Here is a 240,047-nt window from a genome sequence, read left to right as displayed (position 1 = left end):
TCTTCCCACTCTATCTGGAGGCATTCACAGCAGGGTTCCCCAGTTCCCCTGGGAAGCCAGCACTATCAGATATAAATTAAGCACTCCTGTTGAGCTTTGTGAATCTAATAAAGTGCTTTTAGCAGCCATGCTCTGGCTAAGATCACAGATTTTGCATGCACATTCATTAGCAGAACATTTATCTTTAAAGCTCTTTTTATATCTTTCCATTAGCCAGCTATGATTTTTTCCTTAGGGCTCTGCTGCATTTGTGGATGCTAATCCTGGTTAATGATCTGGTTTTTTCATGTTTCTTCTTTCCACTTCATTTTGTGACTGTGATTTGTATATTATAATATCTTTTATTGGATGGACTTTATACTGCATTCTTCCCTGCTTGGATTCCTGCACACAGAAGGTTGATATGTTCTTATATTAAGCAATCACATCAAAGTCCTGTTCTGTGCAACCTTCCATGATGGCTTTTTGCACTCATTTGCTTTGCTGTTTTCAGATTTTATCAACCTCTGTTTCCTTTAGAGTCTGGGAGCACTGGAAGCCCAGCTGTGACTCCTTTCAGTTCAGCTGGAGAGATTTTATGTGCCACATGTGCAATCCTAGAGCAGAACCCAAACCCAAACCATACACCCAGGCAATCTCACACAAGCACAGCTCCACCAAGTACAAGGTTCTCCTTCTTAAGGATTTAATACTCTGCACTGAACAGACATTCAGAAAATGTGCAGCATAGGACAACTGAAAATCTGAGTATCACAGAGGAACAGAGAACTCCCTATTTCTTCCATTTACATTCAGTGATCACATTTATTGAGAGAGCAGTCACTGCAACAACCTGAATACTTTCTTTCTTGTCATCAAATAAATCAACCACAAACTAGAAAAGAAATTGACAATAAAATGAGTGTCAAAGACAAACAGCAGTATCTATTTAATTTTAATATAAATGCAAGTTACACAATTTCATGATCCATTAGTTTGTAAGAGAAGGAAACATAGAAATTGATGCTAATATTTCCCCTCAGAAAATCTAAAGGTGACATCCAAGCAATTCCCATTGTAGCTGAACTTCATGACATCAGAGGTACAATACTGAAGCCAGGCTCCCAAAATCTCCCACTGCCAATGAAGCTGAGAACAATGTGGGTTTTCAGAACCAGGTCTTTGGACTGGCTCCATTTATTTTTTAAAGTGCATAGTCTGTAGGGGAGTACATGTGAAAGTAAACTGGACTTATCTTCTTCCCAAACACTGCATCTCACTTCAAATTACAAATCTGGTATAACACTGGCCCAGAACTGGGATAATATTGTTATAATTATTAATTGCAAGTTTCTGTGGAGTCATTGAATAATGGAGCATCATCTATTTTCATGTTTACCTCAGGTTAGTGTAGCTCTGCATGAAGGAACCAAGAAACTAAGTCAACACAAGCTTCTGAACACTTCAGAAATGACAGAGAAGAAACAAGACATGTAAAAACAGAAGGGTAATTTTGCTACAGTTAAAACACATAAGCTCACAGAGAAATTTCTGTTGTTTTTTCTGATGGAATAAACAGGATCAGTGGAGTTCAGTTTGGATCCACACCAAACATCCCTCAGGCCTATCAGTGGTCTGGTACCTTTCTATGCTACCTCTGCCACTTAGTACATTTTCCAACCAGCTTACACCAGGCTTACAACTGGGAATATTATTTACATCACACCTGCACTGTACTCATTAACCTCTTCTACACCTACCTATGCATCCTCCAGGGCTTTAATGCCAGCTGCTCCTGACCCTGCTTCCTGTTGCTCTGCTCTATTCTACTGGCATGTTATAAAATGTCATCCTACTCTTCCACAGCAGGAAGAAACACTTAATAGCCTGCATGAAATAATGTGAAAATGGAAATAAAATTTCACAAGGCACAACTTGTGAGCCTGAGACAGGAATTTGTTTCCAGGGCAATAGCTGTTTTTCAGCAGATGCTCACTCTTTTGCAAAGCAGTTGCATAACAGCACAAAACTGGAACTTTTCCTTATGTGACTGGGCTCCTCTGCCAGGAAAGGATAATGAAAATTCCTGCCCCAGCTAATATCTGTGATAATACAATTAACAATTGAAGCATGGTACAGCCAAACTGAAAAGATTTGCCTGCATACTTGAAAGGAGTTTGTGTGGTTCCAGCCTTCAAGAAGCTTAGCAAAGCAACTCAGAGGCACCATAGATTAACAGCAAAATCTTCCTACAGAATTGAGATAAAAGTTAAATCAGAACACATATTAGTCCTCACATTCTGTGTGACTCCTTGCAATGTGAAAATGGCAATATCCAGTGAGGCAGGTACTAAGGGAGGTACTAAGGAGAAACCCAGCAGTAGGGAGGTATTATTTTACTACATAAACCCCCACTCAGAACTGTGCCCTCAGTGAAAAACCACTGAGGGCAAAGGAAGGTGGATTGCAAGGGGTGAGAAAATGATGACTTCCAGTGAGCTGAAAGGGAAGGTGTGTCCAGGAGCCAGAGGAGGGCTGTGTGCCTTGGAGCCTGAAGACAAAGTCACTGTCCCGGGAGCACTGTAACCCACAGCTGCATTTAAAGTACCCTCACAGGTAAATATGATGCCAGAGCCCAATCTACAAACTGATCTATTTTACACCAGAATGAATTATCCCTCTAAAAAACCACAAAATCTACACACAGGCTTCTGCTACATAAATAATTAGAGAGGAAAGGCATTGATTCCAGAAAGATACCCTTGTTAGTATCACTGCAAACATCTAATACTTGCTGTTACAAAAGAGAGACATTCATTAACAATACTGCAAGTATCCAATATTTGAAATTAGAAGACTTTAGAAATTAGTCTATTGCTGAAATTTTACTTTTCCTTCTTGAGTGTTCTAGAAGGGCCACATGTAGATAGGATTGGTGCCTTTCTTGTTAGCAGAGGATTCATGGAAACTAAGTGCAAACGATTTTCTTGGCCTCACTGGCATTGTAGTCTTCTCTCTTTAGTTACCAGCTGACCAGGCATCATAAACAAATTTTGCTGCTACTGTGTCTTCAACTGCCATCCCTGAAAAAGAATTGAAGTTACCTTCAAACAGCTATTCAGCTGTACAAATTTTGCTTCAGAAGGGAACAGGAAGACTCAGGAGATGATCTAACTGGAGAGGAACAGGAATTATTTCCCATCCCAAACACCTAGAGTGTGACATTCAAAGTCCATAGCCATCATGCGGTGTTGGGTGTGTTGTATGAAGTTAATGTAACAGCAGGAATCTAATTTTCAGTGTTCATATCACAACTGGGCCCTTTTGGAGATGTCATGTATCTCAGAGCACGGCAATTCATGCCCAGTGGCACCCTTTCCCCAAGGCCAGCCCCACAGGACAGTGTCACATTGTCCCAGGTCAGACAGACCCCACGGTGGAACAGCGGGGCAGTCGGGCTGTGCTCTGTTAATAAATGCTGCACTCATGTCTTCAACAACTGTGAAATGGAAAATGGACTGCTATTGTTTGCCTGCTTTCCTATCACTTTTCATTACATCAATCCTGCTAGATAAACAAGAAGGGAAATAAAAAGGGAAAATGCAAATCAGAGTCTACTTTCTTGTGGACTGTGCAGTGCCACAGCGGTTCTGAAGATGATCAGCAGCTTTCCCACGCATGGGGGACCTAATAAAGAACAAGGCATTGTTTTCTGTCAGACTTGGACACAGGAAGGGCTGTTCTTACCCAATGATTTAAACACTGTTGTTTTCTCAGGCAGGGCTGGTTTTGTACCCTTCAAAACCTCCCCCAGCTCAGCAAAAATCTCTGCCTGTGAAAAAAAATACATATTTATACAAAAACATAATACCCACACATACATTAAGAGGGAAAAAAACCCTTTTCTTCTGAATGACTTCAAAAGAAAGAACTCCTCCAGTGCTGCATCCCAAAACTGATTACTTTCCATGGTGAAGCAGATCAACATTCAGACAAATTATATAGAAACTGGACAGAAATCAGAGGAGCGGAATGGTTTTCAAAGAAAAACAGCTGGCAGACTTTCCTCAGTAAGTTTTTTTACAGAGGACAGCTTGTTACTTGTCCAACAAAACACATGGGATTCCACACACATTACCATATCTGGAGCTCTTATGTTAAACCTCAAAAGTGTAAATCATATTTATTCTGCAGACACATTAAAAGAGAAAAAGAAAACTCCACTGAAGCTCAAAGAGTCCCTGCTGGCAAATCTGTGCAGATCATTGTCTGCTTGGCTTGTGTGGTCCATTCTTTGGGCTGGTCCATTCAGTGTCAATCACACCAAAGCCTCAGGGGAAGAAAGTTACAGGTTTTAATAAATAGATTTGAAGAATATTTATGATGACCAAACACTCCAGGAAATGTAAGTCTTTCAAAAACAATACATGGTTATCATCAAAAGCCAGTGCTGAAAACATGCTACTGTAATATGGTGTCAAAATGGCAGATACAGAGGTTGCATGGTTTGGTCACAGACAGAGCAATTGCAGTTTTTAACCAGTTTATCCTTCAACCCCTGCCTGGAAAGCATCAACAATTACATTTGATGCCCTAAAGGTTTCAGTGCAGGTCATCATCAATACCAACTAATTTCAAATGCAAGCCAATTGCCACAAAAACAAAGCTCATAGTTTCAGAAAGCCTTACCCCTGATAAAATAACATCTCCTGATTCTGTAAGAGCAGCATCTCTGGAATCCACAAACAGAACAGAATTCTTCATCAGCTCATCATCCAGTTCTCTCCAGTCTGGTCTGCTTGCTCCAACAGCTAAAGCAACAAAACTGATGAACTTGGGAGCAATGTTTAAAACAAATTCCAACCACATTTTGTTCAAAAGACACGTGTGAAGTAACAATCAACATTATTATGGAAATGTAATGTACAAAATTTCCAGTGTTAGCCTTGGAGAAATACTGATTGATAGGACAACAAAAAAACTCCATTCAAGATTTGATATGTCAGTAAAACAGCTTTGTCAGAAGAGTCTGAGTAGCTGAGGCAAAAGAAAATCCTCTCCCTTTGTCTGTTACCTTTTATACCATTGTTTTCATCAGATCATTACCAAAGGAATTTTTCACACCTTAATTAGATTACCACTTACCCAGAGAAACTGAAAACAAATCATGGAGCTTAATTTTTTTTACACAGCACCAAGATCATCATCAACTTGTTTTGGGCTTAAAAAACAAGCAAACAAGAAACCAAACAAAAGCTAAAAGGACTACCCAATTATACTGTATTCAGATATTTTTTACACACCCAGCTGCTAAAGAACAATAAATTTGCATTTGCCACATTTGCATTTGTTGCTCAAATGCCTCTCCAAACAGTACAAATGCTTCAATGAAGGGTAAAAAAAGGCAAGGAAAGGAGAGAGGTCTTTGTGTCTGTGTTGCCCCAGTGACTGTGGACCTTAATTGATTTTGTTCTACTTCTGACTTCCCTGCCATGACACAACAACTTTCAATGACAAAGGACTAAATCGAGTTTGAAAAATTGGTAGGAAGCTGCTGGGATGTGGGACCTTTCTTTAAATTGCTCCCTTTGAGAACTTGCTTTTGTCTTATTACCAGGCTATCTGGAAAGTGCACAAGGTCATCTGAAAAAGACCCACAATTAATGAAAATAAACAAACAGAGGCACATCCAGAGACTCCAAACAATAGTGTGGCAACATCATTACAAGGCAGGCAACAAAAAAAGCACCACTCCAAACCTCACTATAATTAGAGGTTAAATTATGATGTTCTTAACTCAGTTACTGCATCTTCATAACTCAAGTAAAAAAGTAAATTGGTGTGATCAACTCCAAAAGAAACAAATAGAGGAGATTACAAAATTGGTGGAAGAAAAGATGACACCACCAGGGCAATGTAACAATGAGCAGTAACTACTTAGAAATAAGAACATTTGTTATGGGTTACTTAAATAGAGAGGAAGGTGAGAATAATGACAACATGAGAACAAAGATGATGTGCCACTGTCGTATTTTCTGGAAAAATCCCCTTGCCCAGGATTCTTCTCCTGGGAAGCTGAGAAGCCTCAGAGAAAAAGGAAAACAATATTATCTCATTTGCTTCTCCTGTGTTTTGCTGCTTTGGAATGTGGTTTGGACATTGTTGACCAACAGATGATTGTTTCATTGGTTTCATGTGAATTGTTTTAACTTAATGACCAATCACTGTCCAGCTGTGTCAGACTATGAGGAGAGAGTCACAACTTTTTCATTAGTACCTTTTAGCCCTCTGTAAGTATCCTTTCTCTATTCTTTAGTACAGTTTAGTATTCTTTAGTATAGCATTCTTTTATATAACATAGATCATAAAATAAGAGATTAGCCTTCTAAGAACATGGAGTCACATTCATCATTTCCTCCTCCATTTGGGGAACCCCGAAAATGCCACAATGATGCACCACTAAGAGAAAAGAGCACATGGGAAAAGAGCAAATCCCATGCTCTAGCAAAACTGGATTATGCAGGCATTCTGACTCCAGGAGGACAGGCCTGGGAAAAGGGGTCCTCGGTAAGGTGGAAAAGTCAAAATGTAAAGAACATTCATTCCACGGAGCACAGAGAACTGCTTCTCAGCAGATGGTGATGCTAAGCAAAGCGATAATAAACACCTGCTGTACACAAGAACCTACCATTGATGTGGGCACCTGGCTTCACCCAGTCCCCGAAGAGGATGGGAGCCGTTGCCATGGTGACTGTCACGATGACATCGGCCCCTGTCACCGCCTCCTGGGCGGAGGCGCAGACCCGCACGGGGCCGCGGGCAGCGCTGGCGAACTGCACTGCCCTCTCCTTGGTGCGATTCCAGATCCTCACCTGGGGGAAACACAACAAAACACACACAGGTCAACCTGGAGAACTTCTCCTTGCTGAAACAGAACACTTGAATTAAGTTTTCACTAGATAGTTAAACATCTCCTAAAGGCTGGAGATTTTTTCCCCTTTAATGCTCTTATCATACAAGTGATTAAATACCAAGAGTGTTCAGCAACATTTGAATGCCTGTCTTGTGATGCTAGAATAACATCTCCTTGTAGAGGAGATTATTCTTATAAAATGCAAATATTTCTGAAAATTACATTTAAGCGAAAGTCACAAAAAACTTATCCAAGTATGGCATATACAGTAGGATCCTCTCAGACAAAAAGCTATCTGAAACAACTTTGATTCCTATCTTTTTTTCTTTTTAAATATCAACATTTGAGCAAGAAATTCCTGCTGCTCTGACTATTCTTGGGTTCTGCAGAAACAGAACCAAAATGTGGTTAATCTTAACTTTTATGGTGGATTGACCATGGCAGGATACCAGGTGCCCACAAAACTGTTCCATCACTCCCCTCCCCAGCAGCACAGGGAGAGGGAAGAGAAAACAAGATGGAAATATTAGTGGGTCAAGATAAAGGCAGTTCAGTAGAACAGAAACAAATGTTGCAGAGACAGCCTTGATGCTGTGTGAGCACTGCTCAGAAGCAGCCAAAACACTGGGGTGTTATCAGAGCCCTGAGCTGCCAGTGCACAGAATTGTGAAGGCTGCTCTGGGAACAGGAGCTCCATCCCACCCTAAGCTGATACAACTTCACTGGCTGTACTTTCTTTACAATGAATCCTGCTAGAGAAAAATAAATGTATCTTCTTAAGAAGGGTCTGTTACCTCTTTAAATGTGAACAGTTCTGTGAAGATATCATAATGGCTGTATGCTTGAACACCAGCTCCCAAAATGCACAGCACTTCTGCAAAAGGTGGCATCAACAACTGAACAGGATCACAAATACAAAAAAAAAAAACAAAAGAGAATATGTAAGGATAATATATTAACAGGCATTACAAATATATATCAAAATACTACAAAAGAAAGCAGTATTGTTAGCCCTTTTAAACAATAAAAAAGAGTATGTAAACAAGTATTCAACAATCACCATATATATTGTGCCTTTCTTTTAATGCACAAGCAAGCATCAGTAGCACCAAAGCACATCTTGGCTTAATTCCAGCGTTGAATTGTCTGACTTGAAATTCAGATTTAAGATGCAACGGCATGAACAGCAAGTTCTGGGGCCTCTGCACACTCCAATATTAACACACCCATGTGGCTGATTAAGTGTAAAAGCACAGTGCTGGTGTTCTGCACTGGCTGAAAGCAGGGCTCAGAACCCCAAAAACCATCAGGACTGAGAGTGGCAGCTGCACAGGTAAACTGGCCCTGGCAGCCTCACACCAATCCACCCCTTGGCATTCACTGGAGCCATAAATCACACCACAAGCATATCCTGGCACTGCAAGAGCCATAATACAGAGACATGGTAAAAGTAGGGATGGTTCTGAGGAACAAATAATAAAATTCAGTTCCACAATTGTTTTTGGCTCTCTGTTTTAGTTCTTGTCTGTGATTCACCAGTACTTGGCAAAGAGGAAGACAGGGCTGCTGGAGCCCAGCCCTAACTATCCTTGTGTCTTCTTTATGCATTTGCTGTGGCCACTCACTCCTGCCTAAAAAGCTTTAGAATTGTCTAGGCTCTCAAGGTTTATTCTGCTGCTAACAAATGGAGAAAAATCTCATTGATGCCATTTCCCAGTAGTAAGAATTTGTTTTAATGTGCCTTTTAGAGGCTGTGAAGCCCAGATTTCAAAGGTCCTTTGCGTAAAAGGGGTCTGTGAAAAGCAAATGCCATAAAAACAAGATGACAAATATGAGCTAAACTCAAACACTCCTGAAAATTTCCAAAAGAACACATGACAATGAAAGACCTGATCTTGAAGTACCTTCAGCAGCCAAGCTCCTTTGAAGCCAGCATGGACTGCATAAAAACCATAGAACTGACCAAATACAGAATGGCCAAAATGAATGAGGTCCTGTAACCTCCTGTCCAAGGAGTTCATTGTAAATCATTCTGTCCTTTGGTTCAGGAGAAGCTCCTGGGGACAGGTCCTTCACTCAGTTTTATGCCAGTGTAGCTCCATTGCCATGGATAGAGTCACCCTGGCATGAACTGCCCCTCACAAAACAGTGAGATCAGCCTTCATTCTGATGCAAAGCTGAGGAGTGACAAACAACACTATTTTTCAGCTCTGGCTCTCTTCTTACTGCCTCAGGCTTTGAGGTGAAGGCTCAAACCCTGCTGTGCAATGCATGGCCATTTGCTCTCTTCCTGATGTTAGCAGCCCAACCAAAGACAGTTTTTCTAAAAGAAACCCAACACAAAAATTTCCAGCTGAAATGGCAGTGACATAAAGCAATGCACAGTCAGATACAGCTCACCTGGCTTTAGACACTGAAATTTATGGCCATGGTCAGGGACAGTCATCTGGACACCTTCCAGTGACAACAGAGACACTGACAGACACCTTTTAGACAAGTTATCCATCTATACTGGGCATCATCTATCTTAAAAGAAATGGAAATGTTCTTTTCCCCTCTTTTTACAGGTCCAGTGCCACCCACCTGTCCTGTCCTGACAGCAGAAGGCATCTATCTAAATAAAATTCAATATATCACCTCAGCTACATCACTCAAAGCCATAAAGGGGCATGTTAAAACACAAACAAAAGAAAGAAAAAACAGTGAAAGACAGCTCAGTGAATTCCTAGAAGAGGAAGCCACAAAAATATAGCTCAGGTTCCTTCTCCAATCACACACAAAGTGTAAAAGCCAGACACGACTGACTCAAAACAGTGAATTTAAGTTTTCCCTGAAAGTGCATATGTTATGATAAATCTAATTTCAAGCTGTATTGGATGAAAAGACATTTGCATAATTTGTTCTAGCTATTTTATAACTCAAATCCCCACTTAGAGAACAGAAGACACACCTTGGTAGCAATGGCAGAAACTGCAGCTGTTCGTTTTGCTGTGATGACACTGCCATCCATGACCTTTAAAAAATTCAAACAGACTGAAGTGAACACTGAAAAATGAATAAATACCAAACTCATCCAACTTGGGAATGATGTGATGTTACAGATATAAAAGATATACACATGTAGAAGTCAGCAATTATTATCATAGGCAACCACAAACCATACAAAGTCACATTTAAACTGGGCAGCTCCTCTGTTTATCCCAGTTCTTCCACATCATTTCATCAGCACAAAAGGAGTGAAAATGATCAGAGAAGAGCCACCTCTAACTCACCCAGCTCCTGAGGCACTGCACTTCCCTGGCTCTCCAGCACAGGGAACACATGGATGTGACTAAAATACTCTGTGCTCCAGGAAGGGAGCAGTGCAAGCTGGCAGTGATTCCCCATTCTGTCCTGGTCTGTACAGAGGGGCGACAGGGAACCATGGAATTCCTCAAATGTGCATCACACATGGGACACTCCCGCCTCAATGTGCATTAGCTACTGCATACATATTAATTATGAGGCAAAAAACTCAAGGGGTTTGGTAGAAGAACCCAAGATAGTTTTCTTGACCGGTTTTGTCCCTGATTAATAAATGATTAATGAATCATTTATTAATGATTAATAAATCATTATTACTAAATTGCAATGCAAATAATCACTATTCTTTAAAAAAATCTGAAATTATTTAAAGAAAAAGTAATCAGACTCTGAATACTAGTCCCTGCAATGCAAATTGTAGATCTCTTTCAACTTGAGACATAAGATGGTTCAAGATCTGTTCTTTGCCCAGCAAGGTGGGGGGGCGGGGGGTAGTGGGGGGGTATTTTTGCTTTCAAATGCAAGATAAACTTCTCCTAGTAATTTCTCCCTCCCAGTTACACTCTGAGCAATCAGATTCAAATCACAGGCTTCAGTAAATAGCACAGAGAGTACAATTTAACAGAAACGAAATATAGACAGCTTTAAGCCAAATCCTGTTGGTAAATTCAGGCCAATTTACACCAGCTCCAGCTTCCAAGAAGCAGAAGTGAGAGCGGACAGCATGAGCAGAGGAGAACGCAGGACACACGAGACTTACAGCTTTCAAAGTGCCATTGCTGGGGTCGAACAGGAGCACAGTCGCCTGGTGGGAAGGCACGGAGGAATCCTTCAGGTGCTCATAGAAAGTCACCAGCTTGGTTGTCAGCGCGTCGTCCGCAGCGCTGTACGCGGGCATGACTCCGAGGTACCTCGGGGGAGAATTTCCTGCGTTACTCGCGCACCGCTACCACGGGAGCTCACAGCCAGCGACCGTCACACCGCTACCGGCCGCTCAATCGGCAACTCGGTACCGAGGGCCTTTTCTGATGCCCCGAACCCGCCCGCCCGGCCCCTGCCCCCCGTTGCCGCCGTCCCTCGGGCAGCCCCGCCGAGCCCTCACCCGCCGTGGCGGGGCACGGGCAGCACGGTGCGCACCGGCTGCACCACGCCGCCCGCCGCGCCCTCGGAGAAGTTGGCCAGGGCGGCCTCCAGCGCCGGCAGCAGGAGGCTGGCGCGGTGCAGGTGCTTCTCCACCTCCTCGGCGCCGATGAACACGGGAGGAGTGGAGCCCATGGCGTGAGCCGGGCGGACGGGACAGGACAGGATGGGATAGAATAGAATAGGGTAGGATAGGACGGGACGGGATGTCGGGACTCCGAGAGTGCGACACAGCGCACCGCCCGCACGGCCGCTAAGAACTCGCCGGGGCGGCCCCACTGCCGCCGGCCCCGCCGCGGAACCGCCCCGCGGAACGGAACCGCCCGTCCCGGCTCCGCCTCCGCGCCCCACGACCCTCACGGGCGCGGCGGACACCGCGATGTCCGCGCTGAAATCCTGCTCGAGTGTGGCTCCGGTGCCCTGGGCATTGTTGTACCCGCGGGCACCGTCGCTGTCCCGCCTCACCAAGGCGGCGCTTGGGGGGAAGGCGCCTGCGAACGCCACGGAATGGCCCTGACATAGGTTGGGCACAGCCAGCCTGGGGTCCCGCGTCCTGATGGACAGCCCGTACGACAGCCGCCAGCGGCACCCCGCGCCCCGAGGCATGGCCCCGAGGGTCATTCTGGGGCACATTCCCGAGGGACCGTCGCACCGAGACCCCGCGCGCCGCGGGGTGTCACGGCCCGCAGTGCCCGGGAGGGGGCGACACCCCCGCAGGTTCGCAGCCCCCGGTGCCCGCGCGGTGGCGCTGTTGCCGCCCGGCGCGCCGCCCGCCGGAGCAGTCGAGTTCGGGGTGCGCTCGCTGGAAGGTCAGCGCGGCGCAGGGCGTGCCGGGAAGGCGGGGTCTTCCTCCGGGACAGCCATCTTGTCCTGGCCGGGGCCGAGGCGAGGGTAGCGGGACGATGAAGGGGTTTCCGGTGGCCGCGCGCTCTCTCTCGGTGAGCAGGATCCGGGCGCGTCGTGCGCGGCGCGGGAGAGGCGCAGCTGGCGGTGACAGCCGTTGTCTGGGCTCGGGGGCTGCGGGCGAGCCTGACCCCGGCCAGCCCGGGGCGGTGAGCCGGGCGGGGGGCGGCGGGTGGCGGTCGTGGCTGCCCGGCTGCCCGCGGGGTCGGTGTGGGCTCCGGGGCTGGGGCCGGGACGGCGGGCGGGCGGCGCGGCGGGACGGCGGCTGAAGGTCAGACAGGCCGCGGGCCGGGCCTGGAGCTGCGAGCGGCGCCCCGGGCTTTGGCAGAGCCGCCCCGGCAGCGGCCCACGAGGCACGGGGAGAAGGGAGGTGAGGGGGATCCCGGTGCGCTGCTGAAGCTTCAGCTGCCTGGGATGAGGTGGTGCCCTTGGCATTGGCGCGTCCTGGAGGAGGGCAGGGGCAGAGGGCTTGTCCTGCCCAAAGCTCTGGCAGAGCTGGCGGACAGCTGGGTGGAACTGTGCTGGATGTGCGCTGGAAATGCGCTCCAGCGGGACGGAGAATGACCTCTGAGTGACAGCGTGTCAGTCCGTTTTAGATATGCGGTAGTGGTTCATAAATAAGCAGACTTAGAGTTTTAAACTAGGTGTCTTACCAAACCCTTGGAGGAAAGGTTGTTTCCTAGATTCATACAGTGAGCAGTAAAGCAATGGGAATTACATCACTGGCATCCGTACAGCCCAGTGCAGTGGTGTTCCTGTCACTCGGTTTTCACCCTGAGATGCATGGGAATTAAGTTATCTTCTAATGTTAAAACGAGAGTAATATGTAAATATACTGGTATAAGCAACTTCTAAAGTTCATGGAAAGTAATAGCATTTCTGATTTGAAATCAGTAATCTTGTCATTTCTGTTGCCAGCTGCTGAATGCAAGGCTCTTGTGGTGTTCACCTCTTTCCTGTGAAGCGCTGCTTCTGGTTATTAAAATCCTGGAATATTAGAATCATGGAATGGTCTGAGTTGGAAGGGACATTAGAGATCATGTCATTCCAGCCCCCCTGCCATGGGCAGGGACTTCTTACACTAGACCAGGTTGTTTCAGGTCCTACCTAACCTGGCTTTGAAGACTTCAAGGGATGAGGCATGCAGAAGTTCTCTGGACAACATGTCCTAGTGCCTCACTACCTCACAGGGAAGAATTTCTTCCTGAAATCTAATGCAACTCTATGACAGTTTAAAATTATTTCCCCTTGTCCTGTCACCATGTGCCTGTGTAGAAAGCCCCTCTTTATCTCTTTTAAGAGCCCTTTAGGGTACTGCAAGGCTGGAGTGAGGTCTCCCTGGAACCTTCTCCTGGCTGGACACCCCAGCTCTCTCAGCCTGTCTGTGTAGCAGAGCTGCTTCAGTCCTTTGATCATCTTCATGGTCTCCTCTGGACCTATTTTAAGAGGCCCATAGTCTGGGGACTTGCCTACATGCCACTGTTTTTACTCCAGGGTTTGAAGTCCTTAATTGTATTTCTACTTTAAAGTCAGATTCTTTTTCAGTATTTAAGGAAATGTGATGAACTAATTAAGGGAATCCATTCTCTTATGCTTTCTCCTTTAGAAGAGATTTTACTCACTGAAAGTAGCTCCTAAAGTTTCGTCTTCACCAGCTGCAGCAAAGGTGAAATTATGTCCAGACTCCCAGGGTCTTGAGGTCAGTATAAAAATACAGGTTGGTTTAATCCTCCCTCTGTTTTAAATTTATTTTTTAAAACTCAGTCAAAGCAGAGCTGTGATAGTACTTCCACTGAATGAAAACAAAAGTTTTTTTCTTTTTAATACAGATCACAAAATTACCAAATGGCTTAGTTATTGCATCTCTGGAAAACTTTTCTCCAGTTTCAAAAATTGGTGTGTTTATTAAAGCAGGCAGCAGATATGAAATCAACAGTAACCTGGGAACTACTCACCTGCTTCGTCTTGCATCTAATTTGGTAGGTGTTTATTGCCTTTGTTATTATGTTGACAGTAGGTGAAATGGTTTATTATTGCAAAAATAAATGGTGTGATAAAATGTAATGTAAGAGATCTTAGGAAGTGGAGAACAATGTAGCGTGGTACTTGGTTATGTGGTTCAGAGCGGGAGAAATGATAGTGTGTCCTGGAAGATGGGAAGTAATACTCATTTATAATTGTGCTTTCTTCTGGGGTCTTAAACTATATATATACTATATCTGTATCCAAATATACACATAACTAATTCTATTCAAGCTGCAGTAATAATTAGTTCAGATGGTTGACACAAACTCAGTTTTGTGCGTGTGTGGAATATTTCTGAGTAGTTTCTCTTACTGCTGCCATCAACTCAATATCTGTGTTTTAAACAGCTAGAATTGTAAGTTGACCTTTTTTTGTTTGTTTAATAGACTACTAAAGGAGCTTCCTCCTTCAGGATCACTCGTGGCATTGAAGCTGTTGGGGGCAGCCTGAGGTTTGTACCCACATAGAAGGATAATCTGTGTTGCTGAGATGCACAGGAGCTCTAGGACTGAAGGAAACATAAGACAATAAACACAAAATGTGTAGGTGGATAAGCTCAGCAGGGTACTTGAATAGTGAATGTTGCCAAGGAAGATCTTTAACTTTTTGTTCTGTTAAGCTTCAAGGATGAGCTCATGATTTGTATCTTAGAAACACCTTTCAGTAAACAGAATATAAATATTGTGCCCATGGAAGAAATATAATTTGTCTAGGAGCTTAATTTTCTTTCTGCCTTTGCAGACTTTGAGAATAACTTTCCTAAAGTCAGTAGATTCCTTTTTTTCCCCTCCATCTTTTGTGAATAGATTGCAGCCTTGGGAGCAGTACAGACAGTAGTTAGCTTTTGTGAATTGGGGGTTTTAAGCCTAGAAAACAAGACTTAAGAGGAATAAAAGAGGGATCTCACTGTACCTGCTTTATTTCAGTGTATCTTGAAATAATCTAGAAAGATCTTTTTATCTGTTTGGTCAAAAATAGTGTTTTATGACTCTACCCTTTTTCTGGTCCTGTCAGTAACAAATATGTTGAAGGAAAAGGACAGGATCAGCTATGTTTTCTGCCCAAAGAAAGTAATTTCTAAATCGCTTTGTTTAATACATAGGCACTTTTTCCCCCATGTTTTGCTGTTCAACCTTATTTGCTATTTTACCTTGAATTATTGTGATACCTTAAATTCTGATGGTCACAAGACACTTGTTATTACTTGAATATTATTACTTGAATACTGAAGATGTGAATTTTAATTGAGTCTGTTTCTGCTCTGTGTGTGTTTAAACAGCATCCCAGACAGATTTAAGGTTAAGTAGCTACTCCAGTCTGTACCTTGATTAATTTGATCAATGGAGAGTATGTGTGAAAATTCACTTCTGTGTTCTTTGCTGCAATGGATTTTGGTTTTTTTCTCATGCAGTGTGCACGCAACAAGGGAGAAAATGGCTTACTCTGTTGAGTGTCTGCGAGACCATGTGTAGGTATCTGGGTGGGCTGGAAAGGGAATTACTGCCTTCTTTCACACTGTTTGGTGGTGAAGACCTGTCATTTTACAGGGTGGGAGGAATATCTGTTCTCATGCTTTTGTAAAAAATCAGTAAATTACTATATTAATATTCAGCTTCATAGTCATGTTACTGAGCATACAAATGCTACAGAATTGAATTATTCTACAGAATTGAATTATCCTACTTTGTACAGCAGTGCTGATAATTGCTCTGGCCTGAGTGATGTGTTTTGTTGTTGATGTGTTGCTTGCAGATTAATTTGAATTGCTTTGAACTGCAGAAGAAGCACATGTTAGTTTAGTTTAATGCCTTTGTGCCCTTTTTTATCTAGTGACACAGTGATGGAATATCTCCTGAATGTTACCACAGCACCAGAGTTCAGACCATGGGAAGTAGCTGCTCTTCAGCCACAATTAAAAGTTGATAAAACAATTGCACGTCAGAATGTTCAAGTTCGTAAGTGTGTTTTTGATCCACTGTATTGGCTCTGCAGGAGTTCCTTCAAAATGAAAAAACAGTTTGCATTTTGCTCTGTCACATGAACATTGAATTTTTCTGCTTATTGATAGGTATGGTCTTTGTGGTGTTATGGAACTTTTCTTAATACACAGATCTTTCCAACCTGTGGTAACATTTAGCAAGTAATATGCTGAAGACATCTTATCCCATTCTCCTTGACATCTTCCATTTTACATTTTTAATTCTTTTCAAGTACAACCAAAGAATGTGCATGTCATAAGTGTTGTTGACAATATATTTGCAGAAGCTTGTGTTCTGAAAACCATATTTAGGTATTACTCATAGGTGTGAAAATAGTATCCTACAGACTTCTTGAATTTGTATGGTTATTTTGGTATAAAAACAATATGTATTTTCATCACACTGAAAATGTGTTCCAGCTTCAAGGTTGTAAATTTAGATTTCTGAGTTTAAGGGAAAACAAAGAGGAAACACAACACAAAGCCTCAGTCAGGTCAAACCTATTCCTGTATATCTTGTGTTATTAACTCATCCTCCAAGATCACCCAGGTAGTTCTACTCAATAAACAATAATTTGTACCACTCTGAAGCGTGTTTACCTTTGTACCCATTGAAGGTGACAGTGTAATGTTGGAAAAATCTCTGCCTCATACTGAAGTGCTTCTGTTTTTAAAATGAGTCTTTTTTTTTTAACTTATATCAACTGCAGGTTGGTTTTCATAGTAATGTAATATTTTCAGTTAGTTATGTTCAGAAACAACTATAAAGAAAGGAATCTTTCTCTTGAGGAAAAAGTGTGAGCAAATACAAGGAGAATATCAAAACAGGAATTACTAGAATGCTATTGGAATGCAAAAAAACTGATGAGAAGATACTGGCATCCTTCATCTGAGCAGGGAGATAGATGAGACACCTCACAAAGCTACAAACATATTCTAGAGAGCCTGTTCTTTCTCAAGAATAAGGAATGCCTACAGTGAAGATGATAATTCATAGGATGCTGCTCCCCTTCTTCTAAACACTGATTGCATTTATAGCTTGCTGTTGAAGCCAAAGTGTTGAGCATATATGTTACTATATATAAGTTTATTTTGGTTACTGCTTAGAAAGTTAAAGAACAGAAGGCCTCAGGCCAGATTGCTCTAGCCCAAGGATTTGGAAACTTCCCTATGAATTGGATTATTCCAGACCTGCTTTTGTAAATTGTATGGTCCTTAAAGTGGACCACAACTCCTTCATTTAGTTTCATTCATAACCTTCATTACATGTGGATCTTGTGTTAATTATCTGAAACTTTGTTCCTCTCAGGAGTGCTGGAAAAGTTGCATGCTGCAGCTTATAAAAATACTCTGGCAAACCCCTTGTATTGCCCAGACTACAGAATTGGAAAAATTACTTCTGAGCAGGTAGGGTTCTTTGTATTGTGCTAAATGTCTGTTTCAGTTTTTTGTCAGGAATAGGTGGTGAGAGAAAATTAATTTAATATATATACAGTCAGTATTTACTACCTTATTTTTTAATTAATCTGGTGTTGAAATAATTTATTTCCATGCAACTTTTAATACTGGGTACAGAACTGATATTTGCATTTAAAAAGATGGTTAATGTCAGTGGCTTACTGTTGACAGTAAGGCTGTCAATGAAATGCAGGTGTTCTTGTATATAAAAGGGTTTTGTAGTTGTCACTGGGAAATGCAATAAAATTACATTCTATAGACAGTTCCTTTTGGAAGCTTTGGAATTTGCTCTAAGAAGTATAAGGGGCTATGTCAAAAACACACATGATTTTTGTTCTTTAAACAAAATCCCCTAAAATTTGAATTTACTGTTGCAGCTCCACCATTTTGTCCAGAACAATTTCACAAGTTCAAGAATTGCTCTCGTAGGAATAGGTATGTATGTTCCTGAGTGAGCACTGCAGGTCCTATGGGAAAACTGCAGGAGAAATTGGAGTTCTCTGTAGAAGTGAACTGTTACCATAGGCTTCACTTTTATTTAACTGCTGTAGCTTTTCAGTGTCATTGCAAATATTTGTTGTGTTGCAGGTATCTATCACTCTACCTTAAAGCAAGTTGCAGAGCAATTCCTAAATATCCGAAGTGGAGCTGGTACTCCTGGTGCAAAGGCTGTTTATAAAGGGGGTAAGGATGTTTCTTTATGTATTCTGAGTGACTGATTTTTTGTTTATAAATAGTAGTATTCAAAGTTACAAGTGAAAACTGTACAGTTGCACTAAATCTGGGCATTGGAAGTGACAGTTCAGATGCATGTCCCATTTAAATAAGCAGAAGATTCCACCATGGAAAGTTCTGGGATAAAACTGAACCCAGCTCTTAACAAAGTTTTACCTGGGACATCATTTTTATCTATAAAGTGAAAAATAAGCTGCCAAATGGTTTCTCTTGGCAGTTTTGCTAAAATTCCTGTAAGAGTAGGTTAATGGCTGTCAGGAAATGGAGGCAGGATTTCTCTTTAGGAAGATGTGTTAAATGTTGTAAGTCAAAGCAATGCTTAGCCATTTCAGAGCAGTGTCTTGTACCATTACCAACAGCTATTATTTAGTTGGAGTATTAGATGTGTCTGTAAAGACATGAAGGGGAAAAAGAAAGTTTCCAGCATTTAATATTAATGTTTGACTGGAATAGCTTCAGTTTCTATAACCCAGCATAAATATTATTATGAACAGAAGGTACACTATTTTCTGGGTATTTGTTATGTTGAATTTTATCATCTCACACTGTGTGTGGTTCAGGGTCAGATTCAAATAAAGCACAGTAAGGTACTGGGTCTTGTGCTAGCAAGAAAAATTTTGAATGTTAGACTTTTTAAAAATTACCTTCAGCCTCATGCTCCCTTCCTGAGGAGGCATGCAGTAACTTCAGGCCTTGCTCTTCTCTTGTTAAAGGGAAATGTTTCTTTCCATGCCTGTGAATGTACAGTAGTTTCTAATTGAACACTCTATTACCTTTTTTCTGTTGTATTTCTAGGAGAAATCAGGAAACAGACTGGTGATAGCCTTGTCCATGCTGCTATTGTAGCAGAAGGAGCTGTTGTTGGGAGCCCAGAAGCAAATGCCTTCAGTGTCCTTCAGTATGTTTTGGGTGCTGGGCCCCTTATCAAGAGGGGAAGCAGTGTTACCAGCAAATTGACCCAGGGTGTTGCTAAAGCAACCAGCCAGCCATTTGATGTAAGTTCAAAGGATTTTGGAACTGTATTCTGATTTTTAAGTAAAATGTGTATTATCTTTTGCAGTTGTGCAAAACAACACGAGAGGTCACTGCCTTCAGCTCGAATCTTAATTGGTTCTTGCACACATTGCAATGTATCAGGGAAGGGCTTCCAGTCTGATCTTTCCTCAGCACAGATGAAGTTTAGCTTCTTGAATTACAGTACTGTAGATCCTAATAGTAATTATTTTCCAGTGCTTGATGCTGAATTACTCTGATGCTTAAAACAATTAATGATAATGTTTGTTTTGCAGGTTTCTGCATTTAATGTTAATTACTCTGATTCTGGGCTCTTTGGGATTTACACCATATCCCAGGCTCCAAATACTAGGGAGGTGAGTTGCTGATTATAATTTAAGCATTAACAACATAACCTTCAAAATAGTGATTTGAGATAGTGACTGATTCATCTTAAAAAAGAAAAGGAAATTAATATGATTTCCTGTGTAAGAATGCTGCATATTCAGTTATGACTTAGCTCTGTTAGCTGGGAATGAGACTTGCTTTGTGGGAAGGACAGATTCATAATATGAACTGAAGTTAATAAAATGCCTTGAATTGCTGACTGTAATTGCTGATATACATTTGTAAGCCAGAGTATATCATGAAGAAGATGCTGTCTCTTGAGGCTGGGAGAACTGAGCACTTACATGAGAAATGGTGAGACCATATAAATGAATGCTGTGGTGCAGTTAAAATCCACACTGGTTTTTGTGCATTTTTGGGAATATTTTACGGTGGTTTTAGTTTTGTTATAAAACTTCTCAGAATTGTGTTCAGGCAGACAATCCTTACATTGTCAGCTGCTCTTCCCTTGAAGTTTCCAAGATACCAGAAAATAGAAGTAACATGTTGAAATTTGATGTGGGAAGAAATCTTAAATTATTTAATTTTCCTCAGGTCATTAAAGCTGCTTTGAACCAGGTGAAGGCAGTTGCTCAGGGCGGTGTCACTGATGCTGATGTCACAATAGCAAAGTAAGTGTGCAAAGAAGTCTCATGTGTGTAAAAAGAATTTTCTTAACAAGTTGTGAAAGATGCAACTATTCTGTACAGCTGAGCTTATCCTGTAATTATTTCCATGGGGAACTACTCACAGTCTTGCATTAAAACTGAGCCCCTGTTCATATTTTTTTGAAATCTGTACTGATTCTCCAGTAGTGTTACTTCCTAATAAACACTTGTTAGAGAAGTGTTAATATTTTCTGAAGACTGTTTCAATGTAAGAAATTAGCAAGTGTCAGCAGGTGCTGTCATTTTAATCATACTCTGTAATGTTAAGATGTGTTTAAATTAGAATCCTAAATTGCATTATTTAGGTAATTCCCTTTACAGTTACACTGAGCAATTCCCAAAACAATTATAATAAGCAATCTGTGCCATCTTCAAAGAAAAAGAGTAATGAGGGTCTGCAAGTGTGAAATACTGAATTAGTGATGGCACACCAAGTGCTGGAAATACCTGCCCCTAGGAATATCTGAGGGAGGGGGTTTCCAATGCTAAACTGCATGGAGCTTTTAAAGCTGCAGTTGTGCAAAACAACATAGTACAGAATTGAGTAACAAAATGAAAATGTTGTGCGTTGCAGGTATAAAACACAAGACTCCATGTAAAGCATAGTTACCCAAAATATGATAGCCTAGACATGATTGGTTCTGCCTTAGTCACTGGTAGCTAAATGGTGGATTCTGGACTTCTTACGCTGGGCATGATTTGTTTTGTGTGTTGTGGGTTTTTTTGTTCTTTTTTAACAAAGCTGCCTAGCATTAAGGAGTTACATGCAGTGCTAGTGTGGCTAGTTTTCTTTTTCTTTTTTTTTGGAGTTCCAGTTCTGGAATGGTTTCATACATTTCCTATATTCCTCTTTTTCCTTTATTGAAAAAAAAAAAACCCAACCAAAAAAACCTACAACAGAAGCTTGAACATTTACATTCACTATTTCTTTGTCACTTAGGACAAAATTGCTCTGCATGCAACTATTCTTAATGAGAAAATTAGATATAAACATGATAGTTTGTCTAACTGCATTGGTTACCTAGACAGAAAAAAATCCTGAGCTAGAGATCTTCTGACTGTGTGGGGAGACAGAGGTGTTCAAGTACCTGTCATTTTCATGCTTGGACTGTTTGTGGTGCCTCTTTCCTAACCACGGAATCCTTCCCTATTAGAAAAGGGAAACCTTTCAAAATAAAATCGTGAGAAGTTCAAAAGGACCAAAACCTCATTGTATTTATGGGGTGGTAGGGAAGGTAATAGCAGGGCTTCCAAGCTTGCTCATTCTTGATGCTTTCTTTGATGGCAGAAATCAGCTGAAAGCCAACTATTTGATGTCAGTGGAGACCTCAGAAGGGTTGCTGAATGAAATTGGCTCTGAGGCCCTGGTTTCTGGCACACACACATCCCCATCTGCTGCTGCTCAAAAAATCGACTCTGTAGCCACTGCTGATGTTGTGAATGTAAGTATGTGTCAGCAGGCACAGGTGCTCCTTAATCACTGTGTCAGGTTTTTTATGGAAAACTGATGCTCATTTCTCTGTGTTTATAAACATACACATATTCTGTCTTTAAAAATAGAAAAGGCAGCTCATTCACAAATCCCAGCTGGGTATCTTTTGATGTCTTTACTTACTTTATTAACAGAAGATTCTTTAATGCACGGTAAAACTAGTGTAGCTGGGAATTGTGTAAAATTCTCATCTTCTTCACTAAAATTTACCAAAACTGCCAACTAATATTAATGGTAAACTTCATATTAGTTCCAGTGCAGGTGATTCTGTGTCAAGGTTTTTAGGATTTCTGAGTCTGGAATAATGGGTGTGTTTAATAAAACAATTAAGCTTTCAGTGACAAATAGGTGTAACTTTGTTGCTACTGCACATTATCTTGTTGCTTGTATGTGAAGCTAATTTCTAAAAATCTATCATAAAAAGAAATTCTGAGATAAAAAATATGTTTTTTCACAGTCATTGTTTATTTGTATTACAGCAACTAGCAATAGCTTTAGTAGGAATGAGATACATTGTATTTTATGGTGTAATAATTATTCAAGAATTAACCATTTTTAGAGTTCAGGCCTTTTATATCCAACTGTATCTGCCATTTCTGTTCACATTATAAAGTAATGAGCAGCTGCATTAGAAGCAATTAGATTTATACAGCAAAAGGAGGCTTGTTTACATGATGGTGTGTTATAGTAGTGCCAGGATTTGTTCTTTGTTTTAGTAACTTGAAGCTGATGAGTTGAGTAGCATCAACTCTGTTGTAGTGAATATTTCCTCATATCCACTTTCCTGACTTATTTTCAGGCTGCAAAGAAGTTCCTCAGTGGGAAGAAATCAATGGCAGCTTCTGGGGAGTTGGGAAATACTCCTTTTCTTGATGAGTTGTAAAAACAAATCTGGGATGGATTTGATTCAAGATGGACCTGAGCTCTAAGTCACTTATGTTCTAAATGAATTACTACTAACTTGTTATTTATGAATTCAGTTCTTTCAGAAGGTTAAGTGGAGTAATTGTGGGCTTGCACTCATCAAATAAAGTGCTGAGTTCATACATTTTGTGTAGAAGTTTTTTTCACTGAAAATGGTGTATAAAAGGCTGGTAAATCTGGCTCTGTACAGTGGAGGTAAAAACCACAGTGCAAAAACAAGATGAGTTTTGGTCAATGTAATAAAAACCAAATATGTAAAAAATGATCACTGCAATGAAGGCAAATGCAGTAATTACCACTGGTTAGCCATGTATTCTTGTATATTCAGGAAAAGCTCTTGATAGTTTGTCTCTACCATCCTTACATGAATTAAGTTGAGACTTGCCTTTAAACAAAGCTTGCAGTTCCTGCTTGTCTGGGACTAGCAGAGATTTTGTTTCTCCATGGCTTCTCCACAAGTGGCACTGGAAGAAGCCTTTGAGGGGATTAGCCATGTGTAACTATACGTAATAGGACATAATCTCATAGGACATATTATTTTTTTTAATTCTAGGCATATATTAAAAGGAAACAGATACAATACATCATAAGAAATTGAGGGTTTGAAGAAGCCAAGTTTTGAGCTGTTCTGAAGCAAAGCCAAGTCTTGCAGACAGGTTGCATGTGATACACAAGGGCAGGAGGAAGAGGTCTCAGCATGAAGGAGGTCAAACATCTCTGGCTTGGAATGCAGGATTACACAGGGCACCAGCATCATTGTGGAGTGCAGCATCACACTGTGCCTGCTCAGTGTCTGACCTGTACCAGATATTTGCAAATTGCTGGTAGCATGAGTGAACTCACCACACTAACTGTGAAGATTTATACTGAAAAACATCCAAGTCTATATCATTATCACTACTGGACCCAGTGTCATCTTCATCCTCAGTGTTTTCACTCATACTGGAAAGACACAGCATGCTATTACTTGAACCTGCAGTAATTCTCATAGGCATTTAGTTAGCTTTTTATGGGAGCTTAATTTTTTTCAAATGCTTGTTCTAAAGACAAGTTCTTCAATTCTGAAGCTCCTCTAGTATCAAATATTATATTGTCCATTGTCCCTTGTGTACTCTTTCCTTTGGACTTTCTCTTTGCTCAGTCAACAAAAAAACAAGCTCTTCTTTTTCTGCTCTTTCAGCATAGTAAATGATTTATTTAAACATAAAGGTTTAATCTCTTGGAAAGCCCCTTGCTGTGTGAGCTTCCTTTCTGCTGTTCTAGCCTAATTATCTCATTTTAATACTTGTGTTCCTTTGCCTACCTCTGAGGTTTATTTCTGTTAAAACTCTGCCTCAGGAAAACTTGGAACTGCCTTGTAACCCATCTAGATTAATTCTGCTGCCTGTGTGGACCACCCTTAGCACTGAGAGCAAGATCTTCTTAAAGGCTGTTTGCCATGGCTCTCATGAAAAGTGCTTTTTTCCTCTTTAATTTTAAAAGTCCTAATCTTTAATCACTGTTGGGAGTTCAATTGATTAAGAAACAAATAAGCTTTGTACAGGATTGTAGCAAGAGCTCCATCTTGGTACCATCACCTGATTGTGTCTTGATGTGTTTTTTACACTAATGTCCATTACAAATGGGCATGACCTCTGACTTCAGTTTTATTGCCAGCCAGAATTCATGCTCACAGAGGAGAGAGGAAAGGACCTTAAGAGACATTGTCAGGAGCAGTCAGAGGTTAAGCAGGACGTGCCTGCAAGAGCTGAGGCATTCCAGCAGAAAGCAGCCACTGAAGATTTTTATGGAGAGGAAAATCTCCCTTGCACCACTAAGTTATTTTGAGGAGCCACACACATCATGCAGCCCTGTTTCTTCTTGCTGGCATGGAGAGTAGGACATGCTTGCCTCTGTGCCAGTTGGGTGAGTGACTGCAGGATTTTAAGACATTAGTACCTCCCACTACCTCTCTTAATTTCTGCCTCCTCCTAAAGTCAGCAGAGTGGCACCAGCTTGTTCACACTACAAGCAGTAATAAAACTGTTCTTTTGGGTTCCAATTTGAAACTTTTCAGATTTTACTCATCTTAGTCAGATGAAGGGAAAAAAGTCCATAAAGATAAAATCTAATTCACTGCAAGAAAAGCTTCTAAGTAGTGCATTTGTGCATCTTTTCTCAAGCCCCATACTCTGTGCATTGATATTAATGCCAAAATCAGTGTGCTGCTTGTGTTGTCATTGAGAGATGGAGCTTCTACAAAATGCTACATTTTTTGCAAAATTTTACAGCTTTGGTCCTAAACAAGTAAGTTCATCCTAAACATGAATTGAACAGATTCAGCTGTTTGTGGGGTTTTTATTTTTTGTGTGGGGCATGTGCAGAGTTAGATCCAGGTTCCCCAGGAAGCATGCTCAACTTGTTTTTTTTGTTTCCAAAAACTAAGAGCAGCTACAAAGGAACAATGTTTGTTACAAGTCCTCAGCCCACTTCACACCCTTCAGTACTTGCTGCAGTAAATCAAACACATCACATGCTGTAAATAATTTGATTCCTTGTAGTCTTTATTGAAAATGCTTTTGCAGCTTGCCTTCTTCAAATTGTTGCAAATAAAACTGTTTATTTTCACTGATGCATATTCTTAATATTCAATTATTAGTATTCTATTCTTAATATTCAATTATTAGTATTCTAATTATAGGTGGAGAAAAAAACCCAAGAAAAACCATCAAACCCAAACAAACCAAAACCCAAATCATTCTCATATTTATACTTCTGTATATCAAAGGGGTTTTTTTCAGGGAATGGATGAGCGCTATTACATCCTAAGAAAATAATAATAAAAAAGTATTTATTTCAAATTTATGCTCCAGATTCTTCCACTGAGTTTTATACTCAGATCAAAAGTGCAAAGCCTTTTTCCTAAGGCTAAGAACTCCACTTGATGCTTTTTATTTCATCAAGCAAGTAGATATTTCTTCCTGGTACCTGCAATTCTGAAGAAAGGACTGCCCAAACTATAAAGGCACTGCTAGGAAAATTGTTCTAATTTAAAGATATGCATTTTCACTGTACAGCCAGTAAATTTCTAAATTACTTCATTACACTCCAGTCTTTGCTTCATAGATTTCAATGTTAAGAGACAATTTCATGCTGGGAATTACCATAGCACACTATCATCCCTGAACTTCAGTTCATGAGTTTAATGTAATTGGGCTGGGGACCCATGTGAAGCATTCACATTTACAGAGCTTTCAATTTCAACTTTAATACAGGTGTCAGATGTTCCACAAGAAACCTTTAATAACTGGTAATAGTCTGCTAGCTCTGATATGGTTCATTTCAGTTTTAAAACATTTAGGAAATGAACACCTGTGTGGATTGTTAAAGCACAGAGATTAGTCTATTGCTACTTTGTAACTACTCTGTGTAATAAAGAGAAATAAAAAGCAAACAATAAGGCAAATTAATTTCAAGCCTTGTGAGGATTTGTGTTACTTGTAGAATGAAATTACTTGAACAATAATACACTGAATAAAGAATTATATTATTCAAGTCTAGTTGCTATATAAAGGTAATAGTCAAAATATTTTTTGGAAAAAATCTGCTGGTGAATAGGAAATCTGTTTTTGCTGGAGAACAATGTATAGGCTTAAATCTTGATCTAATTATGGAACAGTCACCATAGCAGCTATTTTAAGATCACAGGTATGTCATCACAGTGGAATGCTGGCACTGAGCTTTATACAGTTTGTGCTAGTTTCTTTTCTCTGTAATTTTGAACTGAGTTTCTTTTGATCTGTGTAAGTGTAAATAAATCAGAGACAGGCTCAAAGCATAAATGCAGAACAAGGATATCTTCAATGTAATTAAATTTTAATATCACTATTGGTTTTTTTTACCTGGTTTCGGCTTTCCATCATTAAATGCAAAGCTTTTTTCCTCAAGGCTTGTTATCTGGAGATATGGCCCACCCTGTACCATTGTGAGGGCTAATCCTTGTTCATCCATCCCAGTCTCTGCCATCAGAGCTGCAATCTGGGTGTGCTGAGAGAAGTCTTCCAGTGCTGTCAACAGCCCTTTGAAAAGTGAGAGGAAAACTTTACTAGCTGAAAGTGTGATATCATTCTTCAATAAAAGGTTTAAGGAGACATTTGAGAAGGTGCTGTCCCCATTCTTGGGTATTCAAACAGTTAAGCCTCTCATCCTTAGTTACTTCCTTAGACTGGCATTGTGTGCTGAGCTGCTGCCAAAAGATGACATAAACTTGCTTTCTGCAAATAAATACACTGAAAGTAGTTTTTACTTAGAAATTTATTTCTTAAAAGGTCACACATTTTGCCAAGACAAGGAGCAACAGTGCTGTTACTTAAGTATTCATTACCAGCAGCAATGTATTCAGGGAAGGTAGGGAACAGGACACAACAGAACAGAGGAGTTTCCAGCTACGAAGGACTTCAAGAAAATACAGCATGCCTATAGCAAATGGATTTTTTCAAATCACTATTTCTTCCATGCACCAATTTCTTCTGGTTTAGAGGGAATAATTTCAGCTATTTTTCATCAAAAGCCTTACAATTTTCTCCACCCTTAAGAAAATTTGTCAAGTAGAGGTGATTTCTATGGGAGTTAAGTACAGGGCTTGTCCTCCAAATAACAAATCCTACTGATTGCTGTTGAACACTTTAAGATTACTGATATCTCCATTTTGTTTGTACAGTCTGTCATCTACGTGAAATACTTACATAAAAATAAACAGCACAGGCAATCGCCCACTTGGCTTCCCGGTATGTTCCATATAGACCAGTTGTGCTGCTCTGGAAAAAACAGGTGGGTGTTCACTGTTGGAAGGAAAAAAATGGAAACTACTAGATATTTTCCAAGTACCTGTAGATTTAGGGGCTGTTTGGTTCATTTACTTCAACATTCCCATACCAGAATTGACTGTATCGAAGGCACAGAGCTATTGTGGCCAAACCAGGCTGGTTTCCCACATTTGGTGCATTGTTCATTTTCTGGCTACAGACTCTCACAGTTCTGTATGGCTGAATCCATTGAAAAGCATGCCATCAAAAATGGCTGTGTTTGGGTGAGATTTCCAGTCACAATTAATTAGACTTCCTCCCAAACACAGACACAACGCTGTGTCGCGCTTCTGAGGGGCTCCACAGCCGCCAAACCTCAGTCCTTCCAGTCCCCTGTTCCCATCAGTGCTATAGAAGCAAAATTTCAGAATTTTTCTGCAATTTCAGCTCATGCCCAGCCTTGCAAAGGGATAAAGAGCAGGCTCTCGAGAAACAGAAAGCAGTTTTTTGTGGTGAACACAGACCTGTGACCGTTTCCCAGCCCTTGGTACTGACCAAGAGGCCCAATTCTCGGTTCCAAAAAACCTCTGGGGATCGCGATGCAGGAGGACCAGCCGGAAGGGTCAGTGTTGGGGGTCCCCGGGTCCGAGGCAGGCGGGGACCAAGGGCGACGGGGTCCGGGGGCACCGCCCGCCCCTCACGGCAGCCCCACCCCGGGGCACCGCCCGCCCCGCCCCCTGCCCAGGCCACACCCACCGCGGTGCTTGGCCCCGCCCGCTCCGCGCCTTCGGCCAGCCCCGCCCTTAACCCGCCCACCAGCGCAAACTCCACCTACCATGCACAAGCCACGCCCTTCTCCCACCAGTCGGCCCTGCCCATCAGAGCCAGGCCCCGCCCCGCGCTGCTCAGGGAAAGCCGCAGCGGCCCCGGAGCTGCCCCGCCCCGCCCCGCCCGGCATCGGCCCCGCCTCCCCGGGAAGCCCCGCCCCGCCCGGGGCGCGCGCCGGGGACCGCGGGTTCCCCTTCCGGAGCGGCCGCCGCCCCCCCGCCCGCCGGGTTCGCTTCCGGCGCCGTCCGGGGTCCGTTCCTGGCGCCGCCGCCGAGCGCGGCGCGGGGCCCATGGAGCCGCGGCCGTGAGGCGCCCCCGGCCCGGGCCCGCTGCGGGAGCCGGGCGGAGGCCGGAGCCGGGTGCCGCCGGAGCCGGAGGAGATGGACAAACTGACCATCATCTCAGGATGCCTCTTCCTGGCTGCCGACATCTTCGCCATCGCCAGCCTGGCGAACCCGGACTGGATCAACACCGGCGAGTCCGCGGGTGAGGGCGGCCGGCGGCGGGACCCGCCTGCGGCGTGCGGCAGGTGGCCGGGAGAGGGCTCCGGCGGGGCTCGGGGGCGGGCGGGGCGCGGGCCCGAGGGCGCTGGGGCTGCCCTGAGGGGCCGGAGGGAGCCCAGCCCGGGGGCTGCCGGCACCGGGGCCCAGGAGTGGCTGGGCCGAGTCCCGGGGGTTCCCGGGGCTGCTCCCCCGGGGCGGCAGAGAGTGGAGCGGCCGGGGGGAGCTGGTGGGTCCCAGCCCCGGCAGAGCCCCCGGCGGTGCCTCCCGGCCGCCTCGGCAGAGCCCGGTGTCCCGAGGGGTCCTGCAGAGCCCCCAGCCGGGAGCTGAGGGCCAGGACAGCGTCCCTGCCTGTGCTCCCCGGTGCCGTCACCTTGGACAGGGAATTGAGATCTGTCTCCGCTTACTTTGCGGCAGGTTTGGAGTCTCTCGTACTACACTGACGTTCCCTTTGTTGCAGGGAAGTTCTTGCTTCCCTACATCTTTTTTCTTCCCCCAGAATATTTCCTGCGTGCTGATTTTTATCAGCTTTAAGCCGGGATCCCATGTGGTTTTTATTTTAGAGTGTGGCATTGTTTACTTTAAACGAACAAGGATTTGAGCATCTTTCTTTTTACTAGTGATATAATTGTCTATGAACAATTTATTTCAGTCCATTGATAAAGATCTGCATGTTCTGATCAGTGGAGCAGGGAGAGAGAACAGGAGGAGGGCAGCTCTTTGATCTCATGTCCCAGAGGAATCCAAAGCTCTGTCAGGAAAGGAAGCCATCCTTACTGCAAGCAGATTAAACCAATTTAACCACTTTGGCCGGTCACAGGAGCCGAGGGAACAGCATGAAGCTGTGTCAGGGAGGTTTGGGCTGGGTATCAGAGGGTGCTCAGGCACTGCCCAGGCTCCCCAGGGCAGTGGTCACAGTGTTAACCTCTGTGTGTTCAAGAAGTGTTTGGACAATGCTCTCAGGCACATGGTGTGATTTTTGGGGCTGTCCTGTGCAGAAACAGGACTTGGATTTGGTGATCCCTCTAGGTCCCTTTCAGCTCAGGAGATTCTGTGACTTTTCCTACACTTATGATTTCCAAGCAAAAAGAAAATGCTTGGAAAAATGCTACCACAGGTTAGTACAGAGAAAATTGGTCTGGCTGTAAAGACTTTTGTCAAAAATTCTTGCAGAGGACTTGAAAAATTTTCTTCATCTGGCTTGCATCTTCTATGCATGTGAACAGTTGAACTGATCCAAGTTGTGTCATATTTCCTTTATTCTAATAAAGTAGAGTATTAAAAACTATTTGGGATTGGTGACTGTACTCTGACCAGACTGTACTCATGGCTTATTTGATTTGCTTCTAATTACCTAGTCTAGAACCCAGACTTTCCTCCATGGCTCAGAGGAAAGGAACGAGTCCCTTCCCAAAGTGCAGCCTTCAGGAACTCCCTGGGTGACTTCACTGTTCCTCCTGTAGCTAATTGTGATGATTTTCCTGCCTATGGCTAGATAAAATGCTTCTTTCCTCTTATAATTCCACCTTACAGCAATGCTGTGGTAATAAGCCGTTCTTCAGGGGCTTAAAGTCAAATAAAATAGTATTAATTTCAAATATTTAAATATGCCCTTCTGAAGTCCTGCCTCGTGTTAGCAGATTTTGTGCAGTGTGTAAGTTGTTGGATTCTCTCTGCATGTATAGAAAGGAGATAACAAAAACTATTCTGAAAAAAGTGTTTATGGAAGAAGTCCTTTGGGAACTAAGCACAGTCCATTATGTTATTTTGTAAAGAAAAATGTTTTCTATCTCTTTGTGATACAAAAATTGTGTCCTAAAATATTTTAAGCAGCAATCATTATTTCTTTACTTAGTGGATGATTGCTTAAGAATCATCTGCCATTTCTGAGGTGCAGCTAACAGTTCTAATTAGGCTGGCAAACATGAAATCTGGATTTTTCTGAGGGACTTCAGCAGTCAAAGAATGTTTTGACAGACCTAAGCCTTTTTTTTTTCTTTGCTCTATTTTGAAGCCAAACAAATTCTTGTCTTGATAAAACCATAAAGGGAGCTGGCTACCATCCTTAATAACTCTTTTCTAGATTTTTATTGATATAGGATTCAATGCAGAATTACAAGAGTTGTGCTTAAAAGCAATACAAATGTGTATTTCTGGTGCTTAAACCTTCTAAAATAAGCCATGTGCCCAAACTGTAAATAAAGGAAGTGTGGAGATGCCCATTGAAGCAAGGACTTCCTGTAGTATTGAATTATGAGCTGGATGCTTTTATGAGTGCCATTCATTACCCAGAGGCTGCTGGGGAGAGCTGTGGCACAGGAGGGCACAGCCCTGATGGTGAAACCTGTCCCAGCTGCTGGTGACATTCAGGGACTCTCACAGACTGCTGTGCCTGGAGCACATCCAAGGATCCAGCTTCCATATGTGCCACTAAGAAGCAGGGTTTTTTTGGAGCATCCTGCACTCAGCTGGTGAAAGGAACTATTGGGTAAAAGAAAATGTTTCTTTGCTTTATCTCTGTGTTATCAGGTTCATCTCCTGTGGGAATTATTCTAGATGCTGCCACTACAAGTCAGCCTGGTAGTGAGGAGGAAGGGGAGTAAGAGTTTCTCTGCTTGGCTGCTGTCCTGGGGGCTCTGGAAGGCCGTGTGGGACAGCCTGGTCTCCTCAGTACTGCAGCTGCTTGAGGGTGGCAGAGAACAGAGGTCTTGGCAAACCTGGGAAGGCAGCGCTGCATTGGCTCATTCAGAGCTGTTTACAGCCACTAAGGTTGGGAACCTGGGCTTATGTTTCAGGGAAAAAAAATCTGATTTGAATGCTAAACAATATGTACCTCTTACTCCAGAGATAGTGATGAGTTTCAGCTAAATTGGATTGCAAAATAAATCACTGGCTTTAATGCTTCTCTGAAAAATTGAGATAGTTTTCAATTTTTTTAAATCAATATAGAAGGGCTGATTAGTCTCCTAAATCTTACTCTTAAAGATAAGTTTTATAGTCATTTGAAAAATGTTGTCTATAGAAATTTCTCCCCAGCAATTATCAGCAAAGAATTGCAACTGAGATTATTGAAGGTCTCAGATGCTTATCTGTCCTTAGGCCAGAGGAACTACACCTTTGTGAACAGAGGTCCAAGTCTGTGTTGGACGCTTTTTCTTTATGTAGTTTTGTAAGAATTGTTCATTAACTTGGTTTCAGATATTTCATACATCTTTAAGATGGCAAAGGAAAGATGAAAATTGAATGGATTTTTCTTACAAAGAGTTCTCTGTGAGATTTTGTTATTCTTGCTGTGCAAGTACAGAACACTGATAACTCCAATCTGGGAACCAGTGGCTGCTCAGTATTCTTGCACTGCCTGCCTTTTCTTATCAAACTGACACTGTGTGAGAAATAAGGACAGAGTTGGCTTTAATTTCAGCCAATGCCCAAAGTGCCACTGATTTCAGTAGGAAGGAATTTTGCTCCTGTATCTCTACACTTCTGCAAAGAACTTTATAAGCTGATAGTTTTGTCTCCATATGTTCCTTTTTTTTTGTGTGGGAGGGTCTTTAATGATTTTGATATTTTGTCTTCAGTGGGGGAAGAAGGGGGATAGAAGCAGCTCTAGCTTCAGCTCTCAACTCTTTTATAGGAAAAATGGTATGAATAGTATGCACAGTTGAAATTAGAGTTGTTAAAAGCTGTACATGCGGGGGGATTGACAATTTGAAATGCTTTTATGGGGTTTAGGATAGGTCAAGCAATTCAAGGGAATAATTTAATCAAGTAAAATCTCCCTTCAGAAGGCTAAGCTATCAGTTTGTTTATGTGGCTTAGTCATCCCTTCCTATGTAGCATGATTGTTCATTTGATTCCAATTTACAGAACAACTTGTACCCTGTTTGTAGCAGTTCTTAAGTTAACATGGGTGTCAGGATTTGGGGGTGCTGAACTGATGGGTACCTCCTAAAGCAGGGATACATCCCATCCTCCTGTGCTGCTCCACAGGTCACCAGGGAGCACCCAGGACAGTGTTATGGCCAGGGCCCTCAGCACATGCCCAACATATTTGTGTTCAGCAGAGCTTCCAATTCCATCTTCAATCTATGACAAAAGTATCAAGGCCGCTTGTGTTAGGAATTATACTTTTCATTTAAACTGCCTTCTGTATCTTGCTATGCAGCAGTGATAATGAATTGTAAATCTAGAATATAACATGTGTTTAAAATTGTCTGTTTACCAGTGGTGCCTTTCTGTGTATCTTCTAAAGTGTTATGTGTAGTTCTTGGGCTTTGCATACTCAGTTACTTTTTTATTTGTGAAGGATGATTTCAGATGCAGTGGTCTTACAGAAGAGCAGGCTCTGTGCAGGCCATTCCTCCTGAGGCAGTGAACTCCCTGCTCCTGTGGAATAAGTTGTCTAGCACTTGGTGGAAAATTACTGATGTTCAGTGTTATTCCTCTGCATGTCATGGCTCTTCCTGAGGAATTTTGTTTCACAGGTCCAGCAGGAGCTGTAGCTTTGTTGGGATCAGCTTAATGACCTATCACAGGTAGTACAACCAAGCAGTGATTCCTGGCTCCTGCTGAGCTTGAGACCACTGAAATATTTTTCTCTAATTGGAGCACTGACTGTACATGGCATAAACTCAAGACCACATGAAGGTGCTCAAATGAAACTACTTCTAAATAGAATAAAACAGATGAAGTAAATAAAGTATCCACAACTTAAAGAGGGTGTAAACTTGTGTTCCAGCTGGCATTGTTGTTCTAAATGAAGTTGTCTGCTCAAAAATGGTGGTATGTAAAAGTCAATATGACATATTAGCAGTGATTTTTGCCCTTTAGGGCCTGTGCTGAGAGACTGTTCATGTACAATGCTCCCCTGAGGACAAGTCATGGCCTAGAGCAGCATTGTGCTGTCCTCTGAAGGAGATGGGGTTGTTTCTGTGATGTGTGGATAGTTGGCTTTTCAAAAACTGGCTGTAAAAAGGTTCTGGTGATCATTTGTTAAGCACCTTGCAGTATACTCAAAAATCACAGTATGCATCTCCCAGCTCTTCTCAGTAGAAAGTGATGGGACATGATAGGAAGCAATTCTACAAAATTACTTTTTCCTAATGTTTTTTGTGCTATCATGTAGTGACTGTGACAGGAGAAGTTATTTGCCCTTTCATGAACCTGTTTGGATTGCATGCTGAGAATACAAATAAAAGGAGGATGATACAGAGAATGAAGATTTATGTACCATCAGGTCCTAGAGGTGAGTGCTGAAAAGCAATCTCCCAAGCCATCTGAACATCAGAGTGTTAAAATTAGATTGTAGGACATAATTTCCAGGAAAACACATTTCTTTGATGGATGCTCCCAGGTGTGTGAGGAAGGAGGGAAAGGTGGTGGTGGGTTGTGATGTGTTGTTGATCCCCACAGTGAGGGATGAGAACTTCCTGCTCCTAAGATGCAGGCCCTGCCAGCAGCACTTGCATTTCAGAGAATTTGCCACTGCTTTAAAAACAGCAATACCAAACCCAAACAAGAACAAGATTCTGAAGCCCATATAATCTGAATACTTTATTAAGAGTAGCCTGTTAATGGATTTGCCTGGACTGGGAGGGTCAGTGCCATCTTTAAAAGGAACATTTCCATTCCACTTCATGTCTGTAGATGTCTTTCAAGTGGATGTAAAAATGTGACAAAGCAGAGTGTTTGAATTGTGTTGGGTTCTGTAATCGACCAGGCCTTAAGGCACAAGAAAAATCAATAGAAAGGCATTGTTGTAATGGATTAATTTTGTGCTTACTCAACCACTCAGCATTTAAACATATGGAACTATTTTATGTGTAGGAAGAATCTCATGAAAGAGAGCTGTGTCAGCCTGGTTATTTGAGCCTGCCAGAGAAGACATGAGAGAGCCAATTGTTTTTGTCCATAGAGGAGCTGATGTTTTACATCTGCTTTTTAACAAATACAAACTCATGCTGCTCCTGTGAGGTGCATGGTGCATGTTTTGTTCTCTCTTTAGCATACAAAAAGGTACAAAACTGTTAGTTTGCCTTCCACCAAATCCTGTTGAATTCCCCACTCTCTAATTAGAGTTAGGTAAGAAATATCTGATTATAGAGTACAGACCTGGGAGCCAGTAACTTTCAAATCCAGCATCTGGCATGGCTGACTTTGGATTTTGGCAAATTATTGTGGTAGTACCTCAATTTCTTCCTCTGTAAAACAGAGGTAGTATCTTTATCACAGTAACTTCTATTAGGATTAGCAGCAAAGTTTTAATTTCATTTTGTTTTTTACTTTTGTTTCCTATGACAGTTTTACTTTATTAAACTAAGGGGAGCAATCACAGAATAACAGGCATTTCATTTGGCTTTTCTAATAGTAGGTGCTTTGAATAAGGTATTTGTGTTTCAGATATTTGGAGTAACCTTTTTATTTACTTACCAGCAGTGTGCACAGTTCCTACAGAACTAAATTCTATTCTATGTGCAGATACAGATTTATTTTCTGTCCATCCTGTGCTTTACTCAAGTATGTAACTGTAAAGCTGCTTTATACACTGATGGTTTGTCTGTGGGAAAGGAGCCTTGTTGAAACTTCACCTCTGTGCCTTCAGGAAGTTACCTGCCTTTCCTCTGTTTTTTAAATCAATGTAGACCTGATTGGAGGTGTGTGTATTACGTTTGTTGCCACAAACTTACACTGAAATCAACACAAGAGTAACTTAAATGTATGAGTCTTAAAAGTAAGGATTCAATAGTGTATACTGCAAAACAAAGATGTAAAATTGTCTGAAATAATAAAAAAAAAGAATCCTGTTAATGGCTGGGGCTTATTAAAAACATTTGTATTGTTAAGTTTCCAGCCAGCACTTACATGTGAGCAGCATTATGTAAACTGCATTTGTACTTTTGCCAAAGCAAAGAAGATCAGTAGGTCAAACTTTTAAGCTTGACCTACTTTTTTTTTTTCATAGGTAGTTCACAACAGCTCAACTTTTCCCCATTTATTTTCATGCTGTAGGTTTGTAGGATTTTTATCATAGACAGGAGTTCTTCACCTTGTTCTTGAATCCTTTTCCAGCAGTGGTTGAGACCTTTTTATTTCAGAAGAATGTAACTGGAGTGACTCATGGATGAAGAAGTATATTGAACTTCACAGAGAATAAATGCTGCTATCTATTTTAGAAATAGATATAAAATTATGTTTGTTGTATGGTGGAACAAATACAATATGGAGGCTGTTTTATTCTTCTACAAAGTTATTTGGGAAAGCTATAAAATTATTTAAAATTTTTAGTTCATACAATTTTAAATTTAAAAATAATTTTCCTATTACCTAGTTGTAAGTTATTATTGTAATTCATAGTGCCTACAAATTGAGTAGTTGACAGAGTTTTTTATTAGTAAGGGCTATATGCAGGGAAAAAATTCTTTGATAATTTTGCAGCAATCCCCTTATGTATGCTCTAGCTGCTTTGCTCAATTTCACTTTTCTTCCCCAAGCCTCTGACTGATGGAGATATACACAGATCTGAAAAACTGGAGATATGGCCAAGAAGAGGATCTGTGCAGGGTACGTGTCTGTTTTAAAGAGAAGGGAAACAAACCAGACGGGCAAAGCACTGGCCTGATTCTGTAGGGATCTATATGGAATCAGTGGGCACAGGTTACATCCCTTCTCAGTGTGAAAATTCTGGGCTATTCCTCTGATATAATTTTGTTTCCTGTCTGATGTATTGTCTTGTATATATTTTAAATTTTGTAAGTAGAGTTGATGGCAAGAGTTTGGTTTCTCGGGTACCCTAGGAAATGTCTGATTGTGATGGTTTGTGTGTGGGATGGGCTAATCCAGTAGGAAATACTTGCTGCTAAGAGTTTGAGGTTCAAAATTCAGAGTGTGTGTAGAGCCTGGTTCCTGTCTTTGGGTAAAACATACTCAGTGTTCCATCTGGGTCCTTGGGCTGATCTGAAATGCTCCCTTGTGAGGACAGCAAAAGCCTCCCAGTGATTCACTGCAGTGTTCAAAGCCAGCACAGCCCAGTGCAATAGGCAACAGTTGGCTGCTACCCAAAAACCTCATGGGAGCTGCAGTTCTGTGCCATAAATTACAAAGCACTTTAGGATCATTAAGGATGACAGTCTCTCAAGGTGTAGTGATTAATACCCCACTTGGATGTTTAAATACTTGTCCAGTTGAAGACAGTTCACATTTGGCCTTGAACTTACTTGGTGGTGAGCAATTCTCTGTGCCATTGTTTGCACACTGCATTAAAAGGGCTGGGATGTCTCTGAGCTTGGTGCATCCAAGAATTTAATAATCAAATGACACTGTTCATAGACAGTAAAGTCAGGTAGGTTATTTCTGTAGTGCTCATCATGGAGCCAGCTTCCCAGTTCATTTTCTTGCAGTTCTTATTCCTGAGCTTTCCTTTCTTTCACCAAGTGGTTTCCACTTCTCTTGCTGTGACTACTTTCTGCTATTGGCAGCAACATTATTTAGTTGTATTTTAAGGGATCAGAACAGGACGTATGATCATTCAGTGTACCTCAGAACTGCTTTGCTGTGAATACTTCAGAAGGGCTGCTTTGAGCCTAGATTCTTTATACTTTTCTCAAATTGATGGCATATATATGAAGGTCTGCAATAAAATCTTTGTATACATAAATGAGAGGGATCCTGACTTTGTTGATAAGCAGGGTAAATGTACAGGTAAGGGGGAATGGTTTTGTCTGTGACTTCATCAGTGTGAGCTTAATGTATCAAACATTAACAACCTCTAGTTGTAATGTCTTTATTCCAAAGTAAAGTGAAGAAAACTCATAAAGGGTTGTCATGGGCTTCACGCTTCCAGAAGAATGACTTCCCTATAGTGGGTGACTTGTTTGACTTGAAAATTTGCTTTGTCAATTTGGAGTAGCTCTACTTCTGTTCTCTATACAAAAGAGAAATACTCTACATTGAGCATTAAGAGATATTTTTTCTCAGTCATTGACAGTAATCCAGCAGTATTCCCACGGTCAGTGGAAGTGTCACCTCCAGAACTGCAACAGTGGAAAAATCTGATTTCCTTTCTTGTAGAGGAGAAAAGGCACTGCTGCTTCCTCTGGGCCTGTTGATGTGAGGAGCATTGTAGGCGTTTCATGCTGTGGGGGAAGAGAAGTCACAAGGGTGAAGAAAAAGCTTTTTTCTTTTCCTTAGGTTGAATTGCATTCTGAAACGAATTGTGCACCTAAATTCGTGCGTTAATGATGTGCTCTCCATCGTAGAAACTCGTGGGAAGAAGCATGTTTCACTTTGTTTTTTAAACCCACACTTAATTCAATTTAAAAACTATGCAACAAGATTGTACAGGAAACTTGAAGAGATTGAAAGGCTTGGAATTTTTAATGTGGTCCCATAAATTCTTTCAGTGGAATATTGCTGGGTCACTCACCAATTTCAAGAAGCATGCTGAAGTTTAATACATGAAAAATGGTAAAATAAAGAGAGTAAAGGCCAGAAGTAGCAGTTGCTGTTTCACAAACAGAAGTCTGTTGATTTATGCTCAATGTAATCTGAAGTAAATGTTCCCTGTAAGTAGATGTTCAGTAAGATGAAGTTGGTGATAAGAACAGATGATCTCTTGGTTGTTTATATAAAATCTAAAATTAGAGTGAATCTGTTTCAAAGCATCAATACAACAACTGTATAAACATCTGTTAACAGATACATTCTTTGGAGCACTATATAACATTTGGTTGCTTTTCAAGAACAGTCCTACTCCTTGTTTCAATAAGATGGTATTTTACTTCAGTGAAGTGCAAGTTTAACTGTTCACGAATGGTCTGTCTTCTCTTATACTAGTAAAAAAAAAAAAAGTAAGAGAACTCTCCAGACTCTAACAGTCTATTTTTGTAGATGCCAATTTGTGATAAGGGAGAAAGTGTTATCACCACACAGACAGCACCTGTTAATTGCCTAAATAATTCAGGCTTAAATTATGCAGGCTTCTAAAACAAGGACTTGCCCTAGCAAAAGCAATAAGAAAATACGTACTTTGGGATAAATCCTGATTATGCTCCCTGCGTTCCTATTGTTCTTTGTTTTTAATATTTCCTTTGTGATGTGAACAGCAAGTAAATGCCTAAATTTGAGAATTATTACTGCAGAAGAAGGTTGGAGTTTGGTTTGGTTTATTTTCCAGTTTGCCTTTTGTATTTGTGGGGGCTTAAAATGTTAATTAGCCAGGAAGCTGTGTGCCAGCAGTCCTGAAGGACAGCTTGTATGTAGTTAAGCTATATCTCAGTCTGTCTTTCAGCACATGAAGTGTTACTTGTACACAATAAAATCTTGGCCCTGTACCTAATCCCTATTTAAAGTGCAGTTTAACCTGTATTCCCAGTTGTTACAAGCATGTCATACACAGATTTGGCAACAGTTAGAAAGTGCCTTTAGGAATAAAAACTAAGGTTAAGTTTTATTTTACTTGAAGTACTGTTCTAGTTGCAATGAAATACATTCTTTGGGTAAATAGGTGCTGTTCTTCAGTTGATAAAAGTGCCTTATGAAAAAAGCAAGGCTAGTAGACAAAGACAGGATCTTGTATATCCCCAGTGAGTACAATGTTGGTACCCTGTGTGTCCAAGGAAGGACTTGCAAGACCAGAAATGTGCTTAATCTTTCCAATTTTTCTAGTGGTTTTAAAAAAGGATTACTTCTACCTGCAAACCTCCCTTCTCATGTCCTCGTTGCTATAAATACAATCCTCCCATGTGCTGTAAAGAAACTGCCACAATTGTTAGTACATTTGGTTTGGGGTTTGAATGTTCTGTTCTTTATTTAGCATAGTCTGTTGTACTTTCAGGTAATCTGGGCTTAAAATATTCTCTCAGTAGTGGACCAAGAGAAGGCTGTGCTCAGGTGTAGGCAAAGACTGAAGCACATAAGGTGTATTTTGGCTGTTTGCAGAACAGACACCGAAACTTGGCAAATGTGTTTCTAACCATATAAATGCCAACATGCATTTCAACACTTCTCTTTTCACCTTCACCACTGGGTGATTCATGAGGCCATGGAGGAGCCAGATCAGTGGGTGTCCTTGGAGCATGTCTGATGCAAGCTGAGATCAGTGCAAAGCACAACAGTTATGTCTGACAGAGGAAGATGATCCCTACTCGTCATGAATTTAATTTGTTAAAATGCACAAGCAATCTTGAAGTCAGAGCCAGGACCTGAATCCTCCCCCTGCCTTGATTGCTTTTGTTATTATGTTAGAGAAGTTGCTTTAGGCTGTAACCAGGAAGGTTGAGAGTTATTTTCTCTCCATGAATAAAAAAGAGGGACAGCAATAGGGTACTTTATTTGGTGTGGTTTGGGAACTTTGGTGTATCTGTCGTGGTCTGCTTGAACATATATAATAAGTTTATAACTTGGCTAACTTGGGGAAATTATGCTTTTGGATATGCAGGAGTTAAAAATGGAGGGCTCTGAAGTCCAGTTGTTGGCAGCCTGTGAACAGACCATCTTCCAAAACACCTGTGTGGAAGGTGATCCACTGCACTGTGAGATCCAGAATTCCTGTGTTGTTCTGGTTGTGTTTTGTTGTACCACGTGGCAAACCCTGGCGCTGCCATTGCTGTCCCAGCCCGGCCACCTCATGTCACTGGCTGCTGTTGGTGCTGCAGCCCCAGAGAGCTGCACATCACCCCTACAGCTGCAGGTGCTGAGCAGAACACTTCTGAGAAGGTTGGGGCAGGGTTTATGGTATACTGGATAAAGAGGTATCATTTTACAGCTCTGTCTCAAGCCAAACGTAACTGTTAAAAAGAACACAAGCTTATCAGATGTTAAATGGCAGAACAGCTGTGGGTGTCATAGCTTGTGGCTTTCAGCTGAACATATGGCATAAAATGGTATGGCTGACTCAAAAAATCACTTTTAAATATTGACACTGCCTTTGATCTTTCTTTTTTTAGTTAGTGAATTTTGTCAATTTTGAGTAGCTCTACTTTGGTTGGAGGAAAAATGGAAATAACTAGATTCTTTGTTTGTGTTTTATACTAAATAAAACATTGCTTTCTTATTTTAGGAAAGTTCTCTCTTTTTTCCCAGGCCCTTGCAACTTCTGAAACTGTAAAGATTCTAGTCACTGACAAAACTGTTCCATTGTGAAAGTGCTTATAATGTTAGAAAATAAACAACCAGAAGGATGCAGCTTATTAGAGATCCTTTTAAGCAACATTTAATTAATGCTGTCTTCTGAAGTAGGAATGAATACCTTCTTCTGAAGGAAATACCTTCAGCACAGGCAGATTTCTTGGCTCTGATATGTGAGAACACACAGCCTTTGTTGTGTCAGGAGAGTTGTTCTGCATTAGTGCCTGAGGGTAGCTCTTAGAGAGTCTGGTGATCCATCACAAAAAAAAATCTAAAAAAGAGAGGGGTTGCAGAATTAAAAAAACATTAAGTAGACTCAATGCACAAGCAGCAGGGCATTAAAAGTTACTAGAATTCAGAAATAAACTCACTTTTTATTAGTCCAAATGTCTGCAATTTAGGCATCTCTTAGAACTAATGTATCATAATGATTGTCATCTGTAGTAATAAACTTTTCTAATATGTGTAAGTCTTTCTCAATAGATGGCCCCTGATTTTTTTCCTTGGGAAAGGAAGAGGGAGGATGAAGACTGTGGGTTTTGTGGAGGGAGGATTTGGTTTGCATTAGGCATGATACAAACACAGAATTGAAAAATTGTGAGGCAACTTGGCACCAGATGTTCTTCAGCAGCAAGGCAGGCTTTTCTGCTAATATACCACAACTCCTTGGACTGGCTTTAGACTTTAGAATTTGGAATTCTTCTCTTTAGAAGTCAGTGAGATTCTAAGGAGTACCAAAAATGGTATCTAATAAGTTCAGTTCTCTGGAAATTAGATTGTTAAATACAGATAAATTGGTAGGTTCCTCATGGCTAACATAAGCTGTGTTTGAAGCCAGAAATATTACCTCACCTGTATGAATATTTTTAAGAATATTTTGTTCCTGAAGCAAGTAAGCATCCTTTAGAGCAAAAAGGGTGATCCATTTCAAAGTTGCTTTGGAAGGAAGAGAGCATCAGATTTGAGAGAAGGGGATAAATGGAGTAGAAGAGAAATAACAGGTTGTATAACATAATTTTACAGCAAGGACTCTTACAACAAGGACTCTTACAACAAGGTTCTTAAAAGATGCCCTCTAGATGTAACAGGAACTTCACAAGTAAATCTAGGTCTTTATTAAAAACTGACTTTTAATATAGTATAAATATTTTTTTAGCTGTTTGCTTCATACCAATAGAAATTCAGTGGGTGTATGAATTGATCTTGCATCTGGCCTTCTTCAAGGTGAGAAACTCCAAAGCTGTTTTCCCAGGGTTATGATACCTATTAGAGGATTTGAGAGACAAATTGGAATGAAGGCCAAAAGCAAAGATTTGGCATACAAAAGGTGGGAAAGATAATTTATGGTCTGTTTGTTTTGAACTATTCGATGTTATGTGCCCTTGCAGCTGATCCTTCATTTCAGCCTTCCTGCAGATCATCCTTTAACATTCATAAATCTCATTTTAGTGAGTCTTGGTTTCCTGTTAATCTATTACCTGAACAAAGTACTGAACATCCGCAGTGAGAGAATCAATCTGTTCTGCTGCATCCTGAGCACTGTGCTTGCATGGTACCTCAGAGTTATTTTAGCAGCATAAGTGCTAAAGAGCATCTACTCAAACTACCTCCATTCCTCTTGAAAGAAGTAATTATTTTTGTAAGAACTGTACCAAACATTGTATTCTCATACTTGATTAGAGACTGGCAGTTGATCTTATATTTTGATTCTTTTATATACCCCTTATACCTACCCAGGTATTACTCAGTTACTGTGTTGTCTTACAGTGACTGAAACACAAATGTGGAAGATAAGGTGTTCAACTTGCATATAGTTACTTAGTAGCAGTTAATTATGTGTATGTGCTGTTTTTAAAAATGCTCTGATATGATGCTATTTGAGGCTGTAAACTTTTAAAAATTGATTTAATGGATCAAGGTTGAAAATTGAGATGAGGACTATAATTTACAAGGCTGTAACTGAACAGCTGTAGATACGGAGCAATTCTGTGAGCTGTGCCTGTGGCCGTCATTCAGTGGGACCTGACATGCAGAGACCCCATGATTCTGTTTGACTCTTACAACATGGGCCTTGCTGTACAGGGTCTGGTGGTCTTCCCCAGCATTGTTAATTCTTTTTTCCTCCTTAGTTTTGCAAACCAGCAGGATGCTGTTATCTTTTTCCTCTTCACACTAGAGGTGGTGCCTATCCTACAGAGGCATAACTTTTCCCTTAACCCCTGCATTGCTTATTCTGAGCATGGCTAATCTCATAAGATGGTACAGGGCCTGATTTCTAATGCAGTTTTGCACTGGAAAAGTAGAATTAACTGCATGGAGTTACCTCCAAGACTGTGGTAGGGAATGATCAGTACTGTCAGTTCCCTGGATTTTGGGAAAGGCAGAAGGGAGAGCCCTCTGTTTCCAAGAAACTACTACCTAAACTATAGAATTCATAGAAATTTTGCCCAAAACAAAACACATATTAATAAACCCAAAGAAGTCATTCTCTCTTCCCCCTTTGTACAGCAACATCCCTTCAAGCGCCTGTGCAGGAAAATAAATTCCATATGTAAGAATGGGAAACATCCCACTTCAACTGCCAAATTCCTTTGATGACTTTGAAAATTTTCTTCTTGGAAGTCCCTCCTCCTTGTTTCCTATAGGGGTAGGTGCATTGGAATTGTTCTTTCCATGCTGTGTTGTTTGTTCCTCTCAGAAATTCCTCAGCTATGCTTCACTCACATTGAAATCAGTCTTCTGTCAGAGAGCTTGGTTGCAGGCAGGGAGCAGCAAAAATGTTAAAGGCAAACTGGCCAATGCCAACTTGATGGTTATCCTTAACACTGGTGCCTAGAATTAGTCTGCCATGTCCAAATCACTGTGTTTTCTTTAGACCTTTCAGGTTTCCACTTGGATGGGCAACAAGCTACAACTCTGCTTATTGCTGGAGCCTGTTCCTCTTAGGCGGACCTGCACCTTTTCCCATTCAAGTTTATAATCTGAGTAGAACTTAGAAATTTTCCAAAACCAAGCTGTCCTTGTCTGTGGCCCAGTGAGAGTTACTGGGAATGGCTTAACTGAGGTGTCCTTAACTTCACATATGTCATTCCCTGGCATGTGACTGTTACCTAACCAGCAGCAATGAATGTTTTAGTGTGCCCAAATAACACAGCTCCATGGACTGTGCTCATTACTAAAACATAAAACTTAGCAGTGTCTTTGCCACACTGGCAGTGCTCAAGATTTATGTCACCACCACCTCATTAAGAAACCTCTAACCTGTGCTCTTCACTTAGCAAAGATGGTTTAACAAGTCCACAGTACACTAAAGTCTCTCCTTTGGGTAGGAACTGTCTGCCAGTCACAACTGGCATTTCCAGCAGCACCACTCCATCTCATCAGGACAGTGTGGGAGGGAGAGCAGGTGGCTCTCTGGGGGCAGTTCCAGTTTTAACCCCCTCACAAGGCATATTGGCCTTTTACTTATGGATCTTGGTGGAACTTGGTGATTGGCCATAATACTTAGTAAATGTTAGCATAGAGCATTTTGCTAAGGATGTGGTTGATGTAGTAGAAGTAGAAGTAGAAGTAAGGAAGCTGTTGTCAAAGAATATAAGGGGTTGCAGATGCATTTAAACCCAAGGAATAGCATTTTGTATAAAATTATGGTAAAGACTAAATTAATTTTTAAGTTGGGACAGTAGGGGAGTGCAGAGGAGGAGCTCCAGGCTGAGCAAGAGCAGTTCTGAGGGTTTGTGCCTTGGAGGTTCATTTATCAGCATAGCTGCTCAGCTCTGGGACCTCCTAACATTTGAGCCCCACCTCATTCACTGCATCTTGCTTTTACCATATTAGTTATTTCTTGTGCTGTGGTGAGCTCCTCCTGGCAGTGTCACCTCTCCTGTGTCCATCTGGCACACCTGATCCCGTGTGCCCTGGCACTCAGGTGAACACTGAACATCTCAGGGGCCATTATTATGCTGCTGCTTTCCAGCCGTGCTCTCGCTGTGCCACTTTTAATAATTCAGAAGTGATGTAGAGGAGGGGGAGTTAAAGGGCTGCAGCAATCTTTGTTTCTCTCCGTAGAGTGTGATTCCTCCGTGGTGGCTCTGTAGTTACCAGGGAAACAAGAGAGGGATGGCAGAGCACCGCGGGGCTGGAGTGGGACTTGGGGGTCGGCTCCCTGGCAGCTGCACATCTGCACCAGGGGGGAGAATCAGGGCTTGCCTTTCCTTGGTTTGGTGCCCTTCCCCCTCTTTTCCTCAATGGTTTTGTGAAATTTAATTGTTAAATAGGTGATTCTAGTAAAAATATGCAATGTCAAAAAATGAGCATTACTGGTGTTTTGAGGAGTTGGATGATCACAAAATCTTTCTCTGAAATTAACTGGAGGCCTGGTTATACACAGACTGTCATTACTGAGAGGTTTTTTAATGTGTTAGAAATGCTTTGGCACTTCAGGGAATAGATTTACTGGAAAAGAATAAGGACCACTTCAGTAACATTTACTCAGTGCAGCATTCTCTGATTTGATAAAGGTCGAATTTCATTTTTAGTAATTAGCATATCTATCCCAATCACCCCCTGCTCTAGCTGTACTGGCCTGAATAATGCCAGTCCCAGAAGCTCTGGGGAGAGAGGCAGGTGAGAGCAGGGAGCAGCCCCTGCACCTCGGGGTTCTCTGTGGCTCCCCAGGGCTGAGCCAGGCAGGGGGAGGTGGGTGGGCAGCTGTGTTTACTGCACTGCAAATGTTTAGGGCTGGATCCATCTTTCAGCTGCCTAATCCACTGGCATTAGCTGTGCTGTTTGTTCCATACCTGTGTTAGGTGCTCAGATTTTCAGCAATTATGCTGAAGTAGTTCTGAGGGGATGACTTAAAAACCTTTTAGTTATGGATCTCGGTGGAACTTGGTGATTGATTTGAGAAGGGCTGTTGAGCTGTTCTCTGACTACAGGCAGAAGGACTCTGTGCAATTTTATATCTCTGTCCCTCTTTTCAATGATAGACTACATAAGAGGAAACAAGATTTTCTGTAACAACTTTGTTTGCAGCTCCCTGGCAACTGTTTGCTTGATTGCTTCAGAATGGAACCAACAGAATAAAATACCATATAAACATGCTCTTCTTTTGAATTTCATGGCAAATGAATACTGTTTTTCCACACCAGAGACTTCTTTTGAAGTCTGAATTCAACAGATTGTCACTATGGGACGAGCCCTGAGGTTTCATTTCTTGTTCCCAGTTTATGCACACAAGTGAGGTATTCCTATGTAGTCAACTTGAACTTTAACTGAATTTATGAACACATAATGAGGTTGATTTTCCAGTTATCTTTGTGAAACCTTTGGAAATGGTTCACAGACCTCTTGCCCTCCATTTGGCTCCCTAGAGGCTGCAAACTCAAGGTTCAAAACCTTAAATATGGAGTATATTGAATTCAGATTTGTAATCCATAAAGCAGAGTTAAGAAAAAATACTGTGTATGTGCTAGAAAGAGCTTAACCATAAAGCTCAGTGTATTTCCTCCAAAATGTCAGATACTGAAATTTAATTGCTGACATTTTAAAATTCTGATTAAAAAAAAAAAAAAAAAAAAAAAAAAAAAAAAAACAAAAAAAAAAAAAAAAAACTCAACAAAAAAAAATAACTTTACCAGAGTAAAATAATACACTTGAGCACCAGAAGTGATGTTTAGGAAGCCATTCCCTGAATGGTTTCTTGCAATTGTCCTTGTGTATTAAGAAGGAATGCTACTGTGGTGCTCACAATTCAGAGATTTTTTTTCTTGTTTTCTTCATTTTCATTTCTGGGTTTTTTTGTTTGGGTGGTTATTGGTTTTTTTTTTAATCTCCTTTTGGAGCAGTAGATGCTGATAGTAAGAGAAATTGCATTAAAAATAATAGTTCAAGATGGAGTTCTCTTCTGTTTCCTCTAGATATGGCACTTCTGGGCTTACCTTTGGTTCTCTCTGAGTCTGACATGTTAAGTGTGCTCTTGTTACTTGAAAAATATCTTCAATATAAACTGCAAATTGTATGTACAAAATGAAATTGTTGTCTCTTGCTTATACATGCTCATCTACAGCAGCTCTTTTTCAGTTTCAGTTAAGACATAAAATGGAACCGTGTTCAGCTGAGTGACTCTTATCATTGCTGCTTTTTCCAAAGTTAAAAATGCACTAAATTATTGCCACTGAAGTCAGGAGAGGTCTTTGCATTCAGAAATATCTATTGAGTGTATGATGTCATTTTTATGAAGTCATTCTTTGATTAGAATTGCAGTTTAGAAAAAACTGACTTCTGCTGTAAGGATAGCAAAATTGTTGTTAAATCCTGGTCTTGCACAGTGATTGGGATTAATTTCCTGTTCTATGATGCTGCAGTGAATGGCCTCTTTATCCCCAAACTACAGGAAACTGCTCAGTGTTTTGTGTGAGCTTCTGCAGTGTGTGTGTTCCAGGGAGCTTGACATTTAAGGACACATCTCCCCTCTGTCCCAGCAGCTGATGGGCAATGAAAACATTGCAAGCTATGGAGGAGAAGCAGTTCATGTAAAACTGCACTGTGCAGGCGTGGAGCTGGGCAGGATTATTGCTTGTGTAACCCTGGCTCAGGTTTGTGTGATCCTGGTGCACAGCAATGCTGTGATTGCTGTTTATCTGGAGTACAAAATGCCAGCTTTATTGGTTTTGTAGTTGTTCAGTTTTTGGCTGAAAATTCATCCCTGACTTTCATTCAATGGATGTGTAATTAAAAGGATATATTTGAATAAGACTGAAATTTTGTAGTCTGAACAAATGCGGTAAGAATACTTCAACAGAACAGGTTCAGTAATGGTTTCGCTTTTGGTTCTTCTCATCCCTTGGGATATGAAGCAGTACATTTAATAAGACTCTAAACATCTAATAAAACATTTTATGCTGCCTGCTAACCCAGCAGTTCTAAGCTCAGAGGCTGATGCTGCTGGTACTCGTTGCTCAGGTGTGAGCAGAGAGGATCTGTAGAAATTGGCTCCAGGGTGCCAGGAGGTGCATGCTAGGACTGGTTAATCTTTTGACTATTGGCTTTCTCCTTTGTTTCACACGTTTTCCTTCCCTCAAAAAGAGGCTAGAAAGTATGATAGCTGTTTCTTCCTCCAAAGGACATGCTAAACCTAAGCTTCCCAGTCTTACAGTAATTGAGTCTAAGTTGTCCTCTTTTTATTTGAAACAGGTCAACTGAAACAATATTTACTTGAAGTAATTTGTGGAGAAAGAAGTTGACTCTAATGCTGTCCACTTTTGGGTTTTGCTTCTAATGTAGATAAAGGATAATTGTGATTATTTAGGACAACAGTTCAGAGAAAAAAGACAAAATTGAGAAATCTAGAACTTAATGTTTAAGAGACACTGGAAGAAATGGATCTTAATCTTCCATATTAACTTGGGGTTAGAAAGATAACTTCATTATTAAAGCTCACTAAAGGCTTCTTTATGAGTCTCAAAAGCACTGACTTGGATTTAAAAGAAGATTTTTTTAAATTATTGTTTAACAGACAATACATCATTTTGGTTAAATCTTTATGGTTCCTGTACCAATCTTATCCTTTTCCTAGGATCTTTTTGATAGATCTTTTCTGTAGATATCCCAATTTCTGTGTGTAGTAACTCTTGTTAGCAATCAAAAGGATTGACCAGTCTTGCATGGAGGGACTCTTTTTAATGAGTTACTGTCAAGAAGTGGGGGCTTTTTAATGTTTTTAAAATCATACATGAATCAAATGCAGTTTCTGCTGCAAGAGTCAGAAGCTTTAAGTTGTATTTACAAATGAGGGAAAAAGATATTAGACAATTAAATGCATTTTAGGGAGGCTGCAACTCATTTTGTTAGACTATAAAAGTACTTCATCCTGCACATATGAGGGAGTGATCCTCTATGCAAGTCAGCTACCACGTTAGCAGATATTGGCAGGCTTTATTAGCAGTGCTTTATCCCTTTGATTAGACCTTGATTGCCACTCAGGAACCAGCTACAGCTTGCAGCCATCTCACTTCAGCTTGTGCAAGCGTGTGCTGAAGGAATGAAGACAGATGTTTATAGCATGCCCCCCATCCTCCGCGTTTGAAAGGCTCACTAAGGTTCATCAAAGAAAGAATCCCTTATTTGGGGCAATTCTGAGCTGTGGTTTGCAATGGAGCGCCCCTCAGAGAGGATTTTGAAAGTTTACTTGCCTCTCTGCTATGTGTTTTCAGGTGCTCTCACAGTTGGCCTTGTGCGACAGTGTCAAACCATCCATGGACGTGACAGGACCTGTATTCCTCCACGGCTGCCTCCCGAGTGGGTCACTACGTTATTTTTCATCATAATGGGAATCATTTCACTAACTGTCACATGTGGTTTGCTGGTGGCTTCCCACTGGCGAAGAGAAGCTACTAAATATGCCCGCTGGATAGCTTTCACTGGAAGTAAGTGACCTCAACTGCACAGTCCTGTATGCAGGATAAACTGGTGGAGTCTGAAATACACCATAGTGTTGGAAAGGAGCAACTGCTTAGGGCTCCTGCTATGCAAAACATTCCTTCTCTTTGAGTACCACATCTGAGGGAAAAATAAGTCTTCAGAAATAAAGGGGTTGGTGTCTTAAGTGACTGTAATTGAGAGGGAATAATGGTGTGAAAGAAAGAAAGGCCTGACCCCTTTACCTTCCTTGGACAGTACCATTAATTGTCCTAAGAAAATGAGCAAGGATAGAGGAGGTCAGTTCTGACTTGTGGTTGTAGCATTTCCTACTTCCCCGCTCCCATATATCCAGGACAATCCTAGCAGCTTGCAATCACTGAAATCCCCTCTCTGAGGCAGAGGAGGCAGTTGGTACATCTGAGGTGACCTGTCCTTACTCAGGTGTCTCGTGAATACCTCGTGCGGGGTTGAGGCTGGTTCAGTTCTGCTTCCTGCTCACAGCAGCTGCTTTATTCAGTGTCTGCATCCTAATTGGCTATGCAGGAGGATTGCCCACTGCAGAGCATCTGCTGTGCTTCACAGCACCAAGACTTCTGCTTCCAGAAGTGACCTGCAGCCGTGCTTTAGCCAGAGGGAGGAGTACCAGTGCTTTTCTGCCTCCTTCATTGTGCTCTGCATGAGTACCAGTGTAACTCCTCACAGCTGAGCCTGCTCCAGCAGCCCTGTGTTTGCACACAGGGAAGCATATCCTATGGCTACTTCAGTGCAAAAACAGTTATAATGAGCAAGGGGAATAACTTTCAAACTTCCTTTTCTTGGTGTGTGTTACAAGCTTAGCCCAACTCTGAAATGGTGCCTTAATGGTGGGGATGACAGCATGGAAAAACTCAAAACCTGAGGGCTTTTAAATTGGGTTGAATTATGACAAACCACTAAAGGTAGTGTGAACACTAACTAGAAAATGCAAGTTTGTGGTTTACAGGGGCATAAATAAGGTTTAATGGAACTGTGACACCTAATGATATCTAATAGAAGTTAGATTTAACCTTGTTTTGGGGAAGGGAATAGTACTAAAAAGTGCTCGGCTTCAACAGAGGTACTTCACTGAGGTACTTGTACAATCAAAGCCATCTTTCTGACAACGTTGCTACACAGCATATTAAATTAATAGTGCTGCTCCTGCAGACAATGGAGCTATTGAAATGCTGCATCCATTGTGATTGACTTTCATTTATTTTCTGGTGAATGATTAAAATAGCAGACCTGAGTATTACTGAATATTTCATCCCAACTTTTCCAGTGCACCTGTTTATCTCTACATATTTCATGTGTATCTAATGTCTGTGGTGGGGGGTTAAAGTCAAAATGCTGTATAAAGTTAAAATGCTTGCAGGGAGCTGGAGTAAAAGCTCTTGGGTAAAGAGGGAGAGTGTGAGTTCTAGATATCAATGTTTTTCTTTAATATCTGAAATCATCACATCCCTGCAGCTTTAGTTTTCTACAGCTGTGACGATTAGTTCAGCCAAAAGTGGTACCCTAAGGCTTTTTTGTTTTGAGTTTTTTCTCTAGAGATTTCTTCATGCCTGCAACAGGTTCATTATTAGATGTCTCAGTATAGAAGAACATTTTTATTTCACCACTTGTCTTCTTGGTATGAAATGTTTAATAATGAAACACACTAATTTGTTCTTTTGCAAGTCAGAATTATTCATAATTCTATTAAGATATCATCTCTGTGTTGCTGAAATTATAAAATTCAATGTCTTTGGTATTCATCTCCAATACATACAAGTCTGTGACCTTTGCATTCCTGTTAACAAAGATGATGGGGAATTTTATCTCTGAACTCACTTGTTAGGAAAATTAATTTTGAAAAATAGCAGTGACTGGAAGGAAGATTTCTAGATTTTTCAAAAAGTTCTTGAGAGTGACTTCTGTGGTTCATTGGATACAACCCAAATTAGTAACCTTTTTGTAGGTTAGTATTAGGGACTATGCAGCCATGTGGAATCAACTTGGAATACCCTGAGCAGATCCTTCCTGTGAAGTGCCAGTGCTGTTTAGATGAAAATGTGTAACTCATTAGAAGGGGGTAGGGAAGACTTCATATTTGTATTCCATCTCATCTGCAAGTGATTTCAAAACTCAGTGGCCTCGTGCAGGCTGCTAGCAGATCATCTTCTCACAGAACTTTGTGAGCACAATGCAGGCCGTGCTATGCTGGGCAGGCAGGGAAGTCTGCTGGGGCTTCCAGGGGAAGCTCTGGGACTGGCAGCTCTGTTCCTTCAAATGCAGGGGGGTCTGGAGCAAATATCTGAAGCAAAGGAATCCTTTTGCTCAGCCTTTTCCTTACAACTCTGAGAGCAGCAGGGAAAGCCTGGTAAGAGGTCCTTTTGTCCAGTTCGTGCTGGAATTTATATATAGTTGTACAACTTATATTTTTCATTGAATTTTTGCTTGTAATCTTGGGATGACTCAAGGTGTTTTCAAATAAATACCTACAGCTAAATTTTTTCATCTGCATACCTATAAATATGAAGTTGCTGAGTGTGGTCTTGTTTATCTTGTTAAGCTAAGAGACATGAAAACAGAAGTTCAACCTGTCAGTTCTCTTTCTTCTATACCCTTCTGAAGGGATACACCCCAGAGGGTATTTACAAGCACAGCATTTGCCTCATTCCCCAGTTGTTGATGGGTTTAGTTGCACAGAAACTTATCCTTTTTGACAACTCAGCAAACAGCTTTGTGGAGAGGAGAGCTATTGCTGTCCTCCAGGCCATACTGCATGAGTGACAAAAGCCTTGTACAGGTAAATGTGAAGATTTTCCTTCATTTTTTTAGAGAATTGTCTTTCAGGAATCAATATTCCTACTGATATGATCAGTATTGTCACTGTGGGCATAGATACCATCAAAACTATCCCTGGTGTTTCAGTAGTACCACATTCATACAGTGTAATGGAGAGTGGGTTCCTGTTGGTGTTCATCTGTGCCCTGCCCAGGTTTTGTGTGATTCTTCAATGAACAGGGTGTTACAAACCCGTAGCTGTGCCTGGTGTGTAGGTAGCAGGCAAAGCTCTGGTCAGCTATTCCTTTGCTTGTATACCAGAACTGCCTTTTGCCATCCCAGCTTCTATACCAATCTCATCACTAATTATGCTCTGGGACATAGGGACACAAGTTGGTAGCCAAAAAGTGACCTGGTTCTGGTATTTTTCCACATCTCTGACACTGCTTCTATGTTGCTACCTCTGCTTCAGATTTATGTAAACCTCTGTCCTTTTCAGGGTGCTTGTTTTCTATCTTCCAGTTGATAGGATGTGGTGAAAATGTGGAAATCTCAAATGCTGTCATTTTCATAGTCCTTCAGACAAATACTGTCAATTTCCATAAATAGAAAAAATGTCCAGAGCTTATTCCCCATGGAGGCCACATAGCTGATCTCATGTATGTTATTGCAATTTTCGCTATTGCAGGAATTCACAGAGCTCCCTCAAGATCTGTTTACATTGTACAGATTCAGGTCTCTCACCATCTGCTGCAACTAGAAAGGGGATGAATTCTGTGTCTGCTACTACTGAATGAGGAGCTTCTCTGAGGTGTATCAAGAGAGAAGATGCTAGACAGAAAAATCATATTTCTACCATTTTCCAGCAATTACCAGAGAGTCTGGAACTGGTTTGGTTTTTTTCCTGAGGATTTAAAAGTTCATGAGCAATAATGGACTGCTTTTTGGAATGCAAGTGAAAATGGGGCAGGATAATGACATCCTTAACTAACAGTGAATGTCTGTCTCTGGTGTTCCCCAGTGAATAAAGTGCTTCTTGAGTTATTAAAGATTTGTACCAGTTGCTGCTTTCTATGTTAGATGTCTCTATAGAGGCAAGCAGATATTACAGTGAGCCTCTGAAGACTAAACCTTTTTTTAAGAACAGATTTCTTTTGAAGTTGTCATTAGATGCTCAAAACAATTTCAAGCTGAAGAATTAGAGGAACTAATTGGGTTTTTTGACAGCCATGATTCAGATGCAGACTAGAAAGCTCTTCTGTGCTTACGTAGGTCTGCTCAAGAAACACATACCCATGCTTTTCTCAGATGGACTCAGATGTTTGAGATACAATTAAGAAAAGGAAACATTTTTTAAGGATTAGATTGTGTAATGTGGAATTACATGGACCAATAATCATGTCGATTAAAACTTTCTTCATTGTTTGATGCTTAACATTTGGTGTCTGGGTCTTTGGTTCTGTTCTAATAGATGGCCTAACGAGGTGGCACTGAGCAGCAGTGTGGCAGCTGTGCAATTCCAGATGTTTTCTCATTGTCCCCTTCCCCTTTGGAGAACAACCCGGCGGTGCGGGCACGGTGCGAGCGAGACACGAGCCCCCTCCAGTGGCACATCTGGGTTTTCCTGCTCGGCACTGGCAGCCAGGAATGATCCTGCTCTTGCCTCAAGGTGTTGTGAAAGCTGCTTTATGTGGTTTGGAAGGCAAGGAGCAGCTGATGTTCTGAGGTGGATCATGGTTTATGAAAGCATCCTTCTTTGTTTATGCCTAGATCCTACTTGGACACACTGAATTCAGATCCATCATGCCCAGTATCTTCTAGAATATTACTGGTTTTTCCTCAAAGCTGAGACCTGTGCTATGGAAATCATAAGCACTAAGATATGAAATATGTGGTAAACTGTTCATCTTGGATATATACAGAGTCCATTATAAATGGTTTTAGTGTGGGCACTGTAGCTGGATAACTTGGAGCATCTGAGCATCTATATTTAGTGAGGAAGAGCAGTACTGAAGCTACACTAAAAAATATTGATGCTGCTCCAGCCAATCATTTCCTCATTTGTAAAGAAACTAAACTAGAAACTTTGTTCTGGTGAGGCTGAAGGGGACAGGCAAGCTCCTGATTTTATTTTACATACCTTTGGAAACAAAAGCAGCTGCAGCACTTCTTGCAGGGGAGCTGGTGATGAAGGTGATGGTTATTACTGTTGCCAGTGGTTTTTGATGTTGCTTGACTTTTAAGGAGACTCAAATAGGGAACAGCATCCCTCTGTCTTGCAGTGGTGGAGAAGGGAAAGAGGAGACAATGACAGCACCTGTGTTCCTTACTAACAAACTAAAAGCAGCAGCCTGTGTTAACGAGAAAGGTGAAAAACTCAGCATATGGTGCCCTTTGTTCAGGCAGGAGCATTGTAACTTGGCTCGAGTTTTCGTTTTTGTGTGTGGCCAGGTAATAGGCAGAGTTTGAGGACTAGGGAGAGGCTTCAGTGTGAGCTGTGCTTCATGTCAGAAGATGTTGGTATGTGGATTTGGGGGTTGGTGAGAGCAGGTTCAGCTCTTCTCTCCCACCAGATCTAATTGGATTTGGTTGAATAATAGGTATTGTGGTGCTGTGTTCCACTCACAGTAAATAATGTCTGAAAGGAGGCTGAAATACATAGAAGTGAAATAAGACTAAAGGGCTAATACTTGACTGAACAGGTAGAATCAGATAAAATTTTGTTTTATTCTAATACTGATTAAAAAAACCCAATTTTATATTCTTGCACATACAATCAAACCAATTCAAAAGCTAATCCATTTTATTGTGAAGAAAATCTTGCCTCTCAGAGGAGCCATATTTAGAATTCATTGCCTGGGTTGACAGTAGAGTCCTGCACAGCTACATCCAAACTAAACAGGGTTACTTTTCCAAAGGTGTGCTACAGAAACACGGAAGTTGTCATCTGGGAAACAACCCTGGGTGTTCTCTCCTGGATTTGATTAATTGATTGGTATTGAAATGTGCTGTGAGGAATCTTGGTTACTATTCATACTTGAAGGCCTGTGAAATCTGTAATGTAATTCTTTAACAGGAGTTCTGGATTTCTTGTACTTTCACACAGAGTCAGTTGCAAGAACAAAACACTTACATGAGTTTGAAGTGAAATAAAAACCCTCATTGCATGGTCTCTTTGTTCACAGAGTCTGAATTTAGTTTTTCACTAAGAAGCTGAAATTAAAGTGAATCAGAAAACTTTAATTTCATTGTATTACAATAAGAAATTCTAAGGATATTTCATTATCTAAGGAAACATTCATATAATGTTAGGAAACTGGTATCTTTTAATCTTAAAAGAAACTGTAATGACAATCTGAATGTTTTCTATTTTTAGCAAAGCTTTTACAGAAAATGAATGTGTGAAGAATGGGAGAGGGCAACTACAGTTGGAAAAAGACAACTGATAATAGAAAAAGTTTCTTCAGTGTTGAATGTTACTTTATCTTGATGGGGCAAAATTACTTTAACTGGAGAATAAACGACTGAACTTTGAGATGTGAGAAAAGTGTATCTACCAGCTTTTTTCTGTAAAGAGAGTTCATAATCTAGTGAGCTGAACTAAACTGAAATTACAGTCAAAACTGGGGACTTTTAGTCTTTCTTGGAAGTAGATGAGGGATGTTCTGAAAGCATCATAAAGCCTACTCAGTCATTGCAAGCAAGTTATCAGCTCAGATAGCTCTGATCTCAGCTCTTCAGTTCAATCAGGATATTTTGTTTTTCTGGAGCACTCTGTGAACAGGTAAATATTTTCACTTTAACACAGCAGTGACTGTTTTTTTCTTTTCTCTTTTCTTTGCAGTGATTCTATTCTGTATGGCAGCCCTAATATTTCCAATAGGATTTTACATCAATGAAGTCGGAGGTCAACCCTATAAATTACCCAATAACACAGTGGTTGGGTCTTCGTATGTACTGTTTGTCTTATCCATTTTCTTTACAATAGTGGGACTTCTATTTGCTGGCAAAGTTTGTTTACCTGGCTGATGAATGTCTGAACTGCAGGACTTTATTTTAGAAAAGAGCAAGACATCAGAATTGCATTCTCAGGAGGATGCCTAAATCAGACTATCAAACACTGACTGAAAAGAGGAATGCTTTGACTTGTTCTCACTATGCACTTTGGATGAAAAAAAGGAGAGCCTTTCCCATAACCAAATACAGACCACGTTGACTAATCTCCTGAGCATACTGCAATGCAGTCAGGTCTGCACTGTGATAGGAACTGGTGAAGAATGCTTTACACTGACAAGCATAACGCCCCACCTTACTGACTGTTCCTGTTTTTAACGTCTCACAATTCGGAAGTCAAAGTATTTATGAACTTTGTGGTGGACCAGAGGGTTGTGGAGGAACTCAAGTGAGGCTGGCCTCGCTGTTTAGGAGATTAGTGTTTTACATCTTCCTTCTGATGAACAAAGCCTTTGGCACCATTGTGGATCAATCTTGCATTACTGCACCAAGAAGCCAATAGATCAAAACATGTTCTCTCAATGTACGTAACAGCAAAAAGACATACATCCCCTGCTCCCCCATAAGCTCTAGGAAACACTAAGGAACATTGTAGAGGGGGATTTCGTCCTTATATTTATATAAATATATATATATAAATATATATATATTTTGCTGATGCAGTATACAGTGTGTGTGTATGTGTGTGTGTGTGTGTATATACACATATGTATATATATATGTATATACACACAAATGATTCCTGGAAAAGAACTCAGAATGCTTTGCTAGCAAAACACTGTGGTGTGCAAAACTAGAACTCAATAGAAAAAAGCCATTTTTCTGAAGGCCACATAGCTGAGAGTCTTCAGTTTACCTCATTCTTTGTAGCAGCCCTTGATTTTAACAGTTTTTTGTAATAGGTACAAACGATCCCATGCCTTTCTAGGTGCAATTTTAAGTTAAGCTAAAATTCTTTTTATGGTAATTTATTTGTATATGAGGGTAGAAGGTGAGATCATGTCATACCTTAAAATCCTAATTTTGGGAAACTGACACTATTTAAATTATTAGCAACTGTTGTACAGAAAAATCTCTTTTTTTCTACTTCATTGTTACATTAGCATTCATACATGTTCAAGCACAGCATTTTACCATAGGTAAGCATTCCTTTTAGCACATATAAAATGCAATGTTTAAAGTAATGCAAACACTATCCCACTGCAAAGATGGATGAACTTATCTTCAGCTGAATATTAATTCATCTTTGCCAAAAAATGAGCAATATAATTGTTAAAAATGTATGCCTTGTTTACTAAAGTTGTTATTTTAAATGTAGATTTAATGGCCACCAAAATTTGGAGTAAGTATTCCTCACTAACAGTAGTTTTATTTTTCAACACAAGGATAAACCATTGAATCCACAGACATCTTAATTCACTACTAGGTTGGTGTTCCAGGGAAGCTGCCTGTACTACCAGTATTTGTTTTCCTGTTAATACACAGTTTGCCTGAGATTCATTCTGAAAACAAAAAAAATTGTCTGTTTTGAGCACTGTTTCATTGAACTTACTAGAAGAACTGCATTAATGACCAGACAGTCATTTTAGGATGAGATTTATGTTAAAATAAAATCAGCAGTTTCCAAAATAATCACTTACCAGGTAAGCTGGAGTGTTTAAAAACAACACGGTTTGCACAATTATTTTAAACTCTGTGCCATTCAGACCATAGTGGGTCCCTGCCTTTCTCCATTTCTTCCCTCTCCCCCACTCAAGGTATTTTAGTACAAAAATGTAATTTGTTTATGTATATTTTCCTTTGAAATTTTTGACCAAATTTGCCCCTGGAATGGTTTCTAAGTAATTCTTTTTTCCAGTCAGTTCATTCACAGGCAGAATGGAGTGTTTATGGATCACTAAATTTTTCCAAAGTGTATTAATCTGTAAATACAGCCAAGCACTTACTTGGAAGTCATGGTTTAATAATTAGAATTTGGTTCCTAATTTAAGCCTTCATCTGCATGGGCAGTCTGAGGCTCCTAGTGATAGTGGTGGAGGTAAAAGGCAGGGTTCAGCTGCTTGATATCTTCTAAAATTTTGGTGTTATCACTACTGTGTCCTAAAATAAAGTATTCACTAAAACTTGGATTATAAATTACATTTTCAGAAATGTTACACTTGTAAATAGTTCGAGATTTTTGTGACTGGAACACAGCTGGGGGGTGGGAGAGTTTCTAAGCTGCTAAAATTTCTTTCCCTTCCCACCCCTCCAACTTACTTATTTCAGTTATTGTAACATCATTTGGAGTTAGGCTTTGATTAAACAGATCACAATAATAATTTTTTTAAAACCAAACAAAAACACTTATCTTGGAGCACACCCAGACTGTGGCTGGCTGACTGGAAATGGATCTGGTCTGCCAGTGCTATTGCTATGAATTATTAAATGTTAGCAAAGGTTTAGTAAATAGATTTATTAAATATTTGAGCATTTCAAATCCAGAAATAGATGCGGCCAAATGCATTTTAGAAAACCCAAACCAGTAATTGAAGAGACAGCTGTCAACAGTTGCTTTTAATAAGGTCACTAAGTACTATATAGTACAGTATTAATTTATAGCAGAAAATCATATCTTGTAAACTGTATATAAAACACTGTTTTATGGTGCAATCATTTGTCAAACTTATGTCTGTTACTTTTGTTTTAAAGTTGTGTGCATTCTTTTCATACCTAAGAGCATCACTGTAAAATCTGCTGAAGACTATTTATAGGTTTTATTTGCACAAGGTTTTGTTTTGAACTACAGGAAGTTCGTATTGAACATGCCTAAACATCTGTAGAGTTTTTCAGTTCATGAAAAGCATATGTTTCCATATGAATCGTCTCCAAAGGTAATCCCATTTTTGTGTTAAGTGTTTACATAAACTTTTCTGATTCTGCCAGCCATTATTTTTTAACTTTTTGAAGGACAGCTCATTTTATACATCACTAGAGATTTCCATTTATTCTTTTGCTTCTAAATCCTCCCAAAGGTTTGCCAACTCATCATAATGTAATTTGTGCACACTTTGTCATTTATTTGGCTAACAAAACGTGAGATTGGAAACTGAAAATACCTTCAGAAGGAAAAACTAGGAAATTTGTATAAATCTTATCATTGAGCTCAGCTGAAATAATCACCTGGAAGCTGTTTGGCTGAGACCTGGGGAGGGTGTGCTTCGCAGAACACACCAGTCCCACCATTTAACGGGGTTTGTGTGCTGTTGATGCACCGATGGCACGGGCGGTGCCACGCTCCGAGCCCGGCCTCTGCCTCAGCCGGGCCCTCCTGCCGTCCCTGCGTTCCCCAGACCTTGTTTAACCACTCCAGAACACACCTGTAGGTTCCTGTTTGCCCCGACACACACACACACACCGGAAAATGGAAGCTGTCCTTTAAAACCTTTGTGAAGGATGAACATAATGAAGGAAATGGTGTCTGCAGGCGGGCTGTCCTGCCTGGCCTCGAGGCCGGGCCCGCCGCCTGCACCCCCGGCCTTTACTGAGGGTTGTTTTCTATTGGTTAGAGCATTTTTTCAATTAATGATTTCCGAACAAATGTTAATACAAACTGTATAAAATGAACATAATTTTCTTCACTTGTATTTTTGTTATTGAGCAAGTTTATCAAAATAAATTGTCTACTAAAGCGACTGCCTCCGACTGCACTGACTGGAACCAACCCTGCCACGCACAGGTGTCCTCCCTCAGGTGTGTCCTCTCTCAGGTGTCCCTCCTCAGGTGTGTCCTCCCTCAGGTGTCCCCCCTCAGGTGTGTCCCCCCCTCAGGTGTGTGCTCTCTCAGGTGTGTCCCCCTCAGGGGTGTGTCCCCCCCAGGTGTGTCCCCTCAAGTGCGTCCCCTCACGCCCGGCGGGGCCCCTCGCCTCCCGCCCACTGGCGCCCTCAGGCGGCGGGAAGCGGCGCACCGGGGCCGGCTCCGTCTCCACCGGCAACGCCGCAACAGCGGGTGGGGGCCGGGCTGAGCCCCTCCGCTCCCGGTGCCGCACGAGGGAAGGGTCGGGGCAGTGCCGGGAGGTGCTGAGGGGTTCGGGGAGTCGCTGTCACGGGCGCGGTGCCAGGGAGGGGAGGGCGGGCACGGGAGAGCCTTTCCCCCGTCAGGTGAGTCTCATCAGGCGGTGCGGGGTCGGAGGGGCCGAGGGGTCTCTCCCCGGTGGGGTGAGGTGACTCTCGGGCACGGGACACCGCGGGGACCCGGGGCTCCTCCCCCGTGAGGTGAGCGGGGTCTCGGGGAAGGCTGGGGCTGCGCTGACACCCGCTGTGAGCCGCAGGGCCCGGGTGGCCTGGGCCGGGCGGAGGCGTGGAGCCCAGCCAAGGGAAAACCGGGATTTAATGGTTTTTGCTTGACTCGTACCGCGCCCAAAGCCGAGGGCAGCTCGCCCACCCGCTGCCAGCCCGGCTGGCTCAGCTCCCGCCGCCGCGCTGGGCTTTGCTGTGGTTAATCTCTTTTTCTGGTTGAGCTCTGTAGCCGGTGTCCCAGCGGCTGTGCACGCATATAATTACCTGCATAAAATCCATTAACAAGCAGCTCTGCAGAACAGATCCTAAATGTGTTTTCTATAAATGGATAATTGTAACTTCTCTTTATTTTTTAGTTTGCTGTTGTCCCACATACAATATAAATTGTCATTGAAGTTGCTGACAATATTAATACGTTTCTAATAGTGTTTATTCCTGAAGATTTTAACTTTTTTTTGCTCTAATGCTTTCTTTTTATTTTTAACAAGGCTAAATTTATTAATGTAATGGATACACACATCAGGAAAATGGCATGGTTGTTGGACAACAATCAATATTTGGAAAAAATTGGGTGAGGAAACCATTACAAAATCTAGTTGAGACTTCATGTAAAGTATATACTGTATCCCTTCAAAACATCATATATTACCTTAATGCTTAAACAACTGTCAAAGAGCAGTTCCTACAGAAAAAAACTTGAAATTACTTTATGACAATAGAGGAATTTTGTGGGTAATGAATTGCTCTCATAAAATTATTGTCTTGTAGGTTGACAAAATTCCATCAACAGGGTGATCATCCACCAGGACAAGATTTTGCTGTGCCTCCTCTAGGACCAGATAATGCATTGCTGGGAACACATAGCAGCAAGACACAAGATGTGCTGGTAGGCGAGTTTTCCTGCAAAATGGAGCAGCTGGTGCAGTAATGCAGATCCATTATAAATTCCCAGTGGGGAATAAATAAACTGATAGACAACTAATATGCTTCCTTACATACATTTGCATATATACACAGACAGTTTGATGGTGTGATCACTCATGTCAAGAAACTGCATGTAGTTTTTCTGCAGAGATTAATCTGACAACAAATTGGGTAAAACAATAAATGAGATCAGCTGTTGATACTGCATTTTTCCTCCAAAAGGCAGAAGCCAAGTTCAAACTCTGTGTCATATTTGGGAGATGCTTATTTTTATTCCTCTCTGGTAAATCACTAATTCTTTTACTAATCTCTCCTATTTCTTGTCTTCATTCCTGTCTGCTCTAAACTAAGCTCTTTATTCCCTTCCTTTAGCTCACAGTCTGAGGGTGTTGTGAAAGTTTCTTTTCCTTTGTATCCCACATTCAGAAGAGTATTCCACTACGTAAAATTATGTTCTTGGACATGCACTGCCTAACAGCAACTCTTCTTAGGATTAGATTTTTGTCACATTTAAACAGCACATTTAATTTCTCATACTGCATGTAATTTTTTCTCACTTGATCTGTAGCGAGAACAAATGAAGAAAACACAGTCTCAAAAGGTGCAAACAACAGAAGAATGGATAAAAAGCTACAGTTTGGAATCTTTGCAATTAACATTAGAGTATCTGGTAAATGAAGACAGTATTATTTTGTAAGTACACTGCCTTTTCTCTAGTCAGTCTTAACTTGTGTGCATCTCTGATGTTAACCATGCATAGTGCTCCAGGAATTCAGGAAATGGTGGTGAAGTGATGGAGTTTACAGAGGAGTCTGTTGCTGATTTTGAATCCAGGCTTTCTGAGTAAGTATCCATCTTCTTTACTGCTTTGATGTGTAACTAATTCTGTGTCTCCATTACTGTAGACACTACCTTAAATCTTAATTTGTTGTCTCTGGGCGCCTCAGAGTATCTCAACATTAAATCCTTCCTGCTGAGATTAAGGAATAATTGTATGTCACTGCAGCTGAGGGTTGGGGTTTTTTATGGAAGATGTTTATCAGCCAGGTGTTGATGTGAAGCTGTTTGCTCATTTTAGAAAGGCAGCCAGGGCCTGGTCAGGTTTCCATATGTAACACTGTGTCACTGGGGGTTATACTCATGAAACTTGGATTAGCTTCAAGCCATGGATGCAGATGTAACATGGAAATTGAAAGTATTCAAAGTGAATTTTAAATCTATAAAATCAAGAAACTTAAATAATTTAATTTATAGGTTCAATAAGCTGTAAAATAATCTTCACAATTGATAAGAGTGCTGCCATTTCAGCATACCTCACTGTGTCAGGCTTTATAAAACAGAAGCAGCTTTTCTGTTTTGAGAAAGCAAAATGCATTTGCCCCTTTAAAATGTTGGCTTAAACTTTCTGTTTGCCAACTTGTAGACACTATGTGCATGGAATTAAAAATCCATTGGTTAAAGTCAAACAATTTTAGAGGACAGGAAGCATTTTGTTTTACCCCAGGTTATAATATTAAACTGTTGGAAGTTGTTCTGCTTTAGGGAAAGAAGTATTTAAGTGGTGAGCCCTGCAATGACCAGTTGTGTAAGGGCATATTTAACATGTTTTAGAACACCTGTCTCTCACAGAGTTTGCACCTGTGAGAAAGGGCTGTGATGATGACAGGTGTTGATTGTTACATTGACACCCATGTGAGAGAATGCTGTAGTTAATGTGTGCTCTGCCCTTTGTCAGAGTGATTGAACTCTATCAGCACCGAATTCACTGGCTGCTGCAGGACAGCAGAAAGGTAACCTGAGCTTTGCAGTATAATTTTAGAATGAAATTCCATATGGCATTAAAGACTAAATTAACTTTTGAATACTAGTGAAAAGTGCTTCCAGAAAGCCTTTTTTTTTTTTTTTAATTTTCCTTATTTACTACAAGTTCCACATTATATGCAGTGATGTTGACAGTGGATTGTTCTTCCTGAGCTTTCATTGGCATGCAGTTTTCTGCTTTCTGGATTTACTCTTTTCCTCTCTTTGCAGTCTTAGTCATCAGGTCCTCTCAGCACAATTTAAATGGGAGCAGACAATGTTGAGCTTAACCTCTGCCTGGAGTGGGGCTTCTTGTGGTTCATTGTGCCCACCCTTGCCCAGCTGCTCCCTCACACTGTGCCTGGCAGTGCCAGTGCTCAGATGTAACTCCCTCCTGAAGGGAATAGGAAAAGATGCAGCATTCCAAAATCTGGTTTCCACAAAGTTGCTTGATTTAGCCTGAAGGGGACAAAGTTTTTTTTATTCATCCTCTCAAGTAATTAATAAGTTGTCTTGGGAAGAAGGTAACATGATTCCTGGTAAGGATTAACTGGGAGCCAGTAGGACTCTCTTTTTCTCTCTTCTTCTTTTCCTCCTTGACTTTGTCATCTTTATGCTAAAAAGTTTAAAATTAAAATAAATACCTAATGCTTGATCTAAAAATGGTGTTGTAAGAATAAACAGTAAAATTATTAAACTGTAGATAAGATAATATTTACAGTGACTTTTCAAAGGTGTTCGGTGTCATAAAAGGAACTAAAGTTGGACTTTTGGTTGATGTGTCTCATTTGAGTTATGGACCTAGACTGTTGGATTTTCAGAAGAACCTTTTGGTAAGTAATAGTAAAGCAAATGTTGTCTATTTTAACATACCAATCAAGCTTTTGTGGAACTAGAAGCCAGGAACCAAATAGAAAACAATCTGCTTAAAATCCTGATGTAAAACAGAATAGAAATTTTCTGTTGTAGAAAAGTGTGCTCCAAATGTCTTTGAAAGTGTAGTATTTGTTAATGGCCAACACAGATCCAAATCAAAACACATCCAGTATACTTCAAAATATAATTAAGAAAAATGTTATTGTTAGTTTTTCAATTCTATCAGCATTCTCTGTGGAATAAACTTGCTTAACAAAAGCAGCTGTAAAAGGTAGAACCAAATTGTACATAGAAATATTTATATTAAATATAGTTTCCTTTAAGTTAACTTTTGTCACAGTAAGGCCCACTTCACAATTTTTGTCAGAACCTTGGTGAATTAATCATTTTCTGTCTTCTCAGAAGAAACTTGTCCTTTATTGTGCTCTTTGTTTTTAGAAAACTTTTGCAGTAAGGATGGAATATGTAGGATTGTATATGTATGGATATAATGTAGCTGGTTTAGTGTCTATATTTGACGCTTGGTACAATTCAGTTTCCCACAGGAATTTTTTACCATCAATTTATATTATTTTTGTGTTTCAAATAAAACTCCTTCAAGAAAACTCAGTTTCCACAGTCTGGTTTACTTAGCTTGAATATGTGAACTATTGTTTAGCCCTATCCATGATTGTGAGGTAACCATTTTTTAGAAATTGCATGGTGTGTGACTGTGCATTCTAGATCACTGCTGTTTCATGTGGTCATCAGCTGAAGAGAAAAACTGGTACCAGTAACATATATATCCCTGCCTCTTGTCCCATTAACAAATTATTTGGAATGCCATGAGTTTGCAGGTTTTGTCTCTATCCTTACCAAATATTTGAATCTCTATGAGTTTTTCTTGGAAGCTTTTTTAGTGGTAACTGAAAATACTGCTGTAACTATTTTTAGGAAATTACTATTTTTATTCTTTTACATAATAACCCTGCCAGAAGCAGCATGGATAGTAATGCATTCATAATTTTTTATTTATTAGTGCTTAATAGATGAGCAGCTTTGTTATAAGAAGGAATTGTACTGCCTCTCATTCAGTACAGAAATTTCACCACTGTGGGAGACTCCAAAAACCATCAATGTTCATGTGTAAGTAAGTTAATTTCTCTGAAAAATCAAGGTGTTTCAGACAAGATCTCCATTTCATTTGAGCAATCTCATTTAGGTAATAGTGGTTTTCATCCTGTGCCTGCACTGATTTTAAGAGGGGAGAAAAGCAATGAATTGGACATGTGATCAGTGGTTTCAAGATGGTTTTCACATATAAAATATCTTAGCTGCTCCTGTGGTTTGTAGTAATCCTTGTGATCTATCTTATTTAGCACCTAAATATTCTTTTTGTCTTCCCTTTCCCAGGCTACATGAAGCAAGACAGTGGGTGCAAGAGCTGGAGCCTGGTCAAGGCTGCAATTTGCTGAAAGCCTTGAGGCATGTCCTTGTAATGAGAGACCTGAATTCCTTGGTCCTTATTGTAGGAAGCTGGTAAGTTCATTTTCTGTCTTAACAACCACATTTAACCTGGATACAGGATTGGTACAGGAAACTGAACTTGATACAAAAATAAATAGAAAACTCAAGATCCATGTATCATGTATTTTTAGTATATACCTTTGAATTCCTTTATTTCTTCCCTTTTTTTCTATTTATAAATCTCATTTCTGTTATGAAGGTATGTGTTTCTTTTGCAGATCACTTATCACAGTAATCTACTGAGAGCCTGCTAGCTCTAGTTTTACACCAATTAAATGTCATTAAAGCTGTCACTGAAAGAGTCCACATCTTTGGGAAGATTAGAGGATCAGACAGATTTTGCTAGAAAATAGCTATAAGCATTCAAAGGCAGTTCGGTCATAATTTGAAAATTGCAATATTGGAGTTGGGCTTACAAGGAAAAGACTACAATAAGGATTCTAGGAGTGTTACCTTACTCCTAGTTTACTAATTGTATTTTATTTTAAATGTGCAAAAAGGGATGGTGTAAGCTTGGCAAGATTGATACTTAGAGTAATTGAACTTAAATTTCAGATATTATTGAACACACAGTGATGATTACAAGGTTCCAAGTTTTGCTTAGATCTGCTCAGAACAGAAACCAGAAGTTCATACTATGTGAAAAATTCCCTAATTTCTGTCCTTGACAGAAGTGTAGCTGCAAGGAAAGGTTTTTGGTAGCCATCAGAGCTCAGGAAATGACAGCTGTGTGGGACACTAAGTTCTAAACATAAAGCAAAGTTTTACTTTTTTTGGTGCCTTTGGAAACAGGACATCCCTACATACCAGAGCTGAAAGGTTTTCTGTCACAGTGGCAAAGGCACAACTCCTGATCTTCAGCTTTCAGGGCTAGCAGGGAATACTTGAAAACATTTCATTCACAAGCTGTTCTGAATGGAAATAGAATCCCAGTGGGTTTGTTATCATCCAGACTTTCATGACAGAACCAAGCTCCAGTAATGACATCTCAGTAGTGGTTGAAGGAGGGAGAGAAAATCTCCCCAAAAGCATGATAACGCTAAATACCTAAATAATTCCCATGATTTATTATTTCTTTCCCAGTTTTTTTTTCCATATCTTCTTCAGTGTAGCCTTTTTTCCCCCATTTGATTACTGCCATTGTTAACATATTTTTCTTTTCTTTTTTAATCAGCCCTGACCAGTCTCTTGAAATATTATGTGATTATGCACAGCAGTGTACACTGGGGAGAAAAGTGCAGATTCACACTGTTACATATGATTGCAGCAGCCCTGCTTCTCTTGTAAGTAATTGTGTTAATACTGAACTTGCTGAAATAAACTTCTCTCATAAACTTGTGGGGAAGCTAACCTAGAGTTCTTGAATTAGTGTTCTTTTCTCTTCAGAGCATATTTGGACATATGAAAAAAATTGTTTGGAGCATCATCTTGTAACTTGCTTTACTCAGTTTTTCAGCCATATTAAAATAAGACTGGTAAGCAAATGATGGAAACATAATTATTTTGGCTTTCTCACTACACGTATCTCAAATATTCTTTTTCTGTCTCTACTGAGAACTAAATAACAACAAACCACATTATCAAAAGAGACTATCAAATCAAGGTAACTGTTTCTCTTCCTATTTTTATATGTAGGCAGTTCTAAAGAACCTTGCAGAAGCTGTAGGAGGCCGTTATCATTGCTACTCTTCCCAGGGAGAGGTAGGTGACAGGGAGAGAGGCAAAGCATTTTTCTCTCTTGCTGATTCTTCACTTTGAGAAGGTAAAATAATTATCACCTGGGTAGAAGCTGATGGTAAGAATTAGTGCTGAAAGTCTCTGTCATAGAAATGCTGAGGATGTGCTCAATAATCCTGTGGTTAATTCTTTCTGCAACTGAAAACATTCCCTAAAAGTGCAATAAATCCTGCAGTTATTGTTTACTGACTTATGGCTGATAAAAGCAGTGGCTTACTGTAGAGTGATTCAAAGTAATAAAGTAATATCTTGTTTATAAATTATTACTAATTTATATGCAGAGCATTAGATGCATTCACACTCAATTCTGCCATTATAGGCAGTCTTGTATTGATGTTTGCAAAGTAAAGTAAGAAAGCTGCTTTCAGTTGGTGTTTGAACAATAGTTAACTTATTCTTCCCCATTTGTTTTTATAATTGCAGAATTTTGATAGCAGTGATTTTCATCTGCTACTTCAGGAAACCCAGAAGGCTAAGGACCTACTCAAGAGCATCAAACAGAGTTTTCAGAGAAGAGTTGGTGGCTTGCTTGGTAATAAAAGAGCAGATGTATGTATATTTTTATTTTCAGGTGTACTTTGAATAATTAGGTTTAGAAATTAAGTGTCCACAATATGAAAAAAATTGTATGATTGATCAGGTATTTTGATATGTGAACCTTGAGTATTCTCTATTGAAAATCCATTGTTAAGAGCAAATTAATAATAAAATCGGTAAAGGAGACATTTTACTAAATATTCTCCAAAATGCATTAATAGAACATTGTCCTGTGATCCCTGTAATGGGAATCTTAAGAGCACCAGCCTAACTCTGTGCACAATCATATAAATGCAGTTGCAGCTGTCCTTTAAATTGCTGCAAAGATACTTCCTCCCGTGTGATTTAGCTGGACATTTAAATCCATTGCAAACTTACAAGGGCTTGTCTTGTTAGCACTGTTATACAAGTCTGGGAGGAATTTTTTTGTGAATAAAATTTCTAATTATATTTCCCCTCATCCTTCCTATGCTGAACATAATTATTTTTTTTCTCTCTTCCAATCCCATAGTTACTAAGGACTGTGTAGAACTACCTATGGAGCAGAAGTCACTCTGGAATTGCTTAGAAGGTTCTATATCCCCAGTAAAAACCCATTTTTAGGAGGACCACTGATAGCTACTTTCAAAGTGTTTTGCTTGTTGGAATCCCAGCACTTCAGTTTTAATTATGTTCACCAGGATTCCATGCTGGATATTTTGAATTGAGGGTAAAAAAAAATTATGTTAAAACTTTCAAGAGCTTTTCTTGAAATCTGTTTTAGGTTTCCACAGCATTTGCAAATTCAGCACCTTCTAGCTTCTTCCCAAAGCCTCCAAGGCACAAAGCACCATTAGTTATTCAAACACCAGGCATCCTGGCCAAAACCTCAGCAGACTGGTTAAAGACCTATGGATTGAAAGGTAGCACAGAAAGAAAAGCTTGACAGGTATGAAACATGAATTAAAGACACACAATGTGTTTTATTTAATGTATATTTTTCTTCCTATAGCTAAAAAGTTAGACCTTTATCAAGTTCTGGCTCCCAATGCTTTCTCTCCTGTGGAAGATTTTGTACCTATTCTTAAAAAAACAGTGTCATCAACTCTACATGAGGCAAGTGAAGAGGAACTTTTTTTCCCTGGGTTTGTGGGGTTTTTTTCTTTCTATTTTTTTTTTATTTCTATTGCTACATCTTTCTAATTTAAATCAGCTGAAATTCTAAAGACTGACATTTGAGTCATAGATTCAACTCAAATATTTCATGTCATTCTTAAGAATGACCCAGGAAGAAATTCCATGTTAGTCAATCTTATGTTGGATTCTGTAAACAGTTAACTCCACTTCTCCTTCTAGAAAGTGATGATGCAGTTTGAGTGGTATGATGGAACTGTAAAAAATATCCATGTTGACCTGCCAGTACTGTACAACTATCAGGTGAGTTGTCTAACATGATGTGGTTTTGTCAGGGCTAGAGCACCATCTACTTATTCCTCATTAATTGTCTTGTTAGCTAAGTGCTGCAGGGATTCCTGTGCAGACAGCTGTCCATGTGTGTCTGCAGCCACTGGGATTCTTACAGGCAGAGGTGATGGCTGAGGATTTCCTCCTTGGTCAGAATGCAGATCATCAGACAGTGGGGCAGGTTTGATGAAAGAGAAGCTGTCTGGGGGTGTTTGCTATATACTGGTCTTTTTCTTAGTCCTTTTTCTTTCCCACTTCACTGGCAGTCCTGACAAAGGACTATGGCAATGTTTCCAGGCAGGGTAAATAATCCATTAAAGTGGGAGTGATGTGAAGTCTGTGGAACTCTACAGCCATTCCAAAAGGAGGGTGTGAAGTGGCTGAAATGAAAAGCAGCTTCTGTGGCTTCTTGCTCACTGGGAGATTTGTGCATGCTAAATTGTAGTTTTCTTTGTGAGTTCAGTGTCCTTTTCTAGCTTGATATGCCCTCAAATAACACCTACATAGACTTGGAAAGGTCATGGTGTATAAAGTTTGGACAAATTACCTTAATATCAAATTGCTATTGTTAAAGAATTACATGTGTTTGAGGATATTGTGTTTATGTTAAATGATGTGTTTTGTTATGAACGCTGCCTAAAATTGCTATTGAAAAAAAGGTAAGCTTACAAAAACTGTAATTTTAAAGTTCTTTTGTTTCTTTTCTTGATATGCCTGAACACTGTTTTAGAATATGGTGGCAAGAGGAAAAGTGAAGTGGGGATACAGACCTTTAAATTCTTTGTTGCTTTTTTATCACTGTATGTTTTTCTCATGGACTGTGTTTTCTTATCTGCACTAAGAATGAAATGTTGCTATCTAAGTGAATGAATTTTTTTTTATTACTATGCTGTTATGTTATTTCTGTCCTAAGCATTTGGTAGTAAAAGACTTGAACTTTCTATTTTTAACATAAATTTTCTTTATTTATGCATAGAAAGTCCTTGCTAAAATGGTAAGAATCTATGAGAAACGAATTGACTGGCTATCTGTTGCTAGCAGAAGAATATGGGGAAGTGTTTGTGAAAGAAGGTATTGTATTGATTTTGGAGGTTTTTTTGTGAGGTTTGAAGCGTTAATGTGTTTGAGGAAGGTGTTTATTTACATTTTGTCTGAGGCCTTACCCAACCTCAGTTGCACATTTTCTGTTTTTCCTGTTTACAAGCCTTGAATGTGGAGTTTCAGACAAAAGGAAGGTAGCTGAGGCCCCTCTTACTAGAGATTTTCTTGCTCATTGGTTAAGGATTGAATGAGCCCATCTGGCCACTCTGTTGTGCTGGGAACTCACATCCCACAGACTGTCCATCACACCTGTGGGTCTTTCCAAAACTGCTGCTCCCAAATTATCCCTTGTCCATTAACTGTAGACATCCTGCATTGTCTCTGCAAGCAACCCTCAAAACTGGCCATGCTGAGCAGCTCCTCATTAACCCTTTCCTCTAAACAGGAGTTTAGTGTGCTCAATAGCATCAGTCAGTCCATACCTGAGCAACCACTCTGGCACTGATGAGCTGAGAGAAACCTTCACCATTTGTCTTTGGAGTAATATTCCATATTACTGTCCATATTACTGTTCCATTAATGTTCCTGGAGTGCTGCCAGGGACAGGAGAGTGAAATATCCAATAACTCTCCATGTGGCAAACATCCACACATTCCAGGAGGGTTTTAGATACTCGAGTACAGAGAAGGGGAGGAGCTGTTTGGGGTCCCGGAGCATTAATGGCTCCTGAACAAGTAGCCAGTACCCTGATTATTCCATAGTTTAGGAAAGACAGAAGTTTCCATTACTGTTGCTATTTTGATTTTTTAAATATCACCTGATATTTTGCAGAATTTTTTCTTAAATAGATTCAGTCTTTATACAGCATGATCCATAGGTAGAAGATACTTTCCCTGACAAGTTACAGTGCACTAAAGATAAGAATACATAATTAAATAAGACATTTTTCTTTTTTTTAATGAATAGCATTTTTCTTCTACAGGGTGGTTGTACTTGTTGATATATCAGTGACAAACTCTGCCTACATCTCTCATATCCAACACTGTTTGAGACTTTTGCTTGAAGAACAAATGTCAAATAAGGATTGCTTCAATATTATAGCGTAAGTAACTATTTAAGAGTCTTTAAAAATAACTGTAGTGCATTGCAACGAAAGAAGTATGAGAGATTAGTTACTAATAGGCATATTTTAGTATTTAATGTTTTTTAGTGAAGTATTTGCAAAACTAGCACTAATTGGTCCTTATTGGGTGAGTGCATGAATCAGATATATGGAGACCAGATTAGTAATTAAAAATCACTTTTTTGGGTGAGGGTCACTGGAACTGATTGCATCATACCTGTAACAAATACTCACCCTGCTATATTGTTCATAACAGTATAAATTCACCTGTCAGAATCACACCAGAAGAGGATCTTGATGTCTCAGGTGCCATAACTGAGAGCACCCTTTAAATTTTACAGTAACTCCAATGCTGTTTAATATATTATAGTGGTAAAATTCTGTACTCAGCACTGGCAGGCAGAAACATGTGGCACAGCTGCTGGGCAGGTTTCTGGCAGGTAACACTAAGAACCAGCAGCTCATGGAGTTCCTGACATGGTGTGAGAACAGAGCCCTTATCCCACAAGAGAGATACAGGCAGCAGCTGAGGGTTGGAGTTCCTTCTTCACAGCCCTTCCTCTGAGCTCTTCCCAGCTCATTTGTGATCCTAATCAGGAAAGAAAATCAAATAAACCTTGGGTGATGGATAAATGTGGATAATTAAATGGTTTCCAATAGAAAATAGTTGACATCGGGCAGTTTTATATCTGTAATACCCTAAATGAGATTTTTCTTCATCTGTGAATTTATTTTATCTTTTTGCTTGTTCTAAACGATAATATGAAAATTAATTGCTGTTATCTTTCTGTGAAAGATTTGGGAGTGACATTGTGCCTTGGCAGCAGGAACTGTGTCCTTCCCAACCAGAAAACTTAGAAAAAGCTTGGAGGTAGGATCAAATAATTATCTTGTGTATGTGAATTTCACAGGGAAAAATTGCAAACAACTAAAAAATTGTGTGAGTTTATCATGTTACAAAAACAGGCTGCCATGTTCTACAGTGATTGTTCATAGTAGTTTCTTGTGAAAATAGCATTTTAAAAGTTAATAAGCTTGGGGTGACTTTATGTTTCATATGTATATATAATATCTATGTACAAATACACAAGTGTCTGTATAAGGAGTGAAGAGGTTACATGGAGAATTGAAAACTGTTTCAAGTTCAGTTGGGATGTGAGAGCTAAACAATGGGGTTTTTCCCACATGCTTTGGAAAAAATCCCTGCTTTCTGTTTGTGGAGTCACATCTTCTGTGTTCTCATTATACCTCTGGTTTCGTTTCTGTTTCTGTAAGTTCTACTGCATTAATATTTTTCCATGTGAAATGAGGAGAGAATTTTTTACTCTTTATGCTTTGTCTCTTACTTTAAAATCTAGTTTGCTATGCTGGCAATACAGAAACCAGAACAAATAATTTGTTATATAATCAGGGTTTGCTCTCTGTCATTTTCAAACATTTTAGACTCCAGTGCAGTGTTATTTAAGACACTTAGTTCTCCTCATTGCTTTGAACAGAAACAGGAGCTTTTGTTTCTTCATTCTTTGAACTGTAAACATCTTGGTTTAGGTGGGTGTTGAGCTTGGAGTGCAAGGGCAGTAGAAATTTCATGAGTGCCCTCAGAAGAGCTGTGGAAGTTGACTTCAAAGACAAAGATAAACACAAATCACAGGGACTCTACCTGCTGACTACTGGAATACCTGATCAGGAAACAGTGAGTGTCATCATAGGCAACTTTTCTCTAAGTTCCTATCAAATCTAATATCAACTTTATTTTTATCTTTTTTCCCCATGCCTTTTTCCCTTATAGCCAATCACAGTTCATTGACAAAATATTCCCCCTTTACATACCTAAGGCAGCACAACTGTCAGGATCCCAAACTTCCATTTCTATTAGTTAATCAATGTTAGTCATGTTAGTCATATTAGTTAGGCAATTGTTAATCATGTGTTGAAGGAAGCAATTATTAATTATTTATAGAAAATTCAAGACATGCTTTTATGTTTCCTTTCCCATTCCCATTCTGGGCATCATTTTGCTTCAGATTTCTAAGTTGGAGCAAACTGATTTTTTGTAATTTACCATTTCTGTACAATTCATGTACAGAATTATTCAAACATACAATACAATCCAAATAATACAAAATTATTCAAAAATATTTTCCAGTGGAGCTCCATAGCACACTGTGTAGAGAGAGCTGCTGTTTTTATCCCAGTAATCCCTTGCCTGGATCCATGCTTGTAGTCAATGTGCTCCATTGCCACTAAGCTGTGTGCACAGCCCTGTTTTTATGTGTGTGCAGTGAGGTGTCTCCTCCTTTTGTCACCAAACCTCTGGAAGTTCCGGGCAGATAAGAAATTATTAAAGCCCATATGGCTGACAAGAAAATGAGGGACAAATGGACAGTTTCATCCCTATTTTGCTTCAGTGCACAGCTACATTGATGTCCACAATCTGACTTTGGTTCCCAAATGCACCCCAGCTCAGCCCCTGCCTGCAGTGGAGCTGTTGTCCCTGTAGGCAGCAATAGTGACCATTGTTGTGTGTCTGCATGGACTGAGGAGCCATTGCACCACTCAGGGCATGTTCCTGTTCTGAGCTGCTCCAACTGGGAGCACTTGGACATCACTCAGGAGCCAGTGGAGCAGATGGAAGCTTGTCTGAGGTAGAGGCTCACCCCTGATGTTTCTTTCTGTCTGTCTTACAGCACACAATCAGTGCTTATGTGGCTGAGGCTTGTGGAGGTTTGGATTTGCAGCTCCATGTCTGTCTGTTCAGCGGAACAGAGGGCACTGAGATTATCCCAGCCCGCTATGCCACCCCCAGGGAGACTGCCAGTGCTTTGAAAGAAATTGTGCAGGCAGCCAGTGGGAGGTTTCACTGGTTTGGAGAAACAGGTATGAGCAAAGGAAAGTCAGCACATACTTCTTTTTCATTAATGAAATAATATTCATTAATGCTTTTTTACTCCCAAATCAAGTAGTTTACTTTTCTATGATATGCTGAGAGCACTGAGATGTATAACCCAGGTCATAGTGTTATTGAGACCTTCAGCCACTTTGCAGAATATTATAATGCAGCCTTAATTAAGGAATTTTTTTGTTCCTTCATTTGAATTCACCATTTTCTGTTAGCCTTTTTAAAGATGCTTTAAAATATAGTCATTAATATAAGTCCAGATGATCAGGCTTGCAGGAAACAAAGGTTTTTTGATTCTCTGCATTAGTATTTAGCATATGGTGCAAATTGTACATTTTAAAAAATACTTATTTTGTCCACTTTAAGAAACCCATGCTAATTAGCATCTATTTGATTATCAGGTATTTTTGAAAGTGATGATATTACCAGTATTATGTCTGAAATGGAAAAAGCAAAGAACTACTCCCAAAAGGTATGAATTCATAGAACTTTTTAAATTACTTGTTTCTTCTTAAAAAAATTCAACAGTGTTTGTTCAGCTGACAATTCAGGATTTTGGACAAAATTCTTTTATGATGAGCAGGAATGTTCTAGAGTGTGAGATTAATGACCACAGAGTAAATATGGACTAGAAAGCAGTTGCACAATAGCACTGCAGGGACTGGTGTTGGAGCAGCCATGATTCCATACCAAATACAAGTTTACAGTTCAAGTGATTCTCCTTTTTGTTGCCAATCCTGTGATGAATTATTTTCAAATAAATTAATTCTTCATTATAATAAAGTTATAAATGTTATATGCAAAAAAATAACATTACATTCTTGTAAGTCCCAGTATAGGGAGGGCAATCAGCACAGTGGCTTTGATAATTCTAAACCAGTTGTTTTCTCAGGTGTACTGAGGGTGTAGAACTAGACTATCTCACCATATTCCATGTACATAACTTTTTTCCCAAGCTGTCCAACAGAATAACTGCAGCAGTGTAGCCAGCCTGGCAGTGTGGTGCCTGCTTCTTATAAAAGTGTGAGTAGAAAGAGATCTACAGTAAGAGCCTTGTCCAGAGGGCTGAGAACCCTTTTGGATGCAAGTCTGAGTCACAAAAGTTGGATTTTTTTAAAAGAAGAGCTGCTAGCTATTCAGTGACACCTAAAAATACTTAGTTGTCATGTTGCATATACTTGGTTCACCATCTTCCACTTTGTTCCAGCCTTGGTTCATGTACACTGCTGCCTTTTGGTTTAGTCTGTTTGCCCAGAGCAGGAAGGGTTTCCATACAGAGTGTTTGGGCAAGCACAGCACAAAGGGGTTTCTGCTCAGTTAGAGGTGTTAAGCATTGTCAGATAGGAATATTATTTATTATTATAGTAGTAAATACCTGTCTTTGAAATGTTATTTCCTTAAATTCCATGTATGTGAATTACTAAGCAATGTGGATTTCCATTTCAGTGTGCATTCCTGGTGCAGTCCTTAAAGCAGCGCTCAGGAAATCAGTCTGTGAAACCCCTCACAGCAGAAGGAGACTCAGATGTGCTTATGAGGAATGAGAAAAAAAACCCACAGAAGGTGCCATCTCCTAAAGCCACAGCTGTGAGTCTGGATGGAATGGTTTGAAATTGTCCCACTTTTAATATGCTGTGTGTTAATTAAAGATCCTACCCAGCTATTGGATGTTGGTCTTTGTGTGAGAAATGCTCAGCTGAAAATTTGAAGAAATAAGAGCAGCACTGAGATAGTACTTTGAATTTGTTTGCATTCAAAATGCTCCATATACCAAAAAGTGCATCATTCTAAGTAATTAATTATAATGGAATAATGACACTGTAGTGTCAAAAGGTGTCTAAATAATCTTTCCTCTGACCTTAAAAATTAATGTTTAATGGAAACAAAGGTAAAGCAGAAATGTGCTTTACCAAATTACATCTATTTTGCAAGTCCTTCTAGAGGATACTGAATATTATGATGTTCTGCTCATTTACAGATGAGACAGCTGCAGCTCAGTAGCATGGCTTTGACCTCACAGAGAGCCAGCATAAAACAAAAACAGGATTCAGGATTTGTTTCCTGCCTGCTGTGCTCATTTCTGTGGAGCTGCACTACTGAATCCCCTGGGATTTTGCTGGTGTTTGTTAATTTTGACTGTTTTGAGTAGGTGTGCACATCTGGAATATGCATAAAGGGCCAGTGTCTGCTGGAACTTTCAGTTCTCATCTTTGCAATGGGAATGGCTTTGTAGGTGTGGGAATGTAGGAAATGGGAATGTAGGTGTGGGAATGTTGCAAAGGCTTTGTAGGCCTTCCAGGGTGTTTTATCCAAAGTGACATATTCTCAACACCTCTTCACAGCTGCAGGAGAAACTAATTACTCAGAGATGACAAGAGAACACAGTTTTGCAGGGATTAAACTTGTAGAAAAGGGGTATGGGGTTGTCCACAGATGTTTGGTGATATTTATAGTAGAGCTGTATGTTAAATTAGATGTCAGTTGCTTGAAGGCTCAGTGTCACAGCAAGTCTTGTCCTACAGTAGGGTTAAACAAGTGCTTGTGCTGTTTAGCAGGCTGCTCAGCCCCTAGAGGGATAAGCCAAGCCCAAAGGAGAAATTACTGGTGTCAGCACTAGATTTTCAATAGTCACTAAAATGCTGAGGAAGATACTAAATGCTGTATATTCTAGAAAGCAAGGCCATTACCACACTAGGCTGCTCCTTCAGGTGGCAAACATGGTCCAAACTCCTCTCCCTGTAGGTGTTAGTCTTCAGGTTTATGGGAGCAGATGATATTGGCAAGAAAATTAAAACAGAGCCATTAGAGTTATTTAACCCAGCAAGAAACTGAAAATTAATGTGTTGTCATGGCACTCTGTGGATTTGTCAAAGCCAGAGTAAAGCAGGAATTAAATAATAAAGTAGCATAGTTCCAGCTTAGAATAATGCAGTTATGATCCACCTGAAGCACTTTTTACTTTTTTTTTTTTTGTTATTAAAGGTGCTTAAGGATGTTAAAGACAACCATGGTGCAGAGAGAAATACTCCTGTAAGAGCACAGGCATGGCGTCCTCCTAGTGCCAAAGCAGGAATTCCACCAGGTCTGAATGGATTAGGGGCTTCTTGTCTTCAGTTTCTTTTGGGTTTTGCTTAAAAGGCAGTATTTAAGTTAGAGATTTAAATTAAGATTTTAGAAACACCTGGAATTGTAGTCTTTAATCAAATTTATAGGAACCATCGTGCTTGTTTTGGAATTCCTTTGGGATGAGTTTTAGCTGTAATTTACCTCATTTGCTTCTACCCTGTGCAAGGAAGGAACTCTGCACAGCTGTGCAATGATTTCCAGGTCCTGGGATTGAATACCTGACCTCTATCAGGAAATGCCATCAGGCTCAGCTGTTCAGACATTTATTATGCTATTAGTTCAATGTATACATTGCCACTAAATCTTAGATCCCATTTTAATAAATATGCTGTTCCACTTGATTTATTTGTGATCTAGTAATGAAGGAAAAGCACAACAGCAGTGTCAGGTTGTGTGAAGTGCTAACTCTTCCAACTGCTCCTGGTATATGAAAGCTCTTAAACTGATTCCAGTTACTGCTGGGCCCTTAAAGGCAAATTAATTTTTTCTCCATTTCTTCTTTTTTATTTTTCTGAGTTTTTTCTTTGTATCATCACTAACTTTTGCAGTTTATTTTTCTTTATATTAAATTTGAGTCTTCAAATCTCCTGATGTTGATATGTAGCAGTGTTCAGAAATCTCGATTCATATTTGCACCTGAGGTGCTCTGTACAAAGTTAACTGGTTTCTCCAACAAATATTATGTTTGTTCAAACCTCCAGTTTTTTTCAAACTAACTCCTGTGACATTCTTCCTAATGGCAATTTCTTATTTGTAAAAGTTCCATTTCTATGAAAGCTGCTGAAATAGTGCTGTAATATTTTTAATCAGTATCAAAGAAAATGAAGGATATATAATTGTGGTAATAGGAATATATGAAGAGAAGAACAGGGTTGGGTTCTGCTTGTGTGAGTTTTATCCAGCTGAGCTAAATTAATGAGGTTTTTAATCTATTATTTACTTTTAGCACAAACAGTAAAAGAATGGCCTCAGACTGAGAATAAAGGAAAGCACAAACCCAGGAAGCAGCCAGAGCTTTCTGTGTCTGCATTTTACACTGAAGAAGGAAGAAATGTGGGTATGTGTTATCAGGATGGGATGGGTGAAGCCCTTTTCTTATCAGCACTTCTATTATAAAACTGGCAGGATGGTAAGTGCCTGATAACCAGGGTGCCTTGAACTGAACAGTGAGTGGGAGAGAGTTTCACTTACCAAACAGTGGTAAGGATTTTTATTTTAGATGCAGGTGGGTGGAACTTTTTGCCTGGTTTTTGAGGTTTTTTTCTTTTGTAAAGTCCCTTGGGATCTTTTGGTTGAAGGTGTTCCAAGGAAAAACCCTGTGAACATGGTTCAGTTGATTACAGGAGATTTGCTTTAGAATCTTTTGAAGGTGACAATTTTTTTGAATAAGTGATTTTTTAGATACTTTGTTCATTTCTTAAATAGGTACAATATATCAGAGATATCCCAAGGCAGTGTGTGTAAAAAAATCTGTTTGCTCTGTCACATTGCCAGAGGAAGAGGAAATCTGTTCAAGCAAAGAGGTATTTTTCTCCTTACTAATAAATTGCCATTTTGGAACTATCCATCTGAATTAATGTAAATGTTAACTGTGATTCTGTACAATGTGTTATTACTTAAACTGTTCTGATATTTGCCAACAATCAGTTGCTCTATTTGTTTGTCTTACAAGTGGCTGACCAAGTACAGTATTAAAAAGCTTAACCTGGAATTGCCCAGACTGATGTTTGGTCCAAGCTGTACCCACCAGAAGACAACTGTGGAGTCTCTGCACAAGAAAGTATCAGCAAAATACTGTTCTATCTTCCCCAGTGCAGAAATCAATGTAGGTTTTTGCAGATGTCAGGTAAACCTGCATTATTGAAAAGCTTTGTATTTGTTTAGTGAATGTTGATTGATTTTTCTGACTTCTTTCCACTCTTCCCTGTTCTTTCTAAATCATACTTCCACTAGCAAGCTAGAGAGGGTCTTTTATTCACTGCAAAAAAACCATTTAGCATGTTAGAAGTCCAAACTGCATGTTCTTTAGAATGTGTAGCATCTCCTCCATTCATACAGTATGAAAAATAATTTTTAAAATTTAAGTAAAATTTATCAAAATCATGTGTGAGTTGAAACGGGGAAAATTGGGTCTTGATTGTTTCAGTTTGTGTAATGACTGGAGAGAAGCACAGAAAATTAAGTGCAAGCAACAGAGTCACAGAATTTTTACCATGTTTCATAGAGAAAAAGACAAACATCTCCCTGGTGTCCAATGCCAGCATTGCACATATAGCAGCTCAGCTCAGATTTCCTGAAGTGAGCTGCTCTTGTACAAACTGAATTTTTCCAGGGGGTTGTGAAACATCTGCAGTTTCAGCCCAGAGAGCTGGAAACCTACAGAGAGCAGCTGGAGAAGGTGCTGCAGCGCTACATCCAGAGAGTGCAGTGGCTCCTCTCAGGTATTGTGTGCCTCTGGTTTGCTGTCAAATATCTACAAACCCTTCTTGTCTGCTGTTCTGGTAGGATGGATCTGAATGTAGCTCTGAACCTTCAGTGTGAATAAAGATTCTCTGTCTTGCATTTCATTGAAAGGTAAAACTTATTTTTGTCAATACAAGAGAATTCAGCATCTGTGCAACTGATAAACATCTTGCTTGCTGACAAATAATTAGGTTTTGGTCTTTGTGAATAGAGTAGAAACTTTCTATCAACAGAATATATACAGGAACATACACAAACAAAATTAGCTTTTCTGCATGTTCTGCTTAGAATGTGCCCTGCTTAGAAATTCAGCATCACTACTGGTGAAGACTGTTTTGATCTCTCTATTGCTCATCAAGATCTTTCTCAGGAAATTGTTTAATTTTTTACTGGATTGTAAAGCACAAATTATTTAATGCAAGTTGCTACAATTAGCTAGTAATTAATATTTGATAGTGCTAGTTTTGAAATGGCCAAACACTTTTCTATTGTTAACCTTTCAAGTATGTAATTGCCACTTGGATTAGACTTAATTATGTAGAAATGTGCCCAGAATTACCCTAAAGAATGAAAATTTACATTAGCTCTATAAAACAAGCCTATGTAATAACTCTTAATTGGTTTTAATGTTGTGGCCCAGGAAGCAGAAGATGGTTTGGTACCATTGTAGAAACAAATGTCTGTGTTTTGATTGATACATCTGGTTCCATGGGCCCATACCTGCCACCTGTCACAAAAGAACTTACCTCCCTTATCTGGGAACAGCTGAGAAAAAATGAAGTCAGGTATGGTGAATTACTGATAAAGACTGAAATCTGCACTCGTTATTATGTAATCAGATTGCTTAATAATTACAGTGATACAGCACTGAAACACAATTCCAGTAATTATTGTATGTTAGAGTATAATGTGCATGTGACAAGAACTGCTTTTTCTGTTGCTTTTACCAGTTTTAAGTTGTAAACTCTCTAAGATCTGAGCCTCTGCTGTGGGCTGATGCTGTTTACCCTTTTAGGCTCAGCATTCCCACAGATTCTCTGTTCATGGAAAGTAAGATATGCTTTTTGACTTTTCCAATGCTGAAGAGCTTAATCCAACACCAGGATCTTTGATAGGGGGTGTGGTTGGGTTTGGGTTTTTTTACTGTTGGGCTTGTGTTTGGGGTTTTTTTTAATTTAATGTATTTACTTATTTCAAAACTGTCTTACCAAAGTGACTCATTGTATTGGTTAGGGTTAAATGTTGTGGGTCATCTTTCTCCTCAGGTTTAACCTGCTGAGATTTGCAGAAAATACAGAGAGTTGGAAAGAGCATCTTGTAGAGGCAACTGATGAAAGCTGCCATGATGCTGTGCAGTGGGCTGCCACATGCCATGCTCATGGCAGCTCCTGCATCCTTGCAGCTTTGCAGGTTGGTGTGCCACAGCTTGGGGAGCACAGCCTGTCTGTGGGGGTAAAACAATTCCAACCTCACTGGTGACATCCTGGGGAAATGATGCTGTCAAAGTGTACAACATCTTTATATGCAAATCACTGAACACCTCAGAAATCAAGTCACTGTTTCTGGCCCCAGGGCTCATAGATACTCAAATTAATTGCTCATACTAAGTTTTAAAAAGAAGTCAAATACCAGTATCAATAGTATTTTTAATATTTGTGTTCAAAGAATACTGGAGAGGGGAAATAGCCAGTTGCTCAAACTGCTGTTTATGTACAGCTGTGGCTGTGCTATGTTGCTCTGACCCAAACAGGGTTTTAAATAAGCAGGGTTTGTTGGGATCTCATGGGTTTTGAGTACAATTCTTGAACTTCAGTAACAGGTGAAGAAACTTTTCTCCTATAAAAATCCTCAGTGTAGAAATCAACTAGTAATGATAACTTAAAACTGAACTTTCAGTTTTATGAGATTTAAAAATGGAATCCAAAAGAAAATGTTGCCTTTAATGAATGATTCTTCTTCCAGACAACCTTGCACAATCTCTAAATAAATGTTATTGCATTCATCATGAATGAAGTTCAGTAGAGCTGCAAGATGTGTATATTACAGAGATGTCTACTGAGTCAATTAGTGTAGCAAATTTTCCTAATATTCATTCAAGTCTTAGTGAGCCTGCTTTTCAGACATTAAACAACTTTAACTCCCATAAAATATGATGCAAAAATCTTCTGTCTGTAGTTGTCCAAAACCAGTTAACTTTCTTATTTCAATGAGTCAATTTGTGGCAATGCCCTGCTTATAAATATGTTGTCTTATGCTACAAATGATCAACTTAAATTTTCAAATTTATATCCTTGATCCCCTTCTCTAATAAGCAAAAATGAAAAGACAAAACTAAGTTGGTCAATGATCAAATATAAATATATTGGCAAATATAAACTATCTTACATCATTGGAATGGTGGTTTTGTTCTGAAGTATAACATTTCATATAAATGTACCAATTATTTAAGCTTATTTTCTGCTTTTCAGAAGGCTCTCAGTTTCCAAGGTGTAGAAGCACTGTATCTATTGACTGATGGAAAACCAGACACCAGTTGCAGTCTGATTTTGAAAGAAATTGAAAGATTGATAAAGAAACAAGATATTAAAATCCACACCATTTGTTTTAGCTGTGCAGACAGGTATATGATACTTTGCAAGAACAAAACAAAAATCTGTTAAAATGACTACTTTATTCATTGTCAGAAGTCTGTGCTAGCAAGATGGTAATGGGGAAGGTTGTTCTGGCACAGGTTCTGCCCCATGGCCTGCCTTTCATACAGGAATTTATAATCATGTCCTCCAATCTATTTGTTTTAATGTCATATTTTTGAGAAGCTCTTAGAAATTTTTTTGCTCTTGCTTTCAGAAAATAATTTTCCTAAGTAGTTTTCTACTTTGTGCTAACAGAGGAGCTGTTGAATTCCTGAAGAAGCTTGCTTCCCAAACAGGAGGGCGCTTCCACTGCAGCTCTGGAGGTGAAGATGGACAATTAGCAGCACACAGAATATTGACAGAGGGGCTGGATGATGAAGATGTATGTTCAATAAATCAGTTTGTTTTGTTTCTTAGTTCTTCATCAGTAGAGAAACTTAATTTAAAAAAGACAAACAATTACGAAAAAAAATACAAAACTTCCAAGATATTTCATAGGAAAACCAAAAAGAGAAATCTTAATATCTGTTTTTGCCTTTCTGCTGCCTTGGTGAGGTGGCCAAGCCCATGAAAGGAATACAAAGTGCAATATAGGTTTTGAAAGAGAAGTAAAAAATATATTGTGTTGTCTGCATGGGGTTTTTAAGCTAACTTCAGCTTTTACTGTCTTCTTATCCTTCCCATCTTGTGTTTCATTTAACTGTAAAATCCTTATACAGTGCTTTGCACATTAATTCTCCAGCATGAGACCTCAGGCATTGCCACAGAGCCAGGTTCAGTCTAGGCTGGCTCTGCTCTCCCCTTGTAAGACCAAGAGCTTCTCTGCAAGTAGGGAAATTTAGAGCTTAGGATCAGTTTATTCAGGTGGAGAAACAGAAAACAATAAATAGGTGCAAGTTAAAACATTTTAATTGTGTTTTCAGAATCCAGTTTTCCCTTACTTTGAAGGAGATGATCTAAAGAACCTTACTCAAGAAGTAGCAAAAGCTAGAAGTTTCTTAAAGCAGGCAAAGTCTTGGAGGTGAGTATTTATAAATAATCTTCGTATTTATTATTTCATGGAATGAAGACAAGAATATCTGACTCCCAATGTCTGTTTTATAAAAAAATAGACCTGGAGAATTGTTTAGAATAAGAGTGAAGGACAATTAAATTGAAGATTTATATTTCTTCATTGTTACCCTTCCTAACTGCCAACCCAGACCCAGAAAGCACCAGTTCAATGGGAATAGTAGGCAAAAGTTCCTGCAAAGAGCTTTCAAATGCATTATACCTGAAAAGTCACCCAAGGACAGGGCTAAGCACAGACTCCAAGGTGTTCTGTGCCTCTGTGAAAAACTGACGGAATTCTTTGGGATTGTTTTTCTTTCAAACAGATTATTGCTTGAAAAATGGAACACAAACCAAAAAGACAACTCTGGCTTCCAAAAAAAGTGTTCAGGTAAACAGTCACCACATTTACATCATAGTTGATGTATAGTTCATGTATTTCAGTAGGAGGGTAATATTTTATTAAATTTATTCATTTCTAGCAGTAACTTTTTTCAAAATTTGAAATATTTGTAGTGATTTTAGTTCTTAGCTGAGATAGTCCACAGTAAAACCCCAAGTAACCAAAGAAGAGTTCAAAGAGAACCTGTTGGGGGTGAGAAGAGCAAGGCAGATGTGTATTTGAAGTTATTTGTAGTTATTCATGGTCTAGCAAGCAGTTAAGCACATTAGAGAGTTAGAGCCAGGTGTAATGGCTGAAATAACAATTGCTGTATGGGCTGCATGATTTATCTGTTAAATGAACAAGGCTGACTGGAAAATGTCCCCACTAATACAAAGACATCCTCAGCAAACAGGGCACTGTCACTACAGAGTGGTGGGAGAGGCAGCTGGGCAAACTGAACCTCTCCCAGAGCCAACTTGCTGCTTTCAATTGGCAAAGTAAAAACCACAGGAAAAGAGAAATTGCTGGGTGGAAGCACTTTCTCAGGGTTAAACAGACAGAAGCATTTGTCACAGAGCTGTTTGAGGGAAAACAATGGACACAGACAACTGCAGAGTTGCACTAGGGAACGTTGGCCTGCCAAGATATTCATCAAGGGCTTGGGTGAGGCAGATACAGAGCAAGACTGGGTTTTTTAAATCCTGGTTTCTATAGCTGTAGTTTGTATTTTGGTTCAAAAACATTGCCCAGTCATTCAAATAGGAATAAAAAAAATCCAGTCTGCCCTGCTGGCTAAGAATGCCTGGTTCATGGAGAGTGGAAGCTGGTGTGCAAGAGTGGGTGTGTGTGAGTGTGTCAGAGTGTGTCTGAGCCTGCAGAATTCAGCATTTAGGGGCTGATCCCTCCCCAGAGATGCTTGGAGAGGGAGCAGATGTAAAACCATCCTACAGGGGCAAGGAAGTTGTTACAGGCATGCAGAGGTAAGGCTGGTGTTCCACAACTGTCTCTGTATCTCAGCATTCCAAGGAAAACTATTGCTGGTGAAGTGTACAGGAAGGCATTCCTGTTAAAATCCTCCAGAAAGGGCATAGCACTGTAGCCCCATTAAACATGTAAGAAAGGAAACTTTATTACTTTTAGTTTCAGTTGTATTGGTTTTCCATTACTGTTTTGTCAATGGTGACCTGGAGCCCATTCATTTATTATATTTTGACTTGTATTTTTAAAAGTATTCATGTGCTTCACTTGTAGGATTAAATTTTAGATGAAGAAAAGATGCTGAAGAGGTTTGGAATGATAGCATTCACCTGCTTCTTTTCAAAGTGTGCTCACACCTTCCAGCTGCAAGCAGAAAGATGATTTTTTTTCTTTGTTGTCACAACTGCTGGCAAGACAGGAAGCTGCACATAAGTGCTGCACTCACTCCACTTGCAGATTTTGTAGGATTCAAAGTAAATCAAGCCCGACCTCTACAAAGTTTAAATAGAAGTAGAGGATAGTTTTCAATATAGCTAATAGAAATTTTTAAAGTGTATGTATCAGTGGTGATACAGGATCACAACTTTTGTTTCTCTTTTACTGCATTGTATTGATAATTTCTTCAGTTAGTTGCTGGTATGTCTAAATTGCCATTTTTGTCTGTTGTTTGAAAATTCTTTACTGATGCTTATTATCCCTAACAGATGGCTGTGATGTTAGGAAAATAATTCTTTATGCCAGTTTTGCATAGAAAGTCCAAGAAATAACCTTAGTGCAGAAAACAAAGCTTATAATTCATGTTTTTACAGAGAGAAGTTTTGCTAATAATTATTTTGACTCTTTACTTTTTGTGTTGGCAGTAAAGAAGAATTTAGAGCTGGATGAGACATGCAAGAAAATAATACCCTGTTGCTGATGTAGCCTGGTTGTGTTTTTATAACCAGACACTGCCTATCTTTTGAGCAATTCTATTCTTATATATTTCCTATCTAGAAAGATTAGAAATATGTTTGCCAGTATCAGTTGATTTGTGAAATATGTTTGTTTTTTACTGATTTCTGTAATGACAGCTCACTAGTATTTTGTAGATGTTCACTGTTGTCTTTTAGAGGGTTAGAAATTCATCTCAGGTGTTTCATATATGTAATATAATAAAAATAATCATACTTCAGAATTAAGATACTTGATCTTCATTTATTCAGGAGCCATTTGCTTCTCTTGTGGGCCACTGGTTATGCTGTGATATGGGAGATTGTGTCTTTTCTACCCTTTTATCTCTTTTGTCTCTATAAAGATTAAAAATTCTTCTATCATAAATGTATCTATTTAATGTTTTATGCTCTGAACCAGGTGACTCCTGCCTTCCATGTTAGTGCCAGCCTTTCCTAGAATGCTGCAGTTGAACTGGTGCTTTGTGCTGTGCATCACTTTGTGATTTTATTTGTGGATGTGTGTAACTGCTGAGATGATTTTATATGAAAAATGTTAATTGTAAATTAATAGGATTGGTTACATTTCTGTTTGGGGTATAGATGATGATCACTGATAAAATGAGTGTTTCTATTAATAGAAATGTTAAAACAGTAAATCCAGGTAGAAAGGATGAGCTTTCTGCGTTGCCAAAAAGAGTTTATTTGTTTCTTGGAGGATTTAAGAAATGTCACAGTTCTGTAGCATAGAGTCATATATTCCTATAAAAGTACTTTAAAAGAACTTAAAAGGAAACACACTTCTGCAGATGTTAAATGGTATCAGAGGCTCTTTGCAAAGTAAGATTATAATGAACATGTTGGATTTTGCAAATGTGGATAAGCATCAGAATATTTCAGTCTGTTGTGTTGGACTGCAATTCTCAAAGCTCTCATTTAGAGCCTTTCCCCTCCTGTACAATATTTGGTGTTCAGAGGTTTTACTCTATCAGAACAATTGCATTTACAGAGTGTCTCCATTGGCTGATTGTCAGTGGATGTGTAACCCCAGTTTGGGGCAGCCTCCATCAATACTCATCACTGAGCTGTGTGTTTTGGCTTGCACTGGTTGGTTGTTTCTGGCAGAGCACAGCACATTTCCTGCTTCCCCTGAGCGTGAGCTCACACTCCAGCAGGTGTGGGGAACTCAGGAGCCTTCTCCTTGCTGCTGCTGTGAGCCAAGGGCTTCTAATCCTCCTGTTCAAGGAAATGCAATGAAAAGTAAGGAGCAAATGTTGATATTAGAATCTGTGTAAGCACAGAAGCTGTAAAACAGTCAGGGATGACAGGACTGAGCCATCACACCCCATCCAAGTTTCCTTTTGTGTGTTCAGCCTGTGCAGCCAAAGCCTTGTGGGCTCACAGGCTGTTCAAGCCCTGCCACCTCCCAGAGAGCTCCTTCCTTTAAAATACAGATTCCATCTCCTTGCTACCTACCTGGAAACTCCCATCCTGCCTGCTCATCAGGCTGAGGGCTGCTCAGCCAGGAGGGCATTTCCAGGAGATGCCTCAGTGGGGCTGACCTGAGCAACACTCAGTGACTGCAGTGTGGCTCTGTCAGCTCTGTGTCATTTGCTTTCCTGCTCTGTGCTTGCTGGAATGCAGCCCACTGTACTCAAGACATAATAAATGAGGGGTTCTATAATTGACCAAATGCATATTTTTCTGCCAACTAGTTTGTAAGTCATGTCATTGCTGTGACTCACTGAATATGCTGATTTGTGAGCAGTGAATTAAAGACAAATGGCTGAACCAGTTGTGTGTGCAGCCCCCTTCAGGACAGTGCTGCTCTCACAGCAGGAGTTGGGAACTTCTGTGTGGAGCAGCTGATGTGCTGCCACCATTTCCAGTTTCCAGCTGCTGAGCTAGGTTTGACTGGTGCAGGTGTTCATAACCCTTAGCAAGGACTGGCAGTTCAGGAACTCCTTCCTGCATGGGTCAGCCACAGCAGCTTCAGGGGACAACTTCCAGGACAAGGGAGGCTTGGCATAGTGACAAATTCCTCCATCCAAATATGCCTGAATTTGAGTCACTCCAGCAGTTCATGCTGCCTCAAAGGAAGGTGATGGCTCTGTGTGTTGTGTCCTTCAGAATTCTGTTCAGTAAGAATTTCTCTGTGCCTTATAAACATGTTGTTACTGTCAGCATTTATCTAGATTTGTAACTATAAACTTCCAAGAACTTAGGCACCCAAATGTGTTAATACAACTAAGTCACTGGAATTTTCATGGAATCACTTTACTGCATCTAAATCAGATGTATATCAGATGTGTATTTCATTCCATTGAACTTTGGGCCTTTGTGAAGCCATCTCAGATGCTTATAAGATATTTGCTTGCTGATTAGTTTAAATAAATAAATAAGTAGTAGGAAGAGAGAGGAAGAAGGGAAAATGCAATTCCAGAAATCTGCCAGCATCAGAAAATACCCTTTTTCTTCCCTGTCTCTGTTACAATAATAATAATTTAGGTTTGAGATAGTGAATGTGCTGGCAGAAGTAATTTATAAGGAGTCTGATATCTCTGACTTATATCACATGAGAGTTCATCAGTTAGAATCTCAAATTCTCCCCAGAATTTGATAATTAGCTTAGGCAGACCTTGTAAGCCACAAGTTTATCTGCATTCAGTGACATGGGCTGCTCTGTCACTGTGGTCATTCCTAATGTGGTACCAAGGCTTTTCTAAATAAAGTAAAAACCAGCAAATAACAAACCTGTTGGAATTGGTGTTATCATTTCTTTCACACACGCATTTGTACAGTTTGTTTGACACTTTTGTTGTCTCTGTGATTCCAGTGTGTAGCAAGCCAAGCTATGATCCCTGCTAACTGTATAGAAATGTGCCTTTATTCAGTACAATGTAATGCAGTATTTTTATTTATGATGCATTTGTATTCCTTCCCTTCAAATATTCCATAAACTGTCCTCTTCTTTAACAAGACCCAAGGGCTGATGCAGGGATGTTGGTTGCTGCTGTGAGATGTTGCTTTGTTTCTTCCTGTAATTCCATCCTGACCTGGCAATGCAGGCTCAGAGTTATCATTTCATTTGACCTGTAAATCAATCTGTGTAACATGCAAAGTAACCACGAATGCAAAGGAAATGAGAACAAAGTCATTTGAAAAGCATTTTATTGGGCACATTCCAAGGCTGTATTTATGTGTGCTTTATTCCTTCCATGAGGAAACAGTGAAATATGCAGAACTGTAACACAAATACACAAAGAAACAGGAAAAAGGAAGGATAGAGTGAGAATATTTATGTATGTTAATGAAGAATGGAGGGATTTAAGAAGAACCTGATCTCTTAGCTTTGCAGCAAGGAATAAGGATCTGCATCTTCCTTTCCCTTCTGGCCTGGACTTGGAGCATGGCATGGGTGAGTTGCTTTGCCTCTGTGAATTACTGCTCTAACTTAGCAAGGGATGTGAAGAATGTTGTGTTATAACAGTTTGGGTCTTACTTTGCATTTGTTGTTGTTGTATCAATATTGTGTTGGTAAACTTTTTAAAGGACGACTTCATGCCTTAGAAATGTTTGATATGTACCCATATTTAGCAATTGGTTATATGAAAAATATTCTGAATTTTCCTTTCCCAAATTCAGATCCCATGATTAATCTTTATGACTAAAAATTCTAAGCACAGCTAGACATAATTAGAGGAGAGCTCTACTCTTTTTCTCTTCCATTAACATTGCAAGACCTGATTTAAATGCTTTTCAACATTTTCTGTCCTCTCTCACATAAAGAGTGAATGTCTTACTGTTGTCACTTCCCTTCTCTCAGCACTCTGCTGTTTCAGACATCCTTGTTATGAGGGTGGTTGTTTTTGTAGTCACAGAGAGATAAGTTCCCTTAGTCAGAAGTACTCACACCCTGTGACAGCTCTGCCCAGACCTCTGGGGCTGCAGAGGGACTCAGCACTGTCCAAACGAGTCTCAGCACTCTGAGCTCACAGGCTGTGGCAGTGCCTCTGATGGGCATCTGCATGTGAGCAAGTGCACCAGCAGGAGCTCAGACACAGCAAGCTTGGACAGCTCTGCTAATTTAGGGCTTAGATGCAGAAAATTTTAGTAAGTCAGCTGAAGAGAGGATATCTTTTGTATGGCAGGTATTTCAGCAAAACCCTGTCCTTGAGTAGGTTTAAGAGAGAGCTTCGTCTCTTCTGATTTTCTGCCCTTGGGCACTCCAGAACATCCCATCCTGCCTGTGACTCACACCAAATATCCACTGTCCCCTTCACTCACACCTCTGCTGAGCTCCTCATGCTCTGGTTACTCTGTTAAAGGCCCCTTTCTGCACAGGATCCTCCACACCTGAAAACCATTCTCCAGGTTACCCCACAGCTGGGCACAGCTCCTGTCCTGTGGGCTGGGAGTGCAGAGCTGTGAATTCACAGTGCCCAGGACACAGACCTGGTCTCACACTTCTGCCTTCTGTGGTTTGAGCCCCTCTGGGGTCCAGCACCCAGCAGTGCTCAGAGCCAGCACAGGGACCAGCTTTGCCTGCTGGGGACAGACATTGTCTTGTCTGCCTTAGGCCAAATGCTCCTTACTCAATTCAGGCTTGGCTCTGGCAGCATGGGATTTGAAATGAACTTGTGTAAGCACACTGGGCTCCTCTATGAAACACTGCAATTACATTTCAACATCACTTTACAGTCTGGATGTGAGTAACATTTTGATAAGCCAAACAACATTTCAGAAATGTGGATCTCCTCCATGTAAATAAATGGACAAACTCCCTGACACCTTCCTGTTGTATTTTACAGTCATCTGCTATAAGTACTGGATGTTTTGTTTGTTTCTATGTGCCTACATGAACTATGAATGGTCACAGGAGAAAAAGTAGAAAAAGGCAGTATAGAGTTGTGATTCAAGACCAAAAACAAGTTCCAATCTTAATGCAGCAGCTTTTCTCCTTGTAACTTTAGCTTCTGTTTCTTTCAGCAGTACTTAGCAGGATGCATTGAATAAAATATGACCACCCTTCTTTGCTAAAGGTAAGAAAATAAACATAACAGGACAGGTACAAAATACCAGATCTGAAAACTCTGAGGTGTCCCCTTCTTGCCAAGGTGGAAACCAAGGCCAAGTTAAAATGTTCTTTGTTACATTTCACTGAAGAGTGAGGGATTGATATCCTTGGATAAGCTGACAAGCTGCTTTGACTTGTGAAGGAGTTCTGGAATAGCTCGTGGATAGAATGGAAACTTTATTTATTGATTAAATGGTAAAAGCTGTCAGGGCTGTGGACAGCTCAAAACCAACAGTTTGGTGTTCTTGGGGATTTTCCTGTGAGCTGAGCTTGTCACTCACTCAGCAATCCAAGAAGTGCAGATAAATTTGACAGATTCCATATTCTGGTTCTAATGCCAACGACAGGGACTTTAGAACATACACATTATGTGAAAATACATTTGCCTAGGTGCCAGTTTGAGTTCTTGTCAGCACATGAACATTAAATTACATTTAAATTGCAATTGGTTACCTATGAACTTGAGATATTTCTAACATGCAAACACTGAAAATTGTAGTAATTTATATTTAGATGTGGGAGTGTTTCTTTAGCATCTTAACTACTGTTTTGAGACGTAATTTTAGACACACCCATTTAAAAATGTTGGCTTTGATTTCTCATTGTTTAACCCGCAAAGGCAAATGTTTTAAAAGTGCTTTAAAATCTTAGGACAGAGCACATATATAATTATTAATAATTTCATTAATTCATCATTCATTTAAAATGCATTATTTAACACTACATCACGTTTTCCTGTTCTATTATGTACAAGGTTGTTTATTACCTTCACATTCATCCTGGAAGCCAGAGAACAACCCATGTGCCCACAGTTAAGCCTCTCTGCAAATACAAAATTGGGTTGGGGATGGAGATATAAAAGGATGAAAGTGCTGAGTAGCACTGCCAAACAGGATTTTTGTCCCTTCTCCAGTAGTTTATCTACAGAATGATGGTACCAATGGTTTATTTGTGTTGTATAGAGTCTTTTACCAGGTAAGTGAGAGCTACCATCCTGTTAAGAAGGCTCTGATGTGGAGAATTTAAAAATTTTTTTCCTGAAAAGGAACGTAAATGATGTACCAATGAAGCCCTGCCCTTTTCTGGCTCCCAGCCAGGCAGCAGCCACAAAGGAGCAGGAAGAGCAAAAGGCCTGAGCACGCGTGAACTGCTCTGAGAGCACCCGATGCCCTTGAGTCACGAATTGTCCAGCACAGACACCTCACCCTCCTACCTGCACAGCAAGGCCTGGGAGACGCTGGCAGCAGGATTCTACCAAGGGTACTTACTGCTTCTTCAGCTTTTTTAAAAAACCTGATGTGTCTGACTTAACCTTTTTATGGGAAGTAATTGGAACATTTCTGATATTTGAAATGACAGTAGGGGAGCTAAGAGCAACTCACAGTGCATGTGCTGCGTGAGATGTGACTATGCTCATCATGCAGAATACATTAATAAATGAGAATAGCTCCTATAAATTCAGAGAAAAAAGAAAGTTACTGATTCTGAAAAGAAGCATTTTCAAAAAGAAAATTGCTTATGTTCAAAATTTGAAAACAATTTTCTAAATCCATGAAGCAGATTAATATACTAATGCTATTAGTGCTTCTTAAGAAAGAGATTTCTAGAAAGCTTTAAACTTTTTTATGCATTATTAAAACCTTAAGGAGGTATTAATGACAAGTATTCAAATATATACCATTTCTCAAATGTCTTTTTGTAATATATGTGATAAGCTTGACTTTATTTCTCCTTAGTTTATAAAAAGATGCTTTTTCTCAGAAGAGAATTTTACGTGGCTTAAGACTCCTGCAGAGCATACTCTAGAGATACAAATTTATGTTTCCTTGCTTGAACAGGACAGCATGCTTGTTTTAGTTCTATTACATTAGTTGTAATTTAAATTTTGTTTGGAAACATGGATTATTTTTCATTTTGAAATGTTTTTCAACATAAGGAGCTTGTGTTTTACACTGTTATGCCACTCAGTTTACTGAATTGAGTGAGCTGACATTGGTGTTAAAACCATGTAACAGCACAGAGAATATGGTCCTTTCCTGTGTCTGAAATCTAAAACCCAACATATAAAATAAGGAAAATATCACAAACAAAATTATAAAATACTAAGTAAGCAATAGTTAAGTAGTCCATAATTTTGTATGCTGTGGCTGCATTTTGTGTTACTTTTCTGGAATGATTTGTCACCTGGAGGTGACAGAGCTGCCAGCTCCCAGCCCTGCCCCGTTTCTGCCTGGGCTCTGCTGAAGCCTGCTGTGAATGGCTGAGAGCAAATGTACTTACCTGTGAGGCTCCTCTCATGCCAGGAGCTCTCCAGCTGAGAGAAAACCAAAATAACCTGCAGAGATTGGCTCCATATTCCTGTACTAGGCTGCAGGCACCCAGCTGGGCTCCCACTTTATGGTGACATGAATGATTGCAGATTTCTTCTGGATTTTTGTTTGGGGTATAAGAGCCTAGGTGCAAAGGCCAAAAGCATGGAATCAGGACAACAGGGACTTTCTGTGTGGGAAAATTAAATGCTGTGGACAAGTGTTGAATAAACTAATTTGCAATACAGAACAAGGTGTACAGATGGGTAACTACCATGGAGTTGTTATCCTAGAATGAAATTCTAATCAGTTTTCCCAGCTAGATGAACCCACAGGGCAGATGGCTTATCTCTTCTGCCCCTTGTTGGTTTAGCTGTCTATGAATGCCCTACTGAGAACAATATGGTGAAAAGTTAGTGAGAACTGGACAGGAAACTAAATATATTTAATGTATAACCAGAAAAGCTTAAAATGGTAACAAACAAACAGACCCAAATGTGAAATAAAGTTGATTTTAAAACTAGAATGAATCCTTTCTCATATTTCTCATCTAAAGTCTTGGTTTATTTTCCTGACTTGCAGGATAACATCAATTTGGTATTAATATATCAGAAGCTAATGAGCTTTCAAGGATAAAATGTTTGATTAAACCAAGTATTAAAAAATGCCATCACAGCTGTAAAGGTTAGGTAATCATAATGGCTCTAAAATCCTGTAATTTCATTTCTATATAATATGAAATTTAGGGATATGAGGAAAAGACTCAGTTTTGGAATATGAAAATATTCAGATTCATTAAACATTATACATAGAAAACCCATCACCAAAATGATGAATTTATACATTTTAAACATGCTAAGATAATAAAACTAGTATGGGAGCATTGTAATGTGAAAGTCATTGAAATTACCCAGACCTCAAAGCATTTTGCAGGAATTTTCAAGAGATCTCCTCTCCTCTGTTGCAGCCGGGATGCCAGAGGGGTCCAGGGAAGAGCTCCCCAGCAGCCCACCCTGTGAGAGCCAGGGGACAGAGCCTGCAGGGCTGCTGGCTCCCAGGAGCAGCAGGACAATGGTGACAGGAGGTGGAGGCTACCTGGGGTACAATCTGGGATGTGCCCTGGTCAGCTCAGGAATTGCTGTTGTGCTCTTTGATCTTCGCAAACCCAAATGGGAAATTCCACGCGGAGCGGATTTTTTCAAGGTGTGTTGGAGTTCCATGTCTAATGCTCATTACCAAGGCTTCCTCTTAAGGACCTTTGATTAAAACATTGATGGAAAAGCCTTTCAGGACAAGAAGAAGCTGTGTTAAAAGGTCCTTGCATGCATAAGTACCTGATTAAGGGATGGCAAACAGGGTCCCAGTGTCTCCAGTGTCACCAGTGCTGCTCTGCTGGGCGGTGCCATTCAGCACCAGGGAAACTCAACAATGAAGGGACAAAGGTTCCTGCTCAGGGGAATTATTTCAAGGGAAAAGGTGAGAGCCAAGACAGGGCAATAACAGGGATCACAAATGCCAAACACTGCCATGCAGAGAATGATTGAGGAAAGTGGGATTTCTGGGATTTCCAGGCTGGGAAAGAGGTGACTCGGGAGTGGGAGAGCTCTACAGGCTGTGAGTGGCATTGTCCTCTGTCCCAGAACAAGAATGAAGGGCCATCAGGAATGAGGAGTCAGTTCAGCACAAACAAAATGATGTGGCTTTTCCTGCAGTGAGTAAAAGGCATGTGCAAAGCCTCAAGAAAAATTTACCTCCATTGGAAACTGCTGAATAGATAAATTAAATTAGGCTCAAGAAATTTTAAATTAGGCTCAAGAAATTTTCTGAATGAAAATGCTTCAAGACTAGAAGAGCACTCAGGGGAAAGCCCCACATTTGCTTGCCCTGTTCACCCTCTTCCTGCATGCAGCACCCATTTATGAGCACTGATTCTTTTTGATTTTGAACAATTCAAGGAATTACTGTGTCTGAAAAAAGGGGGAACACAAGAGGTCTCCAGCGCTTGACAGCTCACTGCTGTGTGTGGAGGACACATTCCCCAGCACCTCTCACAGCTGCTCCAGGTGCTCAGGTTTGGGCTCTGGGGGCACTTCCTGGGTGCTCCTGTCATGTCACACAAATTCTGGCTAAACCCAGATCTTGTCTGACCCAGGATGTTTTTATGTTCAATTTCATAAACAATTTTTACAGAATATGGAAGAGGGATAAAGTATTATTGAAGAACCATTCAAACACCATAAGCTCAATTTGTTAATGCTAGAAGTCCACATAATTTGATTTAAGTTTGTGGACTGATGGCAATTTACATCTTCTAAAGGGGACTCGGGATCTCACAAATGATCTTCTAGAACAGAGTTTTTTTATAAATCAATTTAGAAAGAATAAATATTACAAAGTACAGGAGAGTTACCTGGAGAATTGAACTATGGAGTCCCAGTAAATGAATTAATAGGCGACTTCAGAGGTTTGAGCCTTGAGCAGTGATTTGGGGATGGCTGATATTGTTTATACTGGTTAGCTCCTGTAGCATTGCATTGAGGGTGGGAGGGGTAAGTCAGCTGCATTTGTGAAATACTTTGGCAACCTTAGGAGAAAAAAGTTGGGAGTTAAAGACTGGTTAGATTAGCTCTTCATATTGTTCTATCAGTTATTCTCTGTTACTCTATCAATTTCATTGCAGGAAATAATATAACACCTAATATTTTGAAATATTTGGTGATTCCAAGGCAAACAGCTGAGCCCTTCCTGCTGTGATTTATTGTCCCTGGGGCTGGATTCTCCAGCCCTCCAGCACTGGCTGCTCCCATTCAAGTCAAACAAGTTTTGCCAGCCTGGAGGCTGCAGGACTAAGTGTGAAAATACGCATTATAATTGAAGCCAACAAGAGTCACCTTTGTTTTGCAACAAAATACTGGCAAAATTCTTAGTCATTGCTTTTTCTGCCTGTTCATAATATTTTATTTAATTGTCTGTGAAAAACAGACCAGAATATCTTTAGATTTTCCATACTATCCATAGTTAATAAAGTTCTATAGAGAATGTAAGGAGCTCTACCTGTCAAAAATCCAATGTTTTCTTGTTTTACAGGGTGATGTGAGGGATTATGAAGCAGTGTTCAAAGCATGTGAAGGGGTTGACTGTGTTTTCCATGTAGCTGCATGTGGAATGTCAGGATTGGAACAAGCAAGTACCATTTTCCTACAGTTTTCTTTGGTTATTTTTGAGAAAGAAAAACACTGTCTGCATGTAACAAAGAATGTCATTTTACAATATTTATGTCAGAAGTTGTTATAAAGGCCAAGTCGTCCATACAAGAAATAAGGAGGTATTCCTTAAATAATAAAGGCAAAGTGTGAAAGTAATGTACTACAAAATATTCTAGAAAAAAGAGATCAGAATTTAAAGATCTCAGATAAGAAGGTGTAGCCTTTTTCTCTGATCTGAAGAGTGACAGCATTGCTCTAAAACTGATGCATTTTCTTCTTGTGAGCTCAGTCATGAGGAAACAGACCACAATCAATATGTTCTGCTGAATTATAGTGATACTCACAGAAGGTGTTATCAAAAAAATCATGAACCTACTAATTTATTTCTAGGAACGGGACAGATTGCCATGGAACAAGAACTTGTGAAAGCTTCCAGGGAGCATCACCCCTGCCCATGATTCTTGTTTCTTTATCGTGGATTGTCTGGGGTGTCACAAAATATTGAAGCGTTATTATTTCCTTTTAGATGCATTTTATCTTACATTTTCCAACTTTCTTTGCTCATACACTGAACAAGACAATAAAAATGAGAGCTGTCAGAAATCACTGTGTGTCAGACAGAACTGTAACATGTATCACAAAATACCTCAGCTATTCTAGATCTGGCAGTTGTAACCATCATATTGTAAATGTCACTTGTTTGATTAATTCAATCTTGTGCAAATTCTATTTCTAGCTTCAAAAGAAAGATCAGATTGAATCCATAAATGTTGGAGGCACAAAAGTAATAATTGATGGTAGGTACCTAGATTTTCTTTTTCTGCATCTGATCCAAATAATAAATTAAAAAACATTACAATGTTTTTTAATGGATGTTTCCTGTAGAGATCAGGCAGTGAAATGAGGCTCTTTCCCTCCTGTCAGAGTATGATGTAAACCTGAGTGTGCAGGTCCCATTAAAGCTGGTAGATTTGCCACTGGTTTGAACTGGGATAGCTTTTCAACCTGGACTTCATTCCTTGGCAGTCCAACTAAAGCTCTCCTCCATGTACTGATTAGTTTTTGCCTTTATGTAATGGAGAAGTGTTATCCTCTTTCCTCATAGAAATAACATGAGAGCTGTTGTACTGTTTGTTGTGTCACAAACATTTGGTAACAGGCACCACAGATGTGTAAGTATATTTAGCTATTATTTTATCACATTAATACAGAAAACCTTCATCCTTTCTGCTTACTGTGATCCCTTTTTATTACACACAGATTCTTAACTACTGTTTCTGGAAGATGCCAGTAGATCTCTTTCAGGATATTCTATTCCAGAAGAACATTTTCCAAGTGTACTGTAAATACCAAAGCTACATTCTCTTTGGTTTTCCCTCAAAAACTAAGGGGGGGGGGGGGGGAGGCAAAATCAGTTTTTATTTAGACTCCTTTTCATGCTGCCTGTGTGTTATTACTGAAAAAATGCAGAAATGGAATAGTAGGCAAGTAAAACTCTGAATGAGTTAGAAGGAAGGGTTGCCACATATTGCCTTCTTCCTTGCCCAAGCTCCAAACCCACAGAAACATGTCATGGCAAATTCCCATGGGCTCCCAGCAAACCAAGACACTGGGAGGAGCATGAACCTGCTCATCTACATGTTCATAATACACCTTATTATTGTATTTTTTCCCAAATATTTACAACAATTAACATTTCTTATTTTCAAAATGAGCCAATGAACCAGCAGGACACACTGCTCTGTAAATTCTAAAAATTCCTGAGTTTGCATTTTAATTCTCTTTAACTTTAAAAATATTGTTAAATGAAAATGAAATTTACATTATACAAATTTGCAATGACAGATATGCAGCAGAATTTAGCTACAATGTCTTGGCTGCACAGGACTGGAATCCATAATTAAGTCTTTGTTGTGCAAATAACATTAATTTCCTTTGTACTTAAAGCAGGACTGATTATACACTGGCAGAGTGTTTTTTCCTGTTAACACCCCATTTGTCACTGATGAACAGAATGGGACAAAGGCAGTTCTGTGGCATGTGGGCAGGGCTGGCTGTGCTCCTGGGTGACTCCATGCTCCATCAAAGTGGGGTGCAAGAGGCAGCTCATGGAACAGGGGTGACCCAGTGGCCTTGGAGTGGCTGCTCCCCACAGCACTGCCCCAAGGGCTGTGCCACAACAAATGCTCTTACTCATCTCCTTTGTATTCAGTTTGGAAAATAAACATATTTTAAGAAAGGTGTCTCAAGGAAAAATCTTCCTCTCACCAAGATAATTCCTCTACCCAGTGACTACAATCCAGTGATGTGATAGTTACAGGTACCTCATAATGAAACATTTGGTGACCACAATGTGTAATATTCACATATTCAATGAAAATACAGCTGAATGGAAGATAATATTATATTAAATGATAAGGTAACATTAAAATTGAAGTATTACCTTTTTTCTATAATTGTAATGTTTGTTTTCAAAAATAAAATCTGCCAGTCCAGCTATTTCTCCCTCTTTGTTTTTGTTTTAAAATAATTTATTTTGTGTATCACTGTAGTCTGCAAACAAAGAAATATCCCCAGACTGATCTATACCAGTACAGTGAATGTGGTGTTTGGAGGGAAGCCTATTGAAGAAGGAGATGAAGAAACTGTTCCATATTTTCCACTGGAAAAGGTACTTTGTCCATGGGATGGTGTGGCATTTACTGTGCTCCAAAGGGTAGATTGTGTAAAGGCTGTTCTGAGAGCAGAAGCTGTTTTACTCTGGATGTTCTCAGTACATTCAGCACAAAAAGTGAGTTAAGTAAATACAAATGGACTTGAATTCACTCTGAAGCTAAACCTGTGCCACTAAAGTGTCTTTTTTTTTTGTCATAAACAAACGATATATTTACTAATTCTCACTATTTCTGACTAATCTTACTATTCCTAGTTTTGTTTTGCCCAGCTGATATCTGTGAGCTGGCTAGATTGAAATGTTGTTTGTCATAAACAATGTTTGCCTTTACAGATTCAATAATTATCTTATTCTGCTTCCTTATAGCAATTTAATCATTATTCCAGAACCAAGGCAATTGCAGACCAAATGGTTCTTGCTGCTAATGGAACTTTACTCAAAGGTACCTACAAAGCATTTGGGGCTTTTCAATCATTAGGAGTGCTAATGGACATTCCTTTCTTTGGTTGCTCATTTATCAATAGTATACTTTAAGTGAAATAGGGATTTATTTGTTTCTATTCCTTTCTTCAGTGGATAATTAGCTGTTCTGATAATACCAATTTGTAAGCACTGTCCAATGGGTTCTCCTTGGAATCCCAAGAAGGTTTTCCAGGTCTGTCACAGCTACTGAATTCAGTTTCACACAGAACTGAAATCAAGTTCCAGGGAAGCCGAACCGCTCAGAATGGCCAAAATGAGCCTTAACTTTGCCAGTGTAAAATTCAGCCAATATGTGTGAGCCCTTTGCTGCTCCCCAGCTGTCTGACAGTCACCTGTTGCTCTCTCTCCAAGGAGGGGACAAGCTCCACACGTGTGTGCTGCGCCCGCCGGGCATCTACGGACCAGAAGAGCAGCGGCACCTGCCTCGAGTAGCCGTACGTGTCTTGTAGTCAGCTCTGGAGGACACCACAAGTGGTTGTAAGGGCATCACACAAGTGGTAGTACCTTGATTGCAGTTCCTAAGCATTCCTGCAGGAATGTGGTGAAAGCCTGGGGAGAGGTGATGTGGTGCAGGGTAACAAATAGCAGGAAAATGTGGGACAGGACCAAGCTGGGCTTCTCAGTGAAAAGGAAAAGTGGAAGGCTGAAATGTTGTGGTAAAAGAACTAGGTTTGCATCCCTGTCATTTAATGGAAATTGTCTTTTAAATATGCACTTTAATTGCTACCAAAAATATAATGTCACTATATTTTGCCACTGCCTATCAGTGCAACCATCTTTGATTTCCAGAACCACCCACTGGTTGGGTTTTTCTTGTGACAGGTTTCTTGTGCTGTAATTGTACACAAATACAGCAAATTCCAAGTATTTGAGTTGAGACAAAATCATATTATACTGAATAATAAAGGAATAATGCAATTATCTCATGTTTTCTGTTTCTACAGATAAACATCCAGCGGAGACTTTTCAACTTCAAGTTTGGGAATCACAAGGTTCAGATGAACTGGGTTCACATAGGAAATCTAGTGCAAGCTCATTTACTGGCTGCTGAGGCTCTCACCTCTGAGAAGGGCTATGTGGCTGTAAGTGAACAATATAATCACTACTAGCTTGAGTTCTCAAACAGGTTTAATTTTTGATGTTTTGAGATCAAAGAGTGTCCAAAAAGTCATATGCTAAATTTTCTGAAATGTTGTGTGGCTCCACAAGCACACAGACAGTGCAAATGCATATACATTTCACTCATATTTTGATGAGGTTTTTGTTTGGTTTGAAAAGATATAATTTCCTGGGTTACTGGAGGAAACTGCATTTTTAACTGGCTTAATATACCATTCATTCACCATTAGATAAATCTATATATCCTGTTATTATCTTGAAAATAGGTTCTGACCTAGATGCATAAAATTTAGAGCAACCATTCTGAGGCATTCCAGTTGAACTTTCAGAGCTGAAAATTCCAAGAACAGATGTACAAAATTAATGGACAATTTTTAAAGGTTTTTCTTTTTGTTCTACTGGTCACAATTGCAACACCAGTCTGAGGACCATGAAGCATTACAGAACTGGCATCATTGCAGCAGCTGCTTCATTCCCAGTTCCTGAAGGTCCCAGGTTCATTTAGAGTGGTAGGAACATACAGACAACAGGCACTGACACAGGTGAACACCTCTCCATGTGCTCTCAGGTAGTTCAGCACTTGGAAGCCCCTCAGCTGTTTTAGATTGATGCCATTCCCAGAGTCCAGGCTTGCCTGGGTGCTCAGGTGTTCCTGGTGCTCAGAGCTGGGCAGACTCCTCATCCATCAGAGCTGGAACTCAACCTCAGAGCTGTGTTTGTTAAATGCCATCAGTGCTGTCCCTTCTGTGGGACTCACAAAGGTCATTCTGTGCCCAGCACACCATGAAGAACATAATGCTCCAGCTACATGGGGAATTGAGCTCTGATGTACACTAGACCATGGTTAATCACCATGAGCCCAGCCACCACTGGGGGTTACCTCAGCTGCCTCTGGGTACATTCACCTTGTGCATGCTGCTGTGTTGCTCACAAAACCATGACAGGTAGGTAGGTATGAGACAGACAGAAAATTCCATCCTGTGCATAGTTTTGTCACTGTTTTCCTCTGCTTCTTTACCAGAGTGGCCAGGCTTACTACATCCATGATGGTGAAAATGTCATCTTCTCTGAGTGGATTGTGCCTTTGGTAGGTACTGCACAGCCCTGCAGCTCCCACGTGGGCACAAGTCCTGTCACTGACTGACACACCAGACCAACTAAATGAATTCAGTGCACAGAAATTACTGAATGACTTAACATTAAACTCAGTCCTGTTTTCTCTGCATATCCCAAAGTTCCACTGGTGTTAAGGGAAGTTTGGGATACCTGTAACTGTGGAGTTTGGCCTTATTGCTTTGAGAGGATTTAGCTGGGAGGTCCAGAAGCTGCTGCAGGACAGAGCATTTCAGGAAGCAAACACAAGCTCTGCCACTGGCATCTGGCAGGACTCTTAGAGCCATTACTTATCCCTTTGTCCTGGCATCAGCTGCAGCACAGAGGGAAAGCCCATTCAGAATCTTATCTTAGAAGCTAAGACATTAGCTTAGAAGCTAAGACTGCATTTTCAGAGCTATTGGGCTGGGATTCTAGGAGCATGCCAAAGTTTTGATCCTGCAATGCCAGCACAGAAAATGACTGCAGCAGAAACTTGGGCCTGTATTTAACTGTAGTTCAGTATTCCAGTCTGGGTGGAATTCACTTCCCCCTTGGAAATTGAAATTTTTCTTCCCTTTACTGTCCAACTGCAGATGAAGGGTGGAAGGTGGGCACCAAAGAATGAGTAGTGGGCTTCAATTACATTTCCTACTATCTGTATTGACAGGAACACTAACTGGGAAAAAAAAAGTTTACATACAAGTTTTGTCAACATTCTTTTTTTTTTTTCATGCCTCATTGCCACCCTCAATTTGGTATAAGTTCTCTGTAATTCTTTGTTTTTATACCCTTTTTAGTTTGAAAAATTAGGCTACAGGAAACCTTGGATACATATTCCTGTTCTCCTGGCTCATATAGCAGGTAAAAAATAAAATATATTCTTAATTATTGTGGGTCATTTGATTTTTTTTTTATTCCTATGAAGCTACATAATGGTTTTATAAAATGCAGGGGCCCAAATTGCAGGAATTATTTAAAATAACATTATTTTTATTGAGAATAATCACTTGTGCCATGTGGTATTATTTATAGCAGAGAAAGTTTAAAGGCTATTCATAAACTCATAATGTACTTTATAAATTAAACAGTGCCTTCTGGCAGTAGGAATTACAGGATGTATAATATCAGCTTTGTCTCAGTTTATTGTTAACCAGATGTCTCATTAAGTAATTTCTGTTTCACAGCCACTGTGATGGAATATTTGCACCTGATACTAAAGCCAGTTTTTAGCTTTACACCTTTCTTGACAAGGAATGAGGTAAATATATAAAAAAAGATAATGTTTATATATTTCTGACTCAAATTCTCATTAAGGACCTGATATACCCTTTGGATTGTCTGCATTGCAGCTCTGTTTTCTGTTCTGTTTTCATTGTAATATCATTGTTGATGTATTTTCATCCAAGTTCTAGAAAACTGGATAGTAAAGTCACTGCCATAAGTGTCCTTCTGGCTTTTAGGTGTGGAATGTCACTGTAACTCACACCTTCCGAATTGACAAGGCACGAAATCAGCTCGGTTACAAACCAAAGAAATTCTCATTCGCTGACTCTGTGGATCATTACCTAAAAACAAGACCTACCTGCCAAGAAGATCACACATTCCTTAAAATGGTGTTTGTTTTTGGCATTTTGTTAAGTTTTGTCATTCTTTCTTTCTTCTAAAATCAAATGACCACTCACCTGTTCCAGAAACCTTCATTTTGTTTCTGAGTATTAATTACCTGGCCATGGTACATTCCTCAGCACTCTGGACTTTGTTATTCATATTGCTATGATGACACCTCTCTGACCTCATTAAGAAAGAAAAAAACCCAAACAAAAAACATCTTAAAAAGTGAAAACATGGGATGTATCAGGAAATGTTCTCCAAGAGCAACAAGTGTTACAGCAAAGGAGGTCACCACAAATGGGTGCAGGAATAGCTTTAATGGACCTTCATTAAGGGATGTTTCATGCTGGGAAGCATTTTCTAAAAATGAGAATTCAGGAGGGTGAGAAGGTGGAAGAAGAGGAACTGTCACAGGACAACAGTGCTGTAACAAATCCAGTACTCCAGTGAAGAAAAGTCTGACTAAACAACTCTTCTGATGAAGCCACAGCTACAGCTACTGTCAGTTAGCCTGAGGAATTACAGAGACCTGGGAAACAGTGGAAAAATATGGAAAGTAAATATTTATAAATAATAGGTGATTAGAGGAGTGAAAAGCATATTTATGTAAAATAGTTGTATTGTTCTAAAGCTTTGTAAAAATGTAATAAATATCACTATGTGTGTTTGTAAATCAAATATATCCTTTCAATGCAATAATAAACAATAACTGAACCAAATAACTGAACCTCCTGTTTTTAAGGAGCTTGTGGGAAGGTGGAATTCAGCCAGCTGGTACTGCTCTCTGGAGTCACATTCTCCACAACCCTGCAGCAGTGCTGGCACACACTGTGTGTTCAGGGAATTGCATTTTGGGGTGAGCAGAGAAGCCAAGCACCAAGACAGGAGTGAGAATCCAACCTCTCTCTTTTCCCCTTTCTTAAGTCTCACATCAGTTGTTTCTTGGGTGGATTGCCCTGTGTGAGCCACCTGTGCTGCATGGACACACCAGATGTAGCCCACACAAACCTTCAAGGTGTCAGGAGTTTTCCCTTGGGAATCAGCTTTGCTCTGACCAGGGAGCAGCTGCTCCCTCTCTGGCTCCCCACGTGAATCAGGAGAGCTGCATTTGCCACAGTGGGTCATGGCAGACAATGATGGAACAGCTCTGCCATCTGATTATCTCCACTCATTATTCATTTTCTTAGCATTTTACAGGATTTTTAAGACCAGCAAGTTTATAAAGATTCTCTCACTCTACATCTATAGGATATGCAAGAGAGTCAAAAGCAATGCTAGAAGAATAAAGGTCACAGGTAAAAGACAATACACAGTGACAGGAAAATGAGTGAGCAACCACAGTTACCACTGCAGCTTGTGCAAGCAAAGATTTGTTTTACTCTGTTTTTTTTATCTCTTCACTAAACAAATAGTTCTGTGTGCAGTGAAAGCAGTAGAGTCTGCTTGATTATGGATTTGTATTTGGAGATTGTCCTTGTCCATACAAAGTGAGCTCCCACTATATATCTTCCTTTAGCAGGGGCACTGCTCAGCTCTGTCTCCTATCCCTGGCAACTGACAGGAAGCTTAAAGAAGCTCTGTATATGTGAGACCCTTATCCAGGTTTGAGTAAAACCAGTTAAATTCACAATTTATCACTACAGAGCTGCAGCTGAGCCAGCAAGTGCTGCAGGCAGGCAGTACCATGTAAGCCTTTACTCCCTAAAAATCCAGAATAGAAAACCACAAGTGTAAAGTTACTTCCCAGTGAGAGCATTTTAGCTGCATGTAAACATTCAATTTGGTTCTAAATTAGTTATTTATAAATCTTTCAGATCACTTTTATTGGACTAATAGCTCAGGATGCATCCTGGATTACACCAACAGTTTTCACAGGAGTGCAGGCTCTGACCTTGCTTGGATGCTCCTCAGGAAGGATTAACCAAGGAACTCCCTGGCTTTGTGCTTGCAAGTCCCCATGGAGTCCCATCATTTCAGTCCTGTAACACCAAACCTGTGGTTTGCTATTTTAAGTAGGATGCTTTTTACATCACTGTTATAACAGGACTGATAATCAATAATTGCCTTCAGTACATTTGTTTATCTTTCTTACAGATGCAGTATTTGAGATTTTAAAACAATGCTCAGTACCAGCTGGGAGTAGTCAGCTCTCTTATTTCTGTGGGTCTTTACTGAGTCTCACTTTAAGCTGGCTCTTGTTTGAGTTACTCCTACTCTAACATAACTGCAATGTGTCTTTAAGTGATTAAAATTTAATATGAACGTTCAGACATAGCACAGCTGTAACAAAAGAGGTAAACGTGTTCAAAGCTTAACTTTTGCCTGGAATGGGTAACTGAAATTCTGCAGCTCCTGACCCTTTTCACACCCTCCCAGGCTCAAATGACCACAGGGAGGCTCAGGTGGAAAGGGACCTTAGTGCCTGTTTGTTTATTTGTGCCTCTTTGGGAACTCCTGCTGTTTTGCAGGTGTCTCACAAGTTCTGCATCTCTATGAGCCATGTCCTGCCACCGACTGTCCAACCAGCGGGCAGGAGGTGGTGTTTTCTTCCTGAACAACCTGTTCAACAGGTACCTCAGTGTGACCGGAGCCCTCACTACTGCCAGGATGCTTTAGTGCAGCAGTCACAGCTGTGCGAAGACACGCGGAGGTAAGATGCACCGTAGGATGCTCTGGGATCCCAGGGATGCTGTGGCAGCCAGGAATACCGTGACATGCTGTAGGACCCCGGCGATGCTGCGGGCTGCATGGACGCCGTGTGAGGAGCAGAGTGCCAGGAAAGCCGTGCGATCCCAGATGAGTGGGACGCAGGGGTTCTGTGGGGCCGGGGGATGCCTGGGATGTCGGGGATGCTGCGGGGGCCGTGCGGGGGCTGTTGCGGGGCCCTGCCCGAGCCCGGCCCCAACGGCCCCAACGGCGCCGCCCGCGGGACCGCCCGAGGCCGGGGGTCGGCCGGGGCCGGGCCGAGCACGGCGCCCTGCGCTGCCGCCCCGCCGCTTTGCAAGTGAGATGCACAGAGCCCCGGCGGGGCTCGGGTGGCTTTGAATGTTTCATTGCGGCCGGGGCAGGGACTGCGTGTCGGAGGGAGTCGGGAGCCACAGCCTCTGAAATGTCCTGACTGCCGGTGAGGGGCCCCTAGAAGGGCAAGAACCTCCTTGTTCAGAAAATGAGGAATTCACGAGTACTTTTATTCTTAATGCAGTTATTAACCTTTTCTATACTATAGCAGCTATTTTATTCGAGTTCCCCTCGAAAGCAAGAGATTTGATAGCCTTGTTCTCTGATACACCTTCTAAAGTTATAAGGATCAGGCATCCCTCTTCCCTCCTGACAGCCTCATCTATCTCAACTCCAGCGCTGCCAATGATAACAACTCACTGTGTTCTTAATTTCTGTTTAGCTGCTGGTACTTAGAAAGAATCTGGAAATACCACTTCTCTCAGATGTCTGTCTTGGCAGTAAACTGGGGACTGTAAATTCTGGGTTGCTTTTGTCTTTATCTCTCTTAGGCAGGCTGCATTAAAGCTACATTTTGCTGCTGTGACTAGATCTTGTCAACATGAAACTCCCTGAAATTGTCTGCATCCAGGAGTGCTATAGAGCCACTTTCACCATGTAGAAGGAATTTTTACATGTATCTGGTAGTGCTGGGCAGTATTTCATTGACACAAAATCAAAAATGAGTGGAGCAGCAACACCCATCCACCGAAACTCTGACTGCAGTAAGAGCAAACGTGCTGGAATACTCAATAAAATCAATATGAAAGCCGTGGTGACAGGAGGTGCTGGCTATTGTGGATACAAGCTGGGATGTGCTCTTGCCAACATAGGAGCTTCTGTTGTGCTGTGTGACATACACAAGCCTTTGTGGGTGATTCCCAGTGGAGTGGCTTGGATCCAGGTATGATAAATAATATCTTGCCAACAGTCAAAGTTAGTTCATTTGTATTTTCCATGTCTTCCTAGTTTTTACTGACTCCAAATACCTATTGCCAGTTATTTCAAATTTCTGTGACCTTTTTAACTTTGTGGACATCCCTCATGAATTTTGGTGAATGGATTTTAGTATATCTGAAATGATGAAACCAGCAAAACCTGTAATGCATGGAGCAGTTTCACTCCTGACTCCTCAGGTTCCTGCCTTCATCTAGGCCTTAGCTAAACCACCTGTAGAATAAACACAGGAGTATTGTGAACCTTAATGAATGTCTTTAAAGTTCTTTGGGTTCTATGGAAGAAAAGTATAGTTATCAGCAAGTAGGGAGGTGTGCCCAGTTTTGAGTCCCAGGATATTTGTACAGCAAGTACAGTTCCTTCTATATGGATTCCCTCTGTGCTAACCCACTGTGTGACAAATGCTCACCTGCAGCTTTGATCTCGTGTCCAAATATCTTCTGTTGTGTATTACAGACAGATATCAGGGATTACAGTGCTGTACTGGCAGTCTGTGAAGGGGCTGACTGTGTGTTTCACGTAGCTTCCTATGGAATGTCAGGAACAGAGCAGGTGAGTCCACATAGTTTTGGTTTTTTCTGTGTGACTGCCCACACAGAGGGTGAGAGCCTTTGATGCTGTAACACTGCAGGACAGATTTCATCTCTTCATATTGCCCTGGACTTCTGGTAAATTGCGCTGTGCAAACTGGAGTGCCACCTCAAGCAGGCTGCTTGCAGTGATTTCCTCTCATTAGAGGTTCCACCAGCACCCTGGGAGGGTGTTGGAGATGGAAATGGCATTGAAAAGTTCTGAAACACTGTGAAGACAAAATGAAAGACAAGGGAGGCTGGTTCCCTCCAAAACCCTGATTCTTCCCTAAACCTTCACATGGATCTCCTAGGTGTTAAGGTCACTGGGAGGAATAAAACTTAACTAAATTATAAATTATTTCATATGTCTGAATTGTAACAATAACAATATTTGAAGTCTTTAATTGTTCACTATTGGTTTAAAAGCTCTACAGATGCTCTTTAGATGTAGGATGTACAGATGTAGGACTCTGAGTCACAATTTTATAATTAGAGTTACAAGCACACACACACATCCACACACAAACACACCTCTTTCTTATTTTATTTAATAAGAGGAACTTCAGTAATTACCCTGTCTGGATAGAACAGCTCACTCGAAGTTCTTTGCACTGAGCAATGCATAATTTGAATTGCTGTGGTTAGAGGCAACTGGTCACTAAAGTGCTACTGAAACACCTGTATTTAACAAACTGCTGCAAGATATGTAATAACTGGACATATATTTTCAGAAGCACTACAATTTTCTTTGCTTCAAGCAGACTAGTCTATAAAAATACAAGAAAAATACACAAATAGTTTAAAAATAATGATTAGACTTCTTTAAGTCTGAAACAGCAGTCTAAATGGCATTTTTAACAATCAAAGCACTAAATTATGTTTATCTGGGGACATTTCTAACATCCCCCTATTGAAATGAATATGTATTATTACTATAAAATGCACCATTTTTTTCTTTTCCTAGTTGCATAAAAAAGAGATTGAAAGTGTCAACATTAGTGGAACAAGACTCATCCTTAATGGTATGTATTTAACTGTGCCATTGGGTGTTAGTACAGCATATCAAACATCACATCCCATTTAGAGAAAGCCACTTGGCCTTTTTGGCACACTCTGTCTGTCACCAAGTGCTTGACTTTGTTGGCAGAAAATGAGGAAACATGTAATTGGGGGGTGGGGTGCTATGCTCAGTTCTGCTGGGAGGTGTGACACGAGAGCCAGCACTGCAGTTCAACTACTTCAGCTTCTCAACACCTTGTTTGACTGATGTGGGAATCTCTACATAATGAGTTAACCAATTCCCTGTGTATTTTGTAGTAGTTAACCTGCTTGCTAACAACTTGTACAGGCAGTGAGCAGCCCTTCAAGCAGAAGGACTTCTGTCCTCTGCCCAGCAGGCTGGAGGAGCTCTCCTGAGGCAACTAAAGCTCTTGTTTCTACTCTGATGTCTTCCCTTTCAATATGCTCTGCATTTCAACTCAGTCACAAAACAGAAGGATTTTCTCTTTGAAGATTTGACACTTTCTTAGAAAAAATGGCACACAAACTTTTTCCTAAATAATTTCCCACTAAAGTAATTAATTATTCATTGCAGCCTGCAGGAAAAAAAATGTGCCTCGTCTGGTGTACACCAGCTCAGTGAATGTGGTGTTTGGAGGGCTTCCCATTGAAGATGGGGATGAGGAATCCTTGGCATATTTCCCAATTGACAAGGTATTTCATTGGATTGATTCTCCAATTTCTCTGTTTATTTCCATGTTTCTGAAAAAGCCTGGAGTTTTTCTGACAGAGTTTTGCCTGATGCAAACATCCAGGCACAAGAAAGGCCAGGTGGGATGATGAAAGGGGATAGAATATAAGAAAATAAAGATAGTGTAGAAAGTAATCTTTCTAAGGAGTTGCAGCTGGGCCAATTATCCAAGATCAGGATCAGGCCTGACTTTAACAGGCCACAGCTGTAAGCAATGAGAAGCAGAGTGCTAGAAAAGAGTGGGGTGGCTGGGTGGGAAGGGAACTGGAGTCAGTGGCTGCTTTGTGAAAAAGAGTCAGTGCTCTGAGGAGCTGCCCATGAGAAACACCAGAAGGTATGGAACTTTTGTGGTAAGGAGACAACAGTATGGAACCCCTGTGATAAGATCACAACAGGATGAGACTTTGAGCAGCCTGGTCTAGTGGGAGGTGCCCCTGCCCATGGAAGAGGGGGTTGTAACAAGATGATCACTGAAGTCCCCTTCAACCCAAACCATTCTGTCATTCTATGAAAGAAAAAAGGAAACTCTTTATACTCTTTGAAGATGCTATTTACAACCTTGGCACATCAGTTTCATGTACATCAATATTTATATTTCTTTGTTTTCCTATTAAGGCCTTGATTTGGGAAATAACTCCCACAATGCTGCATTAGCATCAGGGTATTCCACCTGGACATGAGGATTCTGAGATATGGCTTGGTGCTTCTTTAGCTATTTATTATCCACATGATTTTTCTGGTTTTCCCTTAGAAGATGACATATATTCAAGGTAGAGCTGATCTGGAAAAGCAGCCTATTTTTATATGGTTTTATTGCATTTAATTAAAAAAGAGAAAGTACTTCTGGCTGCTTTGCATACACAGTTGTTTTTGGTGTCCCTCCTCTCTCCATCAAATACATCATGGTCTTTCAAGAAGTAAATATGGAGACAAAATATGAATATTTTTAATAACGTTTTAAGTAACACTTTCTCTGGGAGAATGCCACACAGAAGTGAGCAGGATACTTCAGACCAAGTGTAATGACTTCAAAACTTGGCTTTTGACTTTTCCATTACCTGAAGAAGAAATCCAGATTACAAAGTAGTGATCAATTACATTCCTGGCAGCATCCAAAACATACATATATTTATTGCTTCTCAAATGTGCTGAAATTAATTAACCAGATTTGCATATACAAAAATACTTCCTTACCCTAGAAATATTCATGTGTTGTACTCTGAACCTAATATCCCACAAGTTCTGTATTTTGAGGTATTTGTTGCCTCTGCTGAGTGAAATCTAGTGAAGAAGAGAAGCCTCTCTGTCCCACCATTTCAGGAACAGATACAAATGTATTTGCTTTTTCTCTGTAGCTTGTTGACCACTATTCCAGGACCAAATCCATTGCAGAACAAATGGTACTAGCAGCTGATGGAATTTCACTAGAAGGTATTTTTGTCTGAGCATGAATTCATAGTAAAATTTACTCTTCTTCTTGTTCCTCCCCAGAATCCTGTGTCCTCTATCAATCCTTAGTGGACAAGACTGCCCAGCAGTTATGAAATTAAGTTACCAACTCCCTCTCACAAATTAGAGTATTTTCATTTATAAATTACTTTTAATTGGTTTTAAGTTCCCACAATGTCTGTAAAAGGTTTTAGCATGGTAGCAGTAAGTTCAGTATGTTCATGAAAAATAATAAGAGCGCTATAAATTAAACAAAAACAAGTGTTTAATGTCTCTATCTCATGCAGCATAAGTAAAACACAGATGCTGATTAAATTGTTACATCAACACACTCCCTCAAGTTATAAATTAAAATCTGAAGTGGGTATCTGAGCCTAGGGCTTGGAATTATTTATTAGTGCTTCCCAAAGTTTTCCATGTTGAGGAAGCCAGTTATACACTTGAAAACTTAAGCTCACCTGTGAGATACTATAACTGCCAGTGCAAAACAAATTAATGTAAAGTGCAACATGATTCTGTGTGACCAAGTGATACTGAGCTAAATTTAGCTGTGGACAACTTAGAGAAAAGACTCTTCACTTGATACTTGCAGAGGCTATAACAGATAGAAAGTCCATGATGGGAACTCCATCCCAACAAAATTATTTTGTTCAAAATAAGAAAAGGTATTTTTCCCCCTTTATTTCCTTAGCTGCTCTTCTCATCCAAGTCTCTCCTAATTACAGGACCAATACACAGTTCTATATTAGTCAGTGAAATAGAACCAAACATCCCATTTTGATTCTGTGCCATAGCAGGACTTATATTTTATATGTTTACAAGAACAGTTATTAGCAGATGATGAAACAGCCAGCTGATGTACGTGGGAAGATTTGATTTTTATGATCCCACTGAAATTGTCAAGAGCTTCTCCCTCACTCCAGTGGGAGCTGCACCTGCTGTTGAGTGAATCTTTCAGCTCTGCCTTGTACTGCTAGCAGGTCACTGCTTCCCATCAATGATTTTGTGGGGATTAGTTGGTTTCATTCCACTATCCAATATATTTTTGAACAACCTGCTCACTTCGGTGAACTCATGACCACAGCCAACACATTCATTCACTGCTCTGGCACAGGGACAAGACACTAATTAGAAAGAGATTTTTTGAATATCTGGTGTTTTCTAGGAACACAACTATGATTGCAGGACTTCTCTGAATATTTTCTTGCTATTTTTTATGCTGTAATTCTCCCATCTTATTATCCAACTCCTAATGCAGCATCTTTTGGTATGTATTGTTTTTTAAGGTAGTGAAATGAATTTAGAGTAAGTCCTGCTGCCTCAGCCTTTGGTTCATACAAACAAAGATCCAGTGCAGTGATGTGAAGGTCTGTTAAGAATCTTATCCCATGTTCTAGGAGGGGGAATACTCCACACGTGCGTTCTCCGCCCACCAGGAATCTACGGACCAGAGGAGCAGAGACACTTGCCAAGGCTTGCAGTATGTCATCCAAATCCTTTAACCAGCAGGGTTTTCTATGATATGGGTAAAAAACTGAAAGGAACATCACTTATTTGTATTGCAAATTCACTGATCTTATTGGGTAGCAATTCAACAATTCAGTCATTTGCTGAGGATATTATAACTTTTTTAACAAGCATTATATCTGTAAAGTGTAGATTTTAAAAGTCTTTTTTTTTTTTAATTAAATACAAACACATGAAAATCTAGCTTTATAATTTAATGATTACCGTAAGATTCAGGCCAATCCATGATATTTTAAATGTCTGTTTACACGCAACTTACACCAAATTGTTTTAAATATTAATGAGAAGAGATACAGCAAAATATCTTATTTCCACTCTCAACTATTAACAGCTTTCCCTGTCCAATGAAACAGGTTCCAAAGTTGGAAGCACCCTCTGGTACCACAGGTTACTGAGGGCAGCAGCTGAGGTGTTCACTTTTTACTCTTTTTCACTTGCTTTTAAATTGCAGGGCCAACAGATGATGTTTAGAGCATGGTCCCTGTAGAATTCTGTGAGCAGTTATTTTAAAAGAAATAGCGTAATATTAAGTTATACACAGTTTTCAGGAAATAATAGATTCAAGTTGACCACATAATAGATATTTTTTTATTTGTGGCTGAGGTAGGAAATTATATTGCAGTCAGCCAAATTATATGTTATCTACTTGTATATAATTTTAAGAATGCAAAATATCATTTTAGTTAAATCTGAGATTTTATTTTAGCCCCTTTAAAAATATAATATTTAAAAATTTCTATTTGATTTTGAGCTTTATTGTTTTGAGCAAAATTTAAGGCATCATGCAAATGTCATGTTTTGCAGTTTCTAAAATGTACCTGTTCAATGAAAACTGGGATGCTTTCCTTCCAGCCAAAGTGAATCTTCCAGGTTTTCCTAGCCAAAGCTATTTGATAAATTTGATCCAATTTAGTGAATACTTTTGATCCACTCAGAACTGTAACTTAGCTTTCCATACAATATTTTATTTATCCCTAGAGCAGGCTTGTATTTTTTGTGAATTCAGGACATATTGCAATACATCTTTTGACATTTTCTCATGAGCAGTTCCCTTGAATATTTTTAATTGATTAATGTATTTCCTTTCTTTTTAAAATAGAGCTAAACTTACATTTAGCTGGACAAAAAAAGTACACTTTACCTCATTGTAAAACTCATTTTGTTACGGTTCCATGTTTGTTTTTATCTACAGAAGATTATTGAGAGAAGGCTACTTAGCTTCAAGTTTGGGGACCCAAGTGTTCAAATGAACTGGATACATGTAGAGAATTTTGTACAAGCTCATATTCTAGCTGCTCAAGCTCTCACCCCTCAGAAGAACTACATAGCTGTAAGTACACAGTAAAACCACCACAGATGTCACTTGACAGTGGATCCTGCACTGCATCCTGTGCTACAGTAACCACTGCAGTAATTAGAGTTATTGTCCTTCAGCTCTCATTGTTGTCTGTGTTAGCAGCTGGTCAGTGTGCTATGAGCAATGTGGGATGGGCACAGTGCTGCCTGTTGGTGTTGGTTAAGAGATGGAATATTCAATTCTATAACAATGTCTCCATCTCTGCATTTTTAAAATGCAATGTTTATAATTTCTGGAAAATGAGCAAAGAATGTTTGCTTTCTTGGAAATGAAAGTGGAAGTTCAGGCAGATTGATCCTGTTCCCTGTACAGGTCCAGATTTAATGTTCTGAACTGTGATGGTCAGTTCTTCCCAACAGAGGCACATTTCATTTGGGTTCATTGCTTTCAAAAACAGCCACAGCTGTTTCCTTCCTTGTAAATACAGGTTTTTAATCACCTAGAAGCATTGCTCTGAGAGTATATTAGAAAGGGGTTCAAAGTAGATTTTCTTTTCTTAAAGAAAATTTCTTAATTTTTTTTTTTTCTTAAAGTTCTTAAACTACTTTTTCTAAAACCCTGAAAGCAAAAGGAAAGCAGGAACACAGAGCTTGGCTACACAGGAGTGTTCTGGGTTCCAGTGAGCCTTAACCAGCCCCAGAGCAGAACATTTCCCCCCTTTGGTGGATGTGCCAGCAGCACCACTGAGACCCAGCTCCAGGGGTGTCTCTGCACATCAGCACAGCCACTCTGAACAGGCACATCTGTAATAAACCATTTATTCCAAGGCAGGTTAACCACACAAGCCACCTGCTCACCAATTCTGTTGCACCCAACAGTGCCACTGAATGAAACACAAGCAGAGTTTGTGACTCAGGTGTGCACCACTCATATTTGATATGGCTGGATTATTTTCAAGCTGTTCATAAGGGGTGAGATAAAGAAAAAGAAGTCAATATATATGCAGTACTATTTTTACTGACTTGTCTCTTCTCTACCTCTTTAACAGAGTGGCCAGGTGTATTTCATTCATGATGGAGAAAAATCCAACCTTTTTGAGTGGCTGACTCCCCTGGTACGTGCAATACTGATCTCCAAGTACACTAATTTCTTTAACTGTATGCAACTGCAGCTTTTGTGTGCATGCTACATTTGTATGTTTGCTTTGGGTGTGAGAGTTCCACATGGAACTCTCTGAATGTGGGCTTCATTCCTGCTTGAATTTCAGTGTGATCAGCACTGTAACAAAGCCCACCCAAAATACTACATTAAAGCAAATGTCTTCCCTGAGACCAAAGGACCCTCTACAGCAGCACCCTGTCCTGAGCTGTTACTGTCTTCATTTATGGGGCATGCAGATGGGAATAATGGGCATTTTGGGTGGGCAAAAAATAGAAATCTTAAGTTTTCATCTGTTCATTCTTTTCAAAATACCATGTTGTTGCTAATGATAGGCTCAAAACCATAAACATGTCATGATGTTAAATTAGGTATCAGCACTCTATGACAACTTGATTAATTATTGTAATTTCTCTCATTCTTTTAAGATACAAAAATGACACAGTGTCTGTGGGTAACATTTAATTGGCATCTCCTTAAAAATGAAAAATAGTAAATACTAAGAGCCAGTAAATATTTCCATAAATATCTTCTATATTGAAACTTTAAAATTTGTTTAAAGTTTCTGGGGGTTTTCATTGTTTTTTAAATCTTTTTCAGTTTGAAGGATTAGGTTGCAGTAAGCCATGGATACGTATTCCTACTTGTGTGGTCTATGCATCAGGTAAAATATTTTATCAACATTTCTCTTTCCTGTTCATGCTCCCCTCATTCCTAACTGTAATATAATATTGTTTTACTTGCCCACAATTTTCATTTTCATGTATAAAAATGCTGTCTGCTCACCTAGTGTTCAGCAGTGTAAAACTCACCTCTGTGCAGCTGAAACCAGAATGATCTCTTATTCAAGTCCCACTAAAAGAAGTTCTCTGTTGCCATATTTTTTATGAAGCCTCATGACCTTTTCACTTGATCTGTGCCCAGCTTTTTCCCTTTTCCAAAACCTTATTCCACAAGCACAGTAATTAAGATTAAATTAAATTAGATTAAATTCCAGCCCCTTGAGAGCAAGTAGTGAGATGGTGTTAGTAATGGTGCCCTGAGCTCTCAGGTCTGTGATTATCCTTTTTAGCATTTACAGTGTGAGATGTCCCAATCACAATGGCAAAGCAATTCGCTGTTCTTACTTCAAGTGAAAATCTTTTGTTATGCAGCCACATTCATGGAACACCTTCATGCACTTCTGAGACCAGTTGTTGACCTGCCCCCGCTGCTGACCAGAAATGAGGTAAAATCTGTGTCTGTAAACTTGCCTTAATTCCCACGGGATCCATGCATGTTCATCTGAGGGAGACTCAGTCAGTGGAAAGTGACACCCACCCTGTGCTGCTTCAGCCTCCAGTTTCCAGGGCAAATACATGCCTTGTGTACAATTTAGGCAATATATTGTGCTTGGTTGCCATGATCTTTGGAAAGAGTTTATGCTTGCAATCTGGGAGAGCTCCTCTCTGCCAAGGGTCAGTGTCCTGCATGCCTTGGCTGGGCCTTTAGGAACCTACCTGATGGCTTTGATCTGACTCTTTGAGTACCTAAGCAAGAGAATACTTGCAGAACATTTTTTGTGACATTTACAGATTCTACTTTGTGTCTTTTAATGTCTCTTTGTGCTTTCAAGAATCTCCTTTTGAGGGGACAATTTTAAGAATAATGTGTGCAATACTGATAGGACATTGATATAATGTTGTGGGGGTTTTTTGTATTTTACATTTCCTCTAACTGTGTCTCTGCTGCCACTCACAGTTTGTTCCAGTTGCCTGTGTAGTCATACCTGTGTATGCTGACTCTTTTGTCCTGCAGGTACAGAACATTTCTGTAACTCACACGTTTCGAATAGACAAGGCACGAGCTCAGCTGGGGTACCGCCCACAGAAGTTTGACTTTGCTGATTCTGTGAACCACTACCTTGAATCCAGACCACGCTCATATTATAAGCTCTTCCTCAATATTTTCCTTGCTTTATTTGTTACTCTAATTTTGGCTTTTATTTTTACACAACTTGGTGGCCTCTCAATTTTGCGGTTTTTTAAAGGAAGAAAACACTGACCTGCACAAACTGCATGGTCACAGCATTGCTACCCAGAGCATTCAACTCCCACTATAGTTACTGGCACAGTGCAACAGAGAGACAGCTGCTGTTGAATTTACAAATAATATCACAAACAAGTGGCTGGACCTGAGAAATTAAAATACAGTAAACAATAATTGCCAAATCACTGAAACACAACCACAGTTATGATTGTTGCCTCTATTTCAAATCAAAACAACAACTTTCCAAATTGATTGCTGAAGTAAATGAGAACCTGCAGGAAAAACAAGAGCTGCAGACAGCCTGCAGTGCTTCACCAGTGAAGAAAAATGGCTGAAATAAGAAGAAAGACTGACCACAGCTTCTGTCATGGCTCACTACCTTGTGGAACAGAGGAACAAAGGCACAGACAGAACAGATTACTGCAAATAACACACACCAGGCCGACAGAGACTTCACACTGTGTGATTTCATGAATTAGCTCTAGCACCACATCTGAAGGAAAATAAAAGTGTACTTGAAACATTGCTGAAGTCCGTGCTGTGCCTCTGCACAATTTCCCAGAACTGCCCCCTGCCCTGCCCCTGGCACAGAGCTGTGGGTACTGGCTGGTAGGGGTTTTCACAGGCTATTTTAGTTAAATTGGAAGTTACTAAGTAAGTTACATTAGTTAGGTATATTTATGACACAGCAGAGGAATCTGCTGCTATGGCTTGCACAGATCTTTGTACAGCTTTCTTCACCTCCTGTAGTTAAGGGCAACAACTAACACAGTTCAGTTCCTCAGCTGAACTTAAGGCCCAAGTCTGTTTTGGCACCAAATTTCTGAAGTACAGCAGCTGTACTGAGCAAATTCCTGCAGCAGCTGAAGTGAACAATGTGTTTTTCACATTACTGTTCAGCTAAAATGGACCTAAAGAACAGTCCAGCTCCTTCCCATCCACCATCCCATCACAGTGGGAATTTATCAGAGAAATCTCTTCCTCACGTGCATCTTTCTAACCTGTAACATGGAGAGAGAAAAACCAAGGGCAAGATGCAAACAGCAGAGAGCTTGGGAAAGGACTAGGGATGAGAGCTTGAGAAATCATGGTGTGGAGGGGAGTAATCACGGATGGGTTTGAGAATTGTGGAGAGGGTGTGAACACTGGCACCTCCCCTCCAGGGGAGTCCAGAGCAGGCCTCAAAGCCCAGGGTCGGGCTGCTGTAACGCAAAAGCAGCACGGAAAGGCAGAACCCCTGAAAGTAACAGCGTTTCTTGTTTTATTCTTAAAGCAAGAGACCCGCTCAGTGGATAATCCCTTTTCTGTAGTTCATATCACAACTCTGTATAATATTGATTGTACCGACTGTGACTGACAACCCCAGCACCCTGGGCGCACCGTGCCCGGCCTGGGCAGCACCGCGCGGGCCCCGGGCCGCCCCCGCCGGCAGCTTCCCGTTTCTGCTGTGCGGGAGCGAAAAGGAGCCGCCGCGGCGGGGACAAAAACAACTTGGCAGCGGTGGGATTCGAACCCACGCCATCGAAATGACTGGAGCCTAAATCCAGCGCCTTAGACCACTCGGCCACGCTACCGCCTGAGAGTCCCGTCTCCCGCCAGGCCTCTTTGACGGAGCAAGCCGTCGTTCTTTCCTTCCATCCATGCACATGGCCCACCCGTGTCCGCGGCAATCCCCGCCTGCAGCGCCCGCCGCGCCCCGTGAACGCCGCTGCCGCCGCCGGTCCCGGCCCCGCGCACTCCGTGCCAGCGGCTGCGGCGGCGCCGCCAGGCCGGCCCAGCGCAGTCCCCGCTCCCGCCCGGTAGGTGGCGCCGCCGCCCCGTGCCCGGCGCCGCCTGCGCACGTGGCCCCGCGCTCGGCCGGAGGAGCGGCCGCCGGCCGGAGCTCGCAGCGGGACTCCTGCTCCTTCTCCCGGGTTCGGCCGGGCCTTGAGCCTCGGCCCCTTCCTCCCTAGGGGCTTTGGGGCCGTCAGGCTGCGCCTCGGGGGCATTTTGTCCGTGGCAGGCCCAGGCGGGTACCTCGGCAAGACGCTGCCGTGCGGTCTGTGCCCCACAGCAGCCGCGGCTGTGGTGGATCAGCTCCAGCTGGTCCTCGGGAGGGCTTGGCCCGTGCCCTGGTCCCGCAGAGTAGAGGGCAGCCCTTGGCAGCCGCGGTAGCAGGTGTGCACACACTCCGGCCGGAAAGAGGGTCCGTCCTGCCCCGTATCAGCACCCACTGCCTCCCCTGCCCGCTGCAGGTGCCTCTGGCCCACCAGGGCACACGTGCTGCCCAGGAGCTGCCAGCTCGCTGCGAGGCCGGTGACCTTCCCTGGCAGCTGCTCCCTTGGCACGGCACTGTGTCCTCAGCTGAACCATTCCCACCCCACACGGGACACCCCGCCGCCTTTATCTCGCTGGCAGCTGGGGTCGGGCTGCCCGCACACACTTCGCTGTCCCGCCTGTCGCTGCCCCTTACCTGCGGCTGGGCTCCGGACCGTGTGGTGGTGGTTTCTTTCCCTGTCCGCCTCAATCAGAGAGCTGGCTTTGGCAACCAGAGCCTGATTCGGTCACTGGTGAGTAGATGATGAATTCTTATGTTCTGGGAGGCCTGCAGGAGAAATTTGTATAATTACTTTGTGGACAGAGGTAAAAATAGCAAGACCAAATGCAATGCAATTAAAACAACATGGAGAAATTATGTTCACCATTGCCCTTCTTTCCATAGAAGAAGGTGCTTCCTGCACTGGTGCTGCAGGAAGTTTTAGGTGTGTGTTACATGCACCTCTCATGAGACTGGAGTGAGGTTTATGACCAGCTTGATTCACCTTGTAAGACCAGATTGTCATAGGAGTATGAGGGTAAAAATTGTCAGGAAATTGATTGATTTAAAGGCAATTTAAAATCTGCAGATTTAAACAAATGCAGAATAAAATTGCTCTGCAAGTTAGTATCGTAATGGGTGTCCTTTCCTTTTTCCTTTCAAAAACCACAGTTACCTAGAACAATGATTCTAAAGGAAACCTTATTTTAAACAAGCATACTGAAACTTTACAAGCTATAGTGCTCTTGGAAAAAAATTCATGCAGTGCTGAACATACTCAATGGAAGAATAACATACTAGATTTGCAGGTCACTGATTCCCTAGGTTGCCATTGGAAATTTAATTTTTAGTATTTTCAAACAACAAAAATAGTGACTCAAGCTCTTTAAGTGTAAAGGATAAAACACATATTGTATAAATAGAAAACTAAAACTAGAACATACAGCATGTCTGGGCCAATGCCTGATTTCAACATGTCTTTAGTTTTTCATCATCACTGATTGTTCTTTTAAGAAAATGTTACAGAGAATAGAAGAGAAGCCCCAGGCTTAAACCTGGGAATAAGTACTCCGTTGCACCAGGGTAGCAGAGCTGGCTTATTTAAAAGCCTGAGAAATGTGTAGCTTGACAAGGCATCACCTGTGTTCCTGATAGAGCAGAACATTCACCATGAGGATTTATGGCAGAAAGCAGCTTTTAATTCAAAATAATGCAAAGTATTTTGTGTCCAGAGAAGGGCAATGGAGCTGGTGAAGGGTCTAGAGGGTAAATCCTACAAGAGGGAGCTGAGGGTGTTCAGGCTCTCTGCAACTCCCTGAAAGGAGGTTGTGGCAACATAAGGACCAGTGTCTCCTCCCAAGTAACAAGCCAAAAGGAAATGGCCCCAAGCTACATTGGGGGTGGGGGGTTCAGGTTGGATATCAGGAAAATTTTTTCCATTGAAAGAGTGGGTTAAGCATTGGAACAGGCTGCCTAGGGAAGTGGTGGAGTCACCATCCCTGGAAGTGTTCAAAAAACAAGTAGACGTGGCACTTTGTGATACGGTCATGTGGGTGTGGTGGGATTCAGTAAAAGGTTGGTCTTGACCTTGGAGGTCTTTTGCACCCCTAATGATTCCATGATTTGCCTGAGTTTAAAGCAAGCTGCTCTCATGACTGTTCAGCTGTGCTCATGGATCACACCAGTTACAGTATTCCACCTTTATCAGTAGCCTACCATGGCAGGTGGTGATTTTTTAACTATTATCAACACAATTTCACACCGTGGGAACCACACATCTGGCTTCTTCTAGGCTTTCAGAATTCATTTGATGAGTCTGTGCTCTTCCCAGGCCCTGCCATGAAGCATCCCAACATCAGCCCTGCTGGGTGCTGCTCTCCTCAGGGTGCTCAGCTGGGCTGACAGCAGAGTGCAAAATGAAGAAATAAATGCAGGTTCTGGTGCTCATGGGGCAAAAGTGCTCAGTTATTGATAACTGCTAATGTTTACCACACTGATTTGCAGCTGAGAGATTAATAAGACCTCAAGAGTTTTTCTGCACAATCACTAACATTGCAAATGTGTTTCTCTTTAAACACTGCATGAATTCGAGAAAAAATGTGCCCTTAGGAAGCAGCATTAAACAGGGGCTCAGTCAAGTGTCTGCTTGACATTTTCAAACCAGGGCTTGCAGCCTCAGCGTGGTGCTGGAAATTGGTGACAAAATTACAGGTACTGTCAAATGGCAGGTGGTGCTCCAGCATGTGTGCTGCTCCCTCCAGTCCCCATGCTGAGACACAGTTTAATTTATGTAACTAATGGTGGGTTTTCCTGGCAGAGAGTCAGAGCATCTGCTCTGTGTGTTTTTAATTAAATATTGGTAATCTTCCTCCTGAAGATTATCTCAGCAGCAGTGTTTTTCTGCTCTCTTTGGAGAGCACAGGGATTGTGCATTTTTCTGTCTGTGGTGCTGCAAGAAACCATCCATCTGTCACAAAGGAGGTACTCACATCTTCCAGTCTTGGTTCTGTAACCTCTGCTCGTGGTAAAAAGCACTAATGAGGATTATTTACATGAGTAAGGGATTGAACAGCAGTAAAAAAGGCAGATTCTTTGCAGGCTGCCAAGTAATACAATTAAGCCAAAACCTATTTACATTAATTTCCATGTAACTCGTGAAAGGATAAGGAGTTTTGTTTAAATTTTCCACAAATTCTAGCTTGAGGAAAAGCTTAAACATGGGCATTTTCAACCCAGAAAGCCAGTGTTTTGAGACAAATTCAAATGTGGCTGCTTTGAGGAAACACGGACTTTGGAACGTGAAATCTGGTGCATAATACTGCCATTTCTTATGGGGAAATGTGCAATAGCGCAATTTAATTTAGCTCCAAAGACCAACCTGAAGCGCAGGCAGGCCCCATGGTCGCTGCTCCCTGTGCCTTCCCTCAGGGCTGGCACCTTCGGGAGCTGCCGTGCAGGGGGTACTTCCCATGTCCTGCCCAGGACACCCCTCCTTTCAGCTCCGTGCCCAACACGAACAGAAATGAAAGCAAATTTGGGTGGCTGTCGTGTGAGCAGCGGCCACCCGTGAGACCCATCCTGTGAGACCTGCACACCCGCTCTCCTTCCTGTCCCCGGGATTCCCCATCGCTAATACCTAACGGTGTTAGCTGGGGGTTCTGCTCCGATTTTTGTCGGTTTTCTCACTGGAATAAAGCACATGGCAGGGTCCCAGCGCCGTAGGGCTGTGAGGCGGCGCGCCAGGCGCCCGCTGAGGGAGCGGGGGCGGCGCCTTGGCAGGACCGCGGGCGGTGAGGGGCGGCCCCGCTGCCCGGCTCCCGCCTCCTCCGTCCCCTCAGCGTGTCGGCTTCTCCTCCCACCGCCTGCCTTCCCTTAGCGGGGCGGCAGCTGCAGCGCGGTGCGGGGTCTGTGGGATCGCTCCGTTCCGGGTTGCACGGCGGATCTGGGCTCTCCTAAGCCGGTAGGTGCCGTCGCGGTGCGGGGCCTGGCCCGGCGGCGGTGGGAGCTGCCTGAGCGCCGCCCGCGGCGGGAAGCGCGGGAAGGGCGTTTTTAATTGCGGAAAATGACGATCGCTGGAGTGGTCAGAGCCTGCGAAAGGCCGGCGGGCAAGCTTCTGCACGGGCCCAAAAATAACCTGGTTTGTGGCATTGGGCAGCAGTGCTGTGCTCACACCTGAAGATTGGCTTTTCGTCCATTTATGTTTCCACGACAGTGCGCATAATTTGGTGCTTAGGCAGTTTAAAAGTGCCAAGTGCTGTCTGTGACCGTGGAACAGCTGCTGTGTGAGGGGCTGAGTCCGCCCTGACAGCTTGGGACGGCTCCAGGACGGTTCGCGTTCAGAGAATACTTCAAATACCTCAATGCGCATAAAGCATGGAGTTAATTAACAACGTGGGGAACTGAGCAAATGCCTGCAAAAAGTCAGCGGTAGCTAATTGTGTAGAGTATTTAAAGCCAGTTGAAATGAAAGGTCTATTAATGGCAATGAAGGATATTTTAAAGTTATCTTGGAAGTTCATTTTGTGTCCTTTTCAAGCCACGTGTTTTGGATGCTCTTACCGTAGCGTTTATTTGCTGTTTGGATGGATTTCCCTGGGAAGGGCTGTTCTTGCGCCTCGCTGCCTGCAGCTCTAAAAGCCATTGGTGTGTTTGCAGCCGTGCTGTGTTTCCTTGCACAGGGTTTTGTCTCAAATGCTTCGTATTCCGAGCTGGTGCAGTTGAACTCAGCCTTTGCTTCATGAATTTTGCATTGTTGCTCTCTAACACTCAGGCTAATAAAATAATTATCCCAGCTGTGCTTGCAGGCAAGCTGAATGGGATTTGTGCCATGGTGTTTGCAATAATGATACGCTGGAAGGGACCTGTGTTAAAGGCTTCTCATTAGAAATCTGTCTTTGGTAAGACAAGGTTTTCAAAGATGGACAGCAAGTTGAGATATCTCTGGGGTTTTTTATCTTGTTTTTTTATCACAGCTCTTACCTGGACTCACTAAACCTGTTTTCTTGCAGTGTGTGGTGCAGATGAGAATAGACATTTACTTTGCAGGTGTCCATTATTACATAGCTAGTGGGATTGTTCTGGACAAGTTTATATAGCTTTGGGTCTGTATCTCATAAGGGTGATAATACTTTTTAGGGTGCATAGTCTGTATAGTTGCTTAGGTTAAATTTTGTATCTGGAGTTTAAAAGAATGTTAATCTGAAAGGTTAAGAAAAAACCTATTTGTTACTCTTACAGGTATCCTGTTAAATGGCTTTAACTGATATGGTATTAAACCAAAAGGGATTTAGTATTATACCAGGGAGAGGTGGGTCATGGTTGCTTTAATGCTTCTCCACAAGACAAGCTGGGATTCTGTTACAGGGCAGTTCCTGCCTCCCTGTCCTGTCCTAAGGAGTTGCAGGGGGCTGTATCTGAGCTGAAACAGTGAATTAGAAGGAAATGGAGATGCTCCAGTTGTCCCCTCTTTTGCTGACTGTAGTGTTTCTATCACTCAGCCCTTTGGGATGAATTAAGGCAGGTTTAGATGCTGAGGCCACTGTAGAACCCTGGCCAAGAGTCTCACTAAACCCAGCAGTGCTTTGTAGCAACAGACACCCACAAGAAACAAGTCATGCTTTAACAGCCCTGTGATGTGAATTTTCCCTGCTGTTTATCTGTGTTCACATATTTGCATGTTGTCCTTGCCACTCACCTGCCCCTCCTGACCGTGTGGCTCTTGGAAATAAAGCCAAGAGAAGGAATACCAAAAATAAATACAGAGTAGAGCAGATTAAGAACTGTATTTTAAATTATCTGCATTTTGAATCACGTAGTACAAGGTTGATAAAAAATGGAATAAATTTTCAAAGTGGGTTGGAGTGGGTAGTTAAAATTACAGGTTGTGTGTGATAATGCAGGCTGGCAGGCTTGGTTTAGTGCAGTCTCACTCTCCTTGTTGCTTAGCCTTAGGAATGCTTCTGTAATGGATATTAAAGATTAAATTATCAAAACACAACAGCAGTAGTAACAGAAATTCCTACGTAGTACAACTTCTGTGCTATAATGCAAAAGCACAGAATATAACTCTTGGGATGAAGCTCAGGCTTTAATAAGGGTTTTTGTCAAGCAAACTGTGAGGTTTAGAGCAGTGTTTGTATAATTCAAAATGTGGTTATTGAATTCTGTTTTAAAGAGCATTTTATGTGAGGATGATTATTGGTACATACACTCCCAAAGTAAACATCACAAGTACTTTACAAGAACTATGGTTCCAAGAAAAACCAAGAGACTTTCATAAACACCATTAGCTTTAAATAGAAACTGATTTTAAATAGAAACTGTGTGGTGATATTTCATTTACACAAGTCACAGAAATCAGAATGTTTGCAGTCCCTGCTGCACAAACCCACAGTCCCTGCTGCCTCTCAAGCTGTCCTGAACCCCATGGATCTGCTGATGTGTGACAGCAGAAGGGAGTGCAGGACAGCCCAGGGTGTAATGGGGCTGTCCAGTGCTCTGGCATGTCCTGGATTAGTCACGTCCTTGAGCCACCATGTGCCAGCTGCTGGCTGTGTGTGTGACAGGCTCGGGTCACACACACCAGCACCCGGTGCACACTGGTGAGACCATCACAGTGAAAACGGCAGAGGCAGCTGAGGACGCCTTCCCCCTCCAGGTGTGTGTGCAGTGACACCTTCCAGGTGTGTGTGCAGTGACACCTTCCAGGTGTGTGTGCAGTGACACCTTCCCCCTCCAGGTGTGTGTGCAGTGACACCTTCCAGGTGTGTGTGCAGTGACACCTTCCCCTTCCAGGTGTGTGTGCAGTGACACCTTCCCCTTCCAGGTGTGTGTGCAGTGACACCTTCCCCTTCCAGGTGTGTGTGCAGTGACACCTTCCCCCCTGCCAGGTGTGTGTGAGTACAGTGACACCTTTTCCTCCCAGGTGTGTGCTGCTGCCCCTTGCCAGAACTGGCAGCTCCCCGTGCTCTTTGCTGGAGGAGCAGGTGAGCCCCCCAGAGCTGCTCCAGTGCAGTGAGGTCAGCTGGCTGACACCTGCAGCAGTGGTGTTCCAGAGCAGCTGCTGCCTGATGGAGTGCTGGAGTTGCTGCCTGAAGTGTGGGAATGCTGCCCCCATCAGAAGAGCAGTAACCAGCAAAATAATGCTGCTGGTGAAATCTGCCTCTTGTTAAGGCACTGTTTCTGTGGTGACCACTTTCTCAGTAACTGGGGAGTGAGGTCAGCAGCTATGAATACTTCTGTAGGAGTCTATTCATCTTCCTGTTTCATGCAGAAAGAAAACTGAAAATGCAAAGGGCTGAGGAATAACTGTAAAGCAAAACTGAAAACCTTGGTGTGTGGTTGTTTTATTAAACTAGCTGTATGAAAATCCCTAATTTTGCTGGGTGGGTAAAGAACTAAACAATGTGACACTTAGAAGTATCTGTTTTAAATTAAATCCTGTTGCTCAGCAAGCATCAGGGCCAAATTTTGAGTATTCTGACTAGTCCTCTATTTTGTACATGCCAGTATTTCCAGAGTATCTGTGTAAACTTCCACCTCTTCCAAGGGCTTTATTCATTCCTCCACCTCATTTTTCTGCAGTGTGCTACATTTTCAGCAACCTGTGGGTCATTGGCTGTATGTAAGCTAAAAGCCATCTTAAGTCTTGTGGATGGTGGAAATTTTTTCTGTGTTGTTCTTTACTGTCTAATTCATTTGACTGATAATTTGTGCACAATATCCTTGAGAAGACTTGTCCTGAAAAGATTTGAAAATTTGACTGTGGTGATTGAGGTAAAACTCTCTCAAGTTTCTAAAACTAGTCTTGTGAAACTCAGCATTTCATGTAAGGAAGAATAAAGACATTTGGAGGAGGAGATAACCAAGGATACCAGGTTCCTTCTTAGGATCTTCTCTGTCCTGTAGCAGTTTAAAACCAGAATGTTACTTCTCAGCAGCTCCAGCAGAGGTGTCAAAACTACATGTAGGTACTTGAGGATTACTTTTACATGGCCAGATGCAAATATATTTCTTTTCTGCCAGTGTGCTGGCATCAGTGTCATGCATTATTTGTTCTTTTAATAACAACCTTCTCCTTTTCTCCTCTCACCCAGCTTTTTGCCCCTGTTTGTATGTGCATTGGAGTGGTGTGTGTTCCAGTCCTGGCAGGAGCTGAACCAACCTCCTGCAGACATGGCAGACGAGGACCTGATTTTTCGTATGGAAGGCATTGACAATGCCAGACCAACTGCAGTGGACTCTGGGAATTATCTTGATGGTGATAGTGATGATGAAGACAATTATTTTATCTGCCCAATAACTGATGATCCAGTTTCTAACAAGTCTGCCAATACCAAAGTAGACAATTATTACAGCAGCTTAGCAAAAACTGAGCAGTACAGCTCAAGCTCTTCTCCCAGAAGCTTTAGCTTTAAGGTGAGTATTGGCTCCAGCCTTCATTAAAGTTTTGTTTTACTTAGTTGGCATGAGACATTTTCTAACTGCTTCATCTCTTGTAACTAACACTTTTCAATTAAGATACTCATCTTTTTTTTCCAGACCTGCAGTTAATTCCATTAAGCCAATAGTCTGACACTGCCATGGAATTGCTTACTGTCCCTTTCAGTTTAGTGGGGGATCTTCCTCCACTCAGTCCAGGAGAAAATTCACTGCCATTAGGATCAAACCATTTGCAATGCAGTATGTTGATTGGGAGATTCAAAAGATAATACAAGATGTATTACAAGATGCACACAAGATGGTGTAAGAAAAATTGGGGCCTGTCAGAAGATAACTTATGAATTTTGCTAGTCTGTGATATTTTTAGTTGGACAAATAAAATTGTAAATTATAAAATTGTAATGGTAAGTTTTTATGTTATAGCTCCTTCACAGGGAGCTTTTGACATGTTGACACTTTCATGCTTGGGCCTGAGGCATCACCCTGGCAGTAGCTCCTGACAGTGTGCACAAGCAGTGTCTGACCTTTTTGGGATGAGCAGCAGCTACAGCATTGCAGGGAGGTCAGAGGGGCTGTACTGGTGCTTCCTTGGCAGTGTTCCTTTTTCACTCAGCTCCCTTCACACAGATCAGGCCAGGCAATGGAGCCTCAAGTGACATCCACTCTGTAACTTACATTTCCTAAATAAACACAGTTTGTGTTTTGTTATTTGTGTTTACATGCTAAACTGGCATGTCTCTTAGATTTTCCTATATTTAATGTCTTTTATTAACACATTTCTTATTATAGATATTAACATTTATTTCATAGATACTCTAAAATCTCGGTTATGCCTAATGCATGCTTTAATTGTGAAAAAATACTGGGGATTATTTCAGTCAGATAACAGAGTGAGTAACACATTGGAAGTGAACCTGGCTTGTCTGCAGGAACATTTTTGCCAAAGCTAGTTAATAGAAACATTAAAAGGTACGTTTGCCTAAGATGAGGAGCAAAAGCTTAGTATAGAGATGGAACAGATGTTGGTGTATGCTAAACTGAGCAAGTTAAGACTTGGTAGGGAGCTTAGTCCTCATTTGTGTGTACATTTTAACATGTACTCAACACTTGCCTCTGGGTCTGCAGTACAATTTCTGACTCATGCAGTCTGAGATAAAACTGATAAGGACTTCAGAAATTGCAGTTATTTCCTCCTTCCTCAGCTGTCATTTTGCTTCTGCAGAATGTTTGTACCCATGTTTTGGTCTCTACAATGTCTAGTTTGGAACTGTAGCTCCTATTACAGATAAAATGCTTTGTGTTGAGATGTGGAGCAAGCCAGTGTCCATGTCCTGTTTAAGCTGCAGGGCTGATTTCCAGCACAGTGAAGCAGGCAGGCAGGGCTGATGGCACCCTGAACCACAGCCTGGCCTAGCAGAGTCTGCCTGCCAGACCTCAAAGCTAAAGGGATTGTGGGCCATTGGTAATGAAAGGCAGAGCCAGATAGAGAGTTAACTCTATGTTTTAAACTCTATTTTTTAAATTAACTCTCTGCTTTAACAGGACTCAGCAATGTGTAATTAGCTAGTTAATAAGCAATACTTTCCAATTAAAAAAATTACCAACTTACCTCAATAGGTTTCTTCACAGGTGTTCTAAGAAGGAACTTCAGTTGGGAATATAAATGGAAGAGTGGCTTTTAACTGGAATTTTTTGGTTTTTTTTTACTAACAAAGAGAACCAAGACTCTTTGTCAATCATTTGTCTTATCACATGTATTTTCCTGCTTTCATGTCTCTCACGGATCCTTTAGAATGACACACAACATCGTTCTAAGCATGGCTCTGTGGTTGACCATGGTCGGGTAGGTTCAAAAGAAAATGTCAACAGCATATCTAATAGATGCATTTTGATTTTTTGGTTTGGTTTTGCTGTTTTTTTTTATTTCCTTTGGTTTTTTTTTTGTTCATTATTTTATTGTTTGGGAGGACTGATTGCCTCAGCCCATAAGAGTCATCAAGTCAAAACTAGAAGAGGTACCTGTTAAATGGAATAATACCCATCCTGTGTTCTCTACCCTGAAATTTCACTGTGTGGCAGCCATATGCCTCCAGCAGGAGAAAAATTGCACTGTTAGCACCATTTCCATGAAATCCAACTGGTGTTTGTTTGAAGATTAGGATATTAGATGAGGTGTTTTGTACCAAACACCTCAAGAGATCAAGCACAAGTAATTAACTTATTTAAATTATCATCTAACATGAACACAAATCACCTTTTGGAGGGGGAATCTGCCCAAGAACATTTTGATACAGCTGATCAACCAAGCAGTTCTTGTTGCTGTCTCTCCTTATTTCTCTCATAGGTATTTAAGTATGCAAATTCTCAGGTCCATATGAGCTGTCATTGCATGACCTGAGGCAACTTCATTTTCTTATGAAACATGTAAAAAATCTTTCTCAACAAGTCCTTTAAAGTAATTTTCTTTGATGTAGTATTGTTTTCATTCTGTGTTATTGTCAGAAAGGGGTGCATTTAAATTGTTTGCAAGGTATACATGGTTAAAGCTGAAATTCAGAATAAACATGAACATTTAAAGCTTAGCTGCTTCAAAACCTTCCTTGATGCCATTGCTGATGCAAATTTTAAGTCTATTTTTAATAAAAAGGACTAATTTTAATTCCTGAAGATAAAAAACAAATTAATCACAAAATTTAAAAAGTTACTGTTTCTGCACACTTGGAGTTCAGTCAGACAGGCAGTAATAATATCTCAGAGCTCAATACTTCTTTATTGGCAGGGTGCAGAGTGCTTTTTCTCCTGCTCACTTTGCAGAAGGCATTTAGCACATCACAGGGTCATATCTCCAGTTTTCTTGGAAGTATACAATATAAGAGAGGGAGAACAAAATGTTAAGAATAAAGCATCCAAATTGGCTGGTAGAGAGAGACTGTACTCCAGAAAACTCTTTGATATTTTCCTCTTGACTTGGTGAACATTGAAATAGCTACTTGTCTGGAATTGTTATAATAATCAATTTTTACAACATTCTAATTTCTTCTTTCTCATACTGAGCACAGTCTGGGACCCTGGGGTTCACATAACTTCTTACTTTATCCATACTGATTTTATCTTCAATGCACTTTTTTATACTTACTCTTATGCATGCAAAACCAGCATATGCTGCTACATATGAAAAGCTAAAAATCAAAGCAGAAAAAGTGAATTAATATCATCTGGGTGTGCCTTGCTGCCATTTGCAGAGCATGTTAGAGATATCTGCAAATTACCACAGGTTTTGTAAATTGTATCTGGTATAGACAGTGCCAGCTCTGTTCTCAGTAACTTTACAGTGATGCAAATTGAACTGAAATTTATGCTTGATATATCTGAACTGAGTTTCATTATAATTTAAATTATTAAAATGTCAGAGTTGTCTTTGCTACTACTTGGTCCCTGCTCTGAGCAGTGCTTTGGGGGCTTGTGTGGTTGCACATCTCCATTGCATTGAGATCCTGATGTGCTCTAGTAAGCGCTGGTTTTGTGAGCTGCTGCTGATTATAAATAAAGTGCCAATCTGTACCTTCTTCAGGAAACCTGGAAACATGCTATTGAGAAAGCCAAGCACATGCCTGATCCCTGGGCAGAATTTCATCTGGAGGACGTTGAGACGGAGCACGCCACTCGTTACAGGTCTGTGGGTCTCCTGCTTTGGGTGCTGATGTTCAGTAGGACTGCTGGTTTGTGCAAGGGCTGAGTCTGTAAATATCTGACTGAAGAAATTCAGACAGAATATCTGGCTGAAGAGCTTTCATGATGCCCAAAGTGAGTGGGTCTTAACTCAATCTCCCAGGAAAACATAAATACTGCACATCATCAAAAATAAACCTTTCAGCAAACCATTGTCCCACTTTCTCTTCCATTTAAGGAGTATCTAGGACTTCCACTGTGTAGACAGGAAACAAGGCTGAAAAGTATTTTCTGGTTGATTTTTTAATGCCATAAATGTAATCTAATAAGGAAATTAGTCCCAACTAAGAGGAAGCTTTCTTTCCCAAACTATTTAAAATAAGTATGCAAAATACCCCCCCACAACTTTCCCAAAATAGCAGTTTCAATTTTGCTACTCCATGCAGTAATGTTGCCACAAATGTGGCTGGAATTTAAATCCTTATAAAGCCCAGAATAGCTCAGTGTGGTCTACGTGCTAAAAGGGAGTTTGGCCCTGGAACTGGATTCAGTGCTTTAACATGGGCTTTGCCAAAATATTTACTGTACTGACACAGGTTTCTGGGAGGAAGGGTTAGGGGTTAGAGGCCACTTAATCCCCACTTAGCATCAGTGTTTGGGGAGCCTCCCCTTCCAACCCCATACCAGTCATGCAGTGCTGCTCTTCCCCATAGACTGCATCCGTCCTTGGTCAGCCACACAGTCCTGAAATAGTTTGCATATTTTAAAATACAAATTAGTGATAATTTAGTTTAGGGTTACTCAATATCCTGTTAAAAAGAGATACCTCTGATACTCTTGTTTTTACCTCTTTCTTTGCTGCAAACTGGGGTGTATATACAGATAATGTATAAGTGAGAATCTGGGGAGTCTGCATGCATGAATTCCTCTGTGCAGGTTGGGGGAACCAGGCTGGAAACAATCATGTGTTGATGACTCAGCTGCTGTGGTTCCCAGTTTGGCTTTCACTGTGTTGGGAGTTCAGGGGGTGGGGAGGAGCCACAGTTGTACTCTTTGTATTGTCACAGGGTTGTGCAGGGACTTGCTCCTCCCTCAGTGCAGTGTTGGGCAGTTCCTGGCCCCACTGTGTCTCACAGCTGGTGCTGCTCACATTCTTCACAGCCCCAAGGCAAATATCCAGCCAGAACCAGGCTTATGCAAGCTCAGGGTTGGGAGAGACAACCTGTCCAGTGTGTAGAGCTTGGTGAGGCCCTTTCTGCCCCCAGTGTGCTGCCCAGGCATCACAGAAGGGGTTTAACTTCAAAGCAGATACAGCCTGATCTGTAGTGTTACAGAAGTTCAGGCTCTGCTTTAGAGTCTGTTCATTGACAGCAGTGTTCAGTGTCTCTTCAAAGAGCTAAATGTGTTTCTCCTTGCCTGCCCAAAATGAGGAGGGCCAGAGTGTAGTGGCAAGACTGGAAGCTTTTGTGTGGGAGTGGCAGCAGCACTTTCCAGAGTCAGTTACAGATAAGGAAGTATTGGTGCTGGAAATGAGAGGATTTGGGTTCCCTTTGCATTCTTCTGAAATATCTCCTGATTTTGCAGGTACAATGCTGTTACTGGGGACTGGGTTGAAGATGAAGTCCTTATCAAGATGGCTTCTCAAGTAAGATCACACTGTCCTTCATGTTTACTAACAGCAAGTTTGTCATTTCCTTTCTGTTCCTTAGTAGTGGCAGCAACATGTTTTCCTTATAGAAATTTTGGAGTCTCAGTGTACTTCTTTTCACCAACCTCTTTTTCTTTGTATCCTTCTCTCCAGAATAGAGTAGAAAATGGAGTCAGACCTTCCCTGTCAGCAGCACGAGGCATTTGTTCCATTCCCAGTGATTTCCCTTCCATGTCACCCCTCCCATTTCCTTCTGGCATAATTTCCCTGCCTGGCAGCAGTCCTGCTATTTTGTGCTCCCAAATAATTTCTGTTGTTAGAATGAAAACCAACTGAATTTTCTGTATGTGAGGGTAGCAGGCACTGTCCTTTCCCAGTTAAGTCCTGGGGTAGGTTGTGTGTTGGGGTTGCCTTGCTCTGTGTTGCTGGCTGTCTGGCATCTGGGGAGATGATGCTCTTGTTGGCACATCTTCTACAAAAGTCTAAATGCAGAGAGCTTGAGGTCTGTGAAGCTTCTTTAGGCAGTCACATAGAGCTGAATCCCAGCTGGGGAGAGAATTTAAATAGTTTATTTAAAAGACATAGCATTTCTTCTCTATGGGATATTGGTAGGGAGAGTTTATCCAAATACCTTTTCCCTAGATACCTGCTTACCCTACCAATGGTTTTCACTTTTCCTTGAGGAAATATTTCTGTAGAGCCTGTTTGAAAACTGCTTTCTGCATGGTATAAAGGGAAAGTCATGGTTGTGTCTCTTACTGAGTAGAAATGAACTTTGTGGAAATGGCAATGCTGGGTTTTTGTTCTTTTCTTTTCCCCAGCCTTTTGGCCGTGGAGCAATGCGAGAGTGTTTCAGAACGTGAGTATCTGCCCACTTCATCTTTGTTGGCCTCCTTGCAGTATTTTTTTCTGTGGTGACTGGAATTTCACTTAAATGTAGTGGAAATTGTGTAAAGCTCTAGTCCTTTCTAAAAGGCTTTGCTGTGGGGTTTTTCCCAGTTTGTGTGACTCCACCTGCAGGGAGTGGGGTTCAGAGAGGAGAATGTCCTCTGAATGTTGTACTTCAGCCATCCCTGGGAGGCAAAATATTCATGAAAGTATAGTAACAGCCACTTAATTTCTGCGTTCCTTGTGTGCTAAAATATCTTAAAATTTGATGTGAGGTCATAGGTGTGTGCTGCCTGGAGACGAACTTGAGGCCTATAGTTAGGCACAGAAAAGAGAAAGAATGAATGTCTGGTTGGTGCAGTCTCAACTGGAAAAGCCTCCATTGGTAAAGAAGGTTATCCTCCTAGAGCTTGCTTTGCATCTCATATACCAGTATCATGTTCTGAGTAAGGCAGAACTTGAAGACTAACAGTTGTGCTTCCCAGAAAGATAAAGTGTGGGGGAAGACTGAGGAGGAACTTTTCCTTCCTTGGAGAGTGTTATCAAATGTTATTGTGGGGATCAGCATCCAGCTATAAATTGGTGTGTGCTAAGAGATTACCCCACCCCTTCCAAGCTCTGGAAATAAATGTATCCTGGAAAATGTCAGGGAGTGTGTGTTTAAAAACATTCCCCCTTCTTCCCACATGTGGAATCCAGAGAAACTGCACTTCATGTGTGATTTCAGCTCTAGAAAGATAGAAACTCCTGAAAGAATGAAATACAATGTTTTGAACTTGAGCAAAAAAGAAGAAAAGTAACTCCACACTGCTCCAGTTTGGCTTTGGCATTTCAGTATCAGTTCATGCTGGTGGCTCTGTTCCTGCAAACCCAGCTGGATACAGTGGTGAATGAAGCCTAGGAAATAACAAATCTCAGCCTGCTGACATTGCTTTCAGTTCTTGTTATTAACCAAACTCCCCATTATACAATATTTTGAGTAATGCCATAAACAGAAATTTGTTAGCAGTTTTGCCTTAACCTCTGGTACTAAAAAAGCATAACTTGAATGTCAGCTTCCTACTGCTGGGTTTCCCATGTGTGTCAGTGGTACAGGGATATTTCCCATCTGGAGCTCTCTCCTAGATTTTTGTAATTCTGCAAGTTTTAGTTAAGACAGCTGCCCATGGCCCAATGAACCATTGTGAGGATATTGACTTTAGAAAAGCATGAGCTGGCTTGTTTTATGGAGAGGAGTGAGTTCCTTGAAGAACTGGGAAGATTTGGGATCTGGCTGAAATTCTTACCTCATTTCTTTGTTGATTCTTTCCAAGGCCTCTGTTGCTGTGACTGTGTGCCCATCCCTGTGGGAGGGCAGGCACCATGAATTTGCTTTGCCTGTAGAGTGTCCCCTCTACCAGGACCTCTGCTTCAAGTTCTTGGCAGGGAGAGGAAGAAGAACAAGGGGGAAGGGTTGAGTGTTTGGGTGCTGCTACTAATTAAAGCACCTGCCTAATGCATTTGTTGGCAGCCAGCAGATCCTTTCTTATCAAAGTTTTCCTGTGCTACACGCTGCCACACCCCCTGCCTCAGCCCCCCTGCTTTGGAGGGATCCGTGGATTAAAGATTTGCATATCAACAAAAGGGAAAAGCTGCATCGTGACAACTGTCAGGTGCAGTTTTCCTTCTGGGAGTATGTGGGTTACGGAACAGTCACTGCTGTGTGTTGAGAAGCAGCAGATTGCTTTTGTCCAAGGAGAGGTTTCTCAGTTCATGTTTGAAAGGCCACTCCCTGGTAATTTCTACATAAAATAATTGTTGACATTAGAACAGGTTATTGACGAGGCACCAACCCTTCATACTCCAGGTTGGAGAGGAACAGGAAGGGAAAGGGATTGAAAAAAGGAGAAAGTTCAGAGCACAAGTAGCTGCAGCTAAACCAAACAGTTTGGCACATCCCAGCCATTCCCATGGGATGTTTCCTTTTCCCTTCTCCCTTTCCTGTGCTTCACATTTCAGGTGAAATACCTGGTAAATGAGTGAGGGTAATGCTCATCTTGGAGCCTGGCTCTGTCCATGCAGACAAGGAAATGGGAAAAATTGAATTAAAATCCTTGGGGTTCCTTTCACCAACAATTGATTTGTCTTTCAGAAAAAAGCTGTCCAACTTCTTACACACTCAGAACTGGAAAGGTGCCTATAATTATGTTGCCAAGCAATACATAGAGAGTGTGAGCAGGGATGTTTATTTTGAGGATGTCCGACTGCAGATGGAAGCAAAACTCTGGGGAGAAGAGTACAACCGGCACAAGCCACCGAAACAGGTGCATTCAAAGATCTTGCTAAGCAAAAATGCAGTGTTGTTCTTCTGTTGGGGTAGTTTTCAGACATAATTTAGAGGGAATTGTTTGTTCACACTCCATCACATTTAAATGCTTGGATAGATTCTTTTGCCCTTCTGTGTTTTCTGTTAAACTATAGCTGATTTTGAGTGGAGTAAATACAGAAATTGCTTTATATTTCCAAGACTAGGGGCTGTGTGTTTGTGAATGTCTGACTGTCCTTAGCTGTTGACTGAAATCCAAAATAATTTTATCTTTGTATTGCTCTCTTTGATGTGTGCCCAGCTGCTTTTGTGATAACCAGAGATGTTATAGGTTTTTTTGCCAGCAGCAGTCTCAGCAAGCGCTTAACTGTTAGTGCTCCAGGAGGGTAGATGCTTAAATCTTCTACACCAACCCAAACATGTAACTAGCAATGATTTTTGAAAAGAGCTGGAAGCCTGCTGGAAGCCTTAGCAATTTTAATGGCCAAAATTAGTGATTTTGATATGGGGGATATTTGCATTACCTCCCCTATGAGGAGCTGTTACTACTATGCTGTTACTACCTGGCTCCTAACGGCAAGGTGAGGTCTACAGTGAAGCACACAGAGAGGAATTTACAAATCTAGAAGTTTTAAATGTCATTTTGGAGAAAGTATATAAGTAGAGTGAGAGTCGTGATAGTTTCTGCTTTAGGAATGTGTGTGGTACAGAGGGAGAAGGTGAGGCAGGATACAGAGATAACTGAACAGTAGATACCCTCAGCCCTTCTCTGAAAACGCATTTCTTTGAGTTGTGCAGTAGTGATTGTATGTTTTCCTCTCTGGGTGCAAACTCTTAGCAGAGTACTCTTAAGGTACCCACAAGATAAAATAGAAAGAAAGCCAGCACTTGCTAAGAATTTTTTCAGAGGGGTTTGTTGCAGATGTGAGCTGTTTTGAAGTGACTGCTTTTAATTTATGGAATTCCTCCAATAACTCGAGAAGCACATGACTCTTACCTCACCTCCTTTTTAAACAGAAGGATCTTTGCAATTGTTCAGATTCTTGCATTGGGAAAGTTTTCACAGCTGGAGGATTCACACACACTTTGATCTGAGGACAGAATGCTGTTAGTCACTGTTTATCTTCTTTCCCTCCCCAGGTGGATATAGTGCAGACCTGTATTATAGAAATGAAGAACAGGCCTGGAAAGCCTCTCTTTCATCTGGAACATTACATTGAGGGCAAATACATCAAATACAACTCAAATTCTGGATTTGTGCGAGACGACAACATTCGTCTAACTCCACAAGTGAGGCTTTGTTTAATGCTTTCCATGGAGTCTGCTGCAGAGAATTTCTGGGCTCTCTCCAGAGGTCTTGCATTACTGCCAAGAAAGGAAACTGCAGGCTCTGCAGTACAATGCCAGATTAATTTCTCTATTTGCAGTTTGTCTGCCCCTTACTTGGGGCCTGCTCTTTCAGGCTCTGAGTGTTTCTTTATTGGATTTCATTTGATTACAGTTGAGTTGAACAGGGTTAATATTTGGAAACCTTAAGCCCTTTAACTCTGATTATAACTGCAGCCATCAGAATGTTTCAAACTTTCTTCATATTGAGGCAGTGAAGAGATCTCTCATGTACTATGTACTGTGTAGTCCTTTGGTTCCTCACGTAATACCCAAGAGGTGGCTGGTATCCAACTCATGTAAATAAATCTAGTCCATTTGCAAATATAAATGTCAGTTTTTCTAGCTGCAGCCTCTGAATAGCTGAATGTGAGATTGCATATAGCAATACAAGGACAGATTTCAAGTGATTCTTGATTCTTGTAAAATAAATTTTAAATATTATTGAAAAATGTATAGTGGTCAGCATAAAAAAGAGGTATTTTACTGGGCCTTGGGAGCTTTGTTCTTTACATTTTTTCCCACTCTTTTTAAGGTATTTGTCATGAGGCTTAATGTAAGCAGAGAATTTGTGTTCTGGGCTGTCATTTGTGCACTGAATCAGTGCTGTGCTTTCACAGGTTGGGAACAAAATGTTCCCTGGTATTTGCAGCAGTTAAAATGTTTGTCTATCACCACCAGTCACCTCCTCCAGACCTGGCAACACTTTTTTGGAGGCCTTCCCAGAAGATTCCTAATATCTCAGCTTTATTCTAAAGAGAAGGGCTTTTTGTAACTGATTCTTGAAATGTGTTTTTTCAAGAGCACAAATGTATATTTCATTATCTGATACACAAATGTAGACACAGGGGGATCACTCAAAGGGGAAGAAGAATTTGTCTGGATGCTCAAATTTATTTATGGGCTCTTTCTCCAAACTGTGGCAAAGCTAATGCTTGTTGGCAGAAGGAAGCAGTGTCCCAGAGATGCAGAGCTTGCACATTCACAGGCACAGCCAGGATGTTTATACAGAAGTTATTCTGCACTGGATTCAGAGCCCGCTGTTTTTCTCTCCGCCAGCCAGCTCCCCACTACCTAAGGTGAAGACTATAGTGGAAAACAATCTCTAGTACAAAAATGAGGAATTAAGGAATCTCCTTTCTCCTGCCTGTGCCCACTGCTGCTTTTCACTTTGCCTTTTTATCCTCTGCAAGTTGGAGCAGGTTGGAGAGACAGGATAATACATGCTTTTGGTCTCTTGCTGCTTCCATAATGATATTTATACCAGTTATATTTCACTGATAGGTTTATCAGACATCTTTTCCCATTTATCAGAGTGTTGTAATATGTGTTGCTGTTTCCAGTAGATGAAGGGAGAGTGTTCTCAGATATCTTGTATAATTCTTTCCAGGCCTTCAGTCACTTCACCTTTGAGCGCTCGGGACACCAGCTCATTGTTGTTGATATCCAGGGAGTTGGAGATCTTTACACAGACCCTCAGATCCATACAGAGAGTGGTACAGATTTTGGAGATGGCAACCTAGGTAAAAATCAATGGTTCTGTTTCACTAAGGGGTGCTTCTCTTTTCTTCCCAGCTCTGCTGAGTAACCACTGCACTGGGTGAGCTGACACATTTCTGGGGGTGTCAGCTGGGGAAGTCCTGTTGTAAGGAGTCCTGTACAGGTCAGCTGTCATATAAGGGCAGTTTTAAAATGAGAGCTAATCTTGGCTCTTGTCTCCTGGCCTGCTCCTAAACAAGTAATGTAATTAAGTAGTTTTTACATTGTGAGAACAATAATCACAGCCTTTGATTTCCTTGCCACATTGCAGGAGTGGATACAGCTGAATGCAGAGATAGGCACTGTGTATTTTTGAAGTTCCAAGTGTCTATATGTGAAGTTGTTTGTAGGACACTACGAGATTTTTAAGCAGGATTAAATTTAGGCACATTTCTCAGTGATGGATTAGGTTTTTGTTATATCTTGTTCATACATAGCTTTCCAAGATTTTTCTCACTTCTTTCACTCTCTCGTGCAGAGAGAGTAAAAAGCTCCTACAGGTGTTGAAATGGGAGTGGGTTAGGTGGCTACGAAGCATTCTCTCTCTTGGTTTTTTAGGAAAAGCTTTGGGACTTTCAGCTTTAGTAAGTAAATTGTAATATAAAATTTGACTAAACCCTTCCTTAACTTTTTTTAATGCCTTAGGTGTTCGAGGTATGGCCTTGTTCTTTCATTCTCATTTCTGCAACAACATCTGCAAAAGCATGGGGCTTGCACCATTTGATCTTTCATCCAAAGAGAAAGATGCCTTGGATTATAATAAAAAATTGCTTGTAAGTGTTTGATGAAAAAGTTTAATTAACAGGGAACCTTGAAATCAGTGCATATTTGGGACCAAGTAGATCTGAGAATGCTGAAATAATTTATAAATTTTGGATCTCACAAACCTGATTTGATGCTTGTTGCAAACTGATCTCAGTTTCAGTGGATTTTCATGGCAGTGGGACTTGATGTAACACTTGGAATGAAACTCAGTCCTAAATAAGTAAAAATGTCAGGGTTTGATGTTTTGCTGCAGTGTAGAACTTTGCAAAGCAAATACTCCTGGATACCTGTGCATATTTATAGAGGACTGCTAATAAACATTCACACTGGCTTGTATAGCACGCTTAGAGTTCACAGAAGGATTATTGACAGGACTTTCCCGTTATTTCCCCAGGAATCTGCTCAGACAATTCTCCGTGGCACAGAGGAGCGGTGCGGCAGCCGCCGGGTGCGGACGGTGTCCGGGAGCCGCCCCCCGCTGCTCTTCCGCCTGTCGGAAACCTCCGGGGATGAGAGCTTGAGTGATGTGGCGTTTGACTCCCTGCCCTGCTCGCCCTCCTCGGCAACCCCTCACAGCCACAAGGTGGAAATGCTGAGTGAGTGAGCCTCTCATACATCACCTCTGCGGGTTCCTGAACGCTGGACTTGTCTTACCTTGGTTTTGTCTTTGTTTTTAAGCACAGCAGCATTGATTTAGTCCAGAACAGTTTCTAGTGCTCCTCTTTGAGCAGAAATAAAACCGAACATATTTCCATGTAGATAATTAATGCAAAGATGCTTCTGTGAAAAAAACAGCAATAAAATGAGGATACCTAGGGCTTTTTCTCAAGCATGTTATCCTTGTAAGAACAGCAAGTATTTTTTTTTCTCCTAGATTGGCCTGTGTTCAGTGAAGTAGACAACTTGGATCAGCTTGACAACAAAAGGGTGAGTGTCTTTCCAACAGAAAATGAGGCTGCAGTTGCCTAATAAAATGTCTCTTTATAGAACTTCTCAAAGGTTTTGTTCAGTAAAAGCACATAAAGGTACCTGCCTATTTCTCTTGTTGCAGATCATGTTACCTCTGCATTTGCTGTTTCTAGTAAAGGAAGAGCATTTTATCTTAATATTTTAGTATTCATTATTTTGCCACCAGAAATTCATTTGCATCTGGTGCATTTTAATGGATACTTAAAGCATGTGCCTGTTCCCCTGCCTGCATATTGTGTCTTGGGTGCTTGTCCCAGCTGCTGTGGTATTAAAGCTAAAGAATCCCTATGGATTAGGTCTCTGCAAATATTGGTACCATGGAATGTTAGAGAACCTTGCCTGAGGAGGTGCAGGAAGTTTGCAATGGGCATTTTCCAGTGCTGGGCCTTGGTGCCAGGGGCTGTCACTTACTGGTTTATCACTGAAGCTGAAAACTATATTTAGTGGATTCTTGATTTGATAAAATATGAAAGTCCTTGATTTGTTTTAATGTATGTAAGGGAGAAGACAGTCTTACACTACTTTATGTATCATTAAGTCCTGCTCCTTCTAACAGAGGTAGGAGGAGTATTTTCATCCAGTCTAACCATCCAGTATTTTTCATTTAAAGAGCAAACCATTTGCCCTGTGAGAAATGTCAAGCTGAGGTTCTTAGAAAGTACAATGCTAATGCTGATCTTTTCTTGACTTCTGTAGGATTTTGAAAATGGTGGAGACAGTGGGTATCCCAGTGAAAAGAGAAGTGAGACAGAAGATCTGGATCATAGAGAGAGGGTAAGAACCTGACTGGTATAGCAGAGTTGGTATAGCCCATTCTTACTTAAACTGCTTTTGTAGGAGAATCTTCTTTTTTATCCTTCCTGATCTAGATCTGATCCTGATCTAGACTCTGAAAACAGAGGAAACAAAGAAATTCCCCCACGTTGCAAAATTACTTATTCATATTGGGAATGACATTCTTACAGGAAAAAGATGATTTGTAATAATTAGCTTAATTTCAAATATTGTGTTTGATTAGATGTTGTTGTGTGGGTTTTTTAAGTATTACATATTGCATTTAGGATGTATAACCATCTTCTTGCCATGTGGAATACATAAATATCTGCTTTCAGACTCATTTACTTTCTCTACTTTGTATGGATTGAAATACTACAGAACGTAATGTTGTTGTCAGGAACCTATGGAATTTCAGAATTCCTGGGGGTTAGTTGCTTACTCCTCTAAAATTTTTAAATAAATGGTTTTTGACCTGGAGATCTTTACAAGATATTTAATTAGAAGACAGGAAAGAGAATACTGCTTCTGGAGATACCCCTCCTTATGTCACCTCCTTTGGCAAGGTATTTGTCATGGCATCTCCTGCTTATGGGATTAAAGCCCATGTGTGCCAAGTTCTTTATCATTTTGGTATGTCTTAATATATTGTGATATGACTGATAGAAAAGGATCCAGTGGAAACAGTTTTGGTCTTTATAAATTCACTGTCACTATTCATTGTGGAAGTAGGAGTAGTCTAGAGGCATGACTGGCACACATCAGTTGCTGCAAATTGAATGATGCAAATCTCTACATCAACGTAGGGCCATTCAAACAACAACCGGAGGCAGGAGTCTGATGAAGACAGTTTGGGAAGCTCTGCAAGGGTAAATAAAGCAGAAATGTTCACAGACTGAGTTTGCTGCTCTGCTTGTCCTTTGTTCCACTTACCTGCCACCTAACCACATCACTGAACCAGATGTTGGTTCCCCTTCCTTTTCAGCTACAGAAATTTATTAATATCAACTTACCACTCTATTACTTCCTTTTATGTTTTGTCTTTGTTTTCTTGTGAAAGAGGTACTGTGAAACAAATTGTCACCTCTGTAGCTGACCTCTGTCATAAATTCAGGATTATGCATGGGTTTCTCACTTTAAAAAAACTTACAGCTCTGTGAATTTATTTTCTGCCTAGCTAAATTATATTTCCTTTCTGCACTTTAGTTTTGGAATTCTGTCCTGTATGTAGTTGTTCTGTAGTTGAAATCATATCCTGTATGATTTCTTAAAAACATGCAGTGTTTGAAACAGATACACAGTGAAGAGAGCTGCTGTCACCTGAGTTAGGAAAGACCAGACCTTGTATGCTTTTAGAAAATACAACTTCTGTGATAATTTGTCTTGGTTATAAACTTAAACAAATAACTACTGTGAAAGGAAAGAAAAAGCAGAGCTTTGACAACAATTAATAATTTATTTAGATACAATTTTCAGAATTTCCTTTTAATTATTATATATTCCTATTTCAGAAAATTGAAACAGCTTTAACAGACTGAAGTTCTGTGCCAGCAGCCCTTCCTGTTGTGTTTTCTCTGTGTACCTGCAAAGGCCTTAATTGTGATAGGATTGTTTTCAGCTACTGTTTCCCACCGATCTGTTATGTTCGAAAATTTCTTCATTTGGCTTGCTCTTCATGAGAAATGCCAGTGCATGTATCTGCCTGTAATCTTCTGCATGGTTACATATCATTTTTCTAGAGTTCTAGAATGCAAGCTGCATTTAAAGTGTTGGGAACTGAATTTCTGGGCAGAAAAATATGGGTTTCTTCTTTTTTGTGCATGGATAACTTCAGTGCTTGTAGTGTGACTGTTCAGTTGCTTATTTGTGTAACTAACTTCTGATTCAGAACTTTGAGATGATACTTCAAAGTGATGATGTTCAGATTAGAAATAGAGGGGTTTACTCCATTTCTTTAATGAGGAGTAATAACCAATTATTCAGCTACTAACATGACTTTTGAAAGCTGTGTTTTGAAATACAGTATTTACTACTAAGTAACAGTATTAATAGAGGCTTTGATTCCTGGATGGTAATTCATATGGATGGGAATTTTAATTTTGAATATAAATAATCGTGTATTTTGTATTTCAGGTCAGTGTGGAGAAGTGGAATCTTTACAACTCTTCCAGAGTCCACATCCACAGACCGTCCTGTGTTGCCCAAGAAATTCAGAGGCTCAATGCACTGGAACTTGAAAAGAAAATTGGGAAGTCAGTCCTTGGAAAGGTGGGATGGGTCTGCTGATACTGTTTTATCCAACAAGGAATATCTTGTATTTATTACTTACATAGAGGTGTTGCCCTGCTTGCATGTATTTGTGCAGTTAAAAAAAACACATCTATACCTTTCTGTCACCTACCCATGTTTTATAAGGGGCATCAGAGTTCAGGAACCCATTAATTCCATCTGCTTTTGGCCTTGCAACATCTGGGCTCCTTTGGGAAGAACCCTGCTGTTGTTAATCTGCATTTCCAGAGGCATCACATAGGAAGGACACAGTGGGATGGGTGTGCTGTGCCTGACCCACATACCTTGCACATAGGCAAAGCTGAGCTCCTGAAAACGGGGAGCATGGACTGACTCTTTTTACTCCAGACTGTTCCAGATAATTCAAATGTGAATTAAGTTTGGGGTTATGTATGGCCTTAAACCCACTCCTAAAACAGGATGTAAATCTAAGTGAATATCCTGGAAGCCTTACATTTTCTCAAACCTTTTGATGTTGGAAGAAACCTGTTTTTCACAGAATCTTTTAGGTTGGAAAAGACCTCTAATATCATCAAGTCCAGCCTCTGTCCAATGACCGCCTTGTCAGCCAGACCATAACACTAAGTGCTCTGACTAGTTCTTTCTTGGAAATGGAAAGAAACATTCTGGAGCTGTGATTCCACCACTTCCCTGGGCAGTCCATTCCAATGTTTAACAGCCCTTCCTGTGGAGAAATCTTCTTGATGTCCAACCTGAACCTCCCCTGGTGCAGCTCGAAGCTGTGTCCTCTCATCCTGTCACCAGCTGCTTGGGAGAAGTTGCTGATCCCCATCTTGCTGGAATCTCCTTTCAGATAATTGTAGAGTCCTAAGGTTTCCCCTGAGCCTCCTCTTACTCCAGGACTTAGCTCTAAAACCTGGTAAAGTATGAGCAGAGGGCTTTTGAAGGATCAGATTCCCACCTCATGCTGTGTCAGATTTGAAGGGTCAGATCCCTCATGCTGTGTCAGATTTGAAGGGTCAGATCCCTCATGCTGTGTCAGATTTGAAGGGTCAGATCCCTCATGCTGTGTCAGATTTGAAGGATCAGATCCCTCATGCTGTGTCAGATTTGAAGGGTCCGATCCCTACCTCATGCTGTGTCAGATTTGAAGGGTCCGATCCCTACCTCATGCTGTGTCAGATTTGAAGGGTCAGATCCCTCATGCTGTATCAGATTTGAAGGATCAGATCCCTCATGCTGTGTCAGATTTGAAGGGTCAGATCCCTACCTCATGCTGTGTCAGATTTGAAGGGTCAGATCCCTCATGCTGTGTCAGATTTGAAGGGTCAGATCCCTCATGCTGTCTCTCCTGTGCCATTGTGTGCAGGTGCACCTGGCCATGGTTCGCTACCACGAAGGCGGGCGCTTCTGTGAGAAGGAGCAGGAGTGGGATCGGGAGTCAGCCCTGTTCCACCTGGAGCACGCTGCTGACTGTGGGGAGCTGGAAGCCATCGTTGGGTTGGGCCTCATGTGCTCACAGCTGCCACATCACATTCTGTCTGAGGTCACTCTCAAGGTATGGGAGATGCCAAAAAGCAGAATTGTGGTCCATTGTAAAAATATCACAAAGAATAGCAGGAAATGGAGATGACACAAAAACCATAGTTAGGTGTTCTGTAGCCTCTTCAGAGAAAATAGATTACTTTGTAATTAAGGATTTGGACAAAGCAGCAAAAAAAAAAAAAAAAGCTGCCTTTTTCTGGTTTTGCCAGCAAATTACTGCATGCCTTTGGGAAGCTTTTGAAGCCACCTCTACTGTTCAGCTGCTTTGTTTCTTGTGGCTGTGCCAATTTCTCAGACATACTAAATACTTGCTGACTTTGAGAAACTGCATTTAATGGTAAAGGGATGGTTTTAGAGGCATGCATTTTAAAGGTTTTGTTTTTTTTACTAGGATACAAAGGAGAACAGAAATAAAGGATTTAATTACTTGCTGAGAGCAGCAGAAGCTGGAGACCGGCCTTCCATGATTCTGGTAGCAAGAGCCTATGACACAGGTGTAAATCTTGGTGCAGACAGGTACTGTGCATGGCTAAGTAGATTAACTTGGTGGTACTTCCCTGAGGCAAGGCTGGGGCAATGATTTTTCTGCTTTTGTATTTTAGCATGTCTTTGTTATTTATGTGAGTTTTCTGTTTTGCACAACAGTGATACTCTTTAAATTTCCCACTGTCAAATAACATTAAACTTCTAATTGAACTTCACTGAGAATTCTCAGTGTGCAAAATAACTGATTTTAAAGTATTTATGAAACAAGACTCTGCAACTTGAGGTTTTTTCTAAATTGGTTGCTCTCACAAATGTAAATGCCAAAACCATACAGCTGATAATGAAGCTCAGACTCTGGAGTTCAGGAAAACACTTCAGTCTGATACTTTCTCCTGTAATTCCTGCATAAAGTGACCCCAGCTTCATTTTGCTGTGGTCACCTAATGTCATAGTGCAGTTAGGGAGTCTCCATGAGAACATTTGCTTTCTTGGAGAGCATTAAGGCTCTGAAAAGCCAGTACAAAATTGGATGCTGAATCTCCAATGCCAAGTACATTTGTTTCTTAAGGGAGCCATCATCAGAAATTATTTTTGCCTTCAGGGCCCAGGATTGGAAGGAGGCACTTCACTGGTACAACGCCGCGCTGAACATGACCGACTACGACGAGGGAGGTGAATATGATGGCACTCAGGATGAGCCCCGGTACCTGCTCCTGGCCAGGGAGGCAGAGATGTTAATGATGGGAGGGTTCAAGCTGGATAAGGATCCCCAGAGGTCAGGTGAGGCCTTGTTTCTGTTATCTGTAGTCTTGCTTTTCCTTCCCTTCTCCCTCAGCATGTGCCCCAAAAATAGATTTCTTGCTTCGGCTGTTACAAAACATAGAGAGGGTCAATACCTTCAGATTTGATTGTGCTCAAGGATGATAACAGTGAAAGAAGAGATCTTGGCAGCAATGGGGTAGTGGGTGGTGCCAGGTCCAATCTGTGGCACACTGAGTCACTGCCAGGCACCTTCACTCCCTCTGAGGTTGCTCTTCTGGGTCACTCCCCTGAGCTGCAGGTTGCTGCTTGTAGTTTGAGCTACACCCATGATTCCCAGGCCCTACACAACATTCTCTTAGTTGCTGTGTAACCTGTAGAGTCCTGGGGGGCTCCTACAGGCTGGTCCTGTTTGCAGTCCTTCCAGATAGACTGCTGGGGAGCCACCAGCAGCCAGCTGTATAACTTGAAGAGCAGAGGCCAGGTTCCCAGCTGCTGTAACTCTGACACTGTTAAAACACACCCCTACATCTGGCCCTGCAGTTTGACCTCCATTTCTCCCTTTGTCCTTTATTTGCTTCAGGCTAAAGCCATATTCCTTCTTTACTCTGTCAACATAACTGATGCTGTTTCCTCTCTAGGTGAGCTTTACACAGAAGCAGCAGAAGCAGCCATGGAAGCCATGAAGGGCAGACTGGCAAATCAGTACTATCAAAAAGCAGAAGAGGCTTGGGCAATGATGGAAGAATGACACTGAAATTCAGCACTTCTTGTATATAAATTTGTTATAGACTTGCTGCATTTGCAGCTACAAAGATGTATTTTTATGTGATGTTACCAGGTTGGTTTTTTTTCATATTTTAGTTTTATAATTTTTTTTGAGGGTAGAAATCTAAATGTAAGTAGTATGTAGGGTGCCATAGCATACTTCTGTTTGTGTTTTAAAGTTGTAATACACACACACTTGAACGTTTTATACTTTTTTTTACTGTTAGAACTGAGTGGCCTAGTTTTTTGTCAAAAGAAAACGAGGCCTTATTGTTTAGGTTTTACATGTCCTGTTTTTTACACAGCAAATGATCCGTTTGTTTACATTTTTCTTCTCCTCCCCACATACAGAAAAACATTCTCCTAAATTGTCAGCATTTCTTGATCGTTTTTGGTGTATCTCACCAAATTTGCACATGAACGTAAATTTTCTGTTTGTGGATGCAGCTACTGATGTTAACAAGTAGTCCCATTCTATTTTGCTGACATTGTTGGACACTTATTCTCAAATTAATTTCAGGTGGAATCCTTGGTTTGGTGAAGGGTAGGAGAGATGATTCAGATTGGCAGTGAGGATTTTCAGGGTGGAATGTTTTATTCATTACCAGCATTGCATATTACACCATTAGAAAATCATTTATGTTCCTGATGAGGTGAGGCATCCAGCTACCTCTCTCATTTTCACATTTTGCACCATATAAAATTTTGTTTGTATAAAAATCTACTGATCTTATATCTCTCCAATAATGTACAGTAGCAAGATTTGTAATATATGGGTAATTTGAAGTTAGTTTTATAGTGGCATCTCAAATCTCAGTGAAGCTAGATCATCTCACTTAAAATGAGAACACGTTTTCCACCATTTCCAGATGGATGTTTGAAGAGGTTAGGAGATGTTGATTCACCTATTTCTATGTACAGAAAACAATTTATATGGTTTAAGTATATTTTAAATGGTATTTTATCTGCAAATACTATTTAGAGAAGAGTTTTTGGTTAGAAAGGGAAAACAGTATTACCCCAAAACACTTGAATTTGTGTTCTCTGCCTAATCCTAATCAGTGAGGGGAGGACAAATACCTGGTGGAGGTTGAATTATCATTGCATAGAGATAAGTTTCTTCAAATCCAGTCTTTTATTCCCAAGCTGCTGTGCCATCTGTGTGGATAGTACAGAAGCTGTTCCTGTTCCTTGGTTGTGGTTGACAGTCATTTTGCAGGAGATTTAAGATGGAGGCTTTTGCCTCCTTGGCCTGGCAGTCTCCTGAGGTGTAAATTGATGTGCACAAGGGGCAGCTCCTGTGAAGTGCTGAATGACCTGTGATGCTCACCACTTCAGCCAGGCAGGTGTAAAGCTAAGCAAGCCATGAGATGATGCAGAATTGATTAGGATTTCTCTCATGCAGAGACAAGGAATATTAATTTCTTGTAAAATGCAGAAGCTGTTCAGGGAACAGAAATCAGTTCTTCCTTTCCTGTGCAAGTGCCTGTCACTGGAATCAAATTATGCTCCCATTTTCTCTTTTTCATGGCAAGTGGATCTTGAATTGCTGTTTAGACATTATCCAAGGGTGATGTCAGTAACAACTGCCACTGTCTGAAAGAGGTGAGCTCCTGGTGGTTAAGGGAGAATTTGAATCCTTTCTAGGAGGGAAGGGAAAGTGACCCTTGGTTATTGTGCTTCTGGCTGGTGCTGTAACCACCAGGCAGCTGTAGCTGTGAGCAGCCTTGCAACACATGGGAGCACCTTCTTGCTGTAGATTGCAGAGGTTGTGGGAAAGCAGTGCCCATGGCCTTTTTCTTTTGTTTTGAGAGTGAGGGCAAAGTTCTTCACTCATTAATGGAGGAGTTTCTCATTTCTAGATCTCATCTGGTCTTAGGTAATGAGGCACTAAAATGACCAGATTTTTGGACCTAATATTTTTGTACATGCTGAAATACAACCAGAGAACTGCAATTCAGATGAATGTTTTCAGTGCCTATCCAAAGGTCTGCCTCAGATGCCTGAAGCCTCTCTGGGATGTGGCCTTTTTTTGCTATTTCAGTTCATAGCATAAAGGTATCAGCTGTCAATGAAAGGTGAAGCCCCTCACCTCTGAAGACAGTTGCATGGTCTATTTTGTGCAGAACCTATAGAGTGTGGGAACTATAAATCAGACACAAGTATTTGTTTCCCTCATAAGGTGGTGATGCCAAATCTTTGAGATTTTCCTTGAGGAGGAAGCATGTGTGACAACACCACTAACCATGTAGGGAGGAGATTGAAAGTGTCCAAAATGTGCATGCAAAGGATGTAGTGTGTAATTATTGACACTTTTTGGTGTAGTTTAATTTGCTGAATTCAGTAGATGCTAAAGTTGCTGACATCTCTGTGTAGATCTGGTATATAAATGTGCACACAATGCAGTGCAAAATTAATTAATTTTTTATTTGCAAATATTAATTTTGGTGATGAAGACTACCTTCTGTCCTAAGGTGTATCAGATGATTTAGCATACAATAAATGGGACTGTCAATAATATGAAAATGGAAATTGTTTACAGAAATATTCACACTTTATTCTGTGACATTCTTTTGAAGGCAAAAACTGTATATTTTAAAGACTTTTGCAATGATATTGCTTTATGCTGTATTTTTAATCTATTCACAATGAATAAATAAAAATCTGTATTTTTTAAAAACGTGAAAATAAATCTGAGGCTCAGCCTGCCAGAATTTACCTGGGTTCAGTGTTTCCAGATGTCAGTGGGAATATTTCTTGAGTAAGGATAGTGAGATGGAAGACTTTGTATGTCAGACCAGCAAATACTGCTTGCCTGCATCACTTAGTCCTCTCATTCACTTTTCTGGGTTCATTCTGGCTAGTAAATAAAATTGTTCTTTTTGTCACTTTTCTCAGTCGAGTTTTACTCATTGCTTGTGAGCATTTGCTTTTATTTGTTTGGGTTTTTCTTTATAAATTGCCAAAATTCAACCCTATTATTGCAAGCTTCCAGAAATCCTCTTTGTTGTTTGCATTATTCCATTCCCAATTTCATTCCCTTTCAACAGTCAGAAGTAACTAACTGGGAGGAAATTATTAGATGTGCAACAACAAAATCTGTTTTCCTCCAGAAAACAAAATGGTTGATGTGTTCTCTGATTTTGCATTTGATTACATATGTAGTGTCTGTAATGGAGGATAAAATGTAAGGACAGGAAGGCTCATTTGCAGGGTGCTACAGAGGCCTCTCTGTGCCTTTAGCATTTGTTTAGTCCTGAGAATGGGCTGGAAATTCCTGGGCTCTGTGATTTGAGGTGGTAAATAAATCATAGCAAAGTGACAGTGTATCATTAGATGTTGTGTCCCACCTCAAATCTAATGATACACTGTCATTTTGCTATGATTTATTTCCCTTTTTGTGCCAGAATAATCTGTTTGATACAGGCCCTTTCAAACTGTTCAAAAGGGAGCTTTTAATGTTGCCTTTTTATTGCTTTATTCAGACAGGTGGAGCTTCTTATACCTGTGTAGTTTGAACAATGAAATTATCCTCTAGCAAGGGCACTGTGAAATAGCAGAGTTTCCTAACAAAAAAGCACCATGTGGGCCTCTGCACTGTAGAATCACTAAGGTGAAAAATGGTGAAATTTGGCTCTGCTCTAGCTTTATAGCCTTTGGAGGGTTTAGATATAACTGCTGTCACAGAGATGGAGTGTTTGCCAGTGGAACAAAGTAAGAATAGCCTTCTTCAGAAACCATGGAGACAGCAAACTCATAGCTTATAAAGTGTAAATAAGTATATTGACTGTTTCTTAATTACTGGTCTGTGGGACTGATTTGAATCTCATTCTCTTCCCCACAGATGTAATTTCACTCAGAGTAGAATGAGTGCTGACAGAGCCAGTGTAGTTACCATGGGTCAAGTCAGGACTTCTCATCTGAATTTGGACAGCCAGACTTTCATTTGAACCTCTCAGGATGGATGCAGGGCAGTGCTGCCAGGGGTGAGTCAGGGTATTTTCAGGTTGAAGTTCAGGGATATCTCTGAGTTCTTCCTGCTGATGGACCTAACTCCTGTGTGGGGACAGCTCAGGCTTTGTAGCCATTGGGCCTGGCCCTTAGAGTGGGAGTATTTGTTGGGTCCTTGCTATTCTCTGGCAATCTTGTGCAAGGAGAACAATTTAATATGTCTGGTAGCTTGTGTTATGTTGGAGTTCTCTTCTATGTTAATTCTTTTTTAATTTGGAGAAGGTCCTGCCATTGTAACTGATGTTGCACAGGTAAAATGAAAAAAACTGGTGACCCAACTGCCACCCCTGAGGGACAGCCTGTGCTCTTGCCCCCTGTCTGTGTCACACATGGCTGAGGTGAATAATCTTGGGTACACAGGCTTCCTTTGGTGCTCAGGAGAAATGTCTCTGTGGCCAGGCACAAACATTTCAGGGAGAGAGCATGAGGTCAGCTGTGACAGGGCTGAAAAGCAGTTTTCAGGAGGGTGTTGGTACCTTGCACTGCCTGGACAAAAGGACCTGTGGGACTGAGTGGCCCACTCAGTGAGGAACAGTTTGTAATGAGTGTTGCATGCAGCCTCCTGCACAAACACACACACACACAAACATATGCTTGGAGGCTGTTAAAACTGACTTTTCTGCCTGAGCAGGTTACAGGTGATTTGCTGTGTGAAGCCAATTCAGGTCTGCCTTCCTTCTCTCCTCCCTGAGCCCCTCCTGCTGCTCTGCAGTCAGCTCCCTCTGTTCTTAAAAAAACCCACATCCTGAAAAGGCACTGAGCTGAGGGTGTGAAACTCTAGCAGCACTAGAGGAATTTATTCATGTTTACATGTGTGTGCTGTTATTCCTCAGTACTTGTAGGCAGTGAATGAAATTTTTAGCAAGACTGTGCAGTGCTGCAGCCTCTCACAATGAGAGAACTGGAATGCTGGCACAGGTTGCCCTGAGAGGTAGTGGATGCCTTATCCCTGTAAACATTCAAGGTCAGGTTGGAAAGCTACCTGATCTGGTTGAAGATGTCGCAGGGGGTCTGACTATCAGACCTTTTTTGGACACTTCCAACCCCAACCAAATCATTCCTTGGTTCCATTTCAGCAGCTCCCTGGAAAGAGAGCTGGCACTACCGGGTGCTGCAGGGACAGGCTGTGGGAGGTGCCAAGGGAAAGGGTTGAATGATGCTGTCAGCAGGACTCCAGCAGGTTTATTTTTTTTATCCTATTTACATGAACTGCCACAAGGACAGAATTAAATCAAGCTGCATTAAGGCTATGTGACCTTACACTAGAGAAGCTAGAATTTTTCTCAAAATACAACCTTTCAGTTGTAGTTAAGTGGTGAAAATAACATTAATTCTTTAAGAAAACTCACCAGACTTTCAGGCAAAATGCAGCTAGAGACTCCCAGAAGCAGTTTCATGGAGTACCAGCAGCTGAGGTGTGCTACCACCTGTGTGCACTAGTGTACCGAGTACTGCCGTGCTGGTCCCTGTGCTAGAGGCAAAAGAACAGCCCCCCAGCCATAAACTGCTGACTTTTGACTTTGCAAATTCAGTGAGCTGCGGCTTTGCAACAGAAAATTAGAATTCAGAACTTTTGTAAGGCTTTCAGAGGGGGTGGCCGGGCGGTGCCACACGTACCGCGCAGGGGCTGTGCTGCTCCGTGGCATCCACGTGGCAGCGGGCGCGGCGCGGAGGGCTCGGGCACAGCTGCTCCTGCCCGTCCGTTCCTGGGTGCATCGTGCAGCTCCAGGTGCCGCTGCTTGGGAACGGGCTGAAAAGGATCCCCCGCATTTTATTTTTCGGGTAGAAAGGGTGTGTGGGCAGAGCGGCTGCTGGGGATGGAGAAATGTGAAGGAGACGGGGGAAAAACCCGTATAGATTAAAAGTGTTGCCAGAATAATGTGGATCCAGGGCGGTAGCGTGGCCGAGCGGTCTAAGGCGCTGGATTAAGGCTCCAGTCTCTTCGGGGGCGTGGGTTCGAATCCCACCGCTGCCAGTAGTGCTTTTTTGCGCCGCAGCCCGGCGCCGCCGCCCCCTAGCGGCGGCGGCGGTGGTCGGGAGAGCATTGTGGGTAGGAGGAGGCGCCGCGTCCCCACGTGCCGGCCCGGGGGCCACCAACATGGCGGCTGCCTGACCGCTGCCCCGCCGCCACCGACACGGGGAGCGGGGGAGCGGCGCCGCCGCCGCCCGCCCGGCCCGCACACAGGTATGCCGGGCCGCGCTGTTTTTGCGCCTCCCGGGGCGCCCCGGCGCAAGGGACCCTGCGGGCGGTGGCGGGGGAGGAGCGCGGCCTGGGCTGGGGTGGGCTCTGCCCGTCCCGGGGGGACGGCGGAGCCGAGACTGCGAGGACTCGGCACGGCGGGGGCAGCGGGGGCGCGGGGCCGCAGCGCCCTGACAGGACCCGGCACGGGCCGGGGTGCGTGGAGGCCGGGCCGGGTCCGGCCGCAGCCGCGGCCCCTCGGCTCCCGCAGCAGCCCCGGGGGGCGCCGGCCGCTCCTCCGGGGGCTGTGAGCGGCGGCCCCGCCGGTGCCACCGGGGCCCGCAGCCCCGCGCCTTCCCCCCGGGGAGGGCTCGGCGCATCCGCCCCGGAGTGCAGCGGCTGCCCCTGCGTGGCACCGGCTCTGCGGGGCCGCTGCCCAGCCCAGCCGTCCCGCCCGGGGGGATTCGCCTCGTCCCCGCGGTCGGGGCGGCTCGGGCGGCTCGCTGCGGCCTCTCCGGGGCCTTTCCCCCAGCCCAGCGCTGCTGGGTCAGGGCAGGGCGGGCGCCAGGGGCGCGGAGCCGCGTCCGGCGGGAGCGCTGCCCGCGGGGAGCACGGGACGGGCACCGCGACCTGCCCCGGTGGTGTCACACAGTGACCCCTGCCCTGGCAGCACGGCCCGGCACTGCCGCACACGGGGTGAGGTGGTAAAGAAAGGTTCGTGCTTGATACATAACCTGGTAAAACCCCAAAGGTGTGCTGCGGTGACATCACCTCCAGAGAGAGGTCCTGCTGCAGAGGAGCCCTCTTGGCTTCACTGCCAGGGGATGACTGTGCAAAGCTGCTTGCAGGCGAGGAGAAAATGAAGCAAGTAATTGGGTCAAAATGGTAATTGCCATAAATGTATGGAAGGTGCTTTAGCTTCTTCTGGCAGGTTCCATTTTACTGTGTGCCGTGGGCCACCCTGAGCTACAGGGCTGCTCTGAGCCCCTTCTAGAGGTGCCCGGGTGCCAGAGGTAATGTGGTAGTGATTCAGGAGATGGCACTTTTTCCATGCTGCCGTTTCAGCATTTATACTTTCAGGTACTGATCCAGCAGGAATTCTTGGCCTTTCTTTCACATTGCATGATTATATGAAGTGTATTTCGGGTTTTAGTGTTATCACTTTGGGGTCCGTTATTACTGACAAATTTAGGTAAAAATGAAATAGTGGAGCATTTCTTACAGGCCTGACTAAAAGTCTGTGTGTCAAATGATGTGCAAATTTGCAATTTACCTTCTTGCAGATATTTTGGCAGTAAAATAAAATTAAATCTATAATACTCAAATGCCTTTCTAAGCTCAGAGTGAGATGCAGGATTCAGTTGCTTCATCACTGATTTTTACAGTTCTTTAACCACAACATTTTTCGTCATTGGTTCTTTGTTGATGGTGTTATGGGCAGCTAATGAGCAGTTTCATGGATTGGTCCTTGCATTCTTCACTTTGCAGGAGAAATGAGAAGATTTATATCTCTTGCCCTCCTGTGAGCTGATAATTCACATTATACTTTGAGTTGCACCTTAAAGGAAAGTCCTTAAAACAAAAAGGTTCTACCAAAAGAAGTTTGAACCTGCTGACCATATTTGCTGTCTCTTAATGCTTGATTCCATTCTGTAACTCCTGTGGTATCATAAATATATGTATATGAGAAGTGTGGAAATTAGCACTATGTATGCATATATCAGACATAGGATTGTGTCTGCATGCCTTCCTTGTGATTCAGAGGATTTCTTCCAGTTGCATGAGTATTATAAGTTGTGCTGGGACACACTGCTTCCTATTTATAGATGTGTCAGTCTCACTTTCCAGTAAAAGGATCTGTAGTCATGCTTTGTCTTTACAGGACTAAGAGAAAAATGTAGTTTCTGTAACACAGCATTTCCCCTGAGTAGGGACAGGTGGAGTCACAAAGAGATTTTGTGTATAATTGCACAGGCAGTGTTCAGTGTGGGGCCAGAGACCAGATCCTTCAGGCTGTTTCTCTATCCCTCCTTAGCCCAGGGAATCTTGATTTCTCTTCTCAAAAGTGCAATAACTTTCTCAGAAGAGGGAGAAGGAGCCTAGCAGATGTTTGGCATGCAGGCTGTCAGGAAGGGAAGGGTGGTTCCCGGATCTCTCAGGGGTGTGAGGAAGGAAGGTTTGGACTCAGGTGTCCCACCTTTGGGTGTTTCCACATGTCCTCACACACCTTGGGCATCCTCCCACCATCAGCTCTGTGCTGGGTGCAGACTGCAGTTGTTCCATGTCTGCAGAGCTGTCAGGTGTTGGGACACCTGGGGACATGAGCAGGGAAGGCAGAAATGGAACTGACAAACTTCATTTCTTTAAAACATATCAGTGTGTGTTTCTGGGAGGAACTGGATGCCTGATCACAGAAAACACTGATACCAGTCAGATATCACATACTCAGGGTTTTGCTCACAGCCCAGCCTGTGGTTAAGGTACTGGCTTTTTGCTGTGAAGATGTTCTGCATTTCTACAAAATAACTTCAGATAGGAATCTGAAATACTGAGGCATAAATTTTCAAATACAAATGTATGATGCAAGGACCCTGGGACATGCTGGTGCACAAAGAAATGGAGAATGCCAGCTCAGTACCGGGAGGGGCATTTTTTTGGTAGCAGAGATTCTGTAGCTGAGAAATAGGGAATTATATTTCTAGGTGGAATGGCAGAAACACTATAAGCCTGAATGGATATTAATAACACTTGTATCCAGAATGTCTAGCCTCTCTGAAAGGTTTCTTAGATACCTCTGTGTACATTAGTGTGATATTTGAGAAGCCTGTATGTCAGCTGAAATATACTGAGCTGCCTAAATTGTGTGGTGGCTTGAGTATTTGAAAAACATGCCATTTTTCCAGATGTAAAATGGATGCTGGGTTCCTTCTTTCCCAGCTGATCCTGGATGCTGCTTGTTTCTCCTCCTCTTTCTCCATAGGAGATCCAGAAAGAAGTAAGCTGTCCTCAAGGAGTGAGGACAATAAGGGAGAGTTCTTGAACACAGAGCTTGTTTCTTTGCCTGATCATCTTTGTTGCTAAAACTTTCCTTGGTCAGTTTGTGAGAGGTCTTATTTTGTTATGCCTATCTTGACCAGTACTGGCTGATTAACATAACATTGTTGCAGTGACATCCTGAATAATTTGTAAATCCTTTTGTTTGATTTCAGCAGGGAAAAACTATTGTTGATTTAGCTGAGAGATCATTTTTTATTCAGAGGTCTGAACCAGGCACAGCACTGACTCCAGCACTGGATTGAACATAATGAACTTTTGTTCCAGAGTATCCAGTCCTCAGTTAACATCAGAATCTTATTTTCATTGGGGTTGGTGTAGTTATGAAGAAAAATCTGTTCTGCTGGTTTTGGAGGACTCCAGGAAAGGCTGAGCAGTGTGTTCTGGAGCTCTCATTTAGCAGTGCAGTCTGAGGAGTGGCAGGTCAGGAGACAAGGCTGCAGCTTGCCAGGGAGATGAAATCAAAGTCAGGGCATTCCCAGACTGCAATATCTGAGACAGGGACCCTGAAGGGCCAGCTGTGGCTGGAAAACAGCTGCTACCTGTGTGTTACTGTTACACACTTTATGTGTACATAAAGATACACTTTATGCAACTGCAAAGGGCTGTCTTTCCCTCCTTAGGGCTCTAGTTCAGGGCTTTCTTAGTAACTGCAGCTGTCACAGAAGTTATAGCAGTTTACCTATTGTTGAGTATCAGGGACCTGTTCATGCAAACACATACATTCCTTCAAAATACAGAATAAACAGATTATCACTGAAAGGAACCAAGTTAACTTGAACAATACTTTGGGCTGCATGTGGTATGTGACACAGATGAAATGATTCATATGACATTCCTCTTTTCTTTCAGGTTGTGCCAAGGAATAAGCCAAGAAAAAAGCTTTGTTTTATCCTAGCATGGCAAATGAAGAAGATGATCCAATTATACAAGAGGTAAAAGTGCATTGTGGTAACAGTGATTGTACATGAGAATTTGTTATTATTTTTATTACTACAGTTCCCAGTATTCTTACACTGCTGAAAAAATGTGTCATCAACATCAGTGTTTGTCTTATAACCAATGGCTGGGGCTGTACAAAGAGTTATGTTGTGTGGACCATGGTATCTGTTTTGTCAGAATATCTTGTCCATGTTGGCAGATGCAGCTCAGGTTTTCACCCTTTGTAATCTGTCCATGGCAGAAGATAAGGTGGGGAATTTGCTTCTACCATTGTGTGCTCCCAGTGAACTCCATTGCATGTGTCTGGGAGCTGAAAAAATTGGAATGACTTTGATGATCTGTTAAACATGAATCTACAGTGTTCATGCCTTTTGCTGAAGTAAGGAGTTGTGTTCTGGGTATGGACTTTTTAAAGGACTGCTATGTCCCAAGAAATAGCCACAGTGTGTTGTCATTTGATATGTGATTTTACACACCAGAAGCACAAGGAAGGGCAAATCCATAGAAGGTGAAAAGCCATGAGAAAAGGAGTGGCAATTGTCAGGAGTGTATCTGAAATGGCAGCTTCCATATGTCTTATTCATGAAACATCTGTGCATTTTCAGTTCTGATGGCCAAGTACAAGTATTGAACCAGCTTGAGGATGTGGGTGTCTCTTGTCTAATTTAGAAAGATTTTATAAAATACCAGTAAGGAACTTTTACCTTTCAGTTGTGCTGCCAAACTGAGAACTTCCTCCTCTTTCTATAATTGTCATAACAGATTTGCTTCATATCCTTGGAGGATAAAAATTCCTCTTTCACATTTGTTTGCCAAGTTTCCTTAGAGAGGAAACACAGCTAGAGCCACTGTCTGCTGCCTCTTTGTAGTGGGATTTTAGGTTTGGTTTTTAAAAAGGCCAAATGTAGAATTTCGTGTCAAAGTCTGCAGAGAGGAAACTTCTGACAGGAGAGTCACGAATCTATTTTATGTTAGAGTTCATATGAAAAGTTAATGCTGTCAGTATTTGAACTCTAAGGGTTCTACTTTTATTACAGCTGGCATCTGATGAAAGTTATTTGTTTTGCTTTTTAGATTGACGTGTTCCTGGCCAGAAGTCTACTGGAGAAGCTCTATCTATTTCAGGTATTTCTGTTAACTTTTATGCAGTGATAGTTTGTTTAAAATAAATGCAAAGAGCATAACTTAATGCTTTAGTCTGCCAAGGTCTGGGATATAGAGAACCTGTTTGGGTGTCATTTTGGAGGCAGGAGTGAGGCTGGTTGTGGTGGGGTCTGTGGGTGTGGAGACCTGGCAGCTTTGGCAGGATGGGAGATCTCCCTGGGATCCACACTGTCCTCTCAGCATTCCCATGTGGCTAAACCTGGCTCTGCTCTCCTGATCAGCAACATGTGGCCTGTACTTTCTAAACTAACATTTACTTGTATACCCACAGATATTTTACTTCTATTAACTCTACAGAGAGTTGACGCTGAGTGATAAGGTTTTCTTTTTCTGCTGGACTAATGTGTTACTGGTTATTGTGGTGTGTGAGGGGCAGGAAGGGGGCTGTGAAGGGACAAAAGCAGAGGGCTGGGAGGAAAACAACAGACTTTCTAGGTCATGTTCCCAAATCCCCTGATGACTCACAAATCAATCAATTAATGTTTTTTCTGGGTGTCTTGTCTCTGAGATGTGGCAAGTGGATCTGCATGTGAGGGGAGAGGGGAATTTGAGTTGATTTCTGTGAAATTCTTTGATCTTTAAGAGAAGAGGGGTGTATGAAATGATCTGTTTTGCAGTATCCCATTCGCCCAGCTTCCATGACCTACGATGATGTTACACATTTGTCAGCGAAGATAAAACCAAAGCAGCAAAAGGTTGGTCATCATTTGAGCCCAGTCTGTAAAAGTTTTTTTATGATGTGCAGAATGTACTTAGGAAAAGCACATTATGCTGTTGAGTTGTTCTAACCATGCAGCTACTTGCAGGACCAGATCTCTGTGCTTGAAGCTATGAAGACTTTTCCTGTGTCTGTAAGGTAGAGTTCAGAATAAAAGTTTATAAATCATGGTGAGAAAGCCACTATTTTAACAGAAAACAGAATCACTCAGGGGAACATAGTTACTAATGGTAATTCAGTCTGTGGATGCTTGTGTGAAAAGAGCTTGAATCAAAAGGTCTGTGCAGTATTCAGAGAAGGGTTGAAGAAGGATTGGACCTTGGAGCCATCCTCTGTTTCAGTGTCAGTGCAAGTCTTGATTTCTCTCTTGCCTGGCAGTGAATCATCAGGAGTCCTTTTGAAATCACTGGGGCAGTACAGGTAAAGCATAGCCAAAGCCACAATCATTGCACTTGCTTGCAAATGTATCCCAGAAATCTGGCTATTATTTTACAATATCTTATTTTAAAACTGCAGCAGTAGATGTCTGTGTTACTTGAATTTGGTTCTGGGAAATGGTTAAGGGAAGTGCTTTGGTGAACTTAGGAGTTTGAATGCGTGTTTTGTTCATGAAGTCTTTTATTTAATTCAGCAAACATTTGCACTGTAAGCCCTGTACAAACCTTTGTAAATATGCTGTCTCATCCAGGGACTTGAAACTAGTTCAGTTTATGAATAACATGAAGGGAAAGAAAAAAGAAGATGGTAGCTGTGATACACAAATTTATAAGGGCTTTGACACGCCCTGAAGAATATGCTCTGTATTGTCATAGTATATAAATAGAATTATTATGCAGCAGGATGCTTATTTTTGGACATTGGTCTGAAATTTAAGGTTGAAGTGGGGGGGAATAGTTCTTCTTATAACTAAAGGTTCGGAGCTTGTTACAGTGCTCTGACAAGTGAAAATCAGGAGTAACTGAGGTCAGTGCTGAGTGCTGCAGTCTCAAATTAGCAGAATAGAGGCCTTTGCCTCTGAAGAGGACAGAGTTTTATTCTTGGTACCAGACTAGAAGGAGATCTATCTTATGAGGGATTCTGAATGGCTCCTTGGTGATAGGGAGGCTTGAATGAACTTGCTTGTGCACCTGATCTGTACTGATAAGTAAATTAGACTGATAGTGTCATGGAAGGAATCCAGCAAAGTGAATGTGTATTTCAGGGCTGCCTAAAGAACTCTGCTTTTTCTGATCCCATATGTGTACATGGAAGTTTTTGTATCTCCAGCTTGTTGTTTAAATGACCTCACTGTACCAAACCCATCTATGTGCTGTTCAGCTCTGTGTGAGATTGGCCCTGTGGATTTGAATGATGCTATTTATGTACTTAAATTTGCTGTAAACCTCTGAAAATGTTAGAAAGTGTGGGGTTGGGTTTTAATTGATCTGTTTGGGGTTGTGCCATGGTAATTAGCTGTCTTTCCCTGGTATTCTTTAGGTTGAACTGGAAATGGCCATCGATACTTTGAATCCGAACTATTGTCGCAGCAAGGGGGAGCAGATCGCTCTCAACGTGGATGGCGCCTGTACAGATGAAACCAGCACCTATTCCTCGTAGGTGTCCTCTTTGCCTTCCTTTCCTTTCTGGGCTGAGCACAGACATCTGTGTGTCCACCAGTGGCTGCTTTGTACACTCTTCTGTAGCAAGTATTCTTGAGAGTAACCTACATTTTTGGGGTGCATCATGAATTCAGATTTGCAGATAGAAGTGATGGATATTTGTCTGTTGTGGTTGTTGAGAGTCCATTTTGGGAATTGGTGCTTCAGACTTTTGGCACCTGCATGCCACATTGCCTGTGGAATGCCATCTCACTGCCCTCCTCTGTCTGCAGGAAGCTGATGGACAAGCAAACTTTCTGCTCTTCCCAAGCTGCCAGTAATGTTTCCCGCTATGCAGCTGCAGTTTATAAAAAAGGTAAGTTTCTTTTGCTTGACCCTCCCATCAGGGAAACATACTCATTTCAGTGTTAAGATAAGACCTGTTTATCTTTTTTTTTGGCCTAGTTTTAATTGGCTGATGGGTCTTTGAAGAAAGGAAAGTTTTCCCTTATCAGTGTCCCAAGAGTCCTTGAGTAGGTCTAGCGAAATTGTAAATATCATGTAAGAACACTCTGGGTTTGTAGATGCCTCCAGAATCTTAACAGTTCATGGTGGTCTGAAATAATATGCACTTATAGCATGAAATTATCCTTATTATTTATATTGCTTTCTTAATCTAAATATGTCTGTCTCATGTTCCTGTTCTGCACTTTTTGTCCCTCCCTTGACTGCCCAGCCCATCACAGAGTTTTGGTCTGGTGGTCATTTGAGATGACAATATGTAGATTATTTTCAGTGATTACTATTTTACTAGGGGTCTTTTGGACTATGGGTCAGGCCTGTGCCAGAACGTGGCTCTCTACAAGATCTGGTTTCAACACAAAAGGCAAAATTACAGAAACAAGTCTTGATCTTTCATATTGCCCTGAAATCCTGAGCACTGGATGAATTTTTCACTTCAATCCTTTTTTACGTTTTGCTGTATTAAATATTTATGCTCAATTGAAGCTGCGGCTTTACAGAGACAGGGAGATAATGAAAAGTTGTGTCCTTGTGCAGTGGAAAAAATCAATTTTAACCAATATTAATTCTCTTTTTCAGGTGAACTTCACTTGACTCCACTACATGGAATTCTTCAGCTGAGGCCAAGCTTCACCTACTTGGACAAGGCTGATGCAAAACACCGAGAAAGAGAAGCTGCTAATGAAGGTAAATTCTCCACAATTGAGTTTTCTGAGGGGAGGTGAGATACAAGTTCTCTATAATGTGGCTGGTAAGAGTCATTCTGTTCTGAAGGTGTTTATTCTAACATTATTATTCCATTTCTTAGATTGTTTCATTGATTTTGGTTTTTTTACCTAAATGCTTTTATGGGCAGAGTGTGAGAGATTGGCAGAGGGATGGGAGGTGCTGGGGAGTGACAAAGGGTGGTGGTGGGGACAGTGTCCCCACTGCCACTGGGAAGGCCATGGCAGCAGGATGTCCTATCACAGGAGCAGTGTGGTGCTGTCATACATGGCACAGTTTGGCAGGCTGGGATTGAACCCATGCCTGTGGAGTTCTCAGTGTGCTTTCTTCCTGCATGAGCCCCCAGACCAGCTTTGGCTCTTGCACTGCAGTGGTGTGTTCATTTTTGTGTTTTCTGGCAGGTGGTGATTCATCCCAGGATGAAGCTGAAGATGATGTTAAGCAAATTACTGTATGTCCACATTTTCCTTTTTATGCTGGTTCAGGTAACAGTTCAGAGTGACAGTTTGACAGTTCAGAGTGAAATGAAAGGACAGCAAACCTCAGCTGGTGCTGCTGACCTGGGCTGGGGTGGGAGAGGCCAGGTGGGCTCACCCTTGTTGCACAAGCATAAAGATGGCATTGAGAGCAAGGGGTGATTCATTGGAGCTGGAGCCCTTAGCTTGATGCTGATACACCAGATCAATATGGCAGATGGGTTTTGGGTTTTTTCCAAGGGTTTTAGGGCTGTTTTCAATGATGCCCAAATCTCCTAGGTCCGATTCTCGCGCCCTGAGACCGAACAAGCTCGGCAGCGACGTGTTCAGTCCTACGAGTTCCTGCAGAAGAGACAGGCAGAAGAGCACTGGGTTCACCTGCATTATTATGGCTTGAAGGTAGGTGTGTGCTGGCTCTGAGGAGGCTGCCTGGGCCTGAAGGCTCAGCCAAGTCCAGAACTGTTTTAAATCTGGGCCCATGGGAATCAGGGAATCATCAGAAGAATGAAGAGGAGCTCGGTAGGCTGGAACAGACCCTGAAGGGCTCTGTATCACCTGCTGGATTATGCTTTGGAGTCTCCACATTTCAAAACAGAGCTGGACAAATATAAAGGGGGTGTCTGAGTGTAAGAATCACTTGGGTCTTGGATTATAAACTGGTCTTTGTGAAAGACTTGGGAAACCCATTCAGTCAGGTGTAAGAAATCCTATTTGGCTGACTTGGGCATGTCTGTCAGGAGGTTTCAAAGGCACAGCAAGTGAAATGTTCCCACATCACATGAGCATCATACAAGGAAGTGAAAGCAGAACATCAGGTAGTGAGGTGGAACATTTGAGTGGTGGAATGATGACAGGGTGGGCATAGTTTGGAATGAGAATCAGCTCTCTGGCATTCTGTGTATTTTCAGTATGTGATAGTGACTCTTGTTTTTTCCCTGTTTCCAGGATAGCCGTTCTGAGCACGAGCGCCAGTATTTATTTAGCCAAGGTCATGGCCTTGCTGAAAACACAGAATTAATTAAATCTCCCAGGTAATAGTTTGGTGGTTTCCTACAGAAATGGCATTAATTAGTTGGGATTGTTTTCAGAGTAATGAGCAGGTATATTCTTTAAAAATCTGCTCTTTGAAAATCCTATTCATGGTAAAAGTTGAATTGTTTTAAAACACACAGTAACAAACTAGCTTTCATCTTACTGAGGTTGCTTTCTTTGTTTCCCTATACCCTTGAGATTAAAACCTCTTGTTTTTACTCAGGGTTGTAGTTTCTTGTATGTTATCACAGCCCTACATTATTTGAACTGTGAATACTGCAAAGGAAAATTAAAACAAAAGCTTCTTCTGGATAATATAAATTAATTCTCCAAAGCCAATAACTCCCATTGTTATCAAGTCTTATAAAACTTCCCTTTGTGATTTGTGGGGACAACTGAAACTGCTTGAAAGGTGTTTGTGTCTGTTTCTTGGTGACTGCAGCTCTGCAGGAGCCTTCCATAATGCAGTCAGTGCTTCTCTGTCACCTGGGACAGCCATGGCCCAAGTAATAGTGAAGTGGCAGAGTCTGGCCCTGGTAATGGTGTTGGCATGTTTTTCTTGTAAATCAGTAAGTCAGTGATAGCTCTTCTGAAGTCTTTTGGATCTGATTCTTTCTCACAGACACTGGTAATTGCATGGGTGGGACAGAAATTTTGCTTTTTGCTGGGCTGATTCTGTCTGTGGGGTTTCACATGACCCTGCTGATGGCTGTCAGAGCAGCTGTGTTTAATACATTTCCTTGTGCAGATCCTCTGTTTGGACCCCTCTGCTGTACAAAAGAGCTGAAATTCTGACTCACACTTACTTCATATTCTCACTTAGGGCAGAGGAATGTCAGTAACTTTTACTAGTTCTGAGGAGGTAGAAGTGGAAGGGAGAGCTCTTTTCAGGCTGATGTTTGTTTTGTAGATTCACACAAGCAGGTTTACTCTAAGTGAGAAATTATTGTACTTAAACCTGGTAAGTCTCAAGACAAGCATTTTAAAGAATGTGTTTCCTTTTCTTCTAGTGAATATTTAATGATGCTGATGCCTCCAAGCGTAGAGGAAGAGAAGTAAGTGTTTGTACATAGTGTTCAAAGTCCACATTGGCTGGATTCTCCTTTTCATGGGCTGCAAATCTGTTTATCTGCAGTGAGAAACCAATGGCTCCAAGCAATGTGCTTTCTATGGCCCAGCTGAGGACTTTACCCCTTGCTGATCAGATCAAGATCCTGATGAAGAATGGTTTGTAGCTTTTGTAACACATTTGCACTTCACTTTGTGACTTGTAGTTGCCTCAGATAAGGTGCTTTCCCCAGTATTACCAGTTCTGTCACCCCATCAGACAGACTGTCTGGCTCTCTGATTCTCTGAAGAATGTAAGTCCTAAGCCTTTCCCTAAAAAGAGCAGAGGCAGCTGATCAGACTGTTCATACACTTGCCATCAATTTACTCTTAGAAAAATTTCTAATTTAAAATAGCTTTCTGGATACACATTCAGCAAGTATCTCTGGAATGTGGGGGTCTGAGCATGTACAGCCTGCACTTTGGCATTTTCTGGGGAGTTTTCAATGATACACACTTCATGAGTGTCACCTAGGAATTTTAATGTCTCTTTAGGATTACTGTCTGATGAGAGCAAATCCTGAGGGTTTTGCCTCAGGAATGGCCTGCCTTGTCAGGTATCTCTGCTTACAGATATTGCCAAAGATATAGGTTGGGGTTTTTTTAAAAATTATTGTTTTATTAATATGTTAATTTGTGAGCCAGTTCAGCCAGTCAACTCGGCTGTAACACTAGCAGCTACTTTAAGAATATATGATGCCTACAGCACAGGGGGGTAAAACTAAGGCTTTACTTCTTTCCCCAAGATAAATCTTTGCCCGTGCACACGCTGAATCCCCGTTGCTGGCTGTGCGGGTGCTGTTGGTGACTCTGTGTTTGCCTTGCAGTGAAGGTGATGCCGTTCGCCAACCTGCTGGGTCTGCTGGGCTCGGGCACCGACCCCACGGCCGTGCTGCGCTGCGTGCAGCAGGTGGCGCTGCTGGTCCAGGGAAACTGGGTGGTGAAGAGGTACGGCCCGGCCCGGCCCGCCTTTGTCCCGGCATCGCCCCAGCATCGCCCCCGCATCGCGCCGGGACCGCCCCGGTTCTGCCCCGGCATCGCCCCGAGACCACCCCGGCATTGCCCCAGCACCCCTCCGGGCCCCCAGGCCTTGTGTCCCCCACCCACACTCCCAACTCGCGGTTGGAACCTTTGGTTTCTCGTTGTCAGCGTCTCAGTGCAGCTGCTCCGTATCCAAAGGGTTGCTGTGAAAGGATGATGTGAAAGGATAATGCCTTAGTGCCAGTCCCCAAGTGGGATTGTGGCTGAGCAGTGATGTAATCTGTGTTTGCATCGGAGTTGTGACAGGTTTCTGATTTCTGCACTCATGTTCTTTTGTGAGAGAGCTGTTCTGAGTTCTTCCAGAGATTAGCATCAAATAGAAACACAGAAAATTAAACCAATGTCAGCTATAGTATTTCTTAGCAAAATTCAGTCCTGTAAGGATCTCTCTGCAGTCCTGTTGCTGCTCTTGTCAGCTGAAAACTACCCTCAGTAAATCAAGCATGGTGGTACTGAGTGTACCACATGAATTGGAGTCTGTATCATCCTGTTTATTAGGATAGAGCATCCTATTGGGAACTGAAATCTAAAAGGCAGTATGATTTTTTTTTTTACCTGGGTGGAGCCCTGCATGCAGAGGTTTACAGTCTCTGGAATAGCTGTGTTAAGATGAATGGCATCAGCTGCCAGGCCAAGTATGCCAGCAGGGTGTTTCAGCTATTGTGGTGCAGGCCTGTATTAGCAATGTGACCAGCTTTTACAGCAGCCCTGCTGTCCCTCCAGCTGGTACAGGAGAGCTGGGAGCAGCTTAAAAGACAGTATTGTTGGCATTGAGATTGTTCTTAGGTTAGAGCTGATTCTTTGCTGCTAGTCTGAGGAGGATGTGAGGATCTGTAGTGGATGAAGTGTTTGAGCAGCACACATCAGAGCTTTGAAAAGAGTGGGGACCCATTTCTTCGGCCTGGGTAGGATCAAGATTATGAACCTGAATGGCTGTGGGGCTTTGGAAAGCCTGGTAACATCAGCTGGCCCTGCAAGCAGACAAGGACACAGACACAGAGTAATGTGGTCTCAGGGCTGTTGATTCAAGTATAACATTCTGTAATATTGTTCTGTTAAACCCTTGATTGCTGGGAAGGAAATAAAAAATTGTCTTGCCTGTACATCAGCATTTGGCTAAATGCTGCCTCCAAGGCTGCATACCAAGTTAGCCTAAGCACTTCTTAGGATCATTCTGGTCTTGTTTACATGGATCCAAGGGAGGGTAGGCTTTGCAAGAACAAAGCAGAGCTTGTAGCTGTGTTGCACACACCTGCTTGCCACAAGGCTGTGCTTTGCTGGTCTAAGCCTTTCTGCGCTAGGGTAATTGCAGTGGTGTAATTATGCCAATGTTAATGCCTTTAATGAAAACCACGCTTTGCATAAAGGTGTAATTTAACTGCAGAACAGGGAGGGCCTGTTTGTTATGTTAGTCTTCACTAATGCCATTTTTCTGGAGTACCTAGTAACTAATTTCTCTTCCTTTTTAATTAACAGTGATGTTCTCTACCCAAAAGATACTTCTAGTCCCCATAGTGGAGTTCCTGCAGAAGTGCTCTGTAGAGGGAGAGATTTTGTTGTAAGTATAAAAGTGTTTGTTGCTTTTAATGAAAACACAGGTGAAGCTTGCCTGGGAGGCCACAGCATTGCAAAACTCTTCTGCTGTTCTGCAGGGAGGTGTTTCCTCCAAGGAAGTTGTTTGTGCTTTAATCCTGAAGGTGTTGTTACAAGTCTGCTGTGGGAATGTTGGTGTAGGCTCACTTTGTGTCTGCCTGGCAGGTTCAGATCATCTGTCATTAGCAGCATTCATCCTTTCTAGCACATGCTGCAGAGCACTATCACATTGCCCCCACCATTCAGTGTGGGGCTTGCAGAACAGCCAGGACTGGATAATGAAGTGCTTGTTTCTCCAGCTCTATTTCCGAGGGCTCAGGACTGAGGGCTCAGGAGGGCAGTGTGGGTAAGCCTTGTGCTCCCTGAGCATGCACTGTTGATCTTTAAAAAGGACTTTATTCCCTAGGGCTGCTAATCAGTGAAAGGACTTTGTTCCCAGGCACCTTTTGTGAGCAGTAGCTGCACATGGAAGTTGAAATGAATATGGGTCTTGTAAACACACACATAACCACAGCAAAAAGGAACAACCTCTGCATTGTGTTTATTTTCACTAACCATGGAAAGAATTAAGGTCCTAAGTGGTTCCTAAGTTCATAATCAGTTTATGGCTTCCGCCCCACCAGAGCAGCTCTGAGTGTACAGCTCTCATTTGTTTCACTTAGACCTGAGTGTTTCTGCAGAGTTTGTTCATGAGGTTTAGCTCTGAACAGGAGAATGCTCTGCAAGAGACTTTAAGGGTATTACAGTACTACTGTAAGATCAAACTGATGGTGATTGAAGCTGACTTTTCCTTGTCTCTTGATGTCTGCCCAAGACTCTGCCAGATGGAAACCTGGATTCAGGTGTGACCCAGTGACATAAGTGCTCAGGACACAGCAGATTAGGTGACATGTCTTCTGTAAAGTTCAGGGAGCAGAATTATTGTGCTCAGTTAAGTAAGGGATACTGTTTTAATATTTAGGATGAAAAGATACATTATTTTCATTTGGATTATGTCAAATATACCTTCCATGAGAAATGGATCTGTGTTGATCTTAAAGGCAAATAATTTGCTGATTAATACTACAAGAAGGAAAAAGTTCAAATGTTAGAAAATAGAAAGGATCAATATTTCTGGCTTTCAGACAAAGAGAAATGTGTGGTTTTAAGACTCAGAAATAGTATTGAATGCTGTATGGCATCTGTGGAGAAAATGTGTTCTAGCTGATAAAGTGAACTTTATTTCCCTATATTTCTGCAAAGTTATTAGTAAGTTTAAAAAACATTTATGGACTTCTTGTGCTTTAAAACAGAAATGCCCTGTGCCCTCAAGTGAGTGGATTGGGTTTGTGTGTTTGTGGGCAGAGAGAAGCTGAATGGGAGAGACGGAGGCATGGATGATGTTGTAGGCCAGGAAGAAATTGTCAGTAATGAGATTTTGGATTCTTAACAACATTATTAATACACACAGACTAAAAGAGGCTGTGCCTTATTTCATGGAGACAGGAAGAAATGAAAGGTCATGTTCAGTGTTCTGCCCAAGTCCTCTCAGCCTGCTGTGCAGAGCACCTGGCTGTGCCCTACCTGGGGACAGGTGTGTGAGTGACAGGACATCTTGGCATGACTGTCACTGTGATGGGGGTGGAAGAAGGGCACAGGCACTTTGGAGGGGCTCTGTGCTGCTGAAGGGCAGCAGCCATCAGCCTGCACAGGTCCCTGTGTAAGAGTGCATGGAGAGAGTCAGAGTCTTTAGGCTGATGATGAGGTGTGTGAGAAGTGACTTCTGGGGTCCCAGCATCACTGCAGTGCTTTAGTTGGTTTTTTTTGTTTGTTTGTTTGGGTTTTTGTTTGTTTGGTTTTTTGGTTTTTTTGTTTGTTTGGTTGGTTGTTTTTTTTTTTTTTTTTTTTTTTTTGGTTTTGAAACTGAATGGAGTTTGAGTTCAAGAGATTCCTTGTAGCTTTTGTAGTCATAGGTTTGCCAAGGCACACCATGGACTCTCAAAGCTTTTGGGCCTGTGTTCATGGCCCTTGGAGGACAGAAGGAGCCAGATGTTTTTCCTCTGGCTGAGAATCACTTACTTCTGCATTCTTGAAGGGATGGGGGTTCTATTTTTGTGGTAACATCGTTGAACAGGGTCATTGCTACAACTTCAGTGAAGCTGCTGCTACATGCAGTTGTTAGGTTTTCCTCTTTTGTTCCCTCCTAGATGTGGAAGTTCACACAGGACCGCTGGGTGGTGAGAAAGGAAGTAGCAGCAGTTACAAAAGTGAGTGGATTCCTTTTCTTCCCAAATCCAAAGGTGGTGATAAGCTGGCCAAATGTTGCTGGGCATTGTGTGGGTGTAGATAGTGGGTGCTGCTGTGAGCCTTCCCTCTCACAGTGCCTGCTTTGCTCTCCATCTGGAACAGGTACAGATAATACTCTTTCTAGAGAAAAACATTCTGAGCAGCTCCCACAAGCTTCCACAACTCCACACTGGCCTTGTAGCTGAGGGACTGGAATGCATCCTGTCCTCTGCTGTGCTTCAGTGGAAAGCTGGGCACAGTTTGAATTGAGCTGACTGAAGGTGCTCACACAGCCCACAGAGGCTGCTCTGCTTTGGGTGTCTTAAGAGCAACTCTTCTGTTGGCATTTGCCAGTTACAATATTGAGTAAAAACTTTAAAGCAACTCAGGCACCTCAACATTCTCTTAAAAGTAGCAAATGAATGAGAAACATTAAGTCAAAAGGACAAACCCCAAATTCTTTAAATGCACTAAAATGATGAAACATGAGTCAGTTTATGCATGGACCATCTATTTTTGGAATGTTAGAACCAGTGCTGCATAAAAGCTGGGCATGTGTAGGTGCAGCATGTCTGGCCTGCAGCTCTAAAATAAGATTAACATTGTAGAATATGCTTCTCTTCCCCATAGAGCCTTTTCATCTCAGTTTGGAAACTCCCTTTTCTTTGCAAAACATGCCATGAGCTATTTGACTCTGGGGTGATTAATCACCACGGCTCTCTGAAGTCCTGGGCTTTTAACAGTGTGTGAAAGTGTTGTGCTGCAGAGCAGGATGAGCATCTCTGACTGAGCTGGGTGTGTGCCCAGGGAGCTGCTCCATGCACACCAGATCAGCCCAGCTCCTGCCCCGTGCACAATGCTCACTGCTGCATCTGTCCTGGCTAAACTGACTTCCATGCTATTTATGCTTTTGCTTTTTCTTTTAGCTTTGCCCAGAAGATGTGAAAGACTTCCTAGAGCACATGTCTGTGGCAAGAATAAACAAAGGTTGGGAGTTCATGCTCCCTTACGATGAAGATTTTGTTAAGAAGCATCCAGATATAGTTCAGAGGCAACAGATGCTGTGGATGGGCATTCAGGCCAAGTAAATATTTTACTGTATTTTGGGGAAAAAGCTAAAAGCAAAGAACTGTTTAGTACAAGGGTTCTGTGGGTACTGATAGATAATGTGATCTGTAGTGCCTCCAAGTCTGTCCCTCACAGTGCTCAGTGGTGTGGTGGGAGGTGTTACTGCATCCCTCAAGTCATTCCTGCTTCCTGGAGAGATGGAAGGTTCTAGCTAATGGCTAAAGCTGGTATGGCTGCATGCAGACATAACAACTGAAACGCTCTTGGAATATTATGTCTTTGTCTTTCAGATTAGAAAAGGTCTATAATCTCTTAAAGGAACACTTGACACCAAAGAAACAAGAGGCACAATCAGGTAAATGGAATTGTGCTTGGATCATGCTGAAGCACTTGCATGTATTCATCTGCCCATCCCTATTCCTGAGTGGTGTTTTGGAGTTCCTCTCTGATTTTGAATGTGGTGGAGACTGGTTTTGTTTAATGTATTTTCTTTCTTAGTGTTTTCCTCTGGAATATTTAAGACAGATCTTGGTCTGTACTAATGTTACTGAGGTTGGGGTGACATCTGTGCCATCCTTGTAGCAGAGCCAGGAGGAGTCTGTGGCCCTGGGGACTTGCTGTTTGACACTGTAAAATCAGCTGGTTCTCTTACCCACTTGCTCATTTAAGGCAGCTTGTGGGGTGTAACCAGCTCCTGAAGGGAGGGCAGACAGAGCCAGTGCACAAATAATTCTCACCTCTCAATTTAATGTTAATGCAACTTAATGTGAGTGAGGTGATTTTTTACCTCCCTGATTTGCAGGAGGCTCTCTGGTGTGGTTGAGGGCCAAGCAATTACTGGAGAATGTAATGGCAGGAGGCTGTAAGGAGGTGTGAAGCTATCTGGTTTTGACATCCTTCTCCAGTATGTTTGCCAGTGAGACTATTAAAGTAGCTGCTCCAAAATCCTAAAAGATTGTAAAAACTTGAGATTCCAGAGTTTAACTGGACATTTGGCTTGGTGCCAGACACTGGAGCAATTGAGGAGTGTGAGCAGAACTGACAAAGGAGCATATGAATCCATTTCAATACCCTGTCTCTGATGTGCTCAGAAGGATTAGGTGCTGGGTTGTTGGAGAGGATTAGTGAGCCTGACAGCAGAGAAGGTAACAGCATGTGTGCTGGGCATGCCTTTGCCTCAGACACTGCACTCCTTGCTTTGGCAGGGACTGGGCTCCTCTGCTGCCAACACAGCCCTTCCTTTCCCCTTTGGATGTCTGGGTGTGGAGAGGGGAGGAAGGGCAGGATTCCATGGGAGAGAGCTCCTTCCTGTCCCTTTCACCCCATTACTGCGTGCTAACACTAAGCACAGGGTCTGAGCCTCTGGTCCTGCCTCTGGCAGGGGCTGCACCAGCCCCCACCAGCCACTAGGGAATCTAAAAGACAAAAAGAAGAGTTGTTAGACAGAAGTATTTGGGTCACAAGCAGAGATGTGTAAGCAGTTTGTATCCTGGTTTCCTGAATTGTGGACAAGGCCCTGGTGATTGAACAAACACACTTTGCTTTGGATTCCTTGACTGGAACACCCTTCCCAAACACTTGGCTTTAGAAAAACACACACTGCCCTCAAAAATATAGCAAAATCCCTCAAAATGTAAAAATCAAATCAACAGACTGGGTTTATGCCTTAGATTTCATAAGATGTTTCCTGGTTTCATTTCACTATGAGCCCTGCTGAGATTTATGGTACCTTTTGTTTCTTACCAGCTCATCCCTTACTGGTTTCTGGGGAGCAAAGGGTCAACATGGCTAAAGCAAAAGTGAAGCAGAACTTTGGGCAGCTGGAGAAGGAGCTCCAGAGGCAGAAGGCAGAGATGAAATCCAACGAGAGCTCAGCCAAGCCGGACGTTGCCAACATCCGCATCAAGGAGGAGCCTGTGAGCCTGGAGGAGCCCATGGACACCTCAGCCCACGAGGGGCTGAACAATGGCCTGGTGAACGGCCTGCACCCAGCCCAGGGCCCCCTGGACCCTGTCAATGGCCACCTGCCCGGGGGCTGCATCGACAGGGTCGCACAGGAACTGAAGGCCTTTGTGTCCTCCACGTTTAAGAAACAGTTTGTGCTCACCCTGAGTGAGCTTAAACGGTTATTTAACCTCCACTTAGCCAGCCTGCCTCCAGGACATACCTTGTTCAGTGGCATTTCAGACAAAATGTTACAGGACATGGTGTTGGACACTGGCTGCAAACAGATATTGGTGCCTGTAAGTATGGTTATCTCTTGGTGTGCTTTGGGGGAGGGATTGGAGCAGGGGGGCAGTTAAACATGTGAGATGTGAAATATTTGTGTCCTGTGCTGATGGACCAGAAGGACAGATGTGCTTGGATGTGTTGGATCTGCTGGAATTCTGTCTGGGCTCCTGCTTCTGGCAGGCTCTGCATTCTGCCCTGTTGTCCTTGGGACTCCATTTCCTCATCCAAGGTGTTGGGTGTGATTTGCTGTCCCACCTTGCTCCTGTTAACTTGGGCAGTCCCAGATTCCCATCAGCTCTCCTGGAATTGCACAAGCTCCTTCCCTCGGGGACAGGGACCCAGCTGGGAGGGGAAAGGTGACATTGACTGCCTGGGAGCAGCAGGGCACACCCAGCAGAGCCTCTGGGAAGCAACAGAGCCCATGTGCAGCAGGTTCCCTTGGCCTCTCTGCTTCCTCTGGGCTGTGCAGAGGTGTCTGTGTCTTTGTCTGCATGGAAACAATGTGGGTGATTGCGTGAGACAGAGCAGGGCTGGGAGACTGCATTGCTGAGGAGAGCAAAGGCAGTCTGGCATCATGGGAAAGAGCCTAAAAGGAAATTAATTTTACAAGACATCTGGCACTGCTGATTGGGTTACACACAGAAGGAGCTTGGGAGCAGCTGCCTTTGGGAGAGAGGAGAAGGAACATGTGAACTGCTCAAAGGAGCAGGAAGCAGGAGGGCTGGGAGAGCCTGGAGCATGGGAGCTGCTGGGGGCAGCAGGAACGTGTTCAGTCGTGTGCAAAGTACATGTTGTGGCACCTGGGAGCCAGGCAACAGCCTGGAAATGTCACAGGGAGAGAGAGCACCAACTGTGGGGCTTGCTGCTTCCTCTGCTGGCACTCTCCAGGTCCTGGGGTGGTGCCTGCCCGGAGCTGTCTCAGTGCTGGCCAGGCTCTCCCCTGCACCTGGTGTGATGTGTGCCTCTGCCACGCTGAGGGTGAACAGCTGGGGTCATCCCTGCTCTGCTCCTTGGGGCTGGGGCTTGTTTGCTTTGGAAATTTGAGGATTTTAGAAATCCACACGAGAAGTGAAAGTGAGATCGTTTCTCTTTTCAAAAAGCAAAATAAAATCCTGCTGAAGAGAGGTGGCCAGGAGCTTCCTTCTTTGTGGAAAACCCTGTCACAGGAGACCTGCAGAAGTGGTCCCTGGAATGTCTCTCGAGGACACTCTTGCAAGTTTAAGTTCTGCTAACTCAGAATTTGCTGCAGCTCTTGTGTGTGAGCCTGTACTGCTGGCAGCAATGTAAATCACTGCCCTGAGCCTGCCCTGATGCTCTGTGCACATGGCAGAGGTGCTGGGGCTGGGTTTCCTCTTTGCATGGGCTCAGACACTTTGGTGTTTCTTGATTGTTCCCCTGGACAGTTTTGTCAGAACCCAATAAGGGCCTGAGCTCAGGGAAAGCCCTGGAGGGTTGCTCAGTGTGGGATTTCATAGTTACTCATTAGTTTTCTGTAATTGGAAGTGCTTTGGTGATAAAAATCAATGATCTGAGGTAATTAAAATGATGTTCTTTGGTGGGTGAAGACACTCTTGGCTTGACTGCTTACCTATTATAGAAAATGTGTGGCTGAAAATGGCAATTGAGACCTTACCAGGTGAATGCAGGATCTGTTACAGAGCTGACCAACAGATAAACTCACACCAACAGGGTGTGAGGTAAACAGCATTTGTGGGGAGCCAGAGAGGCCACTCAGCTGCAGCTGAGGCCGTGGGGATGCCTGCAGGGTGCTGTGCTTGCTGTCCCTCATCAGGTGTGGGGGAAAAGCACAGGTCAGGAAAGAGCAAATCCTGAGCTGGTGCTGCCGTGGGAGAGGGTGAGGAGAGGGGACAGAGGAGAGGAGCCCTGGGCAGGCAGGGCTGGGTGCCTGAGCCACTCTCCCTCCCCGTGGAGGTGTCTGTGCAGGGCTCTGGCTCCTGGGCCCCCACACCCATTTCCTGCAGCCTGGGGGTGGTTGCTGCTGCCACAGCTCCCTTCCCATGGCCCCTGCAGTGGCAAGGTTCTGCCCAGGGATATTGAGGATATTTTTGAGGCCTCAGGAAATGATGTAACTGTGTGTGTTGTGTGTGTCCTGCCTGGCTGGGCTGAGGGAGGGGAGTGCAGCCTGCACTCACAGAGAGCCCTGCAGGCTGTGCCAGTGCCAGGCTCCCTCAGAGGTGAGATCAACAGTTTACCTTCAGGATTTCTCCAGCTGATAAGGTTTTTTCTGGCACTCTCAGCCCCCTCCATCTGGTGTAGCTCTAACTGAGGCTGCCTGGCAGTGGCTCAGGGCTGAGTGAGAACTTCCCAGAGCCCAGGGCTCCTCCCTGAGAGGTTCCACTTGAACGTGGCAGCCCTGGGACCTGGGGCAGCGTGGAGTTCATCTCCCAAGAGCCTGCACTTGCTCCAGGATCTCAGAGCAGGAAGGGACACAGGGCAAATATTTTTAAAAGGATTTTAAGGTAGCAGAGAACTGTATCAAGGTGAGGCTGGAGAGATCAAGGTGACATAAACCAGCAAAGGGACAGCAGATGGCAAGGCAGTGAACTCTCTGTGCTGTGTCTCTCTGAGGAATCCCTGGTGGCATTTCCCACTCCCAGGCTGTGTGACAGGAGCAAGCAGGCAGGGAGTGTTGGCTTGCAGCAGTTTGCAGAGGGAGGCTGGCTGGGAGGAGGAGATTCTGTGAGTTTTTCTTCCCAAGTACTGTGTTTGTTTGGAGCCGTTTCCTCCCAGAATGGCTGGATAAACACAGCTGTGGCTGAGGCACGAGGGGTTTGCACTCCAGGCTGTGCTGGCTCGCTTGTGGAGCCCAGCAGGTTGTGCCTGGGTGCTCCCAGTGCCCTGCTGCCCTTTGCCATCCCTGCTGTGGTGTGTGGAAGGAAGCTGAGTATGTGATTTTATCTCTGCTGAAAACCTACAAGAGAGATTATTCCTCAAAAGCAAGTGTCCTTGTGGGAGGAGAATTACGTCAGGTGCTGTGAGCCTAGTCAGCCTGAATCCTGGCTCTAAACCAAGTGTAAAACCTTGTTATATCCCAGCCATTTGGACTAACCTGCAAGTCAAAGCTGCTAATCCCACTAGGCAGCTCCCACTGGACAAAACCCTCCCCCTTTGCAATAAGATCAGAGGCAGAGCATGAAAGGAATGCTGATCCTTTCACTCTGTGATGCACAAGTCTTCTGGCTGGTGAGGGAGGCTGGGAAGAAAGGTTTGGTTTGTAGCAGCAGCCAGGACTGAGGGATGCTGGAACAATTGGGACTGGCTTGTTAGCTTTTCACAGATGATTGATTTAGGTCATCTGGGTGGTTAGCAAGGAATAAATCGTTAGTGACAGACAGGAAGAGACATGTCAGAGTGAAGGCATATTCCAGCAGTGCTCATTAGTCACTGCTGCAAGGGGAAATGTTAAGACAAATGGATGGTGTTTTATTTTTTTTAGGGGGAGAGGCAGTTGTGCTCCTTCCTGTCTGCAGGGGTGTGAGGCTTCTGCCTCAGAAAAAATGAAGGTGTTTCTCTAGCTTGGCACATGGGGGGAAAACAAAACATGCAAAACCACTGTTGCTTCTGGAGCCTGAAATGAGCCAATAGCTGGTTCAGTGTCCCTCAGTGCTCAGTCTTCTGAGTGCTGTAGTCTGCTCCAGAACAGAGATGGCAATACAGCAGAAGCTTGTCAGTAATGCTCATTTGGGATTGGTGAAGCAGATAAGTGCAGGATGGAGTGAATCTGTAAAACCTGACACTGTAAAGGTAAAAACTGCCTGAAGGACCCTGCAGTGCACTTGGTGCTCTCAGCTGCTCTGGATGGTCTGGAAGCAAAAACTGCTGACAGGAAAAGTCTGCAGATATCTTGCCGTGGGGATACCATCAAGGTCCAAGCCCTGGGATTGTTCTGGTACATAGTGGTCAACTCTCCACCATGAGAAGAGTGGGAAGCTGTCCCCATGCACAGTTCATGGGATTCCAGTATGTCCAGCTGTTCCCTTGAAAGCCCAGCTATGGTTGGTGTGTGACAGATGTGGCACCAGTGCCCTGTGCAGGGTGTCCCACCCTGGGCAGAGCCATCAGTCAGACCTGGGCATGTTGAGACACCTCAGGGTGCCATTCCCTGGGTCACAGCTGTGACACAGACCATGATTCCGCTCTGGCACTGGGGCTGTGAGAAGGTGCTGAGCAGGCACAGGGCAGCCAGAGCCAAGGCACCCCTTCCAGTGTGGGGTGGGACAGCAATTGGGTTTTTTCAGCATTTTTCCATGGCAGCCAGTGTTTTGATTGAGTAATGGGTGTCCAGGGATACAGTATCATGGAATCATTAAGCAGAACTCATTAAATAGCTGGTTATTTTTAACAGCCTCTTGTTCTCAGTTTCCTCCACAGACTGCTGCCTCACCAGATGAACTAAAGGTCTATGCACTTTGGGAAGCTGGTGACACTTATGATCAGGTAAAGAGAAAATAAATGACGTTCCCCCACTATATTTTTATTGAGTGTTTGGCATTGTTTGCATCCATGTTTTTTGAACTGGTACACCAGATAGTTTTTCTCTTTCTCTATGGGTATTTTCAACACCAACCTGTTTCTAGCTGAAAGGAAGCTCATAACATGTTGGTAATCATGTCAGTATCTCAGTGGCTGTTTCTGAACCTGTGAGAAGAAAGGATTCTCCAGTGCAGGCCTCAGACCAGGATCCAGTGCAAGGCTTTTTCCTTTTGATGGTAATGCAACATTAACCAGAGATTACCAGGTGTATCTGTTGTATCTGTTTATACTTAAGAGTAGGAAGTGATTGCAGCATATGTGAGCATCTGCTGAGTTCCAGCTCTGACAGAGTGATCAAGGTGAAAGGCAGGTGCCTGATGACCTGTGGGTGGGCAGTGCAATTCCCAGCTCCATGAACTGAGTACATTTTTATAGGACAGAGGCAAGAACTAGCCAACCTTTGCCTGGGGTGATGTGCACTCCCATGCAAGCATTGGAGAGGAAGGCCTTGCAATGCCTTCCTCAGTGTGTTGTTGTACCTTTTGAGTGCCCCAGGTCACAGAACAGGAGCAGGAGTGGCCACAGGGTCTGCAGGGACCCCTTGGAGGATAAGGCACTGCTGGAGAGCAGGAACATAGGGGATGTTTTCAGGATTATGAAGCAAGAATCCTCTGATGTAGTTCAGGGAATGTTTTGTACAGACTGAGGCATGTGCAGTTTTGATAGAAAGGCAGGAATAATTGTTCTCTGTGGACTTACTGTGCATTTTCTTTTAAAGCATCGCCAAGTTTTGCTTGAAATCTTTTCGAAGAACTACCGAGTGCGCAGGAATGTCATCCAGAGCCAGCTGAGCCAGGAGTGTGGGGAGGATCTCAACAAGCAGGAGGTGGATAGAGTGTTAAAGGTGAGCTTCTGTTCACTTTGGGTTTGAGCCAACTAACATCAGTTTTAATGCTTGATTTGAGCAAAGGATTATATTTTACCTTGAACTGACAAATGATAAGGATGGTAGAACAGTTGTTGTTGGAATATGCACAAATCCCGTGTTTCACCTTGTTTTCTTAAAAATGCACTTGTCTCACTCTGTCTCCTTTCCCTCCAAGGAGCAGTGGCTCACACATTATTTTGTATTATTGCAACAAATCTCTCTGTCATCTTAAAGCAGCAGAGAATAGAGGGTAGTAAATGTGATACTTGAGTTCTTTTTAAATAATGCAGAATTAAACATCAAGGAGGTGGGAGGGCTCCGCCCAGTGCTCTGAGTTACCAACTGCTGCTGGTTAGTGCTGAAGAGCACGAGTGCCACATGTTCAGAAGGAAGTGGATTTTACTCTCTAGCAGGATGTGCAGCTTTGCACAGAGCAAAACCCTGGCCAAAACCAGCAGCCAGAGTAGTAGTTAACACATCTCATTGTAAATGTTTATTTAAATCCTTTCATCTCCCTTTGAAGATGCACCATTTACTTGCTCAAGAAATTTAAGGTATAAAGTACAGACCACACAGGCCATGACTTTAAAAGAGATGCAGGATGGCCCAGCAGAAAGTTGCCAACTAATGTAATACTTTAATCATTGTGGCTGGGCCTTTGCTCACTGTCACCCACTTCAATAAGACAAGTGCTTAAGTACTTTATTACATTGTGATCTGCAAATGAATAATAGCATCTTTGAAGAAGTACAGATCTGTTGCTGTGATAATAAACAAACTGGTCTTGCTTGAAAGAACCTGATCGTCTTAGCAGTGAAATAAGCTCAGACATTTCTGCCTGCTAGACAATATTTCCTTTGGCTCCCTGTGCTGGGGGATTTGTCAGTGACTGCATGAGCTCAAGTATCAGCCCTCCTGGAACATCTAGACAATGTACTGGCATTAGTTTTTCATGATGCTGTTGCTACAGATAACCTATTTCTAGAAAAAATACTTCCCCCTAAGTCTTCAGGCACTGTTTTTATATAAGTCAGTGGGTGACCAGCCTTGTGTTGTGGCAGGTTTTACTGCCTTGAATACATTTGTCACAGGACTAGAGGAAATTACCTTTGTTTCTGAAATAAAATTTAGAATAGAAAATCATATGATTTAATGAAATGGGAAGATTCTCTGGCTTCTTTAAGCCACAAGAGATTGGATTCCACTTGAAGTGAAATTGGTTTTGTTGACTCCTATTTCCCCATCTGCCTGTGCTCATTTTTATACATAGAGGAACAGACTGACAGGGTTTGTATTTTTGCATTTATAGATCACTTTGCAAACCCTCTTTCTAACCTCTGGGTTTGTTTTTGTTAAAGATGAGCCCCAAGACTTCAGAAACAAAGATACATTTAGGCTCCACAGCCTCAGTTCTGCAGTACTGCTTGAGCCTGTGTTGATTTACCTAAGAGGGAGGTTGGAGCAAAAGAAAGGGAAGCTGTTAGCTCAGAACTCCAGGGACTTTGTGCTCAGCTAATAGAAACAAGGAAATGAGCCCCAGGACAGCCCAATTCCTGTGCTGCTTTGCTGAGGCACACGTGTGGTCACAGCAGGGCTGAGGTTTGACACTTTATCATAGAAAGGGTTTCTTAAAAAGCTTCGTATCCAGTGACTACCCTCACTCTCCTGCTCTGTCCTGCTGCTCCTCTCAGCCTTTTCCCCTCTTTCCCCTCTCTGCCCTGCTCCTCCAGCCCTCACACATCCTTCCCTCCCTCAGCTGGCTTCCCATGAGCCCCAGGTTCTCCCCCAGGAGCCTCTGCTGTTCCTCACTGCCTGGGCATCATTGTCCCTCTGTGGCTCTGTCCTTTGGGATGGGGACACCCTGTGCCCTGGAGAAGGGCTTGTCACTGATCATGATTATTGTCCCAGAGCCAGCCAGTCATTCCCAAGGCTTTATGGACTTTAGAATCATAGAGGCTTCAAGGTTGGGAGAGACCTTTGAGCCCATGCAGTCCAACCATCGATGCAGCAGTAGCACAGTGACCAGGAGCCATCAGCCAGCCCCATGCACACACCCCTTACACACCTCCAGGGATGGTGCCTCCCACGGGCCGAGCAGCCTAACAGAGCTAACAGAGCGTTCCTTTCCCTCTCCGCAGGACTGCTGCGTGAGCTACGGAGGGATGTGGTATCTAAAGGGGACGGTGCAGTCCTGACAGCGGGGCAGAGGTGTCGGTGACCTCGGGGACGCAGGAGGAGCCCCAGCGGGTGGCACAGGCGGAGCAATGCCGTGGCTGGCAGCCAGCGCGGGATCTGAGCTGCCCTGGGGCGTGGCAGCCCCTGCCAGCCCAGACTCAGAGTTTGCGTGGCCTCGAGGCGCAGAGCCGCCGCGAAGGCACCGTGGGACCCTGTCTGCAGCTTGATTAATCTGGGATTTCTAATGTATTGCAATTCTCCTTCTGTTTCGTTATGACAAAATAAAACCATATAGTGACACAGACATGATGGAAAATCATGGTCTAAAACTTTATTTTGTAAGTAATGCCAATAAATTAAATTTGTTTACAAACATCCCAGTTTTTGTTAAATCCCTGGATGCTCATACTTTAGTGTGAGCATTGTCATAGCCCTTGCAGCCCTCTTCATAGAGAGCAGATAGTCGTGTTCATGGGAATGTCAGGCCTGGGAGGGGGGAACAAAATCACTGTCTGTGAACTCTGTACTACATAACCATTGTTCTCACCTGTTGTCTGTGAAATGAGTTATTTGGAGAAGCACCTACATCTGAGACATGGGGAACAGCTTCTGGATTTCTTCTGCTGGTGTGGGGATGGTTTGAGGGACCTTGTGCATTACTGTATGTGACAGAGCAAGGTAAGTAACTGAGGGCATCATCTGGAAGGCATCCAGCTGTAGTTACCACACGGCAACCATGTAAAACCTCTATTTTGTGTAATTTTTAAATAAAATTTTATCTCAAAGGTCAATTCTACCCCGCCTTGTATTTGTCCAAGAAGAAATAGAAGCTGCACCTGCTCCTTTTACATCCTGAAGGCCTGGGGAGGAAGGATGGAGGCAGAGAGCCAAGTGAGTGCAGTCCCTGAACTCCCTGTTGAGGCTGGGTGGCTCATCCTGACCTGGCCTCACCTGCAGTGCCAGCAGGAGGATCTGCTGTGGGCACAGCACAGCCTGGGCACTGCTGCTCCTGTGCTTTCCTGTGGGCACAGCACAGCCTGGGCACTGCTGCTCCTGCTCTCTGCTGTGGGCACAGCACAGATTGGCTAAAGGGGATTCCATTGATTTCATCGACTTATGCTCAGAAAAGGCTGAGTTGAGTTGTTGACCAAAATAAGAAGATTAAAATAGTTAATCCAGATAAGATTGGCTAAGAATATTGTCCCCATACTTACAGCAGTTCACAGGCACACTCAGGCACACTCTCACCCTTGCACACTACTCACACTGGAACTGCTGCTGCCCAGCAGGTGTGGTTTGCCCATCCCTGCAGTGGTGAGGAACACTGGCAGGGAACCACTTTGTCTTTCTCAGGGTGCTGCTTTCCAGTCTCTGAACTGGGGTGAGGGACACAGTGACAGGGCAGAAACCTCAGGCACAGCAGCTTTTCTGCTTTCCCCACCCTTGGCTTTTTTTTTAACAGCACTGACAAAAACCACAACAATGAGGAACAACTACTTATTTTCATCTGGATTTCTGTCCTAGACAGGTCTGTTCTTTTCCACGTAGCATAACTCTTCTAAAATACAAATTTTGTGGGAACTCTATCTGAGCTCTGTAGGAAAGACAGCAGTACTAGATAATGCAGGTGCCAGCTGAACCAAGTTCAGTTTCCTGATTGGCACAGATGGATATAATTACTACTTACACATGCAGCTTGACTGGATTATTTATTTGCTTAGAAAAATATTCAGAAGATTCAATTCCCATTTTTAAATAATTTTCAGACTGCAATACATGTTTTAGAGAAACTCCCACAACATGAAGTGTTGATACTGCACCTGAAGGATGAGCAGAACAGAGAACAGTGTAAGGCAGCAGAGCTGCAGCAGCAGCAGCTGGACTAAAGGTGAGAAACTGTCAACATTCTGGGTCAAGGGTTTGGTACCTTGCAGCAAGCCAGAAGGAAGCTGCTTCCCAAAAACTGCTGGCCACATTAAGCTATGAGACCCTTTACAAGGAGAAGAATGTCACCTTTCATTGTGCCTTTCTTCCTTACTCCTAATTTCTCTCTGTTCTGAAGAACAACCTTCTCCATGTTCATTGTTTTTCAGAAATTATTGTATCAATTACTATTAGGGAATGGAAAAGGAGAGGGAGAACAAGAGTATGGTCCCATTTTCAGTAGGATTTGTGCTGGCAGCCCCCAGGCAGCATGGAATAGATTAAGAGAGGCCAACACTGGAAGCAAGAGACAAAACAATGTAAGGTTTTACCTGGCCTGTCTCCTCAAGCACTTAGAGTTTGTGGTATGCAACATTAAAAGCTACTCCACTATGTCAATGCTACTTCTAAAGTTAAATAGCTAAATAACAACTCTCTAACTCACCAAATACACATAAAAATGAACTTTGCAGACATTCCACCAGAGAACCGTAGGTCCCAAGTAACACATAGAGTCAATTCACAGTATCTTGCCTTAAGACAAAGTGCCCTACAAAGGAAACCATATCTAAAAAGCCACACAAACTTTACATCAAATCCTTTCTTAGTAGAAAGACATTTATACTAATCTGGGGGAGAACTTAGTGATTGTGAAAGCATGGTATTAGCTTAAAGCAAGCACAGCTTTCCACCACCCTGCCAAAGCAAGATCAGCTGGACTGCTCCCCTCCTGGAGCTGAGGAGTTGCTGCCCCTGGGACTGGTCGGGGCTTTGCTTTTGTTCATTTTCTCCATCAGTGTAGTCACAGGGCTAGACCATCCCTGTGAACCAAAGGAGAGCTTGAGTCTGGTTCTTGTGAGAGATTCAGAGTTCTCAGCTCTGTTATTTCTGAAGTGGACTAAGGAAACAAGTGCCAGTCACTGCTCTGGCCAGAGCTGAAGTGTAATTTGAAGTAGTAGTGTAGCATAAAACTATGATGTTTGTTTGCTTTACAACCACTGGTTTGTGTGACAGTGCTAAACATTAAATCTACTGCTACACAGGAACAGGGAATCTAGCTGATAACTAACTAGCTTGTTAACTACAGGGCTACCAGCCTATCCAAAACATTCATTTTGAGTGCTTAAGAAACACATCAGTTTAAGGGGTCTTCTGACATTCATATGAAGTGTTTTCTTGACTAATAGATAAGGTTAGGGCTGAGAGGAGAGAGTCTTGTACTTTGCTCTGTGTTCATCTATTTCTTCTTTTGTTTTTCTGATACAGCTAAAAATCTCCTTGAATAGTGCTTTGTATTCAGGGGGAGCATTTGTGGAAGAGTCACTTAGCTCAGCAATTGTGAATTCTTGATTGCTAGCTGAAAGATCATACTGGGTGTTCCCCACGTTTAGGTCTTTGGAATACTGCTTCAGTGTTTGTACAGCCTTGTGTTTCAAAGAATCTTCATCCACTTGACACTTCTTCAAAAGCTCCTCATACTTCACTTTCAGAGCATTGTACTGAGCATCAACTTCATTGAGTACAGAGATCCCTCGCTGCTTCACAGCTTCAGCTCTCCTGATGCAGGTTTCCTCGTGGCCCCTGAGGATGTCTGCCCCGGCCGCGCTGCTCAGGAGGCTCTCGCTGCAGCTCCGTTTCAGTGCCTTCTTCTCAAGCTCCGATACTGTCACAAGTCCATCATCTGCCAGGCTCTGACCAAGCTCCCTGTCCAGAGATTCCTTGAATGAAATGAAAAAGGATTCTGGCACCAATTTCTCTGCATTATGGAGGCTGTTTTCAGACTGAAGGATCTGTCGCATCTCAGCTACTTCTGCTTCCAGCTCCTCCGCCCGAGCCCGATACAGGTCTGTGTCAACCAGCCTCCGCTCCAGCTCACAGTTCTCTTTCACCATCAGACTGTACTCCTCTTCCATGGTCACCCTCTTCTCTTTCTCTACATTCAGCTGGGCTTGCAGAACTGTCACTGCCTTCTTCAACTTCTCATTCTCTTCTTCTAGAGGACTTAGCTGACTATCCATAGACGTAATCTTCTCTGCAAAGACGTGATCATAAACGAAATACCTGCAGAACAAAATAGGGATTATCAAAGATAGGAAGTACAGCTGACCACACCTAAAGCTTTCCTGTCCTGGGTAACTAATGACATATTTAAACTGTGTGCTAACACACTTCAGAGCACTAACAGGGGCCATTGCACTAACCAATCAGTCAGTTTAGTAATCAGAGCAGGGTTTGTAAGGACTTACATGCCACTGAACCAAGCTCACAGCTTAGGCAGAATGGCAGCTTGTTAACAGTTTCATGTTACAGACAAGCTGACTGAATAATGTAAGTTTAAATTATAATTTAAGTTTAAATACACATTGCCTCCCTTTACCACACAGTACTTTCTGACACTATTTTTTTCTACAGCACTCCACTCTTGTAACTTTTGTCATTATTGATATACAAACATGCTTCATAATTGACAAAGCAATGCTGGAGGCTGGTATTTTCACAAGCCTTTGGCAGCTTGAAGGATTCAGTTATCTTTTGAATTGTCAAGAAATAACTTTTTTTGGGATTTATGATTTATTCTAGAGTGCCTCCATATAGACACAAGAGCCTGTTCTGTCTGTGGAGATGCTTTCTTTACAAAATTGCCCTTTAGGCTTGCAGTTAGTTTGAGCTTTTACCAGGTGATTGTCCCGATGGCCCCATTAATGCAGGTCAGCTGGCTCAAATGGCTCTACATTTAAAAGGGCAGCCCAGCAGCCCAGCCACCATTTTCCCAGTTTAGGTGTCCTCTTCCCCAGCTTCAGCTCGAAAAAGCTACGGAAATATCCATGGACATCCAAGGAAATCGTAAGTTACAGGAAATATTTTGCATTTAGTGAGTTTGTTTTTCAGATTATCTGTGTGTTTGCTTTTATCTGACTGAAAATACTGGGGGGCAAACTGTTGTAAGCTTTCTATGCTATCATTTGACATGGCTGGCTCTGGGGACAAAGTGGAGCACCAATACTGGTGTGGTCTAGAAGCAGACCAGAAGTAATGACAGTACCATACAGCAGAGATGCTTTGCTAGTTGTGAATGTCAGGTAGTTTTTTTTCCAGCTTGTGTCTTAGGTTTTAAAGTTTTGCTTAAAATAGTTTAGTGTTCTTTGCTCTGTAAGGTAAAAACTCTTACTGGCGGAGGTCGTAGAGCTCCTTCAAGCATGAGAAGCTGTGCATTGACCTGGGCTGCTCAGATCTCTCCTGGCTCATCCGGCCTCGTCCGGGCTTCTTCAGTTCTTCCACTTGTCGCTGCAGGTCATCTATGTGTGTTTGCAGACTTTCAATAGTCTCTGTCAAGCTAAAAGGTGAAAAGACCTTTAAATAAACCTAACCTTTCAATTTGCCAGTATTGTAGAAATCCACTAGGCACAGACAGACACTCAGTAACTGCACAAATACACCTGGACTGCTCTTACTGATATTAACAGCTGGGGGGAGGGAATCTCTAAAAATCTGTTACCTTATTATCTTTTGTTGTGAAGCTCTACTCTCTGCAACCAGTTTTTGATTAGTGTCTTCCAGTTCTCTTGCTGTCACATCCAGCTGTTCATAGACTTTGGCATGCTGGTCGTTCATCTGCCGCAGGAGCTCCACTTGCTTTGTGAGGTACTGCAAGACAGTTCTGCTGTTACTGTTTGCCCTTGAAACACAAGGCACAGCTCCTGTGCTGCATTTCTGCTCACATTCAGAGAGAAACTCCTGAGTTTTCCAAATGTAAATTCCTGTGTTTGCTTTGGTAAGCTGAGGAGACACTATCAGTACCTAGGCAGCTTGCCTTTGTTATGGAGGCCACCCCAGGATGATGCAGCAGCCCCTCCCTGGAGGAGTGGGTTGGATGGGGCCAGCTGTGGATGGTGCCAGCTCTCTTTATCTGTGCCCAAGCCTTCTGCATGGGGCTGTGCTGCAGTCAGCACTGATAGAGCCTTCAGGCTCCAACACAGCCCTTACCTGTCCCCTGTGTGCTAAAGGTTGCAGTCTGCTCCAACTGAAATTTCTTATCTGCGTTGACCCAACAATTTTCTCAACATTAAAACTGAAATATTGGGTAGCACCATCCATAATTAAACATATTTTCAGCTGACCCAAGTTATTCCTGTCTGAAGCAGCATTAGGTTCAGCATGGCAGAATTTAGGTTGTGGTCACTCTTAAGACAGTATGTGGCTAGTATGTGTTAGGCAGTATAACTTATTGAATTCAAATCTTTAATTTCTCACAGGGAACTATTCCAGTTACTGTAATCCCCAAACAAAGGTCTCATGGCCTTTTTAAAAAAATAAAACCTCACATGAAGTATTCTCAATGTAATCCTCTTGGGTTTTACAATTAACTACACACAGTGTTTAGTTTCCTGAATAATGTCAGAAAGCTTGGAATTCTTAGTCTAAGCAGTTCACAATCACCTAAAGCTCTTTAAAAAAGTGTATTATATTCTCCCACTCAGGACATGAGCATTTACATGAGATAGTAATTTTCTGTTTGAGTCTAACCCCCTAAATGTGAAATATTTTGTTCTTATATAGAGTTTGTATTTTACAATATATTCTGTATTACTACATGTTACCTTCTTAAAACTAAGCTTCAAGCAGGAACATCCAGCAAACTCCTAGGCAGAATTACTTCTCTTTACATAGGCCTGTTATATACTCAAAACTTCTACTATTCTACTTAACCTTTTACCTCATTAGAAGATTGTTGGGTTTACATTTTAGGCAATTTAAGAACAGATAATAAGTTAATCTAGGACTAGTAACTACTCCATACAGACTTCCAGAAGATCAACATGATAGTTGTTGGCTAGATCCTTTTGTAGCCTGTGCACACATGACAGAGGATTTACACAGAAATAGAAGGTAGATTAGCAGTAGAATCTCAATGTGACCCATTTCAGATTAACTTTCCCTATTGGTTATAGCTGAAGGAAGGAGCTGGAGATCCTCAGACTTTCTTCTGCAATACAGGAGTGGTTAAGCACAGGAGCCAAGGTTTGGTGCCTGAAGAGATGCTGGTACTTTTTACAATGGGCTTTTGCAGACCTTTGAGATGAATGCAAGGGGGGAAGCACAACTTCCTCCACCTTCCATCTCCAGCATCTTCAGGGCTGGTGTCCAGTTGGCCTGGTACAACCAGACCACCAAAGATGATGTCATAAATACTTCAGAAGTTCATGTTTAATCTATGTCGCCTACAATGGAGCACCTAACATGAAGCAGCACCTTTCATTCTAGCACATGGAAACTGGAGAGTGTCAGGATTTCCAAGGTCTGAGTGCTCAGAACAGATTCAGGCAGGAATAAAGCTGCTGTTTCCATGCAGCCTTTATTACATCCACAGTGATTAGTGAGTGGCACACGTGTCAGCACAAAGGTCAGATATAATGATCCAAAGCTGTAAAATGTTCAATGTGTTAGTATTTAATAGAGGAGATGTAATCTTAAGCACACCACAGCCTTTGACCCTTCTCCTCCAGCAAAGGCAATGCTGTATTTCAGAATGATTTCTCAGCCAGCTCTAGACTTTGCTGCCCATAAGATCCAAATTAATAGGGAGAGTCCCAAAGATTTACATGGATATACTGCACTGAATAAGCTAGTTCAGAAATTCAGTGTTGTAGCTACAGGAACAGCTGAATGATCACGGGTAGGTTACAGAGACTTGAAAATTGGGAAAAATCAAGCATAGAGACTGAATATGCCATTTGCACATGAATCCTGTGCAACGGGGTATCCTGTGATTCCACAAGGGCCAGAAATGCTGGTATGAAAATAAGAGACTGAACTGCTTTATACCTTGCATATTTTTATACATTACTTTATACATTGCAAACTTTATTCCCATTTGTTTCAGTGAATTCCTGTAACAATTCCTTGTGCCAGTAAGCCAATATTTTCATCTCCTCAATTGGAGGGTCTCTGGGTATTTGAACGAGGGGTTCATTTTCCCTTTCCTGACAGAAATCCAGGTGCAAGAGAAACTTCTTTGTGCTGCTATTACACTTTAAAATGGCACTGGGGAAAGAGAAAACACTGAGACAGGAGATAGGATTGGGAAGACAGCTTGTTACTACAGCAGATACAAATCCAGCCTTTGGCTCAACAAGCTGGGCAAAGAAAAGGTGCAGGCACTATTTATATACCAGAAGAATCACAAAAACTGTTCTCCCACTCTCCCTCTCCTCTTGGAGGGAGCTAATAGGACAATCCAATACACATCTACTCTCCTTGAGAGAGAGGAGGAAAGAGATTGAAGAGCTATCAGATAAAGCCTTCAAAAGGTAGCATTGCCAAAGTCTTGGTAGAGCAAGACATTGAGAGAAAAAAATTAATCTTGTGTTGTGTCTGAGTTTGTGTGACTGTAGTGTACTTGGCCCTGCAGCACACCAGCTATAGATCACTGCTGCAAGGACACTGGTGACACTTCTGGAGCTGCAGCTCTCTCATGTCCTCTGCAAACACTGAACCACCAGAACAGCTAAACAAGTAAACTGGCTTAAACCAAGAGGATATTGCATTTTTACCAGCACTGCACTGTTTCTGTAAATCAGTGTAGTCAAATAATATTTTCCACATTTCTAGACAGTGTTAAAATGCTGCTAATTAAGTAGCTACACTCCATCAGCCAGGTTAGTTGCCTGTCACAAAGTTCTTGTGTGTTATTTCAAAGGTATGTTGGAACTCTGCTAAACACTCTCTTAAATATGGCTGTTCATACAAGTACCTTGTGTACAGTATTTGTACAGCACCTTGGAAGTGTTTGTCTTCTCTACACCTTCAGAACTGATCTTTTTATAAAAGCTATTCATGGCAATGAGGTATTTCAGTCTCTGCAGAAGTAAATACATCTTCTAATGCTGTGGCAGTAATATAAACATCAGCCATTCCAACCAGTGTATCTCAGAATGAACAGGATAACAAAGATTTCAGTTAGCACATAACAGAAGAAAGAGCCAATAGATGAGGTACAAAAACAAAAGTAACCTCTAAAAACACAAATCAAACCTGCACTCAGAAAAATTCCTCCTCACTTACTATAAATGCTGCATTTGTGTTGACTACTTTAAAGACACCAATAATTCTGTAATTATTAAGGTTAGGATTCTTTCAGTTACCTGTTGCCACTACAATAGTGAGCATTTTCAGTCTGAAATTCCAACTGTACAAAATGCACATCTCTAATTGCAGTACTGCTAGCACAAAGGAACTCAGATTTTGTAAAAATCTGGTACATACCAGTCAAAGCCTGTTCCCTGTGATTCACACCAGAACCAAATGGAAATGCTGACTACATTTTCAATATGTTGTCAGTCAGCAAAGTCCTGAATATTTAATAATTTAATTATTAGAGACCATGCATTGCCCTCTAATAGCTGAAAAAAAAATCTCATTATGCTGACAAATGCTAGGTCTGCAAGAACACAGGCAGTATTAAAAAAAAGAGAAATTGCCAAAAATAGCCAGGTTTTTCCTCTCAGTTATCTAAAGATGACTGGTTTTGAAAGGATGGTTATGTTTTTGGGTTTTTTCCCTGGAAAATATGGAGCAATATATCCACTATATCCTATATTTAGATACTACTTAAATGGGTTTTTTTTCTGGGTTTTTTGGTTTTTTTTTTTTTGTTTGTTTGTTTTTTTTTTTTTTTGTTTTGTTTTTGTTTTTTGTTTTGTTTTTTGTCATTACAGGGTTTCTTTTACATTGAAATAGACTTTAGCTCCCTTTATCACAGATCAGTTTAGTGGAAGTAAATATCTTCAGATTTTACTTAAATCTCACTTCTGCACTTATCAGCTTTTAAATTACAATGCTGCAATCATTAATTCTCATGTAATAGTTTAAATTATTAATGTCTTTGTCATCATATAATTTGATGTTATTTTACCTGGCAAGATCAGAAAGTTTAGCAATAAAAATAACTGAAGTATCTTCTCAGTACAAAACTAAAAAATACCAGGCATTTGTCATTAAAGCAAATCCAACGTTTAGTGGCACAAAGCTTCTGGTAATCACACAAACAGTTCTAAGTATGAGCCACCTTTACCAGTTCTCAAATTCTCAAAATAGCAGAAGTGGTGAAAGATTGTTCAGTATTTTCCATTAGATCTCAAAGAAATTCAGAGCTTAACTTATACACTGTATGATGCAGGTCTAGATGTTTTCACACAGGGATCCTTTAGATATTTTACCTCTATCTCCTGCAGCTGCTCTTGATTTGTTGCATACATTTGCTGCAAGGATTCTTCTAGTTCAGTGTTACGGTCCAGTAGCGTCTTGCCAAGCTCAGCAGCAAGGTGAAGATCTAAACAAAGAAATCATGTTTGCATGTGAGTGAGAGAAACAAGGATGTAATCTAATTCTGAAGCCTGCTATCAAACACTTGAGGTATTTTCTCATTGCTGTTACAACTGCTGTGAGTTATCTCCAGTACCCAACATGAAGTTAGATTTGCATTAGCGATGTTCTTCTCAGGTTTATGCTAAGTCAGCCCTGACACCCAGGGACACATTTATGTCATGAGGGTTCCTCAGTTCCCCCGTGGCCCTTCAGACACACCCAGCCATGTTCCCCTCCCAGCCCAGGCTGCACCAGCTCTGCTCCAGGTCTCTGGGGCTTCACGCTCTCCACAGCACTCAGAGCAATGAGCACAGCAGACCCCATAACTGCTCATCAGCCCAGAGCCAGGCCAAAGCTGATGAACTCTTCATTGACTTGGCTGTTCCTCCCCATTACCCCTCTAGCAGAGCTCAGGTCACTCAGGATCATAGTGCTAAATGAAGGTTTCAGATGCTTTTCATGGTGAAACAATATTATCAAAAGATATAAAATTGATGGAGACTTGCAGCTATTCTGCTTTTCAAGCTCATAAACTCAGATGACAAGAACTGTTTCATGTGCTTCAAAACATCACTTTAAATGTCATTTGTTCTCGGGCATTTAATCTCAATTTCACTTCAGTCATCTTCAATCACCTCCCGGGTGCAGTGACTGTAGCTGTTGCAAATTAAGAAATAAGTCATCTGAACACTCAGCTCTGTTCTAGAGGGAAGTTTGATATTTGCTCAACAGCATCAAAATGCTAGATATTCTGTATTATTATGTTGAAAGACACGTGTAATTTAAAAGCTAACATAATGTGACAAAGTAATAAATCTTGGTATTAATGCTAAAATTGCAGTTACTCTGTGGAGGGTACTACATGTCTAGGATCTAAGAGATTTCTAGAAATATCTTATTTTCCACCTCCTTCCCATCACATGACCCATGACCTGCATGCATGCAATACCACCTTGTTAGTTCTCACACAGAACTTGTATCATTAATCAAGAGAAGAAAAGTCCAGAAAATCTTTGAGTCACATCAAGAAGCTTTAAATGAATAAACAGGAGACATGTATTGCATCATCAGTGGTTACAGCCAGAGAAGCAAACACATTAATTCCATTTTCATTTGATTGCAATGCCCTTTTTTAACATTTATGCTCCCTCTGTTATCTTATCAGCTGGGAACTGTAACACATCCAATACTGCTCCAAGATTGTTTTGTGCTAACCTTCAGCTGGCAGCCTGTCCAAAATGATTTCTCCATCTCCACACATTTGCCAAAGCCCAAATCCAGACTTACAAGGACAAGTCAGTACAAACATTTGTCTATGAAGTTGTAGAAGTCCAATTCTGGCAAAACAACAGCTGTGCTATTCTTTACACATTCTTTAGAGCACAATGCATTGTTTCCTACCTTAAGGTCAGATTCTTAGCTTAAATGCCATAAAATTATTTAAAAGAAATCTCACTGCATGGGAGTTCTTCAGTTTTAAAAGATGTACAATTAGAAGGCACAAGGCATATTAGTCTGTACTTAGGAGTTTATCCTCACATCACTTTTTCACTGTAGCATTACTCATTACAAAGCAGGATTTAAAGTATTTGGATAAGGAAACCTTAAGGCATCCTGCTTAAATTTTTCCCATTTGGTAAACAGATTGCACATTGTTTACCATGGCCAGAATAACTCCCAGTCAAACACCAAGCTGTTTGTTCTATCTCATTACAGAATACTGTAGTCTTCAAATTCAATGAATTCATTATCCTATAGAAAATGGAGTCCTGCTTCACAAGTTCTTGTACTGCACAGATCTTCACTAGGAGCCACCACCTTTAAAACAATATCATTCAAAGCAAAGACCAGTCTATTCTTTTATTTTAATAGAGTAGAAAAAGAGCTTTAGAGAGGATTTAGGATTATGTTAAAGGCATAATGCATAATGGAATTACTATCATTTCCCTTCCCAAAGTGAAAGTTTGTTTTCATGTTTAAGTATATTTAGGAGTTTATAGCTTCATTCTTAAATGCCCCCTCACCTACTAATCAAAGAGCACACAGTGTTTGGAGAAAAAGGTGAATAATGGCATTCATGTCATACCTCACACTCACTCTGTTTGTTAGACTGGCAGAGGCACAAATGGGTTACTATGGCAGAAACACTTTTATAATTAAGGTAATTTGTTTCTGAGGGGGAAAATACAGTGGGAGCACTCAGGAACATACAATAAAACCTTAACTCTAAAGGAAGCAAGTACTGAAATAATTTCATCTCTTCTAAAATTCAGATTTTTTTTGCATCCGTTTTTCTACATTGTCAAGTACCCGGAAGCCCTCTAAAGAGCAAATTTTACAAGAGAAATGTGTCATGTATGTTTTCCAGCTACAAAATGGAAAGTATTAATTTACATTCCTCTGGAGAGAGTTATGGTAGAACACTAGAAGCAAAACTGCATTTTCTGTTGTAAATTTATGTAAAGCAAAGCTAAATTCTGACAGACATGCCTTTCTCCTTTTCACCATAAAGATGGAAGCAGAGAGGTTTTTAATAATGCAAAATGCGTATGTGCAGATCTAAAGATCTTGGTTTTAGTAGATCTGATTAGTTGTACTGGTGTTTAACAGCTCCATCAGAAATCTCCAAAACAAGACTGCAAGGATGTCTTCTGTGATACTGAACAGCCCTCACTTACCTGTGCTTCACAATCTCTTCTGACTGCATAACCATCATTGAAAAAAAGATAAAAACAGTACCAAAATCCTTCTCTGCTACTTTTTCATAACCCACCTAACAGAATTATTCAGAGGATTTTCAATCTAAAATTAGCCTATTCTTTTAAACAGCAACAGGCACTAATTGTGAAAGAGGTAAAAGTAAGGCTAGTGTAAGTTTACTTAATTGTAAAACGAATTTTTTTTCTACTTAGTTTCCTATTTCTGCTCTGTATTTGGAATACCCTCTATTCTGTAAAAGTGAGTGACAGCAAGATGAAAAAGAGCAGTCCATACACAAAAATTCTTCTTTAAAGGTCAGCATACTTCAGCAAAACATTGCAGAAGGATGTCTGCTCCCAACCTTACAGGAATTCCATGAGCACTTTATGCATGAGCAATATGCCAGAAAAGCCCATCTCCATTGTCAAGGCAAAAATCTTTGGTACACAGGAAGACTGTCAAGGTTTTCCAAAACCCCTACCCTAAATTAAAGTCTCAAAGACCGACTGACAAGGACTTCAAGCTTATTTCATGGTGCTTTCTAATGTTTTACAACCTAGGTTCTCATAACCATACTGATCAGTTTTTAAACATGCACTGATTGTTTGGGTTGTGAGGAGTTTCACGAGCCCTTGATAAGCACTTACTACCCTGTTTACACACACACACCCGTGTGTCTTAGCCTGGGCAGCAGCAGGAGGATCCTTCAGAGTCCAGAAATCATGTACAGCACAACATTTAAAAACCATTCCTGTAAAGAATTTCTTCTTTACATTTCAACTTGCCTATCACTTTCTTTTCCTCCTTTTCCTTTTGGCAAGGCTATTGGTTGCCTCCATTTAGGAAAAATAGAGAATCCCCAGAAAGATTGTGTCCACATGTTGAGGGGACATAACCTAACCCCCAAAATGCACTAATCCTCTAGAATGGAATACTGTTTCTTAAAAGATGACAGCAGAGTCAACTGGTGATTATTTCACTCATTTTAATTAAAAGATGAAAGTAGAGAAACATCAAGAAGGTAAGAAGTCAGTTGTTATACATTGTGAAGTCTCTTTGTAGGTTCTTCAACTCCATAAACACTGACATAGTAAAAACATTACTGAATCATGTCTTCAAACTTTTCACTCTCTTCCCTGTGACAGCATATTGCAGTTTCAGGATCTTACTTCAACTGATTTGTTTGTATCCTAGAGCCAGGAAAACATCAATTTTGGGTGAGGAGTACCTAAATACAGCTTTCAGTCAGCTATTTTTTATAGCATACAATTAGAGAGACCTGGCCCGTCTCAAAAAGAGTTTCTGTGGTCAGATACCTGATCTCAGTGGGAATACTGCTTAGCTTTCTCTATGCTTTACAGTACAGCAGCACCCACCAATCCCAAGAATTAATGTATTTCAACATAAAAGCAAAAGTGTAAGACCGGAGCAGGTTTGCAGGAAGCCACAGCTTTGAACTCGCCTTTCAAAACAAAGTCGGGATTTAGAACAAAAAGTAGAACTAAGTAACTTAAGAAAATACCAGTCATAAATGCCACTAAGCTCTTAAGGAAATGGCACATTCTTTCCGTATCACGCTTGTTAAAAGATTTCAGTGCAATTATACTTGTATTCCTACGGCTCCTTTCTCATTTGTGAAATGAACAGCATTTACCTCTTGCATGTAGTGTTTTAAGACCTACTGATGGAATGACAGAAGCTATACATGTATATATCCGAGGTGTAGCGGAGTTATTTGTTATTTTAAAAAGAAAACCTAAAGAGTTTCTAAGGAACCTGCAACTAATCGAGCATTGCTACGACAACTTCATCGACTGGAAGCCCTTACAAAGAGCTCAACAGGGCGCAATAGCGCATCCGACCCGGTGCTTCCAGCACCAGCCCGAACAGGGCAGCTGCACATTCCGTGCAAGGTGCAACTTCCCGGAGAGCCGCTTCCCTCCCTCCGGCCGGAGAGGGGACCCGGCACCATCAGCTCGGCTGCCGCACCTCCTTCCCTCAGACAAAGACGGCCGCAGTCCTCACCGGTGACAGCGATTCGGCGCCGGCGGGAAGCGCGGCCGTGCGGGGATCTCGGGCTCCGACGCGCCTCGCCCGCACGACCGACGCCGCCCCGCCGCCCCCGAGCGCCCTTCCCGGCGCCCCGCCCGGCGCCCCGCACCGCCGCGGCCCCTTCCCTCGCACGCCGCCCTCCTCGCCCAGCCCCTGCCCTCACACACCCCGGCGGTCCCCGCAGCCCCCTGCCTCACCCGCCCCGCTCAACGCGGCCCCTTCCCTCACACCCCCGGCTCGCTCCACACCCTCCCTCACACGCCCCCCGCCGCCGCCCCGGCTCACCTTGCTGCAGGTCCTGCTGGTCGTACCAGGGCTCATCCTCGCGGATTTCGAACTCCTCCACCAGGCTGTCGGCCAGCATCGCGCCCCTTCTCCTCACTGGCGGCTGACCGGCGGCGCCCACCCCACGATGCCCCTTGCACCGAACGGAGCAGAGCGAGCCGGCAGCCGCTCCCCGCCTCAGCAGCCGCCTCCGGCCATTGCCGAGCGGTTCCGGACTTTGCCGAACCTCTCCCCCTTCTGGCCGGGCTGCGCCGGCGGCAACGTGGCAGCTGCTGCCGCCACCCGCCCCCCCGCCTCCCGCGATTCAAACACAGCACCCTCGCCTCGCCTCGCCGGCGGGCAGCCAATGGGGAGCCGCCCGCCGCACAGATCGAAAGGAGGCTGCACCAATCATAAGGCGAATTTATGTCAAACAGCCAATGAAAGAAAAGAGAGGGCGGGCCCGGGGCAGCCGCGCCCCGCCCCGCGGTGCGCAGCCTCCCGTCACAAGAGGTGGGTCGGTGCCGCTGGAAGGGGCGGTGGTCGCCGGCGCTCAGGGCTGCTGATGGCGGGGCGCGGCTGCTGAGGGATGTCGGCCGCCGCTTGTGGCGGAGCAGAGCTGGCACAGGCCGGGGTGGGACAGTGCGACTTGGCTTAGGAAAAGCCGGGGCTCATTGTTGCCCCGCGTTGGGAGCGCTGAGGGAAGAGCCCGTGAGGAAGGACCCGGCGTGGCGTCCAGGTGCGGGCCGCCTCTCCGCCGGCGTGTGGGAGGGGAGGGCGGAACGGGGAGCCTGCAGTCCGCAAAGGGCTGGCTCCATCCCCGCACCTCGCTCCAGTGGCCGCCGCTCGCTCTCGCCTTTTTACCGCACAAAGCGGAGGGAGCCGTGTTTCCTGTCCAGGGACCTGCTGAGAGAAACGAGCGTAACTTCCCCATTGTTAACACACCGAAGGTGCAGTCCTGTGAGCGCCCCGAGCCTGGCGGAGCGGGCACCGGCCGGTGCCGCAGCCCGGCTCCCTCTGTGAGCACCCCCGAGAGCCTCCCCTCAGTGCTGCCCCTCGGGACCAGCAGCGCGTTTATTCTGGTTTCCGTCCTAATGTGGTGCACTCATGTCATCAGAAGGATGAGGAAGACCCGTGTGTCCAACCAGTCTGTCAGGGCTGTGAGCATTGCACAGCGGTTTGGGACCCAGAACGGCAGGGCAGGATGTCGGCTAGGGCGCCTCAAGCAACGTTTGCTATTATCTCTCGGAATCCACTTTTCTTCTTTAGACTCTTGTTCTAATTTCTTTTAGCAGTTGTCATCCTGCTGTGGGAGAAACGCAGGTAATGTCACAGTGCATCTCACTGGCCTCAACAGCCTGTTCTTTCAGCCTCTGAGTATTAACGCAGTTGTAACCACTAGAAATTTCTGAAACCGATTTGCCTTCTGTGAGTCACAAAATGTTCACCAGGGCTTTAACCTGCTCAATATAAAGGCTGACTGTTAAGAAGAGGGAGGGGATGCTCATGCATGATTTCATTGTAGTGCTATTAAAGGGAACATCTGGGGAAGGAAGTGTGGTACCTCAACTTCTAATTGAACCTATTTCATAAACAAGGTGCATGACTAGATGTACCAATTAGGGTAAAGTTGTGTCAGATCCTGCTTATTACCATTAGTCATGGTGCTAGAGACCATGTTTGTGCATTGTTAGAAGATTTTTGTTGAAGGAATTTCAAATGTCTTTCAGATTTTCTATGGGGACTATTTTTTATTTGTGTCAGAAGGAATCAAACAATTTAGAAATGACTGCTGGTAATGTTAGTGTGAAGCACTTTTATTCCTGGTGGTTGTGGAATTGGAAGGAAAGTAAAGTTTCCTAATTTTCCATTTTGAAAACCTGTGCAGGGTGCTCCAGGTGGAAATAGACATGAAATATCTACCTTTCCAAAAGCCCTAATATCCACTATATAAATAATTTCATTAAGTATATTTGTGAAGGTTTGAAAGAGCAAATGTGACACTTGCCAATAACATACTAATTGTAATGACTTTGATATTAATCATAAAATAATAATTTCAATTTTACATCTTTTCAATAACCTTTTCCTTCATTTTAGGTTTCTCAGATTGTGAAACCAAACTTGCTACAAAAATGCAAAATTTTGTTGCCTGAAAATGGTATTGTCTTAACAGGTGTAGAAAAATAAGTTTGAAGATCTACATCATGGTCATTCTCAAATATTTTTAAAAATCAGTCATATTCTCAGAAATAAATTGGCTTTAATGAAACAAATCCTAGGGTTCCAGTTGTTTGTCAGCTTGACTTTTTTCTTAGCTATAAAATGAAGTCACCTACTCTCTGCAACATGTTTCATATCACAGCATCTTATATATGCAAAAGTGCATCCACACTTTATTTGCTCTTCAAGCATTCATTTCCCATGGTGGGGGGATGGAAAAACTGCCTGTTCCATCCTCCCCAGCCCCACCTGATCTGTGGCTTTTGTGTGGTCCTTGCCAGCGATTCCGAAGTTCCTCCCTTCCTGCACAGCAGCCTCTCTTCAGCCGCCTTGCAAACCACAGGAAGGCTGGAAGGAGCCTTGGCTTTCATTTCCTGTTTCTTCCATGGTTATTTTTATGAGGAGCTGCTTCCAGAGCTGCTGATCAAGCAGATATTCATAGCAGGTGTTTTGATGGAAATGTGAAAATTGCATTTACGGTAAAATAGTTGATATGCAGAGGAGCAAAGTGTGAACTATTGGCATAAAGCAGCTTGTAAAGCTCTGCATAGTAAGGCTGAAATTTCAGCTTGAGGTATCAAAATTAATAGCAGACAGCTGCCTTTAACAGATTTAAAAATGAATAAAGCTTCAGTTAAAAAATAGATACCTGTGAGTAATTATGTATTGGGCTTACAGAATCAAGTATAATCACGTATCGTCAAGGGCTACTTTTAAGTTGCTGTTAAACAACTTTAAAAGGTAGAGGTTCCCTGGAGCTGGCTCCTTTCATGGCATAGTTCACACCAAACATGCTAAGATAATTGATGGAAAAGATCAGCATCTTAAAAATTTGTTGGCTGAATATCTGAATGGTAGATTAAAGAAACCTGTATTCTTGGGCTGAATCTCTGCTATGTGGGCATACATAAAATGGTGTGTGTGCTACTTGTTATGTTTTATTTACATGCACCCTTCCATACCATGAAACTGTAAATTTAAAGGTGTTTTGTTTTAATTTTTTTACGGTTTGTTAGGTGAAAATACTGCTTCCATGACTTCTTAGCGATTAGTATTTTAAAATAGGAGGGCAAAACTTGGTATTTGTTTTGAAAGAAATATTCATCTACGTGCATGCTGCATTTGACATTCATAGCTTTGAAATACATAAGGAGTTGAGTCACTTCATTCCAACATAGTCCATAATTTTAAGAATATATAACTAGCAAGAAAGATCTAAAATGTATGCAATTACTTTGAACTCTACACCAAGATGAGTGTTTGCAATAGGAAATTTTTAAGTGGAGTCTATACATCAGTTAAGAAGGGTTTCTTTCAAATTTTTGTCTACTTGTTCCATTGACTTCTAAATACTGATTATACTTAGAAATGCCACCTAATAACTTATTATTTTGGGCTCAGTTTCTTATCACTCTGTGAAATGTGTTTCTGATTTAACAAAAAAGGAAGAATGGGAACATTTTCCTCCAATAGTTCCTTTCTGCAGCTCTGAAATAAGCAAATCCCCCATGTTATTTCAATTTGGAAAATTATTCTACTAATTGTTGTAATTCTCTTTTGTAACTTGAGGAAGAAGAGAGCTGTACTCCTGGAAGATGAAGATTCTCTGGGGAATTCATGCTAATGCACTGGCATATTCTATGACTACCTTAGGTGCTGGAATGATGAACAGCATTTTTAATTTCTACTACGTTAAGCTTTTCCTAAACCGATACAAAATTTCAGAAACAGGATTTCATGTGGCACAGGTACTGTACAATGGAATATTTTGATTGCCATATTGTGCTATGTGTCAGTGTTATTACCACAAAATGATCCTTTTAATGACAGATTAATTTTGGAATCATTGCAATTAATTAACAGTAAATTATCTTTGACTTTAGTTAATCCATAAACAAGGGAACTTACACATAAAGCACATAATTTACAGCCTGTAGAGTAAAAATCTCCAGACTTAATTGCTGAAAAGATTTTTATGTTTGAGAGCTTGAAGTAATTTTCTAAACTGATTTTGCACCTCAGCTCCATAGATAAGTTTGACATTAGTGCTTTCCTATGAACTGTTTAAGTACTTAAATACTGCATTTATCCTGCAAGTCATTATCCATGTGAGTAACTCACATTGTAAATGGTCTCCTGAAAGTAATGGGCCAGCTCATGTTTTGAATTAACTTACTGTGAGAGTAATATCTGAGCTGTGCAGGATGAAAGCCCAGATATATAAGGTTTTGAAAGAATAGTCTCAGAGACAGTTTATTTCACATGTAGTTGGTCACCTACCTACTTACTCAATCTTATTTTTTCAAAATTTCTATAAACCTATGAATACCCATAAGAATTTTAGAGTCTGTTTTGACTCTAAGTAGCTGTTACTAAGACCTAAGTAGCTGTACTAAGACTCTAAGACCTGTTCTACTCTGAGTAGCTTTTCTATATATTTATTTATTGTCTGAATAGAAGTTTCTTTTAAATAAATATGCTGTGTTTGCATAATCTCTGTAGAGGAATGACAGTAGTGACAGATTCCCTTGTTTGTGGCAGGTCGTGTTTCTGGTCTGGAACGCCGTCAATGATCCCCTTTTTGGGTATGTGAAAAATGCCAATCACTTGTTTTTAAAATTTTAAAAGTTTAATAGTAATAAAATGGTTATAAAAATAGTAATACAATTAGAGTAATAATAATTTGGACAATTTGAATTAGGACAATATGAGACAATAGAAACAAAGACTAAAGGACAGTCTGGGTACCTTTTTCTGGGCAGCACGAGCCTGAAAAAGGACACACGTTAACAGAGGATTAACCCTTAAAAACAATAACCTGTTCCATATTCATACATCTCATACATGATGCATAAATTCCATTCAAATACAGGATTCTGTCTGGTCATCATCAGCTTCTTCCTCATAATCCTAACAGTGTCATCCTGCCCGAGCGAGGTGGGAAGTTTGTTTGTCCTCATAACAGGGCAATAAATTCTTTCTTGTCATGGAAGTATTTTATGAAAAATCCTTTTGTTAGAATCTTTTTTCCTGAGAAGCTGAGAAGCTTAATCTTCTCCGTGTTTTGCTGCTTTGGAATGTGATTTAGAGAATTGTTTAGCCAGCATGTGAAATTGTTTTTACTTGATGACCAATGACAGCTACCTGTGTCGAGGCTGTGAGCAGTCACAAGATTTTATTATCATTCCTTTCAAGCCTTCTGATGAAATCCTTTCTTCTATTCTTTAGTATATAATTTATAATATATCATTAATAATTAATACATAATTTTCTATAATAATATCAACTAATATTCTAACTAAAATAATAACTAATATATCATTTTCTTTTAATATAATATCATAAAATAATAAATCAGCCTTCTGAAACATGGAGTCAAGATTCTCATCTCTTCCCTCATCCTGGGACCCCTGCAAACACCACTACACCTTCTCTGAAAGATGTAGGTGTCCTGTGGCTGCTATCTCGCTGCAAGTCCTTTCTTTAGAAAGAAAGTATCCTACATAGCATAGTTTCTATTTTAACATTTTGTTATAACCTAGAGCTATATTTAACACACTATTTAAGAGAATATGTCACTGTAGGACTTGAAACAACATGAGCGCACACACCGCTACTCTCAAGGTGAAGAAAAAGGGAAGTTTATTTTCTGACTCCAGCATTTATAGAGTGACAGTGGATTGGAGGGTGACAGTGCCACCTCTCCAGTGACACTGGACAAACTAGCAGTCCGTCAAATTTCTCCTCCTCCATAAAAGAACGCAAAACAATCAGTTATTTACAGAAAATGTGTGAGAAAGTTTGCTGCAAGAATGTAAACATCAGAAGGCTTAGAAAACCTTAAAAAAATCAGGGTGACAGGAATTAATACAGTATTACTTTCTAACACAACACACACAATATTCATTTGAATATTGTGAAAAACCAATGATAAAATCCTCATTTTCCCCAGGTACATTCAGGACAACTCCCGGCTGAAGTGCTGCACGCGGCGCCAGTTCTCCATCCTGTACGGGGCCCCCCTGTACGGCCTGGCCTTCCTGCTGCCCTGGTTCCCCTGGAGGCTCTATGGGGAGGGTGACTGGCTCTGCAGCCTGCACCTCATCGTGGCCCTGTGTGCCTTTGACGGGCTGCTGACCTTCGTGCTGCTGGCGCAGTGCGCGCTCTTCACCGAGAGCTGTCCCCGGCACGACAGCAGGCTCAGGCTCGTCAAGTACAGCCAGGTGGCCACGCTGCTGGGCTCCACCAGCGTGCTCTTCTGTGGGCTCATATCTGATAACATGGAAAACTTTGGGTATTTTCAGGTTTTCGTTGTTTTGATCGCAGCGCTAGCCACAGCTTGTATGTGTTGCACAGGTAAATACAGCACGAGTCAGTATGAGCAGAGGGCAGGTCACATGGAGGATGCTAACCTGGAAAATGGTAATGGAGCTTTCTCCTTGGCCTCAGTGGTTTCATTGACCAAACAGATCATGACAGAGAAGAACTTTCTGTGTTTTGTAACAATGAACTTCTTCCAAGTCTTCCACCTAGCCTTCTACAACAATTTCATGATGATCTTCGCGGATAATCTCATTCCGAAGGATGTCCTTTCTTCCTCAGTAAGAAGTGTCATGTATGGAGCAGGTTTTATTTGTCCTCAGGTAGGTAGTTATGCTTTATTTATGAATATGAAAACCTGTTGTTTTAGTAGTGCACAGTATCCATTTAATGTTTGAAAAAATGCTGTATTTGGCATAAGGCATTTACAAAATGAGTGCTAAATCTCACTCCCCAGTGCTCTAGAAGAAGAAAATATCTCAGTGCAGGCTGATCAAGTGTAAGAGGTAGAGGGATCAGACAGACAGGCTGGTGGAACATGTGTTTAAAACAACATGAGACTTGAGTAGGCAAGGGATGAATGTTTTGTATCCTCCAGCACTTATAATACCTAAGCATAAAGGAATGAAAAACATGGCCAAGATCAAACGCTTCTAAAGCAAAATCTACAGAATTCTGAATTCCTTTTTGTTTTGATTTGTTTTCCAATGCTGTGTATTATAAATGAAAGACTGGGCTCTTCTTCAGGAAGTTTCTGAAATAAAAAGCTCAAAATACCAGAAAAAATTTTAAAGTATGAAAAGCATTGTTAAAATATGTGGTATCTCAGTCATGGAAACCAAACAAAACTCTAAATAGCTGCTTTTGGAGAAAAATCCATTCCCATTTATTTTCTGGATTGGTCTGTTGGTCAGCAGTATTTATGGGGAAGAGAGACATCCTTTTAAGAGCCCAGTCAGGGATGAGGGGAGGAATAATGAACTGAAAAGAGAAAGAGAACCCAAAAGAGTAATGTGTGAAAACAAGCAGCAAAAGTATATCCCACAGAATTTGACCCTACTTCTCAGCAGTAAATTAAAAATTCCTCTGTTCATTGCCTTCTAACTTCTTTCTCTAAATCTTCAAAAACTTTCTCTGTTTTTACCTGTTGGATGCTGAAAGTTAGGATACTCAAAATATGAGTATCCTGACATTCATTATAGGTGCTGATGGTGTTGAGAATTTTTTAAAATCAGGCTGTTGTATTCATTAAATTGTAATGGGTTTTGATAAGTAATATGTATAAGAAGATAGATGAAAATGCAACTGGAATTCACAGCTCAATTTCAGTTCCCATTTGGGCTTTTGCATATAAAACATAGAGATCCTGGACATAACTTCTGTTCCATAACTCCTAACTATCTATAATTTCAACTTTTGTCCTTATCACAGCTTTAATAGTTTTGGAGTTTTCCCCTGTACCTCAGGCAGTTAGGTAATGAACTTTGGAAACAAATCAGAAGCTACAGAAGTTAGGAAAGCTTAAATAATTTTACACTTAATATATAACAATCACTTTTATTGATAAAATCAGTGTGACAGTGTGAAAAGAACAATCTTTCAGAAAATCCATCCCTTTCTGCTCCCCAGAGACTCTTTGTCTAGGAGGTCACTGAACCGTGGAGGGTTTGCTGTGACCTTATTTTTCTCAGGTTTTGTCCCTTTGAGCTCAAGATACAATAAGAGAATTCTCTAATGGCAATGTCCTAAACTTCACTTACTGGAAAAACACCCAACCCTTGTAAAATAAAGCTCCTTTTTATGAACTCTGCTTCAGTGGCCTCTGCTAAAATTCAGCTTCTGACTTAGGTTCCTTCTAGTAGTGGATGTGAGGAACACAACCTGCCCACAAGGAAAATGCTGCTGTAGCATAGACAAACAACTCTGAATTTGCATCATTGTTTGTATTTTCCTTACAAACACACAGTCTTAAAGACATGCAAGTAGTGAGGAATTTTCTAAGTCATAAGTACTTCCTGAGACAGGGTTATTTTGCAATTACAGGGAGACAGGAACATGGTGTTTACAATAGCAGGCATTACATGATCCCTTAGTATTTCTAGAGGAGGCACTTTTCAGCAGAATCCCTGAAAACAGCCAGGGGGAGAAATATGTTTTAAATTTCTTACAACAAGATATTTTTCTTGTACCACCTTTCCAGATTTGTTTTACCTCCCTGATCAAGCTTTTTATACAGTAGCACTTGCCATGGTAATCCTTGTCTGACCATAGCATCCTGGCTTTATTTGTTATGGTAAAGCAGTGAGTTTGTACAATTGTACAAGGAAAATTCTTCTCTGTTCTTCATCTGAATATTACACAGTTCATCTCTATAACACAGAAGAAAGGAGAAAATGTGGATCTTTATACAGATCCACAGATTTTTTTTGTGTATTTGTGACAGAGATGAGGACATGTAGATGGTGACAAAAGCCCATATAATGAAAAGAACATAATTCATTACAGAATGTCCTATTGAAACTGAAAAGTGAGGAGAATGTAGAACTTAAATTTTGTTCATACTCTAATCAGCACTTAATATAATTTTCATGAGTTAGCCAGTCATTAGATTCTCAGAATCTGCTCCTTGCCAAGATTGGCAAAATTAACACTCAGCCATGCACAAGCACTGGGCTCTGCCTTTCTGTGCTTGCTAGCAAAGCCTCTACCTTGCTTAGTTAAAGCTGTCCTGATGGGCTTGCTTTGACAGCTTAAAAATCATGCTTGATTTCTATAAATGTCAGTGAAAATAGTAATATCAATGAAAAAGCAATGACTGAAAATACATCTTTTCAGCAGTTACGTGGCAAGATGCTTGATTTACAGTTACCATACTGCAGAGCTAATACTTTAAGAAATAAGAGAAGTAAAGATCATGAGCATTAAATAATAGTTAGGCATTGTGGGGAACTGTTTCCCTCAGGATACAGCAGTTCTCAGGCTGGTTTTTCAGTGAAAGGGGACTGTACCTAGTAGAAGTGGCATAGAATGAGCCAGTAGACAGTTGTCTTTGTTCAATTTCTATTTTTTTTATTTTGTTGAACTTCTTAGAAAGGGTCACTGTTTGCTTTTTCTTTTCTTTAAAGGGTCTGTGTTTTATAGCTCTCCTAATGCTGAGACAGTGTACTGTGCCTTTTCATCTTATATGTGTATATATTATCTTTTCAGTGCCTTGTTCTTCTTAGTCATGCTTGGTTGAAGAAGTTTGGTTATTACAGAATCATCTTATTTTCCTTTTACTATGAAGGAGTAGCTGCTGCTGTCATGTGTCTTCTAGGGCAAGAACACCATTATCTGCTGGCATTTTATGTCACAACAAACATGTAAGTAAATCCACTCCCCTGTTCATAGACACAGCTGAAATACTTCTAACAGAGCAGACACTTGCTTTTATTTACCATGAAGATTCTGCCTCTGCTTTCATGGTTTTCATTCTGTTTCACTTACCAGAAAAGTTGAAACTCCAGTTACAACTTTTTTTTTGTTTGTTTTTGTTTTTGTTTTAGCTTTTATTTTCTCCTTGAAATAAAAAATACGTTAAATGCAAACAGCAATTACAGTTTGCAGGCACATACCTCCAGTACTTTAACCTGAGATGCAAGGGAAGGAGAATCTCATGAAGAGCTCAGCAGAGGAATCAGCCTCTCTCCCCAAGGAGTTTGCTAGGAAAGCTCAGCCCTCACCCTGTGTTCCAGGAGCCCTTTTGTGCTGCACTGCAGCAGATCTGGGTAACTCAGGCTGGGTACCCAGCACTGAGCCATTCCTCTGGTGCTCAGTGTAAGATGCCAATTGCAGTAATTTCACATAAGTACATAATGATACATGGAAAACCTTATTTCAAGATAAAGAGCTGTTTGTATCAGACTACTGTTACAGCAGTTTGGTTTTATTTCTTCATGTTCTCTTTCATTGTTGTCTTTCTCCATGTTCTTTCCTGCCCTCTTTTTCTTCATCTTTCCCTCCCCACCCCGTTTTCTTTCTTATTTTCAGTATTGCAGTCGTGGCCTACTCTAACACTGAATTGTGTGAACAATAAATTGAATTTCGTTATCTGCATGTTTTAAATGATGAAGATGTGTTTTGATTTCTCCAAGAAAAAATTCCGAGGTACCTAAGACTGTATGTTTAAAGAGCTAGTTGTTCAAAGTACCTTGATAGTAAAAGCTCATCACACCCAAAATTGAATGACACAGAAATTGTAGTATTTTAATTTATTGTTTCATTTGGTTATTTGTTAACAATCAGCTTTGTATGTGTGTGTTTCTATGTGTGTGTTGCAAATCCATATATATCTATATACACCATAAATTCAGATCTAGGAATGCATGTAAACTATTCTTTCTGTTCTAAATCTTCCACCTTGAAGTTTATCTTCCACATGGTCATGTCTTTTCCAGATTTCAAGAGCAAATTTTCAGTTTCCCCTTTTTCTGAGGTGTTTCTTTTCTCCTGATCATTTAAAATGACATTTACTGTTAGTGTAAATTTATTGTCAAAGAGTCCATGACCTTTTACACCAATGTCCAGCAAAAAAAAAAGAAGAAAACCTCCCCACTTTTAGGTTTGCATATTGGCTTCTAATTCTCAACTAAGAACAGATCTGGTAATGCTTTCAGATAGATCACCATGTTTTAAGGAACATCTCAGCTTTGTGTGTTTGCAGAATGTTTGTGTTGGTGTGTTTGTGTTTGAATGTCAGTTACAATTTCATTATAAAGTAAATATAAGAACTATGAACATCTGAAATATTTTGTTTTTCTTTAGGGTAATTGTGCAAGCTTCATTTAGCTTGTTCAATTTGCCTTTGGCAGATATTGTTGATGCAGATTTAATAAAGCACAAGAGGAGGTAAGTCAGTCATTACAGTTTTTTTAAACATGCTTTTTGCCTTGTTACTCTTTGGTAATAAATTATGTCAAATTAAAGGTAGTAAATGATCTGGGATCCTTGATACACAAGTACTTTTTGTGAGAGCAGCTTAGCACAAGTGAAGATCAGAACTTGAGTAAAGTTTCCTGCAGTTCCTTCAGAGAATTTAAACAGATTATTAGCTCATTTCTCTTTTTTCTTATACTATAATATAAGCCAAGTCCTACCAATTTTTGTAGCTTTATTTTTGCTAGCTTCAATTTAATTACTTTGTAACCAGGTACATCTGTAATCATGTACAGAATTTTCTGAAAGGATGAGGCCTTTCCAAGATGGAAAAGGTGTTAAGAAAGCTTTGCCTATGCTATGTAAAATGAAGATTTCAAAGTCTAACTGGTTCCTTTATCTCCTGAAATAAAAGTGATAAAACCTGCTGCAGAATAGCATATTGCAACTCATTGATCTTTCGGATTTTTATCAAAGTGCACAGAACTTCCTGTTGGTTCAATCAGTTCTTATGTAAGTGTAGATTCACTCCTGTTGAAGAACTTGCCCCTCAAATCTGTTGCTTTCATGAGGAAAAAATTACCTCATTTTCTGGCCTATGCATGCAAAATCTTCAGTTGTAATTAATTCTCCATGAACTGTTCATTCTGATTTAACTTCAATAATTAATCAAAGTGCACAAAGTTGAATTTAAGTACGAGTGACTTCAGAATTAGGGCCAAGCTGTGTCTATGTATATATCTGTGTATATATATTTATATAAATAAATATATATATATACTCATACACACACCCCATAGAGGTTTGTAAGCTATAATTTCCAAATAAATTGAAATTTCATTATGAGAGTAGATCTGCTATAATGTGTGTACTATATGAATCCAAAGATCATGATATTTAACATTTGCACATTAACAAGATTTCAAGGTTTTTAAAATCACAATTGTAATCAATACACTAATAAGTTTATGTTGTGCAATAATTTGGTTTTTTTCCCAAAATATTTTAGATTACCACTTTCCTCTATGGTTTTTGGTACCAATGCTTTGTTTACCAAGCCTGCCCAATCTTTGGCTCCAATGGTTGTGCTTACAATACTGAATCATTATGGATATTATAACCTGAATAATGTACCTGGTCGTCCTGATATAAGGTGAGATCAAAAAAGATACTTTAAAACTTAGAAAATAACATTAAATAGTCCTGTAATCTAAAAATAAAATTGATCAGCAATTACTTTGCATCAACTGCACTTCAAAAACATAAACATTTAAAAAATACTTATTAGTTGTTTTTGTCCGTGTAGAAGTACAAATGTTTTTTAAAGAGTAAATAATTTATTAAACAATATACATTAGGATATCTACCTATTTTGAAAAGCAAAGGATACCTTTCATCCCCTGGCTTTTTGCAATAAAAGAAGAAAATGTTTGAGCTCACTTAATAGCTCTTATTAAGATACATGTTGTCCTGGTATCTGCATTTTGTTTGCCTCATAAAGCTACTTCCTTAAATATATAATATAAAAAGTTAATCAGATTTTTGTTGTTGTTGGTTTTTGGTTTATTTTTGAGAGAAAGCAGTGTAATCACTGGAGGGAGAGACTTTGCCTGGAGTAGGAATGGAGCATTTTGGCTCCCATAGTCCTTACCATTCTAATGCTAATGATTTCATTGCAGTCCCTGGAGACCTTAATACAGCATAAAGCTTTGGTTGCTGGTTAGTTGGACATGTGTGGGCTTTTATAAAAATAAATTAACAGAGAATAACCACACTGAAAGGGCCACAGGCTGTATTTATGACCATCAGGAGGAAGTGGCAACAGAAAGAACAACAGAAGTCAGGGCTAAATGGAAAATTCAGTCCTGATTAGGATTTACTTGAAGGAACAATATGAATATCCTGAGAGCTACACAGCTCTCCTAAACCTTTACTAAAAACCTAAATGGAACAGGTAAACACAATTTTATATGAACTTTTGTGGAGATAGCTCCTGAGGGAGAGAAGTCTGGTTATGAGACACCTAAGGTTAGGAGAACATTCTATATTTGAGGAATTAAAAAAAAAAATGTATGAGGACAAGCATGACATAAAAGAACAATAGGTGGTCTTCAGAAATGCATCCAGACAGAAGCAAAGGCAGCTTAAGTTTGAGGCTATGTGTGAGAACAGCTTATTTTAATGCTTTCTGTAGATAGCCAGTGAGATGATGAGAAGAGGACATGAACCTCATTATAATGTCAAATAAGATGAGTGATTTTTGCAGAAGACTTGTAGGTTGAACTGGATGGGGATATGAGAGGGCTGAATATATTCATCTTGATGATTCAGAGAAATTCAGATTTGAAACATAAAAACTGCAGTTCTGATCCCTTTCAATCAGAGAAATGATCCCTTTGTGGATGGATTTTAAATCACAGTAGTCATAAATCTTTTTTGCCTGGTAAATAGGCCCTGGACTATAGCAACAATAAATTTATTATTTAGAGGCTGAAATACTTGGAATGCTTAGTCTATAAATCCTGTGTTTTCACTTGAGTCATGCTGAAATTTTATTTATTTCAGTCAGGCCAGGAACAGCCTAAAACATACAAAGCCGAGATTAGTGAATCAGAGCACCTGAAATATATATTTCTCTTGCCCATCCTTTCAAAAGTAATTTCTTAAATATGAAGCAGTTTGCCTGTGTTTCCTGTACATTTGGGGTGTGAATGGGTTTCCTTTGCTTGCAAATGGAGTACAGGCTTGATACACAATCCATGAAGACCAGAAAGCTCAAAGTTGTTTCTAGGGAGTCACTTTGCCCTTGGCACTTTTCTCAGACCATTGACTGAGCTAAAACTACTTTTATATATATATATATATATATATATATATATATATATATATATATATATATATATATATATATATATATATATATATATATATATATATATAAAACCTATTGGCTGGTCTCATATTTCAGCCATAGGCAGACAGTTAAAATACACTTGCCCCAGGACCAAGTTGTTTGAGAACAAACAGAAATTAAATAAAAGAGATTGTTTAAAATACACCCAAACTGTTTTGGGGGGAAAAAAAGCTTTTCACACATGTGCATTGTATAAAATGAAGTGTTATGACCCATACCAATACAATCTCAGCTCTGTCCTTCCTCCTGCTCCAAAGCTGGCAATATGTATTGAGTGCTTTGGAAAGCATTTGCTTTATTAGGTGTAGTGGCAGTGAATTGTGAAGATAGTACAGAGGACCCTTATTCTGCATTAACAAAATGTTTGGGCCCTGAATAAATATGTCTGAAGAGTTTCCAGCAATGTTGTTTACTGGGACAAGGCAGAGTATGCAGTCTATACACTATTTACTGCATTCTGAATTATTTTTAATAATTGATTTTACTAATAATTATTACTTTTTCTTGATCTGAGAGTTTGGGGATGACACAAAGCTGGGGCTGTGGCGCGAGCACAGAGGGTCACAGTGCCATTGGGGGGATCTTGGCAGGCTGGGGAAATGGGCTGGAATTAGACAAAGTCCTGCAGCAGGGCAAAGGTGATCCTTCCCCTCTGCTCACACACTGTGCCACATCCTTAGGAAGTGTGGGCACTGCACAGAAGTTAAGCACTTTGTCATGGAAAGTGGTTTTATATCTTTAAAATTTGAGCAATATTTTGCTGAATGGAATGTCCTGATTTTTCCTTTCTTCCATCATCATAGCAAAAGCAGTATGTGCCCTGTATGGCTTCAGATGTTTTTTGTTGGGTTTGGCTTTTTTTTCGTTTTTTTTTCAGTTTGGCTTGATTTTTTTTTTTACTTTGCTATGAAAAAGATGCCTAGTTTAAAACCTCCCTCTTCTGGAGAGCCACTGCAACTACCACCAGCTTCTCTTGAGAGTGCTTTTCAAATTCGTTCTTCAGAATGAAGATGTTTGGCAGCAATTCTTCATTATTTATTGAAGGCACTTTAAACTGTCAATGCTTTCATATTGCATTACTGAACTACCTGACATTCTGTTCAGAGTGATTTTAGGGCTGTTTAGGGAAACAACGTATGTTTTATTCCTGTGTGTGCAAAAAAAGGTAGTTGTGAAAATTTCTGGAGTTACTAGTTCAACTGTAATTGTGATAAAATCCAAGATCTGCTCTGGATTTATCCCAGTCCCTTAATGAAATATTTTCCCATTCCTTGTTTAGTGTATTATAATTTTTCATAATTCCTGCAATAACTTAAGGTTTTAGAGTACAACAGGTAATATTACTTTCTAAATCAGCATTGTTCTAGTGAAACCAAATCAGGCCTGCACAGTGAGAGTGATTTTGCAGATGTTCTTTGTGTCAAGGTGGAATAATGTTAGCATTGAAAACTGCAATCCTCTTCAGTGTGCAGAGCAGGCCCAATGCAAGCCCCAACATCCTGTTGACTGTGTCTGAGTCCTGTTCTCATCACTAGGTGTTAAATCGTGTGTCTGTGGGCTCCCTGTGGCACTGCTCCTGCAGTCCCTGGGGCAGCTGTGCCAGGGCTGTGCGTGGTGTGGGCTCCTGCCCCTGGAGGTGCGCTGGAAAAGCACTTGGGTCCGGGCCAGTAAACAGCTCCACATGGGAAATGACTGTCCCTGCCAATAAACATTGGCCGTGGCCCAGTGGCTGCCAGTGAACATTTCCAGCCACAAATGCAATTGCCCGAGTGATTGAGTGATTCACTCCTGAGCCTGGGGCTTTTGTTTTCTCCTGGAGCATTAGCACGGACGTGGTTTGAGATAAACTGAGGGCTCATTTCTGAGCCTGGCTCGGTACTAAGGACAGAATCTGGGCTTTGTTGGAGGTTGCAAACATTTTTTCTGTTAAACTGAGAGAGACATGAGTTGATTCTTTCATGATTCAGAGGAGCTCTTAGGTTTTATTCCAAAACCTGCTCAAGGTTTGGGGGATTTTTCACAGATTTCAGGTTTTTGGACCATATCCATAGCTGTGAGTCTCTTATCTCATCCCTGAATACTAAGGAAAAATTAGAAAGGAACATAAACTGCCTCATGGAGAGAAAGTTCACTTAGGGGCTGTTTCTCAGCTTGAGTTGACTTTCCTGATATTTAAGTAATTAGAATCCCATAATTAACAGAATACAAGCAGATAATGGTTCATACTAGATGAATGCCAAAATGCATGCTTTGAGCTGTCAGAAACCATGCTGCTCATAAAAGGGAGCTCATTTAATTCCTGTATTTTCTTGCCTCATTCATATTTGCTGATGCTTTTATTTATTTTTCATTAGAGAAGATTTAAATGAGGAAATGCCATGCATTCATTACAAAAAAAGAAAACTAGTGTTAATTTCACATTTATTCTTTCTATGGCTTATATTATCTTGTAATCATTTATTTTAAAACCAAATGAACTAAGGCATGATATTTCAAATTGCCCTTGAAACCACACCTGAATTTTGTGCAATTATCATTATTTCTGTCTAGCATTCAGCATCTAAAACATCACACTGTGGATAGTTAGAGCACAGATTTCAACTCAAATAAATTAATTTCATGTTCAAATGTTTGCTTCCATTTTCTACTTTTCTTTCTCTTCCAAATTTTTCAATCTTATTAAAGCTTTTTGGATGCTCTTTTCTATAATTGGATGAAATTTGCTTAAATTGATTTCTATATTACATAGTCAGGAACGTAGTGAACAGGATTTCTTAGGTTGTATTAAAATTAACTCTTTCTATGCTAATTGTCTGAATTCCTTCCCCCTAGAGAAAACAATATATAATACATATCTGTATGTAGAATTAGAAAATACACAAGATTTTTCTATTTCTTTTACTTAGAATTGACAGTACAGTAGCACAGTAGCATGTCTTTGTTTATAATGGGAATGATGTAAAAATAACTTGTTTAGTGACCATGGAAGTTAATCTTCATATTGAAAGCTGTGTTCTCATTTGTTCCAGCAGGTCGTTTTTGGATCTCCATGATGCCATGTTCTACCTGGTCTGTCTGGTTCCCTTCTGCATTGCATTCCTACAGATCCTGACCTGGACTCCCTTTTCCATCCAGAACAGCCACCTGGCATCTCCACAGTAAATATGGAACAGTGGTCAGTGCTTCTCCTGCTGAACCACAAGAGAGTTCTGTAAGTTTTCCATGTGAGAGAGCAAAATTGCAAGATGAAACACAGTTTGAGCTGTTTCATTCAGTCTCTACAGACTGTGACTCACATTCAGCCTTAATGCTGAGCCTACACAAGTTTTTCCTAGTTCACTTGCTTTCTGTTAATGGGTTTTATCCTTAATTACTTTATTTAAAGTAATTTCTGGTATATAATGATTCCTGTTAACTCATTTGAAGAAAGGATGTGGCGGATCAGGGAAAGGGATCCCAACCTGGAATTCCAGGGAACTGTCTTTTCTGAAGCCTACTGGTGGATTCATTTTGCCATGCTGATAAAATGGCAGATCTCTGAAGTTAATCTGGAAGATCTCAGTGGATCCATCCCTCATGGATGGCAGGGAGATAAGATTTAGATGGTGTCTAGCTGGCCAGTGTCAAGACAAATCTGACAACTACCATGGGAAGAGCCAAGAGAATTCACTACCCTGTGAAAGTCTGTGTAAGGCTGCAGGAGAAAAGGATCCAGATGCTGTTCAGTGTTGTTCAGTATGGAAAAAGCTCAGGAAGTCCTCACTGGCTTTCAGAACCTCTGGTTGGTGGAAGGTCAGTGCAGTTTTCTGGCTTTAAATGGGAAAATAATTTTGAAGGTGTGCTATAGATAGTGCCTTATAGAGAATGTCATTGTGGCAAGGACAGCCTCAGTCTGTGGGTCTAGGGTTCAGCTCTTGGACAAATGGAGGCACACACAGTTCCTAAACCAAGCTCTCCCTGTTCACTGGTGTTATGTTGGCTAACTCATTTGGTGTGTGACTATTTAAGTTAATTTCTGAATCATCAAGTTGAAATTAGTTAATTTCTGATTTTTTCAATGAATCCTTTGATTTTTATAAAATAAAGGGTTTTGGACCAAAATTTAGAAACATTGAGTCCTCTCTTCATTTCACACATTGCAATGATAAGACACATTAGCATGTTTACAGTACTCCCATTTAATCAATATTATTCTTCCTCCAATATAGCCACAGTGTAATAGTGCAGTGATAAACCTTTAGCATAATACAGTCACTGCATTTTTGTATTTTGTTTTGCCTGGACAAACACAGTTTTAGTAGCACTTTCTTAGGGAGTGTCACTTGAAAATACAAGAGCACTGTGGATCCCAGTTTTAAAAGGCTGAGCAAGCTGATTTTCAAGGCTCTGCACTTACTGTGACAGGTAACTTGGAACAGAAAGGAGTGTAAGAAATGGCTTTGCATTTTGGTGGACACCAGCATTATTTAATGAAGTTTGAGATTCGAAATACCAGAGTTGAGAAAACATTAATTTGTGCCTTGGCTTTTACATTTGCAGAGCAGAAATAACATCATTTCCTTGCCTTTTTTGAAGTGTGAAGTGCTTTCAAGGCGATGAATGAAAAAGAGGGAGATCATCATTAATTATTTAGAAATCCAAATGAATCCTTTGATAGAAATATGAAGATTTATGTTAAAATGTAAGAAGCCAGAACTGTGGTGAAGTTTGAAGTTGCCTTATCTGGTTTTTATCTGTCTTGTCAGAGACACTGTTGTCCATTTGCATTGTGCAGGCTGACAGCATTATGTGCACAGAGAGCATCACTTGTGTGCTCTGGGGATGGGTAAATACAAATAGCAGAGCAGATACAGCCTGGGTGTTTGGGGTTTGAATTTGAAAAGATTTCCTGCATTGGATGTATTTATTTCATATCTGAAAGGCAGGAGTAGAAGTCAAAGGAATTTAAGTTAATATAATCTTTGATTCATTATATGAAACAGTCTTCTCCCTGACAGTTCCTTTAAAATGGTAATAACATTAAATAGTCTCTTTCTTTATTGTTTCTGTATTTCCTAAATTTCCCATGCTTATCCTATCTTCATAGAATATATATTTAAAAATGTACAATAAAATAACATTATTGTACCACAAATAAGGTTTGTTAGGTGACTGTGTTAGTTATTTCTAATCTTATTAGAAAATAGTGTACAACTGGAAGAGTACCATGCTATACAACAGGAAATCTAATAAGTGGTTTTAAGAGTCAAAATTACATCAAGAATTCATTGGAATCATCAGAATTATTTTTTTCTGGAAAATGTCTGGTAAAGTTTCCATTAATTTGCTGAAATAAGAAAGGAGTAAGGAGTGATGTGACTCAATGCACTGTTGGAATAGGCTCTACAATCTGCTGCATCTCTAGAATTCCTACAGGAAATGTACATAATCAAAGGTTTCTAAGCAAGACAGCCTAAAGACAGAAGACATTAACTGTAGAACAAACCAGTTTAGAAAAAAATCTGAGAAATACAATTCAAATTATTTAATATGTGAAATATTAATAATTTCCCATTTTATTATGCACTATTCTCCTATTTGTCTGTCCTATTTCCCTTGCTATAAGGGCTGGAGAAATGTCTTTTAGAGCATCAACAGTCAATCCCAAAGAGGACTGGAAGGGTGCTTTAAATTTGGGTGGTGGTCTCCCTCTGGGAATAGAAGGTTGGCACTGTGCTGTGAGTGACATTGCTTATTCTCCATTTCTCTGGCACCCACTAAACTTTGTTATCTTCTGCTAAACCTACATGATTGGTTTGGGCTGTGAATCAAGGAAAGGATGATCAAAGGCAAAAGTTCAGTGTCTTACAACAGCTGGTTTCCCTGCTTTCTCTCCTTATTAGCCAGCAGTATCTGAGCTTGAACTCCCACTGCTGGAAAAATGTCTCAATTTAATCTGGATAATTTAAGAGTGTCTAAAATAGTCTCATAACTGATAAAGAGGCTAAAAGTGTGTGTATAGTATAAAATATGAAATGCTGTGGTAAGCTCAGAGGAGGAGAAATGTGATGCTTGAATCCCATTCTTAGAGTTTCTCTATAAATTCTGAGAATATGGAACTTAAAACACTGAATGAATTTTATTTATTGAAAATCAATAAGCAGAAATGTCTGCTAGACTAAAAGGATGTTGTCCAATAGACACTAAAGGATGTTAGTCTAATATAGTGGTAATATAATATATGCTCAGTGATAGAGTGAAAATATTGAATAAATGACAGCAAAGCATATTTAAGTGAGGAAAAATGATGTTTGGTGGAGCTTGCATGCTCACTTCTGGTTTGGTGTTGTACCAAAAGACCTTCCCAGTCTCCTGCTGCCCTGAATTTGGAACTGCTCAGTAATTCATGGATGTTCTGTGTTGACGTGGCTGGTAGGAATGTTTACATTTGGATCCAGCTCACAGCCTAATGCGTGCTGTCAGGAAGACAAGCAGGAAGGGGAAGGAACACTTCAGATAAGGCACATCTCCACAAGTACTTCCAGGCACTTCCTGCCATAACTGAGCCAGCCTGGGGGGGAAAAGGCTCAGTAGTACAGGCAGGCAAAAAATTCAGCTGGTTTGGTAAAGGAACATAAAACTGAGACTGGGGGGAGTCGTCCTGAAGGTCTGGGGAGACCCCACAGCTGGGATTCCTGGGTTACCTGTGGGGGAGAGGATTTCACATATCTGTGTTTACCTTAACAACCTCTTCTGGTAATCCCTTTCTTGCTAATGTTTCAATAATAGAAGGGAAAGTTGTTTTATCACTGCATTTGATGCCTTGTGAAGGCTGACCCAGAACAGAGACTAGATGGAGTTAAAGAATAAAGTAGGGATTTATTAGGAGGCCTCAGTAAATCCACCTTGGGCAGCACAAGAGCGCAGCCAGGGAGAGCTCTGGTTCACCCCAGGTGAACCCAAAATGGTCACAAAATGCACAACCAGTCATGGGGTCTCTCTATTTTATAAGTTCTGGTTCATTTGCATATTGGAGCTAATTGTCCAGTTATAGCTTTAGCTTATGAAGTCACATCCTTCTTGTTTTTCTCTCTTCAGTCCACGTTGTTTGTGCTCCTGGGCCTGAGATTTGGATAATTTGTCCTTGGTCCCCAGCTAGAGAAGGAATTGTTTGTCTACCCACTCTGTGAAGAGAGCTCACCATCCCCTAATATGAAGCCCAGACCCACCCACTAAAGCAGTACACAATCTTAAAAATATAAAAGCTAAAACCTGAGGCATCACATTTTATTGGGAAAATTGAGGATTCACATCAAAGACTACACAAGGCTGTGCAGCCAGCCCTGCCCCTGAGGGCAGCACACAGCAACAACGGCTGGGCTCAACCCTTTGGGACTGGGACCTTTTCTACTCCAGGGATTCAATTGATTATGGAAATTTTCCACCAAGACAAAGAAAAAACGCTCTCCAAATAGTGTTGCAGAAAGCAGAAAAGGTGATTCCATTATTTATGTTTTCCCAGCACACTAACTGAATGACAAAGCTGGCTTACCCCACAAAGGGTTTGCTGAAGTTGTCCAGCAGTTGGTTACAACTCCAGCAGCTTATATGCAAATGACTATAGATCAAAATTATTACCTAAATATGCATGAATAGTGAGTTCTTTATGGCTTGTCAAGAGAAAAATATGCTGAGTATACAACTACTGCATCAGAATATTAATGACAAATGTAACACTGGGTAGGAATTTTGAAAAATTCCATTAAAACACACCCAGGTTGTATGCTAATGATGCAAAGACAAAAGCTAGCAAATTTCTTGATTTATTTGATATGCAATCAATTATCTGTATTTTTTAATGTGATAAAACCAAGATAAGTTTCCCTGTGAACAACACGTAACTAAGCTGAAGTAGTTTTGTTTACTGGTTTATAATATTGTGAGCAGATGTCTGTTTAAAAAGCAGCAAATTTATCTTTTGTCGATTTGGATTTTGATTACAAAGTTGTTTTATTCCTGGAGGGAAAAAATAAACTAGTCTGTCTATACAAATAAGAACAGGCATGGAGAGTCTTAATCCAAGCCAAATTATAATAGACCAAAAAGGCATTCTAGCCCATCTAGCTATTGGAGAGAGAAAAAAAAAACAAAACAAAAAAACCAAACAGTCTTCAGTGGAAAACTGTCTAAAGCTCTCAAGACAAAAACCTTCCTCAAGGGGGTTAAACATCAGTGAAAATGAACTGCACACAAACATCCTCTGGCAATGTTCTGTCGTTGCTCTGGTTTTGCTGATTTCCCAGGACAGGCAAGGTTGGATGTGATCAGAGCTTGATCAGACGAGGTTCCAGGTAAAACCCAGGATCCCAGAAGGGTCTGGCTGCCAGTGCCACCCTGCTCATGACACAAAGGGGCTGGACCCGCCATCAAACCCGCTCTGAGGGCTGGGACCCGCTCTCTGAGGGCTCCTCAGCAGCAATGTTGGGGCTCAGCCATCAAACCCGCTCTGAGGGCTGGGACCCGCTCTCTGAGGGCTCCTCAGCAGCAATGTTGGGGCTCAGCCATCAAACCCGCTCTGAGGGCTGGGACCCGCTCTCTGAGGGCTCCTCAGCAGCAATGTTGGGGCTCAGCCATCAAACCCGCTCTGAGGGCTGGGACCCGCTCTCTGAGGGCTCCTCAGCAGCAATGTTGGGGCTCAGCCATCAAACCCGCTCTCAGGGCCGGCCCCGCTCTCTGAGGGCTCCTCAGCAGCAATGTTGGGGCTCAGCCATCAAACCCGCTCTGAGGGCTGGGACCCGCTCTCTGAGGGCTCCTCAGCAGCAATGTTGGGGCTCAGCCATCAAACCCGCTCTGAGGGCCGGCCCCGCTCTCTGAGGGCTCCTCACGAGCGAGGCTCGGCCCGCGCCGCTCTGCGCACGCGCGGCTGACAGGGCGGTGCCGAGCACGTGCGCCAACGCCACCGAGGCGGCCTCCGCCCTCCCGCCGGCCCGGGGCGGGGACGAAGGAGGAGCCCGGCTGGGGGGCCCGACCGAGCTGCCGCCAGCCCGCCCTGTCTGGGCCCGCTCCCGTTCGAACGCAGCGCGGCCCCGCCCGGCCATTGGCGAGGGAGAGGGAGGGAGTGCGCGCCAGGCCCCGGCGTGTCGCAGCCAAGGCGTCCGGGCGGGCCCCGCTGCCGCGGCGGCGCGTTCCGCCCGGAGCGTGAGCGCGGGCCCCGAGCGGAGCCGCCGCTGCCATGGAGCGGGGGGCGGCGGCGGCGCGCGGGGCTGATCGCGCCCCTTCCCCATGAGACTGTGGCTGTGCTGGCTGGGCTGCTACACCCTGCTCCTGTGGGTGCTCAGGAGGACGATGTGGGCTGGCCCGGCCCGGTACCTGCGGAGCCCTTTATCCAGGTCCCTCTACGTGAATATGATGGGCAGCCACCGCCAGCCAGCCCCGGACGCCAGGGAGAACCACCAGGTACAGCCGCGCTGCCCGCCCCTCCCTTCCCTTCCCTCATCGTGCCGGGCTGGGCGGCGGGGGCGGCTCAGGGACCCCCGATCCCCGGGGAGCTCCGCCGGGCAGGGGCGGGGGGTCCGGCGGGGGGGATCGGCGGGAGGAGCGGGGAGCCCGCTGCGGGCTGAGGGGGCAGCGGGCCGGGCAGCGCAGACAAAGAGAGGGAACTGCTCTGTCCTGCGGTGAGAAAGTTGCCGTGCGCCCTCCCTGCAGAACGCGCTGCCGAGCGCTCCCGGCGCTGCGGGCTCGGGGGGCGCCGCGGGGGAGGCGCGGAGAGCCCGGCGGGGGAACGGCGCCTGTCCCGGCACCCGGAGCGGGCGGGTCGGGGCCGGAGCCGCTCCCGGGAGAGCGGCACCCCGGGTTCTTGACCTGCGCCCCTGGTTCTGGATGGGCACCCCGGGTTCTGGATGTGCACCCCGGTTTTCTCAATGCACACACAGATCTTTGTCCGGCGAGCCCTGTGAGAGCGCTCCAGGGAAGTTTGCAGGTGCTGGTGACGGGGGTGGGTTTGTAATCACAGAGGTGTTTGTAATTAGTACCTGTGCATCTAGAGGAAAACAAAAAAAAAAGTGGGAAGCTGAGACTCCCACAGAGGCCTTGGAGCAGTAGGGGGTGGCAGACTGGGAATGAGTTGTTGCAATGTGATCCGACTGCGATAAAAGGTTAGTGCCGTGTTTGGGCGGTGTGGCCTCATGGGTCGGTACCTTGTGGAGAAGTTAGGGGCCGTGCCCTTGCGGTGCAATGTTCATGTGATAGATTTCATTTGGAATACCTTCAGATCCGCACTGTGTTCTGGCGAAATGCTGCTGAAAATCTGACAGGAGTTAGAAGGGCTAATAAAAAGTCTTAGTGCAGAAGGAAGCTGGCAGCTTAATCTAGGTTAAATATGCAGAACCAAGCTAACGAAGATGTAGTATAAGCGCTTGAGGACTGCTGTACAAAGGGAGAGCGTAATTCTTCCTGCTGATCCATTTCTGCAGCTTTCTTACTGCTTTGGGTGGGCTCTGACATCCAGAACCTTGTTGGGGGGATGCATCCCTGCAATTTAGTGCTTGTGGTCTGCTCTTGGGATTGTTCAGGACATAAGTACAAAGAGAAGCAGAATTCAGGTTTACAGGAAGAACTTCCTTCTGGTGAACAAAGAAAATCTGAAAGTCTTTTGTGTTGTTAAAAGACAAGTCAGGGAAATTGTGGAGGTGCCTGTGTCATTCACAGGTGGATGGTCTTCAGTGGATAATCTTCATCTCTGTTTTATTTGATCTAGATTTTAAATATAGGTATTGATTATTTAGTACATTCAGTAAGATTTATGGTTACTGAGTTTGTGGTGTAAGCAAGGGTTGGATGTTCAGACTGCTGGTACTTTGACTCTGTGGTTTTACTGACTTAACTAGTTTTATGTAAATTATTTAAAAGAATTTTTCATCCTTTTACTAATATTAGGCAAGAATTGCAATGTTTGTAATTTTTGCTATAACAAAGGTCTTAGTACAACAATCTGAAAATGTGTAAGAGATTGACACACACTTTGTCACGTAACTAGTGGCCTTTCTTAGGTTGTATGTGTAGAAAAAAGCAGTTTCTGTTCTGAGGAAAAAGTTCTGGAATTAAGCTGCTTTTCACCTTTTTTTTTAATTTGAAATTTAGATAGGGGTTTTTGGGAGTTTTTTTTTTCTCTCTTATAATGTGTCAGAATTTCTGTTATTCACCAGTGTTATATAGGTAGTTGTCAATAACCTTATTGGCAAGATTAGCCATGAGAGATTATGGAATCATTGAATCATTAAGGTTGAAAAAGAGTTCTAAGATCATCAAGTCCAACCTTTGACCAAATACCACCATACCCACTAAACCATATTGGGAAAAAGAAATTGGAGATCTGTGAACAACACCCAGTTTTTGGAAACAAGCTTCTGTTAGTTGTCACCATCATCCTTCTGCCAGTGGTTGTGTCAATATTTAGAAGTCTTAAAGACAAGAATTGTAGGACTCTTGTTTTTCAGTGGAACTGCAGGTGAGAGTTCAGTGCAGAGCCCTGAGGTGGATGAGCTCAGGTGTGGTCATGCTGCTTATGGAACAAAGCCTCTGTTTCCCAAGGCTTTGTGAAGGTTTTCTTCTGGGTTGAACCTGGCAACACATTGCAAAAGGCAAATCACCTGAGCCACTCCAAACCTGTTCAGTGGAGTGAGGCAGCAGCCTTGAGAATGGAGCTGACCCATCCCAGCCTGCTCCTCAGCTCCTTGGGATCATTTGCCTCTGCCACACTCTTGGAATTGGCTTCTGAAGGAATGGACAAAGTGCACAAGCTGCTGCTTTGGTGGTTTTACAGGAACCACTTAGGATTCCTTTTGGGAATCACTGGCCTATGCTGATTTATTTAGCAAGTGCTGAGCTGCAGTGAGAAGAGACCTGAACTGGTGAATCAGCTGTTGTGGGGATCCCTGTGCCGGGCTCAGAATCTGGGTTTCAGAGGAAAGGATCACTCACTCTTTCCACCCAGCAGTGTGTTTGAAAGTGCAGTCCAGAGCCTGATTCTGCCAGAAATGCATCATTGTGCAGGAGGTTTGCAAACCTCAGCAGGCACGTTTGCTGCTCAGCTGAGGGGTCTTGGGGTCCCCCCTCTCTGCTTTGGGCCAGTGTTTGATGGAGCCCCTGTCATGAATGTGGCACAGGGGCCCTGGGGCACTGTGTGCTCCCCTCTGCTGCTGGCACTGCACACGCTGCAGTGACAATCCTGTCCCATTCCAGTGATGATTCCAAGTTCCACTGTGTCAATGCTGTGTAAACCTGCCTTGAGTGAATGTTCCACTCCCAACAAGGCAAACAAATGTGATGGGGTCAGGGTTTGAGCACATGTGTGTTAAATCTTTGGGGAGTTACCCCAGCTGACAGTTTCTGTCCTTCCATGTGCATTTTTTACAAGGTTCTGCTAAAACTCTACATCTCACTTTAGGATACTTAAAGCTTCCTATCTGCACAATGAGCACATGCAGCCAGATTAATGAACATTAAGGAAGATTTAAGAGAGAGATGAGAGGGTGTTGGCTGTAGAGAATAATTCTTAATGGTAGAATGTAGACACAATGGCTTTTTATGAGAAGGACTGGCACCAACTCCATGTAAATGTAGGAGAGTGAAAAATAATAGTGATATTCTTCATTAGAAAGAAATTTGATTTTTTTTAATACAACTTTTGGCTATGTTGGCTTTCTAGGGAATTTACCTTGTAGATCTCTTCCAAGTACAGGGTGATAATTAAGACAAAATTAAAACCACTGTTTCTTAGCAAGTAATCAGTCCTCACTTTGTTACAGTTCTAAGTTAATTTAACCCTGAAGTTTGTTGGAAAGACTGTAGGAAAAGCTGAATTTTTGCATTTATGAAAATTGGCAATAATTTTGTATGTATTAATTTTGACTACTTCTGGGCTTACATTGCTGAACTTTTAAAATGATCCTTTATTTCTTTCTCTAGTGGTATGTCTGCAACACTGAACAGTTGTCTGAATCCCTTCAGCCTATTTTTGTCCAGAGTTACCTTGACCAAGGAACACAGATCTTCTTAAACAACAGCATTGAGAAGTCAGGCTGGCTGTTTATCCAGCTCTACCACTCTTTTGTGTCCTCTATTTTTAGCCTTTTTATGTCTAGAACATCTATCAATGGGTAAGTGAAAAGTCAATCTTGGGTAAGCTAAATACAGTTTGGATTTAGAGTTTTCAAGTGTTCAGCCCTACCTCTTGATTGGCCAGCTTTTCAAAATGTGAAATTTCCCTTTGCTACTCTGTCAGATGTGAAACACCCTCCTGTGTTCATCATTCCCAGCCCTCTTAGTGGTGAACACCATTTCCAGTATGGGGGGACATAGGAGGTAATTGCAATTAATACAAGGCAGTCAGAGGATTCTAATTGCATTTTATAACAATTACTTGTGTTAATTTTCTCCTAAGAGAGTGTTCTTTGTGTCTCTTCCCTCAGCTTTCTTCCCCCCTCCCACCTTGCCCTTTCCCTGCTGCCACATTTTTATCAGTTGCTGTTGTGATTGTGCTGGTGGCTGTATCCAGACTGTTCTGTATTATTGTACCTAAAACTCTTCCTGCTGGAGAGTGTTTGCCTGTCCATGGCAAATCAAATCTAAACACTGCAAAGCTGGCCAAGTGCTGTGCCTGGTAACACAAATGTGAAATATTGTCCTTTCTCTTATTCCCTGAAACAATTCCACCCCAATTTGTGTGTAAGCTGCCCTGGAACAGATGACACCTGATGGAGCATGTTTGGCTTATGAACCATCAGCAAAGCAGGAAAACATAAGCTGATAAAACAGTATTCTTCTGTTCTTATTGCACCGGTTCCAGGAGAGTTTGGCTGTTCATGGGTGCTTTAGTGGTTTTTTTCAAACAAGGCAGGGCTCTTTTTTGCTTACCTCACCCCATTCAGACATGTTTAACAGCTTATCAGCTTTGACCTTATGAAAAATGCATTTTGTTACATTTAGCCAATTTCTCCAGTATCCCCACCTCTGCACCTGCTACATACTTCTGCACAGTCTGATACAAAATAGGAGCTGTCTAGTGGGGGTAGAAAAATAGTCTTTTTCCTTATTTTCTACTCAGATGACTTTATGAGCTTCCCTGTGGTGTTCTTAGTTATGTCTAGCTTTATCTAAAGGTTCCTTTGGTCTCTTCTTCCTTTCTCTTCCATTTTTTTTTCAAAGGCTCTTCAGGGCTTTGAATAACACCTCATAATGCTGTTAGGAATAATAGCTATGAGCCAATTATACAGTGTGGACTGACACATGTGTGCTGCAAGGGGGCTCTACTTAAATTGGATGTAGTGTGTTTATTTTTATACATTTGATATCCTGCTTAGTTTCTTCTCTATGACTTTGTATACTCTGTCCTTTTTGTTTCTTTGGGTTTTAGTAGTCAGCCCTTCCTAGGCCAGCTCCTTTTCACATTTTTTATTCTTTGAGTCTTTTTGTCTCTGTTTACCTTTTTTCCTGTTTGCTTTTTTCCCCCTGTTCATTGTCTTTAAGTTTAACCTGCTATCCAACAGGAGTTTAAAGAATAGTATTTATCTACCTGCAGTCTATTAGTGACCAGTTCTTCTTCCTCTGCCTGTTCTTCTAACTGTTTCATCATTGAATTCTGCTGTGACAGCTGGAACGTGTCACTGTGTAGTCTTCAAACAGTTATGGGCGGGTATGGCATTGACTTGATCCATAAGGAATCCAACTGTCACCTCTACCCAATTCCTTAATAAGTTGTCTATTTTCTGTTCCACAGCTTTTCATGTTGAATGCAGGATCTGCAGACAGCAGCAAAAGCCATTGTAACACAGAATTTTAAAAATCTCTTTTGCCCCTCCAGCAGCGTTACCCCCATGCTTTCTTTAAATCTGTTTTCTGTCTTCCCTCCTCATTCCACATCCTATTCCTCATTCATTGTGCATACTTCTGTGTCTGCAGCCATTTTATTTCCTCTGTTATTTCATCCTGTTGGTTTGTTTTAAGGCAGGTAGCAGAGATTCAAATCTGCAAATGTGACAAATAAGGTTCAGTCTTTATCTTTCCCTACTCTTTCTCTTCCCCCTTTTTTTTTTTAATGCAATCATTTTCTTGAGCTGCACCCCATGAGCTCTTCCTTACCTAATCAAATTCCTTCTGGAGTCTTAACCACTGTAACTGCATGTGGCTCTGTATTTGATCTCTTACAAATGCAAGGCAAGTTGAACTGGATTTAAAATTTATCTGAGCAGTGACCTTGTCTACTATTATGTATGCCTGGTTCCTGCCAAAGCACATTCTAAATTTTTTCACTGCCTGTCCATTAAAGTTTGTACAAAATTGATCATTTCTTGTTTTACATTTTAGGCTGCTGGGAAGAGGCTCGATGTTTGTGTTTTCCCCAGAACAATTTCAAAGACTGCTTAAAATAAATCCTGAATGGAAATCCCACAGACTTCTTGATTTAGGGGCTGGAGATGGAGAAGTCACAAAAGTTATGAGTCCTCACTTTGAAGAAATCTATGCCACTGAATTGTCTGAAACGATGATATGGCAGCTTCAGAAGAAGAAATACAGGTATTGACTGAATAATTCCTACATCCTTTATATCAGAAATTACAGCAAGCAATCTATTTGTAATTTAATGAATGTTCAGTATTTTCAGTCAATTCCTTTATTGTTTGATTGTTGTGGAAAAGGTTAGCCTGTACAAAAGCAGAAAACCAAACACATATGATGATCCCTCTTACCAGTGTTGGTTTTTGTCTCCTTTATTACCTGATGTTTATCAGACAGTGTAAAGGTTCATAGGGCTGGACATGCAGCCATGCTGATCATTGATTTAGTTTCCTTTTCCAAAAGACCAGAAGGGATCAGGTCTGTCTCTTCTCTAAATGGTTGACCTTACCTGCACTATCAACACATCCACAGGGAATTTTTCTCTTCAGTAGTTGTGTCTGAAATCAGCTTGTTTTTATTTAACAGATTGTATCTCTTTTTCCTTTCACAGGGTGCTTGGTGTGAATGAATGGCAGAACACAGGATTTCAGTATGATGTTATCAGCTGTTTGAATTTGCTGGATCGCTGTGATCAACCACTGACTGTATTAAAGGACATTAGGAGTGTACTGGAGCCAACCAGAGGCAGAGTCATCCTAGCACTGGTTCTGCCTTTTCACCCCTATGTGGAAAATGGTAAGTGCACAGATTAACAGTTCTTTAGGCAGGTAAAGAAAACGTTTGTAGGATCTAGTTTCCCAAATTAAGTGTTTCATAAAAGACATGTTTGTATTTGATTTTTTACTAATAACGAGTAGAGGGCATGTTCAGAAGTATGAAATCATAGGTAAATAGGCCACATGATGTAAGCTGTTTTGTTAACTCCACAGAATACATTGTTGACACCAACAAAAAGCTCAGATATTGAAGTCACAGATCCTGTTTTGCAAGTTTACCACATTTCAGTTTGTTGGAGCAACTTGGGAAAACTGGTCTCTGATTAGGGCCCTTTACCCCAGCTGTCTCTAGTGACCAGTTGAGCAAAACCCCCAGAACTGTCTAATGCTGAGTAGAGCCATTCAGGTCAAGTTGTTTCAAGTGTTCCAGATGAATCCCACCTAAAAATCCATAGAAAGATAACTTTCACTTTCCAGCATGAGGTCTCAAAGTAGAATATGGACTCCTACAAATCCAAAGTATCAACCGCTATTAATATTGTATGAATTTACATTGTACTAGTAACAGGAATAAAAAAGTAAAGTTCAGTGCCAAAATTATTTACCCTACTTGGAATTTAAAGAAATATACGAGATTTTCAGATGAATCTGTCCTTATGACTAAACTTTTAAAGAGACTGGGAACCTCTTTACATGCCTGTGATTGTGGATTCAGGTTGAAGCACCCTGAAGGTGGTTTGAATTCCAGGAGGCTGATGTTCATCAGTCATTGTTCTGGTTCTCCTTGAGTGTTAAAACTTGCCTGTGGGGAGGCATGGATGGCCACAAAATACAGAACTAATCATGTTCTGGCAATCACTATGCATCAAACTGAATCTGGTTTTCTCTTTTTGCATGCTAGGGGTATTTTGATGGGAAAAAGGAAAAAAATAAGCATAAGAAGTAATGCCATTAGGTGAAGAATTGCTTATAATATAGTATTTGAGCTTGTAATTTTGTAACTGTTTTGAAAAGTAATGTGACCTAAATTAGATTTGGTGTTTTACTTAGGCATCTCTAAAATATTTCAAGCATATTTGATTACAACTTATTGTTCCTATAATATGGAACAATATGGCTTCTCCTTGTAGAAATCCTTTGCCACTATTTGCCACAATTATGGATATGGGCCCATATAAACTGTTAACAGTGCAGGTTAGCACACACAAAAGTTACACCTTTCCCACTAAAGATTAATTTAACTGTGGGCTAAAGAAACAGACAGTTAGTTGCCAGACTGTCTTTGTGATGCAAAAACCATTTTAGAATTTCAGTATTTTCATTCAGCTGTTCTACATGATGCACTTTAAAAATAGATATGTACATATGTTTTATATATAACAAAATTATACTTGGAACATTCAAAGAGGAGAACATTCCTCAGCTCAAGTAACTTCTTGTAGCAGCTCATTAAAACCAGCTTGGACCCATGTAGTGAAACTTTTTAATTTTGTAGAGGGAGAACAAATGGAAAAGTGTTGGGGCAGGTAAGGTGTTTGATCCAGTGATAATTCCATAGATTGAAGTGGAGAAATTATTTTAATCAAAATGAGATATATGGGTTATTACATGCAGTATAGTGGAATGGTAGTGGTGGAAGCTATGTGAATAACATAAATCCTGCTCTAAGAGAACAAAGCAAGGTGGAGAAGAAATTAAAATACAGATCTGTGCTCACTGTTAGTGGAATGACAGTGACACCTAGAGTCCAGAGGAGCTCAGTCATGAATTCTCTCTGGGGCTTTCCAGTTTTGTTTCAACATGCAGGACAACCAGAAATGCAGTTACTGCAGGTGTCTAAATCTGGCAAGAGAGCCTGATGAATCATCAGGTATTAGACCAGTCACTAAGAACAAGTACTACCACAACTTCATTTTTAATAGGTGTCTCACAGAGTCATATAAGAATCCTCTGTATTTCCTAATATAGACAGAAAAAGTCATTATTGGGTAATACATGAGTGGACTGGTGTAAGTTTCTCTAAAATAAAAATGTCATGCCATACTTCAGAAGTTGTGAACACTGGGAGCCTGGGAGTGTGACATTTCCTTGTTGAGTGTGTTAATGTCCTTGTAATGGATTGACAGGGATGAGAAGGCACAGGTGTGTATTCTGTCCTCCTGAAATACCATTAATTGAACTGGAAACACAGTAGTGTGTGAGATGGACCCTTGCTTTGTCTCAGTTGTCAGTTCTCATCTTGAAGAAGTGAGAAATGCCACTTCATTTGTTAAACAAAGCCTTGCTTTATTTAAATTATGATAAAAGATGCAGCTGTTCTTTAGAAAGAAATATGCCTGATACCAGCAGGTACCTTATAAAAGTGCTGATTTTGCAGATTGGCTAGGTAGTAACTGCTGGAAAAGGTACTTAAAAAGTATACTGGATAGTGTGGTTCTTTTTTGTGCTTGTGTCCATGTTGAACAGGTCTGTAAAGGCATAACGTGGTGCTCCAGGTGTTCCTGACTTGGGATGCTGGGACTGGGAGATGGGGGTTGTCAGCCTAGCAGGTGAATTTTAGTCTTGGAGGACAAATGTTTTCACAATGACAGTTACTTTCCCAAATAGGTTTGGAAGATGCTCCCATCCCAAATGAGCTTTTCCAGGATAGTGTGTGTGTGTTTATATTGTCAGTGTTTTCTGCTTGCCTGTCTAATACACAGGTTTTGCTCTGTTTAAACTCTTCTAAGGCTCATTTACTGTTGGTCTGTAAATGTTACATCAATAACTACCCCATTAACATGAGCAAATCCAGAATTTCACCCATGAAACAAGTTTATTTTCTGTTGCTGTCAACTGTCAAACATCTTTCACATCCTGTTTTTTGTAACAGAAATACATAAAAGTTTATATAAAGAGAAAAAAAAGGAATTAAATCTAAAGTAAAAATAAAGCATCAGCAGTTGTCTTAGAAAGATGAAGTCTTTTCTCAGGGTTCTTGGAAATGAAAAAAGGAATATGTAACACAGATGTAAGGTACAATGCACTTGGTTCTGGTGATCTGTTTAGAAAATACTCCTGAAGAACACTGCCCTGCAAGGTTTTCTCCTCTTCCGTTAAAGCAAAGAAGTCTGTGAAGAAGCTTAAACTTCCTCACCTGCTCCTTTGCATGCAGGAGAACTGTTGAACAAATCTCAAGTGCTGCATGTGCTCATCTGTTCTGATAAACAGTGTCATCTTCCAAATCCTCCTAGGGACAGAAGTGTTTTGTTATTGAGGTGGTGGTTTTTTGGTTTTTTTTTTTAATAAAGGCAAAATTTCTTTTTTGAGGCAAGCTCCATCCCTTTAGTGTTTCAGTAAAATCCTTTCTCCCCTCTTAGGCAGTTGTTTTTGTCCATGTGGTATCTACTTCAGTCTTCAGAACATGTTTCTTATCCTGTTGGCTTTTCCTAATCTCCAGGGGGCACAGGAGCAGTAAAACACAGCCCATATTTTCATATCTGATGGTCAAACCAAGGACCAGGTCATGTCATCAGGGACTGGAAGGCTTTAAAGGGGTAATTACCCAGGAAAGTGATTGGAGCTGTATGGAAATAAATGAAGTGAAATGTACATAGGAGAAGTGCTTGACTTTGGTCTGTGTGTCATTTGGCTCCTCCTTGCATCTCTGAATGATCTCTGTGCTCAGAATAGGAAAGAATTAACATTGTTTCTCAAGAGAAGCAATTTTCTTTGCATGCAAATATGTGTGATTTCTAAAGTTGTGTAGTTTGGTTTTGTTTGTTGGGGTTTTTTTTAATAATTTACATGACATGTACAATTATTGTCATATAAGACTTAATGGCCTAAATTTAGAATGCTGAAATAAGTTGTGTGGCTTTACCCAGTGATATTGAAGACTTAGTTTAGGCTCTGTGTGTTGGAGGAAGGGAAATACCTTTAAATATATCACAGAGCTTTTGTAATAGTTTTGTTATGTTTCTGTCCCCTGCTCTGGGTTAGTGGAGCAAGAGGAGCTGAAAAAGCAGTACTTCAGTACTTTGCAAACATAACCTCCTGATAGCTCCAGGCATTTTACCAAACAGCACAGAACCAGACCTCTTCTTGGCAAAATGCAAATTTATGGCAGTTCTAATTTTAAATGTACAAGCATACATTTAAAAAGGGCTGTGTGTGTATATACACACACACATGTATAAATATATGTAATTGTATGCATCTGGCCATTTAGAATGCTTTATAATGTCCTTGACTGTCACTCAGAATACCTTTTTTACATCTCTATCAACTTTAAAGGAAATAGATACAGTAAACTCCTAAAACCTTCTGGTTTCCCTTTTCCCCCATAAATTTAGGTATTGGTGGGTGGATACTCACAGGCTGTTGTTGGTGTTGAGCATATCTCTGCTTTTGAAGCTCTTGAGCAATTGCTTGAAAAATTTTTCGGCCGCTATTTATTTTCTGCAAATAATTTAAAATATTTTGATTCAGTGCAACATTTTGAGTTGGAGAAAACATCTTTTTCTACCTTTTCTAAATTAGGTTTTTTTACCTGGATATGTCTTTGGGATTGTTACTTAGTAGCATTTTAAAAACATGCAGTTTGGCAAGCAGAAGGTTATTAAATTACATTATTATTGCATTACTTAACATATACACCTTCTTTAATGGCTCTTTAAATGTATGGATTCTGATTTTCATACAAGGATATGTTGTTGATTGATAGCAAAACCTGTTATTGTCAGAGGTTTGAACAAAATTTACTTAAAACCTGAAGGAAACAGTGTGTTAGAGATGGCCTTTACAGAGATTACCTTACCATGCATCCAATGTGTTAAAAATAAATTACCTGATTTGTTAAAACTAGTTAAATATAAATTGATAACTAATTTTGTATAAATATAAAGCAAAGCCTTAGCAGCTCAGATGTCTCTTTAATGGAATAATCAATTAATCACAAATTTGATGCCAAATATACTTCAAAAAGACAAGAAGCTGTGACTCACAGACAAATCAAATAACATGGTAACATACACAGTTCTCTGTTGTTTGGTCTTTCCCACTTTTCTTTTGCAGCTTTGGTTTTAGCTGGAGGGAGGGAAAATAAACGAAAAAACAATTAAAATACAAGATGAGAAGTTAGCAGAGTAGTTAAAATTGTTGCCCTTTTGCAGTGCCAGTTTGTAGGTAAGTGTTCACTAGGTCAGCTTATACCATTGGAAAAATCAGATTTTCACGTGTGAAGCCTTTTTCAGTTTCTGGTAGTAGATACTGCAAGTGTTTTTGCTTTGAGCACGGTGGGACCTGCTTGAAACACTACTGAATTCTCAAAAATAAACCAATGGCATCACAGATCCAGTTTTTCCCCTGAAGAAGGCTTGTTTAATTTTTCCCACTGTATTTTTCACTCTGCACCTTCACTTCTAAAGAAAAACAAAAATGAAAAAGCCAGTCCTGTCTTTATGCTCAGACAGTAATCACTACAGGAAAGACTCATTTTACCATATCATACCAGTAAGGACTGTGAAGTCCTGATTCCCCTGTCAAAGTCTCATTATCTTGTAAAGATTCCTGTTGTAGCTCTGTTTTTATCTAAACACAAAGTTTGTTCTAGATTTAAAAAAAAAACCCGACAATCACATAACTGTTAACCATGTGCATTTTAATGGGTTTGTTTCTGTAAGCATAAAAATTTTTCCAAGTCTCTGATATTTTTAAATTTTACTAAGGTTTCCCTTCTGTACATCTATGAAGAGAATCAGTAGACAAGCGAGGTCAGTCTGCAGTAACTTTACTGCAGCTCATAAATACTTTTACATGAATTTAAATTATTATACTTTTACTGGAAGTTTATACTCTCAGGATAATTATAATTTCAGAATACCTTTTATTTTAGACACTTTACTGAAGAAAGTAAATGTGGTTCCTGTTGAGAGTCCAGGTATGTGCCACACAGGAGTTCACAGATGTGTGTGTGCAGCACATGGACTTCAACCAACCTCCTCTTTAAAACTTAACCATAATAGTTATGAAAACTAGAAATGTGTTTTTATTCCCCTTATGGAGATGTTAAAACTGCATTGATTTACAAATGAACAAAACCAGAAAATCACTCTGAGCCTACCTTGTAGACCACAAAGGAAATGAGCACAGCAGAGCTGTACAGGAACAGTAAGGTTGAAGCAATGATCATGGAGATGAGTTTTCCATGGCTGAGCTGCTTTCCTGATCCTTTATTAAAAAGGAGTGTTAGAATAAAGGGCAGTTCTGATTCACTTAATTTTTTTAAGACTCTGCATTCCAACCCACTTTCTCTGAGGAATTAAAAAACCATCTACCAGCAATATTTTTCTGGGTAATTTTCAGTCTAAATTCCTAAATGAGATAATTTTCCTTTTGTTCATTCATATGTTTGCAAGGGCAATGGAGACCTGTTAGTTTTGATTACAAACCTTTCCTATAGGGGTAGAAAGAGAATGGCATCCAGTGTTCTGTTCCTGTAAAGGTATATCTGAATAAAGCTCATAGACTTCTGTTCAGAAATGGAATTAGAGAAAGGAAGAAATATAAAGAAAGTAATAATCCAACTGAGTGTTTCTGGATTTTTTTCTTTTTCTGTTATAGGCATGTAAAACTGAAATGTTACTAAAGTTTCATCACTTTCTTAACTAGAGGCAAGTGATACAAAGGTTTGGAGCATTTTTCTCAGGCTGTCAGTGTGAATCCCCAGGTCTGAGGCCCTGCACTCTCTTGGCAACTTCTACTAAATGTTGGTTTCTCTACTTCCCATTTTCTAGTAGATACTTCTTTCTGACAGCCACAAAAGTCTTTCTGTAAGAGGATGTAGAGTGTGGTTAGACAGCAATAAGTACAAAACTTCTTTCTTTTGTAGAACTCTAGAGTCATCTTTATCATATGACAGAACAGCCTAATTAGCAAACGAGGTTGAGATGCTTATTTGTGAAATCCCTCTGGTTTTACTAATAACATCTTAATATAGCCATACTACTCCTAATGGGTTTGTTGGTATTTCCATCTTAAATGTCATTCTTGAAAGTATAAAGAGAGTATTTAGAAGAGATAATTTATTTCTTCTAAAATGCTTCATTAAGAAGGAATAATCAACTGACCTGTTACTGTTAGTACTGTTCCATCTCCTGTTTGTTTAGAAAGGGGTGACGAGTCTGAAAATGCTATTCCACAGATATAAACAGCGCTGTCATCTTCAGTCAGATCTTTTATCTGAAGTAAGATGTTATTTCCTGATGAATGTACTTTGTACTTCTGATGATCTGTGCAGCCAGGAGTACACAAACCCTGATGTGTACTAGTTAAAAAGCGAAACCACAAAACTTCAGGTTGGGGTGAGGAGCATCCAGAGGCAGAGAAGGAGCAGGGTAGGGACACGTTCATGGAGGAGTCAACCTGCTGAAACCTGGGCTGGGCCACAGTGACTTGGCAGTGACCTGCAACACCTGCTGGGAAGGAACAGTTCTTGATGGGAGGGACAGCTAGAAAACCAGGTACAGTCTGAAAAGAAAAAACAACTGCTTTTGGTTCATTCAAGGAAAGGTGGGAGGGAAGGAAGAAAACAACTGTGTTTAAACTTGACATGATTAAGGTTGTTTGTTTTTAATAGTTCCTATAGCTTGCACATGTGCTCATTTAACACTTTTATCTACAGGGTGATATGCTTGGCTTTCTATTTTTTGACAAAATAGGGAAGATTGATAGATCTAAAGCAATGTGAATGTTTCCTTTGGCACTGAGAAGACCAGAAGAATACTTTGTGCAGTTTCTAGCCTGAGATGTAGTGCTGCCTGTTTGTGGGGGTACTGGCCAGTGGGGGTGGGTGTTGTGGGACATACGTGCAGTTGCTCAGGGGAGCAGTTCTGCAGGGCTTTCCCTCTCTCCTCCACTGTTCCTGGTCTGAGTCGAACCAGACAAGCTGAGGGCAGGTGGTGGAAATGTCATAAATCAAGACATTTATAATTTAGCAACTTCATAACATTGATTAGAATTCACAATAGTTCCTAGATATTCTTCCACTTCATCACATATATTGACTCTAGGTTTCTAAGAATAATAGTGCTTGTTAGTCCTGACATTTAAAAATGTGTGCAGAGAAAACAAGAAGGTTAATCAGAGAAGAGCATTCTAATTAAGGAACTAAAATGTGTGGTTTAGTATGTCTAGTCTGGAAGATTTTTTTTAAAGTTTTTATTGACATCCATGTGAATTCCGTGTTAATATATTTAATTTTATTCAAATAAATAGTGTAGTTATTTAAACTATGGCATTGAGCTTATTGCAGTGAGAATAAAGGTAGTATCTAAGTAGCATCCTTTTCTGCTTGCCAGAAAATAACAAACTAGAAGATAAATAAACTGACATCTCTTAGTGTACTGCTGAGACACAATTTGTAAACCTGTCCATGATGAACAATTAGCATTGTCCCTTTATCATTTTTCTCACTAAATCAAATCAGATTCAGTGGCTGTGACTTCTACAGGAATAAAGTGGAACTGATTCTGTGTCAGGTCCATAGCAGAGCCATTCCACAGCAGCCTACAGCAAGCTGAAGATTGTAAGTTGTGGGTGTACTTGTACCCTGTGTGATGAAGGGCAGTAGCCTGTGCTTCTGCAGCTGATCCCTTCTCATTTCCACCTTATCCAGGGGCTCCGGTGTCCTTGCAGAGCAGATCTCCATGGCCTCAGGTCACAGGTGCTGCCTGCTGGACTTCCCAAACCCTCCACCCAAACAAACACAGTGCTCTGAAACCGGGCTGCTGCTGGAGTGTTCCAAGCAGGGAAGTGCAGCAGGATTTGACCCAGAAATTACAGGCTACAGCAGCGTTTCAGACTTTTTCTTCTCTTTTTCAGGGAAGAAAAAAGCATTTGCTAGCAGTTGTGTACTTTGGAAGTTATATGACAATAGCAGAAATTAACCTGATTTTCAGCAAAGCTTTTCACTGCTTTTCTTTTGTAGCTGTGCTGCAAACCATAACCACTAAATTCTCAGTCTAGTTTAACTGCTGTTAAGTGAGAAAATGTAAGAAATTTTTGGAAAGTCTTACCAGCACCATACAGGATCCAGTCAAACGCCAGCATTAGCACGTTTTTAAATTTGTTGAAAGATGCCATTTCTTGTATCTCTGTGGAAATGAATCTTCTTGAAGGAAGAGGAACTTAGGAAATGTTTGGATTTGCAGAACTGTCTTAATCACAAGATTTAGAACTTCCTGTTTAGAAGGGTGTTTACTACTGCATCTAGCAAACTGGTTAAAGGTACAGACCAAACAGAAAGCTTTTGTTTGTTGTGGATGACATTACTTGGAAAATGAGTGAAGAACTTTAAATTTTGAATTCCTGAGAGTTGTACCTATAATCCTTCAGATTATTTCATTGGATATTACAAATAACAAGACATTTTCCAGCATGCTACTTAATCAGCTTCTTAATTGTGTATGACCCTAAGCAGCCTTTAGCAGATCAGCTGGTAGGTGGCCACTGAAGGCACAAAGTAGCCATCCACTGTAATGGGGGTGATCTGCTGGTGAAAGCTTCACAGCAAATCATAGTTTTCAACTTGCTGACTCTAATTACTGTAATTACTTCTGTGCCTGTCTGCTGGACACCAAACTCACTAATGGCAGTTACCTTTTAGCCACTCCTGGCACTTCTAGTTTAAAAATGTAACAAAAGATAACCTTGAAGAAGCTGCTTTTGAACAGCAGGGATAAACTGGAACTGATCTTGCAACAGGTCTATGAGTGGTGTGGCAACCTCCTGTGTGGAGTGGAATGAAACATAATTAGTGTAATTATGCTTTCTGTAGGAAAATGCAGCACACAATAAAGTTTTCTTTATAATTGAAACAAAGCTGTTCTGTTTTCTCAGTAGGTGGCAAGTGGGAAAAGCCCTCAGAAGTTTTGGAAATCAAAGGGCACACTTGGGAAGAGCAGGTGAACAGCCTGCCAGAAGTTTTCAGTAAAGCTGGTTTTGCCATCGAGGCTTTCACCAGACTGCCCTACCTCTGTGAAGGTGACATGTACAATGACTACTACGTGCTGGATGATGCTGTCTTTGTCCTCAAGCCAGTGTAAGCCTGGGTGAAGTAAAGCTCCACAATCTAACCCAAGAAGCAGCCTCTGAAAGAGGATTTTGATTTATGGTTACTTAAAGGGAGGGAATTTTGGGATTGCCATGCTAAATAAATACCATGTAAGAAATTTAAAGGCCAAAATAATAATGTATTTCTTTGTAGTGTGATTAGGGGTGGGGGGGAAGAAAAGGTTGTTTTTTAAATGGACTCCTCAGCTGAGTATTTCTTTTTTACCAGCTCTTAAACCAACATTGCAATCTGCAATCCAGCAGCAATGGGGAATATTTTTTTATAATTACCTGCAACAGGGATCATATCCAAACAAAAGCAATAGTCTTTATAATGGTGAAACTGACAGTGTGAACTGTTGTGAAAGAAATCAAGCAAAATCTGGCAATAAAGTTATCCATTCACTTCAAGCCTTGTTGAATAAAACTGTTGAAATGGATAATCTTCCATGCTAAGTTACTTTCTCTCTTACTGTCATTCTTCACGTTTTTAATCATGCTAATAAACTTTTTTGAGATGACTTTTGCATTAACTTCTGTGTTCATTTTTGTAACCATAGCCATGCTTGCCTGCAGCAACTGCTGTTTGTGTTGAGAATCAAGCTTTCAGTAGCAACACAACCTTGCATTTATTTCAACAGCATTTAATTATTGTTTAATGGGATAACAGTGCACAAAAAATGTATCACTTTTAGTTGGGTTTCCTTCATGTTCTTCCCTGTCCTCATTGCTTTTGCATTTGCCATTTTCCATAACCAAGGGGTTATGGTAGAACTTGTCAAAACTGCATTTTAAGCTGATGGCTTTGAAAACAAACCCTCTAAGCAAGTTGTTGCCAAATGTTTTCAGCTATAAAAAGTTGCAGGTGGTTTCTTTTAAATTTTCTGAGTCAAACTGTCTCTGAGGATCAGGCTGTAGGGGCTTGATCATTTTCATTTTAGCTAGCTTGAGACATTTTCCTTTCTTCAAAAGCACTAAATTAATGCTATTTATTTTATCATGTCTTCTTTTAAAAACTGTTTAAGTGGATAATTTCTGGCAGTTGGGATATAACTTCTCTTTAAAACATGAGACACCATAAGTAGACCTGGCAGGTGTATGTCATGTAGTGCTTGGATTGCAAGTGTGAGAGAGCAGAGAAGCCTCAGGTAAGTAAAGTAAGAACTGACTTCTGTTGCTTTTGAAGTCTAAAAAAGTTGTCTGTTGTGGGTTTTTTGTGGTTTTTATAATTAATGGTGATTTTATGCCAGGTAGGCTGCTTAACAATGTCATTTTAGGTTTACCTCAAGCTGATGGGTAATGATTTCTCCTGCCAATTTATTAGCTTTTTGTTGTCAGTCATCTTTGTGGAATAGTATTCTGTAGTATAGGGCAAGGGATGGTGAAATTTCAAATTACTTCTCAACAGTAATTTAGACTCAGTGTTATTCTCATTTCAGGATGTGCTGTTGCATTTTGGCACATAGTGCAATCAGATTTGTCTGTTGGGAAAATGAGCTGTATATGCTCTGGACTGAATCCATTAATTTATCTTCTGCTACCTTCATTTTATACTCATCTAGTAGTGGGAAGATGTTTTTTAATGTGTCATTAATTTAGGTTAAGGTAGCAAATATGAAGTAAGACAAACTTCTTCAAAGGTACTTAAGTGTTTTAATCCCACATGTTAAAAATCACACAAGAGACTGTATTTCATGTCTCTCATCTTTTAGTCCTGTCACTGAGGATTTCAGTTTGTAATGGCTTTGAGAGGTTTGGGAACAGAAGGTGCAATGTAAACAATAGGGGGGTTTTATCCTTTTTTACAATTTTCTACTTTGTTCACTCTATTTAACCAAGTATTCTTACACTTGAGATGAGGAGTTAAAAGATAACCAATGATGAAGAAAATCTTTCTACAAAGCCTAAATTCATCAGGGTCAAACACCTGCTTAGACCTGTTGAATAAACAGAATAACCCCCAGGACTGTACCTACACCTGCAGGTACAGTATTTCTGTGCCTACACCTGCATTTCTAAAGCCAGAGTTCCTTGGGAGGGAAGGGACTTCTTCCTTCCTACAGGCACTAAGAGCATTTGTGTGCAGTCAATGATGCTCACAGCTCACAGAAAGAAACTCGTGAGTCCAATAGTTCATTAAATTGCCCCAAATTTAAAGGAACAAGTGTTGCAGTTCCAATGTCCAAATTCATTACTCCTGGGTTTGGGAATCCTGCCGCGTCCTGCTGTGGGTGCCAGTGTCCATCCAAGCTGCACTGCGGTGCTCTCAATGTGCAGGGTTTTGCTCTGGAAAGTGGCTGAACTATTCTGTTCTATTCTCTCACGGTGGGCTGGATGTGTTGCACTGCAGGAAAACGATGCTGTGCCACATGATTTAGCCAGAAGCTTTCGAAGTTGGAACAGCTCATCCCTCAAAACCACAGCCCCCTTTTGCCGGGTGATCCCAGGTACAATCAGTTCATGCTCTGAGGGACCCAGGGCCACCTTCCCCTGCTTTGGCTGGGTAGATGGGACAGCAGGGCATCACCAGCCCTGTGTTTCCCTGCACAGCTTGGTGAGTTCTCTTCACCTGGGGACAGAAGCGTCCCCTCCTGCCGGCCCCGGGAGTGCCGAGCCCCTGCGAAGGCGCCGCTCCCGCCCGCCCTGAGGGCCGGGGCGCTGGGCCGGCGCCTGAGGCCGCAGGGCGGTGCTGGGCCCGGCCCCGCTCTCAGGGTCCCGCTGGAGCCGCCCAGCTCCTGCAGAGCCGGAGAGGAGGCGCCCACGGCGGAGGCAGGTAAAGCTCTCTGGGGTCCTGGCCCTCCTCCTCTTCTCCTGCCCGCTCTCCCTTTCCAGCCCGCAGCCTTTGAATGTGGTGCTTTCCCTCAGAGCCCGGGTGCCAGGGGAAGGTGGGCACGGGCAGTGTATATGCTTATCAGCGCGAGTTGTGATTGTAAGGTCAGTTTCTGGTTATCGAGCTTCAGATAAGGCAGCGACTGCATGGGGTGAGTGATAAAATGTCTAGGATTTCTGTCCATGGAAGGGTGGCTGTTCTGAAGTGAGAGGAGAAGGCAATCTGGGAGTTTCTCTTTAGCGGGGAGTCTTGCAGGCTCAGAAATCTCATCACAGCAAATGCAAGGGATGATCTCTGGGGAAATGCTGGGTGGGATCTGCGGGAGATCCCCAGAGTGGGATTTGGGACTCTCTGGAGGTTGCTGTGAGCTGCAAACTGTCCTATTTCACTCAAAAAATGAACTATTTCATCCTACAGGTTGTCTTGCCAGGCAGGGCTTTCCACAGCCCTTTTTGTGCCCTGCTGATTGTCCCCTTGAGGTAGTCAGGATGAAAAAGCACTTTCCTTAGCATTTAATCTCCTTAGACATTAAGTTAGCATGCTTTAATTAAAATACACTCCCTGATCAAAGTGACTGAATTGGAATAAACAAATCGGGAGTGACATTGGAAGCATGA

The 240,047-nt window shown here is 41.5% G+C and overlaps 12 protein-coding genes, 2 non-coding genes and 1 pseudogene across 22 annotated transcripts; 10 read left to right on the top strand and 5 right to left on the bottom strand.

Annotated features, from left to right (window-relative positions):
* Positions 1–898: 898 nt before the first annotated feature.
* CRYM (crystallin mu) lies at positions 899–12,199 on the bottom strand. The gene is made up of 9 exons (XM_059484668.1): positions 12,153–12,199; positions 11,298–11,957; positions 10,956–11,106; positions 9,843–9,905; positions 7,687–7,788; positions 6,668–6,851; positions 4,669–4,790; positions 3,727–3,811; positions 899–3,062 (listed from the first exon to the last, which is right to left on the bottom strand). Exons 1-9 carry the CDS (start codon positions 12,197–12,199, stop codon positions 2,998–3,000), a joined length of 1,479 nt encoding a protein of 492 aa, XP_059340651.1. The 3' UTR covers positions 899–2,997.
* LOC132080809 (cytochrome b-c1 complex subunit 2, mitochondrial) lies at positions 12,150–23,020 on the top strand. Its single transcript, XM_059484113.1, has 14 exons — positions 12,150–12,273; positions 13,845–13,937; positions 14,068–14,217; positions 14,650–14,714; positions 15,675–15,731; positions 16,094–16,218; positions 17,551–17,648; positions 18,077–18,134; positions 18,288–18,383; positions 19,230–19,429; positions 19,724–19,804; positions 20,370–20,446; positions 21,771–21,924; positions 22,774–23,020. Exons 1-14 carry the CDS (start codon positions 12,238–12,240, stop codon positions 22,855–22,857), a joined length of 1,374 nt encoding a protein of 457 aa, XP_059340096.1. The 5' UTR covers positions 12,150–12,237; the 3' UTR covers positions 22,858–23,020.
* A 3,742-nt stretch (positions 23,021–26,762) lies between these two features.
* On the bottom strand, positions 26,763–28,802 carry LOC132081134 (collagen alpha-1(I) chain-like). The gene is made up of 4 exons (XM_059484667.1): positions 28,545–28,802; positions 28,207–28,513; positions 27,623–27,718; positions 26,763–26,956 (listed from the first exon to the last, which is right to left on the bottom strand). The coding sequence occupies exons 1-4, from the start codon at positions 28,800–28,802 to the stop codon at positions 26,763–26,765; spliced, it is 855 nt and encodes a 284-aa protein (XP_059340650.1).
* MOSMO (modulator of smoothened) lies at positions 28,774–60,025 on the top strand. The gene is made up of 3 exons (XM_059484726.1): positions 28,774–28,996; positions 49,347–49,559; positions 56,186–60,025. Exons 1-3 carry the CDS (start codon positions 28,891–28,893, stop codon positions 56,368–56,370), a joined length of 504 nt encoding a protein of 167 aa, XP_059340709.1. The 5' UTR covers positions 28,774–28,890; the 3' UTR covers positions 56,371–60,025.
* Positions 60,026–61,138: 1,113 nt separating this feature from the next.
* On the top strand, positions 61,139–86,498 carry VWA3A (von Willebrand factor A domain containing 3A). Its single transcript, XM_059484480.1, has 33 exons — positions 61,139–61,203; positions 61,401–61,518; positions 62,125–62,226; positions 62,317–62,399; positions 63,292–63,346; positions 64,091–64,189; positions 65,251–65,357; positions 65,625–65,750; positions 66,913–67,021; positions 67,374–67,439; positions 67,899–68,024; positions 68,776–68,914; positions 69,004–69,107; positions 69,348–69,428; positions 70,432–70,526; positions 71,479–71,598; positions 72,416–72,490; positions 73,168–73,312; positions 74,307–74,496; positions 74,920–74,990; positions 75,965–76,105; positions 77,501–77,600; positions 78,591–78,701; positions 79,070–79,167; positions 79,317–79,469; positions 79,977–80,085; positions 80,748–80,892; positions 81,373–81,517; positions 82,576–82,727; positions 82,996–83,122; positions 83,664–83,761; positions 84,117–84,181; positions 85,427–86,498. The coding sequence occupies exons 1-33, from the start codon at positions 61,139–61,141 to the stop codon at positions 85,441–85,443; spliced, it is 3,537 nt and encodes a 1,178-aa protein (XP_059340463.1). The 3' UTR covers positions 85,444–86,498.
* Positions 86,499–94,440: 7,942 nt separating this feature from the next.
* On the top strand, positions 94,441–103,714 carry LOC132080972 (putative short-chain dehydrogenase/reductase family 42E member 2). The gene is made up of 11 exons (XM_059484404.1): positions 94,441–94,671; positions 96,556–96,651; positions 97,411–97,471; positions 99,227–99,345; positions 99,715–99,790; positions 100,183–100,265; positions 100,776–100,913; positions 101,972–102,037; positions 102,843–102,906; positions 103,230–103,303; positions 103,506–103,714. Exons 1-11 carry the CDS (start codon positions 94,441–94,443, stop codon positions 103,707–103,709), a joined length of 1,212 nt encoding a protein of 403 aa, XP_059340387.1. The 3' UTR covers positions 103,710–103,714.
* A 3,501-nt stretch (positions 103,715–107,215) lies between these two features.
* Positions 107,216–117,900, top strand: LOC132080971 (putative short-chain dehydrogenase/reductase family 42E member 2; annotated as a pseudogene).
* Positions 117,901–118,883: 983 nt separating this feature from the next.
* Positions 118,884–118,965, bottom strand: TRNAL-UAG (transfer RNA leucine (anticodon UAG)). The gene has a single exon. It is a non-coding gene; the product is annotated as a tRNA-Leu (tRNA).
* A 4,089-nt stretch (positions 118,966–123,054) lies between these two features.
* EEF2K (eukaryotic elongation factor 2 kinase) lies at positions 123,055–150,071 on the top strand. 3 transcript variants are annotated; one of them, XM_059484469.1, is made up of 19 exons: positions 123,055–123,147; positions 127,283–127,604; positions 129,421–129,471; positions 131,200–131,300; positions 132,882–132,942; positions 133,767–133,804; positions 135,965–136,136; positions 137,279–137,428; positions 138,915–139,047; positions 139,709–139,836; positions 140,223–140,424; positions 140,703–140,755; positions 141,494–141,571; positions 142,378–142,440; positions 143,705–143,839; positions 145,191–145,379; positions 145,758–145,882; positions 146,454–146,632; positions 147,253–150,071. In XM_059484469.1, the coding sequence occupies exons 2-19, from the start codon at positions 127,362–127,364 to the stop codon at positions 147,360–147,362; spliced, it is 2,211 nt and encodes a 736-aa protein (XP_059340452.1). In that variant the 5' UTR covers positions 123,055–123,147; positions 127,283–127,361; the 3' UTR covers positions 147,363–150,071. The 3 variants fall into 3 exon arrangements, with proteins under 3 accessions (XP_059340452.1, XP_059340453.1, XP_059340454.1); XM_059484470.1 differs by lacking the exon at positions 129,421–129,471; XM_059484471.1 differs by lacking the exon at positions 142,378–142,440.
* Positions 150,072–153,283: 3,212 nt separating this feature from the next.
* TRNAL-AAG (transfer RNA leucine (anticodon AAG)) lies at positions 153,284–153,365 on the top strand. Its single transcript has one exon. It is a non-coding gene; the product is annotated as a tRNA-Leu (tRNA).
* A 94-nt stretch (positions 153,366–153,459) lies between these two features.
* POLR3E (RNA polymerase III subunit E) lies at positions 153,460–181,474 on the top strand. The gene is made up of 21 exons (XM_059484144.1): positions 153,460–153,575; positions 157,476–157,558; positions 158,640–158,690; positions 159,347–159,424; positions 160,924–161,039; positions 161,318–161,400; positions 162,126–162,233; positions 162,674–162,723; positions 163,028–163,147; positions 163,694–163,779; positions 164,791–164,835; positions 164,916–165,007; positions 165,715–165,835; positions 167,405–167,486; positions 169,708–169,767; positions 170,713–170,870; positions 171,145–171,209; positions 172,601–173,097; positions 177,467–177,544; positions 178,359–178,484; positions 180,647–181,474. Exons 2-21 carry the CDS (start codon positions 157,523–157,525, stop codon positions 180,701–180,703), a joined length of 2,109 nt encoding a protein of 702 aa, XP_059340127.1. The 5' UTR covers positions 153,460–153,575; positions 157,476–157,522; the 3' UTR covers positions 180,704–181,474.
* Positions 181,475–182,377: 903 nt separating this feature from the next.
* CDR2 (cerebellar degeneration related protein 2) lies at positions 182,378–196,227 on the bottom strand. Its single transcript, XM_059484145.1, has 5 exons — positions 196,008–196,227; positions 190,823–190,935; positions 186,103–186,251; positions 185,776–185,940; positions 182,378–184,667 (listed from the first exon to the last, which is right to left on the bottom strand). The coding sequence occupies exons 1-5, from the start codon at positions 196,084–196,086 to the stop codon at positions 183,800–183,802; spliced, it is 1,374 nt and encodes a 457-aa protein (XP_059340128.1). The 5' UTR covers positions 196,087–196,227; the 3' UTR covers positions 182,378–183,799.
* A 286-nt stretch (positions 196,228–196,513) lies between these two features.
* On the top strand, positions 196,514–214,341 carry LOC132081048 (transmembrane protein 180-like). 3 transcript variants are annotated; one of them, XM_059484540.1, is made up of 8 exons: positions 196,514–196,725; positions 199,783–199,957; positions 200,751–200,794; positions 202,162–202,852; positions 205,737–205,891; positions 207,333–207,416; positions 208,453–208,596; positions 213,390–214,341. In XM_059484540.1, exons 2-8 carry the CDS (start codon positions 199,805–199,807, stop codon positions 213,517–213,519), a joined length of 1,401 nt encoding a protein of 466 aa, XP_059340523.1. In that variant the 5' UTR covers positions 196,514–196,725; positions 199,783–199,804; the 3' UTR covers positions 213,520–214,341. The 3 variants fall into 3 exon arrangements, with proteins under 3 accessions (XP_059340523.1, XP_059340520.1, XP_059340522.1); XM_059484537.1 differs by having other exon boundaries at positions 213,387–214,341; XM_059484539.1 differs by lacking the exon at positions 196,514–196,725 and adding an exon at positions 196,927–197,309 and having other exon boundaries at positions 199,779–199,957; positions 213,387–214,341.
* A 5,107-nt stretch (positions 214,342–219,448) lies between these two features.
* On the top strand, positions 219,449–237,121 carry METTL9 (methyltransferase 9, His-X-His N1(pi)-histidine). Of its 2 annotated transcripts, none has more exons than XM_059484274.1 (5): positions 219,449–219,792; positions 223,303–223,493; positions 225,700–225,909; positions 226,343–226,527; positions 236,391–237,121. In XM_059484274.1, the coding sequence occupies exons 1-5, from the start codon at positions 219,619–219,621 to the stop codon at positions 236,591–236,593; spliced, it is 963 nt and encodes a 320-aa protein (XP_059340257.1). In that variant the 5' UTR covers positions 219,449–219,618; the 3' UTR covers positions 236,594–237,121. The 2 variants fall into 2 exon arrangements, with proteins under 2 accessions (XP_059340257.1, XP_059340256.1); XM_059484273.1 differs by having other exon boundaries at positions 219,454–219,792; positions 236,388–237,121.
* IGSF6 (immunoglobulin superfamily member 6) lies at positions 229,305–235,654 on the bottom strand. 4 transcript variants are annotated; one of them, XM_059484543.1, is made up of 6 exons: positions 235,565–235,654; positions 233,618–233,962; positions 232,612–232,718; positions 231,522–231,575; positions 230,865–230,948; positions 229,305–229,737 (listed from the first exon to the last, which is right to left on the bottom strand). In XM_059484543.1, the coding sequence occupies exons 1-6, from the start codon at positions 235,629–235,631 to the stop codon at positions 229,699–229,701; spliced, it is 696 nt and encodes a 231-aa protein (XP_059340526.1). In that variant the 5' UTR covers positions 235,632–235,654; the 3' UTR covers positions 229,305–229,698. The 4 variants fall into 4 exon arrangements, with proteins under 4 accessions (XP_059340526.1, XP_059340527.1, XP_059340524.1 ...); XM_059484544.1 differs by having other exon boundaries at positions 233,618–234,017; positions 235,565–235,637; XM_059484541.1 differs by having other exon boundaries at positions 233,618–234,034; positions 235,565–235,617.
* Positions 237,122–240,047: the final 2,926 nt, after the last annotated feature.

Source organism: Ammospiza nelsoni, chromosome 17 (assembly GCF_027579445.1).
Source record: "Ammospiza nelsoni isolate bAmmNel1 chromosome 17, bAmmNel1.pri, whole genome shotgun sequence".
In the NCBI taxonomy this organism is placed as follows: domain Eukaryota; kingdom Metazoa; phylum Chordata; class Aves; order Passeriformes; family Passerellidae; genus Ammospiza; species Ammospiza nelsoni.
This window is presented reverse-complemented; position numbering and strand designations above follow the sequence as displayed.

Coding starts and splice junctions, on each gene's coding strand:
- CRYM (XM_059484668.1), bottom strand. CDS start 12,199: ATGGCTGTCCCGGAGGAAGACCCCGCCTTCCCGGCACGCCCTGCGCC. Junction 11,958..12,152: donor TTCCCGGCACGCCCTGCGCC/GCGCTGACCTTC, acceptor AATGTGCCCCAG/AATGACCCTCGGGGCCATGC. Junction 7,789..9,842: donor TTTCTGCCATTGCTACCAAG/GTGTGTCTTCTG, acceptor GATCCTGTTCAG/TTGTTGATGCCACCTTTTGC.
- LOC132080809 (XM_059484113.1), top strand. CDS start 12,238: ATGAAGGGGTTTCCGGTGGCCGCGCGCTCTCTCTCG. Junction 15,732..16,093: donor GAGTGTCTGCGAGACCATGT/GTAGGTATCTGG, acceptor TTTTTTATCTAG/TGACACAGTGATGGAATATC. Junction 19,430..19,723: donor CAACCAGCCAGCCATTTGAT/GTAAGTTCAAAG, acceptor TTTGTTTTGCAG/GTTTCTGCATTTAATGTTAA.
- LOC132081134 (XM_059484667.1), bottom strand. CDS start 28,802: ATGGGCCCCGCGCCGCGCTCGGCGGCGGCGCCAGGAACGGACCCCGGA. Junction 27,719..28,206: donor GGGCTGGGAAACGGTCACAG/GTCTGTGTTCAC, acceptor TCCTTCCAACAG/TGAACACCCACCTGTTTTTT. Junction 26,957..27,622: donor CCTGTGCTGTTTATTTTTAT/GTAAGTATTTCA, acceptor CACTTTTCAAAG/GGCTGTTGACAGCACTGGAA.
- MOSMO (XM_059484726.1), top strand. CDS start 28,891: ATGGACAAACTGACCATCATCTCAGGATGCCTCTTCCTGGCTGCCGAC. Junction 28,997..49,346: donor CAACACCGGCGAGTCCGCGG/GTGAGGGCGGCC, acceptor ATGTGTTTTCAG/GTGCTCTCACAGTTGGCCTT. Junction 49,560..56,185: donor CTGGATAGCTTTCACTGGAA/GTAAGTGACCTC, acceptor TTTTCTTTGCAG/TGATTCTATTCTGTATGGCA.
- VWA3A (XM_059484480.1), top strand. CDS start 61,139: ATGGATACACACATCAGGAAAATGGCATGGTTGTTGGACAACAATCAA. Junction 61,204..61,400: donor CAATATTTGGAAAAAATTGG/GTGAGGAAACCA, acceptor ATTGTCTTGTAG/GTTGACAAAATTCCATCAAC. Junction 63,347..64,090: donor TGCTGCAGGACAGCAGAAAG/GTAACCTGAGCT, acceptor GACTTTTCAAAG/GTGTTCGGTGTCATAAAAGG.
- LOC132080972 (XM_059484404.1), top strand. CDS start 94,441: ATGCCAGAGGGGTCCAGGGAAGAGCTCCCCAGCAGCCCACCCTGTGAG. Junction 100,914..101,971: donor CTGAGAAGGGCTATGTGGCT/GTAAGTGAACAA, acceptor CTTCTTTACCAG/AGTGGCCAGGCTTACTACAT. Junction 102,907..103,229: donor TCTCCTGGCTCATATAGCAG/GTAAAAAATAAA, acceptor TCTGTTTCACAG/CCACTGTGATGGAATATTTG.
- EEF2K (XM_059484469.1), top strand. CDS start 127,362: ATGGCAGACGAGGACCTGATTTTTCGTATGGAAGGCATTGACAATGCC. Junction 131,301..132,881: donor GAGCACGCCACTCGTTACAG/GTCTGTGGGTCT, acceptor CTGATTTTGCAG/GTACAATGCTGTTACTGGGG. Junction 136,137..137,278: donor GGCACAAGCCACCGAAACAG/GTGCATTCAAAG, acceptor TTCCCTCCCCAG/GTGGATATAGTGCAGACCTG.
- POLR3E (XM_059484144.1), top strand. CDS start 157,523: ATGGCAAATGAAGAAGATGATCCAATTATACAAGAG. Junction 158,691..159,346: donor AGAAGCTCTATCTATTTCAG/GTATTTCTGTTA, acceptor TCTGTTTTGCAG/TATCCCATTCGCCCAGCTTC. Junction 178,485..180,646: donor AGGTGGATAGAGTGTTAAAG/GTGAGCTTCTGT, acceptor CCCTCTCCGCAG/GACTGCTGCGTGAGCTACGG.
- CDR2 (XM_059484145.1), bottom strand. CDS start 196,086: ATGCTGGCCGACAGCCTGGTGGAGGAGTTCGAAATCCGCGAGGATGAG. Junction 185,941..186,102: donor TCACAACAAAAGATAATAAG/GTAACAGATTTT, acceptor TTCACCTTTTAG/CTTGACAGAGACTATTGAAA. Junction 184,668..185,775: donor GAGCTCTACGACCTCCGCCA/GTAAGAGTTTTT, acceptor TTTGTTCTGCAG/GTATTTCGTTTATGATCACG.
- LOC132081048 (XM_059484537.1), top strand. CDS start 199,805: ATGAAGATTCTCTGGGGAATTCATGCTAATGCACTGGCATATTCTATG. Junction 199,958..200,750: donor CAGGATTTCATGTGGCACAG/GTACTGTACAAT, acceptor TGTTTGTGGCAG/GTCGTGTTTCTGGTCTGGAA. Junction 205,892..207,332: donor TTTTATGTCACAACAAACAT/GTAAGTAAATCC, acceptor GTTTTTCTTTAG/GGTAATTGTGCAAGCTTCAT.
- METTL9 (XM_059484273.1), top strand. CDS start 219,619: ATGAGACTGTGGCTGTGCTGGCTGGGCTGCTACACCCTGCTCCTGTGG. Junction 225,910..226,342: donor CTTCAGAAGAAGAAATACAG/GTATTGACTGAA, acceptor TTCCTTTCACAG/GGTGCTTGGTGTGAATGAAT. Junction 226,528..236,387: donor TCACCCCTATGTGGAAAATG/GTAAGTGCACAG, acceptor CTGTTTTCTCAG/TAGGTGGCAAGTGGGAAAAG.
- IGSF6 (XM_059484541.1), bottom strand. CDS start 235,598: ATGCTGGCGTTTGACTGGATCCTGTATGGTGCTG. Junction 230,949..231,521: donor ACCAAACAACAGAGAACTGT/GTATGTTACCAT, acceptor AATTATTTGCAG/AAAATAAATAGCGGCCGAAA. Junction 229,738..230,864: donor CTCAACACCAACAACAGCCT/GTGAGTATCCAC, acceptor TTCTGTCCCTAG/GAGGATTTGGAAGATGACAC.